Source organism: Amblyomma americanum, chromosome 6 (assembly GCF_052857255.1).
Source record: "Amblyomma americanum isolate KBUSLIRL-KWMA chromosome 6, ASM5285725v1, whole genome shotgun sequence".
Taxonomy (NCBI): Eukaryota; Metazoa; Arthropoda; class Arachnida; order Ixodida; family Ixodidae; genus Amblyomma; species Amblyomma americanum.
Genome location: NC_135502.1, coordinates 132,941,618 through 133,229,975, shown reverse-complemented (window position 1 = coordinate 133,229,975; position 288,358 = coordinate 132,941,618).

Below are 288,358 nucleotides of genomic sequence, written 5' to 3'. Positions count from 1 at the left end.
CTGTCAACTTGCGTATTTTTCGTTGCGCCATTGTCCTTCCCATCACCACTATATCTCGCCGCTCTTCTGATGCCAAACGGGATGTCATTTGGAATGCAAGGTATGCTCACCCGAGGCAGACATTATATTTCGCGCGGTTAATAGTTCCCATTAGCCGCCCTGTAAACTTGCAAATTTTTCATTGCGACATTGTGCTTCCCATCACCACTATATCTCGCCGCTCTTCTGATGCCAAACGGGATGTCATTTGGAATGCAAGGTATGCTCACCCGAGGCAGACTCTATATTTCGCGCGGTTAACAGTTCCCATTAGCCGCCCTGTCAACTTGCGTATTTTTCGTTGCGACATTGTACTTCCCATCACCACTATATCTCGGCGCTCTTCTGATGCCAAACGGGATGTCATTTGGAATGCAAGGTATGATCACCCGAGGCACACTTTATATTTCGCGCGGTTAATAGTTCCCATTAGCCGCCCTGTCAACTTGCGTATTTTTCGTTGCGACATTGTCCTTCCCATCACCACTATAGCTCGCTGCTTTTCTGATGCCAAACGGGATACCTTTCGGAATGCAAGGTATGCTCAACTGAGGCAGACTTTATACTTCGCGCGGTTATAGTTTCCATTGAGCACCCTGTCAACTTGAGTATTTTTTGTTGCGCCATTGTCCTTCCCATCACCACTATATCTCGCCGCTCTTCTGATGCCAAACGGGATGTCATATGGAATGCAAGGTATGCTCACCCGAGGCAGACTTTGTATTTCGCGCGGTTAACAGTTCCCATTAGCCGCCCTGTCAACTTGCGTATTTTTCTTTGCGACATTATACTTCCCATCACCACTATATCTCGCCGCTCTCCTGATGCCAAACGGGATGTCATTTGGAATGCAAGGTATGCTCACCCGAGGCAGACTTTATATTTCGCGCGGTTAACAGTTCCCATTAGTCGCCCTGTCGACTTGCGTATTTTTCGTTGCGACATTGTCCTTCCCATCACCACTATAGCTCGCTGCTTTTCTGATGCCAAACGGGATACCTTTCGGAATGCAAGGTGTGCTCAACTGAGGCAGACTTTATACTTCGCGCGGTTATAGTTTCCATTGAGCACCCTGTCAACTTGAGTATTTTTTGTTGCGCCATTGTCCTTCCCATCACCACTATATCTCCCCGCTCTTCTGATGCCAAACGGGATGTCATATGGAATGCAAGGTATGCTCACCCGAGGCAGACTTTGTATTTCGCGCGGTTAACAGTTCCCATTAGCCGCCCTGTCAACTTGCGTATTTTTCTTTGCGACATTATACTTCCCATCACCACTATATCTCGCCGCTCTCCTGATGCCAAACGGGATGTCATTTGGAATGCAAGGTATGCTCACCCGAGGCAGACTTTATATTTCGCGCGGTTAACAGTTCCCATTAGTCGCCCTGTCGACTTGCGTATTTTTCGTTGCGACATTGTACTTCCCATCACCACTATATCTCGCCGCTCGTCTGATGCCAAGCGGGATGTCACTTGGAATGCAAGGTATGCTCACCCGAGGCAGACTTTATATTTCGCGCGGTTAACAGTTCCCATTAGCCGCATTGTCAACTTGCGTATTTTTCGTTGCGACATATTACTTCCAATCACCACTATATCTCGCCGCTCTTCTGATGCCAAACGGGATGTCATTTGGAATGCAAGGTATGCTCACCCGAGGCAGACTTTATATTTCGCGCGGTTAACAGTTCCCATTACCCACCCTGTCAACTTGCGTATTTTTCGTTGCGCCATTGTCCTTCCCATCACCACTATATCTCGCCGCTCTTCTGATGCCAAACGGGATGTCATTTGGAATGCAAGGTATGCTCACCCGAGGCAGACATTATATTTCGCGCGGTTAATAGTTCCCATTAGCCGCCCTGTCAACTTGCGTATTTTTCGTTGCGACATTGTACTTCCCATTACCACTATATCTCGCCGCTCTCCTGATGCCAAACGGGATGTCATTTGGAATGCAAGGTATGCTCACCCGAGGCAGACTTTATATTTCGCGCGGTTAACAGTTCCCATTAGTCGCCCTGTCGACTTGCGTATTTTTCGTTGCGACATTGTACTTCCCATCACCACTATATCTCGCCGCTCGTCTGATGCCAAGCGGGATGTCATTTGGAATGCAAGGTATGCTCACCCGAGGCAGACTTTATATTTCGCGCGGTTAACAGTTCCCATTAGTCGCCCTGTCGACTTGCGTATTTTTCGTTGCGACATTGTACTTCCCATCACCACTATATCTCGCCGCTCGTCTGATGCCAAGCGGGATGTCATTTGGAATGCAAGGTATGCTCACCCGAGGCAGACTTTATATTTCGCGCGGTTAACAGTTCCCATTAGATGCCCTGTCAACTTGCGTATTTTTCGTTGCGACATTGTACTTCCCATCACCACTATATCTCGCCGCTCTTCTGATGCCAAACGGGATGTCATTTGGAATGCAAGGTATGCTCAGCCGAGGCAGACTATATTTCGCGCGGTTAACAGTTCCCATTAGCCGCATTGTCAACTTGCGTATTTTTCGTTGCGACATATTACTTCCAATCACCACTATATCTCGCCGCTCTTCTGATGCCAAACGGGATGTCATTTGGAATGCAAGGTATGCTCACCCGAGGCAGACTTTATATTTCGCGCGGTTAACAGTTCCCATTACCCACCCTGTCAACTTGCGTATTTTTCGTTGCGCCATTGTCCTTCCCATCACCACTATATCTCGCCGCTCTTCTGATGCCAAACGGGATGTCATTTGGAATGCAAGGTATGCTCACCCGAGGCAGACATTATATTTCGCGCGGTTAATAGTTCCCATTAGCCGCCCTGTAAACTTGCAAATTTTTCATTGCGACATTGTGCTTCCCATCACCACTATATCTCGCCGCTCTTCTGATGCCAAACGGGATGTCATTTGGAATGCAAGGTATGCTCACCCGAGGCAGACTCTATATTTCGCGCGGTTAACAGTTCCCATTAGCCGCCCTGTCAACTTGCGTATTTTTCGTTGCGACATTGTACTTCCCATCACCACTATATCTCGGCGCTCTTCTGATGCCAAACGGGATGTCATTTGGAATGCAAGGTATGATCACCCGAGGCAGACTTTATATTTCGCGCGGTTAATAGTTCCCATTAGCCGCCCTGTCAACTTGCGTATTTTTCGTTGCGACATTGTCCTTCCCATCACCACTATAGCTCGCTGCTTTTCTGATGCCAAACGGGATACCTTTCGGAATGCAAGGTATGCTCAACTGAGGCAGACTTTATACTTCGCGCGGTTATAGTTTCCATTGAGCACCCTGTCAACTTGAGTATTTTTTGTTGCGCCATTGTCCTTCCCATCACCACTATATCTCGCCGCTCTTCTGATGCCAAACGGGATGTCATATGGAATGCAAGGTATGCTCACCCGAGGCAGACTTTGTATTTCGCGCGGTTAACAGTTCCCATTAGCCGCCCTGTCAACTTGCGTATTTTTCTTTGCGACATTATACTTCCCATCACCACTATATCTCGCCGCTCTCCTGATGCCAAACGGGATGTCATTTGGAATGCAAGGTATGCTCACCCGAGGCAGACTTTATATTTCGCGCGGTTAACAGTTCCCATTAGTCGCCCTGTCGACTTGCGTATTTTTCGTTGCGACATTGTCCTTCCCATCACCACTATAGCTCGCTGCTTTTCTGATGCCAAACGGGATACCTTTCGGAATGCAAGGTGTGCTCAACTGAGGCAGACTTTATACTTCGCGCGGTTATAGTTTCCATTGAGCACCCTGTCAACTTGAGTATTTTTTGTTGCGCCATTGTCCTTCCCATCACCACTATATCTCCCCGCTCTTCTGATGCCAAACGGGATGTCATATGGAATGCAAGGTATGCTCACCCGAGGCAGACTTTGTATTTCGCGCGGTTAACAGTTCCCATTAGCCGCCCTGTCAACTTGCGTATTTTTCTTTGCGACATTATACTTCCCATCACCACTATATCTCGCCGCTCTCCTGATGCCAAACGGGATGTCATTTGGAATGCAAGGTATGCTCACCCGAGGCAGACTTTATATTTCGCGCGGTTAACAGTTCCCATTAGTCGCCCTGTCGACTTGCGTATTTTTCGTTGCGACATTGTACTTCCCATCACCACTATATCTCGCCGCTCGTCTGATGCCAAGCGGGATGTCATTTGGAATGCAAGGTATGCTCACCCGAGGCAGACTTTATATTTCGCGCGGTTAACAGTTCCCATTAGACGCCCTGTCAACTTGCGTATTTTTCGTTGCGACATTGTACTTCACATCACCACTATATCTCGGCGCTCGTCTGATGCCAAACGGGATGTCATTTGGAATGCAAGGTATGCTCACCCGGGGCAGTCTTTATATTTCGCGCGGTTAACAGTTCCCATTAGCCGCCCTGTCAACTTGCGTATTTTTCGTTGCGACATTATACTTCCCATCACCACTATATCTCGCCGCTCTCCTGATGCCAAACGGGATGTCATTTGGAATGCAAGGTATGCTCACCCGAGGCAGACTTTATATTTCGCGCGGTTAACAGTTCCCATTAGTCGCCCTGTCGACTTGCGTATTTTTCGTTGCGACATTGTACTTCCCATCACCACTATATCTCGCCGCTCGTCTGATGCCAAACGGGATGTCATTTGGAATGCAAGGTATGCTCACCCGAGGCAGACTTTATATTTCGCGCGGTTAACAGTTCCCATTAGACGCCCTGTCAACTTGCGTATTTTTCGTTGCGACATTGTACTTCCCATCACCACTATATCTCGCCGCTCTTCTGATGCCAAACGGGATGTCATTTGGAATGCAAGGTATGCTCAGCCGAGGCAGACTATATTTCGCGCGCGGTTAACAGTTCCCATTAGCCGCATTGTCAACTTGCGTATTTTTCGTTGCGACATATTACTTCCAATCACCACTATATCTCGCCGCTCTTCTGATGTCAAACGGGATGTCATTTGTAATGCAAGGTATGCTCACCCGAGGCAGACTTTATATTTCGCGCGGTTAACAGTTCCCATTACCCACCCTGTCAACTTGCGTATTTTTCGTTGCGACATTGTACTTCCCATCACCGCTATATCTCGCCGCTCTTCTGATGCCAAACGGGATGTCATTTGGAATGCAAGGTATGCTCACCCGAGGCAGACTTTATATTTCGCGCGGTTAACAGTTCCCATAAGCCGCCCTGTCAACTTGCGTATTTTTCGTTGCGACATTATACTTCCCATCACCACTATATCTCGCCGCTCTCCTGATGCCAAACGGGATGTCATTTGGAATGCAAGGTATGCTCACCCGAGGCAGACTTTATATTTCGCGCGGTTAACAGTTCCCATTAGTCGCCCTGTCGACTTGCGTATTTTTCGTTGCGACATTGTACTTCCCATCACCAGTATATCTCGCCGCTCTTCTGATGCCAAACGGGATGTCATTTGGAATGCAAGGTATGCTCACCCGAGGCAGACTTTATATTTCGCGCGGTTAACAGTTCCCATTAGCCGCCCTGTCAACTTGCGTATTTTTCGTTGCGACATTGTACTTCCCATCACCAATATATCTCGCCCCTCTTCTGATGCCAAACGGGATGTCATTTGGAATGCAAGGTATGCTCACCCGAGGCAGACTTTATATTTCGCGCGGTTAACAGTTCCCATTAGCCGCCCTGTCAACTTGCGTATTTTTCGTTGCGACATTGTACTTCCCATAACACTATATCTCGGCGCTCGTCTGATGCCAAACGGGATGTCATTTGGAATGCAAGGTATGCTCACCCGAGGCAGACTTTATATTTCGCGCGGTTAACAGTTCTCATTAACCGCCCTGTCAACCTGCGTATTTTTCGTTGCGACATTGTACTTCCCATCACCACTATATCTCGCCGCTCTTCTGATGCCAAACGGGATGTCATTTGGAATGCAAGGTATGCTCAGCCGAGGCAGACTATATTTCGCGCGGTTAACAGTTCCCATTAGCCGCACTGTCAACTTGCGTATTTTTCGTTGCGACATTGTACTTCCCATCACCACTATATCTCGCCGCTCTTCTGATGCCAAACGGGATGTCATTTGGAATGCAAGGTATGCTCAGCCGAGGCAGACTATATTTCGCGCGGTTAACAGTTCCCATTAGCCGCATTGTCAACTTGCGTATTTTTCGTTGCGACATATTACTTCCAATCACCACTATATCTCGCCGCTCTTCTGATGCCAAACGGGATGTCATTTGGAATGCAAGGTATGCTCACCCGGGGCAGACTTTATATTTCGCGCGGTTAACAGTTCCCATTACCCACCCTGTCAACTTGCGTATTTTTCGTTGCGCCATTGTCCTTCCCATCACCACTATATCTCGCCGCTCTTCTGATGCCAAACGGGATGTCATTTGGAATGCAAGGTATGCTCACCCGAGGCAGACATTATATTTCGCGCGGTTAATAGTTCCCATTAGCCGCCCTGTAAACTTGCAAATTTTTCATTGCGACATTGTGCTTCCCATCACCACTATATCTCACCGCTCTTCTGATGCCAAACGGGATGTCATTTGGAATGCAAGGTATGCTCACCCGAGGCAGACTCTATATTTCGCGCGGTTAACAGTTCCCATTAGCCGCCCTGTCAACTTGCGTATTTTTCGTTGCGACATTGTACTTCCCATCACCACTATATCTCGGCGCTCTTCTGATGCCAAACGGGATGTCATTTGGAATGCAAGGTATGATCACCCGAGGCAGACTTTATATTTCGCGCGGTTAATAGTTCCCATTAGCCGCCCTGTCAACTTGCGTATTTTTCGTTGCGACATTGTACTTCCCATCACCACTATATCTCGCCGCTCTTCTGATGCCAAACGGGATGTCATTTGGAATGCAAGGTATGCTGACCCTAGGCAGACTATATTTCGCGCGGTTAACAGTTCCCATTAGCCGCCCTGTCAACTTGCGTATTTTTCGTTGCGACATTGTACTTCCCATCACCACTATATCTCGGCGCTCTTCTGATGCCAAACGGGATGTCATTTGGAATGCAAGGTATGATCACCCGAGGCAGACTTTATATTTCGCGCGGTTAACAGTTCTCATTAGCCGCCCTGTCAACTTGCGTATTTTTCGTTGCGACATTGTACTTCCCATTACCACTATATCTCGCCGCTCTCCTGATGCCAAACGGGATGTCATTTGGAATGCAAGGTATGCTCACCCGAGGCAGACTTTATATTTCGCGCGGTTAACAGTTCCCATTAGTCGCCCTGTCGACTTGCGTATTTTTCGTTGCGACATTATACTTCCAATCACCACTATATCTCGCCGCTCTCCTGATGCCAAACGGGATGTCATTTGGAATGCAAGGTATGCTCACCCGAGGCAGACTTTATATTTCGCGCGGTTAACAGTTCCCATTAGTCGCCCTGTCGACTTGCGTATTTTTCGTTGCGACATTGTACTTCCCATCACCAATATATCTCGCCGCTCTTCTGATGCCAAACGGGATGTCATTTGGAATGCAAGGTATGCTCACCCGAGGCAGACTTTATATTTCGCGCGGTTAACAGTTCCCATTAGCCGCCCTGTCAACTTGCGTATTTTTCGTTGCGACATTGTACTTCCCATCACCAATATATCTCGCCCCTCTTCTGATGCCAAACGGGATGTCATTTGGAATGCAAGGTATGCTCACCCGAGGCAGACTTTATATTTCGCGCGGTTAACAGTTCCCATTAGCCGCCCTGTCAACTTGCGTATTTTTCGTTGCGACATTGTACTTCCCATAACACTATATCTCGGCGCTCGTCTGATGCCAAACGGGATGTCATTTGGAATGCAAGGTATGCTCACCCGAGGCAGACTTTATATTTCGCGCGGTTAACAGTTCTCATTAACCGCCCTGTCAACCTGCGTATTTTTCGTTGCGACATTGTACTTCCCATCACCACTATATCTCGCCGCTCTTCTGATGCCAAACGGGATGTCATTTGGAATGCAAGGTATGCTCAGCCGAGGCAGACTATATTTCGCGCGGTTAACAGTTCCCATTAGCCGCACTGTCAACTTGCGTATTTTTCGTTGCGACATTGTACTTCCCATCACCACTATATCTCGCCGCTCTTCTGATGCCAAACGGGATGTCATTTGGAATGCAAGGTATGCTCAGCCGAGGCAGACTATATTTCGCGCGGTTAACAGTTCCCATTAGCCGCATTGTCAACTTGCGTATTTTTCGTGGCGACATATTACTTCCAATCACCACTATATCTCGCCGCTCTTCTGATGCCAAACGGGATGTCATTTGGAATGCAAGGTATGCTCACCCGAGGCAGACTTTATATTTCGCGCGGTTAACAGTTCCCATTACCCACCCTGTCAACTTGCGTATTTTTCGTTGCGCCATTGTCCTTCCCATCACCACTATATCTCGCCGCTCTTCTGATGCCAAACGGGATGTCATTTGGAATGCAAGGTATGCTCACCCGAGGCAGACATTATATTTCGCGCGGTTAATAGTTCCCATTAGCCGCCCTGTAAACTTGCAAATTTTTCATTGCGACATTGTGCTTCCCATCACCACTATATCTCGCCGCTCTTCTGATGCCAAACGGGATGTCATTTGGAATGCAAGGTATGCTCACCCGAGGCAGACTCTATATTTCGCACGGTTAACAGTTCCCATTAGCCGCCCTGTCAACTTGCGTATTTTTCGTTGCGACATTGTACTTCCCATCACCACTATATCTCGGCGCTCTTCTGATGCCAAACGGGATGTCATTTGGAATGCAAGGTATGATCACCCGAGGCAGACTTTATATTTCGCGCGGTTAATAGTTCCCATTAGCCGCCCTGTCAACTTGCGTATTTTTCGTTGCGACATTGTACTTCCCATCACCACTATATCTCGCCGCTCTTCTGATGCCAAACGGGATGTCATTTGGAATGCAAGGTATGCTCACCCTAGGCAGACTATATTTCGCGCGGTTAACAGTTCCCATTAGCCGCACTGTCAACTTGCGTATTTTTCGTTGCGACATTGTACTTCCCATCACCACTATATCTCGCCGCTCTTCTGATGCCAAACGGGATGTCATTTGGAATGCAAGGTATGCTCAGCCGAGGCAGACTATATTTCGCGCGGTTAACAGTTCCCATTAGCCGCATTGTCAACTTGCGTATTTTTCGTTGCGACATATTACTTCCAATCACCACTATATCTCGCCGCTCTTCTGATGCCAAACGGGATGTCATTTGGAATGCAAGGTATGCTCACCCGAGGCAGACTTTATATTTCGCGCGGTTAACAGTTCCCATTACCCACCCTGTCAACTTGCGTATTTTTCGTTGCGCCATTGTCCTTCCCATCACCACTATATCTCGCCGCTCTTCTGATGCCAAACGGGATGTCATTTGGAATGCAAGGTATGCTCACCCGAGGCAGACATTATATTTCGCGCGGTTAATAGTTCCAATTAGCCGCCCTGTAAACTTGCAAATTTTTCATTGCGACATTGTGCTTCCCATCACCACTATATCTCGCCGCTCTTCTGATGCCAAACGGGATGTCATTTGGAATGCAAGGTATGCTCACCCGAGGCAGACTTTATATTTCGCGCGGTTAATAGTTCCCATTAGCCGCCCTGTCAACTTGCGTATTTTTCGTTGCGACATTGTACTTCCCATCACCACTATATCTCGCCGCTCTTCTGATGCCAAACGGGATGTCATTTGGAATGCAAGGTATGCTCACCCTAGGCAGACTATATTTCGCGCGGTTAACAGTTCCCATTAGCCGCCCTGTCAACTTGCGTATTTTTCGTTGCGACATTGTACTTCCCATCACCACTATATCTCGGCGCTCTTCTGATGCCAAACGGGATGTCATTTGGAATGCAAGGTATGATCACCCGAGGCAGACTTTATATTTCGCGCGGTTAACAGTTCTCATTAGCCGCCCAGTCAACTTGCGTATTTTTCGTTGCGACATTGTACTTCCCATTACCACTATATCTCGCCGCTCTCCTGATGCCAAACGGGATGTCATTTGGAATGCAAGGTATGCTCACCCGAGGCAGACTTTATATTTCGCGCGGTTAACAGTTCCCATTAGTCGCCCTGTCGACTTGCGTATTTTTCGTTGCGACATTGTACTTCCCATCACCACTATATCTCGCCGCTCGTCTGATGCCAAGCGGGATGTCATCTGGAATGCAAGGTATGCTCACCCGAGGCAGACTTTATATTTCGCGCGGTTAACAGTTCCCATTAGACGCCCTGTCAACTTGCGTATTTTTCGTTGCGAAATTGTACTTCCCATCACCACTATATCTCGCCGCTCTTCTGATGCCAAACGGGATGTCATTTGGAATGCAAGGTATGCTCAGCCGAGGCAGACTATATTTCGCGCGGTTAACAGTTCCCATTAGCCGCATTGTCAACTTGCGTATTTTTCGTTGCGACATATTACTTCCAATCACCACTATATCTCGCCGCTCTTCTGATGCCAAACGGGATGTCATTTGGAATGCAAGGTATGCTCACCCGAGGCAGACTTTATATTTCGCGCGGTTAACAGTTTCCATTACCCACCCTGTCAACTTGCGTATTTTTCGTTGCGCCATTGTCCTTCCCATCACCACTATATCTCGCCGCTCTTCTGATGCCAAACGGGATGTCATTTGGAATGCAAGGTATGCTCACCCGAGGCAGACATTATATTTCGCGCGGTTAATAGTTCCCATTAGCCGCCCTGTAAACTTGCAAATTTTTCATTGCGACATTGTGCTTCCCATCACCACTATATCTCGCCGCTCTTCTGATGCCAAACGGGATGTCATTTGGAATGCAAGGTATGCTCACCCGAGGCAGACTCTATATTTCGCGCGGTTAACAGTTCCCATTAGCCGCCCTGTCAACTTGCGTATTTTTCGTTGCGACATTGTACTTCCCATCACCACTATATCTCGGCGCTCTTCTGATGCCAAACGGGATGTCATTTGGAATGCAAGGTATGATCACCCGAGGCAGACTTTATATTTCGCGCGGTTAATAGTTCCCATTAGCCGCCCTGTCAACTTGCGTATTTTTCGTTGCGACATTGTCCTTCCCATCACCACTATAGCTCGCTGCTTTTCTGATGCCAAACGGGATACCTTTCGGAATGCAAGGTATGCTCAACTGAGGCAGACTTTATACTTCGCGCGGTTATAGTTTCCATTGAGCACCCTGTCAACTTGAGTATTTTTTGTTGCGCCATTGTCCTTCCCATCACCACTATATCTCGCCGCTCTTCTGATGCCAAACGGGATGTCATATGGAATGCAAGGTATGCTCACCCGAGGCAGACTTTGTATTTCGCGCGGTTAACAGTTCCCATTAGCCGCCCTGTCAACTTGCGTATTTTTCTTTGCGACATTATACTTCCCATCACCACTATATCTCGCCGCTCTCCTGATGCCAAACGGGATGTCATTTGGAATGCAAGGTATGCTCACCCGAGGCAGACTTTATATTTCGCGCGGTTAACAGTTCCCATTAGTCGCCCTGTCGACTTGCGTATTTTTCGTTGCGACATTGTACTTCCCATCACCACTATATATCGCCGCTCGTCTGATGCCAAGCGGGATGTCATTTGGAATGCAAGGTATGCTCACCCGAGGCAGACTTTATATTTCGCGCGGTTAACAGTTCCCATTAGACGCCCTGTCAACTTGCGTATTTTTCGTTGCGACATTGTACTTCACATCACCACTATATCTCGGCGCTCGTCTGATGCCAAACGGGATGTCATTTGGAATGCAAGGTATGCTCACCCGGGGCAGTCTTTATATTTCGCGCGGTTAACAGTTCCCATTAGCCGCCCTGTCAACTTGCGTATTTTTCGTTGCGACATTATACTTCCCATCACCACTATATCTCGCCGCTCTCCTGATGCCAAACGGGATGTCATTTGGAATGCAAGGTATGCTCACCCGAGGCAGACTTTATATTTCGCGCGGTTAACAGTTCCCATTAGTCGCCCTGTCGACTTGCGTATTTTTCGTTGCGACATTGTACTTCCCATCACCACTATATCTCGCCGCTCGTCTGATGCCAAACGGGATGTCATTTGGAATGCAAGGTATGCTCACCCGAGGCAGACTTTATATTTCGCGCGGTTAACAGTTCCCATTAGACGCCCTGTCAACTTGCGTATTTTTCGTTGCGACATTGTACTTCCCATCACCACTATATCTCGCCGCTCTTCTGATGCCAAACGGGATGTCATTTGGAATGCAAGGTATGCTCAGCCGAGGCAGAATATATTTCGCGCGCGGTTAACAGTTCCCATTAGCCGCATTGTCAACTTGCGTATTTTTCGTTGCGACATATTACTTCCAATCACCACTATATCTCGCCGCTCTTCTGATGCCAAACGGGATGTCATTTGTAATGCAAGGTATGCTCACCCGAGGCAGACTTTATATTTCTCGCGGTTAACAGTTCCCATTACCCACCCTGTCAACTTGCGTATTTTTCGTTGCGACATTGTACTTCCCATCACCGCTATATCTCGCCGCTGTTCTGATGCCAAACGGGATGTCATTTGGAATGCAAGGTATGCTCACCCGAGGCAGACTTTATATTTCGCGCGGTTAACAGTTCCCATTAGCCGCCCTGTCAACTTGCGTATTTTTCGTTGCGACATTGTACTTACCATCACCACTATATCTCGCCGCTCCTCTGATGCCAAACGGGATGTCATTTGGAATGCAAGGTATGCTCACCCGAGGCAGACTTTATATTTTGCGCGGTTAACAGTTCCCATTAGCCGCCCTGTCAAATTGCGTATTTTTCGTTGCGACATTGTACTTCCCATCACCACTATATCTCGACGCTCCTCTGATGCCAAACGGGGTGTCATTTTGAATGCAAGGTATGCTCACCGGAGGCAGACTTTATATTTCGCGCGGTTAACAGTTCCCATTAGCCGCCCTGTCAACTTGCATATTTTTCGTTGCGACATTGCCCTTCCCATCACCACTATAGCTCGCTGCTTTTCTGATGCCAAACAGGATGCCTTTCGGAATGCAAGGTATGCTCAACTGAGGCAGATTTTATACTTCACGCGGTTAACAGTTTCCATTGAGCGCCCTGTCAACTTGAGTATTTTTTGTTGCGCCATTGTCCTTCCCATCACCACTATATCTCGCCGCTCTTCTGATGCCAAACGGGATGTCATTTGTAATGCAAGGTATGCTCACCCGAGGCAGACATTATATTTCGCGCGGTTAATAGTTCCCATTAGCCGCCCTGTAAACTTGCAAATTTTTCATTGCGACATTGTGCTTCCCATCCCCACTATATCTCGCCGCTCTTCTGATGCCAAACGGGATGTCATTTGGAATGCAAGGTATGCTCACCCGAGGCAGACTCTATATTTCGCGCGGTTAACAGTTCCCATTAGCCGCCCTGTCAACTTGCGTATTTTTCGTTGCGACATTGTACTTCCCATCGCCACTATATCTCGGCGCTCTTCTGATGCCAAACGGGATGTCATTTGGAATGCAAGGTATGATCACCCGAGGCAGACTTTATATTTCGCGCGGTTAACATTTCTCATTAGCCGCCCTGTCAACTTGCGTATTTTTCGTTGCGACATTGTACTTCCCATTACCACTATATCTCGCCGCTCTACTGATGCCAAACGGGATGTCATTTGGAATGCAAGGTTTGCTCACCCGAGGCAGACTTTATATTTCGCGCGGTTAACAGTTCCCATTAGCCGCCCAGTCAACTTGCATATTTTTCGTTGCGACATTGTCCTTCCCATCACCACTATAGCTCGCTGCTTTTCTGATGCCAAACGGGATACCTTTCGGAATGCAAGGTATGCTCAACTGAGGCAGACTTTATACTTCGCGCGGTTAACAGTTTCCATTGAGCACCCTGTCAACTTGAGTATTTTTTGTTGCGCCATTGTCCTTCCCATCACCACTATATCTCGCCGCTCTTCTGATGCCAAACGGGATGTCATATGGAATGCAAGGTATGCTCACCCGAGGCAGACTTTGTATTTCGCGCGGTTAACAGTTCCCATTAGCCGCCCTGTCAACTTGCGTATTTTTCGTTGCGACATTATACTTCCCATCACCACTATATCTCGCCGCTCTCCTGATGCCAAACGGGATGTCATTTGGAATGCAAGGTATGCTCACCCGAGGCAGACTTTATATTTCGCGCGGTTAACAGTTCCCATTAGTCGCCCTGTCGACTTGCGTATTTTTCGTTGCGACATTGTACTTCCCATCACCACTATATCTCGCCGCTCGTCTGATGCCAAACGGGATGTCATTTGGAATGCAAGGTATGCTCACCCGAGGCAGACTTTATATTTCGCGCGGTTAACAGTTCCCATTAGACGCCCTGTCAACTTGCGTATTTTTCGTTGCGACATTGTACTTCACATCACCACTATATCTCGGCGCTCGTCTGATGCCAAACGGGATGTCATCTGGAATGCAAGGTATGCTCACCCGGGGCAGACTTTATATTTCGCGCGGTTAACAGTTCCCATTAGCCGCACTGTCAAGTTGCGTATTTTTCGTTTCGACATATTACTTCCCATCACCACTATATCTCGCCGCTCTTCTGATGCCTAACGGGATGTCATTTGGAATGCAAGGTATGCTCACCTGAGGCAGACTTTATATTTCGCGCGGTTAACAGTTCTCATTAACCGCCCTGTCAACCTGCGTATTTTTCGTTGCGACATTGTCCTTCCCATCACCACTATAGCTCGCTGCTTTTCTGATGCCAAACGGGATACCTTTCGGAATGCAAGGTATGCTCAACTGAGGCAGACTTTATACTTCGCGCGGTTAACAGTTTCCATTGAGCACCCTGTCAACTTGAGTATTTTTTGTTGCGCCATTGTCTTTCCCATCACCACTATATCTCGCCGCTCTTCTGATGCCAAACGGGATGTCATATGGAATGCAAGGTATGCTCACCCGAGGCAGACTTTGTATTTCGCGCGGTTAACAGTTCCCATTAGCCGCCCTGTCAACTTGCGTATTTTTCGTTGCGACATTATACTTCCCATCACCACTATATCTCGCCGCTCTCCTGATGCCAAACGGGATGTCATTTGGAATGCAAGGTATGCTCACCCGAGGCAGACTTTATATTTCGCGCGGTTAACAGTTCCCATTAGTCGCCCTGTCGACTTGCGTATTTTTCGTTGCGACATTGTACTTCCCATCACCAATATATCTCGCCGCTCTTCTGAAGCCAAACGGGATGTCATTTGGAATGCAAGGTATGCTCACCCGAGGCAGACTTTATATTTCGCGCGGTTAACATTTCCCATTAGCCGCCCTGTCAACTTGCGTATTTTTCGTTGCGACATTGTACTTCCCATCACCACTATATCTCGGCGCTCGTCTGATGCCAAACGGGATGTCATCTGGAATGCAAGGTATGCTCACCCGGGGCAGACTTTATATTTCGCGCGGTTAACATTTCTCATTAGCCGCCCTGTCAACTTGCGTATTTTTCGTTGCGACATTGTACTTCCCATTACCACTATATCTCGCCGCTCTTCTGATGCCAAACGGGATGTCATTTGGAATGCAAGGTTTGCTCACCCGAGGCAGACTTTATATTTCGCGCGGTTAACAGTTCCCATTAGCCGCCCAGTCAACTTGCATATTTTTCGTTGCGAAATTGTCCTTCCCATCACCACTATAGCTCGCTGCTTTTCTGATGCCAAACGGGATACCTTTCGGAATGCAAGGTATGCTCAACTGAGGCAGACTTTATACTTCGCGCGGTTAACAGTTTCCATTGAGCACCCTGTCAACTTGAGAATTTTTTGTTGCGCCATTGTCCTTCCCATCACCACTATATCTCGCCGCTCTTCTGATGCCAAACGGGATGTCATATGGAATGCAAGGTATGCTCACCCGAGGCAGACTTTGTATTTCGCGCGGTTAACAGTTCCCATTAGCCGCCCTGTCAACTTGCGTATTTTTCGTTGCGACATTATACTTCCCATCACCACTATATCTCGCCGCTCTCCTGATGCCAAACGGGATGTCATTTGGAATGCAAGGTATGCTCACCCGAGGCAGACTTTATATTTCGCGCGGTTAACAGTTCCCATTAGTCGCCCTGTCGACTTGCGTATTTTTCGTTGCGACATTGTACTTCCCATCACCACTATATCTCGCCGCTCGTCTGATGCCAAACGGGATGTCATTTGGAATGCAAGGTATGCTCACCCGAGGCAGACTTTATATTTCGCGCGGTTAACAGTTCCCATTAGACGCCCTGTCAACTTGCGTATTTTTCGTTGCGACATTGTACTTCACATCACCACTATATCTCGGCGCTCGTCTGATGCCAAACGGGATGTCATCTGGAATGCAAGGTATGCTCACCCGGGGCAGACTTTATATTTCGCGCGGTTAACAGTTCCCATTAGCCGCACTGTCAAGTTGCGTATTTTTCGTTGCGACATATTACTTCCCATCACCACTATATCTCGCCGCTCTTCTGATGCCTAACGGGATGTCATTTGGAATGCAAGGTATGCTCACCTGAGGCAGACTTTATATTTCGCGCGGTTAACAGTTCTCATTAACCGCCCTGTCAACCTGCGTATTTTTCGTTGCGACATTGTCCTTCCCATCACCACTATAGCTCGCTGCTTTTCTGATGCCAAACGGGATACCTTTCGGAATGCAAGGTATGCTCAACTGAGGCAGACTTTATACTTCGCGCGGTTAACAGTTTCCATTGAGCACCCTGTCAACTTGAGTATTTTTTGTTGCGCCATTGTCCTTCCCATCACCACTATATCTCGCCGCTCTTCTGATGCCAAACGGGATGTCATATGGAATGCAAGGTATGCTCACCTGAGGCAGACTTTGTATTTCGCGCGGTTAACAGTTCCCATTAGCCGCCCTGTCAACTTGCGTATTTTTCGTTGCGACATTATACTTCCCATCACCACTATATCTCGCCGCTCTCCTGATGCCAAACGGGATGTCATTTGGAATGCAAGGTATGCTCACCCGAGGCAGACTTTATATTTCGCGCGGTTAACAGTTCCCATTAGTCGCCCTGTCGACTTGCGTATTTTTCGTTGCGACATTGTACTTCCCATCACCAATATATCTCGCCGCTCTTCTGATGCCAAACGGGATGTCATTTGGAATGCAAGGTATGCTCACCCGAGGCAGACTTTATATTTCGCGCGGTTAACAGTTCCCATTAGCCGCCCTGTAAACTTGCGTATTTTTCGTTGCGACATTGTACTTCCCATCACCAATATATCTCGCCCCTCTTCTGATGCCAAACGGGATGTCATTTGGAATGCAAGGTATGCTCACCCGAGGCAGACTTTATATTTCGCGCGGTTAACAGTTCCCATTAGCCGCCCTGTCAACTTGCGTATTTTTCGTTGCGACATTGTACTTCCCATAACACTATATCTCGGCGCTCGTCTGATGCCAAACGGGATGTCATTTGGAATGCAAGGTATGCTCACCCGAGGCAGACTTTATATTTCGCGCGGTTAACAGTTCTCATTAACCGCCCTGTCAACCTGCGTATTTTTCGTTGCGACATTGTACTTCCCATCACCACTATATCTCGCCGCTCTTCTGATGCCAAACGGGATGTCATTTGGAATGCAAGGTATGCTCAGCCGAGGCAGACTATATTTCGCGCGGTTAACAGTTCCCATTAGCCGCACTGTCAACTTGCGTATTTTTCGTTGCGACATTGTACTTCCCATCACCACTATATCTCGCCGCTCTTCTGATGCCAAACGGGATGTCATTTGGAATGCAAGGTATGCTCAGCCGAGGCAGACTATATTTCGCGCGGTTAACAGTTCCCATTAGCCGCATTGTCAACTTGCGTATTTTTCGTTGCGACATATTACTTCCAATCACCACTATATCTCGCCGCTCTTCTGATGCCAAACGGGATGTCATTTGGAATGCAAGGTATGCTCACCCGAGGCAGACTTTATATTTCGCGCGGTTAACAGTTCCCATTACCCACCCTGTCAACTTGCGTATTTTTCGTTGCGCCATTGTCCTTCCCATCACCACTATATCTCGCCGCTCTTCTGATGCCAAACGGGATGTCATTTGGAATGCAAGGTATGCTCACCCGAGGCAGACATTATATTTCGCGCGGTTAATAGTTCCCATTAGCCGCCCTGTAAACTTGCAAATTTTTCATTGCGACATTGTGCTTCCCATCACCACTATATCTCGCCGCTCTTCTGATGCCAAACGGGATGTCATTTGGAATGCAAGGTATGCTCACCCGAGGCAGACTCTATATTTCGCGCGGTTAACAGTTCCCATTAGCCGCCCTGTCAACTTGCGTATTTTTCGTTGCGACATTGTACTTCCCATCACCACTATATCTCGGCGCTCTTCTGATGCCAAACGGGATGTCATTTGGAATGCAAGGTATGATCACCCGAGGCAGACTTTATATTTCGCGCGGTTAACATTTCTCATTAGCCGCCCTGTCAACTTGCGTATTTTTCGTTGCGACATTGTACTTCCCATTACCACTATATCTCGCCGCTCTTCTGATGCCAAACGGGATGTCATTTGGAATGCAAGGTTTGCTCACCCGAGGCAGACTTTATATTTCGCGCGGTTAACAGTTCCCATTAGCCGCCCAGTCAACTTGCATATTTTTCGTTGCGACATTGTCCTTCCCATCACCACTATAGCTCGCTGCTTTTCTGATGCCAAACGGGATACCTTTCGGAATGCAAGGTATGCTCAACTGAGGCAGACTTTATACTTCGCGCGGTTAACAGTTTCCATTGAGCACCCTGTCAACTTGAGTATTTTTTGTTGCGCCATTGTCCTTCCCATCACCACTATATCTCGCCGCTCTTCTGATGCCAAACGGGATGTCATATGGAATGCAAGGTATGCTCACCCGAGGCAGACTTTGTATTTCGCGCGGTTAACAGTTCCCATTAGCCGCCCTGTCAACTTGCGTATTTTTCGTTGCGACATTATACTTCGCATCACCACTATATCTCGCCGCTCTCCTGATGCCAAACGGGATGTCATTTGGAATGCAAGGTATGCTCACCCGAGGCAGACTTTATATTTCGCGCGGTTAACAGTTCCCATTAGTCGCCCTGTCGACTTGCGTATTTTTCGTTGCGACATTGTACTTCCCATCACCACTATATCTCGCCGCTCGTCTGATGCCAAACGGGATGTCATTTGGAATGCAAGGTATGCTCACCCGAGGCAGACTTTATATTTCGCGCGGTTAACAGTTCCCATTAGACGCCCTGTCAACTTGCGTATTTTTCGTTGCGACATTGTACTTCACATCACCACTATATCTCGGCGCTCGTCTGATGCCAAACGGGATGTCATCTGGAATGCAAGGTATGCTCACCCGGGGCAGACTTTATATTTCGCGCGGTTAACAGTTCCCATTAGCCGCACTGTCAAGTTGCGTATTTTTCGTTGCGACATATTACTTCCCATCACCACTATATCTCGCCGCTCTTCTGATGCCTAAAGGGATGTCATTTGGAATGCAAGGTATGCTCACCTGAGGCAGACTTTATATTTCGCGCGGTTAACAGTTCTCATTAACCGCCCTGTCAACCTGCGTATTTTTCGTTGCGACATTGTCCTTCCCATCACCACTATAGCTCGCTGCTTTTCTAATGCCAAACGGGATACCTTTCGGAATGCAAGGTATGCTCAACTGAGGCAGACTTTATACTTCGCGCGGTTAACAGTTTCCATTGAGCACCCTGTCAACTTGAGTATTTTTTGTTGCGCCATTGTCCTTCCCATCACCACTATATCTCGCCGCTCTTCTGATGCCAAACGGGATGTCATATGGAATGCAAGGTATGCTCACCCGAGGCAGACTTTGTATTTCGCGCGGTTAACAGTTCCCATTAGCCGCCCTGTCAACTTGCGTATTTTTCGTTGCGACATTATACTTCCCATCACCACTATATCTCGCCGCTCTCCTGATGCCAAACGGGATGTCATTTGGAATGCAAGGTATGCTCACCCGAGGCAGACTTTATATTTCGCGCGGTTAACAGTTCCCATTAGTCGCCCTGTCGACTTGCGTATTTTTCGTTGCGACATTGTACTTCCCATCACCAATATATCTCGCCGCTCTTCTGATGCCAAACGGGATGTCATTTGGAATGCAAGGTATGCTCACCCGAGGCAGACTTTATATTTCGCGCGGTTAACAGTTCCCATTAGCCGCCCTGTCAACTTGCGTATTTTTCGTTGCGACATTGTACTTCCCATCACCAATATATCTCGCCCCTCTTCTGATGCCAAACGGGATGTCATTTGGAATGCAAGGTATGCTCACCCGAGGCAGACTTTATATTTCGCGCGGTTAACAGTTCTCATTAACCGCCCTGTCAACCTGCGTATTTTTCGTTGCGACATTGTACTTCCCATCACCACTATATCTCGCCGCTCTTCTGATGCCAAACGGGATGTCATTTGGAATGCAAGGTATGCTCAGCCGAGGCAGACTATATTTCGCGCGGTTAACAGTTCCCATTAGCCGCACTGTCAACTTGCGTATTTTTCGTTGCGACATTGTACTTCCCATCACCACTATATCTCGCCGCTCTTCTGATGCCAAACGGGATGTCATTTGGAATGCAAGGTATGCTCAGCCGAGGCAGACTATATTTCGCGCGGTTAACAGTTCCCATTAGCCGCATTGTCAACTTGCGTATTTTTCGTTGCGACATATTACTTCCAATCACCACTATATCTCGCCGCTCTTCTGATGCCAAACGGGATGTCATTTGGAATGCAAGGTATGCTCAACCGAGGCAGACTTTATATTTCGCGCGGTTAACAGTTCCCATTACCCACCCTGTCAACTTGCGTATTTTTCGTTGCGCCATTGTCCTTCCCATCACCACTATATCTCGCCGCTCTTCTGATGCCAAACGGGATGTCATTTGGAATGCAAGGTATGCTCACCCGAGGCAGACATTATATTTCGCGCGGTTAATAGTTCCCATTAGCCGCCCTGTAAACTTGCAAATTTTTCATTGCGACATTGTGCTTCCCATCACCACTATATCTCGCCGCTCTTCTGATGCCAAACGGGATGTCATTTGGAATGCAAGGTATGCTCACCCGAGGCAGACTCTATATTTCGCGCGGTTAACAGTTCCCATTAGCCGCCCTGTCAACTTGCGTATTTTTCGTTGCGACATTGTACTTCCCATCACCACTATATCTCGGCGCTCTTCTGATGCCAAACGGGATGTCATTTGGAATGCAAGGTATGATCACCCGAGGCAGACTTTATATTTCGCGCGGTTAATAGTTCCCATTAGCCGCCCTGTCAACTTGCGTATTTTTCGTTGCGACATTGTACTTCCCATCACCACTATATCTCGCCGCTCTTCTGATGCCAAACGGGATGTCATTTGGAATGCAAGGTATGCTCACCCTAGGCAGACTATATTTCGCGCGGTTAACAGTTCCCATTAGCCGCCCTGTCAACTTGCGTATTTTTCGTTGCGACATTGTACTTCCCATCACCACTATATCTCGGCGCTCTTCTGATGCCAAACGGGATGTCATTTGGAATGCAAGGTATGATCACCCGAGGCAGACTTTATATTTCGCGCGGTTAACAGTTCTCATTAGCCGCCCTGTCAACTTGCGTATTTTTCGTTGCGACATTGTACTTCCCATTACCACTATATCTCGCCGCTCTTCTGATGCCAAACGGGATGTCATTTGGAATGCAAGGTTTGCTTACCCGAGGCAGACTTTATATTTCGCGCGGTTAACAGTTCCCATTAGCCGCCCTGTCAACTTGCATATTTTTCGTTGCGACATTGTCCTTCCCATCACCACTATAGCTCGCTGCTTTTCTGATGCCAAACGGGATACCTTTCGGAATGCAAGGCATGCTCAACTGAGGCAGACTTTATACTTCGCGCGGTTATAGTTTCAATTGAGCACCCTGTCAACTTGAGTATTTTTTGTTGCGCCATTGTCCTTCCCATCACCACTATATCTCGCCGCTCTTCTGATGCCAAACGGGATGTCATATGGAATGCAAGGTATGCTCACCCGAGGCAGACTTTGTATTTCGCGCGGTTAACAGTTCCCATTAGCCGCCCTGTCAACTTGCGTATTTTTCTTTGCGACATTATACTTCCCATCACCACTATATCTCGCCGCTCTCCTGATGCCAAACAGGATGTCATTTGGAATGCAAGGTATGCTCACCCGAGGCAGACTTTATATTTCGCGCGGTTAACAGTTCCCATTAGTCGCCCTGTCGACTTGCGTATTTTTCGTTGCGACATTGTACTTCCCATCACCACTATATCTCGCCGCTCGTCTGATGCCAAGCGGGATGTCATTTGGAATGCAAGGTATGCTCACCCGAGGCAGACTTTATATTTCGCGCGGTTAACAGTTCCCATTAGACGCCCTGTCAACTTGCGTATTTTTCGTTGCGACATTGTACTTCACATCACCACTATATCTCGGCGCTCGTCTCATGCCCAACGGGATGTCATTTGGAATGCAAGGTATGCTCACCCGGGGCAGTCTTTATATTTCGCGCGGTTAACAGTTCCCATTAGCCGCCCTGTCAACTTGCGTATTTTTCGTTGCGACATTATACTTCCCATCACCACTATATCTCGCCGCTCTCCTGATGCCAAACGGGATGTCATTTGGAATGCAAGGTATGCTCACCCGAGGCAGACTTTATATTTCGCGCGGTTAACAGTTCCCATTAGTCGCCCTGTCGACTTGCGTATTTTTCGTTGCGACATTGTACTTCCCATCACCACTATATCTCGCCGCTCGTCTGATGCCAAACGGGATGTCATTTGGAATGCAAGGTATGCTCACCCGAGGCAGACTTTATATTTCGCGCGGTTAACAGTTCCCATTAGACGCCCTGTCAACTTGCGTATTTTTCGTTGCGACATTGTACTTCCCATCACCACTATATCTCGCCGCTCTTCTGATGCCAAACGGGATGTCATTTGGAATGCAAGGTATGCTCAGCCGAGGCAGACTATATTTCGCGCGCGGTTAACAGTTCCCATTAGCCGCATTGTCAACTTGCGTATTTTTCGTTGCGACATATTACTTCCAATCACCACTATATCTCGCCGCTCTTCTGATGCCAAACGGGATGTCATTTGTAATGCAAGGTATGCTCATTCGAGGCAGACTTTATATTTCGCGCGGTTAACAGTTCCCATTACCCACCCTGTAAACTTGCGTATTTTTCGTTGCGACATTGTACTTCCCATCACCGCTATATCTCGCCGCTCTTCTGATGCCAAACGGGATGTCATTTGGAATGCAAGGTATGCTCACCCGAGGCAGACTTTATATTTCGCGCGGTTAACAGTTCCCATTAGCCGCCCTGTCAACTTGCGTATTTTTCGTTGCGACATTGTACTTACCATCACCACTATATCTCGCCGCTCCTCTGATGCCAAACGGGATGTCATTTGGAATGCAAGGTATGCTCACCCGAGGCAGACTTTATATTTCGCGCGGTTAACAGTTCTCATTAACCGCCCTGTCAACCTGCGTATTTTTCGTTGCGACATTGTACTTCCCATCACCACTATATCTCGCCGCTCTTCTGATGCCAAACGGGATGTCATTTGGAATGCAAGGTATGCTCAGCCGAGGCAGACTATATTTCGCGCGGTTAACAGTTCCCATTAGCCGCACTGTCAACTTGCGTATTTTTCGTTGCGACATTGTACTTCCCATCACCACTATATCTCGCCGCTCTTCTGATGCCAAACGGGATGTCATTTGGAATGCAAGGTATGCTCAGCCGAGGCAGACTATATTTCGCGCGGTTAACAGTTCCCATTAGCCGCATTGTCAACTTGCGTATTTTTCGTTGCGACATATTACTTCCAATCACCACTATATCTCGCCGCTCTTCTGATGCCAAACGGGATGTCATTTGGAATGCAAGGTATGCTCAACCGAGGCAGACTTTATATTTCGCGCGGTTAACAGTTCCCATTACCCACCCTGTCAACTTGCGTATTTTTCGTTGCGCCATTGTCCTTCCCATCACCACTATATCTCGCCGCTCTTCTGATGCCAAACGGGATGTCATTTGGAATGCAAGGTATGCTCACCCGAGGCAGACATTATATTTCGCGCGGTTAATAGTTCCCATTAGCCGCCCTGTAAACTTGCAAATTTTTCATTGCGACATTGTGCTTCCCATCACCACTATATCTCGCCGCTCTTCTGATGCCAAACGGGATGTCATTTGGAATGCAAGGTATGCTCACCCGAGGCAGACTCTATATTTCGCGCGGTTAACAGTTCCCATTAGCCGCCCTGTCAACTTGCGTATTTTTCGTTGCGACATTGTACTTCCCATCACCACTATATCTCGGCGCTCTTCTGATGCCAAACGGGATGTCATTTGGAATGCAAGGTATGATCACCCGAGGCAGACTTTATATTTCGCGCGGTTAATAGTTCCCATTAGCCGCCCTGTCAACTTGCGTATTTTTCGTTGCGACATTGTACTTCCCATCACCACTATATCTCGCCGCTCTTCTGATGCCAAACGGGATGTCATTTGGAATGCAAGGTATGCTCACCCTAGGCAGACTATATTTCGCGCGGTTAACAGTTCCCATTAGCCGCCCTGTCAACTTGCGTATTTTTCGTTGCGACATTGTACTTCCCATCACCACTATATCTCGGCGCTCTTCTGATGCCAAACGGGATGTCATTTGGAATGCAAGGTATGATCACCCGAGGCAGACTTTATATTTCGCGCGGTTAACAGTTCTCATTAGCCGCCCTGTCAACTTGCGTATTTTTCGTTGCGACATTGTACTTCCCATTACCACTATATCTCGCCGCTCTTCTGATGCCAAACGGGATGTCATTTGGAATGCAAGGTTTGCTTACCCGAGGCAGACTTTATATTTCGCGCGGTTAACAGTTCCCATTAGCCGCCCTGTCAACTTGCATATTTTTCGTTGCGACATTGTCCTTCCCATCACCACTATAGCTCGCTGCTTTTCTGATGCCAAACGGGATACCTTTCGGAATGCAAGGCATGCTCAACTGAGGCAGACTTTATACTTCGCGCGGTTATAGTTTCAATTGAGCACCCTGTCAACTTGAGTATTTTTTGTTGCGCCATTGTCCTTCCCATCACCACTATATCTCGCCGCTCTTCTGATGCCAAACGGGATGTCATATGGAATGCAAGGTATGCTCACCCGAGGCAGACTTTGTATTTCGCGCGGTTAACAGTTCCCATTAGCCGCCCTGTCAACTTGCGTATTTTTCTTTGCGACATTATACTTCCCATCACCACTATATCTCGCCGCTCTCCTGATGCCAAACAGGATGTCATTTGGAATGCAAGGTATGCTCACCCGAGGCAGACTTTATATTTCGCGCGGTTAACAGTTCCCATTAGTCGCCCTGTCGACTTGCGTATTTTTCGTTGCGACATTGTACTTCCCATCACCACTATATCTCGCCGCTCGTCTGATGCCAAGCGGGATGTCATTTGGAATGCAAGGTATGCTCACCCGAGGCAGACTTTATATTTCGCGCGGTTAACAGTTCCCATTAGACGCCCTGTCAACTTGCGTATTTTTCGTTGCGACATTGTACTTCACATCACCACTATATCTCGGCGCTCGTCTCATGCCAAACGGGATGTCATTTGGAATGCAAGGTATGCTCACCCGGGGCAGTCTTTATATTTCGCGCGGTTAACAGTTCCCATTAGCCGCCCTGTCAACTTGCGTATTTTTCGTTGCGACATTATACTTCCCATCACCACTATATCTCGCCGCTCTCCTGATGCCAAACGGGATGTCATTTGGAATGCAAGGTATGCTCACCCGAGGCAGACTTTATATTTCGCGCGGTTAACAGTTCCCATTAGTCGCCCTGTCGACTTGCGTATTTTTCGTTGCGACATTGTACTTCCCATCACCACTATATCTCGCCGCTCGTCTGATGCCAAACGGGATGTCATTTGGAATGCAAGGTATGCTCACCCGAGGCAGACTTTATATTTCGCGCGGTTAACAGTTCCCATTAGACGCCCTGTCAACTTGCGTATTTTTCGTTGCGACATTGTACTTCCCATCACCACTATATCTCGCCGCTCTTCTGATGCCAAACGGGATGTCATTTGGAATGCAAGGTATGCTCAGCCGAGGCAGACTATATTTCGCGCGCGGTTAACAGTTCCCATTAGCCGCATTGTCAACTTGCGTATTTTTCGTTGCGACATATTACTTCCAATCACCACTATATCTCGCCGCTCTTCTGATGCCAAACGGGATGTCATTTGTAATGCAAGGTATGCTCATTCGAGGCAGACTTTATATTTCGCGCGGTTAACAGTTCCCATTACCCACCCTGTAAACTTGCGTATTTTTCGTTGCGACATTGTACTTCCCATCACCGCTATATCTCGCCGCTCTTCTGATGCCAAACGGGATGTCATTTGGAATGCAAGGTATGCTCACCCGAGGCAGACTTTATATTTCGCGCGGTTAACAGTTCCCATTAGCCGCCCTGTCAACTTGCGTATTTTTCGTTGCGACATTGTACTTACCATCACCACTATATCTCGCCGCTCCTCTGATGCCAAACGGGATGTCATTTGGAATGCAAGGTATGCTCACCCGAGGCAGACTTTATATTTTGCGCGGTTAACAGTTCCCATTAGCCGCCCTGTCAAATTGCGTATTTTTCGTTGCGACATTGTACTTCCCATCACCACTATATCTCGCCGCTCCTCTGATGCCAAACGGGGTGTCATTTTGAATGCAAGGTATGCTCACCGGAGGCAGACTTTATATTTCGCGCGGTTAACAGTTCCCATTAGCCGCCCTGTCAACTTGCATATTTTTCGTTGCGACATTGCCCTTCCCATCACCACTATAGCTCGCTGCTTTTCTGATGCCAAACAGGATGCCTTTCGGAATGCAAGGTATGCTCAACTGAGGCAGATTTTATACTTCACGCGGTTAACAGTTTCCATTGAGCGCCCTGTCAACTTGAGTATTTTTGTTGCGCCATTGTCCTTCCCATCACCACTATATCTCGCCGCTCTTCTGATGCCAAACGGGATGTCATTTGGAATGCAAGGTATGCTCACCCGAGGCAGACATTATATTTCGCGCGGTTAATAGTTCCCATTAGCCGCCCTGTAAACTTGCAAATTTTTCATTGCGACATTGTGCTTCCCATCCCCACTATATCTCGCCGCTCTTCTGATGCCAAACGGGATGTCATTTGGAATGCAAGGTATGCTCACCCGAGGCAGACTCTATATTTCGCGCGGTTAACAGTTCCCATTAGCCGCCCTGTCAACTTGCGTATTTTTCGTTGCGACATTGTACTTCCCATCACCACTACATCTCGGCGCTCTTCTGATGCCAAACGGGATGTCATTTGGAATGCAAGGTATGATCACCCGAGGCAGACTTTATATTTCGCGCGGTTAACATTTCTCATTAGCCGCCCTGTCAACTTGCGTATTTTTCGTTGCGACATTGTACTTCCCATTACCACTATATCTCGCCGCTCTTCTGATGCCAAACGGGATGTCATTTGGAATGCAAGGTTTGCTCACCCGAGGCAGACTTTATATTTCGCGCGGTTAACAGTTACCATTAGCCGCCCAGTCAACTTGCATATTTTTCGTTGCGACATTGTCCTTCCCATCACCACTATAGCTCGCTGCTTTTCTGATGCCAAACGGGATACCTTTCGGAATGCAAGGTATGCTCAACTGAGGCAGACTTTATACTTCGCGCGGTTAACAGTTTCCATTGAGCACCCTGTCAACTTGAGTATTTTTTGTTGCGCCATTGTCCTTCCCATCACCACTATATCTCGCCGCTCTTCTGATGCCAAACGGGATGTCATATGGAATGCAAGGTATGCTCACCCGAGGCAGACTTTGTATTTCGCGCGGTTAACAGTTCCCATTAGCCGCCCTGTCAACTTGCGTATTTTTCGTTGCGACATTATACTTCCCATCACCACTATATCTCGCCGCTCTCCTGATGCCAAACGGGATGTCATTTGGAATGCAAGGTATGCTCACCCGAGGCAGACTTTATATTTCGCGCGGTTAACAGTTCCCATTAGTCGCCCTGTCGACTTGCGTATTTTTCGTTGCGACATTGTACTTCCCATCACCACTATATCTCGCCGCTCGTCTGATGCCAAACGGGATGTCATTTGGAATGCAAGGTATGCTCACCCGAGGCAGACTTTATATTTCGCGCGGTTAACAGTTCCCATTAGACGCCCTGTCAACTTGCGTATTTTTCGTTGCGACATTGTACTTCACATCACCACTATATCTCGGCGCTCGTCTGATGCCAAACGGGATGTCATCTGGAATGCAAGGTATGCTCACCCGGGGCAGACTTTATATTTCGCGCGGTTAACAGTTCCCATTAGCCGCACTGTCAAGTTGCGTATTTTTCGTTGCGACATATTACTTCCCATCACCACTATATCTCGCCGCTCTTCTGATGCCTAACGGGATGTCATTTGGAATGCAAGGTATGCTCACTTGAGGCAGACTTTATATTTCGCGCGGTTAACAGTTCTCATTAACCGCCCTGTCAACCTGCGTATTTTTCGTTGCGACATTGTCCTTCCCATCACCACTATAGCTCGCTGCTTTTCTGATGCCAAACGGGATACCTTTCGGAATGCAAGGTATGCTCAACTGAGGCAGACTTTATACTTCGCGCGGTTAACAGTTTCCATTGAGCACCCTGTCAACTTGAGTATTTTTTGTAGCGCCATTGTCCTTCCCATCCCCACTATATCTCGCCGCTCTTCTGATGCCAAACGGGATGTCATATGGAATGCAAGGTATGCTCACCCGAGGCAGACTTTGTATTTCGCGCGGTTAACAGTTCCCATTAGCCGCCCTGTCAACTTGCGTATTTTTCGTTGCGACATTATACTTCCCATCACCACTATATCTCGCCGCTCTCCTGATGCCAAACGGGATGTCATTTGGAATGCAAGGTATGCTCACCCGAGGCAGACTTTATATTTCGCGCGGTTAACAGTTCCCATTAGTCGCCCTGTCGACTTGCGTATTTTTCGTTGCGACATTGTACTTCCCATCACCAATATATCTCGCCGCTCTTCTGATGCCAAACGGGATGTCATTTGGAATGCAAGGTATGCTCACCCGAGGCAGACTTTATATTTCGCGCGGTTAACAGTTCCCATTAGCCGCCCTGTCAACTTGCGTATTTTTCGTTGCGACATTGTACTTCCCATTACCACTATATCTCGCCGCTCTTCTGATGCCAAACGGGATGTCATTTGGAATGCAAGGTTTGCTCACCCGAGGCAGACTTTATATTTCGCGCGGTTAACAGTTACCATTAGCCGCCCAGTCAACTTGCATATTTTTCGTTGCGACATTGTCCTTCCCATCACCACTATAGCTCGCTGCTTTTCTGATGCCAAACGGGATACCTTTCGGAATGCAAGGTATGCTCAACTGAGGCAGACTTTATACTTCGCGCGGTTAACAGTTTCCATTGAGCACCCTGTCAACTTGAGTATTTTTTGTTGCGCCATTGTCCTTCCCATCACCACTATATCTCGCCGCTCTTCTGATGCCAAACGGGATGTCATATGGAATGCAAGGTATGCTCACCCGAGGCAGACTTTGTATTTCGCGCGGTTAACAGTTCCCATTAGCCGCCCTGTCAACTTGCGTATTTTTCGTTGCGACATTATACTTCCCATCACCACTATATCTCGCCGCTCTCCTGATGCCAAACGGGATGTCATTTGGAATGCAAGGTATGCTCACCCGAGGCAGACTTTATATTTCGCGCGGTTAACAGTTCCCATTAGTCGCCCTGTCGACTTGCGTATTTTTCGTTGCGACATTGTACTTCCCATCACCACTATATCTCGCCGCTCGTCTGATGCCAAACGGGATGTCATTTGGAATGCAAGGTATGCTCACCCGAGGCAGACTTTATATTTCGCGCGGTTAACAGTTCCCATTAGACGCCCTGTCAACTTGCGTATTTTTCGTTGCGACATTGTACTTCACATCACCACTATATCTCGGCGCTCGTCTGATGCCAAACGGGATGTCATCTGGAATGCAAGGTATGCTCACCCGGGGCAGACTTTATATTTCGCGCGGTTAACAGTTCCCATTAGCCGCACTGTCAAGTTGCGTATTTTTCGTTGCGACATATTACTTCCCATCACCACTATATCTCGCCGCTCTTCTGATGCCTAACGGGATGTCATTTGGAATGCAAGGTATGCTCACTTGAGGCAGACTTTATATTTCGCGCGGTTAACAGTTCTCATTAACCGCCCTGTCAACCTGCGTATTTTTCGTTGCGACATTGTCCTTCCCATCACCACTATAGCTCGCTGCTTTTCTGATGCCAAACGGGATACCTTTCGGAATGCAAGGTATGCTCAACTGAGGCAGACTTTATACTTCGCGCGGTTAACAGTTTCCATTGAGCACCCTGTCAACTTGAGTATTTTTTGTAGCGCCATTGTCCTTCCCATCCCCACTATATCTCGCCGCTCTTCTGATGCCAAACGGGATGTCATATGGAATGCAAGGTATGCTCACCCGAGGCAGACTTTGTATTTCGCGCGGTTAACAGTTCCCATTAGCCGCCCTGTCAACTTGCGTATTTTTCGTTGCGACATTATACTTCCCATCACCACTATATCTCGCCGCTCTCCTGATGCCAAACGGGATGTCATTTGGAATGCAAGGTATGCTCACCCGAGGCAGACTTTATATTTCGCGCGGTTAACAGTTCCCATTAGTCGCCCTGTCGACTTGCGTATTTTTCGTTGCGACATTGTACTTCCCATCACCAATATATCTCGCCGCTCTTCTGATGCCAAACGGGATGTCATTTGGAATGCAAGGTATGCTCACCCGAGGCAGACTTTATATTTCGCGCGGTTAACAGTTCCCATTAGCCGCCCTGTCAACTTGCGTATTTTTCGTTGCGACATTGTACTTCCCATCACCAATATATCTCGCCCCTCTTCTGATGCCAAACGGGATGTCATTTGGAATGCAAGGTATGCTCACCCGAGGCAGACTTTATATTTCGCGCGGTTAACAGTTCCCATTAGCCGCCCTGTCAACTTGCGTATTTTTCGTTGCGACATTGTACTTCCCATAACACTATATCTCGGCGCTCGTCTGATGCCAAACGGGATGTCATTTGGAATGCAAGGTATGCTCACCCGAGGCAGACTTTATATTTCGCGCGGTTAACAGTTCTCATTAACCGCCCTGTCAACCTGCGTATTTTTCGTTGCGACATTGTACTTCCCATCACCACTATATCTCGCCGCTCTTCTGATGCCAAACGGGATGTCATTTGGAATGCAAGGTATGCTCAGCCGAGGCAGACTATATTTCGCGCGGTTAACAGTTCCCATTAGCCGCACTGTCAACTTGCGTATTTTTCGTTGCGACATTGTACTTTCCATCACCACTATATCTCGCCGCTCCTCTGATGCCAAACGGGATGTCATTTGGAATGCAAGGTATGCTCACCCGAGGCAGACTTTATATTTTGCGCGGTTAACAGTTCCCATTAGCCGCCCTGTCAACTTGCGTCTTTTTCGTTGCGACATTGTACTTCTCATCACCACTATATCTCGCCGCTCCTCTGATGCCAAACGGGATGTCATTTGGAATGCAAGGTATGCTCACTGGAGGCAGACTTTATATTTCGCGCGGTTAACAGTTCCCATTAGCCGCCCTGTCAACTTGCATATTTTTCGTTGCGACATTGTCCTTCCCATCACCACTATAGCTCGCTGCTTTTCTGATGCCAAACAGGATGCCTTTCGAAATGCAAGGTATGCTCAACTGAGGCAGATTTTATAGTTCACGCGGTTAACAGTTTCCATTGAGCGCCCTGTCAACTTGAGTATTTTTTGTTGCGCCATTGTCCTTCCCATCACCACTATATCTCGCCGCTCTTCTGATGCCAAACGGGATGTCATTTGGAATGCAAGGTTTGCTCACCCGAGGCAGACTTTATATTTCGCGCGGTTAACAGTTCCCATTAGCCGCCCTGTCAACTTGCATATTTTTCGTTGCGACATTGTCCTTCCCATCACCACTATAGCTCGCTGCTTTTCTGATGCCAAACGGGATACCTTTCGGAATGCAAGGTATGCTCAACTGAGGCAGACTTTATATTTCGCGCGGTTAACAGTTCCCATTAGTCGCCCTGTCGATTTGCGTATTTTTCGTTGCGACATTGTACTTCCCATCACCAATATATCTCGCCGCTCTTCTGATGCCAAACGGGATGTCATTTGGAATGCAAGGTATGCTCACCCGAGGCAGACTTTATATTTCGCGCGGTTAACAGTTCCCATTAGCCGCCCTGTCAACTTGCGTATTTTTCGTTGCGACATTGTACTTCCCATCACCAATATATCTCGCCCCTCTTCTGATGCCAAACGGGATGTCATTTGGAATGCAAGGTATGCTCACCCGAGGCAGACTTTATATTTCGCGCGGTTAACAGTTCCCATTAGCCGCCCTGTCAACTTGCGTATTTTTCGTTGCGACATTGTACTTCCCATAACACTATATCTCGGCGCTCGTCTGATGCCAAACGGGATGTCATTTGGAATGCAAGGTATGCTCACCCGAGGCAGACTATATTTCGCGCGGTTAACAGTTCTCATTAACCGCCCTGTCAACCTGCGTATTTTTCGTTCCGACATTGTACTTCCCATCACCACTATATCTCGCCGCTCTTCTGATGCCAAACGGGATGTCATTTGGAATGCAAGGTATGCTCAGCCGAGGCAGACTATATTTCGCGCGGTTAACAGTTCCCATTAGCCGCACTGTCAACTTGCGTATTTTTCGTTGCGACATATTACTTCCCATCACCACTATATCTCGCCGCTCTTCTGATGCCAAACGGGATGTCATTTGGAATGCGAGGTGTGCTCACCCGAGGCAGACTTTATATTTCGCGCGGTTAACAGTTCCCATTAGCCACCCTGTCAACTTGCGTATATTTCGTTGCGACATTGTACTTCCCATCACCGCTATATCTCGCCGCTCTTCTGATGCCAAACGGGATGTCATTTGGAATGCAAGGTGTGCTCACCCGAGGCAGACTTTATATTTCGCGCGGTTAACAGTTCCCATTAGCCGCCCTGTCAACTTGCGTATTTTTCGTTGCGACATTGTACTTTCCATCACCACTATATCTCGCCGCTCCTCTGATGCCAAACGGGATGTCATTTGGAATGCAAGGTATGCTCACCCGAGGCAGACTTTATATTTTGCGCGGTTAACAGTTCCCATTAGCCGCCCTGTCAACTTGCGTCTTTTTCGTTGCGACATTGTACTTCTCATCACCACTATATCTCGCCGCTCCTCTGATGCCAAACGGGATGTCATTTGGATTGCAAGGTATGCTCACTGGAGGCAGACTTTATATTTCGCGCGGTTAACAGTTCCCATTAGCCGCCCTGTCAACTTGCATATTTTTCGTTGCGACATTGTCCTTCCCATCACCACTATAGCTCGCTGCTTTTCTGATGCCAAACAGGATGCCTTTCGAAATGCAAGGTATGCTCAACTGAGGCAGATTTTATAGTTCACGCGGTTAACAGTTTCCATTGAGCGCCCTGTCAACTTGAGTATTTTTTGTTGCGCCATTGTCCTTCCCATCACCACTATATCTCGCCGCTCTTCTGATGCCAAACGGGATGTCATTTGGAATGCAAGGTTTGCTCACCCGAGGCAGACTTTATATTTCGCGCGGTTAACAGTTCCCATTAGCCGCCCTGTCAACTTGCATATTTTTCGTTGCGACATTGTCCTTCCCATCCCCACTATAGCTCGCTGCTTTTCTGATGCCAAACGGGATACCTTTCGGAATGCAAGGTATGCTCAACTGAGGCAGACTTTACACTTCGCGCGGTTAACAGTTTCCATTGAGCGCCCTGTCAACTTGAGTATTTTTTGTTGCGCCATTGTCCTTCCCATCACCACTATATCTCGCCGCTCTTCTGATGCCAAACGGGATGTCATATGGAATGCAAGGTATGCTCACCCTAGGCAGACAATATTTCGCGCGGTTAACAGTTCCAATTAGCCGCCCTGTCAACTTGCGTATTTTTCGTTGCGACATTGTACTTCCCATCACCACTATATCTCGGCGCTCTTCTGATGCCAAACGGGATGTCACTTGGAATGCAAGGTATGCTCACCCGAGGCAGACTTTATATTTCGCGCGGTTAACAGTTCTCATTAGCCGCCCTTTCAACTTGCGTATTTTTCTTTGCGACATTGTACTTCCCATCACCACTATATCTCGCCGCTCTTCTGATGCCAAACGGGATGTCATTTGGAATGCAAGGTTTGCTCACCCGAGGCAGACTTTATATTTCGCGCGGCTAACAGTTCCCATTAGCCGCCCTGTCAACTTGCAGATTTTTCGATGCGACATTGTACTTCCCATAACCACTATATCTCGCCAATCTTCTGATGCCAAACGGGGTGCCATTTGGAATGAAAGGTGAGCTCAACAGAGGCAGACTTTATACTTCGCGCGGTTAACAGTTCCTATTGGGCGCCCTGTTAACTTGCATATTTTTCGTTGCGACATTGTCCTTCCCATCTCCACTATCGCTCCCCGCTTTTCTGATGCCAAACGGGATGCCATTTGGAATGCAAGGTATGCTCAGCCGAGGCAGACTTTATATTTCGCGCGGTTAACAGTTCCCATTAACCGCCCTGTCAACTTGCGTATTTTTCGTTGCGACATTGTACTTCCCATCACCACTATATCTCGCTGCTCTTCTGATGCCAAACGGGATGTCATTTGGAATGCAAGGTATGCTCACCCGAGGCAGACTTTATATTTCGCGCGGTTAACAGTTCCCATTGGGCGCCCTGTCAACTTGCATATTTTTCGTTGCGACATTGTGCTTCCCATCACCACTATATCTCGCCGCTCTTCTGATGCCAAACGGGATGTCATTTTTAATGCAAGGTATGCTCACCCGAGGCAGACTTTATATTTCGCGCGGTTAACAGCTCCCATTAGTCGCCCTGTCGACTTGCGTATTTTTCGTTGCGACATTGTACTTCCCATCACCAATATATCTCACCGCTCTTCTGATGCCAAACGGGATGTCATTTGGAATGCAAGGTATGCTCACCCGAGGCAGACTTTATATTTCGCGCGGTTAACAGTTCCCATTAGCCGCCCTGTCAACTTGCGTATTCTTCGTTGCGACATTGTACTTCCCATCACCACTATATCTCGCCGCTCTTCTGATGCCAAACGGGATGTCATTTGGAATGCAAGGTATGCTCACCCGAGGCAGACTTTATATTTCGCGCGGTTAACAATTCCCATTAGTCGCCCTGTCAACTTGCGTATTTTTTGTTGCGACATTGTACTTCCCATCACCAATATATCTCGCCGCTCTTCTGATGCCAAACGGGATGTCATTTGGAATGCAAGGTATGCTCACCCGAGGCAGACTTTATATTTCGCGCGGTTAACAGTTTCCATTAGCCGCCCTGTCAACCTGCGTATTTTTCGTTGCGACGTTGTACTTCCCATCACCACTATATCTCGCCGCTCTTCTGATGCCAAACGGGATGTCATTTAGAATTCAAGGTATGCTCACCCGAGGCAGACTATATTTCGCGCGGTTAACAGTTCCCATTAGCCGCCCTGTCAACTTGCGTATTTTTCGTTGCGACATTGTACTTCCCATAACACTATATCTCGGCGCTCGTCTGATGCCAAACGGGATGTCATTTGGAATGCAAGGTATGCTCACCCGAGGCAGACTATATTTCGCGCGGTTAACAGTTCTCATTAACCGCCCTGTCAACCTGCGTATTTTTCGTTCCGACATTGTACTTCCCATCACCACTATATCTCGCCGCTCTTCTGATGCCAAACGGGATGTCATTTGGAATGCAAGGTATGCTCAGCCGAGGCAGACTATATTTCGCGCGGTTAACAGTTCCCATTAGCCGCACTGTCAACTTGCGTATTTTTCGTTGCGACATATTACTTCCCATCACCACTATATCTCGCCGCTCTTCTGATGCCAAACGGGATGTCATTTGGAATGCGAGGTGTGCTCACCCGAGGCAGACTTTATATTTCGCGCGGTTAACAGTTCCCATTAGCCACCCTGTCAACTTGCGTATATTTCGTTGCGACATTGTACTTCCCATCACCGCTATATCTCGCCGCTCTTCTGATGCCAAACGGGATGTCATTTGGAATGCAAGGTGTGCTCACCCGAGGCAGACTTTATATTTCGCGCGGTTAACAGTTCCCATTAGCCGCCCTGTCAACTTGCGTATTTTTCGTTGCGACATTGTACTTTCCATCACCACTATATCTCGCCGCTCCTCTGATGCCAAACGGGATGTCATTTGGAATGCAAGGTATGCTCACCCGAGGCAGACTTTATATTTTGCGCGGTTAACAGTTCCCATTAGCCGCCCTGTCAACTTGCGTCTTTTTCGTTGCGACATTGTACTTCTCATCACCACTATATCTCACCGCTCCTCTGATGCCAAACGGGATGTCATTTGGATTGCAAGGTATGCTCACTGGAGGCAGACTTTATATTTCGCGCGGTTAACAGTTCCCATTAGCCGCCCTGTCAACTTGCATATTTTTCGTTGCGACATTGTCCTTCCCATCACCACTATAGCTCGCTGCTTTTCTGATGCCAAACAGGATGCCTTTCGAAATGCAAGGTATGCTCAACTGAGGCAGATTTTATAGTTCACGCGGTTAACAGTTTCCATTGAGCGCCCTGTCAACTTGAGTATTTTTTGTTGCGCCATTGTCCTTCCCATCACCACTATATCTCGCCGCTCTTCTGATGCCAAACGGGATGTCATTTGGAATGCAAGGTTTGCTCACCCGAGGCAGACTTTATATTTCGCGCGGTTAACAGTTCCCATTAGCCGCCCTGTCAACTTGCATATTTTTCGTTGCGACATTGTCCTTCCCATCCCCACTATAGCTCGCTGCTTTTCTGATGCCAAACGGGATACCTTTCGGAATGCAAGGTATGCTCAACTGAGGCAGACTTTACACTTCGCGCGGTTAACAGTTTCCATTGAGCGCCCTGTCAACTTGAGTATTTTTTGTTGCGCCATTGTCCTTCCCATCACCACTATATCTCGCCGCTCTTCTGATGCCAAACGGGATGTCATATGGAATGCAAGGTATGCTCACCCTAGGCAGACAATATTTCGCGCGGTTAACAGTTCCAATTAGCCGCCCTGTCAACTTGCGTATTTTTCGTTGCGACATTGTACTTCCCATCACCACTATATCTCGGCGCTCTTCTGATGCCAAACGGGATGTCACTTGGAATGCAAGGTATGCTCACCCGAGGCAGACTTTATATTTCGCGCGGTTAACAGTTCTCATTAGCCGCCCTTTCAACTTGCGTATTTTTCTTTGCGACATTGTACTTCCCATCACCACTATATCTCGCCGCTCTTCTGATGCCAAACGGGATGTCATTTGGAATGCAAGGTTTGCTCACCCGAGGCAGACTTTATATTTCGCGCGGCTAACAGTTCCCATTAGCCGCCCTGTCAACTTGCAGATTTTTCGATGCGACATTGTACTTCCCATAACCACTATATCTCGCCAATCTTCTGATGCCAAACGGGGTGCCATTTGGAATGAAAGGTGAGCTCAACAGAGGCAGACTTTATACTTCGCGCGGTTAACAGTTCCTATTGGGCGCCCTGTTAACTTGCATATTTTTCGTTGCGACATTGTCCTTCCCATCTCCACTATCGCTCCCCGCTTTTCTGATGCCAAACGGGATGCCATTTGGAATGCAAGGTATGCTCAGCCGAGGCAGACTTTATATTTCGCGCGGTTAACAGTTCCCATTAACCGCCCTGTCAACTTGCGTATTTTTCGTTGCGACATTGTACTTCCCATCACCACTATATCTCGCTGCTCTTCTGATGCCAAACGGGATGTCATTTGGAATGCAAGGTATGCTCACCCGAGGCAGACTTTATATTTCGCGCGGTTAACAGTTCCCATTGGGCGCCCTGTCAACTTGCATATTTTTCGTTGCGACATTGTGCTTCCCATCACCACTATATCTCGCCGCTCTTCTGATGCCAAACGGGATGTCATTTTTAATGCAAGGTATGCTCACCCGAGGCAGACTTTATATTTCGCGCGGTTAACAGCTCCCATTAGTCGCCCTGTCGACTTGCGTATTTTTCGTTGCGACATTGTACTTCCCATCACCAATATATCTCACCGCTCTTCTGATGCCAAACGGGATGTCATTTGGAATGCAAGGTATGCTCACCCGAGGCAGACTTTATATTTCGCGCGGTTAACAGTTCCCATTAGCCGCCCTGTCAACTTGCGTATTCTTCGTTGCGACATTGTACTTCCCATCACCACTATATCTCGCCGCTCTTCTGATGCCAAACGGGATGTCATTTGGAATGCAAGGTATGCTCACCCGAGGCAGACTTTATATTTCGCGCGGTTAACAATTCCCATTAGTCGCCCTGTCAACTTGCGTATTTTTTGTTGCGACATTGTACTTCCCATCACCAATATATCTCGCCGCTCTTCTGATGCCAAACGGGATGTCATTTGGAATGCAAGGTATGCTCACCCGAGGCAGACTTTATATTTCGCGCGGTTAACAGTTTCCATTAGCCGCCCTGTCAACCTGCGTATTTTTCGTTGCGACGTTGTACTTCCCATCACCACTATATCTCGCCGCTCTTCTGATGCCAAACGGGATGTCATTTAGAATTCAAGGTATGCTCACCCGAGGCAGACTATATTTCGCGCGGTTAACAGTTCCCATTAGCCGCCCTGTCAACTTGCGTATTTTTCGTTGCGACAGTGTACTTCCCATCACGACTATATCTCGGCGCTCTTCTAATGCCAAACGGGATGTCATTTGGAATGCAAGGTTTGCTCACCCGAGGCAGACTTTATATTTCGCGCGGTTAACAGTTCCCATTAGCCACCCTGTCAACTTGCGTATTTTTCGTTGCGACATTGTACTTCCCATCACCGCTATATCTCGCCGCTCTTCTGATGCCAAACGGGATGTCATTTGGAATGCAAGGTGTGCTCACCCGAGGCAGACTTTATATTTCGCGCGGTTAACAGTTCCCATTAGCCGCCCTGTCAAATTGCGTATTTTTCGTTGCGACATTGTACTTTCCATCACCACTATATCTCGCCGCTCCTCTGATGCCAAACGGGATGTCATTTGGAATGCAAGGTATGCTCACCCGAGGCAGACTTTATATTTTGCGCGGTTAACAGTTCCCATTAGCCGCCCTGTCAACTTGCGTCTTTTTCCTTGCGACATTGTACTTCTCATCACCACTATATCTCGCCGCTCCTCTGATGCCAAACGGGATGTCATTTGGAATGCAAGGTATGCTCACTGGAGGCAGACTTTATATTTCGCGCGGTTAACAGTTCCCATTAGCCGCCCTGTCAACTTGCATATTTTTCGTTGCGACATTGTCCTTTCCATCACCACTATAGCTCGCTGCTTTTCTGATGCCAAACGGGATACCTTTCGGAATGCAAGGTATGCTCAACTGAGGCAGACTGTACACTTCGCGCGGTTAACAGTTTCCATTGAGCGCCCTGTCAACTTGAGTATTTTTTGTTGCGCCATTGTCCTTCCCATCACCACTATATCTCGCCGCTCTTCTGATGCCAAACGGGATGTCATTTGGAATGCAAGGTTTGCTCACCCTAGGCAGACTATATTTCGCGCGGTTAACAGTTCCAATTAGCCGCCCTGTCAACTTGCGTATTTTTCGTTGCGACATTGTACTTCCCATCACCACTATATCTCGGCGCTCTTCTGATGCCAAACGGGATGTCACTTGGAATGCAAGGTATGCTCACCCGAGGCAGACTTTATATTTCGCGCGGTTAACAGTTCTCATTAGCCGCCCTGTCAACTTGCGTATTTTTCTTTGCGACATTGTACTTCCCATCACCACTATATCTCGCCGCTCTTCTGATGCCAAACGGGATGTCATTTGGAATGCAAGGTTTGCTCACCCGAGACAGACTTTATATTTCGCGCGGCTAACAGTTCCCATTAGCCGCCCTGTCAACTTGCAGATTTTTCGATGCGACATTGTACTTCCCATAACCACTGTATCTCGCCGCTCTTCTGATGCCAAACGGGATGTCATTTGGAATGCAAGTTATGCTCACCCGAGGCAGACTATATTTCGAGCGGTTAACAGTTCCCATTAGCCGCCCTGTCGACTTGCGTATTTTGTGTTGCGACATTGTACTTCCCATCAACACTATATCTCGCCGCTCTTCTGATGCCAAACGGGATATCATTTGGAATGCAAGGTATGCTCACCCGAGGCAGACTTTATATTTCGAGCGGTTAACAGTTCCCATTAGCCGCTATGTCAACTTTCGTATTTTTCGTTGCGACATTGTACTTCCCATCACCACTATATCTCGCCGCTCTTCTGATGCCAAACGGGATGTCATTTGGAATGCAAGGTATGATCACCCGAGGCAGACTTTATATTTCGCGCGGTTAACAGTTCTCATTAGCCGCCCTGTCAACTTGCGTATTTTTCGTTGCGACATTGTACTTCCCATTACCACTATATCTCGCCGCTCTTCTGATGCCAAACGGGATGTCATTTGGAATGCAAGGTTTGCTTACCCGAGGCAGACTTTATATTTCGCGCGGTTAACAGTTCCCATTAGCCGCCCTGTCAACTTGCATATTTTTCGTTGCGACATTGTCCTTCCCATCACCACTATAGCTCGCTGCTTTTCTGATGCCAAACGGGATACCTTTCGGAATGCAAGGTATGCTCAACTGAGGCAGACTTTATACTTCGCGCGGTTATAGTTTCCATTGAGCACCCTGTCAACTTGAGTATTTTTTGTTGCGCCATTGTCCTTCCCATCACCACTATATCTCGCCGCTCTTCTGATGCCAAACGGGATGTCATATGGAATGCAAGGTATGCTCACCCGAGGCAGACTTTGTATTTCGCGCGGTTAACAGTTCCCATTAGCCGCCCTGTCAACTTGCGTATTTTTCTTTGCGACATTATACTTCCCATCACCACTATATCTCGCCGCTCTCCTGATGCCAAACAGGATGTCATTTGGAATGCAAGGTATGCTCACCCGAGGCAGACTTTATATTTCGCGCGGTTAACAGTTCCCATTAGTCGCCCTGTCGACTTGCGTATTTTTCGTTGCGACATTGTACTTCCCATCACCACTATATCTCGCCGCTCGTCTGATGCCAAGCGGGATGTCATTTGGAATGCAAGGTATGCTCACCCGAGGCAGACTTTATATTTCGCGCGGTTAACAGTTCCCATTAGACGCCCTGTCAACTTGCGTATTTTTCGTTGCGACATTGTACTTCACATCACCACTATATCTCGGCGCTCGTCTGATGCCAAACGGGATGTCATTTGGAATGCAAGGTATGCTCACCCGGGGCAGTCTTTATATTTCGCGCGGTTAACAGTTCCCATTAGCCGCCCTGTCAACTTGCGTATTTTTCGTTGCGACATTATACTTCCCATCACCACTATATCTCGCCGCTCTCCTGATGCCAAACGGGATGTCATTTGGAATGCAAGGTATGCTCACCCGAGGCAGACTTTATATTTCGCGCGGTTAACAGTTCCCATTAGTCGCCCTGTCGACTTGCGTATTTTTCGTTGCGACATTGTACTTCCCATCACCACTATATCTCGCCGCTCGTCTGATGCCAAACGGGATGTCATTTGGAATGCAAGGTATGCTCACCCGAGGCAGACTTTATATTTCGCGCGGTTAACAGTTCCCGTTAGACGGCCTGTCAACTTGCGTATTTTTCGTTGCGACATTGTACTTCCCATCACCACTATATCTCGCCGCTCTTCTGATGCCAAACGGGATGTCATTTGGAATGCAAGGTATGCTCAGCCGAGGCAGACTATATTTCGCGCGCGGTTAACAGTTCCCATTAGCCGCATTGTCAACTTGCGTATTTTTCGTTGCGACATATTACTTCCAATCACCACTATATCTCGCCGCTCTTCTGATGCCAAACGGGATGTCATTTGTAATGCAAGGTATGCTCACCCGAGGCAGACTTTATATTTCGCGCGGTTAACAGTTCCCATTACCCACCCTGTCAACTTGCGTATTTTTCGTTGCGACATTGTACTTCCCATCACCGCTATATCTCGCCGCTCTTCTGATGCCAAACGGGATGTCATTTGGAATGCAAGGTATGCTCACCCGAGGCAGACTTTATATTTCGCGCGGTTAACAGTTCCCATTAGCCGCCCTGTCAACTTGCGTATTTTTCGTTGCGACATTGTACTTACCATCACCACTATATCTCGCCGCTCCTCTGATGCCAAACGGGATGTCATTTGGAATGCAAGGTATGCTCACCCGAGGCAGACTTTATATTTTGCGCGGTTAACAGTTCCCATTAGCCGCCCTGTCAAATTGCGTATTTTTCGTTGCGACATTGTACTTCCCATCACCACTATATCTCGCCGCTCCTCTGATGCCAAACGGGGTGTCATTTTGAATGCAAGGTATGCTCACCGGAGGCAGACTTTATATTTCGCGCGGTTAACAGTTCCCATTAGCCGCCCTGTCAACTTGCATATTTTTCGTTGCGACATTGCCCTTCCCATCACCACTATAGCTCGCTGCTTTTCTGATGCCAAACAGGATGCCTTTCGGAATGCAAGGTATGCTCAACTGAGGCAGATTTTATACTTCACGCGGTTAACAGTTTCCATTGAGCGCCCTGTCAACTTGAGTATTTTTTGTTGCGACATTGTGCTTCCCATCCCCACTATATCTCGCCGCTCTTCTGATGCCAAACGGGATGTCATTTGGAATGCAAGGTATGCTCACCCGAGGCAGACTCTATATTTCGCGCGGTTAACAGTTCCCATTAGCCGCCCTGTCAACTTGCGTATTTTTCGTTGCGACATTGTACTTCCCATCACCACTATATCTCGGCGCTCTTCTGATGCCAAACGGGATGTCATTTGGAATGCAAGGTATGATCACCCGAGGCAGACTTTATATTTCGCGCGGTTAACATTTCTCATTAGCCGCCCTGTCAACTTGCGTCTTTTTCGTTGCGACATTGTACTTCTCATCACCACTATATCTCGCCGCTCCTCTGATGCCAAACGGGATGTCATTTGGATTGCAAGGTATGCTCACTGGAGGCAGACTTTATATTTCGCGCGGTTAACAGTTCCCATTAGCCGCCCTGTCAACTTGCATATTTTTCGTTGCGACATTGTCCTTCCCATCACCACTATAGCTCGCTGCTTTTCTGATGCCAAACAGGATGCCTTTCGAAATGCAAGGTATGCTCAACTGAGGCAGACTTTATACTTCGCGCGGTTAACAGTTTCCATTGAGCGCCCTGTCAACTTGAGTATTTTTTGTTGCGCCATTGTCCTTCCCATCACCACTATATCTCGCCGCTCTTCTGATGCCAAACGGGATGTCATTTGGAATGCAAGGGTTGCTCACCCGAGGCAGACTTTATATTTCGCGCGGTTAACAGTTCCCATTAGCCGCCCTGTCAACTTGCATATTTTTCGTTGCGACATTGTCCTTCCCATCACCACTATAGCTCGCTCCTTTTCTGATGCCAAACGGGATACCTTTCGGAATGCAAGGTATGCTCAACTGAGGCAGACTTTACACTTCGCGCGGTTAACAGTTTCCATTGAGCGCCCTGTCAACTTGAGTATTTTTTGTTGCGCCATTGTCCTTCCCATCACCACTATATCTCGCCGCTCTTCTGATGCCAAACGGGATGTCATATGGAATGCAAGGTATGCTCACCCTAGGCAGACAATATTTCGCGCGGTTAACAGTTCCAATTAGCCGCCCTGTCAACTTGCGTATTTTTCGTTGCGACATTGTACTTCCCATCACCACTATATCTCGGCGCTCTTCTGATGCCAAACGGGATGTCACTTGGAATGCAAGGTATGCTCACCCGAGGCAGACTTTATATTTCGCGCGGTTAACAGTTCTCATTAGCCGCCCTTTCAACTTGCGTATTTTTCTTTGCGACATTGTACTTCCCATCACCACTATATCTCGCCGCTCTTCTGATGCCAAACGGGATGTCATTTGGGATGCAAGGTTTGCTCACCCGAGGCAGACTTTATATTTCGCGCGGCTAACAGTTCCCATTAGCCGCCCTGTCAACTTGCAGATTTTTCGATGCGACATTGTACTTCCCATAACCACTATATCTCGCCAATCTTCTGATGCCAAACGGGGTGCCATTTGGAATGAAAGGTGAGCTCAACAGAGGCAGACTTTATACTTCGCGCGGTTAACAGTTCCTATTGGGCGCCCTGTTAACTTGCATATTTTTCGTTGCGACATTGTCCTTCCCATCTCCACTATCGCTCCCCGCTTTTCTGATGCCAAACGGGATGCCATTTGGAATGCAAGGTATGCTCAGCCGAGGCAGACTTTATATTTCGCGCGGTTAACAGTTCCCATTAGCCGCCCTGTCAACTTGCGTATTTTTCGTTGCGACATTGTACTTCCCATCACCACTATATCTCGCTGCTCTTCTGATGCCAAACGGGATGTCATTTGGAATGCAAGGTATGCTCACCCGAGGCAGACTTTATATTTCGCGCGGTTAACAGTTCCCATTGGGCGCCCTGTCAACTTGCATATTTTTCGTTGCGACATTGTGCTTCCCATCACCACTATATCTCGCCGCTCTTCTGATGCCAAACGGGATGTCATTTTTAATGCAAGGTATGCTCACCCGAGGCAGACTTTATATTTCGCGCGGTTAACAGTTCCCATTAGTCGCCCTGTCGACTTGCGTATTTTTCGTTGCGACATTGTACTTCCCATCACCAATATATCTCACCGCTCTTCTGATGCCAAACGGTATGTCATTTGGAATGCAAGGTATGCTCACCCGAGGCAGACTTTATATTTCGCGCGGTTAACAGTTCCCATTAGCCGCCCTGTCAACTTGCGTATTCTTCGTTGCGACATTGTACTTCCCATCACCACTATATCTCGCCGCTCTTCTGATGCCAAACGGGATGTCATTTGGAATGCAAGGTATGCTCACCCGAGGCAGACTTTATATTTCGCGCGGTTAACAATTCCCATTAGTCGCCCTGTCAACTTGCGTATTTTTTGTTGCGACATTGTACTTCCCATCACCAATATATCTCGCCGCTCTTCTGATGCCAAACGGGATGTCATTTGGAATGCAAGGTATGCTCACCCGAGGCAGACTTTATATTTCGCGCGGTTAACAGTTTCCATTAGCCGCCCTGTCAACCTGCGTATTTTTCGTTGCGACGTTGTACTTCCCATCACCACTATATCTCGCCGCTCTTCTGATGCCAAACGGGATGTCATTTAGAATTCAAGGTATGCTCACCCGAGGCAGACTATATTTCGCGCGGTTAACAGTTCCCATTAGCCGCCCTGTCAACTTGCGTATTTTTCGTTGCGACAGTGTACTTCCCATCACCACTATATCTCGGCGCTCTTCTGATGCCAAACGGGATGTCATTTGGAATGCAAGGTTTGCTCACCCGAGGCAGACTTTATATTTCGCGCGGTTAACAGTTCCCATTAGCCACCCTGTCAACTTGCGTATTTTTCGTTGCGACATTGTACTTCCCATCACCGCTATATCTCGCCGCTCTTCTGATGCCAAACGGGATGTCATTTGGAATGCAAGGTGTGCTCACCCGAGGCAGACTTTATATTTCGCGCGGTTAACAGTTCCCATTAGCCGCCCTGTCAAATTGCGTATTTTTCGTTGCGACATTGTACTTTCCATCACCACTATATCTCGCCGCTCCTCTGATGCCAAACGGGATGTCATTTGGAATGCAAGGTATGCTCACCAGAGGCAGACTTTATATTTTGCGCGGTTAACAGTTCCCATTAGCCGCCCTGTCAACTTGCGTCTTTTTCCTTGCGACATTGTACTTCTCATCACCACTATATCTCGCCGCTCCTCTGATGCCAAACGGGATGTCATTTGGAATGCAAGGTATGCTCACTGGAGGCAGACTTTATATTTCGCGCGGTTAACAGTTCCCATTAGCCGCCCTGTCAACTTGCATATTTTTCGTTGCGACATTGTCCTTTCCATCACCACTATAGCTCGCTGCTTTTCTGATGCCAAACGGGATACCTTTCGGAATGCAAGGTATGCTCAACTGAGGCAGACTGTACACTTCGCGCGGTTAACAGTTTCCATTGAGCGCCCTGTCAACTTGAGTATTTTTTGTTGCGCCATTGTCCTTCCCATCACCACTATATCTCGCCGCTCTTCTGATGCCAAACGGGATGTCATATGGAATGCAAGGTATGCTCACCCTAGGCAGACTATATTTCGCGCGGTTAACAGTTCCAATTAGCCGCCCTGTCAACTTGCGTATTTTTCGTTGCGACATTGTACTTCCCATCACCACTATATCTCGGCGCTCTTCTGATGCCAAACGGGATGTCACTTGGAATGCAAGGTATGCTCACCCGAGGCAGACTTTATATTTCGCGCGGTTAACAGTTCTCATTAGCCGCCCTGTCAACTTGCGTATTTTTCTTTGCGACATTGTACTTCCCATCACCACTATATCTCGCCGCTCTTCTGATGCCAAACGGGATGTCATTTGGAATGCAAGGTTTGCTCACCCGAGACAGACTTTATATTTCGCGCGGCTAACAGTTCCCATTAGCCGCCCTGTCAACTTGCAGATTTTTCGATGCGACATTGTACTTCCCATAACCACTGTATCTCGCCGCTCTTCTGATGCCAAACGGGATGTCATTTGGAATGCAAGGTATGCTCACCCGAGGCAGACTATATTTCGCGCGGTTAACAGTTCCCATTAGCCGCCCTGTCGACTTGCGTATTTTGTGTTGCGACATTGTACTTCCCATCAACACTATATCTCGCCGCTCTTCTGATGTCAAACGGGATATCATTTGGAATGCAAGGTATGCTCACCCGAGGCAGACTTTATATTTCGAGCGGTTAACAGTTCCCATTAGCCGCTATGTCAACTTTCGTATTTTTCGTTGCGACATTGTACTTCCCATCACCACTATATCTCGCCGCTCTTCTGATGCCAAACGGGATGTCATTTGGAATGCAAGGTATGATCACCCGAGGCAGACTTTATATTTCGCGCGGTTAACAGTTCTCATTAGCCGCCCTGTCAACTTGCGTATTTTTCGTTGCGACATTGTACTTCCCATTACCACTATATCTCGCCGCTCTTCTGATGCCAAACGGGATGTCATTTGGAATGCAAGGTTTGCTTACCCGAGGCAGACTTTATATTTCGCGCGGTTAACAGTTCCCATTAGCCGCCCTGTCAACTTGCATATTTTTCGTTGCGACATTGTCCTTCCCATCACCACTATAGCTCGCTGCTTTTCTGATGCCAAACGGGATACCTTTCGGAATGCAAGGTATGCTCAACTGAGGCAGACTTTATACTTCGCGCGGTTATAGTTTCCATTGAGCACCCTGTCAACTTGAGTATTTTTTGTTGCGCCATTGTCCTTCCCATCACCACTATATCTCGCCGCTCTTCTGATGCCAAACGGGATGTCATATGGAATGCAAGGTATGCTCACCCGAGGCAGACTTTGTATTTCGCGCGGTTAACAGTTCCCATTAGCCGCCCTGTCAACTTGCGTATTTTTCTTTGCGACATTATACTTCCCATCACCACTATATCTCGCCGCTCTCCTGATGCCAAACAGGATGTCATTTGGAATGCAAGGTATGCTCACCCGAGGCAGACTTTATATTTCGCGCGGTTAACAGTTCCCATTAGTCGCCCTGTCGACTTGCGTATTTTTCGTTGCGACATTGTACTTCCCATCACCACTATATCTCGCCGCTCGTCTGATGCCAAGCGGGATGTCATTTGGAATGCAAGGTATGCTCACCCGAGGCAGACTTTATATTTCGCGCGGTTAACAGTTCCCATTAGACGCCCTGTCAACTTGCGTATTTTTCGTTGCGACATTGTACTTCACATCACCACTATATCTCGGCGCTCGTCTGATGCCAAACGGGATGTCATTTGGAATGCAAGGTATGCTCACCCGGGGCAGTCTTTATATTTCGCGCGGTTAACAGTTCCCATTAGCCGCCCTGTCAACTTGCGTATTTTTCGTTGCGACATTATACTTCCCATCACCACTATATCTCGCCGCTCTCCTGATGCCAAACGGGATGTCATTTGGAATGCAAGGTATGCTCACCCGAGGCAGACTTTATATTTCGCGCGGTTAACAGTTCCCATTAGTCGCCCTGTCGACTTGCGTATTTTTCGTTGCGACATTGTACTTCCCATCACCACTATATCTCGCCGCTCGTCTGATGCCAAACGGGATGTCATTTGGAATGCAAGGTATGCTCACCCGAGGCAGACTTTATATTTCGCGCGGTTAACAGTTCCCATTAGACGGCCTGTCAACTTGCGTATTTTTCGTTGCGACATTGTACTTCCCATCACCACTATATCTCGCCGCTCTTCTGATGCCAAACGGGATGTCATTTGGAATGCAAGGTATGCTCAGCCGAGGCAGACTATATTTCGCGCGCGGTTAACAGTTCCCATTAGCCGCATTGTCAACTTGCGTATTTTTCGTTGCGACATATTACTTCCAATCACCACTATATCTCGCCGCTCTTCTGATGCCAAACGGGATGTCATTTGTAATGCAAGGTATGCTCACCCGAGGCAGACTTTATATTTTGCGCGGTTAACAGTTCCCATTAGCCGCCCTGTCAAATTGCGTATTTTTCGTTGCGACATTGTACTTCCCATCACCACTATATCTCGCCGCTCCTCTGATGCCAAACGGGGTGTCATTTTGAATGCAAGGTATGCTCACCGGAGGCAGACTTTATATTTCGCGCGGTTAACAGTTCCCATTAGCCGCCCTGTCAACTTGCATATTTTTCGTTGCGACATTGCCCTTCCCATCACCACTATAGCTCGCTGCTTTTCTGATGCCAAACAGGATGCCTTTCGGAATGCAAGGTATGCTCAACTGAGGCAGATTTTATACTTCACGCGGTTAACAGTTTCCATTGAGCGCCCTGTCAACTTGAGTATTTTTTGTTGCGCCATTGTCCTTCCCATCACCACTATATCTCGCCGCTCTTCTGATGCCAAACGGGATGTCATTTGGAATGCAAGGTATGCTCACCCGAGGCAGACTCTATATTTCGCGCGGTTAACAGTTCCCATTAGCCGCCCTGTCAACTTGCGTATTTTTCGTTGCGACATTGTACTTCCCATCACCACTATATCTCGGCGCTCTTCTGATGCCAAACGGGATGTCATTTGGAATGCAAGGTATGATCACCCGAGGCAGACTTTATATTTCGCGCGGTTAACATTTCTCATTAGCCGCCCTGTCAACTTGCGTATTTTTCGTTGCGACATTGTACTTCCCATTACCACTATATCTCGCCGCTCTTGTGATGCCAAACGGGATGTCATTTGGAATGCAAGGTTTGCTCACCCGAGGCAGACTTTATATTTCGCGCGGTTAACAGTTCCCATTAGCCGCCCAGTCAACTTGCATATTTTTCGTTGCGACATTGTCCTTCCCATCACCACTATAGCTCGCTGCTTTTCTGATGCCAAACGGGATACCTTTCGGAATGCAAGGTATGCTCAACTGAGGCAGACTTTATACTTCGCGCGGTTAACAGTTTCCATTGAGCACCCTGTCAACTTGAGTATTTTTTGTTGCGCCATTGTCCTTCCCATCACCACTATATCTCGCCGCTCTTCTGATGCCAAACGGGATGTCATATGGAATGCAAGGTATGCTCACCCGAGGCAGACTTTGTATTTCGCGCGGTTAACAGTTCCCATTAGCCGCCCTGTCAACTTGCGTATTTTTCGTTGCGACATTATACTTCCCATCACCACTATATCTCGCCGCTCTCCTGATGCCAAACGGGATGTCATTTGGAATGCAAGGTATGCTCACCCGAGGCAGACTTTATATTTCGCGCGGTTAACAGTTCCCATTAGTCGCCCTGTCGACTTGCGTATTTTTCGTTGCGACATTGTACTTCCCATCACCACTATATCTCGCCGCTCGTCTGATGCCAAACGGGATGTCATTTGGAATGCAAGGTATGCTCACCCGAGGCAGACTTTATATTTCGCGCGGTTAACAGTTCCCATTAGACGCCCTGTCAACTTGCGTATTTTTCGTTGCGACATTGTACTTCACATCACCACTATATCTCGGCGCTCGTCTGATGCCAAACGGGATGTCATCTGGAATGCAAGGTATGCTCACCCGGGGCAGACTTTATATTTCGCGCGGTTAACAGTTCCCATTAGCCGCACTGTCAAGTTGCGTATTTTTCGTTGCGACATATTACTTCCCATCACCACTATATCTCGCCGCTCTTCTGATGCCTAACGGGATGTCATTTGGAATGCAAGGTATGCTCACCTGAGGCAGACTTTATATTTCGCGCGGTTAACAGTTCTCATTAACCGCCCTGTCAACCTGCGTATTTTTCGTTGCGACATTGTCCTTCCCATCACCACTATAGCTCGCTGCTTTTCTGATGCCAAACGGGATACCTTTCGGAATGCAAGGTATGCTCAACTGAGGCAGACTTTATACTTCGCGCGGTTAACAGTTTCCATTGAGCACCCTGTCAACTTGAGTATTTTTTGTTGCGCCATTGTCCTTCCCATCACCACTATATCTCGCCGCTCTTCTGATGCCAAACGGGATGTCATATGGAATGCAAGGTATGCTCACCCGAGGCAGACTTTGTATTTCGCGCGGTTAACAGTTCCCATTAGCCGCCCTGTCAACTTGCGTATTTTTCGTTGCGACATTATACTTCCCATCACCACTATATCTCGCCGCTCTCCTGATGCCAAACGGGATGTCATTTGGAATGCAAGGTATGCTCACCCGAGGCAGACTTTATATTTCGCGCGGTTAACAGTTCCCATTAGTCGCCCTGTCGACTTGCGTATTTTTCGTTGCGACATTGTACTTCCCATCACCAATATATCTCGCCGCTCTTCTGATGCCAAACGGGATGTCATTTGGAATGCAAGGTATGCTCACCCGAGGCAGACTTTATATTTCGCGCGGTTAACAGTTCCCATTAGCCGCTCTGTCAACTTGCGTATTTTTCGTTGCGACATTGTACTTCCCATCACCAATATATCTCGCCCCTCTTCTGATGCCAAACGGGATGTCATTTGGAATGCAAGGTATGCTCACCCGAGGCAGACTTTATATTTCGCGCGGTTAACAGTTCCCATTAGCCGCCCTGTCAACTTGCGTATTTTTCGTTGCGACATTGTACTTCCCATAACACTATATCTCGGCGCTCGTCTGATGCCAAACGGGATGTCATTTGGAATGCAAGGTATGCTCACCCGAGGCAGACTTTATATTTCGCGCGGTTAACAGTTCTCATTAACCGCCCTGTCAACCTGCGTATTTTTCGTTGCGACATTGTACTTCCCATCACCACTATATCTCGCCGCTCTTCTGATGCCAAACGGGATGTCATTTGGTATGCAAGGTATGCTCAGCCGAGGCAGACTATATTTCGCGCGGTTAACAGTTCCCATTAGCCGCACTGTCAACTTGCGTATTTTTCGTTGCGACATATTACTTCCCATCACCACTATATCTCGCCGCTCTTCTGATGCCAAACGGGATGTCATTTGGAATGCGAGGTATGCTCACCCGAGGCAGACTTTATATTTCGCGCGGTTAACAGTTCCCATTAGCCACCCTGTCAACTTGCGTATATTTCGTTGCGACATTGTACTTCCCATCACCGCTATATCTCGCCGCTCTTCTGATGCCAAACGGGATGTCATTTGGAATGCAAGGTGTGCTCACCCGAGGCAGACTTTATATTTCGCGCGGTTAACAGTTCCCATTAGCCGCCCTGTCAACTTGCGTATTTTTCGTTGCGACATTGTACTTTCCATCACCACTATATCTCGCCGCTCCTCTGATGCCAAACGGGATGTCATTTGGAATGCAAGGTATGCTCACCCGAGGCAGACTTTATATTTTGCGCGGTTAACAGTTCCCATTAGCCGCCCTGTCAACTTGCGTCTTTTTCGTTGCGACATTGTACTTCTCATCACCACTATATCTCGCCGCTCCTCTGATGCCAAACGGGATGTCATTTGGAATGCAAGGTATGCTCACTGGAGGCAGACTTTATATTTCGCGCGGTTAACAGTTCCCATTAGCCGCCCTGTCAACTTGCATATTTTTCGTTGCGACATTGTCCTTCCCATCACCACTATAGCTCGCTGCTTTTCTGATGCCAAACAGGATGCCTTTCGAAATGCAAGGTATGCTCAACTGAGGCAGATTTTATAGTTCACGCGGTTAACAGTTTCCATTGAGCGCCCTGTCAACTTGAGTATTTTTTGTTGCGCCATTGTCCTTCCCATCACCACTATATCTCGCCGCTCTTCTGATGCCAAACGGGATGTCATTTGGAATGCAAGGTTTGCTCACCCGAGGCAGACTTTATATTTCGCGCGGTTAACAGTTCCCATTAGCCGCCCTGTCAACTTGCATATTTTTCGTTGCGACATTGTCCTTCCCATCACCACTATAGCTCGCTGCTTTTCTGATGCCAAACGGGATACCTTTCGGAATGCAAGGTATGCTCAACTGAGGCAGACTTTATATTTCGCGCGGTTAACAGTTCCCATTAGTCGCCCTGTCGATTTGCGTATTTTTCGTTGCGACATTGTACTTCCCATCACCAATATATCTCGCCGCTCTTCTGATGCCAAACGGGATGTCATTTGGAATGCGAGGTATGCTCACCCGAGGCAGACTTTATATTTCGCGCGGTTAACAGTTCCCATTAGCCACCCTGTCAACTTGCGTATATTTCGTTGCGACATTGTACTTCCCATCACCGCTATATCTCGCCGCTCTTCTGATGCCAAACGGGATGTCATTTGGAATGCAAGGTGTGCTCACCCGAGGCAGACTTTATATTTCGCGCGGTTAACAGTTCCCATTAGCCGCCCTGTCAACTTGCGTATTTTTCGTTGCGACATTGTACTTTCCATCACCACTATATCTCGCCGCTCCTCTGATGCCAAACGGGATGTCATTTGGAATGCAAGGTATGCTCACCCGAGGGAGACTTTATATTTTGCGCGGTTAACAGTTCCCATTAGCCGCCCTGTCAACTTGCGTCTTTTTCGTTGCGACATTGTACTTCTCATCACCACTATATCTCGCCGCTCCTCTGATGCCAAACGGGATGTCATTTGGAATGCAAGGTATGCTCACTGGAGGCAGACTTTATATTTCGCGCGGTTAACAGTTCCCATTAGCCGCCCTGTCAACTTGCATATTTTTCGTTGCGACATTGTCCTTCCCATCACCACTATAGCTCGCTGCTTTTCTGATGCCAAACAGGATGCCTTTCGAAATGCAAGGTATGCTCAACTGAGGCAGATTTTATAGTTCACGCGGTTAACAGTTTCCATTGAGCGCCCTGTCAACTTGAGTATTTTTTGTTGCGCCATTGTCCTTCCCATCACCACTATATCTCGCCGCTCTTCTGATGCCAAACGGGATGTCATTTGGAATGCAAGGTTTGCTCACCCGAGGCAGACTTTATATTTCGCGCGGTTAACAGTTCCCATTAGCCGCCCTGTCAACTTGCATATTTTTCGTTGCGACATTGTCCTTCCCATCACCACTATAGCTCGCTGCTTTTCTGATGCCAAACGGGATACCTTTCGGAATGCAAGGTATGCTCAACTGAGGCAGACTTTACACTTCGCGCGGTTAACAGTTTCCATTGAGCGCCCTGTCAACTTGAGTATTTTTTGTTGCGCCATTGTCCTTCCCATCACCACTATATCTCGCCGCTCTTCTGATGCCAAACGGGATGTCATATGGAATGCAAGGTATGCTCACCCTAGGCAGACTATATTTCGCGCGGTTAACAGTTCCAATTAGCCGCCCTGTCAACTTGCATATTTTTCGTTGCGACATTGTCCTTCCCATCACCACTATAGCTCGCTGCTTTTCTGATGCCAAACGGGATACCTTTCGGAATGCAAGGTATGCTCAACTGAGGCAGACTTTACACTTCGCGCGGTTAACAGTTTCCATTGAGCGCCCTGTCAACTTGAGTATTTTTCGATGCGACATTGTACTTCCCATAACCACTATATCTCGCCAATCTTCTGATGCCAAACGGGGTGCCATTTGGAATGAAAGGTGAGCTCAACAGAGGTAGACTTTATACTTCGCGCGGTTAACAGTTCCTATTGGGCGCCCTGTTAACTTGCATATTTTTCGTTGCGACATTGTCCTTCCCATCTCCACTATCGCTCCCCGCTTTTCTGATGCCAAACGGGATGCCATTTGGAATGCAAGGTATGCTCAGCCGAGGCAGACTTTATATTTCGCGCGGTTAACAGTTCCCATTAGCCGCCCTGTCAACTTGCGTATTTTTCGTTGCGACATTGTACTTCCCATCACCACTATATCTCGCTGCTCTTCTGATGCCAAACGGGATGTCATTTGGAATGCAAGGTATGCTCACCCGAGGCAGACTTTATATTTCGCGCGGTTAACAGTTCCCATTGGGCGCCCTGTCAACTTGCATATTTTTCGTTGCGACATTGTGCTTCCCATCACCACTATATCTCGCCGCTCTTCTGATGCCAAACGGGATGTCATTTTTAATGCAAGGTATGCTCACCCGAGGCAGACTTTATATTTCGCGCGGTTAACAGTTCCCATTAGTCGCCCTGTCGACTTGCGTATTTTTCGTTGCGACATTGTACTTCCCATCACCAATATATCTCACCGCTCTTCTGATGCCAAACGGGATGTCATTTGGAATGCAAGGTATGCTCACCCGAGGCAGACTTTATATTTCGCGCGGTTAACAATTCCCATTAGTCGCCCTGTCAACTTGCGTATTTTTTGTTGCGACATTGTACTTCCCATCACCAATATATCTCGCCGCTCTTCTGATGCCAAACGGGATGTCATTTGGAATGCAAGGTATGCTCACCCGAGGCAGACTTTATATTTCGCGCGGTTAACAGTTTCCATTAGCCGCCCTGTCAACCTGCGTATTTTTCGTTGCGACGTTGTACTTCCCATCACCACTATATCTCGCCGCTCTTCTGATGCCAAACGGGATGTCATTTAGAATTCAAGGTATGCTCACCCGAGGCAGACTATATTTCGCGCGGTTAACAGTTCCCATTAGCCGCCCTGTCAACTTGCGTATTTTTCGTTGCGACAGTGTACTTCAAATCACCACTATATCTCGGCGCTCTTCTGATGCCAAACGGGATGTCATTTGGAATGCAAGGTTTGCTCACCCGAGGCAGACTTTATATTTCGCGCGGTTAACAGTTCCCATTAGCCACCCTGTCAACTTGCGTATTTTTCGTTGCGACATTGTACTTCCCATCACCGCTATATCTCGCCGCTCTTCTGATGCCAAACGGGATGTCATTTGGAATGCAAGGTGTGCTCACCCGAGGCAGACTTTATATTTCGCGCGGTTAACAGTTCCCATTAGCCGCCCTGTCAAATTGCGTATTTTTCGTTGCGACATTGTACTTTCCATCACCACTATATCTCGCCGCTCCTCTGATGCCAAACGGGATGTCATTTGGAATGCAAGGTATGCTCACCCGAGGCAGACTTTATATTTTGCGCGGTTAACAGTTCCCATTAGCCGCCCTGTCAACTTGCGTCTTTTTCGTTGCGACATTGTACTTCTCATCACCACTATATCTCGCCGCTCCTCTGATGCCAAACGGGATGTCATTTGGAATGCAAGGTATGCTCACTGGAGGCAGACTTTATATTTCGCGCGGTTAACAGTTCCCATTAGCCGCCCTGTCAACTTGCATATTTTTCGTTGCGACATTGTCCTTTCCATCACCACTATAGCTCGCTGCTTTTCTGATGCCAAACGGGATACCTTTCGGAATGCAAGGTATGCTCAACTGAGGCAGACTTTACACTTCGCGCGGTTAACAGTTTCCATTGAGCGCCCTGTCAACTTGAGTATTTTTTGTTGCGCCATTGTCCTTCCCATCACCACTATATCTCGCCGCTCTTCTGATGCCAAACGGGATGTCATATGGAATGCAAGGTATGCTCACCCTAGGCAGACTATATTTCGCGCGGTTAACAGTTCCAATTAGCCGCCCTGTCAACTTGCGTATTTTTCGTTGCGACATTGTACTTCCCATCACCACTATATCTCGGCGCTCTTCTGATGCCAAACGGGATGTCACTTGGAATGCAAGGTATGCTCACCCGAGGCAGACTTTATATTTCGCGCGGTTAACAGTTCTCATTAGCCGCCCTGTCAACTTGCGTATTTTTCTTTGCGACATTGTACTTCCCATCACCACTATATCTCGCCGCTCTTCTGATGCCAAACGGGATGTCATTTGGAATGCAAGGTTTGCTCACCCGAGGCAGACTTTATATTTCGCGCGGCTAACAGTTCCCATTAGCCGCCCTGTCAACTTGCAGATTTTTCGATGCGACATTGTACTTCCCATAACCACTGTATCTCGCCGCTCTTCTGATGCCAAACGGGATGTCATTTGGAATGCAAGGTATGCTCACCCGAGGCAGACTATATTTCGCGCGGTTAACAGTTCCCATTAGCCGCCCTGTCGACTTGCGTATTTTGTGTTGCGACATTGTACTTCCCATCAACACTATATCTCGCCGCTCTTCTGATGCCAAACGGGATATCATTTGGAATGCAAGGTATGCTCACCCGAGGCAGACTTTATATTTCGAGCGGTTAACAGTTCCCATTAGCCGCTATGTCAACTTTCGTATTTTTCGTTGCGACATTGTACTTCCCATCACCACTATATCTCGCCGCTCTTCTGATGCCAAACGGGATGTCATTTGGAATGCAAGGTATGCTCACGAGGCAGACTTTATATTTCGCGCGGTTAACAGTTCCCATTAGCCGCCCTGTCAACTTGCGTATTTTTCGTTTCGACATTGTACTTCCCATCACCACTATATCTCGCCGCTCTTCTGATGCCAAACGGGGTGCCATTTGGAATGAAAGGTGAGCTCAACAGAGGCAGACTTTATACTTCGCGCGGTTAACAGTTCCTATTGGGCGCCCTGTTAACTTGCATATTTTTCGTTGCGACATTGTCCTTCCCATCTCCACTATCGCTCCCCGCTTTTCTGATGCCAAACGGGATGCCATTTGGAATGCAAGGTATGCTCAGCCGAGGCAGACTTTATATTTCGCGCGGTTTACAGTTCCCATTAGCCGCCCTGTCAACTTGCGTATTTTTCGTTGCGACATTGTACTTCCCATCACCACTATATCTCGCTGCTCTTCTGATGCCAAACGGGATGTCATTTGGAATGCAAGGTATGCTCACCCGAGGCAGACTTTATATTTCGCGCGGTTAACAGTTCCCTTTAGCCGCCCTGTCAACTTGCGTATTTTTCGTTGCGACATTGTCCTTCCCATCACCTCTATATCTCGCCGCTCTTCTGCTCCCAAATGGGATGTCATTTGGAATGCAAGGTATGCTCACCCGAGGCAGACTTTATATTTCGCGCGGTTAACAGTTCCCATTGGGCGCCCTGTCAACTTGCATAATTTTCGTTGCGTTATTGTGCTTCCCATCACCACTATATCTCGCCGCTCTTCTGATGCCAAAGGGGTTGTCATTTGGAATGCAAGGTATGCTCACCCGAGGCAGACTTTATATTTCGCGCGGTTAACAGTTCCCATTAGTCGCCCTGTCGACTTGCGTATTTTTCGTTGCGACATTGTACTTCCCATCACCAATATATCTCGCCGCTCTTCTGATGCCAAACGGGATGTCATTTGGAATGCAAGGTATGCTCACCCGAGGCAGACATTATATTTCGCGCGGTTAACAGTTCCCATTAGCCGCCCTGTCAACTTGCGTATTCTTCGTTGCGACATTGTACTTCCCATCACCACTATATCTCGCCGCTCTTCTGATGCCAAACGGGATGTCATTTGGAATGCAAGGTATGCTCACCCGAGGCAGACTTTATATTTCGCGCGGTTAACAGTTCCCATTAGTAGCCCTGTCAACTTGCGTATTTTTCGTTGCGACATTGTACTTCCCATCACCAATATATCTCGCCGCTCTTCTGATGCCAAACGGGATGTCATTTGGAATGCAAGGTATGCTCACCCGAGGCAGACTTTATATTTCGCGCGGTTAACAGTTTCCATTAGCCGCCCTGTCAACCTGCGTATTTTTCGTTGCGACATTGTACTTCCCATCACCACTATATCTCGCCGCTCTTCTGATGCCAAACGGGATGTCATTTAGAATTCAAGGTATGCTCACCCGAGGCAGACTATATTTCGCGCGGTTAACAGTTCCCATTAGCCGCCCTGTCAACTTGCGTATTTTTCGTTGCGACAGTGTACTTCCCATCACCACTATATCTCGGCGCTCTTCTGATGCCAAACGGGATGTCATTCGGAATGCAAGGTTTGCTCACCCGACTCAGACTTTATATTTCGCGCGGTTAACAGTTCCCATTACCGCCCTGTCAACTTGCATATTTTTCGTTGCGACATTGTACTTCCCATCACCACTATATCTCGCCGCTCTTCGGATGCCAAACGGGATGTCATTTGGAATGCAAGGTATGCTCACCCGAGGCAGACTTTATATTTCGCGCGGTTAACAGTTCCCATTAGCCGCTAAGTCATCTTGCGTATACTTCGTTGCGACATTGTAATTCCCATAACCACTATATCTCGCCGCTCTTCTGATGCCAAACGGGATGTCATTTGGAATGCAAGGTATGCTCACCCGAGGCAGACTTTATATTTCGCGCGGTTAACAGTTCCCATTAGTCGCCCTGTCAACTTGCGTATTTTTCGTTGCGACATTGTACTTCCCATCACCAATATATCTCGCCGCTCTTCTGATGCCAAACGGGATGTCATTTGCAATGCAAGGTATGCTCACCCGAGGCAGACTTTATATTTCGCGCGGTTAACAGTTTCCATTAGCCGCCCTGTCAACTTGCGTATTTTTCGTTGCGACATTGTACTTCCCATCACCACTATATCTCGCCGCTCTTCTGATGCCAAACGGGATGTCATTTAGAATTCAAGGTATGCTCACCGGAGGCAGACTATATTTCGCGCGGTTAACAGTTCTCATTAGCCGCCCTGTCAACTTGCTTATTTTTCGTTGCGACAGTGTACTTCCCATCACCACTATATCTCGGCGCTCTTCTGATGCCAAACGGGATGTCATTTGGAATGCAAGGTTTGCTCACCCGAGGCAGACTTTATATTTCGCGCGGTTAACAGTTCCCATTACCGCCCTGTGAACTTGCATATTTCTCGTTGCGACATTGTACTTCCCATAACCACTCTATCTCGCCGCTCTTCTGATGCCAAACGGGATGTCATTTGGCATGCAAGGTATGCTCACCCGAGGCATACTTTATATTTCGCAGCGGTTAACAGTTCCCATTAGCCGCCCTGTCAACTTGCGTATTTTTCGTTGCGACATTGTACTTCCCATCACCACTATATCTCGCCGCTCTTCTGATGCCAAACGGGATGTCATTTGGAATGCAAGGTATGCTCACCCGAGGCAGACTTTATATTTCGCGTGGTTAACAGTTCCCATTAGCCGCCCTGTCAACTTGCGTATTTTTCGTTGCGACATTGTCCTTCCCATCACCACTATATCTCGCCGCTCTTCTGATGCCAAACGGGATGTCATTTGGAATGCGAGGTACGCTCACCCGAGGCAGACTTTATATTTCGCGCGGTTAACAGTTCCCATTAGCCGCCCTGTCAACTTGAGTATTTTTCTTTGCGACATTGTACTTCCCATCACCACTATATCTCGCCGCTCTTCTGATGCCAAACGGGATGTCATTTGGAATGCAAGGTATGGTCACTCGAGGCAGACTTTATATTTCTCGCGGTTAACAGTTCCCATTAGCCGCCCTGTCAACTTGCGTATTTTTCGTTGCGACATTGTACTTCCCATCACCACTATATCTCGCCGCTCTTCTGATGCCAAACGGGATGTCATTTGGAATGCAAGGTATGCTCACCCGAGGCAGACTTTATATTTCGCGCGGTTAACAGTTCCCATTAGACGCCCTGTCAACTTGCGTATTTTTAGTTGCGACATTGTACTTCGCATCACCACTATATCTCGGCCCTCGTCTTATGCCAAACGGGATGTCATTTGGAATGCAAGGTATGCTCACCCGAGGCAGACTTTATATTTCGCGCGGTTAACAGTTCCCATTAGCCGCCCTGTCAACTTGAGTATTTTTCTTTGCGACATTGTACTTCCCATCACCACTATATCTCGCCGCTCTTCTGATGCCAAACGGGATGTCATTTGGAATGCAAGGTATGCTCACCCGAGGCAGACTTTATATTTCGCGCGGTTAACAGTTCCCATTAGCCGCCCTGTCAACTTGCGTATTTTTCGTTTCGACATTGTACTTCCCATCACCACTATATCTCGCCGCTCTTCTGATGCCAAACGGGATGCCATTTGGAATGAAAGGTGAGCTCAACAGAGGCAGACTTTATACTTCGCGCGGTTAACAGTTTCTATTGGGCGCCCTGTTAACTTGCATATTTTTCGTTGCGACATTGTCCTTCCCATCACCACTATCGCTCCCCGCTTTTCTGATGCCAAACGGGATGCCATTTGGAAGGCAAGGTATGCTCAGCCGAGGCAGACTTTATATTTCGCGCGGTTAACAGTTCCCATTAGCCGCCCTGTCAACTTGCGTATTTTCCGTTGCGACATTGTACTTCCCATCACCACTATATCTCGCTGCTCTTCTGATGCCAAACGGGATGTCATTTGGAATGCAAGGTATGCTCACCCGAGGCAGACTTTATATTTCGCGCGGTTAACAGTTCCCATTAGCCGCCCTGTCAACTTGCGTATTTTTCGTTGCGACATTGTACTTCCCATCACCACTATATCTCGCTGCTATTCTGATGCCAAACGGGATGTCATTTGGAATGCAAGGTATGCTCACCCGAGGCAGACTTTATATTTCGCGCGGTTAACAGTTCCCTTTAGCCGCCCTGTCAACTTGCGTATTTTTCGTTGCGACATTGTCCTTCCCATCACCACTATATCTCGCCGCTCTTCTGATCCCAAATGGGATGTCATTTGGAATGCAAGGTATGCTCACCCGAGGCAGACTTTATATTTCGCGCGGTTAACAGTTCCCATTGGGCGCCCTGTCAACTTGCATATTTTTCGTTGCGACATTGTGCTTCCCATCACCACTATATCTCGCCGCTCTTCTGATGCCAAACGGGATGTCATTTGGAATGCAAGGTATGCTCACCCGAGGCAGACTTTATATTTCGCGCGGTTAACAGTTTCCATTAGCCGCCCTGTCAACTTGCGTATTTTTCGTTGCGACATTGTACTTCCCATCACCACTATATCTCGCCGCTCTTCTGATGGCAAACGGTATGTCATTTAGAATTCAAGGTATGCTCACCCGAGGCAGACTATATTTCGCGCGGTTAACAGTTCCCATTAGCCGCCCTGTCAACTTGCGTATTTTTCGTTGCGACAGTGTACTTCCCATCACCACTATATCTCGGCGCTCTTCTGATGCCAAACGGGATGTCATTTGGAATGCAAGGTTTGCTCACCCGAGGCAGACTTTATATTTCGCGCGGTTAACAGTTCCCATTACCGCCCTGTCAACTTGCATATTTTTCGTTGCGACATTGTACTTCCCATCACCACTATATCTCGCCGCTCTTCGGATGCCAAACGGGATGTCATTTGGAATGCAAGGTATGCTCACCCGAGGCAGACTTTATATTTCGCGCGGTTAACAGTTCCCATTAGACGCCCTGTCAACTTGCGTATTTTTCGTTGCGACATTGTACTTCCCATCACCACTATATCTCGGCCCTCGTCTTATGCCAAACGGGATGTCATTTGGAATGCAAGGTATGCTCACCCGAGGCAGACTTTATATTTCGCGCGGTTAACAGTTCCCATTAGCCGCCCTGTCAACTTGAGTATTTTTCTTTGCGACATTGTACTTCCCATCACCACTATATCTCGCCGCTCTTCTGATGCCAAACGGGATGTCATTTGGAATGCAAGGTATGCTCACCCGAGGCAGACTTTATATTTCGCGCGGTTAACAGTTCCCATTAGCCGCCCTGTCAACTTGCGTATTTTTCGTTTCGACATTGTACTTCCCATCACTACTATATCTCGCTGCTCTTCTGATGCCAAACGGGATGCCATTTGGAATGAAAGGTGAGCTCAACAGAGGCAGACTTTATACTTCGCGCGGTTAACAGTTCCTATTCGGCGCCCTGTTAACTTGCATATTTTTCGTTGCGACATTGTCCTTCCCATCACCACTATCGCTCCCCGCTTTTCTGATGCCAAACGGGATGCCATTTGGAAGGCAAGGTATGCTCAGCCGAGGCAGACTTTATATTTCGCGCGGTTAACAGTTCCCATTAGCCGCCCTGTCAACTTGCGTATTTTCCGTTGCGACATTGTACTTCCCATCACCACTATATCTCGCTGCTCTTCTGATGCCAAACGGGATGTCATTTGGAATGCAAGGTATGCTCACCCGAGGCAGACTTTATATTTCGCGCGGTTAACAGTTCCCATTAGCCGCCCTGTCAACTTGCGTATTTTTCGTTGCGACATTGTACTTCCCATCACCACTATATCTCGCTGCTCTTCTGATGCCAAACGGGATGTCATTTGGAATGCAAGGTACGCTCACCCGAGGCAGACTTTATATTTCGCGCGGTTAACAGTTCCCTTTAGCCGCCCTGTCAACTTGCGTATTTTTCGTTGCGACATTGTGCTTCCCATCACCACTATATCTCGCCGCTCTTCTGATGCCAAACGGGATGTCATTTGGAATGCAAGGTATGCTCACCCGAGGCAGACTTTATATTTCGCGCGGTTAACAGTTTCCATTAGCCGCCCTGTCAACTTGCGTATTTTTCGTTGCGACATTGTACTTCCCATCAGCACTATATCTCGCCGCTCTTCTGATGGCAAACGGTATGTCATTTAGAATTCAAGGTATGCTCACCCGAGGCAGACTATATTTCGCGCGGTTAACAGTTCCCATTAGCCGCCCTGTCAACTTGCGTATTTTTCGTTGCGACAGTGTACTTCCCATCACCACTATATCTCGGCGCTCTTCTGATGCCAAACGGGATGTCATTTGGAATGCAAGGTTTGCTCACCCGAGGCAGACTTTATATTTCGCGCGGTTAACAGTTCCCATTACCGCCCTGTCAACTTGCATATTTTTCGTTGCGACATTGTAGTTCCCATCACCACTATATCTCGCCGCTCTTCGGATGCCAAACGGGATGTCATTTGGAATGCAAGGTATGCTCACCCGAGGCAGACTTTATATTTCGCGCGGTTAACAGTTCCCATTAGCCGCCCTGTCAACTTGCGTATTCTTCGTTGCGACATTGTCCTTCCCATCACCACTATATCTCGCCGCTCTTCTGATGCCAAACGGGATGTCATTTGGAATGCAAGGTATGGTCACTCGAGGCAGACTTTATATTTCGCGCGGTTAACAGTTCCCATTAGCCGCCCTGTCAACTTGCGTATTTTTCGTTGCGACATTGTACTTCCCATCATCACTATATCTCGCCGCTCTTCTGATGCCAAACGGGATGTCATTTGGAATGCAAGGTATGCTCACCCGAGGCAGACTTTATATTTCGCGCGGTTAACAGTTCGCATTAGACGCCCTGTCAACTTGCGTATTTTTCGTTGCGACATTGTACTTCCCATCACCACTATATCTCGGCCCTCGTCTGATGCCAAACGGGATGTCATTTGGAATGCAAGGTATGCTCACCCGAGGCAGACTTTATATTTCGCGCGGTTAACAGTTCCCATTAGCCGCCCTGTCAACTTGAGTATTTTTCTTTGCGACATTGTACTTCCCATCACCACTATATCTCGCCGCTCTTCTGATGCCAAACGGGATGTCATTTGGAATGCAAGGTATGCTCACCCGAGGCAGACTTTATATTTCGCGCGGTTAACAGTTCCCATTAGCCGCCCTGTCAACTTGCGTATTTTTCGTTTCGACATTGTACTTCCCATCACCACTATATCTCGCCGCTCTTCTGATGCCAAACGGGATGCCATTTGGAATGAAAGGTGAGCTCAACAGAGGCAGACTTTATACTTCGCGCGGTTAACAGTTCCTATTGGGCGCCCTGTTAACTTGCATATTTTTCGTTGCGACATTGTCCTTCCCATCACCACTATCGCTCCCCGCTTTTCTGATGCCAAACGGGATGCCATTTGGAAGGCAAGGTATGCTCAGCCGAGGCAGACTTTATATTTCGCGCGGTTAACAGTTCCCATTAGCCACCCTGTCAACTTGCGTATTTTCCGTTGCGACATTGTACTTCCCATCACCACTATATCTCGCTGCTCTTCTGATGCCAAACGGGATGTCATTTGGAATGCAAGGTATGCTCACCCGAGGCAGACTTTATATTTCGCGCGGTTAACAGTTCCCATTAGCCGCCCTGTCAACTTGCGTATTTTTCGTTGCGACATTGTACTTCCCATCACCACTATATCTCGCTGCTCTTCTGATGCCAAACGGGATGTCATTTGGAATGCAAGGTATGCTCACCCGAGGCAGACTTTATATTTCGCGCGGTTAACAGTTCCCTTTAGCCGCCATGTCAACTTGCGTATTTTTCGTTGCGACATTGTCCTTCCCATCACCACTATATCTCGCCGCTCTTCTGATCCTAAATGGGATGTCATTTGGAATGCAAGGTATGCTCACCCGAGGCAGACTTTATATTTCGCGCGGTTAACAGTTCCCATTGGGCGCCCTGTCAACTTGCATATTTTTCGTTGCGACATTGTGCTTCCCATCACCACTATATCTCGCCGCTCTTCTGATGCCAAACGGGATGTCATTTGGAATGCAAGGTATGCTCACCCGAGGCAGACTTTATATTTCGCGCGGTTAACAGTTTCCATTAGCCGCCCTGTCAACTTGCGTATTTTTCGTTGCGACATTGTACTTCCCATCACCACTATATCTCGCCGCTCTTCTGATGCCAAACGGGATGTCATTTAGAATTCAAGGTATGCTCACCCGAGGCAGACTATATTTCGCGCGGTTAACAGTTCCCATTAGCCGCCCTGTCAACTTGCGTATTTTTTGTTGCGACAGTGTACTTCCCATCACCACTATATCTCGGCGCTCTTCTGATGCCAAACGGGATGTCATTTGGAATGCAAGGTTTGCTCACCCGAGGCAGACTTTATATTTCGCGCGGTTAACAGTTCCCATTACCGCCCTGTCAACTTGCATATTTTTCGTTGCGACATTGTACTTCCCATCACCACTATATCTCGCCGCTCTTCGGATGCCAAACGGGATGTCATTTGGAATGCAAGGTATGCTCACCCGAGGCAGACTTTATATTTCGCGCGGTTAACAGTTCCCATTAGCCGCCCTGTCAACTTGCGTATTCTTCGTTGCGACATTGTACTTCCCATCACCACTATATCTCGCCGCTCTTCTGATGCCAAACGGGATGTCATTTGGAATGCAAGGTATGCTCACCCGAGGCAGACTTTATATTTCGCGCGGTTAACAGTTCCCATTAGTCGCCCTGTCAACTTGCGTATTTTTCGTTGCGACATTGTACTTCCCATCACCAATATATCTCGCCGCTCTTCTGATGCCAAACGGGATGTCATTTGGAATGCAAGGTATGCTCACCCGAGGCAGACTTTATATTTCGCGCGGTTAACAGTTTCCATTAGCCGCCCTGTCAACTTGCGTATTTTTCGTTGCGACATTGTACTTCCCATCACCACTATATCTCGCCGCTCTTCTGATGCCAAACGGGATGTCATTTAGAATTCAAGGTATGCTCACCCGAGGCAGACTATATTTCGCGCGGTTAACAGTTCCCATTAGCTGCCCTGTCAACTTGCGTATTTTTCGTTGCGACAGTGTACTTCCCATCACCACTATATCTCGGCGCTCTTCTGATGCCAAACGGGATGTCATTTGGAATGCAAGGTTTGCTCACCCGAGGCAGATTTTATATTTCGCGCGGTTAACTGTTCCCATTACCGCCCTGTCAACTTGCATATTTTTCGTTGCGACATTGTACTTCCCATTACCACTATATCTCGCCGCTCTTCGGATGCCAAACGGGATGTCATTTGGAATCCAAGGTATGCTCACCCGAGGCAGACTTTATATTTCGCGCGGTTAACAGTTCCCATTAGCCGCCCTGTCAACTTGCGTATTTTTCGTTGCGACATTGTACTTCCCATAACCACTCTATCTCGCCGCTCTTCTGATGCCAAACGGGATGTCATTTGGAATGCAAGGTATGCTCACCCGAGGCAGACTTTATATTTCGCGCGGTTAACAGTTCCCATTAGCCGCCCTGTCAACTTGCGTATTTTTCGTTGCGACATTGTACTTCCCATCACCACTATATCTCGCCGCTCTTCTGATGCCAAACGGGATGTCATTTGGAATGCAAGGTATGCTCACCCGAGGCAGACTTTATATTTCGCGCGGTTAACAGTTCTCATTAGCCGCCCTGTCAACTTGCGTATTTTTCGTTGCGACATTGTCCTTCCCATCACCACTATATCTCGCCGCTCTTCTGATGCCAAACGGGATGTCATTTGGAATGCAAGGTACGCGCACCCGAGGCAGACTTTATATTTCGCGCGGTTAACAGTTCCCATTAGCCGCCCTGTCAACTTGAGTATTTTTCTTTGCGACATTGTACTTCCCATCACCACTATATCTCGCCGCTCTTCTGATGCCAAACGGGATGTCATTTGGAATGCAAGGTATGCTCACCCGAGGCAGACTTTATATTTCGCGCGGTTAACAGTTCCCTTTAGCCGCCATGTCAACTTGCGTATTTTTCGTTGCGACATTGTCCTTCCCATCACCACTATATCTCGCCGCTCTTCTGATCCCAAATGGGATGTCATTTGGAATGCAAGGTATGCTCACCCGAGGCAGACTTTATATTTCGCGCGGTTAACAGTTCCCATTGGGCGCCCTGTCAACTTGCATATTTTTCGTTGCGACATTGTGCTTCCCATCACCACTATATCTCGCCGCTCTTCTGATGCCAAACGGGATGTCATTTGGAATGCAAGGTATGCTCACCCGAGGCAGACTTTATATTTCGCGCGGTTAACAGTTTCCATTAGCCGCCCTGTCAATTTGCGTATTTTTCGTTGCGACATTGTACTTCCCATCACCACTATATCTCGCCGCTCTTCTGATGCCAAACGGGATGTCATTTAGAATTCAAGGTATGCTCACCCGAGGCAGACTATATTTCGCGCGGTTAACAGTTCCCATTAGCCGCCCTGTCAACTTGCGTATTTTTTGTTGCGACAGTGTACTTCCCATCACCACTATATCTCGGCGCTCTTCTGATGCCAAACGGGATGTCATTTGGAATGCAAGGTTTGCTCACCCGAGGCAGACTTTATATTTCGCGCGGTTAACAGTTCCCATTACCGCCCTGTCAGCTTGCATATTTTTCGTTGCGACATTGTACTTCCCATCACCACTATATCTCGCCGCTCTTCGGATGCCAAACGGGATGTCATTTGGAATGCAAGGTATGCTCACCCGAGGCAGACTTTATATTTCGCGCGGTTAACAGTTCCCATTAGCCGCCCTGTCAACTTGCGTATTCTTCGTTGCGACATTGTACTTCCCATCACCACTATATCTCGCCGCTCTTCTGATGCCAAACGGGATGTCATTTGGAATGCAAGGTATGCTCACCCGAGGCAGACTTTATATTTCGCGCGGTTAACAGTTCCCATTAGTCGCCCTGTCAACTTGCGTATTTTTCGTTGCGACATTGTACTTCCCATCACCAATATATCTCGCCGCTCTTCTGATGCCAAACGGGATGTCATTTGGAATGCAAGGTATGCTCACCCGAGGCAGACTTTATATTTCGCGCGGTTAACAGTTTCCATTAGCCGCCCTGTCAACTTGCGTATTTTTCGTTGCGACATTGTACTTCCCATCACCACTATATCTCGCCGCTCTTCTGATGCCAAACGGGATGTCATTTAGAATTCAAGGTATGCTCACCCGAGGCAGACTATATTTCGCGCGGTTAACAGTTCCCATTAGCTGCCCTGTCAACTTGCGTATTTTTCGTTGCGACAGTGTACTTCCCATCACCACTATATCTCGGCGCTCTTCTGATGCCAAACGGGATGTCATTTGGAATGCAAGGTTTGCTCACCCGAGGCAGATTTTATATTTCGCGCGGTTAACTGTTCCCATTACCGCCCTGTCAACTTGCATATTTTTCGTTGCGACATTGTACTTCCCATTACCACTATATCTCGCCGCTCTTCGGATGCCAAACGGGATGTCATTTGGAATCCAAGGTATGCTCACCCGAGGCAGACTTTATATTTCGCGCGGTTAACAGTTCCCATTAGCCGCCCTGTCAACTTGCGTATTTTTCGTTGCGACATTGTACTTCCCATAACCACTCTATCTCGCCGCTCTTCTGATGCCAAACGGGATGTCATTTGGAATGCAAGGCATGCTCACCCGAGGCAGACTTTATATTTCGCGCGGTTAACAGTTCCCATTAGCCGCCCTGTCAACTTGCGTATTTTTCGTTGCGACATTGTACTTCCCATCACCACTATATCTCGCCGCTCTTCTGATGCCAAACGGGATGTCATTTGGAATGCAAGGTATGCTCACCCGAGGCAGACTTTATATTTCGCGCGGTTAACAGTTCTCATTAGCCGCCCTGTCAACTTGCGTATTTTTCGTTGCGACATTGTCCTTCCCATCACCACTATATCGCGCCGCTCTTCTGATGCCAAACGGGATGTCATTTGGAATGCAAGGTACGCGCACCCGAGGCAGACTTTATATTTCGCGCGGTTAACAGTTCCCATTAGCCGCCCTGTCAACTTGAGTATTTTTCTTTGCGACATTGTACTTCCCATCACCACTATATCTCGCCGCTCTTCTGATGCCAAACGGGATGTCATTTGGAATGCAAGGTATGCTCACCCGAGGCAGACTTTATATTTCGCGCGGTTAACAGTTTCCATTAGCCGCCCTGTCAACTTGCGTATTTTTCGTTGCGACATTGTACTTCCCATCACCACTATATCTCGCCGCTCTTCTGATGGCAAACGGTATGTCATTTAGAATTCAAGGTATGCTCACCCGAGGCAGACTATATTTCGCGCGGTTAACAGTTCCCATTAGCCGCCCTGTCAACTTGCGTATTTTTCGTTGCGACAGTGTACTTCCCATCACCACTATATCTCGGCGCTCTTCTGATGCCAAACGGGATGTCATTTGGAATGCAAGGTTTGCTCACCCGAGGCAGACTTTATATTTCGCGCGGTTAACAGTTCCCATTACCGCCCTGTCAACTTGCGTATTCTTCGTTGCGACATTGTCCTTCCCATCACCACTATATCTCGCCGCTCTTCTGATGCCAAACGGGATGTCATTTGGAATGCGAGGTACGCTCACCCGAGGCAGACTTTATATTTCGCGCGGTTAACAGTTCCCATTAGCCGCCCTGTCAACTTGAGTATTTTTCTTTGCGACATTGTACTTCCCATCTTCACTATATCTCGCCGCTCTTCTGATGCCAAACGGGATGTCATTTGGAATGCAAGGTATGGTCACTCGAGGCAGACTTTATATTTCGCGCGGTTAACAGTTCCCATTAGCCGCCCTGTCAACTTGCGTATTTTTCGTTGCGACATTGTACTTCCCATCATCACTATATCTCGCCGCTCTTCTGATGCCAAACGGGATGTCATTTGGAATGCAAGGTATGCTCATCCGAGGCAGACTTTATATTTCGCGCGGTTAACAGTTCCCATTAGACGCCCTGTCAATTTGCGTATTTTTCGTTGCGACATTGTACTTCCCATCACCACTATATCTCGGCCCTCGTCTGATGCCAAACGGGATGTCATTTGGAATGCAAGGTATGCTCACCCGAGGCAGACTTTATATTTCGCGCGGTTAACAGTTCCCATTAGCCGCCCTGTCAACTTGCGTATTTTTCGTTGCGACATTGTACTTCCCATCACCACTATATCTCGCTGCTCTTCTGATGCCAAACGGGATGTCATTTGGAATGCAAGGTATGCTCACCCGAGGCAGACTTTATATTTCGCGCGGTTAACAGTTCCCTTTGGGCGCCCTGTCAACTTGCATATTTTTCGTTGCGACATTGTGCTTCCCATCACCACTATATCTCGCCGCTCTTCTGATGCCAAACGGGATGTCATTTGGAATGCAAGGTATGCTCACCCGAGGCAGACTTTATATTTCGCGCGGTTAACAGTTTCCATTAGCCGCCCTGTCAACTTGCGTATTTTTCGTTGCGACATTGTACTTCCCATCACCACTATATCTCGCCGCTCTTCTGATGCCAAACGGGATGTCATTTAGAATTCAAGGTATGCTCACCCGAGGCAGACTATATTTAGCGCGGTTAACAGTTCCCATTAGCCGCCCTGTCAACTTGCGTATTTTTTGTTGCGACAGTGTACTTCCCATCACCACTATATCTCGGCGCTCTTCTGATGCCAAACGGGATGTCATTTGGAATGCAAGGTTTGCTCACCCGAGGCAGACTTTATATTTCGCGCGGTTAACAGTTCCCATTACCGCCCTGTCAACTTGCATATTTTTCGTTGCGACATTGTACTTCCCATCACCACTATATCTCGCCGCTCTTCGGATGCCAAACGGGATGTCATTTGGAATGCAAGGTATGCTCACCCGAGGCAGACTTTATATTTCGCGCGGTTAACAGTTCCCATTAGCCGCCCTGTCAACTTGCGTATTCTTCGTTGCGACATTGTACTTCCCATCACCACTATATCTCGCCGCTCTTCTGATGCCAAACGGGATGTCATTTAGAATTCAAGGTATGCTCACCCGAGGCAGACTATATTTCGCGCGGTTAACAGTTCCCATTAGCTGCCCTGTCAACTTGCGTATTTTTCGTTGCGACAGTGTACTTCCCATCACCACTATATCTCGGCGCTCTTCTGATGCCAAACGGGATGTCATTTGGAATGCAAGGTTTGCTCACCCGAGGCAGATTTTATATTTCGCGCGGTTAACTGTTCCCATTACCGCCCTGTCAACTTGCATATTTTTCGTTGCGACATTGTACTTCCCATTACCACTATATCTCGCCGCTCTTCGGATGCCAAACGGGATGTCATTTGGAATCCAAGGTATGCTCACCCGAGGCAGACTTTATATTTCGCGCGGTTAACAGTTCCCATTAGCCGCCCTGTCAACTTGCGTATTTTTCGTTGCGACATTGTACTTCCCATAACCACTCTATCTCGCCGCTCTTCTGATGCCAAACGGGATGTCATTTGGAATGCAAGGCATGCTCACCCGAGGCAGACTTTATATTTCGCGCGGTTAACAGTTCCCATTAGCCGCCCTGTCAACTTGCGTATTTTTCGTTGCGACATTGTACTTCCCATCACCACTATATCTCGCCGCTCTTCTGATGCCAAACGGGATGTCATTTGGAAGGCAAGGTATGCTCACCCGAGGCAGACTTTATATTTCGCGCGGTTAACAGTTCTCATTAGCCGCCCTGTCAACTTGCATATTTTTCGTTGCGACATTGTCCTTCCCATCACCACTATATCTCGCCGCTCTTCTGATGCCAAACGGGATGTCATTTGGAATGCAAGGTACGCGCACCCGAGGCAGACTTTATATTTCGCGCGGTTAACAGTTCCCATTAGCCGCCCTGTCAACTTGAGTATTTTTCTTTGCGACATTGTACTTCCCATCACCACTATATCTCGCCGCTCTTCTGATGCCAAACGGGATGTCATTTGGAATGCAAGGTATGCTCACCCGAGGCAGACTTTATATTTCGCGCGGTTAACAGTTTCCTTTAGCCGCCCTGTCAACTTGCGTATTTTTCGTTGCGACATTGTACTTCCCATCACCACTATATCTCGCCGCTCTTCTGATGGCAAACGGTATGTCATTTAGAATTCAAGGTATGCTCACCCGAGGCAGACTATATTTCGCGCGGTTAACAGTTCCCATTAGCCGCCCTGTCAACTTGCGTATTTTTCGTTGCGACAGTGTACTTCCCATCACCACTATATCTCGGCGCTCTTCTGATGCCAAACGGGATGTCATTTGGAATGCAAGGTTTGCTCACCCGAGGCAGACTTTATATTTCGCGCGGTTAACAGTTCCCATTACCGCCCTGTCAACTTGCATATTTTTCGTTGCGACATTGTACTTCCCATCACCACTATATCTCGCCGCTCTTCGGATGCCAAACGGGATGTCATTTGGAATGCAAGGTATGCTCACCCGAGGCAGACTTTATATTTCGCGCGGTTAACAGTTCCCATTAGCCGCCCTGTCAACTTGCGTATTCTTCGTTGCGACATTGTCCTTCCCATCACCACTATATCTCGCCGCTCTTCTGATGCCAAACGGGATGTCATTTGGAATGCGAGGTACGCTCACCCGAGGCAGACTTTATATTTCGCGCGGTTAACAGTTCCCATTAGCCGCCCTGTCAACTTGAGTATTTTTCTTTGCGACATTGTACTTCCCATCACCACTATATCTCGCCGCTCTTCTGATGCCAAACGGGATGTCATTTGGAATGCAAGGTATGGTCACTCGAGGCAGACTTTATATTTCGCGCGGTTAACAGTTCCCATTAGCCGCCCTGTCAACTTGCGTATTTTTCGTTGCGACATTGTACTTCCCATCATCACTATATCTCGCCGCTCTTCTGATGCCAAACGGGATGTCATTTGGAATGCAAGGTATGCTCATCCGAGGCAGACATTATATTTCGCGCGGTTAACAGTTCCCATTAGACGCCCTGTCAATTTGCGTATTTTTCGTTGCGACATTGTACTTCCCATCACCACTATATCTCGGCCCTCGTCTGATGCCAAACGGGATGTCATTTGGAATGCAAGGTATGCTCACCCGAGGCAGACTTTATATTTCGCGCGGTTAACAGTTCCCATTAGCCGCCCTGTCAACTTGCGTATTTTTCGTTGCGACATTGTACTTCCCATCACCACTATATCTCGCTGCTCTTCTGATGCCAAACGGGATGTCATTTGGAATGCAAGGTATGCTCACCCGAGGCAGACTTTATATTTCGCGCGGTTAACAGTTCCCATTGGGCGCCCTGTCAACTTGCATATTTTTCGTTGCGACATTGTGCTTCCCATCACCACTATATCTCGCCGCTCTTCTGATGCCAAACGGGATGTCATTTGGAATGCAAGGTATGCTCACCCGAGGCAGACTTTATATTTCGCGCGGTTAACAGTTTCCATTAGCCGCCCTGTCAACTTGCGTATTTTTCGTTGCGACATTGTACTTCCCATCACCACTATATCTCGCCGCTCTTCTGATGCCAAACGGGATGTCATTTAGAATTCAAGGTATGCTCACCCGAGGCAGACTATATTTAGCGCGGTTAACAGTTCCCATTAGCCGCCCTGTCAACTTGCGTATTTTTTGTTGCGACAGTGTACTTCCCATCACCACTATATCTCGGCGCTCTTCTGATGCCAAACGGGATGTCATTTGGAATGCAAGGTTTGCTCACCCGAGGCAGACTTTATATTTCGCGCGGTTAACAGTTCCCATTACCGCCCTGTCAACTTGCATATTTTTCGTTGCGACATTGTACTTCCCATCACCACTATATCTCGCCGCTCTTCGGATGCCAAACGGGATGTCATTTGGAATGCAAGGTATGCTCACCCGAGGCAGACTTTATATTTCGCGCGGTTAACAGTTCCCATTAGCCGCCCTGTCAACTTGCGTATTCTTCGTTGCGACATTGTACTTCCCATCACCACTATATCTCGCCGCTCTTCTGATGCCAAACGGGATGTCATTTGGAATGCAAGGTATGCTCACCCGAGGCAGACTTTATATTTCGCGCGGTTAACAGTTCCCATTAGTCGCCCTGTCAACTTGCGTATTTTTCGTTGCGACATTGTACTTCCCATCACCAATATATCTCGCCGCTCTTCTGATGCCAAACGGGATGCCATTTGGAATGCAAGGTATGCTCACCCGAGGCAGACTTTATATTTCGCGCGGTTAACAGTTTCCATTAGCCGCCCTGTCAACTTGCGTATTTTTCGTTGCGACATTGTACTTCCCATCACCACTATATCTCGCCGCTCTTCTGATGCCAAACGGGATGTCATTTAGAATTCAAGGTATGCTCACCCGAGGCAGACTATATTTCGCGCGGTTAACAGTTCCCATTAGCTGCCCTGTCAACTTGCGTATTTTTCGTTGCGACAGTGTACTTCCCATCACCACTATATCTCGGCGCTCTTCTGATGCCAAACGGGATGTCATTTGGAATGCAAGGTTTGCTCACCCGAGGCAGATTTTATATTTCGCGCGGTTAACTGTTCCCATTACCGCCCTGTCAACTTGCATATTTTTCGTTGCGACATTGTACTTCCCATTACCACTATATCTCGCCGCTCATCGGATGCCAAACGGGATGTCATTTGGAATCCAAGGTATGCTCACCCGAGGCAGACTTTATATTTCGCGCGGTTAACAGTTCCCATTAGCCGCCCTGTCAACTTGCGTATTTTTCGTTGCGACATTGTACTTCCCATAACCACTCTATCTCGCCGCTCTTCTGATGCCAAACGGGATGTCATTTGGAATGCAAGGTATGCTCACCCGAGGCAGACTTTATATTTCGCGCGGTTAACAGTTCCCATTAGCCGCCCTGTCAACTTGCGTATTTTTCGTTGCGACATTGTACTTCCCATCACCACTATATCTCGGCGCTCTTCTGATGCCAAACGGGATGTCATTTGGAATGCAAGGTATGCTCACCCGAGGCAGACTTTATATTTCGCGCGGTTAACAGTTCTCATTAGCCGCCCTGTCAACTTGCGTATTTTTCGTTGCGACATTGTCCTTCCCATCACCACTATATCTCGCCGCTCTTCTGATGCCAAACGGGATGTCATTTGGAATGCAAGGTACGCGCACCCGAGGCAGACTTTATATTTCGCGCGGTTAACAGTTCCCATTAGCCGCCCTGTGAACTTGAATATTTTTCTTTGCGACATTGTACTTCCCATCACCACTATATCTCGCCGCTCTTCTGATGCCAAACGGGATGTCATTTGGAATGCAAGGTATGCTCACCCGAGGCAGACTTTATATTTCGCGCGGTTAACAGTTTCCATTAGCCGCCCTGTCAACTTGCGTATTTTTCGTTGCGACATTGTACTTCCCATCACCACTATATCTCGCCGCTCTTCTGATGGCAAACGGTATGTCATTTGGAATGCAAGGTATGCTCACCTGAGGCAGACTTTATATTTCGCGCGGTTAACAGTTTCCATTAGCCGCCCTGTCAACTTGCGTATTTTTCGTTGCGACATTGTACTTCCCATCACCACTATATCTCGCCGCTCTTCTGATGCCAAACGGGATGTCATTTAGAATTCAAGGTATGCTCACCCGAGGCAGACTATATTTCGCGCGGTTAACAGTTCCCATTAGCTGCCCTGTCAACTTGCGTATTTTTCGTTGCGACAGTGTACTTCCCATCACCACTATATCTCGGCGCTCTTCTGATGCCAAACGGGATGTCATTTGGAATGCAAGGTTTGCTCACCCGAGGCAGATTTTATATTTCGCGCGGTTAACTGTTCCCATTACCGCCCTGTCAACTTGCATATTTTTCGTTGCGACATTGTACTTCCCATTACCACTATATCTCGCCGCTCATCGGATGCCAAACGGGATGTCATTTGGAATCCAAGGTATGCTCACCCGAGGCAGACTTTATATTTCGCGCGGTTAACAGTTCCCATTAGCCGCCCTGTCAACTTGCGTATTTTTCGTTGCGACATTGTACTTCCCATAACCACTCTATCTCGCCGCTCTTCTGATGCCAAACGGGATGTCATTTGGAATGCAAGGTATGCTCACCCGAGGCAGACTTTATATTTCGCGCGGTTAACAGTTCCCATTAGCCGCCCTGTCAACTTGCGTATTTTTCGTTGCGACATTGTACTTCCCATCACCACTATATCTCGCCGCTCTTCTGATGCCAAACGGGATGTCATTTGGAATGCAAGGTATGCTCACCCGAGGCAGACTTAATATTTCGCGCGGTTAACAGTTCTCATTAGCCGCCCTGTCAACTTGCGTATTTTTCGTTGCGACATTGTCCTTCCCATCACCACTATATCTCGCCGCTCTTCTGATGCCAAACGGGATGTCATTTGGAATGCAAGGTACGCGCACCCGAGGTAGACTTTATATTTCGCGCGGTTAACAGTTCCCATTAGCCGCCCTGTCAACTTGAGTATTTTTCTTTGCGACATTGTACTTCCCATCACCACTATATCTCGCCGCTCTTCTGATGCCAAACGGGATGTCATTTGGAATGCAAGGTATGCTCACCCGAGGCAGACTTTATATTTCGCGCGGTTAACAGTTTCCATTAGCCGCCCTGTCAACTTGCGTATTTTTCGTTGCGACATTGTACTTCCCATCACCACTATATCTCGCCGCTCTTCTGATGGCAAACGGTATGTCATTTAGAATTCAAGGTATGCTCACACGAGGCAGACTATATTTCGCGCGGTTAACAGTTCCCATTAGCCGCCCTGTCAACTTGCGTATTTTTCTTTGCGACAGTGTACTTCCCATCACCACTATATCTCGGCGCTCTTCTGATGCCAAACGGGATGTCATTTGGAATGCAAGGTTTGCTCACCCGAGGCAGACTTTATATTTCGCGCGGTTAACAGTTCCATTACCGCCCTGTCAACTTGCATATTTTTCGTTGCGACATTGTACTTCCCATCACCACTATATCTCGCCGCTCTTCGGATGCCAAACGGGATGTCATTTGGAATGCAAGGTATGCTCACCCGAGGCAGACTTTATATTTCGCGCGGTTAACAGTTCCCATTAGCCGCCCTGTCAACTTGCGTATTCTTCGTTGCGACATTGTCCTTCCATCACCACTATATCTCGCCGCTCTTCTGATGCCAAACGGGATGTCATTTGGAATGCGAGGTACGCTCACCCGAGGCAGACTTTATATTTCGCGCGGTTAACAGTTCCCATTAGCCGCCCTGTCAACTTGAGTATTTTTCTTTGCGACATTGTACTTCCCATCACCACTATATCTCGCCGCTCTTCTGATGCCAAACGGTATGTCATTTGGAATGCAAGGTATGCTCACCCGAGGCAGACTTTATATTTCGCGCGGTTAACAGTTCCCATTAGCTGCCCTGTCAACTTGCGTATTTTTCGTTGCGACAGTGTACTTCCCATCACCACTATATCTCGGCGCTCTTCTGATGCCAAACGGGATGTCATTTGGAATGCAAGGTTTGCTCACCGAGGCAGACTTTATATTTCGCGCGGTTAACAGTTCCCATTACCGCCCTGTCAACTTGCATATTTTTCGTTGCGACATTGTACTTCCCATCACCACTATATCTCGCCGCTCTTCGGATGCCAAATGGGATGTCATATGGAATCCAAGGTATGCTCACCCGAGGCAGACTTTATATTTCGCACGGTTAACAGTTCCCATTAGCCGCCCTGTCAACTTGCGTATTTTTCGTTGCGACATTGTACTTCCCATAACCACTCTATCTCGCCGCTCTTCTGATGTCAAACGGGATGTCATTTGGAATGCAAGGTTTGCTCACCCGAGGCAGACTTTATATTTCGCGCGGTTAACTGTTCCTATTACCGCCCTGTCAACTTGCATATTTTTCGTTGCGACATTGTACTTCCCATCACCACTATATCTCGCCGCTCTTCGGATGCCAAACGGGATGTCATTTGGAATCCAAGGTATGCTCACCCGAGGCAGACTTTATATTTCGCGCGGTTAACAGTTCCCATTAGCCGCCCTGTCAACTTGCGTATTTTTCGTTGCGACATTGTACTTCCCATAACCACTCTATCTCGCCGCTCTTCTGATGCCAAACGGGATGTCATTTGGAATGCAAGGTATGCTCACCCGAGGCAGACTTTATATTTCGCGCGGTTAACAGTTCCCATTAGCCGCCCTGTCAACTTGCGTATTTTTCGTTGCGACATTGTACTTCCCATCACCACTATATCTCGCCGCTCTTCTGATGCCAAACGGGATGTCATTTGGAATGCAAGGTATGCTCACCCGAGGCAGACTTTATATTTCGCGCGGTTAACAGTTCTCATTAGCCGCCCTGTCAACTTGCGTATTTTTCGTTGCGACATTGTCCTTCCCATCACCACTATATCTCGCCGCTCTTCTGATGCCAAACGGGATGTCATTTGGAATGCAAGGTACGCGCACCCGAGGCAGACTTTATATTTCGCGCGGTTAACAGTTCCCATTAGCCGCCCTGTGAACTTGAGTATTTTTCTTTGCGACATTGTACTTCCCATCACCACTATATCTCGCCGCTCTTCTGATGCCAAACGGGATGTCATTTGGAATGCAAGGTATGCTCACCCGAGGCAGACTTTATATTTCGCGCGGTTAACAGTTTCCATTAGCCGCCCTGTCAACTTGCGTATTTTTCGTTGCGACATTGTACTTCCCATCACCACTATATCTCGCCGCTCTTCTGATGGCAAACGGTATGTCATTTGGAATGCAAGGTATGCTCACCTGAGGCAGACTTTATATTTCGCGCGGTTAACAGTTTCCATTAGCCGCCCTGTCAACTTGCGTATTTTTCGTTGCGACATTGTACTTCCCATCACCACTATATCTCGCCGCTCTTCTGATGCCAAACGGGATGTCATTAGAATTCAAGGTATGCTCACCCGAGGCAGACTATATTTCGCGCGGTTAACAGTTCCCATTAGCTGCCCTGTCAACTTGCGTATTTTTCGTTGCGACAGTGTACTTCCATCACCACTATATCTCGGCGCTCTTCTGATGCCAAACGGGATGTCATTTGGAATGCAAGGTTTGCTCACCCGAGGCAGATTTTATATTTCGCGCGGTTAACTGTTCCCATTACCGCCCTGTCAACTTGCATATTTTTCGTTGCGACATTGTACTTCCCATTACCACTATATCTCGCCGCTCATCGGATGCCAAACGGGATGTCATTTGGAATCCAAGGTATGCTCACCCGAGGCAGACTTTATATATTTCGCGCGGTTAACAGTTCCCATTAGCCGCCCTGTCAAGTTGCGTATTTTTCGTTGCGACATTGTACTTCCCATAACCACTCTATCTCGCCGCTCTTCTGATGCCAAACGGGATGTCATTTGGAATGCAAGGTATGCTCACCCGAGGCAGACTTTATATTTCGCGCGGTTAACAGTTCCCATTAGCCGCCCTGTCAACTTGCGTATTTTTCGTTGCGACATTGTACTTCCCATCACCACTATATCTCGCCGCTCTTCTGATGCCAAACGGGATGTCATTTGGAATGCAAGGTATGCTCACCCGAGGCAGACTTAATATTTCGCGCGGTTAACAGTTCTCATTAGCCGCCCTGTCAACTTGCGTATTTTTCGTTGCGACATTGTCCTTCCCATCACCACTATATCTCGCCGCTCTTCTGATGCCAAACGGGATGTCATTTGGAATGCAAGGTACGCGCACCCGAGGTAGACTTTATATTTCGCGCGGTTAACAGTTCCCATTAGCCGCCCTGTCAACTTGAGTATTTTTCTTTGCGACATTGTACTTCCCATCACCACTATATCTCGCCGCTCTTCTGATGCCAAACGGGATGTCATTTGGAATGCAAGGTATGCTCACCCGAGGCAGACTTTATATTTCGCGCGGTTAACAGTTTCCATTAGCCGCCCTGTCAACTTGCGTATTTTTCGTTGCGACATTGTACTTCCCATCACCACTATATCTCGCCGCTCTTCTGATGGCAAACGGTATGTCATTTAGAATTCAAGGTATGCTCACACGAGGCAGACTATATTTCGCGCGGTTAACAGTTCCCATTAGCCGCCCTGTCAACTTGCGTATTTTTCTTTGCGACAGTGTACTTCCCATCACCACTATATCTCGGCGCTCTTCTGATGCCAAACGGGATGTCATTTGGAATGCAAGGTTTGCTCACCCGAGGCAGACTTTATATTTCGCGCGGTTAACAGTTCCCATTACCGCCCTGTCAACTTGCATATTTTTCGTTGCGACATTGTACTTCCCATCACCACTATATCTCGCCGCTCTTCGGATGCCAAACGGGATGTCATTTGGAATGCAAGGTATGCTCACCCGAGGCAGACTTTATATTTCGCGCGGTTAACAGTTCCCATTAGCCGCCCTGTCAACTTGCGTATTCTTCGTTGCGACATTGTCCTTCCCATCACCACTATATCTCGCCGCTCTTCTGATGCCAAACGGGATGTCATTTGGAATGCGAGGTACGCTCACCCGAGGCAGACTTTATATTTCGCGCGGTTAACAGTTCCCATTAGCCGCCCTGTCAACTTGAGTATTTTTCTTTGCGACATTGTACTTCCCATCACCACTATATCTCGCCGCTCTTCTGATGCCAAACGGTATGTCATTTGGAATGCAAGGTATGCTCACCCGAGGCAGACTTTATATTTCGCGCGGTTAACAGTTCCCATTAGCTGCCCTGTCAACTTGCGTATTTTTCGTTGCGACAGTGTACTTCCCATCACCACTATATCTCGGCGCTCTTCTGATGCCAAACGGGATGTCATTTGGAATGCAAGGTTTGCTCACCGAGGCAGACTTTATATTTCGCGCGGTTAACAGTTCCCATTACCGCCCTGTCAACTTGCATATTTTTCGTTGCGACATTGTACTTCCCATCACCACTATATCTCGCCGCTCTTCGGATGCCAAATGGGATGTCATATGGAATCCAAGGTATGCTCACCCGAGGCAGACTTTATATTTCGCACGGTTAACAGTTCCCATTAGCCGCCCTGTCAACTTGCGTATTTTTCGTTGCGACATTGTACTTCCCATAACCACTCTATCTCGCCGCTCTTCTGATGTCAAACGGGATGTCATTTGGAATGCAAGGTTTGCTCACCCGAGGCAGACTTTATATTTCGCGCGGTTAACTGTTCCTATTACCGCCCTGTCAACTTGCATATTTTTCGTTGCGACATTGTACTTCCCATCACCACTATATCTCGCCGCTCTTCGGATGCCAAACGGGATGTCATTTGGAATCCAAGGTATGCTCACCCGAGGCAGACTTTATATTTCGCGCGGTTAACAGTTCCCATTAGCCGCCCTGTCAACTTGCGTATTTTTCGTTGCGACATTGTACTTCCCATAACCACTCTATCTCGCCGCTCTTCTGATGCCAAACGGGATGTCATTTGGAATGCAAGGTATGCTCACCCGAGGCAGACTTTATATTTCGCGCGGTTAACAGTTCCCATTAGCCGCCCTGTCAACTTGCGTATTTTTCGTTGCGACATTGTACTTCCCATCACCACTATATCTCGCCGCTCTTCTGATGCCAAACGGGATGTCATTTGGAATGCAAGGTATGCTCACCCGAGGCAGACTTTATATTTCGCGCGGTTAACAGTTCCCATTAGCCGCCCTGTCAACTTGCGTATTTTTCGTTGCGACATTGTCCTTCCCATCACCACTATATCTCGCCGCTCTTCTGATGCCAAACGGGATGTCATTTGGAATGCAAGGTACGCTCACCCGAGGCAGACTTTATATATCGCGCGGTTAACAGTTCCCATTAGCCGCCCTGTCAACTTGGGTATTTTTCTTTGCGACATTGTACTTCCCATCACCACTATATCTCGGCCCTCGTCTGATGCCAAACGGGATGTCATTTGGAATGCATGGTATGCTCACCCGAGGCAGACTTTATATTTCGCGCGGTTAACAGTTCCCATTACCGCCCTGTCAACTTGCATATTTTTCGTTGCGACATTGTCCTTCCCATCACCACTATATCTCGCCGCTCTTCTGATGCCAAACGGGATGTCATTTGGAATGCAAGGTATGCTCACCCGAGGCAGACTTTATATTTCGCGCGGTTAACAGTTCCCATTAGCTGCACTGTCAACTTGCGTATTTTTCGTTGCGACATTGTACTTCCCATCACCACTATATCTCGGCCCTCGTCTGATGCCAAACGGGATGTCATTTGGAATGCAAGGTATGCTCACCCGAGGCAGACTTTATATTTCGCGCGGTTAACAGTTCCCATTACCGCCCTGTCAACTTGCATATTTTTCGTTGCGACATTGTACTTCCCATCACCACTATATCTCGCCGCTCTTCTGATGCCAAACGGGATGTCATTTGGAATGCAAGGTATGCTCACCCGAGGCAGACTTTATATTTCGCGCGGTTAACAGTTCCCATTAGCCGCCCTGTCAACTTGCGTATTTTTCGTTGCGACATTGTACTTCCCATCACCACTATATCTCGGCGCTCTTCTGATGCCAAACGGGATGTCATTTGGAATGCAAGGTTTGCTCACCCGAGGCAGAGTTTATATTTCGCGCGGTTAACAGTTCCCATTAGCCGCCCTGTCAACTTGCGTATTTTTCGTTGCGACATTGTCCTTCCCATCACCACTATATCTCGCCGCTCTTCTGATGCCAAACGGGATGTCATTTGGAATGCAAGGTACGCTCACCTGAGGCAGACTTTATATTTCGCGCGGTTAACAGTTCCCATTAGCCGCCCTGTCAACTTGAGTATTTTTCTTTGCGACATTGTACTTCCCATCACCACTATATCTCGCCGCTCTTCTGATGCCAAACGGGATGTCATTTGGAATGCAAGGTATGCTCACCCGAGGCAGACTTTATATTTCGCGCGGTTAACAGTTCCCATTAGCCGCCCTGTCAACTTGCGTATTTTTCGTTGCGACATTGTACTTCCCATCACCACTATATCTCGCCGCTCTTCGGATGCCAAACGGGATGTCATTTGGAATGCAAGGTATGCTCACCCAAGGCAGACTTTATATTTCGCGCGGTTAACAGTTCCCATTAGCAGCCCTGTCAACTTGCGTATTCTTCGTTGCGACATTGTACTTCCCATCACCACTATATCTCGCCGCTCTTCTGATGCCAAACGGGATGTCATTTGGAATGCAAGGTATGCTCACGCGAGGCAGTCTTTATATTTCGCGCGGTTAACAGTTCCCATTAGTCGCCCTGTCAACTTGCGTATTTTTCGTTGCGACATTGTACTTCCCATCACCAATATATCTCGCCGCTCTTCTGATGCCAAACGGGATGTCATTTGGAATGCAAGGTATGCTCACCCGAGGCAGACTTTATATTTCGCGCGGTTAACAGTTTCCATTAGCCGCCCTGTCAACTTGCGTATTTTTCGTTGCGACATTGTCCTTCCCATCACCACTATATCTCGCCGCTCTTCTGATGCCAAACGGGATGTCATTTGGAATGCAAGGTACGCTCACCCGAGGCAGACTTTATATTTCGCGCGGTTAACAGTTCCCTTTAGCCGCCCTGTCAACTTGAGTATTTTTCTTTGCGACATTGTACTTCCCATCACCACTATATCTCGCCGCTCTTCTGATGCCAAACGGGATGTCATTTGGAATGCAAGGTATGCTCACCCGAGGCAGACTTTATATTTCGCGCGGTTAACATTTCCCATTAGCCGCCCTGTCAACTTACGTATTTTTCGTTGCGACATTGTACTTCCCATCACCACTATATCTCGGCACTCTTCTGATGCCAAACGGGATGTCATTTGGAATGCAAGGTTTGCTCACCCGAGGCAGACTTTATATTTCGCGCGGTTAACAGTTCCCATTACCGCCCTGTCAACTTGCATATTTTTCGTTGCGACATTGTACTTCCCATCACCACTATATCTCGCCGCTCTTCGGATGCCAAATGGGATGTCATTTGGAATCCAAGGTATGCTCACCCGAGGCAGACTTTATATTTCGCACGGTTAACAGTTCCCATTAGCCGCCCTGTCAACTTGCGTATTTTTCGTTGCGACATTGTACTTCCCATAACCACTCTATCTCGCCGCTCTTCTGATGCCAAACGGGATGTCATTTGGAATGCAAGGTTTGCTCACCCGAGGCAGACTTTATATTTCGCGCGGTTAACTGTTCCTATTACCGCCCTGTCAACTTGCATATTTTTCGTTGCGACATTGTACTTCCCATCACCACTATATCTCGCCGCTCTTCGGATGCCAAACGGGATGCCATTTGGAATCCAAGGTATGCTCACCCGAGGCAGACTTTATATTTCGCGCGGTTAACAGTTCCCATTAGCCGCCCTGTCAACTTGCGTATTTTTCGTTGCGACATTGTACTTCCCATAACCATTCTATCTCGCCGCTCTTCTGATGCCAAACGGGATGTCATTTGGAATGCAAGGTATGCTCACCCGAGGCAGACTTTATATTTCGCGCGGTTAACAGTTCCCATTAGCCGCCCTGTCAACTTGCGTATTTTTCGTTGCGACATTGTACTTCCCATCACCACTATATCTCGCCGCTCTTCTGATGCCAAACGGGATGTCATTTGGAATGCAAGGTATGCTCACCCGAGGCAGACTTTGTATTTCGCGCGGTTAACAGTTCCCATTAGCCGCCCTGTCAACTTGCGTATTTTTCGTTGCGACATTGTCCTTCCCATCACCACTATATCTCGCCGCTCTTCTGATGCCAAACGGGATGTCATTTGGAATGCAAGGTACGCTCACCCGAGGCAGACTTTATATTTCGCGCGGTTAACAGTTTCCATTAGCCGCCCTGTCAACTTGAGTATTTTTCTTTGCGACATTGTACTTCCCATCACCACTATATCTCGCCGCTCTTCTGATGCCAAACGGGATGTCATTTGGAATGCAAGGTATGCTCACCCGAGGCAGACTTTATATTTCGCGCGGTTAACAGTTCCCATTAGCTGCACTGTCAACTTGCGTATTTTTCGTTGCGACATTGTACTTCCCATCACCACTATATCTCGGCCCTCGTCTGATGCCAAACGGGATGTCATTTGGAATGCAAGGTATGCTCACCCGAGGCAGACTTTATATTTCGCGCGGTTAACAGTTCCCATTACCGCCCTGTCAACTTGCATATTTTTCGTTGCGACATTGTACTTCCCATCACCACTATATCTCGCCGCTCTTCTGATGCCAAACGGGATGTCATTTGGAATGCAAGGTATGCTCACCCGAGGCAGACTTTATATTTCGCGCGGTTAACAGTTCCCATTAGCCGCCCTGTCAACTTGCGTATTTTTCGTTGCGACATTGTACTTCCCATCACCACTATATCTCGGCGCTCTTCTGATGCCAAACGGGATGTCATTTGGAATGCAAGGTTTGCTCACCCGAGGCAGACTTTATATTTCGCGCGGTTAACAGTTCCCATTAGCCGCCCTGTCAACTTGCGTATTTTTCGTTGCGACATTGTCCTTCCCATCACCACTATATCTCGCCGCTCTTCTGATGCCAAACGGGATGTCATTTGGAATGCAAGGTACGCTCACCTGAGGCAGACTTTATATTTCGCGCGGTTAACAGTTCCCATTAGCCGCCCTGTCAACTTGAGTATTTTTCTTTGCGACATTGTACTTCCCATCACCACTATATCTCGCCGCTCTTCTGATGCCAAACGGGATGTCATTTGGAATGCAAGGTATGCTCACCCGAGGCAGACTTTATATTTCGCGCGGTTAACAGTTCCCATTAGCCGCCCTGTCAACTTGCGTATTTTTCGTTGCGACATTGTACTTCCCATCACCACTATATCTCGGCCCTCGTCTGATGCCAAACAGGATGTCATTTGGAATGCAAGGCATGCTCACCCGAGGCAGACTTTATATTTCGCGCGGTTAACAGTTCCCATTACCGCCCTGTCAACTTGCATACTTTTCGTTGCGACATTGTACTTCCCATCACCACTATATCTCGCCGCTCTTCGGATGCAAACGGGATGTCATTTGGAATGCAAGGTATGCTCACCCGAGGCAGACTTTATATTTCGCGCGGTTAACAGTTCCCATTAGCCGCCCTGTCAACTTGCGTATTCTTCGTTGCGACATTGTACTTCCCATCACCACTATATCTCGCCGCTCTTCTGATGCCAAACGGGATGTCATTTGGAATGCAAGGTATGCTCACCCGAGGCAGTCTTTATATTTCGCGCGGTTAACAGTTCCCATTAGTCGCCCTGTCAACTTGCGTATTTTTCGTTGCGACATTGTACTTCCCATCACCAATATATCTCGCCGCTCTTCTGATGCCAAACGGGATGTCATTTGGAATGCAAGGTATGCTCACCCGAGGCAGACTTTATATTTCGCGCGGTTAACAGTTTCCATTAGCCGCCCTGTCAACTTGCGTATTTTTCGTTGCGACATTGTCCTTCCCATCACCACTATATCTCGCCGCTCTTCTGATGCCAAACGGGATGTCATTTGGAATGCAAGGTACGCTCACGCGAGGCAGACTTTATATTTCGCGCGGTTAACAGTTCCCATTAGCCGCCCTATCAACTTGCGTATTCTTCGTTGCGACATTGTACTTCCCATCACCACTATATCTCGCCGCTCTTCTGATGCCAAACGGGATGTCATTTGGAATGCAAGGTATGCTCACCCGAGGCAGACTTTATATTTCGCGCGGTTAACAGTTCCCATTAGTCGCCCTGTCAACTTGCGTATTTTTCGTTGCGACATTGTACTTCCCATCACCAATATATCTCGCCGCTCTTCTGATGCCAAACGGGATGTCATTTTTAATGCAAGGTATGCTCACCCGAGGCAGACTTTATATTTCGCGCGGTTAACAGTTCCCATTAGCCGCCCTGTCAACTTGCGTATTTTTCGTTGCGACATTGTACTTCCCATCACCACTATATCTCGCCGCTCTTCTGATGCCAAACGGGATGTCATTTGGAATGCAAGGTATGCTCACCCGAGGCAGACTTTATATTTCGCGTGGTTAACAGTTCCCATTAGCCGCCCTGTCAACTTGCAGATTTTTCGTTGCGACATTGTCCTTCCCATCACCACTATATCTCGCCGCTCTTCTGATGCCAAACGGGATGTCATTTGGAATGCAAGGTACGCTCACCCGAGGCAGACTTTATATTTCGCGCGGTTAACAGTTCCCATTAGCCGCCCTGTCAACTTGAATATTTTTCTTTGCGACATTGTACTTCCCATCACCACTATATCTCGCCGCTCTTCTGATGCCAAACGGGATGTCATTTGGAGTGCAAGGTATGCTCACCCGAGGCAGACTTTATATTTCGCGCGGTTAACAGTTCCCATTAGCCGCCCTGTCAACTTGCGTATTTTTCGTTGCGACATTGTACTTCCCATCACCACTATATCTCGGCCCTCGTCTGATGCCAAACGGGATGTCATTTGGAATGCAAGGTATGCTCACCCGAGGCAGACTTTATATTTCGCGCGGTTAACAGTTCCCATTAGCCGCCCTGTCAACTTGAGTATTTTTCTTTGCGACATTGTACTTCCCATCACCACTATATCTCGCCGCTCTTCTGATGCCAAACGGGATGTCATTTAGAATTCAAGGTATGCTCACCCGAGGCAGACTATATTTCGCGCGGTTAACAGTTCCCATTAGCTGCCCTGTCAACTTGCGTATTTTTCGTTGCGACAGTGTACTTCCCATCACCACAATATCTCGGCGCTCTTCTGATGCCAAACGGGATGTCATTTGGAATGCAAGGTTTGCTCACCCAAGGCAGACTTTATATTTCGCGCGGTTAACAGTTCCCATTACCGCCCTGTCAACTTGCATATTTTTCGTTGCGACATTGTACTTCCCATCACCACTATATCTCGCCGCTCTTCGGATGCCAAACGGGATGTCATTTGGAATCCAAGGTATGCTCACCCGAGGCAGACTTTATATTTCGCGCGGTTAACAGTTCCCATTAGCCGCCCTGTCAACTTGCGTATTTTTCGTTGCGACATTGTACTTCCCATAGCCACTCTATCTCGCCGCTCTTCTGATGCCAAACGGGATGTCATTTGGAATGCAAGGTATGCTCACCCGAGGCAGACTTTATATTTCGCGCGGTTAACAGTTCCCATTAGCCGCCCTGTCAACTTGCGTATTTTTCGTTGCGACATTGTACTTCCCATAACCACTCTATCTCGCCGCTCTTCTGATGCCAAACGGGATGTCATTTGGAATGCAAGGTATGCTCACCCGAGGCAGACTTTATATTTCGCGCGGTCAACAGTTCCCATTAGCCGCCCTGTCAACTTGCGTATTTTTCGTTGCGACATTGTACTTCCCATCACCACTATATCTCGCCGCTCTTCTGATGCCAAACGGGATGTCATTTTTAATGCAAGGTATGCTCACCCGAGGCAGACTTTATATTTCGCGCGGTTAACAGTTCCCATTAGCCGCCCTGTCAACTTGCGTATTTTTCGTTGCGACATTGTCCTTCCCATCACCACTATATCTCGCCGCTCTTCTGATGCCAAACGGGATGTCATTTGGAATCCAAGGTACGCTCACCCGAGGCAGACTTTATATTTCGCGCGGTTAACAGTTCCCATTAGCCGCCCTGTCAACTTGAGTATTTTTCTTTGCGACATTGTACTTCCCATCACCACTATATCTCGCCGCTCTTCTGATGCCAAACGGGATGTCATTTGGAATGCAAGGTATGCTCACCCGAGGCAGACTTTATATTTCGCGCGGTTAACAGTTCCCATTCCCCGCCCTGTCAACTTGCGTATTTTTCGTTGCGACATTGTACTTCCCATCACCACTATATCTCGGCGCTCTTCTGATGCCAAACGGGATGTCATTTGGAATGCAAGGTATGCTCACCCGAGGCAGACTTTATATTTCGCGCGGTTAACAGTTCCCATTAGACGCCCTGTCAACTTGCGTATTTTTCGTTGCGACATTGTACTTCCCATCACCACTATATCTCGGCCCTCGTCTGATGCCAAACGGGATGTTATTTGGAATGCAAGGTATGCTCACCCGAGGCAGACTTTATATTTCGCGCGGTTAACAGTTCCCATTAGCCGCCCTGTCAACTTGAGTATTTTTTTTTTGCGACATTGTACTTCCCATCACCACTATATCTCGCCGCTCTTCTGATGCCAAACGGGATGTCATTTGGAATGCAAGGTATGCTCACCCGAGGCAGACTTTATATTTCGCGCGGTTAACAGTTCCCATTAGCCGCCCTGTCAACTTGCGTATTTTTCGTTGCGACATTGTACTTCCTATCACCACTATATCTCGCCGCTCTTCTGATGCCAAACGGGATGTCATTTGGAATGCAAGGTATGCTCACCCGAGGCAGACTTTATATTTCGCGCGGTTAACAGTTCCCATTAGACGCCCTGTCAACTTGCGTATTTTTCGTTGCGACATTGTACTTCCCATCACCACTATATCTCGGCGCTCGTCTGATGCCAAACGGGATGTCATTTGGAATGCAAGGTATGCTCACCCGAGGCAGACTTTATATTTCGCGCGGTTAACAGTTCCCATTAGCCACCCTGTCAACTTGCGTATTTTTCGTTGCGACATTGTACTTCCCATAACCACTCTATCTCGCCGCTCTTCTGATGCCAAACGGGATGTCATTTGGAATACGAGGTATGCTCACCCGAGGCAGACTTTATATTTCGCGCGGTTAACAGTTCCCATTAGCCGCCCTGTCAATTTGCGTATTTTTCGTTACGACATTGTACTTCCCATCACCACTATATCTCGCCGCTCTTCTGATGCCAAACGGGATGTCATTAGGAATGCAAGGTACGCTCACCCGAGGCAGACTTTATATTTCGCGCGGTTAACAGTTCCCATTAGCCGCCCTGTCAACTTGAGTATTTTTCGTTGCGACATTGTACTTCCCATCACCACTATATCTCGCCGCTCTTCTGATGCCAAACGGGATGTCATTTGGAATGCAAGGTATGCTCACCCGAGGCAGACTTTATATTTCGCGCGGTTAACAGTTCCCATTAGTCGCCCTGTCGACTTGCGTATTTTTCGTTGCGACATTGTACTTCCCATCACCAATATATCTCGCCGCTCTTCTGATGCCAAACGGGATGTCATTTGGAATGCAAGGTATGCTCACCCGAGGCAGACTTTATATTTCGCGCGGTTAACAGTTCCCATTAGCCGCCCTGTCAACTTGCGTATTTTTCGTTGCGACATTGTACTTCCCATAACCACTCTATCTCGCCGCTCTTCTGATGCCAAACGGGATGTCATTTGGAATGCGAGGTATGCTCACCCGAGGCAGACTTTATATTTCGCGCGGTTAACAGTTCCCATTAGCCGCCCTGTTAACTTGCGTATTTTTCGTTGCGACATTGTCCTTCCCATCACCACTATATCTCGCCGCTCTTCTGAAGCCAAACGGGATGTCATTTTTAATGCAAGGTACGCTCACCCGAGGCAGACTTTGTATTTCGCGCGGTTAACAGTTCCCATTAGCCGCCCTGTCAACTTGAGTATTTTTCTTTGCGACATTGTACTTCCCATCACCACTATATCTCGCCGCTCTTCTGATGCCAAACGGGATGTCATTTGGAATGCAAGGTATGCTCACCCGAGGCAGACTTTATATTTCGCGCGGTTAACAGTTCCCATTAGCCGCCCTGTCAACTTGCGTATTTTTCGTTGCGACATTGTACTTCCCATCACCACTATATCTCGGCGCTCTTCTGATGCCAAACGGGATGTCATTTGGAATGCAAGGTATGCTCACCCGAGGCAGACTTTATATTTCGCGCGGTTAACAGTTCCCATTAGACGCCCTGTCAACTTGCGTATTTTTCGTTGCGACATTGTACTTCCCATCACCACTATATCTCGGCCCTCGTCTGATGCCAAACGGGATGTCATTTGGAATGCAAGGTATGCTCACCCGAGGCAGACTTTATATTTCGCGCGGTTAACATTTCCCTTAGCCGCCCTGTCAACTTGAGTATTTTTCTTTGCGACATTGTACTTCCCATCACCACTATATCTCGCCGCTCTTCTGATGCCAAACGGGATGTCATTTGGAATGCAAGGTATGCTCACCCGAGGCAGACTTTATATTTCGCGCGGTTAACAGTGCCCATTAGCCGCCCTGTCAACTTGCGTATTTTTCGTTGCGACATTGTACTTCCCATCACCACTATATCTCGCCGCTCTTCTGATGCCAAACGGGATGTCATTTGGAATGCAAGGTATGCTCACCCGAGGCAGACTTTATATTTCGCGCGGTTAACAGTTCCCATTAGACGCCCTGTCAACTTGCGTATTTTTCGTTGCGACATTGTACTTCCCATCACCACTATATCTCGGCGCTCGTCTGATGCCAAACGGGATGTCATTTGGAATGCAAAGTATGCTCGCCCGAGGCAGACTTTCTATTTCGCGCGGTTAACAGTTCCCATTAGCCGTCCTGTAGACTTGCGTATTTTTCGTTGCGACATTGTACTTCCCATCACCACTATATCTCGCCGCTCTTCTGATGCCAAACGGGATGTCATTTGGAATGCAAGGTATGCTCACCCGAGGCAGACTTTATATTTCGCGCGGTTAACAGTTCCCATTAGTCGCCCTGTCGACTTGCGTATTTTTCGTTGCGACTTTGTACTTCCCATCACCAATATATCTCGCCGCTCTTCTGATGCCAAACGGGATGTCATTTGGAATGCAAGGTATGCTCACCCGAGGCAGACTTTATATTTCGCGCGGTTAACAGTTCCCATTAGCCGCACTGTCAACTTGCGTATTTTTCGTTACGACATATTACTTCCCATCACCACTATATCTCGCCGCTCTTCTGATGCCAAACGGGATGTCATTTGGAATGCAAGGTATGCTCACCCGAGGCAGACATTATATTTCGCGCGGTTAACAGTTCCCATTAGCCGCCCTGTCAACTTGCGTATTTTTCGTTGCGACATTGTACTTCCCATAACCACTCTATCTCGCCGCTCTTCTGATGCCAAACGGGATGTCATTTGGAATGCGAGGTATGCTCACCCGAGGCAGACTTTATATTTCGCGCGGTTAACAGTTCCCATTAGCCGCCCTGTCAACTTGCGTATTTTTCGTTGCGACATTGTCCTTCCCATCACCACTATATCTCGCCGCTCATCTGATGCCAAACGGGATGTCATTTGGAATGCAAGGTACGCTCACCCGAGGCAGACTTTATATTTCGCGCGGTTAACAGTTCCCATTAGCCGCCCTGTCAACTTGAGTATTTTTCTTTGCGACATTGTACTTCCCATCACCACTATATCTCGCCGCTCTTCTGATGCCAAACGGGATGTCATTTGGAATGCAAGGTATGCTCACCCGAGGCAGACTTTATATTTCGCGCGGTTAACAATTCCCATTAGCCGCCCTGTCAACTTGCGTATTTTTCGTTGCGACATTGTACTTCCCATCACCACTATATCTCGGCGCTCTTCTGATGCCAAACGGGATGTCATTTGGAATGCAAGGTATGCTCACCCGAGGCAGACTTTATATTTCTCGCGGTTAACAGTTCCCATTAGACGCCCTGTCAACTTGCGTATTTTTCGTTGCGACATTGTACTTCCCATCACCACTATATCTCGGCCCTCGTCTGATGCCAAACGGGATGTCATTTGGAATGCAAGGTATGCTCACCCGAGGCAGACTTTATATTTCGCGCGGTTAACAGTTCCCATTAGCCGCCCTGTCAACTTGAGTATTTTTCTTTGCGACATTGTACTTCCCATCACCACTATATCTCGCCGCTCTTCTGATGCCAAACGGGATGTCATTTGGAATGCAAGGTATGCTCACCCGAGGCAGACTTTATATTTCGCGCGGTTAACAGTTCCCATTAGCCGCCCAGTCAACTTGCGTATTTTTCGTTGCGACATTGTACTTCCCATCACCACTATATCTCGCCGCTCTTCTGATGCCAAACGGGATGTCATTTGGAATGCAAGGTATGCTCACCCGAGGCAGACTTTATATTTCGCGCGGTTAACAGTTCCCATTAGACGCCCTGTCAACTTGCGTATTTTTCGTTGCGACATTGTACTTCCCATCACCACTATATCTCGGCGCTCGTCTGATGCCAAACGGGATGTCATTTGGAATGCAAGGTATGCTCACCCGAGGCAGACTTTATATTTCGCGCGGTTAACAGTTCCCATTAGCCGCCCTGTCAACTTGCGTATTTTTCGTTGCGACATTGTCCTTCCCATCACCACTATATCTCGCCGCTCTTCTGAAGCCAAACGGGATGTCATTTTTAATGCAAGGTACGCTCACCCGAGGCAGACTTTATATTTCGCGCGGTTAACAGTTCCTATTAGCCGCCCTGTCAACTTGAGTATTTTTCTTTGCGACATTGTACTTCCCATCACCACTATATCTCGCCGCTCTTCTGATGCCAAACGGGATGTCATTTGGAATGCAAGGTATGCTCACCCGAGGCAGACTTTATATTTCGCGCGGTTAACAGTTCCCATTAGCCGCCCTGTCAACTTGCGTATTTTTCGTTGCGACATTGTACTTCCCATCACCACTATATCTCGGCGCTCTTCTGATGCCAAACGGGATGTCATTTGGAATGCAAGGTATGCTCACCCGAGGCAGACTTTATATTTCGCGCGGTTAACAGTTCCCATTAGACGCCCTGTCAACTTGCGTATTTTTCGTTGCGACATTGTACTTCCCATCACCACTATATCTCGGCCCTCGTCTGATGCCAAACGGGATGTCATTTGGAATGCAAGGTATGCTCACCCGAGGCAGACTTTATATTTCGCGCGGTTAACAGTTCCCATTAGCCGCCCTGTCAACTTGAGTATTTTTCTTTGCGACATTGTACTTCCCATCACTACTATATCTCGCCGCTCTTCTGATGCCAAACGGGATGTCATTTGGAATGCAAGGTATGCTCACCCGAGGCAGACTTTATATTTCGCGCGGTTAACAGTGCCCATTAGCCGCCCTGTCAACTTGCGTATTTTTCATTGCGACATTGTACTTCCCATCACCACAATATCTCGCCGCTCTTCTGATGCCAAACGGGATGTCATTTGGAATGCAAGGTATGCTCACCCGAGGCAGACTTTATATTTCGCGCGGTTAACAGTTCCCATTAGACGCCCTGTCAACTTGCGTATTTTTCGTTGCGACATTGTACTTCCCATCACCACTATATCTCGGCGCTCGTCTGATGCCAAACGGGATGTCATTTGGAATGCAAGGTATGCTCACCCGAGGCAGACTTTATATTTCGCGCGGTTAACAGTTCCTATTAGCCGTCCTGTAGACTTGCGTATTTTTCGTTGCGACATTGTACTTCCCATCACCACTATATCTCGCCGCTCTTCTGATGCCAAACGGGATGTCATTTGGAATGCAAGGTATGCTCACCCGAGGCAGACTTTATATTTCGCGCGGTTAACAGTTCCCATTAGTCGCCCTGTCGACTTGCGTATTTTTCGTTGCGACATTGTACTTCCCATCACCAATATATCTCGCCGCTCTTCTGATGCCAAACGGGATGTCATTTGGAATGCAAGGTATGCTCACCCGAGGCAGACTTTATATTTCGCGCGGTTAACAGTTCCCATTAGCCGCACTGTCAACTTGCGTATTTTTCGTTACGACATATTACTTCCCATCACCACTATATCTCGCCGCTCTTCTGATGCCAAACGGGATGTCATTTGGAATGCAAGGTATGCTCACCCGAGGCAGACATTATATTTCGCGCGGTTAACAGTTCCCATTAGCCGCCCTGTCAACTTGCGTATTTTTCGTTGCGACATTGTACTTCCCATAACCACTCTATCTCGCCGCTCTTCTGATGCCAAACGGGATGTCATTTGGAATGCGAGGTATGCTCACCCGAGGCAGACTTTATATTTCGCGCGGTTAACAGTTCCCATTAGCCGCCCTGTCAACTTGCGTATTTTTCGTTGCGACATTGTCCTTCCCATCACCACTATATCTCGCCGCTCTTCTGATGCCAAACGGGATGTCATTTGGAATGCAAGGTACGCTCACCCGAGGCAGACTTTATATTTCGCGCGGTTAACAGTTCCCATTAGCCGCCCTGTCAACTTGAGTATTTTTCTTTGCGACATTGTACTTCCCATCACCACTATATCTCGCCGCTCTTCTGATGCCAAACGGGATGTCATTTGGAATGCAAGGTATGCTCACCCGAGGCAGACTTTATATTTCGCGCGGTTAACAGTTCCCATTAGCCGCCCTGTCAACTTGCGTATTTTTCGTTGCGACATTGTACTTCCCATCACCACTATATCTCGGCGCTCTTCTGATGCCAAACGGGATGTCATTTGGAATGCAAGGTATGCTCACCCGAGGCAGACTTTATATTTCGCGCGGTTAACAGTTCCCATTAGACGCCCTGTCAACTTGCGTATTTTTCGTTGCGACATTGTACTTCCCATCACCACTATATCTCGGCCCTCGTCTGATGCCAAACGGGATGTCATTTGGAATGCAAGGTATGCTCACCCGAGGCAGACTTTATATTTCGCGCGGTTAACAGTTCCCATTAGCCGCCCTGTCAACTTGAGTATTTTTCTTTGCGACGTTGTACTTCCCATCACCACTATATCTCGCCGCTCTTCTGATGCCAAACGGGATGTCATTTGGAATGCAAGGTATGCTCACCCGAGGCAGACTTTATATTTCGCGCGGTTAACAGTTCCCATTAGCCGCCCAGTCAACTTGCGTATTTTTCGTTGCGACATTGTACTTCCCATCACCACTATATCTCGCCGCTCTTCTGATGCCAAACGGGATGTCATTTGGAATGCAAGGTATGCTCACCCGAGGCAGACTTTATATTTCGCGCGGTTAACAGTTCCCATTAGCCGCCCTGTCAACTTGCGTATTTTTCGTTGCGACATTGTACTTCCCATAACCACTCTATCTCGCCGCTCTTCTGATGCCAAACGGGATGTCATTTGGAAGGCGAGGTATGCTCACCCGAGGCAGACTTTATATTTCGCGCGGTTAACAGTTCCCATTAGCCGCCCTGTCAACTTTGCGTATTTTTCGTTGCGACATTGTCCTTCCCCTCACCACTATAACTCGCCGCTCTTCTGATGCCAAACGGGATGTCATTAGGAATGCAAGGTACGCTCACCCGAGGCAGACTTTATATTTCGCGCGGTTAACAGTTCCCATTAGCCGCCCTGTCAACTTGAGTATTTTTCGTTGCGACATTGTACTTCCCATCACCACTATATCTCGCCGCTATTCTGATGCCAAACGGGATGTCATTTGGAATGCAAGGTATGCTCACCCGAGGCAGACTTTATATTTCGTGCGGTTAACAGTTCCCATTAGTTGCCCTGTCGACTTGCGTATTTTTCGTTGCGACATTGTACTTCCCATCACCAATATATCTCGCCGCTCTTCTGATGCCAAACGGGATGTCATTTGGAATGCAAGGTATGCTCACCCGAGGCAGACTTTATATTTCGCGCGGTTAACAGTTCCCATTAGCCGCCCCGTCAACTTGCGTGTTTTTCGTTGCGACATTGTACTTCCCATAACCACTCTATCTCGCCGCTCTTCTGATGCCAAACGGGATGTCATTTGGAATGCGAGGTATGCTCACCCGAGGCAGACTTTATATTTCGCGCGGTTAACAGTTCCCATTAGCCGCCCTGTAAACTTGCGTATTTTTCGTTGCGACATTGTACTTCCCATCACCACTCTATTTCTCGCCGCTCTTCTGATGCCAAACGGGATGTCATTTGGAATGCAAGGTATGCTCACCCGAGGCAGACTTTATATTTCGCGCGGTTAACAGTTCCCATTAGCCGCCCTGTCAACTTGCGTATTTTTCGTTGCAACATTGTCCTTCCCATCACCACTATATCTCGCCGCTCTTCTGATGCCAAACGGGATGTCATTTGGATTGCAAGGTACGCTCACCCGAGGCAGACTTTATATTTCGCGCGGTTAACAGTTCCCATTAGCCGCCCTGTCAACTTGAGTATTTTTCGTTGCGACATTGTACTTCCCATCACCACTATATCTCGCCGCTCTTCTGATGCCAAACGGGATGTCATATGGAATGCAAGGTATGCTCACCCGAGGCAGACTTTATATTTCGCGCGGTTAACAGTTCCCATTAGACGCCCTGTCAACTTGCGTATTTTTCGTTGCGACATTGTACTTCCCATCACCACTATATCTCGGCGCTCGTCTGATGCCAAACGGGATGTCATTTGGAATGCAAGGTATGCTCACCCGAGGCAGACTTTATATTTCGCGCGGTTAACAGTTCCCATTAGTCGCCCTGTCGACTTGCGTATTTTTCGTTGCGACATTGTACTTCCCATCACCAATATATCTCGGCGCTCGTCTGATGCCAAACGGGATGTCATTTGGAATGCAAGGTATGCTCACCCGAGGCAGACTTTATATTTCGCGCGGTTAACAGTTCTCATTAACCGCCCTGTCAACTTGCGTATTTTTCGTTGCGACATTGTACTTCCCATCACCACTATATCTCGCCGCTCTTCTGATGCCAAACGGGATGTCATTTGGAATGCAAGGTATGCTCAGCCGAGGCAGACTATATTTCGCGCGGTTAACAGTTCCCATTAGCCGCACTGTCAACTTGCGTATTTTTCGTTGCGACATATTACTTCCCATCACCACTATATCTCGGCGCTCTTCTGATGCCAAACGGGATGTCATTTGGAATGCAAGGTATGCTCACCCGAGGCAGACTATATTTCGCGCGGTTAACAGTTCCCATTAGCCCCCCTGTCAACTTGCGTATTTTTCGTTGCGACATTGTCCTTCCCATCACCACTATATCTCGCCGCTCTTCTGATGCCAAACGGGATGTCATTTGGAATGCAAGGTATGCTCACACGAGGCAGACTTTATAATTCGCGCGGTTAACAGTTGCCGTTAGCCGCCCTGTCAACTTGCGTATTTTTCGTTGCGACATTGTACTTTCCATCACCACTATATCTCGCCGCTCCTCTGATGCCAAACGGGATGTCATTTGGAATGCAAGGTATGCTCACCCGAGGCAGACTTTATATTTCGCGCGGTTAACAGTTCCCATTAGCCGCCCTGTCAACTTGCATATTTTTCGTTGCGACATTGTCCTTCCCATTACCACTATATCTCGCCGCTCTTCTGATGCCAACGGGATGTCATTTGGAATACAAAGTATGCTCACCCGAGGCAGACTTTATATTTTGCGCGGTTAACAGTTCCCATTAGCCGCCCTGTCAACTTGCGTATTTGTCTTTGCGACATTGTACTTCCCATCACCACTATATCTCGCCGCTCCTCTGATGCCAAACGGGATGTCATTTGGAATGCAAGGTATGCTCACCGGAGGCAGACTTTATATTTCGCGCGGTTAACAGTTCCCATTAGCCGCCCTGTCAACTTGCATATTTTTCGTTGCGACATTGTCCTTCCCATCACCACTATAGCTCGCTGCTTTTCTGATGCCAAACAGGATTCCTTTCGGAATGCAAGGTATGCTCAACTGAGGCAGACTTTATACTTCGCGCGGTTAACAGTTTCCATTAGACGCCCTGTCAACTTGCATATTTTTCGTTGCGACATTGTCCTTCCCATCACCACTATAGCTCGCTGCTTTTCTGATGCCAAACAGGATGCCTTTAGGAATGCAAGGTATGCTCAACTGAGGCAGACTTTATACTTCGCGCGGTTAACAGTTTTCATTGAGCGCCCTGTCAACTTGAGTATTTTTTGTTGCGCCATTGTCCTTCCCATCACCACTATATCTCGCCGCTCTTCTGATGCCAAACGGGATGTCATTTGGAATGCAAGGTACGCTCACCCGAGGCAGACTTTATATTTCGCGCGGTTAACAGTTCCCATTAGCCGCCCTGTCAACTTGCGTATTCTTCGTTGCGACATTATACCTCCCATCACCACTATATCTCGCCGCTCTCCTGATGCCAAACGGGATGTCATTTGGAATGCAAGGTATGCTCACCCGAGGCAGACTTTATATTTCGCGCGGTTAACAGTTCCCATTAGTCGCCCTGTCGACTTGCGTATGTTTCGTTGCGACATTGTCCTTCCCATTACCACTATATCTCGCCGCTCTTCTGATGCCAAACGGGATGTCATTTGGAATGCAAAGTATTCTCACCCGAGGCAGACTTTATATTTTGCGCGGTTAACAGTTCCATTACCCGCCCTGTCAACTTGCGTATTTTTCGTTGCGACATTGTACTTCCCATCACCACTATATCTCGCCGCTCCTCTGATGCCAAACGGGATGTCATTTGGAATGCAAGGTATGCTCACCGGAGGCAGACTTTATATTTCGCGCGGTTAACAGTTCCCATTAGCTGCCCTGTCAACTTGCATATTTTTCGTTGCGACATTGTCCTTCCCATCACCACTATAGCTCGCTGCTTCTCTGATGCCAAACAGGATGCCTTTCGGAGTGCAAGGTATGCTCAACTGAGGCAGACTTTATACTTCGCGCGGTTGACAGTTTCCATTGAGCTCCCTGTCAACTTGAGTATTTTTTGTTGGGCCATTGTCCTTCCCATCACCACTATATCTCGCCGCTCTTCTGATGCCAAACGGGATGTCATTTGGAATGCAAGGTACGCTCACCCGAGGCAGACTTTATATTTCGCGCGGTTAACAGTTCCCATTAGCCGCCCTGTCAACTTGAGTATTTTTCGTTGCGACATTGTACTTCCCATCACCACTATATCTCGCCGCTCTTCTGATGCCAAACGGGATGTCATTTGGAATGTAAGGTATGCTCACCCGAGGCAGACTTTGTATTTCGCTCGGTTAACAGTTCCCATTAGCCGCCCTGTCAACTTGCGTATTTTTCGTTGCGACATTATACTTCCCATCAACACTATATCTCGCCGCTCTCCTGATGCCAAACGGGATGTCATTTGGAATGCAAGGTATGCTCACCCGAGGCAGACTTTATATTTCGCGCGGTTAACAGTTCCCATTAGTCGCCCTGTCGACTTGCGTATTTTTCGTTGCGACATTGTACTTCCCATCACCACTATATCTCGCCGCTCTTCTGATGCCAAACGGGATGTCATTTGGAATGCAAGGTATGCTCACCCGAGGCAGACTTTATATTTCGCGCGGTTAACAGTTCCCATTAGACGCCCTGTCAACTTGCGTATTTTTCGTTGCGACATTGTACTTCCCATCACCACTATATCTCGGCGCTCGTCTGATGCCAAACGGAATGTCATTTGGAATGCAAGGTATGCTCACCCGAGGCAGACTTTATATTTCGCGCGGTTAACAGTTCCCATTAGCCGCCCTGTCAACTTGAGTATTTTTCGTTGCGACATTGTACTTCCCATCACCACCATATCTCGCCGCTATTCTGATGCCAAACGGGATGTCATTTGGAATGCAAGGTATGCTCACCCGAGGCAGACTTTATATTTCGCGCGGTTAACAGTTCCCATTAGTTGCCCTGTCGACTTGCGTATTTTTCGTTGCGACATTGTACTTCCCATCACCAATATATCTCGCCGCTCTTCTGATGCCAAACGGGATGTCATTTGGAATGCAAGGTATGCTCACCCGAGGCAGACTTTATATTTCGCGCGGTTAACAGTTCCCATTAGACGCCCTGTCAACTTGCGTATTTTTCGTTGCGACATTGTACTTCCCATCACCACTATATCTCGGCCCTCGTCTGATGCCAAACGGGATGTCATTTGGAATGCAAGGTATGCTCACCCGAGGCAGACTTTATATTTCGCGCGGTTAACAGTTCCCATTAGCCGCCCTGTCAACTTGAGTATTTTTCTTTGCGACATTGTACTTCCCATCACCACTATATCTCGCCGCTCTTCTGATGCCAAACGGGATGTCATTTGGAATGCAAGGTATGCTCACCCGAGGCAGACTTTATATTTCGCGCGGTTAACAGTGCCCATTAGCCGCCCTGTCAACTTGCGTATTTTTCATTGCGACATTGTACTTCCCATCACCACTATATCTCGCCGCTCTTCTGATGCCAAACGGGATGTCATTTGGAATGCAAGGTATGCTCACCAGAGGCAGACTTTATATTTCGCGCGGTTAACAGTTCCCATTAGACGCCCTGTCAACTTGCGTATTTTTCGTTGCGACATTGTACTTCCTATCACCACTATATCTCGGCGCTCGTCTGATGCCAAACGGGATGTCATTTGGAATGCAAGGTATGCTCACCCGAGGCAGACTTTATATTTCGCGCGGTTAACAGTTCCTATTAGCCGTCCTGTAGACTTGCGTATTTTTCGTTGCGACATTGTACTTCCCATCACCACTATATCTCGCCGCTCTTCTGATGCCAAACGGGATGTCATTTGGAATGCAAGGTATGCTCACCCGAGGCAGACTTTATATTTCGCGCGGTTAACAGTTCCCATTAGTCGCCCTGTCGACTTGCGTATTTTTCGTTGCGACATTGTACTTCCCATCACCAATATATCTCGCCGCTCTTCTGATGCCAAACGGGATGTCATTTGGAATGCAAGGTATGCTCACCCGAGGCAGACTTTATATTTCGCGCGGTTAACAGTTCCCATTAGCCGCACTGTCAACTTGCGTATTTTTCGTTACGACATATTACTTCCCATCACCACTATATCTCGCCGCTCTTCTGATGCCAAACGGGATGTCATTTGGAATGCAAGGTATGCTCACCCGAGGCAGACATTATATTTCGCGCGGTTAACAGTTCCCATTAGCCGCCCTGTCAACTTGCGTATTTTTCGTTGCGACATTGTACTTCCCATAACCACTCTATCTCGCCGCTCTTCTGATGCCAAACGGGATGTCATTTGGAATGCGAGGTATGCTCATCCGAGGCAGACTTTATATTTCGCGCGGTTAACAGTTCCCATTAGCCGCCCTGTCAACTTGCGTATTTTTCGTTGCGACATTGTCCTTCCCATCACCACTATATCTCGCCGCTCTTCTGATGCCAAACGGGATGTCATTTGGAATGCAAGGTACGCTCACCCGAGGCAGACTTTATATTTCGCGCGGTTAACAGTTCCCATTAGCCGCCCTGTCAACTTGAGTATTTTTCTTTGCGACATTGTACTTCCCATCACCACTATATCTCGCCGCTCTTCTGATGCCAAACGGGATGTCATTTGGAATGCAAGGTATGCTCACCCGAGGCAGACTTTATATTTCGCGCGGTTAACAGTTCCCATTAGCCGCCCTGTCAACTTGCGTATTTTTCGTTGCGACATTGTACTTCCCATCACCACTATATCTCGGCGCTCTTCTGATGCCAAACGGGATGTCATTTGGAATGCAAGGTATGCTCACCCGAGGCAGACTTTATATTTCGCGCGGTTAACAGTTCCCATTAGACGCCCTGTCAACTTGCGTATTTTTCGTTGCGACATTGTACTTCCCATCACCACTATATCTCGGCGCTCGTCTGATGCCAAACGGAATGTCATTTGGAATGCAAGGTATGCTCACCCGAGGCAGACTTTATATTTCGCGCGGTTAACAGTTCCCATTAGCCGCCCTGTCAACTTGAGTATTTTTCGTTGCGACATTGTACTTCCCATCACCACCATATCTCGCCGCTATTCTGATGCCAAACGGGATGTCATTTGGAATGCAAGGTATGCTCACCCGAGGCAGACTTTATATTTCGCGCGGTTAACAGTTCCCATTAGTTGCCCTGTCGACTTGCGTATTTTTCGTTGCGACATTGTACTTCCCATCACCAATATATCTCGCCGCTCTTCTGATGCCAAACGGGATGTCATTTGGAATGCAAGGTATGCTCACCCGAGGCAGACTTTATATTTCGCGCGGTTAACAGTTCCCATTAGACGCCCTGTCAACTTGCGTATTTTTCGTTGCGACATTGTACTTCCCATCACCACTATATCTCGGCCCTCGTCTGATGCCAAACGGGATGTCATTTGGAATGCAAGGTATGCTCACCCGAGGCAGACTTTATATTTCGCGCGGTTAACAGTTCCCATTAGCCGCCCTGTCAACTTGAGTATTTTTCTTTGCGACATTGTACTTCCCATCACCACTATATCTCGCCGCTCTTCTGATGCCAAACGGGATGTCATTTGGAATGCAAGGTATGCTCACCCGAGGCAGACTTTATATTTCGCGCGGTTAACAGTGCCCATTAGCCGCCCTGTCAACTTGCGTATTTTTCATTGCGACATTGTACTTCCCATCACCACTATATCTCGCCGCTCTTCTGATGCCAAACGGGATGTCATTTGGAATGCAAGGTATGCTCACCCGAGGCAGACTTTATATTTCGCGCGGTTAACAGTTCCCATTAGACGCCCTGTCAACTTGCGTATTTTTCGTTGCGACATTGTACTTCCTATCACCACTATATCTCGGCGCTCGTCTGATGCCAAACGGGATGTCATTTGGAATGCAAGGTATGCTCACCCGAGGCAGACTTTATATTTCGCGCGGTTAACAGTTCCTATTAGCCGTCCTGTAGACTTGCGTATTTTTCGTTGCGACATTGTACTTCCCATCACCACTATATCTCGCCGCTCTTCTGATGCCAAACGGGATGTCATTTGGAATGCAAGGTATGCTCACCCGAGGCAGACTTTATATTTCGCGCGGTTAACAGTTCCCATTAGTCGCCCTGTCGACTTGCGTATTTTTCGTTGCGACATTGTACTTCCCATCACCAATATATCTCGCCGCTCTTCTGATGCCAAACGGGATGTCATTTGGAATGCAAGGTATGCTCACCCGAGGCAGACTTTATATTTCGCGCGGTTAACAGTTCCCATTAGCCGCACTGTCAACTTGCGTATTTTTCGTTACGACATATTACTTCCCATCACCACTATATCTCGCCGCTCTTCTGATGCCAAACGGGATGTCATTTGGAATGCAAGGTATGCTCACCCGAGGCAGACATTATATTTCGCGCGGTTAACAGTTCCCATTAGCCGCCCTGTAAACTTGCGTATTTTTCGTTGCGACATTGTACTTCCCATAACCACTCTATCTCGCCGCTCTTCTGATGCCAAACGGGATGTCATTTGGAATGCGAGGTATGCTCACCCGAGGCAGACTTTATATTTCGCGCGGTTAACAGTTCCCATTAGCCGCCCTGTCAACTTGCGTATTTTTCGTTGCGACATTGTCCTTCCCATCACCACTATATCTCGCCGCTCTTCTGATGCCAAACGGGATGTCATTTGGAATGCAAGGTACGCTCACCCGAGGCAGACTTTATATTTCGCGCGGTTAACAGTTCCCATTAGCCGCCCTGTCAACTTGAGTATTTTTCTTTGCGACATTGTACTTCCCATCACCACTATATCTCGCCGCTCTTCTGATGCCAAACGGGATGTCATTTGGAATGCAAGGTATGCTCACCCGAGGCAGACTTTATATTTCGCGCGGTTAACAGTTCCCATTAGCCGCCCTGTCAACTTGCGTATTTTTCGTTGCGACATTGTACTTCCCATCACCACTATATCTCGGCGCTCTTCTGATGCCAAACGGGATGTCATTTGGAATGCAAGGTATGCTCACCCGAGGCAGACTTTATATTTCGCGCGGTTAACAGTTCCCATTAGACGCCCTGTCAACTTGCGTATTTTTCGTTGCGACATTGTACTTCCCATCACCACTATATCTCGGCCCTCGTCTGATGCCAAACGGGATGTCATTTGGAATGCAAGGTATGCTCACCCGAGGCAGACTTTATATTTCGCGCGGTTAACAGTTCCCATTAGCCGCCCTGTCAACTTGAGTATTTTTCTTTGCGACGTTGTACTTCCCATCACCACTATATCTCGCCGCTCTTCTGATGCCAAACGGGATGTCATTTGGAATGCAAGGTATGCTCACCCGAGGCAGACTTTATATTTCGCGCGGTTAACAGTTCCCATTAGCCGCCCAGTCAACTTGCGTATTTTTCGTTGCGACATTGTACTTCCCATCACCACTATATCTCGCCGCTCTTCTGATGCCAAACGGGATGTCATTTGGAATGCGAGGTATGCTCACCCGAGGCAGACTTTATATTTCGCGCGGTTAACAGTTCCCATTAGACGCCCTGTCAACTTTGCGTATTTTTCGTTGCGACATTGTCCTTCCCCTCACCACTATAACTCGCCGCTCTTCTGATGCCAAACGGGATGTCATTAGGAATGCAAGGTACGCTCACCCGAGGCAGACTTTATATTTCGCGCGGTTAACAGTTCCCATTAGCCGCCCTGTCAACTTGAGTATTTTTCGTTGCGACATTGTACTTCCCATCACCACTATATCTCGCCGCTATTCTGATGCCAAACGGGATGTCATTTGGAATGCAAGGTATGCTCACCCGAGGCAGACTTTATATTTCGCGCGGTTAACAGTTCCCATTAGTTGCCCTGTCGACTTGCGTATTTTTCGTTGCGACATTGTACTTCCCATCACCAATATATCTCGCCGCTCTTCTGATGCCAAACGGGATGTCATTTGGAATGCAAGGTATGCTCACCCGAGGCAGACTTTATATTTCGCGCGGTTAACAGTTCCCATTAGCCGCCCTGTCAACTTGCGTATTTTTCGTTGCGACATTGTACTTCCCATAACCACTCTATCTCGCCGCTCTTCTGATGCCAAACGGGATGTCATTTGGAATGCGAGGTATGCTCACCGGAGGCAGACTTTATATTTCGCGCGGTTAACAGTTCCCATTAGCCGCCCTGTAAACTTGCGTATTTTTCGTTGCGACATTGTACTTCCCATCACCACTATATTTCTCGCCGCTCTTCTGATGCCAAACGGGATGTCATTTGGAATGCAAGGTATGCTCACCCGAGGCAGACTTTATATTTCGCGCGGTTAACAGTTCCCATTAGCCGCCCTGTCAACTTGCGTATTTTTCGTTGCAACATTGTCCTTCCCATCACCACTATATCTCGCCGCTCTTCTGATGCCAAACGGGATGTCATTTGGATTGCAAGGTACGCTCACCCGAGGCAGACTTTATATTTCGCGCGGTTAACAGTTCCCATTAGCCGCCCTGTCAACTTGAGTATTTTTCGTTGCGACATTGTACTTCCCATCACCACTATATCTCGCCGCTCTTCTGATGCCAAACGGGATGTCATATGGAATGCAAGGTATGCTCACCCGAGGCAGACTTTATATTTCGCGCGGTTAACAGTTCCCATTAGACGCCCTGTCAACTTGCGTATTTTTCGTTGCGACATTGTACTTCCCATCACCACTATATCTCGGCGCTCGTCTGATGCCAAACGGGATGTCATTTGGAATGCAAGGTATGCTCACCCGAGGCAGACTTTATATTTCGCGCGGTTAACAGTTCCCATTAGTCGCCCTGTCGACTTGCGTATTTTTCGTTGCGACATTGTACTTCCCATCACCAATATATCTCGGCGCTCGTCTGATGCCAAACGGGATGTGATTTGGAATGCAAGGTATGCTCACCCGAGGCAGACTTTATATTTCGCGCGGTTAACAGTTCTCATTAACCGCCCTGTCAACTTGCGTATTTTTCGTTGCGACATTGTACTTCCCATCACCACTATATCTCGCCGCTCTTCTGATGCCAAACGGGATGTCATTTTGAATGCAAGGTATGCTCAGCCGAGGCAGACTATATTTCGCGCGGTTAACAGTTCCCATTAGCCGCACTGTCAACTTGCGTATTTTTCGTTGCGACATATTACTTCCCATCACCACTATATCTCGGCGCTCTTCTGATGCCAAACGGGATGTCATTTGGAATGCAAGGTATGCTCACCCGAGGCAGACTTTATATTTCGCGCGGTTAACAGTTCTCATTAGCCGTCCTGTAAACTTGCGTATTTTTCGTTGCGACATTGTACTTCCCATCACCACTATATCTCGCCGCTCTTCTGATGCCAAACGGGATGTCATTTGGAATGCAAGGTATGCTCACCCGAGGCAGATTTTATATTTCGCGCGGTTAACAGTTCCCATTAGCCGCCCTGTGAACTTGCGTATTTTTCGTTGCGACATTTTACTTCCCATCACCACTATATCTCGCCGCTCTTCTGATGCCAAACGGGATGTCATTTGGAATGCAAGGTATGCTCACACGAGGCAGACTTTATAATTCGCGCGGTTAACAGTTGCCGTTAGCCGCCCTGTCAACTTGCGTATTTTTCGTTGCGACATTGTACTTTCCATCACCACTATATCTCGCCGCTCCTCTGATGCCAAACGGGATGTCATTTGGAATGCAAGGTATGCTCACCCGAGGCAGACTTTATATTTCGCGCGGTTAACAGTTCCCATTAGCCGCCCTGTCAACTTGCATATTTTTCGTTGCGACATTGTCCTTCCCATTACCACTATATCTCGCCGCTCTTCTGATGCCAAACGGGATGTCATTTGGAATACAAAGTATGCTCACCCGAGGCAGACTTTATATTTTGCGCGGTTAACAGTTCCCATTAGCCGCCCTGTCAACTTGCGTATTTGTCTTTGCGACATTGTACTTCCCATCACCACTATATCTCGCCGCTCCTCTGATGCCAAACGGGATGTCATTTGGAATGCAAGGTATGCTCACCGGAGGCAGACTTTATATTTTGCGCGGTTAACAGTTCCCATTAGCCGCCCTGTCAACTTGCATATTTTTCGTTGCGACATTGTCCTTCCCATCACCACTATAGCTCGCTGCTTTTCTGATGCCAAACAGGATTCCTTTCGGAATGCAAGGTATGCTCAACTGAGGCAGACTTTATACTTCGCGCGGTTAACAGTTTCCATTAGACGCCCTGTCAACTTGCATATTTTTCGTTGCGACATTGTCCTTCCCATCACCACTATAGCTCGCTGCTTTTCTGATGCCAAACAGGATGCCTTTAGGAATGCAAGGTATGCTCAACTGAGGCAGACTTTATACTTCGCGCGGTTAACAGTTTTCATTGAGCGCCCTGTCAACTTGAGTATTTTTTGTTGCGCCATTGTCCTTCCCATCACCACTATATCTCGCCGCTCTTCTGATGCCAAACGGGATGTCATTTGGAATGCAAGGTACGCTCACCCGAGGCAGACTTTATATTTCGCGCGGTTAACAGTTCCCATTAGCCGCCCTGTCAACTTGCGTATTCTTCGTTGCGACATTATACCTCCCATCACCACTATATCTCGCCGCTCTCCTGATGCCAAACGGGATGTCATTTGGAATGCAAGGTATGCTCACCCGAGGCAGACTTTATATTTCGCGCGGTTAACAGTTCCCATTAGTCGCCCTGTCGACTTGCGTATGTTTCGTTGCGACATTGTCCTTCCCATTACCACTATATCTCGCCGCTCTTCTGATGCCAAACGGGATGTCATTTGGAATGCAAAGTATTCTCACCCGAGGCAGACTTTATATTTTGCGCTGTTAACAGTTCCATTACCCGCCCTGTCAACTTGCGTATTTTTCGTTGCGACATTGTACTTCCCATCACCACTATATCTCGCCGCTCCTCTGATGCCAAACGGGATGTCATTTGGAATGCAAGGTATGCTCACCGGAGGCAGACTTTATATTTCGCGCGGTTAACAGTTCCCATTAGCTGCCCTGTCAACTTGCATATTTTTCGTTGCGACATTGTCCTTCCCATCACCACTATAGCTCGCTGCTTCTCTGATGCCAAACAGGATGCCTTTCGGAGTGCAAGGTATGCTCAACTGAGGCAGACTTTATACTTCGCGCGGTTGACAGTTTCCATTGAGCTCCCTGTCAACTTGAGTATTTTTTGTTGGGCCATTGTCCTTCCCATCACCACTATATCTCGCCGCTCTTCTGATGCCAAACGGGATGTCATTTGGAATGCAAGGTACGCTCACCCGAGGCAGACTTTATATTTCGCGCGGTTAACAGTTCCCATTAGCCGCCCTGTCAACTTGAGTATTTTTCGTTGCGACATTGTACTTCCCATCACGACTATATCTCGCCGCTCTTCTGATGCCAAACGGGATGTCATTTGGAATGTAAGGTATGCTCACCCGAGGCAGACTTTGTATTTCGCGCGGTTAACAGTTCCCATTAGCCGCCCTGTCAACTTGCGTATTTTTCGTTGCGACATTATACTTCCCATCAACACTATATCTCGCCGCTCTCCTGATGCCAAACGGGATGTCATTTGGAATGCAAGGTATGCTCACCCGAGGCAGACTTTATATTTCGCGCGGTTAACAGTTCCCATTAGTCGCCCTGTCGACTTGCGTATTTTTCGTTGCGACATTGTACTTCCCATCACCACTATATCTCGCCGCTCTTCTGATGCCAAACGGGATGTCATTTGGAATGCAAGGTATGCTCACCCGAGGCAGACTTTATATTTCGCGCGGTTAACAGTTCCCATTAGACGCCCTGTCAACTTGCGTATTTTTCGTTGCGACATTGTACTTCCCATCACCACTATATCTCGGCGCTCGTCTGATGCCAAACGGAATGTCATTTGGAATGCAAGGTATGCTCACCCGAGGCAGACTTTATATTTCGCGCGGTTAACAGTTCCCATTAGCCGCACTGTCAACTTGCGTATTTTTCGTTGCGACATATTATTTCCCATCACCACTATATCTCGCCGCTCTTCTGATGCCTAACGGGATGTCATTTGGAATGCAAGGTATGCTCAGCCGAGGCAGACTATATTTCGCGCGGTTAACAGTTCCCATTACCCGCCCTGTCAACTTGCGTATTTTTTGTTGCGACATTGTACTTCCCATCACCACTATATCTCGCCGCTCCTCTGATGCCAAACGGGATGTCATTTTGAATGCAAGGTATGCTCACCGGAGGCAGACTTTATATTTCGCGCGGTTAACAGTTCCCATTAGCCGCCCTGTCAACTTGCATATTTTTCGTTGCGACATTGTCCTTCCCATCACCACTATAGCTCGCTGCTTCTCTGATGCCAAACAGGATGCCTTTCGGAGTGCAAGTTATGCTCAACTGAGGCAGACTTTATATTTCGCGCGATTAACAGTTCTCATTAACCGCCCTGTCAACTTGCGTATTTTTCGTTGCGACATTGTACTTCCCATGACCACTATATCTCGCCGCTCTTCTGATGCCAAACGGGATGTCATTTGGAATGCAAGGTATGCTCAGCCGAGGCAGACTATATTTCGCGCGGTTAACAGTTCCCATTACCCGCCCTGTCAACTTGCGTATTTTTTGTTGCGACATTGTACTTCCCATCACCACTATATCTCGCCGCTCCTCTGATGCCAAACGGGATGTCATTTTGAATGCAAGGTATGCTCACCGGAGGCAGACTTTATATTTCGCGCGGTTAACAGTTCCCATTAGCCGCCCTGTCAACTTGCATATTTTTCGTTGCGACATTGTCCTTCCCATCACCACTATAGCTCGCTGCTTCTCTGATGCCAAACAGGATGCCTTTCGGAGTGCAAGTTATGCTCAACTGAGGCAGACTTTATACTTCGCGCGGTTGACAGTTTCCATTGAGCTCCCTGTCAACTTGAGTATTTTTTGTTGGGCCATTGTCCTTCCCATCACCACTATATCTCGCCGCTCTTCTGATGCCAAACGGGATGTCATTTGGAATGCAAGGTATGCTCACCCGAGGCAGACATTATATTTCGCGCGGTTAACAGTTCCCATTAGCCGCCCTGTAAACTTGCAAATTTTTCATTGCGACATTGTCCTTCCCATCACCACTATATCTCGCCGCTCTTCTGATGCCAAACGGGATGTCATTTGGAATGCAAGGTATGCTCACCCGAGGCAGACTCTATATTTCGCGCGGTTAACAGTTCTCATTAGCCGTCTTGTAAACTTGCGTATTTTTCGTTGCGACATTGTACTTCCCATCACCACTATATCTCGCCGCTCTTCTGATGCCAAACGGGATGTCATTTGGAAAGCAAGGTATGCTCACCCGAGGCAGACTTTATATTTCGCGCGGTTAACAGTTCCAATTAGCCGCCGTATCAACTTGCATATTTTTCGTTGCGACATTGTCCTTCCCATCACCACTATAGCTCGCTGCTTTTCTGATGCCAAACAGGATGCCTTTCGGAATGCAAGGTATGCTCAACTGAGGCAGTCTTTATACTTCGCGCGGTTAACAGTTTTCATTGAGCGCCCTGTCAACTTGAGTTTTTTTTTGTTGCGCCATTGTCCTTCCCATCACCACTATATCTCGCCGCTCTTCTGATGCCAAACGGGATGTCATTTGGATTGCAAGGTACGCTCACCCGAGGCAGACTTTATATTTCGCGCGGTTAACAGTTCCCATTAGCCGCCCTGTCAACTTGAGTATTTTTCGTTGCGACATTGTACTTCCCATCACGACTATATCTCGCCGCTCTTCTGATGCCAAACGGGATGTCATTTGGAATGTAAGGTATGCTCACCCGAGGCAGACTTTGTATTTCGCGCGGTTAACAGTTCCCATTAGCCGCCCTGTCCACTTGCGTATTTTTCGTTGCGACATTATACTTCCCATCAACACTATATCTCGGCGCTCGTCTGATGCCAAACGGGATGTCATTTGGAATGCAAGGTATGCTCACCCGAGGCAGACTTTATATTTCGCGCGGTTAACAGTTCCCATTAGTCGCCCTGTCGACTTGCGTATTTTTCGTTGCGACATTGTACTTCCCATCACCAATATATCTCGGCGCTCGTCTGATGCCAAACGGGATGTCATTTGGAATGCAAGGTATGCTCACCCGAGGCAGACTTTATATTTCGCGCGGTTAACAGTTCTCATTAACCGCCCTGTCAACTTGCGTATTTTTCGTTGCGACATTGTACTTCCCATCACCACTATATCTCGCCGCTCTTCTGATGCCAAACGGGATGTCATTTGGAATGCAAGGTATGCTCAGCCGAGGCAGACTATATTTCGCGCGGTTAACAGTTCCCATTAGCCGCACTGTCAACTTGCGTATTTTTCGTTGCGACATATTACTTCCCATCACCACTATATCTCGGCGCTCTTCTGATGCCAAACGGGATGTCATTTGGAATGCAAGGTATGCTCACCCGAGGCAGACTTTATATTTCGCGCGGTTAACAGTTCTCAATAGCCGTCCTGTAAACTTGCGTATTTTTCGTTGCGACATTGTACTTCCCATCACCACTATATCTCGCCGCTCTTCTGATGCCAAACGGGATGTCATTTGGAATGCAAGGTATGCTCACCCGAGGCAGATTTTATATTTCGCGCGGTTAACAGTTCCCATTAGCCGCCCTGTGAACTTGCGTATTTTTCGTTGCGACATTTTACTTCCCATCACCACTATATCTCGCCGCTCTTCTGATGCCAAACGGGATGTCATTTGGAATGCAAGGTATGCTCACACGAGGCAGACTTTATAATTCGCGCGGTTAACAGTTGCCGTTAGCCGCCCTGTCAACTTGCGTATTTTTCGTTGCGACATTGTACTTTCCATCACCACTATATCTCGCCGCTCCTCTGATGCCAAACGGGATGTCATTTGGAATGCAAGGTATGCTCACCCGAGGCAGACTTTATATTTCGCGCGGTTAACAGTTCCCATTAGCCGCCCTGTCAACTTGCATATTTTTCGTTGCGACATTGTCCTTCCCATTACCACTATATCTCGCCGCTCTTCTGATGCCAAACGGGATGTCATTTGGAATACAAAGTATGCTCACCCGAGGCAGACTTTATATTTTGCGCGGTTAACAGTTCCCATTAGCCGCCCTGTCAACTTGCGTATTTGTCTTTGCGACATTGTACTTCCCATCACCACTATATCTCGCCGCTCCTCTGATGCCAAACGGGATGTCATTTGGAATGCAAGGTATGCTCACCGGAGGCAGACTTTATATTTCGCGCGGTTAACAGTTCCCATTAGCCGCCCTGTCAACTTGCATATTTTTCGTTGCGACATTGTCCTTCCCATCACCACTATAGCTCGCTGCTTTTCTGATGCCAAACAGGATTCCTTTCGGAATGCAAGGTATGCTCAACTGAGGCAGACTTTATACTTCGCGCGGTTAACAGTTTCCATTAGACGCCCTATCAACTTGCATATTTTTCGTTGCGACATTGTCCTTCCCATCACCACTATAGCTCGCTGCTTTTCTGATGCCAAACAGGATGCCTTTAGGAATGCAAGGTATGCTCAACTGAGGCAGACTTTATACTTCGCGCGGTTAACAGTTTTCATTGAGCGCCCTGTCAACTTGAGTATTTTTTGTTGCGCCATTGTCCTTCCCATCACCACTATATCTCGCCGCTCTTCTGATGCCAAACGGGATGTCATTTGGAATGCAAGGTACGCTCACCCGAGGCAGACTTTATATTTCGCGCGGTTAACAGTTCCCATTAGCCGCCCTGTCAACTTGCGTATTCTTCGTTGCGACATTATACCTCCCATCACCACTATATCTCGCCGCTCTCCTGATGCCAAACGGGATGTCATTTGGAATGCAAGGTATGCTCACCGGAGGCAGACTTTATATTTCGCGCGGTTAACAGTTCCCATTAGTCGCCCTGTCGACTTGCGTATGTTTCGTTGCGACATTGTCCTTCCCATTACCACTATATCTCGCCGCTCTTCTGATGCCAAACGGGATGTCATTTGGAATGCAAAGTATTCTCACCCGAGGCAGACTTTATGTTTTGCGCTGTTAACAGTTCCATTACCCGCCCTGTCAACTTGCGTATTTTTCGTTGCGACATTGTACTTCCCATCACCACTATATCTCGCCGCTCCTCTGATGCCAAACGGGATGTCATTTGGAATGCAAGGTATGCTCACCGGAGGCAGACTTTATATTTCGCGCGGTTAACAGTTCCCATTAGCTGCCCTGTCAACTTGCATATTTTTCGTTGCGACATTGTCCTTCCCATCACCACTATAGCTCGCTGCTTCTCTGATGCCAAACAGGATGCCTTTCGGAGTGCAAGGTATGCTCAACTGAGGCAGACTTTATACTTCGCGCGGTTGACAGTTTCCATTGAGCTCCCTGTCAACTTGAGTATTTTTTGTTGGGCCATTGTCCTTCCCATCACCACTATATCTCGCCGCTCTTCTGATGCCAAACGGGATGTCATTTGGAATGCAAGGTACGCTCACCCGAGGCAGACTTTATATTTCGCGCGGTTAACAGTTCCCATTAGCCGCCCTGTCAACTTGAGTATTTTTCGTTGCGACATTGTACTTCCCATCACGACTATATCTCGCCGCTCTTCTGATGCCAAACGGGATGTCATTTGGAATGTAAGGTATGCTCACCCGAGGCAGACTTTGTATTTCGCGCGGTTAACAGTTCCCATTAGCCGCCCTGTCAACTTGCGTATTTTTCGTTGCGACATTATACTTCCCATCAACACTATATCTCGCCGCTCTCCTGATGCCAAACGGGATGTCATTTGGAATGCAAGGTATGCTCACCCGAGGCAGACTTTATATTTCGCGCGGTTAACAGTTCCCATTAGTCGCCCTGTCGACTTGCGTATTTTTCGTTGCGACATTGTACTTCCCATCACCACTATATCTCGCCGCTCTTCTGATGCCAAACGGGATGTCATTTGGAATGCAAGGTATGCTCACCCGAGGCAGACTTTATATTTCGCGCGGTTAACAGTTCCCATTAGACGCCCTGTCAACTTGCGTATTTTTCGTTGCGACATTGTACTTCCCATCACCACTATATCTCGGCGCTCGTCTGATGCCAAACGGAATGTCATTTGGAATGCAAGGTATGCTCACCCGAGGCAGACTTTATATTTCGCGCGGTTAACAGTTCCCATTAGCCGCACTGTCAACTTGCGTATTTTTCGTTGCGACATATTATTTCCCATCACCACTATATCTCGCCGCTCTTCTGATGCCTAACGGGATGTCATTTGGAATGCAAGGTATGCTCACCCGAGGCAGACTTTATATTTCGCGCGATTAACAGTTCTCATTAACCGCCCTGTCAACTTGCGTATTTTTCGTTGCGACATTGTACTTCCCATGACCACTATATCTCGCCGCTCTTCTGATGCCAAACGGGATGTCATTTGGAATGCAAGGTATGCTCAGCCGAGGCAGACTATATTTCGCGCGGTTAACAGTTCCCATTACCCGCCCTGTCAACTTGCGTATTTTTTGTTGCGACATTGTACTTCCCATCACCACTATATCTCGCCGCTCCTCTGATGCCAAACGGGATGTCATTTTGAATGCAAGGTATGCTCACCGGAGGCAGACTTTATATTTCGCGCGGTTAACAGTTCCCATTAGCCGCCCTGTCAACTTGCATATTTTTCGTTGCGACATTGTCCTTCCCATCACCACTATAGCTCGCTGCTTCTCTGATGCCAAACAGGATGCCTTTCGGAGTGCAAGTTATGCTCAACTGAGGCAGACTTTATACTTCGCGCGGTTGACAGTTTCCATTGAGCTCCCTGTCAACTTGAGTATTTTTTGTTGGGCATTGTCCTTCCCATCACCACTATATCTCGCCGCTCTTCTGATGCCAAACGGGATGTCATTTGGAATGCAAGGTATGCTCACCCGAGGCAGACATTATATTTCGCGCGGTTAACAGTTCCCATTAGCCGCCCTGTAAACTTGCAAATTTTTCATTGCGACATTGTCCTTCCCATCACCACTATATCTCGCCGCTCTTCTGATGCCAAACGGGATGTCATTTGGAATGCAAGGTATGCTCACCCGAGGCAGACTCTATATTTCGCGCGGTTAACAGTTCTCATTAGCCGTCTTGTAAACTTGCGTATTTTTCGTTGCGACATTGTACTTCCCATCACCACTATATCTCGCCGCTCTTCTGATGCCAAACGGGATGTCATTTGGAAAGCAAGGTATGCTCACCCGAGGCAGACTTTATATTTCGCGCGGTTAACAGTTCCAATTAGCCGCCGTATCAACTTGCATATTTTTCGTTGCGACATTGTCCTTCCCATCACCACTATAGCTCGCTGCTTTTCTGATGCCAAACAGGATGCCTTTCGGAATGCAAGGTATGCTCAACTGAGGCAGTCTTTATACTTCGCGCGGTTAACAGTTTTCATTGAGCGCCCTGTCAACTTGAGTTTTTTTTTGTTGCGCCATTGTCCTTCCCATCACCACTATATCTCGCCGCTCTTCTGATGCCAAACGGGATGTCATTTGGAATGCAAGGTACGCTCACCCGAGGCAGACTTTATATTTCGCGCGGTTAACAGTTCCCATTAGCCGCCCTGTCAACTTGAGTATTTTTCGTTGCGACATTGTACTTCCCATCACGACTATATCTCGCCGCTCTTCTGATGCCAAACGGGATGTCATTTGGAATGTAAGGTATGCTCACCCGAGGCAGACTTTGTATTTCGCGCGGTTAACAGTTCCCATTAGCCGCCCTGTCCACTTGCGTATTTTTCGTTGCGACATTATACTTCCCATCAACACTATATCTCGCCGCTCTCCTGATGCCAAACGGGATGTCATTTGGAATGCAAGGTATGCTCACCCGAGGCAGACTTTATATTTCGCGCGGTTAACAGTTCCCATTAGTCGCCCTGTCGACTTGCGTATTTTTCGTTGCGACATTGTACTTCCCATCACCACTATATCTCGCCGCTCTTCTGATGCCAAACGGGATGTCATTTGGAATGCAAGGTATGCTCACCCGAGGCAGACTTTATATTTCGCGCGGTTAACAGTTCCCATTAGACGCCCTGTCAACTTGCGTATTTTTCGTTGCGACATTGTGCTTCCCATCACCACTATATCTCGGCGCTCGTCTGATGCCAAACGGAATGTCATTTGGAATGCAAGGTATGCTCATCCGAGGCAGACTTTATATTTCGCGCGGTTAACAGTTCCCATTAGCCGCACTGTCAACTTGCGTATTTTTCGTTGCGACATATTATTTCCCATCACCACTATATCTCGCCGCTCTTCTGATGCCTAACGGGATGTCATTTGGAATGCAAGGTATGCTCACCCGAGGCAGACTCTGTATTTCGCGCGGTTAACAGTTCCCATTAGCCGCCCTGTCAACTTGCGTATTTTTCGTTGCGACATTGTACTTCCCATCACCACTATATCTCGGCGCTCTTCTGATGCCAAACGGGATGTCATTTGGAATGCAAGGTATGCTCAGCCGAGGCAGACTATATTTCGCGCGGTTAACAGTTCCCATTAGCCGCACTGTCAACTTGCGTATTTTTCGTTGCGACATATTACTTCCCATCACCACTATATCTCGGCGCTCTTCTGGTGCCAAACGGGATGTCATTTGGAATGCAAGGTATGCTCACCCGAGGCAGACTTTATATTTCGCGCGGTTAACAGTTCCCATTAGCCGCCCTGTCAACTTGCATATTTTTCGTTGCGACATTGTCCTTCCCATCACCACTATAGCTCGCTGCTTTTCTGATGCCAAACAGGATTCCTTTCGGAATGCAAGGTATGCTCAACTGAGGCAGACTTTATACTTCGCGCGGTTAACAGTTTCCATTAGACGCCCTGTCAACTTGCATATTTTTCGTTGCGACATTGTCCTTCCCATCACCACTATAGCTCGCTGCTTCTCTGATGCCAAACAGGATGCCTTTCGGAGTGCAAGGTATGCTCAACTGAGGCAGACTTTATACTTCGCGCGGTTGACAGTTTCCATTGAGCTCCCTGTCAACTTGAGTATTTTTTGTTGGGCCATTGTCCTTCCCATCACCACTATATCTCGCCGCTCTTCTGATGCCAAACGGGATGTCATTTGGAATGCAAGGTATGCTCACCCGAGGCAGACATTATATTTCGCGCGGTTAACAGTTCCCATTAGCCGCCCTGTAAACTTGCAAATTTTTCATTGCGACATTGTCCTTCCCATCACCACTATATCTCGCCGCTCTTCTGATGCCAAACGGGATGTCATTTGGAATGCAAGGTATGCTCACCCGAGGCAGACTCTATATTTCGCGCGGTTAACAGTTCTCATTAGCCGTCTTGTAAACTTGCGTATTTTTCGTTGCGACATTGTACTTCCCATCACCACTATATCTCGCCGCTCTTCTGATGCCAAACGGGATGTCATTTGGAAAGCAAGGTATGCTCACCCGAGGCAGACTTTATATTTCGCGCGGTTAACAGTTCCAATTAGCCGCCGTATCAACTTGCATATTTTTCGTTGCGACATTGTCCTTCCCATCACCACTATAGCTCGCTGCTTTTCTGATGCCAAACAGGATGCCTTTCGGAATGCAAGGTATGCTCAACTGAGGCAGTCTTTATACTTCGCGCGGTTAACAGTTTTCATTGAGCGCCCTGTCAACTTGAGTTTTTTTTTGTTGCGCCATTGTCCTTCCCATCACCACTATATCTCGCCGCTCTTCTGATGCCAAACGGGATGTCATTTGGAATGCAAGGTACGCTCACCCGAGGCAGACTTTATATTTCGCGCGGTTAACAGTTCCCATTAGCCGCCCTGTCAACTTGAGTATTTTTCGTTGCGACATTGTACTTCCCATCACGACTATATCTCGCCGCTCTTCTGATGCCAAACGGGATGTCATTTGGAATGTAAGGTATGCTCACCCGAGGCAGACTTTGCATTTCGCGCGGTTAACAGTTCCCATTAGCCGCCCTGTCAACTTGCGTATTTTTCGTTGCGACATTATACTTCCCATCAACACTATATCTCGCCGCTCTCCTGATGCCAAACGGGATGTCATTTGGAATGCAAGGTATGCTCACCCGAGGCAGACTTTATATTTCGCGCGGTTAACAGTTCCCATTAGTCGCCCTGTCGACTTGCGTATTTTTCGTTGCGACATTGTACTTCCCATCACCACTATATCTCGCCGCTCTTCTGATGCCAAACGGGATGTCATTTGGAATGCAAGGTATGCTCACCCGAGGCAGACTTTATATTTCGCGCGGTTAACAGTTCCCATTAGACGCCCTGTCAACTTGCGTATTTTTCGTTGCGACATTGTACTTCCCATCACCACTATATCTCGGCGCTCGTCTGATGCCAAACGGAATGTCATTTGGAATGCAAGGTATGCTCATCCGAGGCAGACTTTATATTTCGCGCGGTTAACAGTTCCCATTAGCCGCACTGTCAACTTGCGTATTTTTCGTTGCGACATATTATTTCCCATCACCACTATATCTCGCCGCTCTTCTGATGCCTAACGGGATGTCATTTGGAATGCAAGGTATGCTCACCCGAGGCAGACTCTGTATTTCGCGCGGTTAACAGTTCCCATTAGCCGCCCTGTCAACTTGCGTATTTTTCGTTGCGACATTGTACTTCCCATCACCACTATATCTCGGCGCTCTTCTGATGCCAAACGGGATGTCATTTGGAATGCAAGGTATGCTCAGCCGAGGCAGACTATATTTCGCGCGGTTAACAGTTCCCATTAGCCGCACTGTCAACTTGCGTATTTTTCGTTGCGACATATTACTTCCCATCACCACTATATCTCGGCGCTCTTCTGGTGCCAAACGGGATGTCATTTGGAATGCAAGGTATGCTCACCCGAGGCAGACTTTATATTTCGCGCGGTTAACAGTTCCCATTAGCCGCCCTGTCAACTTGCATATTTTTCGTTGCGACATTGTCCTTCCCATCACCACTATAGCTCGCTGCTTTTCTGATGCCAAACAGGATTCCTTTCGGAATGCAAGGTATGCTCAACTGAGGCAGACTTCATACTTCGCGCGGTTAACAGTTTCCATTAGACGCCCTGTCAACTTGCATATTTTTCGTTGCGACATTGTCCTTCCCATCACCACTATAGCTCGCTGCTTCTCTGATGCCAAACAGGATGCCTTTCGGAGTGCAAGGTATGCTCAACTGAGGCAGACTTTATACTTCGCGCGGTTGACAGTTTCCATTGAGCTCCCTGTCAACTTGAGTATTTTTTGTTGGGCCATTGTCCTTCCCATCACCACTATATCTCGCCGCTCTTCTGATGCCAAACGGGATGTCATTTGGAATGCAAGGTATGCTCACCCGAGGCAGACATTATATTTCGCGCGGTTAACAGTTCCCATTAGCCGCCCTGTAAACTTGCAAATTTTTCATTGCGACATTGTCCTTCCCATCACCACTATATGTCGCCGCTCTTCTGATGCCAAACGGGATGTCATTTGGAATGCAAGGTATGCTCACCCGAGGCAGACTCTATATTTCGCGCGGTTAACAGTTCTCATTAGCCGTCTTGTAAACTTGCGTATTTTTCGTTGCGACATTGTACTTCCCATCACCACTATATCTCGCCGCTCTTCTGATGCCAAACGGGATGTCATTTGGAAAGCAAGGTATGCTCACCCGAGGCAGACTTTATATTTCGCGCGGTTAACAGTTCCAATTAGCCGCCGTATCAACTTGCATATTTTTCGTTGCGACATTGTCCTTCCCATCACCACTATAGCTCGCTGCTTTTCTGATGCCAAACAGGATGCCTTTCGGAATGCAAGGTATGCTCAACTGAGGCAGACTTTATACATCGCGCGGTTAACAGTTTTCATTGAGCGCCCTGTCAACTTGAGTTTTTTTTGTTGCGCCATTGTCCTTCCCATCACCACTATATCTCGCCGCTCCTCTGATGCCAAACGGGATGTCATTTGGAATGCAAGGTACGCTCACCCGAGGCAGACTTTATATTTCGCGCGGTTAACAGTTCCCATTAGCCGCCCTGTCAACTTGAGTATTTTTCGTTGCGACATTGTACTTCCCATCACGACTATATCTCGCCGCTCTTCTGATGCCAAACGGGATGTCATTTGGAATGTTAGGTATGCTCACCCGAGGCAGACTTTGTATTTCGCGCGGTTAACAGTTCCCATTAGCCGCCCTGTCAACTTGCGTATTTTTCGTTGCGACATTATACTTCCCATCAACACTATATCTCGCCGCTCTCCTGATGCCAAACGGGATGTCATTTGGAATGCAAGGTATGCTCACCCGAGGCAGACTTTATATTTCGCGCGGTTAACAGTTCCCATTAGTCGCCCTGTCGACTTGCGTATTTTTCGTTGCGACATTGTACTTCCCATCACCACTATATCTCGCCGCTCTTCTGATGCCAAACGGGATGTCATTTGGAATGCAAGGTATGCTCACCCGAGGCAGACTTTATATTTCGCGCGGTTAACAGTTCCCATTAGACGCCCTGTCAACTTGCGTATTTTTCGTTGCGACATTGTACTTCCCATCACCACTATATCTCGGCGCTCGTCTGATGCCAAACGGAATGTCATTTGGAATGCAAGGTATGCTCACCCGAGGCAGACTTTATATTTCGCGCGGTTAACAGTTCCCATTAGCCGCACTGTCAACTTGCGTATTTTTCGTTGCGACATATTATTTCCCATCACCACTATATCTCGCCGCTCTTCTGATGCCTAACGGGATGTCATTTGGAATGCAAGGTATGCTCACCCGAGGCAGACTTTATATTTCGCGCGATTAACAGTTCTCATTAACCGCCCTGTCAACTTGCGTATTTTTCGTTGCGACATTGTACTTCCCATGACCACTATATCTCGCCGCTCTTCTGATGCCAAACGGGATGTCATTTGGAATGCAAGGTATGCTCAGCCGAGGCAGACTATATTTCGCGCGGTTAACAGTTCCCATTACCCGCCCTGTCAACTTGCGTATTTTTCGTTGCGACATTGTACTTCCCATCACCACTATATCTCGCCGCTCCTCTGATGCCAAACGGGATGTCATTTGGAATGCAAGGTATGCTCACCGGAGGCAGACTTTATATTTCGCGCGGTTAACAGTTCCCATTAGCCGCCCTGTCTACTTGCATATTTTTCGTTGCGACATTGTCCTTCCCATCACCACTATAGCTCGCTGCTTCTCTGATGCCAAACAGGATGCCTTTCGGAGTGCAAGTTATGCTCAACTGAGGCAGACTTTATACTTCGCGCGGTTGCCAGTTTCCATTGAGCTCCCTGTCAACTTGAGTATTTTTTGTTGGGCCATTGTCCTTCCCATCACCACTATATCTCGCCGCTCTTCTGATGCCAAACGGGATGTCATTTGGAATGCAAGGTATGCTCACCCGAGGCAGACATTATATTTCGCGCGGTTAACAGTTCCCATTAGCCGCCCTGTAAACTTGCAAATTTTTCATTGCGACATTGTCCTTCCCATCACCACTATATCTCGCCGCTCTTCTGATGCCAAACGGGATGTCATTTGGAATGCAAGGTATGCTCACCCGAGGCAGACTCTATATTTCGCGCGGTTAACAGTTCTCATTAGCCGTCTTGTAAACTTGCGTATTTTTCGTTGCGACATTGTACTTCCCATCACCACTATATCTCGCCGCTCTTCTGATGCGAAACGGGATGTCATTTGGAAAGCAAGGTATGCTCACCCGAGGCAGACTTTATATTTCGCGCGGTTAACAGTTCCAATTAGCCGCCGTATCAACTTGCATATTTTTCGTTGCGACATTGTCCTTCCCATCACCACTATAGCTCGCTGCTTTTCTGATGCCAAACAGGATGCCTTTCGGAATGCAAGGTATGCTCAACTGAGGCAGTCTTTATACTTCGCGCGGTTAACAGTTTTCATTGAGCGCCCTGTCAACTTGAGTTTTTTTTTTGTTGCGCCATTGTCCTTCCCATCACCACTATATCTCGCCGCTCTTCTGATGCCAAACGGGATGTCATTTGGAATGCAAGGTACGCTCACCCGAGGCAGACTTTATATTTCGCGCGGTTAACAGTTCCCATTAGCCGCCCTGTCAACTTGAGTATTTTTCGTTGCGACATTGTACTTCCCATCACGACTATATCTCGCCGCTCTTCTGATGCCAAACGGGATGTCATTTGGAATGTAAGGTATGCTCACCCGAGGCAGACTTTGTATTTCGCGCGGTTAACAGTTCCCATTAGCCGCCCTGTCCACTTGCGTACTTTTCGTTGCGACATTATACTTCCCATCAACACTATATCTCGCCGCTCTCCTGATGCCAAACGGGATGTCATTTGGAATGCAAGGTATGCTCACCCGAGGCAGACTTTATATTTCGCGCGGTTAACAGTTCCCATTAGTCGCCCTGTCGACTTGCGTATTTTTCGTTGCGACATTGTACTTCCCATCACCACTATATCTCGCCGCTCTTCTGATGCCAAACGGGATGTCATTTGGAATGCAAGGTATGCTCACCCGAGGCAGACTTTATATTTCGCGCGGTTAACAGTTCCCATTAGACGCCCTGTCAACTTGCGTATTTTTCGTTGCGACATTGTGCTTCCCATCACCACTATATCTCGGCGCTCGTCTGATGCCAAACGGAATGTCATTTGGAATGCAAGGTATGCTCATCCGAGGCAGACTTTATATTTCGCGCGGTTAACAGTTCCCATTAGCCGCACTGTCAACTTGCGTATTTTTCGTTGCGACATATTATTTCCCATCACCACTATATCTCGCCGCTCTTCTGATGCCTAACGGGATGTCATTTGGAATGCAAGGTATGCTCACCCGAGGCAGACTCTGTATTTCGCGCGGTTAACAGTTCCCATTAGCCGCCCTGTCAACTTGCGTATTTTTCGTTGCGACATTGTACTTCCCATCACCACTATATCTCGGCGCTCTTCTGATGCCAAACGGGATGTCATTTGGAATGCAAGGTATGCTCAGCCGAGGCAGACTATATTTCGCGCGGTTAACAGTTCCCATTAGCCGCACTGTCAACTTGCGTATTTTTCGTTGCGACATATTACTTCCCATCACCACTATATCTCGGCGCTCTTCTGGTGCCAAACGGGATGTCATTTGGAATGCAAGGTATGCTCACCCGAGGCAGACTTTATATTTCGCGCGGTTAACAGTTCCCATTAGCCGCCCTGTCAACTTGCATATTTTTCGTTGCGACATTGTCCTTCCCATCACCACTATAGCTCGCTGCTTTTCTGATGCCAAACAGGATTCCTTTCGGAATGCAAGGTATGCTCAACTGAGGCAGACTTTATACTTCGCGCGGTTAACAGTTTCCATTAGACGCCCTGTCAACTTGCATATTTTTCGTTGCGACATTGTCCTTCCCATCACCACTATAGCTCGCTGCTTCTCTGATGCCAAACAGGATGCCTTTCGGAGTGCAAGGTATGCTCAACTGAGGCAGACTTTATACTTCGCGCGGTTGACAGTTTCCATTGAGCTCCCTGTCAACTTGAGTATTTTTTGTTGGGCCATTGTCCTTCCCATCACCACTATATCTCGCCGCTCTTCTGATGCCAAACGGGATGTCATTTGGAATGCAAGGTATGCTCACCCGAGGCAGACATTATATTTCGCGCGGTTAACAGTTCCCATTAGCCGCCCTGTAAACTTGCAAATTTTTCATTGCGACATTGTCCTTCCCATCACCACTATATCTCGCCGCTCTTCTGATGCCAAACGGGATGTCATTTGGAATGCAAGGTATGCTCACCCGAGGCAGACTCTATATTTCGCGCGGTTAACAGTTCTCATTAGCCGTCTTGTAAACTTGCGTATTTTTCGTTGCGACATTGTACTTCCCATCACCACTATATCTCGCCGCTCTTCTGATGCCAAACGGGATGTCATTTGGAAAGCAAGGTATGCTCACCCGAGGCAGACTTTATATTTCGCGCGGTTAACAGTTCCAATTAGCCGCCGTATCAACTTGCATATTTTTCGTTGCGACATTGTCCTTCCCATCACCACTATAGCTCGCTGCTTTTCTGATGCCAAACAGGATGCCTTTCGGAATGCAAGGTATGCTCAACTGAGGCAGTCTTTATACTTCGCGCGGTTAACAGTTTTCATTGAGCGCCCTGTCAACTTGAGTTTTTTTTTGTTGCGCCATTGTCCTTCCCATCACCACTATATCTCGCCGCTCTTCTGATGCCAAACGGGATGTCATTTGGAATGCAAGGTACGCTCACCCGAGGCAGACTTTATATTTCGCGCGGTTAACAGTTCCCATTAGCCGCCCTGTCAACTTGAGTATTTTTCGTTGCGACATTGTACTTCCCATCACGACTATATCTCGCCGCTCTTCTGATGCCAAACGGGATGTCATTTGGAATGTAAGGTATGCTCACCCGAGGCAGACTTTGCATTTCGCGCGGTTAACAGTTCCCATTAGCCGCCCTGTCAACTTGCGTATTTTTCGTTGCGACATTATACTTCCCATCAACACTATATCTCGCCGCTCTCCTGATGCCAAACGGGATGTCATTTGGAATGCAAGGTATGCTCACCCGAGGCAGACTTTATATTACGCGCGGTTAACAGTTCCCATTAGTCGCCCTGTCGACTTGCGTATTTTTCGTTGCGACATTGTACTTCCCATCACCACTATATCTCGCCGCTCTTCTGATGCCAAACGGGATGTCATTTGGAATGCAAGGTATGCTCACCCGAGGCAGACTTTATATTTCGCGCGGTTAACAGTTCCCATTAGACGCCCTGTCAACTTGCGTATTTTTCGTTGCGACATTGTACTTCCCATCACCACTATATCTCGGCGCTCGTCTGATGCCAAACGGAATGTCATTTGGAATGCAAGGTATGCTCATCCGAGGCAGACTTTATATTTCGCGCGGTTAACAGTTCCCATTAGCCGCACTGTCAACTTGCGTATTTTTCGTTGCGACATATTATTTCCCATCACCACTATATCTCGCCGCTCTTCTGATGCCTAACGGGATGTCATTTGGAATGCAAGGTATGCTCACCCGAGGCAGACTCTGTATTTCGCGCGGTTAACAGTTCCCATTAGCCGCCCTGTCAACTTGCGTATTTTTCGTTGCGACATTGTACTTCCCATCACCACTATATCTCGGCGCTCTTCTGATGCCAAACGGGATGTCATTTGGAATGCAAGGTATGCTCAGCCGAGGCAGACTATATTTCGCGCGGTTAACAGTTCCCATTAGCCGCACTGTCAACTTGCGTATTTTTCGTTGCGACATATTACTTCCCATCACCACTATATCTCGGCGCTCTTCTGGTGCCAAACGGGATGTCATTTGGAATGCAAGGTATGCTCACCCGAGGCAGACTTTATATTTCGCGCGGTTAACAGTTCCCATTAGCCGCCCTGTCAACTTGCATATTTTTCGTTGCGACATTTTCCTTCCCATCACCACTATAGCTCGCTGCTTTTCTGATGCCAAACAGGATTCCTTTCGGAATGCAAGGTATGCTCAACTGAGGCAGACTTCATACTTCGCGCGGTTAACAGTTTCCATTAGACGCCCTGTCAACTTGCATATTTTTCGTTGCGACATTGTCCTTCCCATCACCACTATAGCTCGCTGCTTCTCTGATGCCAAACAGGATGCCTTTCGGAGTGCAAGGTATGCTCAACTGAGGCAGACTTTATACTTCGCGCGGTTGACAGTTTCCATTGAGCTCCCTGTCAACTTGAGTATTTTTTGTTGGGCCATTGTCCTTCCCATCACCACTATATCTCGCCGCTCTTCTGATGCCAAACGGGATGTCATTTGGAATGCAAGGTATGCTCACCCGAGGCAGACATTATATTTCGCGCGGTTAACAGTTCCCATTAGCCGCCCTGTAAACTTGCAAATTTTTCATTGCGACATTGTCCTTCCCATCACCACTATATGTCGCCGCTCTTCTGATGCCAAACGGGATGTCATTTGGAATGCAAGGTATGCTCACCCGAGGCAGACTCTATATTTCGCGCGGTTAACAGTTCTCATTAGCCGTCTTGTAAACTTGCGTATTTTTCGTTGCGACATTGTACTTCCCATCACCACTATATCTCGCCGCTCTTCTGATGCCAAACGGGATGTCATTTGGAAAGCAAGGTATGCTCACCCGAGGCAGACTTTATATTTCGCGCGGTTAACAGTTCCAATTAGCCGCCGTATCAACTTGCATATTTTTCGTTGCGACATTGTCCTTCCCATCACCACTATAGCTCGCTGCTTTTCTGATGCCAAACAGGATGCCTTTCGGAATGCAAGGTATGCTCAACTGAGGCAGACTTTATACATCGCGCGGTTAACAGTTTTCATTGAGCGCCCTGTCAACTTGAGTTTTTTTTGTTGCGCCATTGTCCTTCCCATCACCACTATATCTCGCCGCTCCTCTGATGCCAAACGGGATGTCATTTGGAATGCAAGGTACGCTCACCCGAGGCAGACTTTATATTTCGCGCGGTTAACAGTTCCCATTAGCCGCCCTGTCAACTTGAGTATTTTTCGTTGCGACATTGTACTTCCCATCACGACTATATCTCGCCGCTCTTCTGATGCCAAACGGGATGTCATTTGGAATGTTAGGTATGCTCACCCGAGGCAGACTTTGTATTTCGCGCGGTTAACAGTTCCCATTAGCCGCCCTGTCAACTTGCGTATTTTTCGTTGCGACATTATACTTCCCATCAACACTATATCTCGCCGCTCTCCTGATGCCAAACGGGATGTCATTTGGAATGCAAGGTATGCTCACCCGAGGCAGACTTTATATTTCGCGCGGTTAACAGTTCCCATTAGTCGCCCTGTCGACTTGCGTATTTTTCGTTGCGACATTGTACTTCCCATCACCACTATATCTCGCCGCTCTTCTGATGCCAAACGGGATGTCATTTGGAATGCAAGGTATGCTCACCCGAGGCAGACTTTATATTTCGCGCGGTTAACAGTTCCCATTAGACGCCCTGTCAACTTGCGTATTTTTCGTTGCGACATTGTACTTCCCATCACCACTATATCTCGGCGCTCGTCTGATGCCAAACGGAATGTCATTTGGAATGCAAGGTATGCTCACCCGAGGCAGACTTTATATTTCGCGCGGTTAACAGTTCCCATTAGCCGCACTGTCAACTTGCGTATTTTTCGTTGCGACATATTATTTCCCATCACCACTATATCTCGCCGCTCTTCTGATGCCTAACGGGATGTCATTTGGAATGCAAGGTATGCTCACCCGAGGCAGACTTTATATTTCGCGCGATTAACAGTTCTCATTAACCGCCCTGTCAACTTGCGTATTTTTCGTTGCGACATTGTACTTCCCATGACCACTATATCTCGCCGCTCTTCTGATGCCAAACGGGATGTCATTTGGAATGCAAGGTATGCTCAGCCGAGGCAGACTATATTTCGCGCGGTTAACAGTTCCCATTACCCGCCCTGTCAACTTGCGTATTTTTCGTTGCGACATTGTACTTCCCATCACCACTATATCTCGCCGCTCCTCTGATGCCAAACGGGATGTCATTTGGAATGCAAGGTATGCTCACCGGAGGCAGACTTTATATTTCGCGCGGTTAACAGTTCCCATTAGCCGCCCTGTCAACTTGCATATTTTTCGTTGCGACATTGTCCTTCCCATCACCACTATAGCTCGCTGCTTCTCTGATGCCAAACAGGATGCCTTTCGGAGTGCAAGTTATGCTCAACTGAGGCAGACTTTATACTTCGCGCGGTTGCCAGTTTCCATTGAGCTCCCTGTCAACTTGAGTATTTTTTGTTGGGCCATTGTCCTTCCCATCACCACTATATCTCGCCGCTCTTCTGATGCCAAACGGGATGTCATTTGGAATGCAAGGTATGCTCACCCGAGGCAGACATTATATTTCGCGCGGTTAACAGTTCCCATTAGCCGCCCTGTAAACTTGCAAATTTTTCATTGCGACATTGTCCTTCCCATCACCACTATATCTCGCCGCTCTTCTGATGCCAAACGGGATGTCATTTGGAATGCAAGGTATGCTCACCCGAGGCAGACTCTATATTTCGCGCGGTTAACAGTTCTCATTAGCCGTCTTGTAAACTTGCGTATTTTTCGTTGCGACATTGTACTTCCCATCACCACTATATCTCGCCGCTCTTCTGATGCGAAACGGGATGTCATTTGGAAAGCAAGGTATGCTCACCCGAGGCAGACTTTATATTTCGCGCGGTTAACAGTTCCAATTAGCCGCCGTATCAACTTGCATATTTTTCGTTGCGACATTGTCCTTCCCATCACCACTATAGCTCGCTGCTTTTCTGATGCCAAACAGGATGCCTTTCGGAATGCAAGGTATGCTCAACTGAGGCAGTCTTTATACTTCGCGCGGTTAACAGTTTTCATTGAGCGCCCTGTCAACTTGAGTTTTTTTTGTTGCGCCATTGTCCTTCCCATCACCACTATATCTCGCCGCTCTTCTGATGCCAAACGGGATGTCATTTGGAATGCAAGGTACGCTCACCCGAGGCAGACTTTATATTTCGCGCGGTTAACAGTTCCCATTAGCCGCCCTGTCAACTTGAGTATTTTTCGTTGCGACATTGTACTTCCCATCACGACTATATCTCGCCGCTCTTCTGATGCCAAACGGGATGTCATTTGGAATGTAAGGTATGCTCACCCGAGGCAGACTTTGTATTTCGCGCGGTTAACAGTTCCCATTAGCCGCCCTGTCAACTTGCGTATTTTTCGCTGCGACATTATACTTCCCATCAACACTATATCTCGCCGCTCTCCTGATGCCAAACGGGATGTCATTTGGAATGCAAGGTATGCTCACCCGAGGCAGACTTTATATTTCGCGCGGTTAACAGTTCCCATTAGTCGCCCTGTCGACTTGCGTATTTTTCGTTGCGACATTGTACTTCCCATCACCACTATATCTCGCCGCTCTTCTGATGCCAAACGGGATGTCATTTGGAATGCAAGGTATGCTCACCCGAGGCAGACTTTATATTTCGCGCGGTTAACAGTTCCCATTAGACGCCCTGTCAACTTGCGTATTTTTCGTTGCGACATTGTACTTCCCATCACCACTATATCTCGGCGCTCGTCTGATGCCAAACGGAATGTCATTTGGAATGCAAGGTATGCTCATCCGAGGCAGACTTTATATTTCGCGCGGTTAACAGTTCCCATTAGCCGCACTGTCAACTTGCGTATTTTTCGTTGCGACATATTATTTCCCATCACCACTATATCTCGCCGCTCTTCTGATGCCTAACGGGATGTCATTTGGAATGCAAGGTATGCTCACCCGAGGCAGACTGTATTTCGCGCGGTTAACAGTTCCCATTAGCCGCCCTGTCAACTTGCGTATTTTTCGTTGCGACATTGTACTTCCCATCACCACTATATCTCGGCGCTCTTCTGATGCCAAACGGGATGTCATTTGGAATGCAAGGTATGCTCAGCCGAGGCAGACTATATTTCGCGCGGTTAACAGTTCCCATTAGCCGCACTGTCAACTTGCGTATTTTTCGTTGCGACATATTACTTCCCATCACCACTATATCTCGGCGCTCTTCTGGTGCCAAACGGGATGTCATTTGGAATGCAAGGTATGCTCACCCGAGGCAGACTTTATATTTCGCGCGGTTAACAGTTCCCATTAGCCGCCCTGTCAACTTGCGTATTTTTCGTTGCGACATTGTACTTCCCATCACCACTATATCTCGCCGCTCCTCTGATGCCAAACGGGATGTCATTTGGAATGCAAGGTATGCTCACCGGAGGCAGACTTTATATTTCGCGCGGTTAACAGTTCCCATTAGCCGCCCTGTCAACTTGCATATTTTTCGTTGCGACATTGTCCTTCCCATCACCACTATAGCTCGCTGCTTTTCTGATGCCAAACAGGATTCCTTTCGGAATGCAAGGTATGCTCAACTGAGGCAGACTTTATACTTCGCGCGGTTAACAGTTTCCATTAGACGCCCTGTCAACTTGCATATTTTTCGTTGCGACATTGTCCTTCCCATCACCACTATAGCTCGCTGCTTTTCTGATGCCAAACAGGATGCCTTTCGGAATGCAAGGTATGCTCAACTGAGGCAGACTTTATACTTCGCGCGGTTAACAGTTTTCATTGAGCGCCCTGTCCACTTGAGTATTTTTTGTTGCGCCATTGTCCTTCCCATCACCACTATATCTCGCCGCTCTTCTGATGCCAAACGGGATGTCATTTGGAATGCAAGGTACGCTCACCCGAGGCAGACTTTATATTTCGCGCGGTTAACAGTTCCCATTAGCCGCCCTGTCAACTTGCGTATTCTTCGTTGCGACATTATACTTCCCATCACCACTATATCTCGCCGCTCTCCTGATGCCAAACGGGATGTCATTTGGAATGCAAGGTATGCTCACCCGAGGCAGACTTTATATTTCGCGCGGTTAACAGTTCCCATTAGTCGCCCTGTCGACTTGCGTATGTTTCGTTGCGACATTGTCCTTCCCATTACCACTATATCTCGCCGCTCTTCTGATGCCAAACGGGATGTCATTTGGAATGCAAAGTATTCTCACCCGAGGCAGACATTGTATTTTGCGCGGTTAACAGTTCCCATTACCCGCCCTGTCAACTTGCGTATTTTTCGTTGCGACATTGTACTTCCCATCACCACTATATCTCGCCGCTCCTCTGATGCCAAACGGGATGTCATTTGGAATGCAAGGTATGCTCACCCGAGGCAGACATTATATTTCGCGCGGTTAACAGTTCCCATTAGCCGCCCTGTAAACTTGCAAATTTTTCATTGCGACATTGTCCTTCCCATCACCACTATATCTCGCCGCTCTTCTGATGCCAAACGGGATGTCATTTGGAATCCAAGGTATGCTCACCCGAGGCAGACTCTGTATTTCGCGCGGTTAACAGTTCTCATTAGCCGTCTTGTAAACTTGCGTATTTTTCGTTGCGACATTGTACTTCCCATCACCACTATATCTCGCCGCTCTTCTGATGCCAAACGGGATGTCATTTGGAAAGCAAGGTATGCTCACCCGAGGCAGACTTTATATTTCGCGCGGTTAACAGTTCCAATTAGCCGCCGTATCAACTTGCATATTTTTCGTTGCGACATTGTCCTTCCCATCACCACTATAGCTCGCTGCTTTTCTGATGCCAAACAGGATGCCTTTCGGAATGCAAGGTATGCTCAACTGAGGCAGACTTTATACTTCGCGCGGTTAACAGTTTTCATTGAGCGCCCTGTCAACTTGAGTTTTTTTTTGCGCCATTGTCCTTCCCATCACCACTATATCTCGCCGCTCTTCTGATGCCAAACGGGATGTCATTTGGAATGCAAGGTACGCTCACCAGAGGCAGACTTTATATTTCGCGCGGTTAACAGTTCCCATTAGCCGCCCTGTCAACTTGAGTATTTTTCGTTGCGACATTGTACTTCCCATCACGACTATATCTCGCCGCTCTTCTGATGCCAAACGGGATGTCATTTGGAATGTAAGGTATGCTCACCCGAGGCAGACTTTGTATTTCGCGCGGTTAACAGTTCCCATTAGCCGCCCTGTCAACTTGCGTATTTTTCGTTGCGACATTATACTTCCCATCACCACTATATCTCGCCGCTCTCCTGATGCCAAACGGGATGTCATTTGGAATGCAAGGTATGCTCACCCGAGGCAGACTTTATATTTCGCGCGGTTAACAGTTCCCATTAGTCGCCCTGTCGACTTGCGTATTTTTCGTTGCGACATTGTACTTCCCATCACCACTATATCTCGCCGCTCTTCTGATGCCAAACGGGACGTCATTTGGAATGCAAGGTATGCTCACCCGAGGCAGACTTCATATTTCGCGCGGTTAACAGTTCCCATTAGACGCCCTGTCCACTTGCGTATTTTTCGTTGCGACATTGTACTTCCCATCACCACTATATCTCGGCGCTCGTCTGATGCCAAACGGAATGTCATTTGGAATGCAAGGTATGCTCACCCGAGGCAGGCTTTATATTTCGCGCGGTTAACAGTTCCCATTAGCCGCACTGTCAACTTGCGTATTTTTCGTTGCGACATATTACTTCCTATCACCACTCTATCTCGCCGCTCTTCTGATGCCTAACGGGATGTCATTTGGAATGCAAGGTATGCTCACCCGAGGCAGACTTTATATTTCGCGCGATTAACAGTTCTCATTAACCGCCCTGTCAACTTGCGTATTTTTCGTTGCGACATTGTACTTCCCATGACCACTATATCTCGCCGCTCTTCTGATGCCAAACGGGATGTCATTTGGAATGCAAGGTATGCTCAGCCGAGGCAGACTATATTTCGCGCGGTTAACAGTTCCCATTAGCCGCACTGTCAACTTGCGTATTTTTCGTTGCGACATATTACTTCCCATCACCACTATATCTCGGCGCTCTTCTGGTGCCAAACGGGATGTCATTTGGAATGCAAGGTATGCTCACCCGAGGCAGACTTTATATTTCGCGCGGTTAACAGTTCCCATTAGCCGCCCTGTCAACTTGCGTATTTTTCGTTGCGACATTGTACTTCCCATCACCACTATATCTCGCCGCTCCTATGATGCCAAACGGGATGTCATTTGGAATGCAAGGTATCCTCACCGGAGGCAGACTTTATATTTCGCGCGGTTAACAGTTCCCATTAGCCGCCCTGTCAACTTGCATATTGTCCTTCCCATCACCACTATAGCTCGCTGCTTTTCTGATGCCAAACAGGATGCCTTTCGGAATGCAAGGTATGCTCAACTGAGGCAGACTTTATACTTCGCGCGGTTGACAGTTTCCATTGAGCGCCCTGTCAACTTGAGTATTTTTTGTTGGGCCATTGTCCTTCCCATCACCACTATATCTCGCCGCTCTTCTGATGCCAAACGGGATGTCATTTGGAATGCAAGGTATGCTCACCCGAGGCAGACATTATATTTCGCGCGGTTAACAGTTCCCATTAGCCGCCCTGTCAACTTGCGAATTTTTCGTTGCGACATTGTACTTCCCATCACCACTATATCTCGCCGCTCCTCTGATGCCAAACGGGATGTCATTTGGAATGCAAGGTATGCTCACCGGAGGCAGACTTTATATTTCGCGCGGTTAACAGTTCCCATTAGCCGCCCTGTCAACTTGCATATTTTTCGTTGCGACATTGTCCTTCCCATCACCACTATAGCTCGCTGCTTTTCTGATGCCAAACAGGATGCCTTTCGCAATGCAAGGTATGCTCAACTGAGGCAGACTTTATACTTCGCGCGGTTGACAGTTTCCATTGAGCGCCCTGTCAACTTGAGTATTTTTTGTTGGGCCATTGTCCTTCCCATCACCACTATATCTCGCCGCTCTTCTGATGCCAAACGGGATGTCATTTGGAATGCAAGGTATGCTCACCCGAGGCAGACTTTATATTTCGCGCGGTTAACAGTTCCCATTAGTCGCCCAGTCGACTTGCGTATGTTTCGTTGCGACATTGTCCTTCCCATTACCACTATATCTCGCCGCTCTTCTGATGCCAAACGGGATGTCATTTGGAATGCAAAGTATTCTCACCCGAGGCAGACTTTATATTTTGCGCGGTTAACAGTTCCCATTACCCGCCCTGTCAACTTGCGTATTTTTCGTTGCGACATTGTACTTCCCATCACCACTATATCTCGCCGCTCCTCTGATGCCAAACGGGACGTCATTTGGAATGCAAGGTATGCTCACCGGAGGCAGACTTCATATTTCGCGCGGTTAACAGTTCCCATTAACCGCCCTGTCAACTTGCATATTTTTCGTTGCGACATTGTCCTTCCCATCACCACTATAGCTCGCTGCTTTTCTGATGCCAAACAGGATGCCTTTCGGAATGCAAGGTATGCTCAACTGAGGCAGACTTTATACTTCGCGCGGTTGACAGTTTCCATTGAGCTCCCTGTCAACTTGAGTATTTTTTGTTGGGCCATTGTCCTTCCCATCACCACTATATCTCGCCGCTCTAATGATGCCAAACGGGATGTCATTTGGAATGCAAGGTATGCTCACCCGAGGCAGACATTATATTTCGCGCGGTTAACAGTTCCCATTAGCCGCCCTGTAAACTTGCAAATTTTTCATTGCGACATTGTCCTTCCCATCACCACTATATCTCGCCGCTCTTCTGATGCCAAACGGGATGTCATTTGGAATGCAAGGTATGCTCACCCGAGGCAGACTCTGTATTTCGCGCGGTTAACAGTTCTCATTAGCCGTCTTGTAAACTTGCGTATTTTTCGTTGCGACATTGTACTTCCCATCACCACTATATCTCGCCGCTCTTCTGATGCCAAACGGGATGTCATTTGGAAAGCAAGGTATGCTCACCCGAGGCAGACTTTATATTTCGCGCGGTTAACAGTTCCAATTAGCCGCCGTATCAACTTGCATATTTTTCGTTGCGACATTGTCCTTCCCATCACCACTATAGCTCGCTGCTTTTCTGATGCCAAACAGGATGCCTTTCGGAATGCAAGGTATGCTCAACTGAGGCAGACTTTATACTTCGCGCGGTTAACAGTTTTCATTGAGCGCCCTGTCAACTTGAGTTTTTTTTTGCGCCATTGTCCTTCCCATCACCACTATATCTCGCCGCTCTTCTGATGCCAAACGGGATGTCATTTGGAATGCAAGGTACGCTCACCCGAGGCAGACTTTATATTTCGCGCGGTTAACAGTTCCCATTAGCCGCCCTGTCAACTTGAGTATTTTTCGTTGCGACATTGTACTTCCCATCACGACTATATCTCGCCGCTCTTCTGATGCCAAACGGGATGTCATTTGGAATGTAAGGTATGCTCACCCGAGGCAGACTTTGTATTTCGCGCGGTTAACAGTTCCCATTAGCCGCCCTGTCAACTTGCGTATTTTTCGTTGCGACATTATACTTCCCATCACCACTATATCTCGCCGCCCTCCTGATGCCAAACGGGATGTCATTTGGAATGCAAGGTACGCTCACCCGAGGCAGACTTTATATTTCGCGCGGTTAACAGTTCCCATTAGTCGCCCTGTCGACTTGCGTATTTTTCGTTGCGACATTGTACTTCCCATCACCACTATATCTCGCCGCTCTTCTGATGCCAAACGGGACGTCATTTGGAATGCAAGGTATGCTCACCCGAGGCAGACTTCATATTTCGCGCGGTTAACAGTTCCCATTAGACGCCCTGTCCACTTGCGTATTTTTCGTTGCGACATTGTACTTCCCATCACCACTATATCTCGGCGCTCGTCTGATGCCAAACGGAATGTCATTTGGAATGCAAGGTATGCTCACCCGAGGCAGATTTTATATTTCGCGCGGTTAACAGTTCCCATTAGCCGCACTGTCAACTTGCGTATTTTTCGTTGCGACATATTACTTCCCATCACCACTCTATCTCGCCGCTCTTCTGATGCCTAACGGGATGTCATTTGGAATGCAAGGTATGCTCACCCGAGGCAGACTTTATATTTCGCGCGGTTAACAGTTCCAATTAGCCGCCGTATCAACTTGCATATTTTTCGTTGCGACATTGTCCTTCCCATCACCACTATAGCTCGCTGCTTTTCTGATGCCAAACAGGATGCCTTTCGGAATGCAAGGTATGCTCAACTGAGGCAGACTTTATACTTCGCGCGGATAACAGTTTTCATTGAGCGCCCTGTCAACTTGAGTTTTTTTTTTGCGCCATTGTCCTTCCCATCACCACTATATCTCGCCGCTCTTCTGATGCCAAACGGGATGTCATTTGGAATGCAAGGTACGCTCACCCGAGGCAGACTTTATATTTCGCGCGGTTAACAGTTCCCATTAGCCGCCCTGTCAACTTGAGTATTTTTCGTTGCGACATTGTACTTCCCATGAACACTATATCTCGCCGCTCTTCTGATGCCAAACGGGATGTCATTTGGAATGCAAGGTATGCTCAGCCGAGGCAGACTATATTTCGCGCGGTTAACAGTTCCCATTAGCCGCACTGTCAACTTGCGTATTTTTCGTTGCGACATATTACTTCCCATCACCACTATATCTCGGCGCTCTTCTGGTGCCAAACGGGATGTCATTTGGAATGCAAGGTATGCTCACCCGAGGCAGACTTTATATTTCGCGCGGTTAACAGTTCCCATTAGCCGCCCTGTCAACTTGCGTATTTTTCGTTGCGACATTGTACTTCCCATCACCACTATATCTCGCCGCTCCTCTGGTGCCAAACGGGATGTCATTTGGAATGCAAGGTATGCTCACCGGAGGCAGACTTTATATTTCGCGCGGTTAACAGTTCCCATTAGCCGCCCTGTCAACTTGCATATTGTCCTTCCCATCACCACTATAGCTCGCTGCTTTTCTGATGCCAAACAGGATGCCTTTCGGAATGCAAGGTATGCTCAACTGAGGCAGACTTTATACTTCGCGCGGTTGACAGTTTCCATTGAGCGCCCTGTCAACTTGAGTATTTTTTGTTGGGCCATTGTCCTTCCCATCACCACTATATCTCGCCGCTCTTCTGATGCCAAACGGGATGTCATTTGGAATGCAAGGTATGCTCACCCGAGGCAGACATTATATTTCGCGCGGTTAACAGTTCCCATTAGCCGCCCTGTCAACTTGCGAATTTTTCGTTGCGACATTGTACTTCCCATCACCACTATATCTCGCCGCTCCTCTGATGCCAAACGGGATGTCATTTGGAATGCAAGGTATGCTCACCGGAGGCAGACTTTATATTTCGCGCGGTTAACAGTTCCCATTAGCCGCCCTGTCAACTTGCATATTTTTCGTTGCGACATTGTCCTTCCCATCACCACTATAGCTCGCTGCTTTTCTGATGCCAAACAGGATGCCTTTCGCAATGCAAGGTATGCTCAACTGAGGCAGACTTTATACTTCGCGCGGTTGACAGTTTCCATTGAGCGCCCTGTCAACTTGAGTATTTTTTGTTGGGCCATTGTCCTTCCCATCACCACTATATCTCGCCGCTCTTCTGATGCCAAACGGGATGTCATTTGGAATGCAAGGTATGCTCACCCGAGGCAGACTCTATATTTCGCGCGGTTAACAGTTCCCATTAGCCGCCCTGTCAACTTGCGTATTTTTCGTTGCGACATTGTACTTCCCATCACCACTATATCTCGGCGCTCTTCTGATGCCAAACGGGATGTCATTTGGAATGCAAGGTATGCTCACCCGAGGCAGACTTTATATTTCGCGCGGTTAACAGTTCCCATTAGCCGCACTGTCAACTTGCGTAATTTTCGTTGCGACATATTACTTCCCATCACCACTATATCTCGGCGCTCTTCTGGTGCCAAACGGGATGTCATTTGGAATGCAAGGTATGCTCACCGGAGGCAGACTTTATATTTCGCGCGGTTAACAGTTCCCATTAGCCGCCCTGTCAACTTGCATATTGTCCTTCCCATCACCACTATAGCTCGCTGCTTTTCTGATGCCAAACAGGATGCCTTTCGGAATGCAAGGTATGCTCAACTGAGGCAGACTTTATACTTCGCGCGGTTGACAGTTTCCATTGAGCGCCCTGTCAACTTGAGTATTTTTTGTTGGGCCATTGTCCTTCCCATCACCACTATATCTCGCCGCTCTTCTGATGCCAAACGGGATGTCATTTGGAATGCAAGGTATGCTCACCCGAGGCAGACATTATATTTCGCGCGCTTAACAGTTCCCATTAGCCGCCCTGTAAACTTGCAAATTTTTCATTGCGACATTGTCCTTCCCATCACCACTATATCTCGCCGCTCTTCTGATGCCAAACGGGATGTCATTTGGAATGCAAGGTATGCTCACCCGAGGCAGACTCTATATTTCGCGCGGTTAACAGTTCCCATTAGCCGCCCTGTCAACTTGCGTATTTTTCGTTGCGACATTGTACTTCCCATCACCACTATATCTCGGCGCTCTTCTGATGCCAAACGGGATGTCATTTGGAATGCAAGGTATGCTCACCCGAGGCAGACTTTATATTTCGCGCGGTTAACAGTTCCCATTAGCCGCACTGTCAACTTGCGTATTTTTCGTTGCGACATATTACTTCCCATCACCACTATATCTCGGCGCTCTTCTGGTGCCAAACGGGATGTCATTTGGAATGCAAGGTATGCTCACCCGAGGCAGACTTTATATTTCGCGCGGTTAACAGTTCCCATTAGCCGCCCTGTCAACTTGCGTATTTTTCGTTGCGACATTGTACTTCCCGTCACCACTATATCTCGCCGCTCCTCTGATGCCAAACGGGATGTCATTTGGAATGCAAGGTATGCTCACCGGAGGCAGACTTTATATTTCGCGCGGTTAACAGTTCCCATTAGCCGCCCTGTCAACTTGCATATTTTTCGTTGCGACATTGTCCTTCCCATCACCACTATAGCTCGCTGCTTTTCTGATGCCAAACAGGATGCCTTTCGGAATGCAAGGTATGCTCAACTGAGGCAGACTTTATACTTCGCGCGGTTGACAGTTTCCATTGAGCGCCCTGTCAACTTGAGTATTTTTTGTTGGGCCATTGTCCTTCTCATCACCACTATATCTCGCCGCTCTTCTGATGCCAAACGGGATGTCGTTTGGAATGCAAGGTATGCTCACCCGAGGCAGACATTATATTTCGCGCGGTTAACAGTTCCCATTAGCCGCCCTGTAAACTTGCAAATTTTTCATTGCGACATTGTCCTTCCCATCACCACTATATCTCGCCGCTCTTCTGATGCCAAACGGGATGTCATTTGGAATGCAAGGTATGCTCACCCGAGGCAGACTCTATATTTCGCGCGGTTAACAGTTCCCATTAGCCGCCCTGTCAACTTGCGTATTTTTCGTTGCGACATTGTACTTCCCATCACCACTATATCTCGGCGCTCTTCTGATGCCAAACGGGATGTCATTTGGAATGCAAGGTATGCTCACCCGAGGCAGACTTGATATTTCGCGCGGTTAACAGTTCCCATTAGCCGCCCTGTCAACTTGCGTATTTTTCGTTGCGACATTGTACTTCCCATCACCACTATATCTCGCCGCTCTTCTGATGCCAAACGGGATATCATTTGGAATGCAAGGTTTGCTCACCCGAGGCAGACATTATATTTCGCGCGGTTAACAGTTCCCATTAGCCGCCCTGTCAACTTGCATATTTTTCGTTGCGACATTGTCCTTCCCATCACCACTATAGCTCGCTGCTTTTCTGATGCCAAACAGGATGCCTTTCGGAATGCAAGGTATGCTCAACTGAGGCAGACTTTATACTTCGCGCGGTTGACAGTTTCCATTGAGCGCCCTGTCAACTTGAGTATTTTTTGTTGGGCCATTGTCCTTCCCATCACCACTATATCTCGCCGCTCTTCTGATGCCAAACGGGATGTCATTTGGAATGCAAGGTATGCTCACCCGAGGCAGACATTATATTTCGCGCGGTTAACAGTTCCCATTAGCCGCCCTGTAAACTTGCAAATTTTTCATTGCGACATTGTCCTTCCCATCACCACTATATCTCGCCGCTCTTCTGATGCCAAACGGGATGTCATTTGGAATGCAAGGTATGCTCACCCGAGGCAGACTCTATATTTCGCGCGGTTAACAGTTCCCATTAGCCGCCCTGTCAACTTGCGTATTTTTCGTTGCGACATTGTACTTCCCATCACCACTATATCTCGGCGCTCTTCTGATGCCAAACGGGATGTCATTTGGAATGCAAGGTATGCTCACCCGAGGCAGACTTTATATTTCGCGCGGTTAACAGTTCCCATTAGCCGCACTGTCAACTTGCGTATTTTTCGTTGCGACATATTACTTCCCATCACCACTATATCTCGGCGCTCTTCTGGTGCCAAACGGGATGTCATTTGGAATGCAAGGTATGCTCACCCGAGGCAGACTTTATATTTCGCGCGGTTAACAGTTCCCATTAGCCGCCCTGTCAACTTGCGTATTTTTCGTTGCGACATTGTACTTCCCATCACCACTATATCTCGCCGCTCCTCTGATGCCAAACGGGATGTCATTTGGAATGCAAGGTATGCTCACCGGAGGCAGACTTTATATTTCGTGCGGTTAACAGTTCCCATTAGCCGCCCTGTCAACTTGCATATTTTTCGTTGCGACATTGTCCTTCCCATCACCACTATAGCTCGCTGCTTTTCTGATGCCAAACAGGATGCCTTTCGGAATGCAAGGTATGCTCAACTGAGGCAGACTTTATACTTCGCGCGGTTGACAGTTTCCATTGAGCGCCCTGTCAACTTGAGTATTTTTTGTTGGGCCATTGTCCTTCCCATCACCACTATATCTCGCCGCTCTTCTGATGCCAAACGGGATGTCGTTTGGAATGCAAGGTATGCTCACCCGAGGCAGACATTATATTTCGCGCGGTTAACAGTTCCCATTAGCCGCCCTGTAAACTTGCAAATTTTTCATTGCGACATTGTCCTTCCCATCACCACTATATCTCGCCGCTCTTCTGATGCCAAACGGGATGTCATTTGGAATGCAAGGTATGCTCACCCTAGGCAGACTATATTTCGCGCGGTTAACAGTTCCCATTAGCCGCCCTGTCAAATTGCGTATTTTTCGTTGCGACATTGTACTTCCCATCACCACTATATCTCGCCGCTCTTCTGATGCCAAACGGGATATCATTTGGAATGCAAGGTTTGCTCACCCGAGGCAGACTTTATATTTCGCGCGGTTAACAGTTCCCATTAGCCGCCCTGTCAACTTGCACATTTTTCGATGCGACATTGTACTTCCCATCACCACTGTATCTCGCCGCTCTTCTGATGCCAAACGGGATGTCATTTGGAATGCAAGGTATGCTCACCCGAGGCAGACTTTATATTTCGCGCGGTTAACAGTTCCCATTAGCCGCCCTGTCAACTTGCATATTTTTCGATGCGACATTGTACTTCCCATCACCACTGTATCTCGCCGCTCTTCTGATGCCAAACGGGATGTCATTTGGAATGCAAGGTATGCTCACCCAAGGCAGACTTTATATTTCGCGCGGTTAACAGTTTCCATTTAGCGCACTGTCAACTTGAGTATTTTTTGTTGCGCCATTGTCCTTCCCTTCATCATTACAGCTCGGCGTTCTTCTGATGCCAAACGAGATGCCATTTGGAATGGAAGGTCTGCTCAACCGAGGCAGACTCTATACTTCGCGCGGTTAACAGTTCCCATTGGGCGCCCTGTCAACTTGCATATTTTTCGTTGCGACATTGTCCTTCCCATCACCACTATCGCTCGCCGCTTTTCTGATGCCAAACGGGATGCCATTTGGAATGCAAGGTATGCTCAGCCGAGGCAGACTTTATATTTCGCGCGGTTAACAGTTCCCATTAGCCGCCCTGTCAACTTGCGTATTTTTCGTTGCGACATTGTACTTCCCATCACCACTATATCTCGCTGCTCTTCTGATGCCAAACGGGATGTCATTTGGAATGCAAGGTATGCTCACCCGGGGCAGACTTTATATTTCGCGCGGTTAACAGTTCCCATTAGCCGCCCTGTCAACTTGCATATTTTTCGTTGCGACATTCTCCTTCCCATCACCACTATATCTGGCCGCTCTTCTGATCCCAAATATGATGTCATTTGGAATGCAAGGTATGCTCACCCGAGGCAGACTTTATATTTCGCGCGGTTAACATTTCCCATTAGCCGCACTGTCAACTTGCGTATTTTTCGTTGCGACATATTACTTCCCATCACCACTATATCTCGCCGCTCTTCTGATGCCTAACGGGATGTCATTTGGAATGCAAGGTATGCTCACCTGAGGCAGACTTTATATTTCGCGCGGTTAACATTTCCCATTAGTCGCCCTGTCGACTTGCGTATTTTTCGTTGCGACATTGTACTTCCGATCACCAATATATCTTGCAGCTCTTCTGATGCCAAACAGGATGTCATTTGGAATGCAAGGTATGCTCACCCGAGGCAGACAATATATTTCGCGCGGTTAACATTTCCCATTAGCCCCACTGTCAACTTGCGTATTTTTCGTTGCGACATATTACTTCCCATCACCACTATATCTCGCCGCTCTTCTGATGCCTAACGGGATGTCATTTGGAATGCAAGGTATGCTCACCTGAGGCAGACTTTATATTTCGCGCGGTTAACAGTTCCCATTAGTCGCCCTGTCGACTTGCGTATTTTTCGTTGCGACATTGTACTTCCCATCACCAATATATCTTGCCGCTCTTCTGATGCCAAACGGGATGTCATTTGGAATGCAAGGTATGCTCACCCGAGGCAGACTTTATATTTCGCGCGGTTAACAGTTCCATTAGCCGCCCTGTCAACTTGCGTATTTTTCGTTGCGACATTGTACTTCCCATCACCACTATATCTCGCCGCTCTTCTGATGCCAAACGGGATGTCATTTGGAATGCAAGATATGCTCAACCGAGGCAGACTTTATATTTCGCGCAGTTAACAGTTCCCATTAGACGCCCTGTCAACTTGCGTATTTTTCGTTGCGACATTGTACTTCCCATCACCACTGTATCTCGGCGCTCGTCTGATACCAAACGGGATGACATTTGGAATGCAAGGTATGCTCACCCGAGGCAGACTTTATATTTCGCGCGGTTAACAGTTCTCATTAACCGCCCTGTCAACTTGCGTATTTTTCGTTGCGACATTGTACTTCCCATCACCACTATATCTCGCCGCTCTTCTGATGCCAAACGGGATGTCATTTGGAATGCAAGGTATGCTCAGCCGAGGCAGACTATATTTCGCGCGGTTAACACTTCCCATTAGCCGCACTGTCAACTTGCGTATTTTTCGTTGCGACATATTACTTCCCATCACCACTATATCTCGGCGCTCTTCTGATGCCAAACGGGATGTCATTTGGAATGCAAGGTATGCTCACCCGAGGCAGACTTTATATTTCGCGCGGTTAACAGTTCCCATTAGCCGCCCTGTCAACTTGCGTGTTTTTCGTTGCGACATTGTACTTTCCATCACCACTATATCTCGCCGCTCCTCTTATGCCAAACGGGATGTCATTTGGAATGCAAGGTATGCTCACCCGAGGCAGACTATATTTCGCGCGGTTAACAGTTCCCATTAGCCGCCCTGTCAACTTGCATATTTTTCGATGCGACATTGTACTTCGCATCACCACTGTATCTCGCCGCTCTTCTGAAGCCAAACGGGATGTCATTTGGAATGCAAGGTATGCTCACCCGAGGAAGACTTTATATTTCGCGCGGTTAACAGTTCCCATTAGCCGCCCTGTGAACTTACGTATTTTTGGTTGCGACATTGTACTTCCCATCACCACTATATCTCGCCGCTCTTCTGATGCCAAACGGGATGCCATTTGGAATGAAAGGTGAGCTCAACAGAGGCAGACTTTATACTTCGCGCGGTTAACAGTTCCCATTGGGCGCCCTGTCAACTTGCATATTTTTCGTTGCGACATTGTCCTTCCCATCACCACTATCGCTCGCCGCTTTTCTGATGCCAAACGGGATGCCATTTGGAATGCAAGGTATGCTCAGCCGAGGCAGACTTTATATTTCGCGCGGTTAACAGTTCCCATTAGCCGCCCTGTCAACTTGCGTATTTTTCGTTGCGACATTGTACTTCCCATCACCACTATATCTCGGTGCTCTTCTGATGCCAAACGGGATGTCATTTGGAATGCAAGGTATGCTCACCCGGGGCAGACTTTATATTTCGCGCGGTTAACAGTTCCCATTAGCCGCCCTGTCAACTTGCATATTTTTCGTTGCGACATTCTCCTTCCCATCACCACTATATCTGGCGGCTCTTCTGATCCCAAATATGATGTCATTTGGAATGCAAGGTATGCTCACCCGAGGCAGACTTTATATTTCGCGCGGTTAACATTTCCCATTAGCCGCACTGTCAACTTGCGTATTTTTCGTTGCGACATATTACTTCCCATCACCACTATATCTCGCCGCTCTTCTGATGCCTAACGGGATGTCATTTGGAATGCAAGGTATGCTCACCTGAGGCAGACTTTATATTTCGCGCGGTTAACATTTCCCATTAGTCGCCCTGTCGACTTGCGTATTTTTCGTTGCGACATTGTACTTCCCATCACCAATATATCTTGCAGCTCTTCTGATGCCAAACAGGATGTCATTTGGAATGCAAGGTATGCTCACCCGAGGCAGACATATTTCGCGCGGTTAACATTTCCCATTAGCCGCACTGTCAACTTGCGTATTTTTCGTTGCGACATATTACTTCCCATCACCACTATATCTCGGCGCTCTTCTGATGCCAAACGGGATGTCATTTGGAATGCAAGGTGTGCTCACCTGAGGCAGACTTTATATTTCGCGCGGTTAACAGTTCTCATTAACCGCCCTGTCAACTTGCGTATTTTTCGTTGCGACATTGTACTTCCCATCACCACTATATCTCGCCGCTCTTCTGATGCCAAACGGGATGTCATTTGGAATGCAAGGTATGCTCACCCGAGGCAGACTTTATATTTCGCGCGGTTAACAGTTCCCATTAGCCGCCCTGCCAACTTGCGTATTTTTCGTTGCGACATTGTACTTCCCATCACCACTATATCTCGCCGCTCTTCTGATGCCAAACGGGATGACATTTGGAATGCAAGGTATGCTCACCCGAGGCAGACTTTATATTTCGCGCGGTTAACAGTTCTCATTAACCGCCCTGTCAACTTGCGTATTTTTCGTTGCGACATTGTACTTCCCATCACCACTATATCTCGCCGCTCTTCTGATGCCAAACGGGATGTCATTTGGAATGCAAGGTATGCTCAGCCGAGGCAGACTATATTTCGCGCGGTTAACAGTTCCCATTAGCCGCACTGTCAACTTGCGTATTTTTCGTTGCGACATATTACTTCCCATCACCACTATATCTCGGCGCTCTTCTGATGCCAAACGGGATGTCATTTGGAATGCAAGGTATGCTCACCCGAGGCAGACTTTATATTTCGCGCGGTTAACAGTTCCCATTAGCCGCCCTGTCAACTTGCGTGTTTTTCGTTGCGACATTGTACTTTCCATCACCACTATATCTCGCCGCTCCTCTGATGCCAAACGGGATGTCATTTGGAATGCAAGGTATGCTCACCCGAGGCAGACTTTATATTTCGCGCGGTTAACAGTTCACATTAGCCGCCCTGTCAACTTGCATATTTTTCGTTGCGACATTGTCCTTCCCATTACCACTATATCTCGCCACTCTTCTGATGCCAAACGGGATGTCATTTGGAATGCAAAGTATGCTCACCCGAGGCAGACTTTATATTTTGCGTGGTTAACAGTTCCCATTAGCCGCCCTGTCAACTTGCGTATTTTTCGTTGCGACATTGTACTTCCCATCACCACTATATCTCGCCGCTCCTCTGATGCCAAACGGGATGTCATTTGGAATGCACGGTATGCTCACCGGAGGCAGACTTTATATTTCGCGCGGTTAACAGTTCCCATTAGCCGCCCTGTCAACTTGCATATTTTTCGTTGCGACATTGTCCTTCCCATCACCACTATAGCTCGCTGCTTTTCTGATGCCAAACAGGATGCCTTTCGGAATGCAAGGTATGCTCAACTGAGGCAGACTTTATACATCGCGCGGTTAACAGTTTTCATTGAGCGCCCTGTCAACTTGAGTATTTTTTGTTGCGCCATTGTCCTTCCCATCACCACTATATCTAGCCGCTCTTCTGATGCCAAACGGGATGTTATTTGGAATGCAAGGTATGCTCACCCGAGGCAGGCATTATATTTCGCGCGGTTAACAGTTCCCATTAGCCGCCCTGTAAACTTGCGTATTTTTCGTTGCGACATTGTACTTCCCATCACCACTATATCTCGCCGCTCTTCTGATGCCAAACGGGATGTCATTTGGAATGCAAGGTATGCTCACCCTAGGCAGACTATATTTCGCGCGGTTAACAGTTCCCATTAGCCGCCCTGTCAACTTGCGTATTTTTCGTTGCGACATTGTACTTCCCATCACCACTATATCTCGGCGCTCTTCTGATGCCAAACGGGATGTCAATTGGAATGCAAGGTTTGCTCACCCGAGGCAGACTTTATATTTCGCGCGGTTAACAGTTCCCATTAGCCGCCCTGTCAACTTGCATATTTTTCGTTGCGACATTGATCTTCCCATCACCACTATAGCTCGCTGCTTTTCTGATGCCAAACGGGATACCTTTCGGAATGCAAGGTATGCTCAACTGAGGCAGACTTTATACTTCGCGCGGTTAACAGTTTCCATTGAGCGCCCTGTCAACTTGAGTATTTTTTGTTGCGCCATTATCCTTCCCATTACCACTATATCTCGCCGCTCTTCTGATGCCAAACGGGATGTCATTTGGAATGCAAGGTATGCTCACCCAAGGCAGACATTATATTTCGCGCGGTTAACAGTTCCCATTAGCCGCCCTGTCAACTTGCAAATTTTTCATTGCGACATTGTCCTTCCCATCACCACTATATCTCGCCGCTCTTCTGATGCCAAACGGGATGTCATTTGGAATGCAAGGTATGCTCACCCGAGGCAGACTCTATATTTCGCGCGGTTAACAGTTCCCATTAGCCGCCCTGTCAACTTGCGTATTTTTCGTTGCGACATTGTACTTCCCATCACCACTATATCTCGGCGCTCTTCTGATGCCAAACGGGATGTCACTTGGAATGCAAGGTATGCTCACCCGAGGCAGACTTTATATTTCGCGCGGTTAACAGTTCTCATTAGCCGCCCTGTCAACTTGCGTATTTTTCGTTGCGACATTGTACTTCCCATCACCACTATATCTCGCTGCTCTTCTGATGCCAAACGGGATGTCATTTGGAATGTAAGGTATGCTCACCCGAGGCAGACTTTGTATTTCGCGCGGTTAACAGTTCCCATTAGCCGCCCTGTCAACTTGCGTATTTTTCGTTGCGACATTATACTTCCCATCACCACTATATCTCGCCGCTCTCCTGATGCCAAACGGGATGTCATTTGGAATGCAAGGTATGCTCACCCGAGGCAGACTTTATATTTCGCGCGGTTAACAGTTCCCATTAGTCGCCCTGTGGACTTGCGTATTTTTCGTTGCGACATTGTACTTCCCATCACCACTATATCTCGCCGCTCTTCTGATGCCAAACGGGACGTCATTTGGAATGCAAGGTATGCTCACCCGAGGCAGACTTCATATTTCGCGCGGTTAACAGTTCCCATTAGACGCCCTGTCCACTTGCGTATTTTTCGTTGCGACATTGTACTTCCCATCACCACTATATCTCGGCGCTCGTCTGATGCCAAACGGAATGTCATTTGGAATGCAAGGTATGCTCACCCGAGGCAGACTTTATATTTCGCGCGGTTAACAGTTCCCATTAGCCGCACTGTCAACTTGCGTATTTTTCGTTGCGACATATTACTTCCCATCACCACTCTATCTCGCCGCTCTTCTGATGCCTAACGGGATGTCATTTGGAATGCAAGGTATGCTCACCCGAGGCAGACTTTATATTTCGCGCGGTTAACAGTTCCAATTAGCCGCCGTATCAACTTGCATAATTTTCGTTGCGACATTGTCCTTCCCATCACCACTATAGCTCGCTGCTTTTCTGATGCCAAACAGGATGCCTTTCGGAATGCAAGGTATGCTCAACTGAGGCAGACTTTATACTTCGCGCGGATAACAGTTTTCATTGAGCGCCCTGTCAACTTGAGTTTTTTTTTTGCGCCATTGTCCTTCCCATCACCACTATATCTCGCCGCTCTTCTGATGCCAAACGGGATGTCATTTGGAATGCAAGGTACGCTCACCCGAGGCAGACTTTATATTTCGCGCGGTTAACAGTTCCCATTAGCCGCCCTGTCAACTTGAGTATTTTTCGTTGCGACATTGTACTTCCCATGACCACTATATCTCGCCGCTCTTCTGATGCCAAACGGGATGTCATTTGGAATGCAAGGTATGCTCAGCCGAGGCAGACTATATTTCGCGCGGTTAACAGTTCCCATTAGCCGCACTGTCAACTTGCGTATTTTTCGTTGCGACATATTACTTCCCATCACCACTATATCTCGGCGCTCTTCTGGTGCCAAACGGGATGTCATTTGGAATGCAAGGTATGCTCACCCGAGGCAGACTTTATATTTCGCGCGGTTAACAGTTCCCATTAGCCGCCCTGTCAACTTGCGTATTTTTCGTTGCGACATTGTACTTCCCATCACCACTATATCTCGCCGCTCCTCTGATGCCAAACGGGATGTCATTTGGAATGCAAGGTATGCTCACCGGAGGCAGACTTTATATTTCGCGCGGTTAACAGTTCCCATTAGCCGCCCTGTCAACTTGCATATTGTCCTTCCCATCACCACTATAGCTCGCTGCTTTTCTGATGCCAAACAGGATGCCTTTCGGAATGCAAGGTATGCTCAACTGAGGCAGACTTTATACTTCGCGCGGTTGACAGTTTCCATTGAGCGCCCTGTCAACTTGAGTATTTTTTGTTGGGCCATTGTCCTTCCCATCACCACTATATCTCGCCGCTCTTCTGATGCCAAACGGGATGTCATTTGGAATGCAAGGTATGCTCACCCGAGGCAGACATTATATTTCGCGCGGTTAACAGTTCCCATTAGCCGCCCTGTCAACTTGCGAATTTTTCGTTGCGACATTGTACTTCCCATCACCACTATATCTCGCCGCTCCTCTGATGCCAAACGGGATGTCATTTGGAATGCAAGGTATGCTCACCGGAGGCAGACTTTATATTTCGCGCGGTTAACAGTTCCCATTAGCCGCCCTGTCAACTTGCATATTTTTCGTTGCGACATTGTCCTTCCCATCACCACTATAGCTCGCTGCTTTTCTGATGCCAAACAGGATGCCTTTCGCAATGCAAGGTATGCTCAACTGAGGCAGACTTTATACTTCGCGCGGTTGACAGTTTCCATTGAGCGCCCTGTCAACTTGAGTATTTTTGGTTGGGCCATTGTCCTTCCCATCACCACTATATCTCGCCGCTCTTCTGATGCCAAACGGGATGTCATTTGGAATGCAAGGTATGCTCACCCGAGGCAGACATTATATTTCGCGCGGTTAACAGTTCCCATTAGCCGCCCTGTAAACTTGCAAATTTTTCATTGCGACATTGTCCTTCCCATCACCACTATATCTCGCCGCTCTTCTGATGCCAAACGGGATGGCATTTGGAATGCAAGGTATGCTCACCCGAGGCAGACTCTATATTTCGCGCGGTTAACAGTTCCCATTAGCCGCCCTGTCAACTTGCGTATTTTTCGTTGCGACATTGTACTTCCCATCACCACTATATCTCGGCGCTCTTCTGATGCCAAACGGGATGTCATTTGGAATGCAAGGTATGCTCACCCGAGGCAGACTTTATATTTCGCGCGGTTAACAGTTCCCATTAGCCGCACTGTCAACTTGCGTATTTTTCGTTGCGACATATTACTTCCCATCACCACTATATCTCGGCGCTCTTCTGGTGCCAAACGGGATGTCATTTGGAATGCAAGGTATGCTCACCGGAGGCAGACTTTATATTTCGCGCGGTTAACAGTTCCCATTAGCCGCCCTGTCAACTTGCATATTGTCCTTCCCATCACCACTATAGCTCGCTGCTTTTCTGATGCCAAACAGGATGCCTTTCGGAATGCAAGGTATGCTCAACTGAGGCAGACTTTATACTTCGCGCGGTTGACAGTTTCCATTGAGCGCCCTGTCAACTTGAGTATTTTTTGTTGGGCCATTGTCCTTCCCATCACCACTATATCTCGCCGCTCTTCTGATGCCAAACGGGATGTCATTTGGAATGCAAGGTATGCTCACCCGAGGCAGACATTATATTTCGCGCGCTTAACAGTTCCCATTAGCCGCCCTGTAAACTTGCAAATTTTTCATTGCGACATTGTCCTTCCCATCACCACTATATCTCGCCGCTCTTCTGATGCCAAACGGGATGTCATTTGGAATGCAAGGTATGCTCACCCGAGGCAGACTCTATATTTCGCGCGGTTAACAGTTCCCATTAGCCGCCCTGTCAACTTGCGTATTTTTCGTTGCGACATTGTACTTCCCATCACCAGTATATCTCGGCGCTCTTCTGATGCCAAACGGGATGTCATTTGGAATGCAAGGTATGCTCACCCGAGGCAGACTTTATATTTCGCGCGGTTAACAGTTCCCATTAGCCGCACTGTCAACTTGCGTATTTTTCGTTGCGACATATTACTTCCCATCACCACTATATCTCGGCGCTCTTCTGGTGCCAAACGGGATGTCATTTGGAATGCAAGGTATGCTCACCCGAGGCAGACTTTATATTTCGCGCGGTTAACAGTTCCCATTAGTCGCCCTGTGGACTTGCGTATTTTTCGTTGCGACATTGTACTTCCCATCACCACTATATCTCGCCGCTCTTCTGATGCCAAACGGGACGTCATTTGGAATGCAAGGTATGCTCACCCGAGGCAGACTTCATATTTCGCGCGGTTAACAGTTCCCATTAGACGCCCTGTCCACTTGCGTATTTTTCGTTGCGACATTGTACTTCCCATCACCACTATATCTCGGCGCTCGTCTGATGCCAAACGGAATGTCATTTGGAATGCAAGGTATGCTCACCCGAGGCAGACTTTATATTTCGCGCGGTTAACAGTTCCCATTAGCCGCACTGTCAACTTGCGTATTTTTCGTTGCGACATATTACTTCCCATCACCACTCTATCTCGCCGCTCTTCTGATGCCTAACGGGATGTCATTTGGAATGCAAGGTATGCTCACCCGAGGCAGACTTTATATTTCGCGCGGTTAACAGTTCCAATTAGCCGCCGTATCAACTTGCATAATTTTCGTTGCGACATTGTCCTTCCCATCACCACTATAGCTCGCTGCTTTTCTGATGCCAAACAGGATGCCTTTCGGAATGCAAGGTATGCTCAACTGAGGCAGACTTTATACTTCGCGCGGATAACAGTTTTCATTGAGCGCCCTGTCAACTTGAGTTTTTTTTTTGCGCCATTGTCCTTCCCATCACCACTATATCTCGCCGCTCTTCTGATGCCAAACGGGATGTCATTTGGAATGCAAGGTACGCTCACCCGAGGCAGACTTTATATTTCGCGCGGTTAACAGTTCCCATTAGCCGCCCTGTCAACTTGAGTATTTTTCGTTGCGACATTGTACTTCCCATGACCACTATATCTCGCCGCTCTTCTGATGCCAAACGGGATGTCATTTGGAATGCAAGGTATGCTCAGCCGAGGCAGACTATATTTCGCGCGGTTAACAGTTCCCATTAGCCGCACTGTCAACTTGCGTATTTTTCGTTGCGACATATTACTTCCCATCACCACTATATCTCGGCGCTCTTCTGGTGCCAAACGGGATGTCATTTGGAATGCAAGGTATGCTCACCCGAGGCAGACTTTATATTTCGCGCGGTTAACAGTTCCCATTAGCCGCCCTGTCAACTTGCGTATTTTTCGTTGCGACATTGTACTTCCCATCACCACTATATCTCGCCGCTCCTCTGATGCCAAACGGGATGTCATTTGGAATGCAAGGTATGCTCACCGGAGGCAGACTTTATATTTCGCGCGGTTAACAGTTCCCATTAGCCGCCCTGTCAACTTGCATATTGTCCTTCCCATCACCACTATAGCTCGCTGCTTTTCTGATGCCAAACAGGATGCCTTTCGGAATGCAAGGTATGCTCAACTGAGGCAGACTTTATACTTCGCGCGGTTGACAGTTTCCATTGAGCGCCCTGTCAACTTGAGTATTTTTTGTTGGGCCATTGTCCTTCCCATCACCACTATATCTCGCCGCTCTTCTGATGCCAAACGGGATGTCATTTGGAATGCAAGGTATGCTCACCCGAGGCAGACATTATATTTCGCGCGGTTAACAGTTCCCATTAGCCGCCCTGTCAACTTGCGAATTTTTCGTTGCGACATTGTACTTCCCATCACCACTATATCTCGCCGCTCCTCTGATGCCAAACGGGATGTCATTTGGAATGCAAGGTATGCTCACCGGAGGCAGACTTTATATTTCGCGCGGTTAACAGTTCCCATTAGCCGCCCTGTCAACTTGCATATTTTTCGTTGCGACATTGTCCTTCCCATCACCACTATAGCTCGCTGCTTTTCTGATGCCAAACAGGATGCCTTTCGCAATGCAAGGTATGCTCAACTGAGGCAGACTTTATACTTCGCGCGGTTGACAGTTTCCATTGAGCGCCCTGTCAACTTGAGTATTTTTGGTTGGGCCATTGTCCTTCCCATCACCACTATATCTCGCCGCTCTTCTGATGCCAAACGGGATGTCATTTGGAATGCAAGGTATGCTCACCCGAGGCAGACATTATATTTCGCGCGGTTAACAGTTCCCATTAGCCGCCCTGTAAACTTGCAAATTTTTCATTGCGACATTGTCCTTCCCATCACCACTATATCTCGCCGCTCTTCTGATGCCAAACGGGATGGCATTTGGAATGCAAGGTATGCTCACCCGAGGCAGACTCTATATTTCGCGCGGTTAACAGTTCCCATTAGCCGCCCTGTCAACTTGCGTATTTTTCGTTGCGACATTGTACTTCCCATCACCACTATATCTCGGCGCTCTTCTGATGCCAAACGGGATGTCATTTGGAATGCAAGGTATGCTCACCCGAGGCAGACTTTATATTTCGCGCGGTTAACAGTTCCCATTAGCCGCACTGTCAACTTGCGTATTTTTCGTTGCGACATATTACTTCCCATCACCACTATATCTCGGCGCTCTTCTGGTGCCAAACGGGATGTCATTTGGAATGCAAGGTATGCTCACCGGAGGCAGACTTTATATTTCGCGCGGTTAACAGTTCCCATTAGCCGCCCTGTCAACTTGCATATTGTCCTTCCCATCACCACTATAGCTCGCTGCTTTTCTGATGCCAAACAGGATGCCTTTCGGAATGCAAGGTATGCTCAACTGAGGCAGACTTTATACTTCGCGCGGTTGACAGTTTCCATTGAGCGCCCTGTCAACTTGAGTATTTTTTGTTGGGCCATTGTCCTTCCCATCACCACTATATCTCGCCGCTCTTCTGATGCCAAACGGGATGTCATTTGGAATGCAAGGTATGCTCACCCGAGGCAGACATTATATTTCGCGCGCTTAACAGTTCCCATTAGCCGCCCTGTAAACTTGCAAATTTTTCATTGCGACATTGTCCTTCCCATCACCACTATATCTCGCCGCTCTTCTGATGCCAAACGGGATGTCATTTGGAATGCAAGGTATGCTCACCCGAGGCAGACTCTATATTTCGCGCGGTTAACAGTTCCCATTAGCCGCCCTGTCAACTTGCGTATTTTTCGTTGCGACATTGTACTTCCCATCACCAGTATATCTCGGCGCTCTTCTGATGCCAAACGGGATGTCATTTGGAATGCAAGGTATGCTCACCCGAGGCAGACTTTATATTTCGCGCGGTTAACAGTTCCCATTAGCCGCACTGTCAACTTGCGTATTTTTCGTTGCGACATATTACTTCCCATCACCACTATATCTCGGCGCTCTTCTGGTGCCAAACGGGATGTCATTTGGAATGCAAGGTATGCTCACCCGAGGCAGACTTTATATTTCGCGCGGTTAACAGTTCCCATTAGCCGCCCTGTCAACTTGCGTATTTTTCGTTGCGACATTGTACTTCCCGTCACCACTATATCTCGCCGCTCCTCTGATGCCAAACGGGATGTCATTTGGAATGCAAGGTATGCTCACCGGAGGCAGACTTTATATTTCGCGCGGTTAACAGTTCCCATTAGCCGCCCTGTCAACTTGCATATTTTTCGTTGCGACATTGTCCTTCCCATCACCACTATAGCTCGCTGCTTTTCTGATGCCAAACAGGATGCCTTTCGGAATGCAAGGTATGCTCAACTGAGGCAGACTTTATACTTCGCGCGGTTGACAGTTTCCATTGAGCGCCCTGTCAACTTGAGTATTTTTTGTTGGGCCATTGTCCTTCTCATCACCACTATATCTCGCCGCTCTTCTGATGCCAAACGGGATGTCGTTTGGAATGCAAGGTATGCTCACCCGAGGCAGACATTATATTTCGCGCGGTTAACAGTTCCCATTAGCCGCCCTGTAAACTTGCAAATTTTTCATTGCGACATTGTCCTTCCCATCACCACTATATCTCGCCGCTCTTCTGATGCCAAACGGGATGTCATTTGGAATGCAAGGTATGCTCACCCGAGGCAGACTCTATATTTCGCGCGGTTAACAGTTCCCATTAGCCGCCCTGTCAACTTGCGTATTTTTCGTTGCGACATTGTACTTCCCATCACCACTATATCTCGGCGCTCTTCTGATGCCAAACGGGATGTCATTTGGAATGCAAGGTATGCTCACCCGAGGCAGACTTGATATTTCGCGCGGTTAACAGTTCCCATTAGCCGCCCTGTCAACTTGCGTATTTTTCGTTGCGACATTGTACTTCCCATCACCACTATATCTCGCCGCTCTTCTGATGCCAAACGGGATATCATTTGGAATGCAAGGTTTGCTCACCCGAGGCAGACATTATATTTCGCGCGGTTAACAGTTCCCATTAGCCGCCCTGTCAACTTGCATATTTTTCGTTGCGACATTGTCCTTCCCATCACCACTATAGCTCGCTGCTTTTCTGATGCCAAACAGGATGCCTTTCGGAATGCAAGGTATGCTCAACTGAGGCAGACTTTATACTTCGCGCGGTTGACAGTTTCCATTGAGCGCCCTGTCAACTTGAGTATTTTTTGTTGGGCCATTGTCCTTCCCATCACCACTATATCTCGCCGCTCTTCTGATGCCAAACGGGATGTCATTTGGAATGCAAGGTATGCTCACCCGAGGCAGACATTATATTTCGCGCGGTTAACAGTTCCCATTAGCCGCCCTGTAAACTTGCAAATTTTTCATTGCGACATTGTCCTTCCCATCACCACTATATCTCGCCGCTCTTCTGATGCCAAACGGGATGTCATTTGGAATGCAAGGTATGCTCACCCGAGGCAGACTCTATATTTCGCGCGGTTAACAGTTCCCATTAGCCGCCCTGTCAACTTGCGTATTTTTCGTTGCGACATTGTACTTCCCATCACCACTATATCTCGGCGCTCTTCTGATGCCAAACGGGATGTCATTTGGAATGCAAGGTATGCTCACCCGAGGCAGACTTTATATTTCGCGCGGTTAACAGTTCCCATTGGCCGCACTGTCAACTTGCGTATTTTTCGTTGCGACATATTACTTCCCATCACCACTATATCTCGGCGCTCTTCTGGTGCCAAACGGGATGTCATTTGGAATGCAAGGTATGCTCACCCGAGGCAGACTTTATATTTCGCGCGGTTAACAGTTCCCATTAGCCGCCCTGTCAACTTGCGTATTTTTCGTTGCGACATTGTACTTCCCATCACCACTATATCTCGCCGCTCCTCTGATGCCAAACGGGATGTCATTTGGAATGCAAGGTATGCTCACCGGAGGCAGACTTTATATTTCGTGCGGTTAACAGTTCCCATTAGCCGCCCTGTCAACTTGCATATTTTTCGTTGCGACATTGTCCTTCCCATCACCACTATAGCTCGCTGCTTTTCTGATGCCAAACAGGATGCCTTTCGGAATGCAAGGTATGCTCAACTGAGGCAGACTTTATACTTCGCGCGGTTGACAGTTTCCATTGAGCGCCCTGTCAAGTTGAGTATTTTTTGTTGGGCCATTGTCCTTCCCGTCACCACTATATCTCGCCGCTCTTCTGATGCCAAACGGGATGTCGTTTGGAATGCAAGGTATGCTCACCCGAGGCAGACATTATATTTCGCGCGGTTAACAGTTCCCATTAGCCGCCCTGTAAACTTGCAAATTTTTCATTGCGACATTGTCCTTCCCATCACCACTATATCTCGCCGCTCTTCTGATGCCAAACGGGATGTCATTTGGAATGCAAGGTATGCTCACCCTAGGCAGACTATATTTCGCGCGGTTAACAGTTCCCATTAGCCGCCCTGTCAAATTGCGTATTTTTCGTTGCGACATTGTACTTCCCATCACCACTATATCTCGCCGCTCTTCTGATGCCAAACGGGATATCATTTGGAATGCAAGGTTTGCTCACCCGAGGCAGACTTTATATTTCGCGCGGTTAACAGTTCCCATTAGCCGCCCTGTCAACTTGCACATTTTTCGATGCGACATTGTACTTCCCATCACCACTGTATCTCGCCGCTCTTCTGATGCCAAACGGGATGTCATTTGGAATGCAAGGTATGCTCACCCGAGGCAGACTTTATATTTCGCGCGGTTAACAGTTCCCATTAGCCGCCCTGTCAACTTGCATATTTTTCGATGCGACATTGTACTTCCCATCACCACTGTATCTCGCCGCTCTTCTGATGCCAAACGGGATGTCATTTGGAATGCAAGGTATGCTCACCCAAGGCAGACTTTATATTTCGCGCGGTTAACAGTTTCCATTTAGCGCACTGTCAACTTGAGTATTTTTTGTTGCGCCATTGTCCTTCCCTTCATCATTACAGCTCGGCGTTCTTCTGATGCCAAACGAGATGCCATTTGGAATGGAAGGTCTGCTCAACCGAGGCAGACTCTATACTTCGCGCGGTTAACAGTTCCCATTGGGCGCCCTGTCAACTTGCATATTTTTCGTTGCGACATTGTCCTTCCCATCACCACTATCGCTCGCCGCTTTTCTGATGCCAAACGGGATGCCATTTGGAATGCAAGGTATGCTCAGCCGAGGCAGACTTTATATTTCGCGCGGTTAACAGTTCCCATTAGCCGCCCTGTCAACTTGCGTATTTTTCGTTGCGACATTGTACTTCCCATCACCACTATATCTCGCTGCTCTTCTGATGCCAAACGGGATGTCATTTGGAATGCAAGGTATGCTCACCCGGGGCAGACTTTATATTTCGCGCGGTTAACAGTTCCCATTAGCCGCCCTGTCAACTTGCATATTTTTCGTTGCGACATTCTCCTTCCCATCACCACTATATCTGGCCGCTCTTCTGATCCCAAATATGATGTCATTTGGAATGCAAGGTATGCTCACCCGAGGCAGACTTTATATTTCGCGCGGTTAACATTTCCCATTAGCCGCACTGTCAACTTGCGTATTTTTCGTTGCGACATATTACTTCCCATCACCACTATATCTCGCCGCTCTTCTGATGCCTAACGGGATGTCATTTGGAATGCAAGGTATGCTCACCTGAGGCAGACTTTATATTTCGCGCGGTTAACATTTCCCATTAGTCGCCCTGTCGACTTGCGTATTTTTCGTTGCGACATTGTACTTCCCATCACCAATATATCTTGCAGCTCTTCTGATGCCAAACAGGATGTCATTTGGAATGCAAGGTATGCTCACCCGAGGCAGACAATATATTTCGCGCGGTTAACATTTCCCATTAGCCCCACTGTCAACTTGCGTATTTTTCGTTGCGACATATTACTTCCCATCACCCCTATATCTCGCCGCTCTTCTGATGCCTAACGGGATGTCATTTGGAATGCAAGGTATGCTCACCTGAGGCAGACTTTATATTTCGCGCGGTTAACAGTTCCCATTAGTCGCCCTGTCGACTTGCGTATTTTTCGTTGCGACATTGTACTTCCCATCACCAATATATCTTGCCGCTCTTCTGATGCCAAACGGGATGCCATTTGGAATGCAAGGTATGCTCAGCCGAGGCAGACTTTATATTTCGCGCGGTTAACAGTTCCCATTAGCCGCCCTGTCAACTTGCGTATTTTTCGTTGCGACATTGTACTTCCCATCACCACTATATCTCGGTGCTCTTCTGATGCCAAACGGGATGTCATTTGGAATGCAAGGTATGCTCACCCGGGGCAGACTTTATATTTCGCGCGGTTAACAGTTCCCATTAGCCGCCCTGTCAACTTGCATATTTTTCGTTGCGACATTCTCCTTCCCATCACCACTATATCTGGCCGCTCTTCTGATCCCAAATATGATGTCATTTGGAATGCAAGGTATGCTCACCCGAGGCAGACTTTATATTTCGCGCGGTTAACATTTCCCATTAGCCGCACTGTCAACTTGCGTATTTTTCGTTGCGACATATTACTTCCCATCACCACTATATCTCGCCGCTCTTCTGATGCCAAACAGGATGTCATTTGGAATGCAAGGTATGCTCACCCGAGGCAGACATTATATTTCGCGCGGTTAACATTTCCCATTAGCCGCACTGTCAACTTGCGTATTTTTCGTTGCGACATATTACTTCCCATCACCACTATATCTCGGCGCTCTTCTGATGCCAAACGGGATGTCATTTGGAATGCAAGGTATGCTCACCTGAGGCAGACTTTATATTTCGCGCGGTTAACAGTTCTCATTAACCGCCCTGTCAACTTGCGTATTTTTCGTTGCGACATTGTACTTCCCATCACCACTATATCTCGCCGCTCTTCTGATGCCAAACGGGATGTCATTTGGAATGCAAGGTATGCTCACCCGAGGCAGACTTTATATTTCGCGCGGTTAACAGTTCCCATTAGCCGCCCTGTCAACTTGCGTATTTTTCGTTGCGACATTGTACTTCCCATCACCACTATATCTCGCCGCTCTTCTGATGCCAAACGGGATGACATTTGGAATGCAAGGTATGCTCACCCGAGGCAGACTTTATATTTCGCGCGGTTAACAGTTCTCATTAACCGCCCTGTCAACTTGCGTATTTTTCGTTGCGACATTGTACTTCCCATCACCACTATATCTCGCCGCTCTTCTGATGCCAAACGGGATGTCATTTGGAATGCAAGGTATGCTCAGCCGAGGCAGACTATATTTCGCGCGGTTAACAGTTCCCATTAGCCGCACTGTCAACTTGCGTATTTTTCGTTGCGACATATTACTTCCCATCACCACTATATCTCGGCGCTCTTCTGATGCCAAACGGGATGTCATTTGGAATGCAAGGTATGCTCACCCGAGGCAGACTTTATATTTCGCGCGGTTAACAGTTCCCATTAGCCGCCCTGTCAACTTGCGTGTTTTTCGTTGCGACATTGTACTTTCCATCACCACTATATCTCGCCGCTCCTCTGATGCCAAACGGGATGTCATTTGGAATGCAAGGTATGCTCACCCGAGGCAGACTTTATATTTCGCGCGGTTAACAGTTCACATTAGCCGCCCTGTCAACTTGCATATTTTTCGTTGCGACATTGTCCTTCCCATTACCACTATATCTCGCCACTCTTCTGATGCCAAACGGGATGTCATTTGGAATGCAAAGTATGCTCACCCGAGGCAGACTTTATATTTTGCGTGGTTAACAGTTCCCATTAGCCGCCCTGTCAACTTGCGTATTTTTCGTTGCGACATTGTACTTCCCATCACCACTATATCTCGCCGCTCCTCTGATGCCAAACGGGATGTCATTTGGAATGCACGGTATGCTCACCGGAGGCAGACTTTATATTTCGCGCGGTTAACAGTTCCCATTAGCCGCCCTGTCAACTTGCATATTTTTCGGTGCGACATTGTCCTTCCCATCACCACTATAGCTCGCTGCTTTTCTGATGCCAAACAGGATGCCTTTCGGAATGCAAGGTATGCTCACCCGAGGCAGACTTTATATTTCGCGCGGTTAACAGTTCCCATTAGCCGCCCTGTCAACTTGCGTGTTTTTCGTTGCGACATTGTACTTTCCATCACCACTATATCTCGCCGCTCCTCTGATGCCAAACGGGATGTCATTTGGAATGCAAGGTATGCTCACCCGAGGCAGACTTTATATTTCGCGCGGTTAACAGTTCACATTAGCCGCCCTGTAAACTTGCGTATTTTTCGTTGCGACATTGTACTTCCCATCACCACTATATCTCGCCGCTCTTCTGATGCCAAACGGGATGTCATTTGGAATGCAAGGTATGCTCACCCTAGGCAGACTATATTTCGCGCGGTTAACAGTTCCCATTAGCCGCCCTGTCAACTTGCGTATTTTTCGTTGCGACATTGTACTTCCCATCACCACTATATCTCGGCGCTCTTCTGATGCCAAACGGGATGTCAATTGGAATGCAAGGTTTGCTCACCCGAGGTAGACTTTATATTTCGCGCGGTTAACAGTTCCCATTAGCCGCCCTGTCAACTTGCATATTTTTCGTTGCGACATTGATCTTCCCATCACCACTATAGCTCGCTGCTTTTCTGATGCCAAACGGGATACCTTTCGGAATGCAAGGTATGCTCAACCGAGGCAGACTTTATACTTCGCGCGGTTAACAGTTTCCATTGAGCGCCCTGTCAACTTGAGTATTTTTTGTTGCGCCATTATCCTTCCCATTACCACTATATCTCGCCGCTCTTCTGATGCCAAACGGGATGTCATTTGGAATGCAAGGTATGCTCACCCGAGGCAGACATTATATTTCGCGCGGTTAACAGTTCCCATTAGCCGCCCTGTCAACTTGCAAATTTTTCATTGCGACATTGTCCTTCCCATCACCACTATATCTCGCCGCTCTTCTGATGCCAAACGGGATGTCATTTGGAATGCAAGGTATGCTCACCCGAGGCAGACTCTATATTTCGCGCGGTTAACAGTTCCCATTAGCCGCCCTGTCAACTTGCGTATTTTTCGTTGCGACATTGTACTTCCCATCACCACTATATCTCGGCGCTCTTCTGATGCCAAACGGGATGTCACTTGGAATGCAAGGTATGCTCACCCGAGGCAGACTTTATATTTCGCGCGGTTAACAGTTCTCATTAGCCGCCCTGTCAACTTGCGTATTTTTCGTTGCGACATTGTACTTCCCATCACCACTATATCTCGCTGCTCTTCTGATGCCAAACGGGATGTCATTTGGAATGCAAGGTATGCTCACCCGAGGCAGACTTTATATTTCGCGCGGTTAACAGTTCCCATTAGCCGCCCTGTCAACTTGCGTATTTTTCGTTGCGACATTGTCCTTCCCATCACCATTATATCTCGCCGCTCTTCTGATGCCAAACGGGATGTCATTTGGAATGCAAGGTACGCTCACCCGAGGCAGACTTTATATTTCGCGCGGTTAACAGTTCCCATTAGCCGCCCTGCACACTTGAGTATTTTTCGTTGCGAAAATGTACTTCCCATCACCACTATATCTCGCCGCTCTTCTGATGCCAAACGGGATGTCATTTGGAATGCAAGGTATGCTCACACGAGGCAGACTTTATATTTCGCGCGGTTAACAGTTCCCATTAGCCGCCCTGTCAACTTGCGTATTTTTCGTTGCGACATTGTACTTCCCATCACCACTATATCTCGCCGCTCATCTGATGCCAAACGTGATGCCATTTGGAATGCAAGGTATGCTCACCCGAGGCAGACTTTATATTTCGCGCGGTTAACAGTTCCCATTAGCCGCCCTGTCATCTTGCGTATTTTTCGTTGCGACATTGTACTTCCCATCACCACTATATCTCGCCGCTAATCTGATGCCAAACGGGATGTCATTTGGAATGCAAAGTATGCTCACCCGAGGCAGACTTTATATTTTGCGCGGTTAACAGTTCCCATTAGCCGCCCTGTCAACTTGCGTATTTTTGGTTGCGACATTGTACTTCCCATCACCACTATATCTCGCCGCTCCTCTGATGCCAAACGGGATGTCATTTGGAATGAAAGGTATGCTCACCGGAGGCAGACTTTATATTTCGCGCGGTTAACAGTTCCCATTACCCGCCCTGTCAACTTGCATATTTTTCGTTGCGACAGTGTCCTTCCCATCACCACTATAGCTCGCTGCTTTTCTGATGCCAAACAGGATGCCTTTCGGAATGCAAGGTATGCTCAACTGAGGCAGACTTTGTACATCGCGCGGTTAACAGTTTCCATTGAGCGCCCTGTCAACTTGAGTATTTTTTGTTGCGCCATTGTCCTTCCCATCACCACTATATCTCGCCGCTCTTCTGATGCCAAATGGGATGTCATTTGGAATGCAAGGTATGCTCACCCGAGGCAGACATTATATTTCGCGCGGTTAACAGTTCCCATTAGCCGCCCTGTAAACTTGCGTATTTTTCGTTGCGACATTGTACTTCCCATCACCACTATATCTCGCCGCTCTTCTGATGCCAAACGGGATGTCATTTGGAATGCAAGGTATGCTCACCCTAGGCAGACTATATTTCGCGCGGTTAACAGTTCCCATTAGCCGCCCTGTCAACTTGCGTATTTTTCGTTGCGACATTGTCCTTCCCATCACCATTATATCTCGCCGCTCTTCTGATGCCAAACGGGATGTCATTTGGAATGCAAGGTACGCTCACCCGAGGCAGCCTTTATATTTCGCGCGGTTAACAGTTCCCATTAGCCGCCCTGCACACTTGAGTATTTTTCGTTGCGAAAATGTACTTCCCATCACCACTATATCTCGCCGCTCTTCTGATGCCAAACGGGATGTCATTTGGAATGCAAGGTATGCTCACACGAGGCAGACTTTATATTTCGCGCGGTTAACAGTTCCCATTAGCCGCCCTGTCAACTTGCGTATTTTTCGTTGCGACATTGTACTTCCCATCACCACTATATCTCGCCGCTCATCTGATGCCAAACGTGATGCCATTTGGAATGCAAGGTATGCTCACCCGAGGCAGACTTTATATTTCGCGCGGTTAACAGTTCCCATTAGCCGCCCTGTCAACTTGCGTATTTTTCGTTGCGACATTGTACTTCCCATCACCACTATATCTCGCCGCTAATCTGATGCCAAACGGGATGTCATTTGGAATGCAAAGTATGCTCACCCGAGGCAGACTTTATATTTTGCGCGGTTAACAGTTCCCATTAGCCGCCCTGTCAACTTGCGTATTTTTGGTTGCGACATTGTACTTCCCATCACCACTATATCTCGCCGCTCCTCTGATGCCAAACGGGATGTCATTTGGAATGAAAGGTATGCTCACCGGAGGCAGACTTTATATTTCGCGCGGTTAACAGTTCCCATTACCCGCCCTGTCAACTTGCATATTTTTCGTTGCGACATTGTCCTTCCCATCACCACTATAGCTCGCTGCTTTTCTGATGCCAAACAGGATGCCTTTCGGAATGCAAGGTATGCTCAACTGAGGCAGACTTTGTACATCGCGCGGTTAACAGTTTCCATTGAGCGCCCTGTCAACTTGAGTATTTTTTGTTGCGCCATTGTCCTTCCCATCACCACTATATCTCGCCGCTCTTCTGATGCCAAATGGGATGTCATTTGGAATGCAAGGTATGCTCACCCGAGGCAGACATTATATTTCGCGCGGTTAACAGTTCCCATTAGCCGCCCTGTAAACTTGCGTATTTTTCGTTGCGACATTGTACTTCCCATCACCACTATATCTCGGCGCTCTTCTGATGCCAAACGGGATGTCATTTGGAATGCAAGGTATGCTCACCTGAGGCAGACTTTATATTTCGCGCGGTTAACAGTTCTCATTAGCCGCCCTGTCAACTTGCGTATTTTTCGTTGCGACATTGTACTTCCCATCACCACTATATCTCGCCGCTCTTCTTACGCCAAACGGGATGTCATTTGAAATGCAAGGTTTGCTCACCCGAGGCAGACTTTATATTTCGCGCGGTTAACAGTTCCCATTAGCCGCCCTGTCAACTTGCATATCTTTCGTTGCGACATTGTCCTTCCCATCACCACTATAGCTCGCTGCTTTTCTGATGCCAAACGGGATACCTTTCGGAATGCAAGGTATGCTCAACTGAGGCAGACTTTATACTTCGCGCAGTTAACAGTTTCCATTGAGCGCCCTCTCAACTTGAGTATTTTTTGTTGCGCCATTGTCCTTCCCATCACCACTATATCTCGCCGCTCTTCTGATGCCAAACGGGATGTCATTTGGAATGCAAGGTATGCTCACCCGAGGTAGACATTATATTTCGCGCGGTTAACAGTTCCCATTAGCCGCCCTGTCAACTTGCAAATTTTTCATTGCGACATTGTCCTTCCCATCACCACTATATCTCGCCGCTCTTCTGATGCCAAACGGGATGTCATTTGGAATGCAAGGAGTGCTCTCCCGAGGCAGACTCTATATTTCGCGCGGTTAACAGTTCCCATTAGCCGCCCTGTCAACTTGCGTATTTTTCGTTGCGACATTGTACTTCCCATCACCACTATATCTCGCCGCTCTTCTGATGCCAAACGGGATGTCATTTGGAATGCAAGGTACGCTCACCCGAGGCAGACTTTATATTTCGCGCGGTTAACAGTTCCCATTAGCCGCCCTGTCAACTTGAGTATTTTTCGTTGCGACATTGTACTTCCCATCATCACTATATCTCGCCGCTTTTCTGATGCCAAACGGGATGTCATTTGGAATGCATGGTATGCTCACCCGAGGCAGACTTTATATTTCGCGCGGTTAACAGTTCCCATTAGACGCCCTGTCAACTTGCGTATTTTTCGTTGCGACATTGTACTTCCCATCACCACTATATCTCGGCGCTCGTCTGATGCCAAACGGGATGTCATTTGGAATGGAAGGTATGCTCACCCGAGGCAGACTTTATATTTCGCGCGGTTAACAGTTCCCATTAGCCGCCCTGTCAACTTGCGTATTTTTCGTTGCGACATTGTACTTCCCATCACCACTATATCTCGCCGCTCTTCTGATGCCAAACGGGATGTCATTTGGAATGCAAGGTATGCTCACCCGAGGCAGACTTTATATTTCGCGCGGTTAACAGTTCCCATTAGCCCCCCTGTCAACTTGCGTATTTTCCTTTGCGACATTGTACTTCCCATCACCACTATATCTCGCCGCTCTTCTGATGCCAAACGGGATGTCATTTGGAATGCAAGGTATGCTCACCCGAGGCAGACTTTATATTTCGCGCGGTTAACAGTTCCCATTAGCCGCCCTGTCAACTTGCGTATTTTTCGTTGCGACATTGTACTTCCCATTACCACTATATCTCGGCGCTCTTCTGATGCCAAACGGGATGTCATTTGGAATGCAAGGTATGCTCACCCGAGGCAGACTTTATATTTCGCGCGGTTAACAGTTCCCATTAGACGCCCTGTCAACTTGCGTATTTTTCGTTGCGACATTGTACTTCCCATCACCACTATATCTCGGCCCTCGTCTGATGCCAAACGGGATGTTATTTGGAATGCAAGGTATGCTCACCCGAGGCAGACTTTATATTTCGCGCGGTTAACAGTTCCCATTAGCCGCCCTGTCAACTTGAGTATTTTTCGTTGCGACATTGTACTTCCCATAACCACTATATCTCGCCGCTCTTCTGATGCCAAACGGGATGTCATTTGGAATGCAAGGTATGCTCACCCGAGGCAGACTTTATATTTCGCGCGGTTAACAGTTCCCATTAGACGCCCTGTCAACTTGCGTATTTTTCGTTGCGACATTGTACTTCCCATCACCAATATATCTCGGCGCTCGTCTGATGCCAAACGGGATGTCATTTGGAATGCAAGGTATGCTCACCCGAGGCAGACTTTATATTTCGCGCGGTTAACAGTTCCCATTAGCCGCCCTGTCAACTTGCGTATTTTTCGTTGCGACATTGTACTTCCCATAACCACTCTATCTCGCCGCTCTTCTGATGCCAAACGGGATGTCATTTGGAATGCGAGGTATGCTCACCCGAGGCAGACTTTATATTTCGCGCGGTTAACAGTTCCCATTAGCCGCCCTGTCAACTTGCGTATTTTTCGTTACGACATTGTACTTCCCATCACCACTATATCTCGCCGCTCTTCTGATGCCAAACGGGATGTCATTTGGAATGCAAGGTATGCTAACCCGAGGCAGACTTTATATTTCGCGCGGTTAACAGTTCCCATTAGCCGCCCTGTCAACTTGCGTATTTCTCGTTGCGACATTGTCCTTCCCATCACCACTATAACTCGCCGCTCTTCTGATGCCAAACGGGATGTCATTAGGAATGCAAGGTACGCTCACCCGAGGCAGACTTTATATTTCGCGCGGTTAACAGTTCCCATTAGCCGCCCTGTCAACTTGAGTATTTTTCGTTGCGACATTGTACTTCCCATCACCACTATATCTCGCCGCTCTTCTGATGCCAAACGGGATGTCATTTCGAATGCAACGTATGCTCACCCGAGGCAGACTTTATATTTCGCGCGGTTAACAGTTCCCATTAGTCGCCCTGTCGACTTGCGTATTTTTCGTTGCGACATTGTACTTCCCATCACCAATATATCTCGCCGCTCTTCTGATGCCAAACGGGATGTCATTTGGAATGCAAGGTATGCTCACCCGAGGCAGACTTTATATTTCGCGCGGTTAACAGTTCCCATTAGCCGCACTGTCAACTTGCGTATTTTTCGTTACGACATATTACTTCCCATCACCAATATATCTCGCCGCTCTTCTGATGCCAAACGGGATGTCATTTGGAATGCAAGGTATGCTCACCCGAGGCAGACTTTATATTTCGCGCGGTTAACAGTTCCCATTAGCCGCCCTGTCAACTTGAGTGTTTTTCTTTGCGACATTGTCCTTCCCATCACCACTATATCTCGCCGCTCTTCTGATGCCAAACGGGATGTCATTTGGAATGCAAGGTACGCTCACCCGTGGCAGACTTTATATTTCGCGCGGTTAACAGTTCCCATTAGCCCCCCTGTCAACTTGGGTATTTTTCTTTGCGACATTGTACTTCCCATCACCACTATATCTCGCCGCTCTTCTGATGCCAAACGGGATGTCATTTGGAATGCAAGGTATGCTCACCCGAGGCAGACTTTATATTTCGCGCGGTTAACAGTTCCCATTAGCCGCCCTGTCAACTTGCGTATTTTTCGTTGCGACATTGTACTCCCCATCACCACTATATCTCGGCGCTCTTCTGATGCCAAACGGGATGTCATTTGGAATGCAAGGTATGCTCACCCGAGGCAGACTTTATATTTCGCGCGGTTAACAGTTCCCATTAGACGCCCTGTCAACTTGCGTATTTTTCGTTGCGACATTGTACTTCCCATCACCACTATATCTCGGCCCTCGTCTGATGCCAAACGGGATGTTATTTGGAATGCAAGGTATGCTCACCCGAGGCAGACTTTATATTTCGCGCGGTTAACAGTTCCCATTAGCCGCCCTGTCAACTTGAGTATTTTTCTTTGCGACATTGTACTTCCCATCACCACTATATCTCGCCGCTCTTCTGATGCCAAACGGGATGTCATTTGGAATGCAAGGTATGCTCACCCGAGGCAGACTTTATATTTCGCGCGGTTAACAGTTCCCATTAGCCGCCCTGTCAACTTGCGTATTTTTCGTTGCGACATTGTACTTCCCATCCCCACTATATCTCGCCGCTCTTCTGATGCCAAACGGGATGTCATTTGGAATGCAAGGTATGCTCACCCGAGGCAGACTTTATATTTCGCGCGGTTAACAGTTCCCATTAGACGCCCTGTCAACTTGCGTATTTTTTGTTGCGACATTGTACTTCCCATCACCACTATATCTCGGCGCTCGTCTGATGCCAAACGGGATGTCATTTGGAATGCAAGGTATGCTCACCCGAGGCAGACTTTATATTTCGCGCGGTTAACAGTTCCCATTAGCCGCCCTGTCAACTTGCGTATTTTTCGTTGCGACATTGTACTTCCCATAACCACTCTATCTCGCCGCTCTTCTGATGCCAAACGGGATGTCATTTGGAATGCGAGGTATGCTCACCCGAGGCAGACTTTATATTTCGCGCGGTTAACAGTTCCCATTAGCCGCCCTGTCAACTTGCGTATTTTTCGTTACGACATTGTACTTCCCATCACCACTATATCTCGCCGCTCTTCTGATGCCAAACGGGATGTCATTTGGAATGCAAGGTATGCTAACCCGAGGCAGACTTTATATTTCGCGCGGTTAACAGTTCCCATTAGCCGCCCTGTCAACTTGCGTATTTTTCGTTGCGACATTGTCCTTCCCATCACCACTATAACTCGCCGCTCTTCTGATGCCAAACGGGATGTCATTAGGAATGCAAGGTACGCTCACCCGAGGCAGACTTTATATTTCGCGCGGTTAACAGTTCCCATTAGCCGCCCTGTCAACTTGAGTATTTTTCGTTGCGACATTGTACTTCCCATCACCACTATATCTCGCCGCTCTTCTGATGCCAAACGGGATGTCATTTGGAATGCAAGGTATGCTCACCCGAGGCAGACTTTATATTTCGCGCGGTTAACAGTTCCCATTAGTCGCCCTGTCGACTTGCGTATTTTTCGTTGCGACATTGTACTTCCCATCACCAATATATCTCGCCGCTCTTCTGATGCCAAACGGGATGTCATTTGGAATGCAAGGTATGCTCACCCGAGGCAGACTTTATATTTCGCGCGGTTAACAGTTCCCATTAGCCGCCCTGTCAACTTGAGTATTTTTCGTTGCGACATTGTACTTCCCATCATCACTATATCTCGCCGCTTTTCTGATGCCAAACGGGATGTCATTTGGAATGCATGGTATGCTCACCAGAGGCAGACTTTATATTTCGCGCGGTTAACAGTTCCCATTAGACGCCCTGTCAACTTGCGTATTTTTCGTTGCGACATTGTACTTCCCATCACCACTATATCTCGGCGCTCGTCTGATGCCAAACGGGATGTCATTTGGAATACAAGGTATGCTCACCCGAGGCAGACTTTATATTTCGCGCGGTTAACAGTTCCCATTAGCCGCCCTGTCAAATTGCGTATTTTTCGTTGCGACATTGTACTTCCCATCACCACTATATCTCGCCGCTCCTCTGATGCCAAACGGGATGTCATTTGGAATGCAAGGTATGCTCACCGGAGGCAGACTTTATATTTCGAGCGGTTAACAGTTCCCATTAGCCGCCCTGTCAACTTGCATATTTTTCGTTGCGACATTGTCCTTCCCATCACCACTATAGCTCGCTGCTTTTCTGATGCCAAACAGGATGCCTTTCGGAATGCAAGGTATGCTCAACTGAGGCAGACTTTATACTTCACGCGGTTAACAGTTTCCATTGAGCGCCCTGTCAACTTGAGTGTTTTTTGTTGCGCCATTGTCCTTCCCATCACCACTATATCTCGCCGCTCTTCTGATGCCAAACGGGATGTCATTTGGAATGCAAGGTATGCTCACCCGAGGGAGACTCTATATTTCGCGCGGTTAACAGTTCCCATTAGCCGCCCTGTCAACTTGCGTATTTTTCGTTGCGACATTTTACTTCCCATCACCACTATATCTCGCCGCTCTTCTGATGCCAAACGGGATGTCATTTGGAATGCAAGGTATGCTCACCCTAGGCAGACTATATTTCGCGCGGTTAACAGTTCCCATTAGCCGCCCTGTCAACTTGCGTATTTTTCGTTGCGACATTGTACTTCCCATCACCACTATATCTCGGCGCTCTTCTGATGCCAAACGGGATGTCATTTGGAATGCAAGGTATGCTCACCCGAGGTAGACTTTATATTTCGCGCGGTTAACAGTTCTCATTACCCGCCCTGTCAACTTGCGTATTTTTCGTTGCGACATTGTAATTCCCATCACCACTATATCTCGCCGCTCTTCTGATGCCAAACGGGATGTCATTTGGAATGCAAGGTATGCTCACCCTAGGCAGACTATATTTCGCGCGGTTAACAGTTCCCATTAGCCGCCCTGTCAACTTGCGTATTTTTCTTTGTGACATTGTACTTCCCATCACCACTATATCTCGGCGCTCGTCTGATGCCAAACGGGATGTCATTTGGAATGCAAGGTATGCTCACCCGAGGCAGACTTTATATTTCGCGCGGTTAACAGTTCCCATTAGCCGCCCTGTCAACTTGCGTATTTTTCGTTGCGACATTGTACTTCCCATAACCACTCTATCTCGCCGCTCTTCTGATGCCAAACGGGATGTCATTTGGAATGCAAGGTATGCTAACCCGAGGCAGACTTTATATTTCGCGCGGTTAACAGTTCCCATTAGCCGCCCTGTCAACTTGCGTATTTTTCGTTGCGACATTGTCCTTCCCATCACCACTATATCTCGCCGCTCTTCTGATGCCAAACGGGATGTCATTTGGAATGCAAGGTATGCTCACCCGAGGGAGACTCTATATTTCGCGCGGTTAACAGTTCCCATTAGCCGCCCTGTCAACTTGCGTATTTTTCGTTGCGACATTTTACTTCCCATCACCACTATATCTCGCCGCTCTTCTGATGCCAAACGGGATGTCATTTGGAATGCAAGGTATGCTCACCCTAGGCAGACTATATTTCGCGCGGTTAACAGTTCCCATTAGCCGCCCTGTCAACTTGCGTATTTTTCGTTGCGACATTGTACTTCCCATCACCACTATATCTCGGCGCTCTTCTGATGCCAAACGGGATGTCATTTGGAATGCAAGGTATGCTCACCCGAGGCAGACATTATATTTCGCGCGGTTAACAGTTCTCATTACCCGCCCTGTCAACTTGCGTATTTTTCGTTACGACATATTACTTCCCATCACCAATATATCTCGCCGCTCTTCTGATGCCAAACGGGATGTCATTTGGAATGCAAGGTATGCTCACCCGAGGCGGACTTTATATTTCGCGCGGTTAACAGTTCCCATTAGCCGCCCTGTCAACTTGCGTATTTTTCGTTGCGACATTGTACTTCCCATAACCACTCTATCTCGCCGCTCTTCTGATGCCAAACGGGATGTCATTTGGAATGCGAGGTATGCTCACCCGAGGCAGACTTTATATTTCGCGCGGTTAACAGTTCCCATTAGCCGCCCTGTCAACTTGCGTATTTTTCGTTGCGACATTGTCCTTCCCATCACCACTATATCTCGCCGCTCTTCTGATGCCAAACGGGATGTCATTTGGAATGCAAGGTATGCTCACCCGAGGCAGACTTTATATTTCGCGCGGTTAACAGTTCCCATTAGCCGCCCTGTCGACTTGCGTATTTTTCGTTGCGACATTGTACTTCCCATCACCAATATATCTCGCCGCTCTTCTGATGCCAAACGGGATGTCATTTGGAATGCAAGGTATGCTCACCCGAGGCAGACTTTATATTTCGCGCGGTTAACAGTTCCCATTAGCCGCACTGTCAACTTGCGTATTTTTCGTTACGACATATTACTTCCCATCACCAATATATCTCGCCGCTCTTCTGATGCCAAACGGGATGTCATTTGGAATGCAAGGTATGCTCACCCGAGGCAGACTTTATATTTCGCGCGGTTACCAGTTCCCATTAGCCGCCCTGTCAACTTGCGTATTTTTCGTTGCGACATTGTACTTCCCATAACCACTCTATCTCGCCGCTCTTCTGATGCCAAACGGGATGTCATTTGGAATGCGAGGTATGCTCACCCGAGGCAGACTTTATATTTCGCGCGGTTAACAGTTCCCATTAGCCGCCCTGTCAACTTGCGTATTTTTCGTTGCGACATTGTCCTTCCCATCACCACTATATCTCGCCGCTCTTCTGACGCCAAACGGGATGTCATTTGGAATGCAAGGTACGCTCACCCGAGGCAGACTTTATATTTCGCGCGGTTAACAGTTCCCATTAGCCGCCCTGTCAACTTGAGTATTTTTCTTTGCGACATTGTACTTCCCATCACCACTATATCTCGCCGCTCTTCTGATGCCAAACGGGATGTCATTTGGAATGCAAGGTATGCTCACCCGAGGCAGACTTTATATTTCGCGCGGTTAACAGTTCCCATTAGCCGCCCTGTCAACTTGCGTATTTTTCGTTGCGACATTGTACTTCCCATCACCACTATATCTCGGCGCTCTTCTGATGCCAAACGGGATGTCATTTGGAATGCAAGGAATGCTCACCCGAGGCAGACTTTATATTTCGCGCGGTTAACAGTTCCCATTAGACGCCCTGTCAACTTGCGTATTTTTCGTTGCGACATTGTACTTCCCATCACCACTATATCTCGGCGCTCGTCTGATGCCAAACGGGATGTCATTTGGAATGCAAGGTACGCTCACCCGAGGCAGACTTTATATTTCGCGCGGTTAACAGTTCCCATTAGCCGCCCTGTCAACTTGAGTATTTTTCTTTGCGACATTGTACTTCCCATCACCACTATATCTCGCCGCTCTTCTGATGCCAAACGGGATGTCATTTGGAATGCAAGGTATGCTCACCCGAGGCAGACTTTATATTTCGCGCGGTTAACAGTTCCCATTAGCCGCCCTGTCAACTTGAGTATTTTTCGTTGCGACATTGTACTTCCCATCATCACTATATCTCGCCGCTTTTCTGATGCCAAACGGGATGTCATTTGGAATGCATGGTATGCTCACCCGAGGCAGACTTTATATTTCGCGCGGTTAACAGTTCCCATTAGACGCCCTGTCAACTTGCGTATTTTTCGTTGCGACATTGTACTTCCCATCACCACTATATCTCGGCGCTCGTCTGATGCCAAACGGGATGTCATTTGGAATGGAAGGTATGCTCACCCGAGGCAGACTTTATATTTCGCGCGCTTAACAGTTCCCATTAGCCGCCCTGTCGACTTGCGTATTTTTCGTTGCGACATTGTACTTCCCATCGCCACTATATCTCGCCGCTCTTCTGATGCCAAACGGGATGTCATTTGGAATGCAAGGTATGCTCACCCGAGGCAGACTTTATATTTCGCGCGGTTAACAGTTCCCATTAGCCGCCCTGTCAACTTGCGTATTTTTCGTTGCGACATTGTACTTCCCATCACCACTATATCTCGGCGCTCTTCTGATGCCAAACGGGATGTCATTTGAATGCAAGGTATGCTCCCCCGAGGCAGACTTTATATTTCGCGCGGTTAACAGTTCCCATTAGACGCCCTGTCAACTTGCGTATTTTTCGTTGCGACATTGTACTTCCCATCACCACTATATCTCGGCGCTCGTCTGATGCCAAACGGGATGTCATTTGGAATGCAAGGTATGCTCACCCGAGGCAGACTTTATATTTCGCGCGGTTAACAGTTCCCATTAGCCGCCCTGTCAACTTGCGTATTTTTCGTTGCGACATTGTACTTCCCATAACCACTCTATCTCGCCGCTCTTCTGATGCCAAACGGGATGTCATTTGGAATGCGAGGTATGCTCACCCGAGGCAGACTTTATATTTCGCGCGGTTAACAGTTCCCATTAGCCGCCCTGTCAACTTGCGTATTTTTCGTTACGACATTGTACTTCCCATCACCACTATATCTCGCCGCTCTTCTGATGCCAAACGGGATGTCATTTGGAATGCAAGGTATGCTAACCCGAGGCAGACTTTATATTTCGCGCGGTTAACAGTTCCCATTAGCCGCCCTGTCAACTTGCGTATTTTTCGTTGCGACATTGTCCTTCCCATCACCACTATAACTCGCCGCTCTTCTGATGCCAAACGGGATGTCATTAGGAATGCAAGGTACGCTCACCCGAGGCAGACTTTATATTTCGCGCGGTTAACAGTTCCCATTAGCCGCCCTGTCAACTTGAGTATTTTTCGTTGCGACATTGTACTTCCCATCACCACTATATCTCGCCGCTCTTCTGATGCCAAACGGGATGTCATTTGTAATGCAAGGTATGCTCACCCGAGGCAGACTTTATATTTCGCGCGGTTAACAGTTCCCATTAGTCGCCCTGTCGACTTGCGTATTTTTCGTTGCGACATTGTACTTCCCATCACCAATATATCTCGCCGCTCTTCTGATGCCAAACGGGATGTCATTTGGAATGCAAGGTATGCTCACCCGAGGCAGACTTTATATTTCGCGCGGTTAACAGTTCCCATTAGCCGCACTGTCAACTTGCGGATTTTTCGTTACGACATATTACTTCCCATCACCAATATATCTCGCCGCTCTTCTGATGCCAAACGGGATGTCATTTGGAATGCAAGGTATGCTCACCCGAGGCAGACTTTATATTTCGCGCGGTTAACAGTTCCCATTAGCCGCCCTGTCAACTTGCGTATTTTTCGTTGCGACATTGTACTTCCCATAACCACTCTATCTCGCCGCTCTTCTGATGCCAAACGGGATGTCATTTGGAATGCGAGGTATGCTCACCCGAGGCAGACTTTATATTTCGCGCGGTTAACAGTTCCCATTAGCCGCCCTGTCAACTTGCGTATTTTTCGTTGCGACATTGTACTTCCCATCACCACTATATCTCGGCGCTCGTCTGATGCCAAACGGGATGTCATTTGGAATGCAAGGTATGCTCACCCGAGGCAGACTTTATATTTCGCGCGGTTAACAGTTCCCATTAGCCGTCCTGTAAACTTGCGTATTTTTCGTTGCGACATTGTACTTCCCATCACCCCTATATCTCGCCGCTCTTCTGATGCCAAACGGGATGTCATTTGGAATGCAAGGTATGCTCACCCGAAGCAGACTTTATATTTCGCGCGGTTAACAGTTCCCATTAGTCGCCCTGTCGACTTGCGTATTTTTCGTTGCGACATTGTACTTCCCATCACCAATATATCTCGCCGCTCTTCTGATGCCAAACGGGATGTCATTTGGAATGCAAGGTATGCTCACCCGAGGCAGACTTTATATTTCGCGCGGTTAACAGTTCCCATTAGACGCCCTGTCAACTTGCGTATTTTTCGTTGCGACATTGTACTTCCCATCACCACTATATCTCGGCCCTCGTCTGATGCCAAACGGGATGTCATTTGGAATGCAAGGTATGCTCACCCGAGGCAGACTTTATATTTCGCGCGGTTAACAGTTCCCATTAGCCGCCCTGTCAACTTGCGTATTTTTCGTTGCGACATTGTCCTTCCCATCACCACTATATCTCGCCGCTCTTCTGACGCCAAACGGGATGTCATTTGGAATGCAAGGTACGCTCACCCGAGGCAGACTTTATATTTCGCGCGGTTAACAGTTCCCATTAGCCGCCCTGTCAACTTGAGTATTTTTCTTTGCGACATTGTACTTCCCATCACCACTATATCTCGCCGCTCTTCTGATGCCAAACGGGATGTCATTTGGAATGCAAGGTATGCTCACCCGAGGCAGACTTTATATTTCGCGCGGTTAACAGTTCCCATTAGCCGCCCTGTCAACTTGCGTATTTTTCGTTGCGACATTGTACTTCCCATCACCACTATATCTCGGCGCTCTTCTGATGCCAAACGGGATGTCATTTGGAATGCAAGGAATGCTCACCCGAGGCAGACTTTATATTTCGCGCGGTTAACAGTTCCCATTAGACGCCCTGTCAACTTGCGTATTTTTCGTTGCGACATTGTACTTCCCATCACCACTATATCTCGGCGCTCGTCTGATGCCAAACGGGATGTCATTTGGAATGCAAGGTACGCTCACCCGAGGCAGACTTTATATTTCGCGCGGTTAACAGTTCCCATTAGCCGCCCTGTCAACTTGAGTATTTTTCTTTGCGACATTGTACTTCCCATCACCACTATATCTCGCCGCTCTTCTGATGCCAAACGGGATGTCATTTGGAATGCAAGGTATGCTCACCCGAGGCAGACTTTATATTTCGCGCGGTTAACAGTTCCCATTAGCCGCCCTGTCAACTTGAGTATTTTTCGTTGCGACATTGTACTTCCCATCATCACTATATCTCGCCGCTTTTCTGATGCCAAACGGGATGTCATTTGGAATGCATGGTATGCTCACCCGAGGCAGACTTTATATTTCGCGCGGTTAACAGTTCCCATTAGACGCCCTGTCAACTTGCGTATTTTTCGTTGCGACATTGTACTTCCCATCACCACTATATCTCGGCGCTCGTCTGATGCCAAACGGGATGTCATTTGGAATGGAAGGTATGCTCACCCGAGGCAGACTTTATATTTCGCGCGCTTAACAGTTCCCATTAGCCGCCCTGTCAACTTGCGTATTTTTCGTTGCGACATTGTACTTCCCATCGCCACTATATCTCGCCGCTCTTCTGATGCCAAACGGGATGTCATTTGGAATGCAAGGTATGCTCACCCGAGGCAGACTTTATATTTCGCGCGGTTAACAGTTCCCATTAGCCGCCCTGTCAACTTGCGTATTTTTCGTTGCGACATTGTACTTCCCATCACCACTATATCTCGGCGCTCTTCTGATGCCAAACGGGATGTCATTTGGAATGCAAGGTATGCTCCCCCGAGGCAGACTTTATATTTCGCGCGGTTAACAGTTCCCATTAGACGCCCTGTCAACTTGCGTATTTTTCGTTGCGACATTGTACTTCCCATCACCACTATATCTCGGCGCTCGTCTGATGCCAAACGGGATGTCATTTGGAATGCAAGGTATGCTCACCCGAGGCAGACTTTATATTTCGCGCGGTTAACAGTTCCCATTAGCCGCCCTGTCAACTTGCGTATTTTTCGTTGCGACATTGTACTTCCCATAACCGCTCTATCTCGCCGCTCTTCTGATGCCAAACGGGATGTCATTTGGAATGCGAGGTATGCTCACCCGAGGCAGACTTTATATTTCGCGCGGTTAACAGTTCCCATTAGCCGCCCTGTCAACTTGCGTATTTTTCGTTACGACATTGTACTTCCCATCACCACTATATCTCGCCGCTCTTCTGATGCCAAACGGGATGTCATTTGGAATGCAAGGTATGCTAACCCGAGGCAGACTTTATATTTCGCGCGGTTAACAGTTCCCATTAGCCGCCCTGTCAACTTGCGTATTTTTCGTTGCGACATTGTCCTTCCCATCACCACTATAACTCGCCGCTCTTCTGATGCCAAACGGGATGTCATTAGGAATGCAAGGTACGCTCACCCGAGGCAGACTTTATATTTCGCGCGGTTAACAGTTCCCATTAGCCGCCCTGTCAACTTGAGTATTTTTCGTTGCGACATTGTACTTCCCATCACCACTATATCTCGCCGCTCTTCTGATGCCAAACGGGATGTCATTTGTAATGCAAGGTATGCTCACCCGAGGCAGACTTTATATTTCGCGCGGTTAACAGTTCCCATTAGTCGCCCTGTCGACTTGCGTATTTTTCGTTGCGACATTGTACTTCCCATCACCAATATATCTCGCCGCTCTTCTGATGCCAAACGGGATGTCATTTGGAATGCAAGGTATGCTCACCCGAGGCAGACTTTATATTTCGCGCGGTTAACAGTTCCCATTAGCCGCACTGTCAACTTGCGGATTTTTCGTTACGACATATTACTTCCCATCACCAATATATCTCGCCGCTCTTCTGATGCCAAACGGGATGTCATTTGGAATGCAAGGTATGCTCACCCGAGGCAGACTTTATATTTCGCGCGGTTAACAGTTCCCATTAGCCGCCCTGTCAACTTGCGTATTTTTCGTTGCGACATTGTACTACCCATAACCACTCTATCTCGCCGCTCTTCTGATGCCAAACGGGATGTCATTTGGAATGCGAGGTATGCTCACCCGAGGCAGACTTTATATTTCGCGCGGTTAACAGTTCCCATTAGCCGCCCTGTCAACTTGCGTATTTTTCGTTGCGACATTGTACTTCCCATCACCACTATATCTCGGCGCTCGTCTGATGCCAAACGGGATGTCATTTGGAATGCAAGGTATGCTCACCCGAGGCAGACTTTATATTTCGCGCGGTTAACAGTTCCCATTAGCCGTCCTGTAAACTTGCGTATTTTTCGTTGCGACATTGTACTTCCCATCACCCCTATATCTCGCCGCTCTTCTGATGCCAAACGGGATGTCATTTGGAATGCAAGGTATGCTCACCCGAGGCAGACTTTATATTTCGCGCGGTTAACAGTTCCCATTAGTCGCCCTGTCGACTTGCGTATTTTTCGTTGCGACATTGTACTTCCCATCACCAATATATCTCGCCGCTCTTCTGATGCCAAACGGGATTTCATTTGGAATGCAAGGTATGCTCACCCGAGGCAGACTTTATATTTCGCGCGGTTAACAGTTCCCATTAGACGCCCTGTCAACTTGCGTATTTTTCGTTGCGACATTGTACTTCCCATCACCACTATATCTCGGCCCTCGTCTGATGCCAAACGGGATGTCATTTGGAATGCAAGGTATGCTCACCCGAGGCAGACTTTATATTTCGCGCGGTTAACAGTTCCCATTAGCCGCCCTGTCAACTTGCGTATTTTTCGTTGCGACATTGTACTTCCCATCACCACTATATCTCGCCGCTCTTCTGATGCCAAACGGGATGTCATTTGGAATGCAAGGTATGCTCACCCGAGGCAGACTTTATATTTCGCGCGGTTAACAGTTCCCATTAGACACCCTGTCAACTTGCGTATTTTTCGTTGCGACATTGTACTTCCCATCACCACTATATCTCGGCGCTCGTCTGATGCCAAACGGGATGTCATTTGGAATGCAAGGTATGCTCACCCGAGGCAGACTTTATATTTCGCGCGGTTAACAGTTCCCATTAGCCGTCCTGTAAACTTGCGTATTTTTCGTTGCGACATTGTACTTCCCATCACCCCTATATCTCGCCGCTCTTCTGATGCCAAACGGGATGTCATTTGGAATGCAAGGTATGCTCACCCGAGGCAGACTTTATATTTCGCGCGGTTAACAGTTCCCATTAGTCGCCCTGTCGACTTGCGTATTTTTCGTTGCGACATTGTACTTCCCATCACCAATATATCTCGCCGCTCTTCTGATGCCAAACGGGATGTCATTTGGAATGCAAGGTATGCTCACCCGAGGCAGACTTTATATTTCGCGCGGTTAACAGTTCCCATTAGCCGCACTGTCAACTTGCGTATTTTTCGTTACGACATATTACTTCCCATCACCACTATATCTCGCCGCTCTTCTGATGCCAAACGGGATGTCATTTGGAATGCAAGGTATGCTCACCCGAGGCAGACATTATATTTCGCGCGGTTAACAGTTCCCATTAGCCGCCCTGTCAACTTGCGTATTTTTCGTTGCGACATTGTACTTCCCATAACCACTCTATCTCGCCGCTCTTCTGATGCCAAACGGGATGTCATTTGGAATGCAAGGTATGCTCACCCGAGGCAGACTTTATATTTCGCGCGGTTAACAGTTCCCATTAGCCGCCCTGTCAACTTGCGTATTTTTCGTTGCGACATTGTCCTTCCCATCACCACTATATCTCGCCGCTCTTCTGACGCCAAACGGGATGTCATTTGGAATGCAAGGTACGCTCACCCGAGGCAGACTTTATATTTCGCGCGGTTAACAGTTCCCATTAGCCGCCCTGTCAACTTGAGTATTTTTCTTTGCGACATTGTACTTCCCATCACCACTATATCTCGCCGCTCTTCTGATGCCAAACGGGATGTCATTTGGAATGCAAGGTATGCTCACCCGAGGCAGACTTTATATTTCGCGCGGTTAACAGTTCCCATTAGCCGCCCTGTCAACTTGCGTATTTTTCGTTGCGACATTGTACTTCCCATCACCACTATATCTCGGCGCTCTTCTGATGCCAAACGGGATGTCATTTGGAATGCAAGGAATGCTCACCCGAGGCAGACTTTATATTTCGCGCGGTTAACAGTTCCCATTAGACGCCCTGTCAACTTGCGTATTTTTCGTTGCGACATTGTACTTCCCATCACCACTATATCTCGGCGCTCGTCTGATGCCAAACGGGATGTCATTTGGAATGCAAGGTACGCTCACCCGAGGCAGACTTTATATTTCGCGCGGTTAACAGTTCCCATTAGCCGCCCTGTCAACTTGAGTATTTTTCTTTGCGACATTGTACTTCCCATCACCACTATATCTCGCCGCTCTTCTGATGCCAAACGGGATGTCATTTGGAATGCAAGGTATGCTCACCCGAGGCAGACTTTATATTTCGCGCGGTTAACAGTTCCCATTAGCCGCCCTGTCAACTTGAGTATTTTTCGTTGCGACATTGTACTTCCCATCATCACTATATCTCGCCGCTTTTCTGATGCCAAACGGGATGTCATTTGGAATGCATGGTATGCTCACCCGAGGCAGACTTTATATTTCGCGCGGTTAACAGTTCCCATTAGACGCCCTGTCAACTTGCGTATTTTTCGTTGCGACATTGTACTTCCCATCACCACTATATCTCGGCGCTCGTCTGATGTCAAACGGGATGTCATTTGGAATGGAAGGTATGCTCACCCGAGGCAGACTTTATATTTCGCGCGCTTAACAGTTCCCATTAGCCGCCCTGTCAACTTGCGTATTTTTCGTTGCGACATTGTACTTCCCATCGCCACTATATCTCGCCGCTCTTCTGATGCCAAACGGGATGTCATTTGGAATGCAAGGTATGCTCACCCGAGGCAGACTTTATATTTCGCGCGGTTAACAGTTCCCATTAGCCGCCCTGTCAACTTGCGTATTTTTCGTTGCGACATTGTACTTCCCATCACCACTATATCTCGACGCTCTTCTGATGCCAAACGGGATGTCATTTGTAATGCAAGGTATGCTCACCCGAGGCAGACTTTATATTTCGCGCGGTTAACAGTTCCCATTAGTCGCCCTGTCGACTTGCGTATTTTTCGTTGCGACATTGTACTTCCCATCACCAATATATCTCGCCGCTCTTCTGATGCCAAACGGGATGTCATTTGGAATGCAAGGTATGCTCACCCGAGGCAGACTTTATATTTCGCGCGGTTAACAGTTCCCATTAGCCGCACTGTCAACTTGCGGATTTTTCGTTACGACATATTACTTCCCATCACCAATATATCTCGCCGCTCTTCTGATGCCAAACGGGATGTCATTTGGAATGCAAGGTATGCTCACCCGAGGCAGACTTTATATTTCGCGCGGTTAACAGTTCCCATTAGCCGCCCTGTCAACTTGCGTATTTTTCGTTGCGACATTGTACTTCCCATAACCACTCTATCTCGCCGCTCTTCTGATGCCAAACGGGATGTCATTTGGAATGCGAGGTATGCTCACCCGAGGCAGACTTTATATTTCGCGCGGTTAACAGTTCCCATTAGCCGCCCTGTCAACTTGCGTATTTTTCGTTGCGACATTGTACTTCCCATCACCACTATATCTCGGCGCTCGTCTGATGCCAAACGGGATGTCATTTGGAATGCAAGGTATGCTCACCCGAGGCAGACTTTATATTTCGCGCGGTTAACAGTTCCCATTAGCCGTCCTGTAAACTTGCGTATTTTTCGTTGCGACATTGTACTTCCCATCACCACTATATCTCGCCGCTCTTCTGATGCCAAACGGGATGTCATTTGGAATGCAAGGTATGCTCACCCGAGGCAGACATTATATTTCGCGCGGTTAACAGTTCCCATTAGCCGCCCTGTCAACTTGCGTATTTTTCGTTGCGACATTGTACTTCCCATAACCACTCTATCTCGCCGCTCTTCTGATGCCAAACGGGATGTCATTTGGAATGCAAGGTATGCTCACCCGAGGCAGACTTTATATTTCGCGCGGTTAACAGTTCCCATTAGCCGCCCTGTCAACTTGCGTATTTTTCGTTGCGACATTGTCCTTCCCATCACCACTATATCTCGCCGCTCTTCTGACGCCAAACGGGATGTCATTTGGAATGCAAGGTACGCTCACCCGAGGCAGACTTTATATTTCGCGCGGTTAACAGTTCCCATTAGCCGCCCTGTCAACTTGAGTATTTTTCTTTGCGACATTGTACTTCCCATCACCACTATATCTCGCCGCTCTTCTGATGCCAAACGGGATGTCATTTGGAATGCAAGGTATGCTCACCCGAGGCAGACTTTATATTTCGCGCGGTTAACAGTTCCCATTAGCCGCCCTGTCAACTTGCGTATTTTTCGTTGCGACATTGTACTTCCCATCACCACTATATCTCGGCGCTCTTCTGATGCCAAACGGGATGTCATTTGGAATGCAAGGAATGCTCACCCGAGGCAGACTTTATATTTCGCGCGGTTAACAGTTCCCATTAGACGCCCTGTCAACTTGCGTATTTTTCGTTGCGACATTGTACTTCCCATCACCACTATATCTCGGCGCTCGTCTGATGCCAAACGGGATGTCATTTGGAATGCAAGGTACGCTCACCCGAGGCAGACTTTATATTTCGCGCGGTTAACAGTTCCCATTAGCCGCCCTGTCAACTTGAGTATTTTTCTTTGCGACATTGTACTTCCCATCACCACTATATCTCGCCGCTCTTCTGATGCCAAACGGGATGTCATTTGGAATGCAAGGTATGCTCACCCGAGGCAGACTTTATATTTCGCGCGGTTAACAGTTCCCATTAGCCGCCCTGTAAACTTGAGTATTTTTCGTTGCGACATTGTACTTCCCATCATCACTATATCTCGCCGCTTTTCTGATGCCAAACGGGATGTCATTTGGAATGCATGGTATGCTCACCCGAGGCAGACTTTATATTTCGCGCGGTTAACAGTTCCCATTAGACGCCCTGTCAACTTGCGTATTTTTCGTTGCGACATTGTACTTCCCATCACCACTATATCTCGGCGCTCGTCTGATGCCAAACGGGATGTCATTTGGAATGGAAGGTATGCTCACCCGAGGCAGACTTTATATTTCGCGCGCTTAACAGTTCCCATTAGCCGCCCTGTCAACTTGCGTATTTTTCGTTGCGACATTGTACTTCCCATCGCCACTATATCTCGCCGCTCTTCTGATGCCAAACGGGATGTCATTTGGAATGCAAGGTATGCTCACCCGAGGCAGACTTTATATTTCGCGCGGTTAACAGTTCCCATTAGCCGCCCTGTCAACTTGCGTATTTTTCGTTGCGACATTGTACTTCCCATCACCACTATATCTCGGCGCTCTTCTGATGCCAAACGGGATGTCATTTGTAATGCAAGGTATGCTCACCCGAGGCAGACTTTATATTTCGCGCGGTTAACAGTTCCCATTAGTCGCCCTGTCGACTTGCGTATTTTTCGTTGCGACATTGTACTTCCCATCACCAATATATCTCGCCGCTCTTCTGATGCCAAACGGGATGTCATTTGGAATGCAAGGTATGCTCACCCGAGGCAGACTTTATATTTCGCGCGGTTAACAGTTCCCATTAGCCGCACTGTCAACTTGCGGATTTTTCGTTACGACATATTACTTCCCATCACCAATATATCTCGCCGCTCTTCTGATGCCAAACGGGATGTCATTTGGAATGCAAGGTATGCTCACCCGAGGCAGACTTTATATTTCGCGCGGTTAACAGTTCCCATTAGCCGCCCTGTCAACTTGCGTATTTTTCGTTGCGACATTGTACTTCCCATAACCACTCTATCTCGCCGCTCTTCTGATGCCAAACGGGATGTCATTTGGAATGCGAGGTATGCTCACCCGAGGCAGACTTTATATTTCGCGCGGTTAACAGTTCCCATTAGCCGCCCTGTCAACTTGCGTATTTTTCGTTGCGACATTGTACTTCCCATCACCACTATATCTCGGCGCTCGTCTGATGCCAAACGGGATGTCATTTGGAATGCAAGGTATGCTCACCCGAGGCAGACTTTATATTTCGCGCGGTTAACAGTTCCCATTAGCCGTCCTGTAAACTTGCATATTTTTCGTTGCGACATTGTACTTCCCATCACCCCTATATCTCGCCGCTCTTCTGATGCCAAACGGGATGTCATTTGGAATGCAAGGTATGCTCACCCGAGGCAGACTTTATATTTCGCGCGGTTAACAGTTCCCATTAGTCGCCCTGTCGACTTGCGTATTTTTCGTTGCGACATTGTACTTCCCATCACCAATATATCTCGCCGCTCTTCTGATGCCAAACGGGATGTCATTTGGAATGCAAGGTATGCTCACCCGAGGCAGACTTTATATTTCGCGCGGTTAACAGTTCCCATTAGACGCCCTGTCAACTTGCGTATTTTTCGTTGCGACATTGTACTTCCCATCACCACTATATCTCGGCCCTCGTCTGATGCCAAACGGGATGTCATTTGGAATGCAAGGTATGCTCACCCGAGGCAGACTTTATATTTCGCGCGGTTAACAGTTCCCATTAGCCGCCCTGTCAACTTGCGTATTTTTCGTTGCGACATTGTCCTTCCCATCACCACTATATCTCGCCGCTCTTCTGACGCCAAACGGGATGTCATTTGGAATGCAAGGTACGCTCACCCGAGGCAGACTTTATATTTCGCGCGGTTAACAGTTCCCATTAGCCGCCCTGTCAACTTGCGTATTTTTCGTTGCGACATTGTACTTCCCATAACCACTCTATCTCGCCGCTCTTCTGATGCCAAACGGGATGTCATTTGGAATGCAAGGTATGCTCACCCGAGGCAGACTTTATATTTCGCGCGGTTAACAGTTCCCATTAGCCGCCCTGTCAACTTGCGTATTTTTCGTTGCGACATTGTCCTTCCCATCACCACTATATCTCGCCGCTCTTCTGACGCCAAACGGGATGTCATTTGGAATGCAAGGTACGCTCACCCGAGGCAGACTTTATATTTCGCGCGGTTAACAGTTCCCATTAGCCGCCCTGTCAACTTGAGTATTTTTCTTTGCGACATTGTACTTCCCATCACCACTATATCTCGCCGCTCTTCTGATGCCAAACGGGATGTCATTTGGAATGCAAGGTATGCTCACCCGAGGCAGACTTTATATTTCGCGCGGTTAACAGTTCCCATTAGCCGCCCTGTCAACTTGCGTATTTTTCGTTGCGACATTGTACTTCCCATCACCACTATATCTCGGCGCTCTTCTGATGCCAAACGGGATGTCATTTGGAATGCAAGGAATGCTCACCCGAGGCAGACTTTATATTTCGCGCGGTTAACAGTTCCCATTAGACGCCCTGTCAACTTGCGTATTTTTCGTTGCGACATTGTACTTCCCATCACCACTATATCTCGGCGCTCGTCTGATGCCAAACGGGATGTCATTTGGAATGCAAGGTACGCTCACCCGAGGCAGACTTTATATTTCGCGCGGTTAACAGTTCCCATTAGCCGCCCTGTCAACTTGAGTATTTTTCTTTGCGACATTGTACTTCCCATCACCACTATATCTCGCCGCTCTTCTGATGCCAAACGGGATGTCATTTGGAATGCAAGGTATGCTCACCCGAGGCAGACTTTATATTTCGCGCGGTTAACAGTTCCCATTAGCCGCCCTGTCAACTTGAGTATTTTTCGTTGCGACATTGTACTTCCCATCATCACTATATCTCGCCGCTTTTCTGATGCCAAACGGGATGTCATTTGGAATGCATGGTATGCTCACCCGAGGCAGACTTTATATTTCGCGCGGTTAACAGTTCCCATTAGACGCCCTGTCAACTTGCGTATTTTTCGTTGCGACATTGTACTTCCCATCACCACTATATCTCGGCGCTCGTCTGATGCCAAACGGGATGTCATTTGGAATGGAAGGTATGCTCACCCGAGGCAGACTTTATATTTCGCGCGCTTAACAGTTCCCATTAGCCGCCCTGTCAACTTGCGTATTTTTCGTTGCGACATTGTACTTCCCATCGCCACTATATCTCGCCGCTCTTCTGATGCCAAACGGGATGTCATTTGGAATGCAAGGTATGCTCACCCGAGGCAGACTTTATATTTCGCGCGGTTAACAGTTCCCATTAGCCGCCCTGTCAACTTGCGTATTTTTCGTTGCGACATTGTACTTCCCATCACCACTATATCTCGGCGCTCTTCTGATGCCAAACGGGATGTCATTTGTAATGCAAGGTATGCTCACCCGAGGCAGACTTTATATTTCGCGCGGTTAACAGTTCCCATTAGTCGCCCTGTCGACTTGCGTATTTTTCGTTGCGACATTGTACTTCCCATCACCAATATATCTCGCCGCTCTTCTGATGCCAAACGGGATGTCATTTGGAATGCAAGGTATGCTCACCCGAGGCAGACTTTATATTTCGCGCGGTTAACAGTTCCCATTAGCCGCACTGTCAACTTGCGGATTTTTCGTTACGACATATTACTTCCCATCACCAATATATCTCGCCGCTCTTCTGATGCCAAACGGGATGTCATTTGGAATGCAAGGTATGCTCACCCGAGGCAGACTTTATATTTCGCGCGGTTAACAGTTCCCATTAGCCGCCCTGTCAACTTGCGTATTTTTCGTTGCGACATTGTACTTCCCATAACCACTCTATCTCGCCGCTCTTCTGATGCCAAACGGGATGTCATTTGGAATGCGAGGTATGCTCACCCGAGGCAGACTTTATATTTCGCGCGGTTAACAGTTCCCATTAGCCGCCCTGTCAACTTGCGTATTTTTCGTTGCGACATTGTACTTCCCATCACCACTATATCTCGGCGCTCGTCTGATGCCAAACGGGATGTCATTTGGAATGCAAGGTATGCTCACCCGAGGCAGACTTTATATTTCGCGCGGTTAACAGTTCCCATTAGCCGTCCTGTAAACTTGCATATTTTTCGTTGCGACATTGTACTTCCCATCACCCCTATATCTCGCCGCTCTTCTGATGCCAAACGGGATGTCATTTGGAATGCAAGGTATGCTCACCCGAGGCAGACTTTATATTTCGCGCGGTTAACAGTTCCCATTAGTCGCCCTGTCGACTTGCGTATTTTTCGTTGCGACATTGTACTTCCCATCACCAATATATCTCGCCGCTCTTCTGATGCCAAACGGGATGTCATTTGGAATGCAAGGTATGCTCACCCGAGGCAGACTTTATATTTCGCGCGGTTAACAGTTCCCATTAGACGCCCTGTCAACTTGCGTATTTTTCGTTGCGACATTGTACTTCCCATCACCACTATATCTCGGCCCTCGTCTGATGCCAAACGGGATGTCATTTGGAATGCAAGGTATGCTCACCCGAGGCAGACTTTATATTTCGCGCGGTTAACAGTTCCCATTAGCCGCCCTGTCAACTTGCGTATTTTTCGTTGCGACATTGTCCTTCCCATCACCACTATATCTCGCCGCTCTTCTGACGCCAAACGGGATGTCATTTGGAATGCAAGGTACGCTCACCCGAGGCAGACTTTATATTTCGCGCGGTTAACAGTTCCCATTAGCCGCCCTGTCAACTTGAGTATTTTTCTTTGCGACATTGTACTTCCCATCACCACTATATCTCGCCGCTCTTCTGATGCCAAACGGGATGTCATTTGGAATGCAAGGTATGCTCACCCGAGGCAGACTTTATATTTCGCGCGGTTAACAGTTCCCATTAGCCGCCCTGTCAACTTGCGTATTTTTCGTTGCGACATTGTACTTCCCATCACCACTATATCTCGGCGCTCTTCTGATGCCAAACGGGATGTCATTTGGAATGCAAGGAATGCTCACCCGAGGCAGACTTTATATTTCGCGCGGTTAACAGTTCCCATTAGACGCCCTGTCAACTTGCGTATTTTTCGTTGCGACATTGTACTTCCCATCACCACTATATCTCGGCGCTCGTCTGATGCCAAACGGGATGTCATTTGGAATGCAAGGTACGCTCACCCGAGGCAGACTTTATATTTCGCGCGGTTAACAGTTCCCATTAGCCGCCCTGTCAACTTGAGTATTTTTCTTTGCGACATTGTACTTCCCATCACCACTATATCTCGCCGCTCTTCTGATGCCAAACGGGATGTCATTTGGAATGCAAGGTATGCTCACCCGAGGCAGACTTTATATTTCGCGCGGTTAACAGTTCCCATTAGCCGCCCTGTCAACTTGAGTATTTTTCGTTGCGACATTGTACTTCCCATCATCACTATATCTCGCCGCTTTTCTGATGCCAAACGGGATGTCATTTGGAATGCATGGTATGCTCACCCGAGGCAGACTTTATATTTCGCGCGGTTAACAGTTCCCATTAGACGCCCTGTCAACTTGCGTATTTTTCGTTGCGACATTGTACTTCCCATCACCACTATATCTCGGCGCTCGTCTGATGCCAAACGGGATGTCATTTGGAATGCAAGGTATGCTCACCCGAGGCAGACTTTATATTTCGCGCGGTTAACAGTTCCCATTAGTCGCCCTGTCGACTTGCGTATTTTTCGTTGCGACATTGTACTTCCCATCACCAATATATCTCGCCGCTCTTCTGATGCCAAACGGGATGTCATTTGGAATGCAAGGTATGCTCACCCGAGGCAGACTTTATATTTCGCGCGGTTAACAGTTCCCATTAGACGCCCTGTCAACTTGCGTATTTTTCGTTGCGACATTGTACTTCCCATCACCACTATATCTCGGCCCTCGTCTGATGCCAAACGGGATGTCATTTGGAATGCAAGGTATGCTCACCCGAGGCAGACTTTATATTTCGCGCGGTTAACAGTTCCCATTAGCCGCCCTGTCAACTTGCGTATTTTTCGTTGCGACATTGTCCTTCCCATCACCACTATATCTCGCCGCTCTTCTGACGCCAAACGGGATGTCATTTGGAATGCAAGGTACGCTCACCCGAGGCAGACTTTATATTTCGCGCGGTTAACAGTTCCCATTAGCCGCCCTGTCAACTTGAGTATTTTTCTTTGCGACATTGTACTTCCCATCACCACTATATCTCGCCGCTCTTCTGATGCCAAACGGGATGTCATTTGGAATGCAAGGTATGCTCACCCGAGGCAGACTTTATATTTCGCGCGGTTAACAGTTCCCATTAGCCGCCCTGTCAACTTGCGTATTTTTCGTTGCGACATTGTACTTCCCATCACCACTATATCTCGGCGCTCTTCTGATGCCAAACGGGATGTCATTTGGAATGCAAGGAATGCTCACCCGAGGCAGACTTTATATTTCGCGCGGTTAACAGTTCCCATTAGACGCCCTGTCAACTTGCGTATTTTTCGTTGCGACATTGTACTTCCCATCACCACTATATCTCGGCGCTCGTCTGATGCCAAACGGGATGTCATTTGGAATGCAAGGTACGCTCACCCGAGGCAGACTTTATATTTCGCGCGGTTAACAGTTCCCATTAGCCGCCCTGTCAACTTGAGTATTTTTCTTTGCGACATTGTACTTCCCATCACCACTATATCTCGCCGCTCTTCTGATGCCAAACGGGATGTCATTTGGAATGCAAGGTATGCTCACCCGAGGCAGACTTTATATTTCGCGCGGTTAACAGTTCCCATTAGCCGCCCTGTCAACTTGAGTATTTTTCGTTGCGACATTGTACTTCCCATCATCACTATATCTCGCCGCTTTTCTGATGCCAAACGGGATGTCATTTGGAATGCATGGTATGCTCACCCGAGGCAGACTTTATATTTCGCGCGGTTAACAGTTCCCATTAGACGCCCTGTCAACTTGCGTATTTTTCGTTGCGACATTGTACTTCCCATCACCACTATATCTCGGCGCTCGTCTGATGCCAAACGGGATGTCATTTGGAATGGAAGGTATGCTCACCCGAGGCAGACTTTATATTTCGCGCGCTTAACAGTTCCCATTAGCCGCCCTGTCAACTTGCGTATTTTTCGTTGCGACATTGTACTTCCCATCGCCACTATATCTCGCCGCTCTTCTGATGCCAAACGGGATGTCATTTGGAATGCAAGGTATGCTCACCCGAGGCAGACTTTATATTTCGCGCGGTTAACAGTTCCCATTAGCCGCCCTGTCAACTTGCGTATTTTTCGTTGCGACATTGTACTTCCCATCACCACTATATCTCGGCGCTCTTCTGATGCCAAACGGGATGTCATTTGGAATGCAAGGTATGCTCCCCCGAGGCAGACTTTATATTTCGCGCGGTTAACAGTTCCCATTAGACGCCCTGTCAACTTGCGTATTTTTCGTTGCGACATTGTACTTCCCATCACCACTATATCTCGGCGCTCGTCTGATGCCAAACGGGATGTCATTTGGAATGCAAGGTATGCTCACCCGAGGCAGACTTTATATTTCGCGCGGTTAACAGTTCCCATTAGCCGCCCTGTCAACTTGCGTATTTTTCGTTGCGACATTGTACTTCCCATAACCACTCTATCTCGCCGCTCTTCTGATGCCAAACGGGATGTCATTTGGAATGCGAGGTATGCTCACCCGAGGCAGACTTTATATTTCGCGCGGTTAACAGTTCCCATTAGCCGCCCTGTCAACTTGCGTATTTTTCGTTACGACATTGTACTTCCCATCACCACTATATCTCGCCGCTCTTCTGATGCCAAACGGGATGTCATTTGGAATGCAAGGTATGCTAACCCGAGGCAGACTTTATATTTCGCGCGGTTAACAGTTCCCATTAGCCGCCCTGTCAACTTGCGTATTTTTCGTTGCGACATTGTCCTTCCCATCACCACTATAACTCGCCGCTCTTCTGATGCCAAACGGGATGTCATTAGGAATGCAAGGTACGCTCACCCGAGGCAGACTTTATATTTCGCGCGGTTAACAGTTCCCATTAGCCGCCCTGTCAACTTGAGTATTTTTCGTTGCGACATTGTACTTCCCATCACCACTATATCTCGCCGCTCTTCTGATGCCAAACGGGATGTCATTTGTAATGCAAGGTATGCTCACCCGAGGCAGACTTTATATTTCGCGCGGTTAACAGTTCCCATTAGTCGCCCTGTCGACTTGCGTATTTTTCGTTGCGACATTGTACTTCCCATCACCAATATATCTCGCCGCTCTTCTGATGCCAAACGGGATGTCATTTGGAATGCAAGGTATGCTCACCCGAGGCAGACTTTATATTTCGCGCGGTTAACAGTTCCCATTAGCCGCACTGTCAACTTGCGGATTTTTCGTTACGACATATTACTTCCCATCACCAATATATCTCGCCGCTCTTCTGATGCCAAACGGGATGTCATTTGGAATGCAAGGTATGCTCACCCGAGGCAGACTTTATATTTCGCGCGGTTAACAGTTCCCATTAGCCGCCCTGTCAACTTGCGTATTTTTCGTTGCGACATTGTACTTCCCATAACCACTCTATCTCGCCGCTCTTCTGATGCCAAACGGGATGTCATTTGGAATGCGAGGTATGCTCACCCGAGGCAGACTTTATATTTCGCGCGGTTAACAGTTCCCATTAGCCGCCCTGTCAACTTGCGTATTTTTCGTTGCGACATTGTACTTCCCATCACCACTATATCTCGGCGCTCGTCTGATGCCAAACGGGATGTCATTTGGAATGCAAGGTATGCTCACCCGAGGCAGACTTTATATTTCGCGCGGTTAACAGTTCCCATTAGCCGTCCTGTAAACTTGCGTATTTTTCGTTGCGACATTGTACTTCCCATCACCCCTATATCTCGCCGCTCTTCTGATGCCAAACGGGATGTCATTTGGAATGCAAGGTATGCTCACCCGAGGCAGACTTTATATTTCGCGCGGTTAACAGTTCCCATTAGTCGCCCTGTCGACTTGCGTATTTTTCGTTGCGACATTGTACTTCCCATCACCAATATATCTCGCCGCTCTTCTGATGCCAAACGGGATTTCATTTGGAATGCAAGGTATGCTCACCCGAGGCAGACTTTATATTTCGCGCGGTTAACAGTTCCCATTAGACGCCCTGTCAACTTGCGTATTTTTCGTTGCGACATTGTACTTCCCATCACCACTATATCTCGGCCCTCGTCTGATGCCAAACGGGATGTCATTTGGAATGCAAGGTATGCTCACCCGAGGCAGACTTTATATTTCGCGCGGTTAACAGTTCCCATTAGCCGCCCTGTCAACTTGCGTATTTTTCGTTGCGACATTGTACTTCCCATCACCACTATATCTCGCCGCTCTTCTGATGCCAAACGGGATGTCATTTGGAATGCAAGGTATGCTCACCCGAGGCAGACTTTATATTTCGCGCGGTTAACAGTTCCCATTAGACGCCCTGTCAACTTGCGTATTTTTCGTTGCGACATTGTACTTCCCATCACCACTATATCTCGGCGCTCGTCTGATGCCAAACGGGATGTCATTTGGAATGCAAGGTACGCTCACCCGAGGCAGACTTTATATTTCGCGCGGTTAACAGTTCCCATTAGCCGCCCTGTCAACTTGAGTATTTTTCTTTGCGACATTGTACTTCCCATCACCACTATATCTCGCCGCTCTTCTGATGCCAAACGGGATGTCATTTGGAATGCAAGGTATGCTCACCCGAGGCAGACTTTATATTTCGCGCGGTTAACAGTTCCCATTAGCCGCCCTGTCAACTTGAGTATTTTTCGTTGCGACATTGTACTTCCCATCATCACTATATCTCGCCGCTTTTCTGATGCCAAACGGGATGTCATTTGGAATGCATGGTATGCTCACCCGAGGCAGACTTTATATTTCGCGCGGTTAACAGTTCCCATTAGACGCCCTGTCAACTTGCGTATTTTTCGTTGCGACATTGTACTTCCCATCACCACTATATCTCGGCGCTCGTCTGATGCCAAACGGGATGTCATTTGGAATGCAAGGTATGCTCACCCGAGGCAGACTTTATATTTCGCGCGGTTAACAGTTCCCATTAGTCGCCCTGTCGACTTGCGTATTTTTCGTTGCGACATTGTACTTCCCATCACCAATATATCTCGCCGCTCTTCTGATGCCAAACGGGATGTCATTTGGAATGCAAGGTATGCTCACCCGAGGCAGACTTTATATTTCGCGCGGTTAACAGTTCCCATTAGCCGCCCTGTCAACTTGAGTATTTTTCGTTGCGACATTGTACTTCCCATCATCACTATATCTCGCCGCTTTTCTGATGCCAAACGGGATGTCATTTGGAATGCATGGTATGCTCACCCGAGGCAGACTTTATATTTCGCGCGGTTAACAGTTCCCATTAGACGCCCTGTCAACTTGCGTATTTTTCGTTGCGACATTGTACTTCCCATCACCACTATATCTCGGCGCTCGTCTGATGCCAAACGGGATGTCATTTGGAATGCAAGGTATGCTCACCCGAGGCAGACTTTATATTTCGCGCGGTTAACAGTTCCCATTAGTCGCCCTGTCGACTTGCGTATTTTTCGTTGCGACATTGTACTTCCCATCACCAATATATCTCGCCGCTCTTCTGATGCCAAACGGGATGTCATTTGGAATGCATGGTATGCTCACCCGAGGCAGACTTTATATTTCGCGCGGTTAACAGTTCCCATTAGACGCCCTGTCAACTTGCGTATTTTTCGTTGCGACATTGTACTTCCCATCACCACTATATCTCGGCGCTCGTCTGATGCCAAACGGGATGTCATTTGGAATGCAAGGTATGCTCACCCGAGGCAGACTTTATATTTCGCGCGGTTAACAGTTCCCATTAGTCGCCCTGTCGACTTGCGTATTTTTCGTTGCGACATTGTACTTCCCATCACCAATATATCTCGCCGCTCTTCTGATGCCAAACGGGATGTCATTTGGAATGCAAGGTATGCTCACCCGAGGCAGACTTTATATTTCGCGCGGTTAACAGTTCCCATTAGACGCCCTGTCAACTTGCGTATTTTTCGTTGCGACATTGTACTTCCCATCACCACTATATCTCGGCCCTCGTCTGATGCCAAACGGGATGTCATTTGGAATGCAAGGTATGCTCACCCGAGGCAGACTTTATATTTCGCGCGGTTAACAGTTCCCATTAGCCGCCCTGTCAACTTGCGTATTTTTCGTTGCGACATTGTCCTTCCCATCACCACTATATCTCGCCGCTCTTCTGACGCCAAACGGGATGTCATTTGGAATGCAAGGTACGCTCACCCGAGGCAGACTTTATATTTCGCGCGGTTAACAGTTCCCATTAGCCGCCCTGTCAACTTGAGTATTTTTCTTTGCGACATTGTACTTCCCATCACCACTATATCTCGCCGCTCTTCTGATGCCAAACGGGATGTCATTTGGAATGCAAGGTATGCTCACCCGAGGCAGACTTTATATTTCGCGCGGTTAACAGTTCCCATTAGCCGCCCTGTCAACTTGCGTATTTTTCGTTGCGACATTGTACTTCCCATCACCACTATATCTCGGCGCTCTTCTGATGCCAAACGGGATGTCATTTGGAATGCAAGGAATGCTCACCCGAGGCAGACTTTATATTTCGCGCGGTTAACAGTTCCCATTAGACGCCCTGTCAACTTGCGTATTTTTCGTTGCGACATTGTACTTCCCATCACCACTATATCTCGGCGCTCGTCTGATGCCAAACGGGATGTCATTTGGAATGCAAGGTACGCTCACCCGAGGCAGACTTTATATTTCGCGCGGTTAACAGTTCCCATTAGCCGCCCTGTCAACTTGAGTATTTTTCTTTGCGACATTGTACTTCCCATCACCACTATATCTCGCCGCTCTTCTGATGCCAAACGGGATGTCATTTGGAATGCAAGGTATGCTCACCCGAGGCAGACTTTATATTTCGCGCGGTTAACAGTTCCCATTAGCCGCCCTGTCAACTTGAGTATTTTTCGTTGCGACATTGTACTTCCCATCATCACTATATCTCGCCGCTTTTCTGATGCCAAACGGGATGTCATTTGGAATGCATGGTATGCTCACCCGAGGCAGACTTTATATTTCGCGCGGTTAACAGTTCCCATTAGACGCCCTGTCAACTTGCGTATTTTTCGTTGCGACATTGTACTTCCCATCACCACTATATCTCGGCGCTCGTCTGATGCCAAACGGGATGTCATTTGGAATGGAAGGTATGCTCACCCGAGGCAGACTTTATATTTCGCGCGCTTAACAGTTCCCATTAGCCGCCCTGTCAACTTGCGTATTTTTCGTTGCGACATTGTACTTCCCATCGCCACTATATCTCGCCGCTCTTCTGATGCCAAACGGGATGTCATTTGGAATGCAAGGTATGCTCACCCGAGGCAGACTTTATATTTCGCGCGGTTAACAGTTCCCATTAGCCGCCCTGTCAACTTGCGTATTTTTCGTTGCGACATTGTACTTCCCATCACCACTATATCTCGGCGCTCTTCTGATGCCAAACGGGATGTCATTTGGAATGCAAGGTATGCTCCCCCGAGGCAGACTTTATATTTCGCGCGGTTAACAGTTCCCATTAGACGCCCTGTCAACTTGCGTATTTTTCGTTGCGACATTGTACTTCCCATCACCACTATATCTCGGCGCTCGTCTGATGCCAAACGGGATGTCATTTGGAATGCAAGGTATGCTCACCCGAGGCAGACTTTATATTTCGCGCGGTTAACAGTTCCCATTAGCCGCCCTGTCAACTTGCGTATTTTTCGTTGCGACATTGTACTTCCCATAACCACTCTATCTCGCCGCTCTTCTGATGCCAAACGGGATGTCATTTGGAATGCGAGGTATGCTCACCCGAGGCAGACTTTATATTTCGCGCGGTTAACAGTTCCCATTAGCCGCCCTGTCAACTTGCGTATTTTTCGTTACGACATTGTACTTCCCATCACCACTATATCTCGCCGCTCTTCTGATGCCAAACGGGATGTCATTTGGAATGCAAGGTATGCTAACCCGAGGCAGACTTTATATTTCGCGCGGTTAACAGTTCCCATTAGCCGCCCTGTCAACTTGCGTATTTTTCGTTGCGACATTGTCCTTCCCATCACCACTATAACTCGCCGCTCTTCTGATGCCAAACGGGATGTCATTAGGAATGCAAGGTACGCTCACCCGAGGCAGACTTTATATTTCGCGCGGTTAACAGTTCCCATTAGCCGCCCTGTCAACTTGAGTATTTTTCGTTGCGACATTGTACTTCCCATCACCACTATATCTCGCCGCTCTTCTGATGCCAAACGGGATGTCATTTGTAATGCAAGGTATGCTCACCCGAGGCAGACTTTATATTTCGCGCGGTTAACAGTTCCCATTAGTCGCCCTGTCGACTTGCGTATTTTTCGTTGCGACATTGTACTTCCCATCACCAATATATCTCGCCGCTCTTCTGATGCCAAACGGGATGTCATTTGGAATGCAAGGTATGCTCACCCGAGGCAGACTTTATATTTCGCGCGGTTAACAGTTCCCATTAGCCGCACTGTCAACTTGCGGATTTTTCGTTACGACATATTACTTCCCATCACCAATATATCTCGCCGCTCTTCTGATGCCAAACGGGATGTCATTTGGAATGCAAGGTATGCTCACCCGAGGCAGACTTTATATTTCGCGCGGTTAACAGTTCCCATTAGCCGCCCTGTCAACTTGCGTATTTTTCGTTGCGACATTGTACTTCCCATAACCACTCTATCTCGCCGCTCTTCTGATGCCAAACGGGATGTCATTTGGAATGCGAGGTATGCTCACCCGAGGCAGACTTTATATTTCGCGCGGTTAACAGTTCCCATTAGCCGCCCTGTCAACTTGCGTATTTTTCGTTGCGACATTGTACTTCCCATCACCACTATATCTCGGCGCTCGTCTGATGCCAAACGGGATGTCATTTGGAATGCAAGGTATGCTCACCCGAGGCAGACTTTATATTTCGCGCGGTTAACAGTTCCCATTAGCCGTCCTGTAAACTTGCGTATTTTTCGTTGCGACATTGTACTTCCCATCACCCCTATATCTCGCCGCTCTTCTGATGCCAAACGGGATGTCATTTGGAATGCAAGGTATGCTCACCCGAGGCAGACTTTATATTTCGCGCGGTTAACAGTTCCCATTAGTCGCCCTGTCGACTTGCGTATTTTTCGTTGCGACATTGTACTTCCCATCACCAATATATCTCGCCGCTCTTCTGATGCCAAACGGGATTTCATTTGGAATGCAAGGTATGCTCACCCGAGGCAGACTTTATATTTCGCGCGGTTAACAGTTCCCATTAGACGCCCTGTCAACTTGCGTATTTTTCGTTGCGACATTGTACTTCCCATCACCACTATATCTCGGCCCTCGTCTGATGCCAAACGGGATGTCATTTGGAATGCAAGGTATGCTCACCCGAGGCAGACTTTATATTTCGCGCGGTTAACAGTTCCCATTAGCCGCCCTGTCAACTTGCGTATTTTTCGTTGCGACATTGTACTTCCCATCACCACTATATCTCGCCGCTCTTCTGATGCCAAACGGGATGTCATTTGGAATGCAAGGTATGCTCACCCGAGGCAGACTTTATATTTCGCGCGGTTAACAGTTCCCATTAGACACCCTGTCAACTTGCGTATTTTTCGTTGCGACATTGTACTTCCCATCACCACTATATCTCGGCGCTCGTCTGATGCCAAACGGGATGTCATTTGGAATGCAAGGTATGCTCACCCGAGGCAGACTTTATATTTCGCGCGGTTAACAGTTCCCATTAGCCGTCCTGTAAACTTGCGTATTTTTCGTTGCGACATTGTACTTCCCATCACCCCTATATCTCGCCGCTCTTCTGATGCCAAACGGGATGTCATTTGGAATGCAAGGTATGCTCACCCGAGGCAGACTTTATATTTCGCGCGGTTAACAGTTCCCATTAGTCGCCCTGTCGACTTGCGTATTTTTCGTTGCGACATTGTACTTCCCATCACCAATATATCTCGCCGCTCTTCTGATGCCAAACGGGATGTCATTTGGAATGCAAGGTATGCTCACCCGAGGCAGACTTTATATTTCGCGCGGTTAACAGTTCCCATTAGCCGCACTGTCAACTTGCGTATTTTTCGTTACGACATATTACTTCCCATCACCACTATATCTCGCCGCTCTTCTGATGCCAAACGGGATGTCATTTGGAATGCAAGGTATGCTCACCCGAGGCAGACATTATATTTCGCGCGGTTAACAGTTCCCATTAGCCGCCCTGTCAACTTGCGTATTTTTCGTTGCGACATTGTACTTCCCATAACCACTCTATCTCGCCGCTCTTCTGATGCCAAACGGGATGTCATTTGGAATGCAAGGTATGCTCACCCGAGGCAGACTTTATATTTCGCGCGGTTAACAGTTCCCATTAGCCGCCCTGTCAACTTGCGTATTTTTCGTTGCGACATTGTCCTTCCCATCACCACTATATCTCGCCGCTCTTCTGACGCCAAACGGGATGTCATTTGGAATGCAAGGTACGCTCACCCGAGGCAGACTTTATATTTCGCGCGGTTAACAGTTCCCATTAGCCGCCCTGTCAACTTGAGTATTTTTCTTTGCGACATTGTACTTCCCATCACCACTATATCTCGCCGCTCTTCTGATGCCAAACGGGATGTCATTTGGAATGCAAGGTATGCTCACCCGAGGCAGACTTTATATTTCGCGCGGTTAACAGTTCCCATTAGCCGCCCTGTCAACTTGCGTATTTTTCGTTGCGACATTGTACTTCCCATCACCACTATATCTCGGCGCTCTTCTGATGCCAAACGGGATGTCATTTGGAATGCAAGGAATGCTCACCCGAGGCAGACTATATTTCGCGCGGTTAACAGTTCCCATTAGACGCCCTGTCAACTTGCGTATTTTTCGTTGCGACATTGTACTTCCCATCACCACTATATCTCGGCGCTCGTCTGATGCCAAACGGGATGTCATTTGGAATGCAAGGTGCGCTCACCCGAGGCAGACTTTATATTTCGCGCGGTTAACAGTTCCCATTAGCCGCCCTGTCAACTTGAGTATTTTTCTTTGCGACATTGTACTTCCCATCACCACTATATCTCGCCGCTCTTCTGATGCCAAACGGGATGTCATTTGGAATGCAAGGTATGCTCACCCGAGGCAGACTTTATATTTCGCGCGGTTAACAGTTCCCATTAGCCGCCCTGTCAACTTGAGTATTTTTCGTTGCGACATTGTACTTCCCATCATCACTATATCTCGCCGCTTTTCTGATGCCAAACGGGATGTCATTTGGAATGCATGGTATGCTCACCCGAGGCAGACTTTATATTTCGCGCGGTTAACAGTTCCCATTAGACGCCCTGTCAACTTGCGTATTTTTCGTTGCGACATTGTACTTCCCATCACCACTATATCTCGGCGCTCGTCTGATGCCAAACGGGATGTCATTTGGAATGGAAGGTATGCTCACCCGAGGCAGACTTTATATTTCGCGCGCTTAACAGTTCCCATTAGCCGCCCTGTCAACTTGCGTATTTTTCGTTGCGACATTGTACTTCCCATCGCCACTATATCTCGCCGCTCTTCTGATGCCAAACGGGATGTCATTTGGAATGCAAGGTATGCTCACCCGAGGCAGACTTTATATTTCGCGCGGTTAACAGTTCCCATTAGCCGCCCTGTCAACTTGCGTATTTTTCGTTGCGACATTGTACTTCCCATCACCACTATATCTCGGCGCTCTTCTGATGCCAAACGGGATGTCATTTGTAATGCAAGGTATGCTCACCCGAGGCAGACTTTATATTTCGCGCGGTTAACAGTTCCCATTAGTCGCCCTGTCGACTTGCGTATTTTTCGTTGCGACATTGTACTTCCCATCACCAATATATCTCGCCGCTCTTCTGATGCCAAACGGGATGTCATTTGGAATGCAAGGTATGCTCACCCGAGGCAGACTTTATATTTCGCGCGGTTAACAGTTCCCATTAGCCGCACTGTCAACTTGCGGATTTTTCGTTACGACATATTACTTCCCATCACCAACATATCTCGCCGCTCTTCTGATGCCAAACGGGATGTCATTTGGAATGCAAGGTATGCTCACCCGAGGCAGACTTTATATTTCGCGCGGTTAACAGTTCCCATTAGCCGCCCTGTCAACTTGCGTATTTTTCGTTGCGACATTGTACTTCCCATAACCACTCTATCTCGCCGCTCTTCTGATGCCAAACGGGATGTCATTTGGAATGCGAGGTATGCTCACCCGAGGCAGACTTTATATTTCGCGCGGTTAACAGTTCCCATTAGCCGCCCTGTCAACTTGCGTATTTTTCGTTGCGACATTGTACTTCCCATCACCACTATATCTCGGCGCTCGTCTGATGCCAAACGGGATGTCATTTGGAATGCAAGGTATGCTCACCCGAGGCAGACTTTATATTTCGCGCGGTTAACAGTTCCCATTAGCCGTCCTGTAAACTTGCGTATTTTTCGTTGCGACATTGTACTTCCCATCACCCCTATATCTCGCCGCTCTTCTGATGCCAAACGGGATGTCATTTGGAATGCAAGGTATGCTCACCCGAGGCAGACTTTATATTTCGCGCGGTTAACAGTTCCCATTAGTCGCCCTGTCGACTTGCGTATTTTTCGTTGCGACATTGTACTTCCCATCACCAATATATCTCGCCGCTCTTCTGATGCCAAACGGGATGTCATTTGGAATGCAAGGTATGCTCACCCGAGGCAGACTTTATATTTCGCGCGGTTAACAGTTCCCATTAGACGCCCTGTCAACTTGCGTATTTTTCGTTGCGACATTGTACTTCCCATCACCACTATATCTCGGCCCTCGTCTGATGCCAAACGGGATGTCATTTGGAATGCAAGGTATGCTCACCCGAGGCAGACTTTATATTTCGCGCGGTTAACAGTTCCCATTAGCCGCCCTGTCAACTTGCGTATTTTTCGTTGCGACATTGTCCTTCCCATCACCACTATATCTCGCCGCTCTTCTGACGCCAAACGGGATGTCATTTGGAATGCAAGGTACGCTCACCCGAGGCAGACTTTATATTTCGCGCGGTTAACAGTTCCCATTAGCCGCCCTGTCAACTTGAGTATTTTTCTTTGCGACATTGTACTTCCCATCACCACTATATCTCGCCGCTCTTCTGATGCCAAACGGGATGTCATTTGGAATGCAAGGTATGCTCACCCGAGGCAGACTTTATATTTCGCGCGGTTAACAGTTCCCATTAGCCGCCCTGTCAACTTGCGTATTTTTCGTTGCGACATTGTACTTCCCATCACCACTATATCTCGGCGCTCTTCTGATGCCAAACGGGATGTCATTTGGAATGCAAGGAATGCTCACCCGAGGCAGACTTTATATTTCGCGCGGTTAACAGTTCCCATTAGACGCCCTGTCAACTTGCGTATTTTTCGTTGCGACATTGTACTTCCCATCACCACTATATCTCGGCGCTCGTCTGATGCCAAACGGGATGTCATTTGGAATGCAAGGTACGCTCACCCGAGGCAGACTTTATATTTCGCGCGGTTAACAGTTCCCATTAGCCGCCCTGTCAACTTGAGTATTTTTCTTTGCGACATTGTACTTCCCATCACCACTATATCTCGCCGCTCTTCTGATGCCAAACGGGATGTCATTTGGAATGCAAGGTATGCTCACCCGAGGCAGACTTTATATTTCGCGCGGTTATCAGTTCCCATTAGCCGCCCTGTCAACTTGAGTATTTTTCGTTGCGACATTGTACTTCCCATCATCACTATATCTCGCCGCTTTTCTGATGCCAAACGGGATGTCATTTGGAATGCATGGTATGCTCACCCGAGGCAGACTTTATATTTCGCGCGGTTAACAGTTCCCATTAGACGCCCTGTCAACTTGCGTATTTTTCGTTGCGACATTGTACTTCCCATCACCACTATATCTCGGCGCTCGTCTGATGCCAAACGGGATGTCATTTGGAATGGAAGGTATGCTCACCCGAGGCAGACTTTATATTTCGCGCGCTTAACAGTTCCCATTAGCCGCCCTGTCAACTTGCGTATTTTTCGTTGCGACATTGTACTTCCCATCGCCACTATATCTCGCCGCTCTTCTGATGCCAAACGGGATGTCATTTGGAATGCAAGGTATGCTCACCCGAGGCAGACTTTATATTTCGCGCGGTTAACAGTTCCCATTAGCCGCCCTGTCAACTTGCGTATTTTTCGTTGCGACATTGTACTTCCCATCACCACTATATCTCGGCGCTCTTCTGATGCCAAACGGGATGTCATTTGGAATGCAAGGTATGCTCCCCCGAGGCAGACTTTATATTTCGCGCGGTTAACAGTTCCCATTAGACGCCCTGTCAACTTGCGTATTTTTCGTTGCGACATTGTACTTCCCATCACCACTATATCTCGGCGCTCGTCTGATGCCAAACGGGATGTCATTTGGAATGCAAGGTATGCTCACCCGAGGCAGACTTTATATTTCGCGCGGTTAACAGTTCCCATTAGCCGCCCTGTCAACTTGCGTATTTTTCGTTGCGACATTGTACTTCCCATAACCACTCTATCTCGCCGCTCTTCTGATGCCAAACGGGATGTCATTTGGAATGCGAGGTATGCTCACCCGAGGCAGACTTTATATTTCGCGCGGTTAACAGTTCCCATTAGCCGCCCTGTCAACTTGCGTATTTTTCGTTACGACATTGTACTTCCCATCACCACTATATCTCGCCGCTCTTCTAATGCCAAACGGGATGTCATTTGGAATGCAAGGTATGCTAACCCGAGGCAGACTTTATATTTCGCGCGGTTAACAGTTCCCATTAGCCGCCCTGTCAACTTGCGTATTTTTCGTTGCGACATTGTCCTTCCCATCACCACTATAACTCGCCGCTCTTCTGATGCCAAACGGGATGTCATTTGGAATGCAAGGTATGCTCACCCGAGGCAGACTTTATATTTCGCGCGGTTAACAGTTCCCATTAGCCGCCCTGTCAACTTGCGTATTTTTCGTTGCGACATTGTACTTCCCATAACCACTCTATCTCGCCGCTCTTCTGATGCCAAACGGGATGTCATTTGGAATGCGAGGTATGCTCACCCGAGGCAGACTTTATATTTCGCGCGGTTAACAGTTCCCATTAGCCGCCCTGTCAACTTGCGTATTTTTCGTTGCGACATTGTACTTCCCATCACCACTATATCTCGGCGCTCGTCTGATGCCAAACGGGATGTCATTTGGAATGCAAGGTATGCTCACCCGAGGCAGACTTTATATTTCGCGCGGTTAACAGTTCCCATTAGCCGTCCTGTAAACTTGCGTATTTTTCGTTGCGACATTGTACTTCCCATCACCCCTATATCTCGCCGCTCTTCTGATGCCAAACGGGATGTCATTTGGAATGCAAGGTATGCTCACCCGAGGCAGACTTTATATTTCGCGCGGTTAACAGTTCCCATTAGTCGCCCTGTCGACTTGCGTATTTTTCGTTGCGACATTGTACTTCCCATCACCAATATATCTCGCCGCTCTTCTGATGCCAAACGGGATGTCATTTGGAATGCAAGGTATGCTCACCCGAGGCAGACTTTATATTTCGCGCGGTTAACAGTTCCCATTAGACGCCCTGTCAACTTGCGTATTTTTCGTTGCGACATTGTACTTCCCATCACCACTATATCTCGGCCCTCGTCTGATGCCAAACGGGATGTCATTTGGAATGCAAGGTATGCTCACCCGAGGCAGACTTTATATTTCGCGCGGTTAACAGTTCCCATTAGCCGCCCTGTCAACTTGCGTATTTTTCGTTGCGACATTGTACTTCCCATCACCACTATATCTCGCCGCTCTTCTGATGCCAAACGGGATGTCATTTGGAATGCAAGGTATGCTCACCCGAGGCAGACTTTATATTTCGCGCGGTTAACAGTTCCCATTAGACACCCTGTCAACTTGCGTATTTTTCGTTGCGACATTGTACTTCCCATCACCACTATATCTCGGCGCTCGTCTGATGCCAAACGGGATGTCATTTGGAATGCAAGGTATGCTCACCCGAGGCAGACTTTATATTTCGCGCGGTTAACAGTTCCCATTAGCCGTCCTGTAAACTTGCGTATTTTTCGTTGCGACATTGTACTTCCCATCACCCCTATATCTCGCCGCTCTTCTGATGCCAAACGGGATGTCATTTGGAATGCAAGGTATGCTCACCCGAGGCAGACTTTATATTTCGCGCGGTTAACAGTTCCCATTAGTCGCCCTGTCGACTTGCGTATTTTTCGTTGCGACATTGTACTTCCCATCACCAATATATCTCGCCGCTCTTCTGATGCCAAACGGGATGTCATTTGGAATGCAAGGTATGCTCACCCGAGGCAGACTTTATATTTCGCGCGGTTAACAGTTCCCATTAGCCGCACTGTCAACTTGCGTATTTTTCGTTACGACATATTACTTCCCATCACCACTATATCTCGCCGCTCTTCTGATGCCAAACGGGATGTCATTTGGAATGCAAGGTATGCTCACCCGAGGCAGACATTATATTTCGCGCGGTTAACAGTTCCCATTAGCCGCCCTGTCAACTTGCGTATTTTTCGTTGCGACATTGTACTTCCCATAACCACTCTATCTCGCCGCTCTTCTGATGCCAAACGGGATGTCATTTGGAATGCAAGGTATGCTCACCCGAGGCAGACTTTATATTTCGCGCGGTTAACAGTTCCCATTAGCCGCCCTGTCAACTTGCGTATTTTTCGTTGCGACATTGTCCTTCCCATCACCACTATATCTCGCCGCTCTTCTGACGCCAAACGGGATGTCATTTGGAATGCAAGGTACGCTCACCCGAGGCAGACTTTATATTTCGCGCGGTTAACAGTTCCCATTAGCCGCCCTGTCAACTTGAGTATTTTTCTTTGCGACATTGTACTTCCCATCACCACTATATCTCGCCGCTCTTCTGATGCCAAACGGGATGTCATTTGGAATGCAAGGTATGCTCACCCGAGGCAGACTTTATATTTCGCGCGGTTAACAGTTCCCATTAGCCGCCCTGTCAACTTGCGTATTTTTCGTTGCGACATTGTACTTCCCATCACCACTATATCTCGGCGCTCTTCTGATGCCAAACGGGATGTCATTTGGAATGCAAGGAATGCTCACCCGAGGCAGACTTTATATTTCGCGCGGTTAACAGTTCCCATTAGACGCCCTGTCAACTTGCGTATTTTTCGTTGCGACATTGTACTTCCCATCACCACTATATCTCGGCGCTCGTCTGATGCCAAACGGGATGTCATTTGGAATGCAAGGTACGCTCACCCGAGGCAGACTTTATATTTCGCGCGGTTAACAGTTCCCATTAGCCGCCCTGTCAACTTGAGTATTTTTCTTTGCGACATTGTACTTCCCATCACCACTATATCTCGCCGCTCTTCTGATGCCAAACGGGATGTCATTTGGAATGCAAGGTATGCTCACCCGAGGCAGACTTTATATTTCGCGCGGTTAACAGTTCCCATTAGCCGCCCTGTCAACTTGAGTATTTTTCGTTGCGACATTGTACTTCCCATCATCACTATATCTCGCCGCTTTTCTGATGCCAAACGGGATGTCATTTGGAATGCATGGTATGCTCACCCGAGGCAGACTTTATATTTCGCGCGGTTAACAGTTCCCATTAGACGCCCTGTCAACTTGCGTATTTTTCGTTGCGACATTGTACTTCCCATCACCACTATATCTCGGCGCTCGTCTGATGCCAAACGGGATGTCATTTGGAATGGAAGGTATGCTCACCCGAGGCAGACTTTATATTTCGCGCGCTTAACAGTTCCCATTAGCCGCCCTGTCAACTTGCGTATTTTTCGTTGCGACATTGTACTTCCCATCGCCACTATATCTCGCCGCTCTTCTGATGCCAAACGGGATGTCATTTGGAATGCAAGGTATGCTCACCCGAGGCAGACTTTATATTTCGCGCGGTTAACAGTTCCCATTAGCCGCCCTGTCAACTTGCGTATTTTTCGTTGCGACATTGTACTTCCCATCACCACTATATCTCGGCGCTCTTCTGATGCCAAACGGGATGTCATTTGGAATGCAAGGTATGCTCCCCCGAGGCAGACTTTATATTTCGCGCGGTTAACAGTTCCCATTAGACGCCCTGTCAACTTGCGTATTTTTCGTTGCGACATTGTACTTCCCATCACCACTATATCTCGGCGCTCGTCTGATGCCAAACGGGATGTCATTTGGAATGCAAGGTATGCTCACCCGAGGCAGACTTTATATTTCGCGCGGTTAACAGTTCCCATTAGCCGCCCTGTCAACTTGCGTATTTTTCGTTGCGACATTGTACTTCCCATAACCACTCTATCTCGCCGCTCTTCTGATGCCAAACGGGATGTCATTTGGAATGCGAGGTATGCTCACCCGAGGCAGACTTTATATTTCGCGCGGTTAACAGTTCCCATTAGCCGCCCTGTCAACTTGCGTATTTTTCGTTACGACATTGTACTTCCCATCACCACTATATCTCGCCGCTCTTCTGATGCCAAACGGGATGTCATTTGGAATGCAAGGTATGCTAACCCGAGGCAGACTTTATATTTCGCGCGGTTAACAGTTCCCATTAGCCGCCCTGTCAACTTGCGTATTTTTCGTTGCGACATTGTCCTTCCCATCACCACTATAACTCGCCGCTCTTCTGATGCCAAACGGGATGTCATTAGGAATGCAAGGTACGCTCACCCGAGGCAGACTTTATATTTCGCGCGGTTAACAGTTCCCATTAGCCGCCCTGTCAACTTGAGTATTTTTCGTTGCGACATTGTACTTCCCATCACCACTATATCTCGCCGCTCTTCTGATGCCAAACGGGATGTCATTTGTAATGCAAGGTATGCTCACCCGAGGCAGACTTTATATTTCGCGCGGTTAACAGTTCCCATTAGTCGCCCTGTCGACTTGCGTATTTTTCGTTGCGACATTGTACTTCCCATCACCAATATATCTCGCCGCTCTTCTGATGCCAAACGGGATGTCATTTGGAATGCAAGGTATGCTCACCCGAGGCAGACTTTATATTTCGCGCGGTTAACAGTTCCCATTAGCCGCACTGTCAACTTGCGGATTTTTCGTTACGACATATTACTTCCCATCACCAATATATCTCGCCGCTCTTCTGATGTCAAACGGGATGTCATTTGGAATGCAAGGTATGCTCACCCGAGGCAGACTTTATATTTCGCGCGGTTAACAGTTCCCATTAGCCGCCCTGTCAACTTGCGTATTTTTCGTTGCGACATTGTACTTCCCATAACCACTCTATCTCGCCGCTCTTCTGATGCCAAACGGGATGTCATTTGGAATGCGAGGTATGCTCACCCGAGGCAGACTTTATATTTCGCGCGGTTAACAGTTCCCATTAGCCGCCCTGTCAACTTGCGTATTTTTCGTTGCGACATTGTACTTCCCATCACCACTATATCTCGGCGCTCGTCTGATGCCAAACGGGATGTCATTTGGAATGCAAGGTATGCTCACCCGAGGCAGACTTTATATTTCGCGCGGTTAACAGTTCCCATTAGCCGTCCTGTAAACTTGCGTATTTTTCGTTGCGACATTGTACTTCCCATCACCCCTATATCTCGCCGCTCTTCTGATGCCAAACGGGATGTCATTTGGAATGCAAGGTATGCTCACCCGAGGCAGACTTTATATTTCGCGCGGTTAACAGTTCCCATTAGTCGCCCTGTCGACTTGCGTATTTTTCGTTGCGACATTGTACTTCCCATCACCAATATATCTCGCCGCTCTTCTGATGCCAAACGGGATGTCATTTGGAATGCAAGGTATGCTCACCCGAGGCAGACTTTATATTTCGCGCGGTTAACAGTTCCCATTAGACGCCCTGTCAACTTGCGTATTTTTCGTTGCGACATTGTACTTCCCATCACCACTATATCTCGGCCCTCGTCTGATGCCAAACGGGATGTCATTTGGAATGCAAGGTATGCTCACCCGAGGCAGACTTTATATTTCGCGCGGTTAACAGTTCCCATTAGCCGCCCTGTCAACTTGCGTATTTTTCGTTGCGACATTGTACTTCCCATCACCACTATATCTCGCCGCTCTTCTGATGCCAAACGGGATGTCATTTGGAATGCAAGGTATGCTCACCCGAGGCAGACTTTATATTTCGCGCGGTTAACAGTTCCCATTAGACGCCCTGTCAACTTGCGTATTTTTCGTTGCGACATTGTACTTCCCATCACCACTATATCTCGGCGCTCGTCTGATGCCAAACGGGATGTCATTTGGAATGCAAGGTATGCTCACCCGAGGCAGACTTTATATTTCGCGCGGTTAACAGTTCCCATTAGCCGTCCTGTAAACTTGCGTATTTTTCGTTGCGACATTGTACTTCCCATCACCCCTATATCTCGCCGCTCTTCTGATGCCAAACGGGATGTCATTTGGAATGCAAGGTATGCTCACCCGAGGCAGACTTTATATTTCGCGCGGTTAACAGTTCCCATTAGTCGCCCTGTCGACTTGCGTATTTTTCGTTGCGACATTGTACTTCCCATCACCAATATATCTCGCCGCTCTTCTGATGCCAAACGGGATGTCATTTGGAATGCAAGGTATGCTCACCCGAGGCAGACTTTATATTTCGCGCGGTTAACAGTTCCCATTAGCCGCACTGTCAACTTGCGTATTTTTCGTTACGACATATTACTTCCCATCACCACTATATCTCGCCGCTCTTCTGATGCCAAACGGGATGTCATTTGGAATGCAAGGTATGCTCACCCGAGGCAGACATTATATTTCGCGCGGTTAACAGTTCCCATTAGCCGCCCTGTCAACTTGCGTATTTTTCGTTGCGACATTGTACTTCCCATAACCACTCTATCTCGCCGCTCTTCTGATGCCAAACGGGATGTCATTTGGAATGCAAGGTATGCTCACCCGAGGCAGACTTTATATTTCGCGCGGTTAACAGTTCCCATTAGCCGCCCTGTCAACTTGCGTATTTTTCGTTGCGACATTGTACTTCCCATCACCACTATATCTCGGCGCTCTTCTGATGCCAAACGGGATGTCATTTGGAATGCAAGGTATGCTCACCCGAGGCAGACTTTATATTTCGCGCGGTTAACAGTTCCCATTAGCCGCCCTGTCAACTTGCGTATTTTTCATTGCGACATTGTCCTTCCCATCACCACTATATCTCGCCGCTCTTCTGATGCCAAACGGGATATCATTTGGAATGCAAGGTACGCTCACCCGAGGCAGACTTTATATTTCGCGCGGTTAACAGTTCCCATTAGCCGCCATGTCAACTTGAGTATTTTTCTTTGCGACATTGTACTTCCCATCACCACTATATCTCGCCGCTCTTCTGATGCCAAACGGGATGTCATTTGGAATGCAAGGTATGCTCACCCGAGGCAGACTTTATATTTCGCGCGGTTAACAGTTCCCATTAGCCGCCCTGTCAACTTGCGTATTTTTCGTTGCGACATTGTACTTCCCATCACCACTATATCTCGGCGCTCTTCTGATGCCAAACGGGATGTCATTTGGAATGCAAGGTATGCTCACCCGAGGCAGACTTTATATTTCGCGCGGTTAACAGTTCCCATTAGACGCCCTGTCAACTTGCGTATTTTTCGTTGCGACATTGTACTTCCCATCACCACTATATCTCGGCCCTCGTCTGATGCCAAACGGGATCTCATTTGGAATGCAAGGTATGCTCACCCGAGGCAGACTTTATATTTCGCGCGGTTAACAGTTCCCATTAGCCGCCCTGTCAACTTGAGTATTTTTCTTTGCGACATTGTACTTCCCATCACCACTATATCTCGCCGCTCTTCTGATGCCAAACGGGATGTCATTTGGAATGCAACGTATGCTCACCCGAGGCAGACTTTATATTTCGCGCGGTTAACAGTTCCCATTAGCCGCCCTGTCAACTTGCGTATTTTTCGTTGCGACATTGTACTTCCCATCACCACTATATCTCGCCGCTCTTCTGATGCCAAACGGGATGTCATTTGGAATGCAAGGTATGCTCACCCGAGGCAGACTTTATATTTCGCGCGGTTAACAGTTCCCATTAGACGCCCTGTCAACTTGCGTATTTTTCGTTGCGACATTGTACTTCCCATCGCCACTATATCTCGGCGCTCGTCTGATGCCAAACGGGATGTCATTTGGAATGCAAGGTATGCTCACCCGAGGCAGACTTTATATTTCGCGCGGTTAACAGTTCCCATTAGCCGCCCTGTCAACTTGCGTATTTTTCGTTGCGACATTGTACTTCCCATAACCACTCTATCTCGCCGCTCTTCTGATGCCAAACGGGATGTCATTTGGAATGCGAGGTATGCTCACCCGAGGCAGACTTTATATTTCGCGTGGTTAACAGTTCCCATTAGCCGCCCTGTCAACTTGCGTATTTTTCGTTGCGACATTGTACTTCCCATCACCACTATATCTCGCCGCTCTTTTGATGCCAAACGGGATGTCATTTGGAATGCAAGGTATGCTCACCCGAGGCAGACTTTATATTTCGCGCGGTTAACAGTTCCCATTAGCCGCCCTGTCAACTTGCGTATTTTTCGTTGCGACATTGTCCTTCCCATCACCACTATATCTCGCCGCTCTTCTGATGCCAAACGGGATGTCATTTGGATTGCAAGGTACGCTCACCCGAGGCAGACTTTATATTTCGCGCGGTTAACAGTTCCCATTAGCCGCCCTGTCAACTTGAGTATTTATCGTTGCGACATTGTACTTCCCATCACCACTATATCTCGCCGCTCTTCTGATGCCAAACGGGATGTCATTTGGAATGCAAGGTATGCTCACCCGAGGCAGACTTTATATTTCGCGCGGTTAACAGTTCCCATTAGACGCCCTGTCAACTTGCGTATTTTTCGTTGCGACATTGTACTTCTCATCACCACTATATCTCGGCGCTCGTCTGATGCCAAACGGGATGTCATTTGGAATGCAAGGTATGCTCACCCGAGGCAGACTTTATATTGCGCGCGGTTAACAGTTCCCATTAGTCGCCCTGTCGACTTGCGTATTTTTCGTTGCGACATTGTACTTCCCATCACCAATATATCTCGGCGCTCGTCTGATGCCAAACGGGATGTCATTTGGAATGCAAGGTATGCTCACCCGAGGCAGACTTTATATTTCGCGCGGTTAACAGTTCTCATTAACCGCCCTGTCAACTTGCGTATTTTTCGTTGCGACATTGTACTTCCCATCACCACTATATCTCGCCGCTCTTCTGATGCCAAACGGGATGTCATTTGGAATGCAAAGTATGCTCAGCCGAGGCAGACTATATTTCGCGCGGTTAACAGTTCCCATTAGCCGCACTGTCAACTTGCGTATTTTTCGTTACGACATATTACTTCCCATCACCACTATATCTCGCCGCTCTTCTGATGCCAAACGGGATGTCATTTGGAATGCAAGGTATGCTCACCCGAGGCAGACTTTATATTTCGCGCGGTTAACAGTTCCCATTAGCCGCCCTGTCAACTTGCGTATTTTTCGTTGCGACATTGTACTTCCCATAACCACTCTATCTCGCCGCTCTTCTGATGCCAAACGGGATGTCATTTGGAATGCAAGGTATGCTCACCCGAGGCAGACTTTATATTTCGCGCAGTTAACAGTTCCCATTAGACGCCCTGTCAACTTGCGTATTTTTCGTTGCGACATTGTACTTCCCATCACCACTATATCTCGGCGCTCGTCTGATGCCAAACGGGATGTCATTTGGAATGCAAGGTATGCTCACCCGAGGCAGACTTTATATTTCGCGCGGTTAACAGTTCCCATTAGTCGCCCTGTCGACTTGCGTATTTTTCGTTGCGACATTGTACTTCCCATCACCAATATATCTCGGCGCTCGTCTGATGCCAAACGGGATGTCATTTGGAATGCAAGGTATGCTCACCCGAGGCAGACTTTATATTTCGCGCGGTTAACAGTTCTCATTACCCGCCCTGTCAACTTGCGTATTTTTCGTTGCGACATTGTACTTCCCATCACCACTATATCTCGCCGCTCTTCTGATGCCAAACGGGATGTCATTTGGAATGCAAGGTATGCTCAGCCGAGGCAGACTATATTTCGCGCGGTTAACAGTTCCCAATAAACGCACTGTCAACTTGCGTATTTTTCGTTGCGACATATTATTTCCCATCACCACTATATCTCGCCGCTCTTCTGATGCCAAACGGGATGTCATTTGGAATGCAAGGTATGCTCACCCGAGGCAGACTTTATATTTCGCGCGGTTAACAGTTCCCATTAGCCGCCCTGTCAACTTGCGTATTTTTCGTTGCGACATTGTACTTCCCATCACCACTATATCTCGCCGCTCTTCTGATGCCAAACGGGATGTCATTTGGAATGCAAGGTATGCTCACACGAGGCAGACTTTATAATTCGCGCGGTTAACAGTTGCCGTTAGCCGCCCTGTCAACTTGCGTATTTTTCGTTGCGACATTGTACTTTCCATCACCACTATATCTCGCCGCTCCTCTGATGCCAAACGGGATGTCATTTGGAATGTAAGGTATGCTCACCCGAGGCAGACTTTATATTTCGCGCGGTTAACAGTTCCCATTAGCCGCCCTGTCAACTTGCATATTTTTCGTTGTGACATTGTCCTTCCCATCACCACTATAGCTCGCTGCTTTTCTGATGCCAAACAGGATTCCTTTCGGAATGCAAGGTATGCTCAACTGAGGCAGACTTTATACTTCGCGCGGTTAACAGTTTCCATTAGACGCCCTGTCAACTTGCATATTTTTCATTGCGACATTGTCCTTCCCATCACCACTATAGCTCGCTGCTTTTCTGATGCCAAACAGGATGCCTTTCGGAATGCAAGGTATGCTCAACTGAGTCAGACTTTATACTTCGCGCGGTTAACAGTTTTCATTGAGCGCCCTGTCAACTTGAGTATTTTTTGTTGCGCCATTGTCCTTCCCATCACCACTATATCTCGCCGCTCTTCTGATGCCAAACGGGATGTCATTTGGAATGCAAGGTACGCTCACCCGAGGCAGACTTTATATTTCGCGCGGTTAACAGTTCCCATTAGCCGCCCTGTAAACTTACGTATTCTTCGTTGCGACATTATACTTCCCATCACCACTATATCTCGCCGCTCTCCTGATGCCAAACGGGATGTCATTTGGAATGCAAGGTATGCTCACCCGAGGCAGACTTTATATTTCGCGCGGTTAACAGTTCCCATTAGTCGCCCTGTCGACTTGCGTATGTTTCGTTGCGACATTGTCCTTCCCATTACCACTATATCTCGCCGCTCTTCTGATGCCAAACGGGATGTCATTTGGAATGCAAAGTATTCTCACCCGAGGCAGACTTTATATTTTGCGCGGTTAACAGTTCCCATTACCCGCCCTGTCAACTTGCGTATTTTTCGTTGCGACATTGTACTTCCCATCACCACTATATCGCGCCGCTCCTCTGATGCCAAACGGGATGTCATTTGGAATGCAAGGTATGCTCACCGGAGGCAGACTTTATATTTCGCGCGGTTAACAGTTCCCATTAGCCGCTCTGTCAACTTGCATATTTTTCGTTGCGACATTGTCCTTCCCATCTCGCTGCTTCTCTGATGCCAAACAGGATGCCTTTCGGAATGCAAGGTATGCTCAACTGAGGCAGACTTTATACTTCGCGCGGTTGACAGTTTCCATTGAGCTCCCTGTCAACTTGAGTATTTTTTGTTGAGCCATTGTCCTTCCCATCACCACTATATCTCGCCGCTCTTCTGATGCCAAACGCGATGTCATTTGGAATGCAAGGTATGCTCACCCGAGGCAGACATTATATTTCGCGCGGTTAACAGTTCCCATTAGCCGCCCTGTAAACTTGCAAATTTTTCATTGCGACATTGTCCTTCCCATCACCACTATATCTCGCCGCTCTTCTGATGCCAAACGGGATGTCATTTGGAATGCAAGGTATGCTCACCCGAGGCAGACTCTATATTTCGCGCGGTTAACAGTTCTCATTAGCCGTCTTGTAAACTTGCGTATTTTTCGTTGCGACATTGTACTTCCCATCACCACTATATCTCGCCGCTCTTCTGATGCCAAACGGGATGTCATTTGGAAACCAAGGTATGCTCACCCGTGGCAGACTTTATATTTCGCGCGGTTAACAGTTCCAATTAGCCGCCGTATCAACTTGCATATTTTTCGTTGCGACATTGTCCTTCCCATCACCACTATAGCTCGCTGCTTTTCTGATGCCAAACAGGATGCCTTTCGGAATGCAAGGTATGCTCAACTGAGGCAGACTTTATACTTCGCGCGGTTAACAGTTTTCATTGAGCGCCCTGTCAACTTGAGTTTTTTTTTGTTGCGCCATTGTCCTTCCCATCACCACTATATCTCGCCGCTCTTCTGATGCCAAACGGGATGTCATTTGGAATGCAAGGTACGCTCACCCGAGGCAGACTTTATATTTCGCGCGGTTAACAGTTCCCATTAGCCGCCCTGTCAACTTGAGTATTTTTCGTTGCGACATTGTACTTCCCATCACGACTATATCTCGCCGCTCTTCTGATGCCAAACGGGATGTCATTTGGAATGTAAGGTATGCTTACCCGAGGCAGACTTTGTATTTCGCGCGGTTAACAGTTCCCATTAGCCGCCCTGTCAACTTGCGTATTTTTCGTTGCGACATTATACTTCCCATCAACACTATATCTCGCCGCTCTCCTGATGCCAAACGGGATGTCATTTGGAATGCAAGGTATGCTCACCCGAGGCAGACTTTATATTTCGCGCAGTTAACAGTTCCCATTAGTCGCCCTGTCGACTTGCGTATTTTTCGTTGCGACATTGTACTTCCCATCACCACTATATCTCGCCGCTCTTCTGATCCCAAACGGGATGTCATTTGGAATGCAAGGTATGCTCACCCGAGGCAGACTTTATATTTCGCGCGGTTAACAGTTCCCATTAGACGTCCTGTCAACTTGCGTATTTTTCGTTGCGACATTGTACTTCCCATCACCACTATATCTCGGCGCTCGTCTGATGCCAAACGGAATGTCATTTGGAATGCAAGGTATGCTCACCCGAGGCAGACTTTATATTTCGCGCGGTTAACAGTTCCCATTAGCCGCACTGTCAACTTGCGTATTTTTCGTTGCGACATATTACTTCCCATCACCACTATATCTCGCCGCTCTTCTGATGCCTAACGGGATGTCATTTGGAATGCAAGGTATGCTCACCCGAGGCAGACTTTATATTTCGCGCGGTTAACAGTTCCCATTAGACGCCCTGTCAACTTGCGTATTTTTCGTTGCGACATTGTACTTCTCATCACCACTATATCTCGGCGCTCGTCTGATGCCAAACGGGATGTCATTTGGAATGCAAGGTATGCTCACCCGAGGCAGACTTTATATTGCGCGCGGTTAACAGTTCCCATTAGTCGCCCTGTCGACTTGCGTATTTTTCGTTGCGACATTGTACTTCCCATCACCAATATATCTCGGCGCTCGTCTGATGCCAAACGGGATGTCATTTGGAATGCAAGGTATGCTCACCCGAGGCAGACTTTATATTTCGCGCGGTTAACAGTTCTCATTAACCGCCCTGTCAACTTGCGTATTTTTCGTTGCGACATTGTACTTCCCATCACCACTATATCTCGCCGCTCTTCTGATGCCAAACGGGATGTCATTTGGAATGCAAGGTATGCTCAGCCGAGGCAGACTATATTTCGCGCGGTTAACAGTTCCCATTAGCCGCACTGTCAACTTGCGTATTTTTCGTTACGACATATTACTTCCCATCACCACTATATCTCGCCGCTCTTCTGATGCCAAACGGGATGTCATTTGGAATGCAAGGTATGCTCACCCGAGGCAGACTTTATATTTCGCGCGGTTAACAGTTCCCATTAGCCGCCCTGTCAACTTGCGTATTTTTCGTTGCGACATTGTACTTCCCATAACCACTCTATCTCGCCGCTCTTCTGATGCCAAACGGGATGTCATTTGGAATGCAAGGTATGCTCACCCGAGGCAGACTTTATATTTCGCGCAGTTAACAGTTCCCATTAGACGCCCTGTCAACTTGCGTATTTTTCGTTGCGACATTGTACTTCCCATCACCACTATATCTCGGCGCTCGTCTGATGCCAAACGGGATGTCATTTGGAATGCAAGGTATGCTCACCCGAGGCAGACTTTATATTTCGCGCGGTTAACAGTTCCCATTAGTCGCCCTGTCGACTTGCGTATTTTTCGTTGCGACATTGTACTTCCCATCACCAATATATCTCGGCGCTCGTCTGATGCCAAACGGGATGTCATTTGGAATGCAAGGTATGCTCACCCGAGGCAGACTTTATATTTCGCGCGGTTAACAGTTCTCATTACCCGCCCTGTCAACTTGCGTATTTTTCGTTGCGACATTGTACTTCCCATCACCACTATATCTCGCCGCTCTTCTGATGCCAAACGGGATGTCATTTGGAATGCAAGGTATGCTCAGCCGAGGCAGACTATATTTCGCGCGGTTAACAGTTCCCAATAAACGCACTGTCAACTTGCGTATTTTTCGTTGCGACATATTATTTCCCATCACCACTATATCTCGCCGCTCTTCTGATGCCAAACGGGATGTCATTTGGAATGCAAGGTATGCTCACCCGAGGCAGACTTTATATTTCGCGCGGTTAACAGTTCCCATTAGCCGCCCTGTCAACTTGCGTATTTTTCGTTGCGACATTGTACTTCCCATCACCACTATATCTCGCCGCTCTTCTGATGCCAAACGGGATGTCATTTGGAATGCAAGGTATGCTCACACGAGGCAGACTTTATAATTCGCGCGGTTAACAGTTGCCGTTAGCCGCCCTGTCAACTTGCGTATTTTTCGTTGCGACATTGTACTTTCCATCACCACTATATCTCGCCGCTCCTCTGATGCCAAACGGGATGTCATTTGGAATGTAAGGTATGCTCACCCGAGGCAGACTTTATATTTCGCGCGGTTAACAGTTCCCATTAGCCGCCCTGTCAACTTGCATATTTTTCGTTGTGACATTGTCCTTCCCATCACCACTATAGCTCGCTGCTTTTCTGATGCCAAACAGGATTCCTTTCGGAATGCAAGGTATGCTCAACTGAGGCAGACTTTATACTTCGCGCGGTTAACAGTTTCCATTAGACGCCCTGTCAACTTGCATATTTTTCATTGCGACATTGTCCTTCCCATCACCACTATAGCTCGCTGCTTTTCTGATGCCAAACAGGATGCCTTTCGGAATGCAAGGTATGCTCAACTGAGTCAGACTTTATACTTCGCGCGGTTAACAGTTTTCATTGAGCGCCCTGTCAACTTGAGTATTTTTTGTTGCGCCATTGTCCTTCCCATCACCACTATATCTCGCCGCTCTTCTGATGCCAAACGGGATGTCATTTGGAATGCAAGGTACGCTCACCCGAGGCAGACTTTATATTTCGCGCGGTTAACAGTTCCCATTAGCCGCCCTGTAAACTTACGTATTCTTCGTTGCGACATTATACTTCCCATCACCACTATATCTCGCCGCTCTCCTGATGCCAAACGGGATGTCATTTGGAATGCAAGGTATGCTCACCCGAGGCAGACTTTATATTTCGCGCGGTTAACAGTTCCCATTAGTCGCCCTGTCGACTTGCGTATGTTTCGTTGCGACATTGTCCTTCCCATTACCACTATATCTCGCCGCTCTTCTGATGCCAAACGGGATGTCATTTGGAATGCAAAGTATTCTCACCCGAGGCAGACTTTATATTTTGCGCGGTTAACAGTTCCCATTACCCGCCCTGTCAACTTGCGTATTTTTCGTTGCGACATTGTACTTCCCATCACCACTATATCGCGCCGCTCCTCTGATGCCAAACGGGATGTCATTTGGAATGCAAGGTATGCTCACCGGAGGCAGACTTTATATTTCGCGCGGTTAACAGTTCCCATTAGCCGCTCTGTCAACTTGCATATTTTTCGTTGCGACATTGTCCTTCCCATCTCGCTGCTTCTCTGATGCCAAACAGGATGCCTTTCGGAATGCAAGGTATGCTCAACTGAGGCAGACTTTATACTTCGCGCGGTTGACAGTTTCCATTGAGCTCCCTGTCAACTTGAGTATTTTTTGTTGAGCCATTGTCCTTCCCATCACCACTATATCTCGCCGCTCTTCTGATGCCAAACGCGATGTCATTTGGAATGCAAGGTATGCTCACCCGAGGCAGACATTATATTTCGCGCGGTTAACAGTTCCCATTAGCCGCCCTGTAAACTTGCAAATTTTTCATTGCGACATTGTCCTTCCCATCACCACTATATCTCGCCGCTCTTCTGATGCCAAACGGGATGTCATTTGGAATGCAAGGTATGCTCACCCGAGGCAGACTCTATATTTCGCGCGGTTAACAGTTCTCATTAGCCGTCTTGTAAACTTGCGTATTTTTCGTTGCGACATTGTACTTCCCATCACCACTATATCTCGCCGCTCTTCTGATGCCAAACGGGATGTCATTTGGAAACCAAGGTATGCTCACCCGTGGCAGACTTTATATTTCGCGCGGTTAACAGTTCCAATTAGCCGCCGTATCAACTTGCATATTTTTCGTTGCGACATTGTCCTTCCCATCACCACTATAGCTCGCTGCTTTTCTGATGCCAAACAGGATGCCTTTCGGAATGCAAGGTATGCTCAACTGAGGCAGACTTTATACTTCGCGCGGTTAACAGTTTTCATTGAGCGCCCTGTCAACTTGAGTTTTTTTTTGTTGCGCCATTGTCCTTCCCATCACCACTATATCTCGCCGCTCTTCTGATGCCAAACGGGATGTCATTTGGAATGCAAGGTACGCTCACCCGAGGCAGACTTTATATTTCGCGCGGTTAACAGTTCCCATTAGCCGCCCTGTCAACTTGAGTATTTTTCGTTGCGACATTGTACTTCCCATCACGACTATATCTCGCCGCTCTTCTGATGCCAAACGGGATGTCATTTGGAATGTAAGGTATGCTTACCCGAGGCAGACTTTGTATTTCGCGCGGTTAACAGTTCCCATTAGCCGCCCTGTCAACTTGCGTATTTTTCGTTGCGACATTATACTTCCCATCAACACTATATCTCGCCGCTCTCCTGATGCCAAACGGGATGTCATTTGGAATGCAAGGTATGCTCACCCGAGGCAGACTTTATATTTCGCGCAGTTAACAGTTCCCATTAGTCGCCCTGTCGACTTGCGTATTTTTCGTTGCGACATTGTACTTCCCATCACCACTATATCTCGCCGCTCTTCTGATCCCAAACGGGATGTCATTTGGAATGCAAGGTATGCTCACCCGAGGCAGACTTTATATTTCGCGCGGTTAACAGTTCCCATTAGACGTCCTGTCAACTTGCGTATTTTTCGTTGCGACATTGTACTTCCCATCACCACTATATCTCGGCGCTCGTCTGATGCCAAACGGAATGTCATTTGGAATGCAAGGTATGCTCACCCGAGGCAGACTTTATATTTCGCGCGGTTAACAGTTCCCATTAGCCGCACTGTCAACTTGCGTATTTTTCGTTGCGACATATTACTTCCCATCACCACTATATCTCGCCGCTCTTCTGATGCCTAACGGGATGTCATTTGGAATGCAAGGTATGCTCACCCGAGGCAGACTTTATATTTCGCGCGATTAACAGTTCTCATTAACCGCCCTGTCAACTTGCGTATTTTTCGTTGCGACATTGTACTTCCCATGACCACTATATCTCGCCGCTCTTCTGATGCCAAACGGGATGTCATTTGGAATGCAAGGTATGCTCAGCCGAGGCAGACTATATTTCGCGCGGTTAACAGTTCCCATTAGCCGCACTGTCAACTTGCGTATTTTTCGTTGCGACATATTACTTCCCATCACCACTATATCTCGGCGCTCTTCTGGTGCCAAACGGGATGTCATTTGGAATGCAAGGTATGCTCACCCGAGGCAGACTTTATATTTCGCGCGGTTAACAGTTCCCATTAGCCGCCCTGTCAACTTGCGTATTTTTCGTTGCGACATTGTACTTCCCATCACCACTATATCTCGCCGCTCCTCTGATGCCAAACGGGATGTCATTTGGAATGCAAGGTATGCTCACCGGAGGCAGACTTTATATTTCGCGCGGTTAACAGTTCCCATTAGCCGCCCTGTCAACTTGCATATTTTTCGTTCCGACATTGTCCTTCCCATCACCACTATAGCTCGCTGCTTTTCTGATGCCAAACAGGATTCCTTTCGGAATGCAAGGTATGCTCAACTGAGGCAGACTTTATACTTCGCGCGGTTGACAGTTTCCATTGAGCGCCCTGTCAACTTGAGTATTTTTTGTTGGGCCATTGTCCTTCCCATCACCACTATATCTCGCCGCTCTTCTGATGCCAAACGGGATGTCATTTGGAATGCAAGGTATGCTCACCCGAGGCAGACATTATATTTCGCGCGGTTAACAGTTCCCATTAGCCGCCCTGTCAACATGCGAATTTTTCGTTGCGACATTGTACTTCCCATCACCACTATATCTCGCCGCTCCTCTGATGCCAAACGGGATCTCATTTGGAATGCAAGGTATGCTCACCGGAGGCAGACTTTATATTTCGCGCGGTTAACAGTTCCCATTAGCCGCCCTGTCAACTTGCATATTTTTCGTTGCGACATTGTCCTTCCCATCACCACTATAGCTCGCTGCTTTTCTGATGCCAAACAGGATGCCTTTCGGAATGCAAGGTATGCTCAACTGAGGCAGACTTTATACTTCGCGCGGTTGACAGTTTCCATTGAGCGCCCTGTCAACTTGAGTATTTTTTGTTGGGCCATTGTCCTTCCCATCACCACTATATCTCGCCGCTCTTCTGATGCCAAACGGGATGTCATTTGGAATGCAAGGTATGCTCACCCGAGGCAGACTTTATATTTCGCGCGGTTAACAGTTCCCATTAGACGTCCTGTCAACTTGCGTATTTTTCGTTGCGACATTGTACTTCCCATCACCACTATATCTCGGCGCTCTTCTGATGCCAAACGGGATGTCATTTGGAATGCAAGGTATGCTCACCCGAGGCAGACTTTATATTTCGCGCGGTTAACAGTTTCCATTGAGCGCACTGTCAACTTGAGTATTTTTTGTTGCGCCATTGTCCTTCCCTTCATCATTACAGCTCGCCGTTCTTCTGATGCCAAACGGGATGCCATTTGGAATGGAAGGTCTGCTCAACCGAGGCAGACTCTATACTTCGCGCGGTTAACAGTTCCCATTGGGCGCCCTGTCAACTTGCATATTTTTCGTTGCGACATTGTACTTCCCATCACCACTATATCTCTCCGCTCTTCTGATGCCAAACGGGATGCCATTTGGAATGAAAGGTGTGCTCAACCGAGGCAGACTTTATACTTCGCGCGGTTACAGTTTCCATTCAGCACCCTGTCAACTTGAGTATTTTTTGTTGTGCCATTGTCCTTCCCTTAACCATTACAGCTCGCCGTTCTTCTGATGCCAAACGGGATGCCATTTGGAATGCAAGGTATGCTCACCCGAGGCAGACTATATTTCGCGCGGTTAACAGTTCCCATTAGCCGCCCTGTCAACTTGCGTATTCTTCGTTGCGACATTGTACTTCCCATCACCACTATATCTCGCCGCTCTTCTGATGCCAAACGGGATGTCATTTGGAATGCAGGGTATGCTCACCCGAGGCAGACTTTATATTTCGCGCGGTTAACAGTTCCCATTAGTCGCCCTGTCAACTTGCGTATTTTTCGTTGCGACATTGTACTTCCCATCACGAATATATCTCGCCCCTCTTCTGATGCCAAACGGGATGTCATTTCGAATGCAAGGTATGCTCACCCGAGGCAGACTTTATATTTCGCGCGGTTAACAGTTCCAATTAGCCGCCCTGTCAACTTGTGCATTTTTGGTTGCGACATTGTACTTCCCATCACCACTATATCTCGCCGCTCTTCTGATGCCAAACGGGATGTCATTTGGAATGCAAGGTATGCTCACCCTAGGCAGACTATATTTCGCGCGGTTAACAGTTCCCATTAGCCGCCCTGTCAACTTGCGTATTTTTCGTTGCGACCATGTACTTCCCATCACCACTATATCTCCGCGCTCTTCTGATGCCAAACGGGATGTCATTTGGAATGCAAGGTATGCTCACCCGAGGCAGACTTTATATTTCGCGCGGTTAACAGTTCTCATTAGCCGCCTTGTCAACTTGCGTATTTTTCGTTGCGACATTGTACTTCCCATCACCACTATATCTCGCCGCTCTTCTGATGCCAAACGGGATGTCATTTGGAATGCCAGGTTTGTTCACCCGAGGCAGACTTTATATTTCGCGCGGTTAACAGTTCCCATTAGCCGCCCTGTCAACTTGCATATTTTTCGATGCGACATTGTACTTCCCATCACCACTGTATCTCCGCGCTCGTCTGATGCCAAACGGGATGTCATTTGGAATGCAAGGTATGCTCACCCGAGGCAGACTTTATATTTCGCGCTGTTAACAGTTCCCATTAGCCGCCCTGTCGACTTGCATATTTTTCGTTGCGACATTGTCCTTCCCATCACCACTAAATCTCGCCGCTGTTCTGATGCCAAACGGGATGTCATTTGGAATGCAAGGTATGCTCACCCGAGGCAGACATTATATTTCGCGCGGTTAACAGTTCCCATTAGCCGCCCTGTCAACTTGTAAATTTTTCATTCCGACATTGTCCTTCCCACCACCACTATATCTCGCCGCTCTTCTGATGCCAAACGGGATGTCATTTGGAATGCAAGGTATGCTCACCCGAGGCAGACTCTATATTTCGCGCGGTTAACAGTTCCCATTAGCCGCCCTGTCAACTTGCGCATTTTTCGTTGCGACATTGTACTTCCCATCACCACTATATCTCGCCGCTCTTCTGATGCCAAACGGGATGTCATTTGGAATGCAAGGAATGCTCACCCTGGGCAGACTATATTTCGCGCGCTTAACAGTTCCCATTAGCCGCCCTGTCAACTTGCATATTTTTCGATGCGACATTGTACTTCGCATCACCACTGTATCTCGCCGCTCTTCTGAAGCCAAACGGGATGTCATTTGGAATGCAAGGTATGCTCACCCGAGGAAGACTTTATATTTCGCGCGGTTAACAGTTCCCATTAGCCGCCCTGTGAACTTACGTATTTTTCGTTGCGACATTGTACTTCCCATCACCACTATATCTCGCCGCTCTTCTGATGCCAAACGGGATGCCATTTGGAATGAAAGGTGAGCTCAACAGAGGCAGACTTTATACTTCGCGCGGTTAACAGTTCCCATTGGGCGCCCTGTCAACTTGCATATTTTTCGTTGCGACATTGTCCTTCCCATCACCACTATCGCTCGCCGCTTTTCTGATGCCAAACGGGATGCCATTTGGAATGCAAGGTATGCTCAGCCGAGGCAGACTTTATATTTCGCGCGGTTAACAGTTCCCATTAGCCGCCCTGTCAACTTGCGTATTTTTCGTTGCGACATTGTACTTCCCATCACCACTATATCTCGCTGCTCTTCTGATGCCAAACGGGATGTCATTTGGAATGCAAGGTATGCTCACCCGGGGCAGACTTTATATTTCGCGCGGTTAACAGTTCCCATTAGCCGCCCTGTCAACTTGCGTATTTTTCGTTGCGACATTGTACTTCCCATCACCACTATATCTCGCCGCTCTTTTGATGCCAAACGGGATGTCATTTGGAATGCAAGGTATGCTCACCCGAGGCAGACTTTATATTTCGCGCGGTTAACAGTTCCCATTAGCCGCCCTGTCAACTTGCGTATTTTTCGTTGCGACATTGTCCTTCCCATCACCACTATATCTCGCCGCTCTTCTGATGCCAAACGGGATGTCATTTGGATTGCAAGGTACGCTCACCCGAGGCAGACTTTATATTTCGCGCGGTTAACAGTTCCCATTAGCCGCCCTGTCAACTTGAGTATTTTTCGTTGCGACATTGTACTTCCCATCACCACTATATCTCGCCGCTCTTCTGATGCCAAACGGGATGTCATTTGGAATGCAAGGTATGCTCACCCGAGGCAGACTTTATATTTCGCGCGGTTAACAGTTCCCATTAGACGCCCTGTCAACTTGCGTATTTTTCGTTGCGACATTGTACTTCTCATCACCACTATATCTCGGCGCTCGTCTGATGCCAAACGGGATGTCATTTGGAATGCAAGGTATGCTCACCCGAGGCAGACTTTATATTGCGCGCGGTTAACAGTTCCCATTAGTCGCCCTGTCGACTTGCGTATTTTTCGTTGCGACATTGTACTTCCCATCACCAATATATCTCGGCGCTCGTCTGATGCCAAACGGGATGTCATTTGGAATGCAAGGTATGCTCACCCGAGGCAGACTTTATATTTCGCGCGGTTAACAGTTCTCATTAACCGCCCTGTCAACTTGCGTATTTTTCGTTGCGACATTGTACTTCCCATCACCACTATATCTCGCCGCTCTTCTGATGCCAAACGGGATGTCATTTGGAATGCAAGGTATGCTCAGCCGAGGCAGACTATATTTCGCGCGGTTAACAGTTCCCATTAGCCGCACTGTCAACTTGCGTATTTTTCGTTACGACATATTACTTCCCATCACCACTATATCTCGCCGCTCTTCTGATGCCAAACGGGATGTCATTTGGAATGCAAGGTATGCTCACCCGAGGCAGACTTTATATTTCGCGCGGTTAACAGTTCCCATTAGCCGCCCTGTCAACTTGCGTATTTTTCGTTGCGACATTGTACTTCCCATAACCACTCTATCTCGCCGCTCTTCTGATGCCAAACGGGATGTCATTTGGAATGCAAGGTATGCTCACCCGAGGCAGACTTTATATTTCGCGCAGTTAACAGTTCCCATTAGACGCCCTGTCAACTTGCGTATTTTTCGTTGCGACATTGTACTTCCCATCACCACTATATCTCGGCGCTCGTCTGATGCCAAACGGGATGTCATTTGGAATGCAAGGTATGCTCACCCGAGGCAGACTTTATATTTCGCGCGGTTAACAGTTCCCATTAGTCGCCCTGTCGACTTGCGTATTTTTCGTTGCGACATTGTACTTCCCATCACCAATATATCTCGGCGCTCGTCTGATGCCAAACGGGATGTCATTTGGAATGCAAGGTATGCTCACCCGAGGCAGACTTTATATTTCGCGCGGTTAACAGTTCTCATTAACCGCCCTGTCAACTTGCGTATTTTTCGTTGCGACATTGTACTTCCCATCACCACTATATCTCGCCGCTCTTCTGATGCCAAACGGGATGTCATTTGGAATGCAAGGTATGCTCAGCCGAGGCAGACTATATTTCGCGCGGTTAACAGTTCCCATTAGCCGCACTGTCAACTTGCGTATTTTTCGTTGCGACATATTATTTCCCATCACCACTATATCTCGGCGCTCTTCTGATGCCAAACGGGATGTCATTTGGAATGCAAGGTATGCTCACCCGAGGCAGACTTTATATTTCGCGCGGTTAACAGTTCTCATTAGCCGTCCTGTAAACTTGCGTATTTTTCGTTGCGACAATGTACTTCCCATCACCACTATATCTCGCCGCTCTTCTGATGCCAAACGGGATGTCATTTGGAATGCAAGGTATGCTCACCCGAGGCAGACTTTATATTTCGCGCGGTTAACAGTTCCCATTAGCCGCCCTGTCAACTTGCGTATTTTTCGTTGCGACATTGTACTTCCCATCACCACTATATCTCGCCGCTCTTCTGATGCCAAACGGGATGTCATTTGGAATGCAAGGTATGCTCACACGAGGCAGACTTTATAATTCGCGCGGTTAACAGTTGCCGTTAGCCGCCCTGTCAACTTGCGTATTTTTCGTTGCGACATTGTACTTTCCATCACCACTATATCTCGCCGCTCCTCTGATGCCAAACGGGATGTCATTTGGAATGCAAGGTATGCTCACCCGAGGCAGACTTTATATTTCGCGCGGTTAACAGTTCCCATTAGCCGCCCTGTCAACTTGCATATTTTTCGTTGCGACATTGTCCTTCCCATCACCACTATAGCTCGCTGCTTTTCTGATGCCAAACAGGATTCCTTTCGGAATGCAAGGTATGCTCAACTGAGGCAGACTTTATACTTCGCGCGGTTAACAGTTTCCATTAGACGCCCTGTCAACTTGCATATTTTTCATTGCGACATTGTCCTTCCCATCACCACTATAGCTCGCTGCTTTTCTGATGCCAAACAGGATGCCTTTCGGAATGCAAGGTATGCTCAACTGAGTCAGACTTTATACTTCGCGCGGTTAACAGTTTTCATTGAGCGCCCTGTCAACTTGAGTATTTTTTGTTGCGCCATTGTCCTTCCCATCACCACTATATCTCGCCGCTCTTCTGATGCCAAACGGGATGTCATTTGGAATGCAAGGTACGCTCACCCGAGGCAGACTTTATATTTCGCGCGGTTAACAGTTCCCATTAGCCGCCCTGTAAACTTACGTATTCTTCGTTGCGACATTATACTTCCCATCACCACTATATCTCGCCGCTCTCCTGATGCCAAACGGGATGTCATTTGGAATGCAAGGTATGCTCACCCGAGGCAGACTTTATATTTCGCGCGGTTAACAGTTCCCATTAGTCGCCCTGTCGACTTGCGTATGTTTCGTTGCGACATTGTCCTTCCCATTACCACTATATCTCGCCGCTCTTCTGATGCCAAACGGGATGTCATTTGGAATGCAAAGTATTCTCACCCGAGGCAGACTTTATATTTTGCGCGGTTAACAGTTCCCATTACCCGCCCTGTCAACTTGCGTATTTTTCGTTGCGACATTGTACTTCCCATCACCACTATATCGCGCCGCTCCTCTGATGCCAAACGGGATGTCATTTGGAATGCAAGGTATGCTCACCGGAGGCAGACTTTATATTTCGCGCGGTTAACAGTTCCCATTAGCCGCTCTGTCAACTTGCATATTTTTCGTTGCGACATTGTCCTTCCCATCACCACTATAGCTCGCTGCTTCTCTGATGCCAAACAGGATGCCTTTCGGAATGCAAGGTATGCTCAACTGAGGCAGACTTTATACTTCGCGCGGTTGACAGTTTCCATTGAGCTCCCTGTCAACTTGAGTATTTTTTGTTGGGCCATTGTCCTTCCCATCACCACTATATCTCGCCGCTCTTCTGATGCCAAACGCGATGTCATTTGGAATGCAAGGTATGCTCACCCGAGGCAGACATTATATTTCGCGCGGTTAACAGTTCCCATTAGCCGCCCTGTAAACTTGCAAATTTTTCATTGCGACATTGTCCTTCCCATCACCACTATATCTCGCCGCTCTTCTGATGCCAAACGGGATGTCATTTGGAATGCAAGGTATGCTCACCCGAGGCAGACTCTATATTTCGCGCGGTTAACAGTTCTCATTAGCCGTCTTGTAAACTTGCGTATTTTTCGTTGCGACATTGTACTTCCCATCACCACTATATCTCGCCGCTCTTCTGATGCCAAACGGGATGTCATTTGGAAACCAAGGTATGCTCACCCGTGGCAGACTTTATATTTCGCGCGGTTAACAGTTCCAATTAGCCGCCGTATCAACTTGCATATTTTTCGTTGCGACATTGTCCTTCCCATCACCACTATAGCTCGCTGCTTTTCTGATGCCAAACAGGATGCCTTTCGGAATGCAAGGTATGCTCAACTGAGGCAGAATTTATACTTCGCGCGGTTAACAGTTTTCATTGAGCGCCCTGTCAACTTGAGTTTTTTTTTATTGCGCCATTGTCCTTCCCATCACCACTATATCTCGCCGCTCTTCTGATGCCAAACGGGATGTCATTTGGAATGCAAGGTACGCTCACCCGAGGCAGACTTTATATTTCGCGCGGTTAACAGTTCCCATTAGCCGCCCTGTCAACTTGAGTATTTTTCGTTGCGACATTGTACTTCCCATCACGACTATATCTCGCCGCTCTTCTGATGCCAAACGGGATGTCATTTGGAATGTAAGGTATGCTTACCCGAGGCAGACTTTGTATTTCGCGCGGTTAACAGTTCCCATTAGCCGCCCTGTCAACTTGCGTATTTTTCGTTGCGACATTATACTTCCCATCAACACTATATCTCGCCGCTCTCCTGATGCCAAACGGGATGTCATTTGGAATGCAAGGTATGCTCACCCGAGGCAGACTTTATATTTCGCGCGGTTAACAGTTCCCATTAGTCGCCCTGTCGACTTGCGTATTTTTCGTTGCGACATTGTACTTCCCATCACCACTATATCTCGCCGCTCTTCTGATCCCAAACGGGATGTCATTTGGAATGCAAGGTATGCTCACCCGAGGCAGACTTTATATTTCGCGCGGTTAACAGTTCCCATTAGACGTCCTGTCAACTTGCGTATTTTTCGTTGCGACATTGTACTTCCCATCACCACTATATCTCGGCGCTCGTCTGATGCCAAACGGAATGTCATTTGGAATGCAAGGTATGCTCACCCGAGGCAGACTTTATATTTCGCGCGGTTAACAGTTCCCATTAGCCGCACTGTCAACTTGCGTATTTTTCGTTGCGACATATTACTTCCCATCACCACTATATCTCGCCGCTCTTCTGATGCCTAACGGGACGTCATTTGGAATGCAAGGTATGCTCACCCGAGGCAGACTTTATATTTCGCGCGATTAACAGTTCTCATTAACCGCCCTGTCAACTTGCGTATTTTTCGTTGCGACATTGTACTTCCCATGACCACTATATCTCGCCGCTCTTCTGATGCCAAACGGGATGTCATTTGGAATGCAAGGTATGCTCAGCCGAGGCAGACTATATTTCGCGCGGTTAACAGTTCCCATTAGCCGCACTGTCAACTTGCGTATTTTTCGTTGCGACATATTACTTCCCATCACCACTATATCTCGGCGCTCTTCTGGTGCCAAACGGGATGTCATTTGGAATGCAAGGTATGCTCACCCGAGGCAGACTTTATATTTCGCGCGGTTAACAGTTCCCATTAGCCGCCCTGTCAACTTGCGTATTTTTCGTTGCGACATTGTACTTCCCATCACAACTATATCTCGCCGCTCCTCTGATGCCAAACGGGATGTCATTTGGAATGCAAGGTATGCTCACCGGAGGCAGACTTTATATTTCGCGCGGTTAACAGTTCCCATTAGCCGCCCTGTCAACTTGCATATTTTTCGTTCCGACATTGTCCTTCCCATCACCACTATAGCTCGCTGCTTTTCTGATGCCAAACAGGATTCCTTTCGGAATGCAAGGTATGCTCAACTGAGGCAGACTTTATACTTCGCGCGGTTGACAGTTTCCATTGAGCGCCCTGTCAACTTGAGTATTTTTTGTTGGGCCATTGTCCTTCCCATCACCACTATATCTCGCCGCTCTTCTGATGCCAAACGGGATGTCATTTGGAATGCAAGGTATGCTCACCCGAGGCAGACATTATATTTCGCGCGGTTAACAGTTCCCATTAGCCGCCCTGTCAACAAGCGAATTTTTCGTTGCGACATTGTACTTCCCATCACCACTATATCTCGCCGCTCCTCTGATGCCAAACGGGATCTCATTTGGAATGCAAGGTATGCTCACCGGAGGCAGACTTTATATTTCGCGCGGTTAACAGTTCCCATTAGCCGCCCTGTCAACTTGCATATTTTTCGTTGCGACATTGTCCTTCCCATCACCACTATAGCTCGCTGCTTTTCTGATGCCAAACAGGATGCCTTTCGGAATGCAAGGTATGCTCAACTGAGGCAGACTTTATACTTCGCGCGGTTGACAGTTTCCATTGAGCGCCCTGTCAACTTGAGTATTTTTTGTTGGGCCATTGTCCTTCCCATCACCACTATATCTCGCCGCTCTTCTGATGCCAAACGGGATGTCATTTGGAATGCAAGGTATGCTCACCCGAGGCAGACATTATATTTCGCGCGGTTAACAGTTCCCATTAGCCGCCCTGTAAACTTGCAAATTTTTCATTGCGACATCGTCCTTCCCATCACCACTATATCTCGCCGCTCTTCTGATGCCAAACGGGATGTCATTTGGAATGCAAGGTATGCTCACCCGAGGCAGACTCTATATTTCGCGCGGTTAACAGTTCCCATTAGCCGCCCTGTCAACTTGCGTATTTTTCGTTGCGACATTGTACTTCCCATCACCACTATATCTCGGCGCTCTTCTGATGCCAAACGGGATGTCATTTGGAATGCAAGGTATGCTCACCCGAGGCAGACTTTATATTTCGCGCGGTTAACAGTTCCCATTAGCCGCCCTGTCAACTTGCATATTTTTCGTTGCGACATTGTCCTTCTCATCACCACTATAGCTCGCTGCTTTTCTGATGCCAAACAGGATGCCTTTCGGAATGCAAGGTATGCTCAACTGAGGCAGACTTTATACTTCGCGCGGCTGACAGTTTCCATTGAGCGCCCTGTCAACTTGAGTATTTTTTGTTGGGCCATTGTCCTTCCCATCACCACTATATCTCGCCGCTCTTCTGATGCCAAACGGGATGTCATTTGGAATGCAAGGTATGCTCACCCGAGGCAGACATTATATTTCGCGCGGTTAACAGTTCCCATTAGCCGCCCTGTAAACTTGCAAATTTTTCATTGCGACATTGTCCTTCCCATCACCACTATATCTCGCCGCTCTTCTGATGCCAAAAGGGATGTCATTTGGAATGCAAGGTATGCTCACCCGAGGCAGACTCTATATTTCGCGCGGTTAACAGTTCCCATTAGCCGCCCTGTCAACTTGCGTATTTTTCGTTGCGACATTGTACTTCCCATCACCACTATATCTCGGCGCTCTTCTGATGCCAAACGGGATGTCATTTGGAATGCAAGGTATGCTCACCCGAGGCAGACTTTATATTTCGCGCGGTTAACAGTTTCCATTGAGCGCACTGTCAACTTGAGTATTTTTTGTTGCGCCATTGTCCTTCCCTTCATCATTACAGCTCGCCGTTCTTCTGATGCCAAACGGGATGCCATTTGGAATGGAAGGTCTGCTCAACCGAGGCAGACTCTATACTTCGCGCGGTTAACAGTTCCCATTGGGCGCCCTGTCAACTTGCATATTTTTCGTTGCGACATTGTACTTCCCATCACCACTATATCTCTCCGCTCTTCTGATGCCAAACGGGATGCCATTTGGAATGAAAGGTGTGCTCAACCGAGGCAGACTTTATACTTCGCGCGGTTACAGTTTCCATTCAGCACCCTGTCAACTTGAGTATTTTTTGTTGTGCCATTGTCCTTCCCTTAACCATTACAGCTCGCCGTTCTTCTGATGCCAAACGGGATGCCATTTGGAATGCAAGGTATGCTCACCCGAGGCAGACTATATTTCGCGCGGTTAACAGTTCCCATTAGCCGCCCTGTCAACTTGCGTATTCTTCGTTGCGACATTGTACTTCCCATCACCACTATATCTCGCCGCTCTTCTGATGCCAAACGGGATGTCATTTGGAATGCAGGGTATGCTCACCCGAGGCAGACTTTATATTTCGCGCGGTTAACAGTTCCCATTAGTCGCCCTGTCAACTTGCGTATTTTTCGTTGCGACATTGTACTTCCCATCACGAATATATCTCGCCCCTCTTCTGATGCCAAACGGGTTGTCATTTCGAATGCAAGGTATGCTCACCCGAGGCAGACTTTATATTTCGCGCGGTTAACAGTTCCAATTAGCCGCCCTGTCAACTTGTGCATTTTTGGTTGCGACATTGTACTTCCCATCACCACTATATCTCGCCGCTCTTCTGATGCCAAACGGGATGTCATTTGGAATGCAAGGTATGCTCACCCTAGGCAGACTATATTTCGCGCGGTTAACAGTTCCCATTAGCCGCCCTGTCAACTTGCGTATTTTTCGTTGCGACCATGTACTTCCCATCACCACTATATCTCCGCGCTCTTCTGATGCCAAACGGGATGTCATTTGGAATGCAAGGTATGCTCACCCGAGGCAGACTTTATATTTCGCGCGGTTAACAGTTCTCATTAGCCGCCTTGTCAACTTGCGTATTTTTCGTTGCGACATTGTACTTCCCATCACCACTATATCTCGCCGCTCTTCTGATGCCAAACGGGATGTCATTTGGAATGCAAGGTTTGCTCACCCGAGGCAGACTTTATATTTCGCGCGGTTAACAGTTCCCATTAGCCGCCCTGTCAACTTGCATATTTTTCGATGCGACATTGTACTTCCCATCACCACTGTATCTCCGCGCTCGTCTGATGCCAAACGGGATGTCATTTGGAATGCAAGGTATGCTCACCCGAGGCAGACTTTATATTTCGCGCTGTTAACAGTTCCCATTAGCCGCCCTGTCGACTTGCATATTTTTCGTTGCGACATTGTCCTTCCCATCACCACTAAATCTCGCCGCTGTTCTGATGCCAAACGGGATGTCATTTGGAATGCAAGGTATGCTCACCCGAGGCAGACATTATATTTCGCGCGGTTAACAGTTCCCATTAGCCGCCCTGTCAACTTGTAAATTTTTCATTCCGACATTGTCCTTCCCACCACCACTATATCTCGCCGCTCTTCTGATGCCAAACGGGATGTCATTTGGAATGCAAGGTATGCTCACCCGAGGCAGACTCTATATTTCGCGCGGTTAACAGTTCCCATTAGCCGCCCTGTCAACTTGCGCATTTTTCGTTGCGACATTGTACTTCCCATCACCACTATATCTCGCCGCTCTTCTGATGCCAAACGGGATGTCATTTGGAATGCAAGGAATGCTCACCCTGGGCAGACTATATTTCGCGCGCTTAACAGTTCCCATTAGCCGCCCTGTCAACTTGCATATTTTTCGATGCGACATTGTACTTCGCATCACCACTGTATCTCGCCGCTCTTCTGAAGCCAAACGGGATGTCATTTGGAATGCAAGGTATGCTCACCCGAGGAAGACTTTATATTTCGCGCGGTTAACAGTTCCCATTAGCCGCCCTGTGAACTTACGTATTTTTCGTTGCGACATTGTACTTCCCATCACCACTATATCTCGCCGCTCTTCTGATGCCAAACGGGATGCCATTTGGAATGAAAGGTGAGCTCAACAGAGGCAGACTTTATACTTCGCGCGGTTAACAGTTCCCATTGGGCGCCCTGTCAACTTGCATATTTTTCGTTGCGACATTGTCCTTCCCATCACCACTATCGCTCGCCGCTTTTCTGATGCCAAACGGGATGCCATTTGGAATGCAAGGTATGCTCAGCCGAGGCAGACTTTATATTTCGCGCGGTTAACAGTTCCCATTAGCCGCCCTGTCAACTTGCGTATTTTTCGTTGCGACATTGTACTTCCCATCACCACTATATCTCGCTGCTCTTCTGATGCCAAACGGGATGTCATTTGGAATGCAAGGTATGCTCACCCGGGGCAGACTTTATATTTCGCGCGGTTAACAGTTCCCATTAGCCGCCCTGTCAACTTGCATATTTTTCGTTGCGACATTCTCCTTCCCATCACCACTATATCTGTCCGCTCTTCTGATCCCAAATGGGATGTCATTTGGAATGCAAGGTATGCTCACCCGAGGCTGACTTTATATTTAGCGCGGTTAACATTTCCCATTAGCCGCACTGTCAACTTGCGTATTTTTCGTTGCGACATATTACTTCCCATCACCACTATATCTCGCCGCTCTTCTGATGCCTAACGGGATGTCATTTGGAATGCAAGGTATGCTCACCTGAGGCAGACTTTGTATTTCGCGCGGTTAACATTTCCCATTAGTCGCCCTGTCGACTTGCGTATTTTTCGTTGCGACATTGTACTTCCCATCACCAATATATCTTGCCGCTCTTCTGATGCCAAACGGGATGTCATTTGGAATGCAAGGTATGCTCACCCGAGGCAGACATTATATTTCGCGCGGTTAACATTTCCCATTAGCCGCACTGTCAACTTGCGTATTTTTCGTTGCGACATATTACTTCCCATCACCACTATATCTCGCCGCTCTTCTGATGCCTAACGGGATGTCATTTGGAATGCAAGGTATGCTCACCTGAGGCAGACTTTATATTTCGCGCGGTTAACAGTTCCCATTAGTCGCCCTGTCGACTTGCGTATTTTTCGTTGCGACATTGTACTTCCCATCACCAATATATCTTGCCGCTCTTCTGATGCCAAACGGGATGTCATTTGGAATGCAAGGTATGCTCACCCGAGGCAGACTTTATATTTCGCGCGGTTAACAGTTCCCATTAGCCGCCCTGTCAACTTGCGTATTTTTCGTTGCGACATTGTACTTCCCATCACCACTATATCTCGCCGCTCTTCTGATGCCAAACGGGATGTCATTTGGAATGCAAGATATGCTCACCCGAGGCAGACTTTATATTTCGCGCAGTTAACAGTTCCCATTAGACGCCCTGTCAACTTGCGTATTTTTCGTTGCGACATTGTACTTCCCATCACCACTATATCTCGGCGCTCGTTTGATGCCAAACGGGATGACATTTGGAATGCAAGGTATGCTCACCCGAGGCAGACTTTATATTTCGCGCGGTTAACAGTTCTCATTAACCGCCCTGTCAACTTGCGTATTTTTCGTTGCGACATTGTACTTCCCATCACCACTATATCTCGCCGCTCTTCTGATGCCAAACGGGATGTCATTTGGAATGCAATGTATGCTCAGCCGAGGCAGACTATATTTCGCGCGGTTAACAGTTCCCATTAGCCGCACTGTCAACTTGCGTATTTTAGGTTGCGACATATTACTTCCCATCACCACTATATCTCGGCGCTCTTCTGATGCCAAACGGGATGTCATTTGGAATGCAAGGTATGCTCACCCGAGGCAGACTTTATATTTCGCGCGGTTAACAGTTCCCATTAGCCGCCCTGTCAATTTGCATATTTTTCGTTGCGACATTGTACTTCCCATCACCACTATATCTCGCCGCTCTTCTGATGCCAAACGGGATGTCATTTGGAAGGCAAGGTATGCTCACCCGAGGCAGACTTTATATTTCGCGCGGTTAACAGTTCCCATTAGCCGCCCTGTCAACTTGCGTGTTTTTCGTTGCGACATTGTCCTTCCCATCACCACTATAGCTCGCTGCTCTTCTGATGCCAAACAGGATGCCTTTCGGAATGCAAGGTATGCTCAACTGAGGCAGACTTTATACATCGCGTGGTTAACAGTTTTCATTGAGCGCCCTGTCAACTTGAGTATTTTTTGTTGCGCCATTGTCCTTCCCATCACCACTATATCTAGCCGCTCTTCTGATGCCAAACGGGATGTCATTTGGAATGCAAGGTATGCTCACCCGAGGCAGGCATTATATTTCGCGCGGTTAACAGTTCCCATTAGCCGCCCTGTAAACTTGCGTATTTTTCGTTGCGACATTGTACTTCCCATCACCACTATATCTCGCCGCTCTTCTGATGCCAAACGGGATGTCATTTGGAATGCAAGGTATGCTCACCCTAGGCAGACTATATTTCGCGCGGTTAACAGTTCCCATTAGCCGCCCTGTCAACTTGCGTATTTTTCGTTGCGACATTGTACTTCCCATCACCACTATATCTCGCCGCTCTTCTGATGCCAAACGGGATGTCATTTGGAATGCAAGGTTTGCTCACCCGAGGCAGACTTTATATTTCGCGCGGTTAACAGTTCCCATTAGCCGCCCTGTCAACTTGCATATTTTTCGTTGCGACATTGTCCTTCCCATCACCACTATAGCTCGCTGCTTTTCTGATGCCAAACGGGATACCTTTCGGAATGCAAGGTATGCTCAACTGAGGCAGACTTTATACTTCGCGCGGTTAACAGTTTCCATTGAGCGCCCTGTCAACTTGAGTATTTTTTGTTGCGCCATTATCCTTCCCATTACCACTATATCTCGCCGCTCTTCTGATGCCAAACGGGATGTCATTTGGAATGCAAGGTATGCTCACCCGAGGCAGACATTATATTTCGCGCGGTTAACAGTTCCCATTAGCCGCCCTGTCAACTTGCAAATTTTTCATTGAGACATTGTCCTTCCCATCACCACTATATCTCGCCGCTCTTCTGATGCCAAACGGGATGTCATTTGGAATGCAAGGTATGCTCACCCGAGGCAGACTCTATATTTCGCGCTGTTAACAGTTCCCATTAGCCGCCCTGTCAACTTGCGTATTTTTCGTTGCGACATTGTACTTCCCATCACCACTATATCTCGGCGCTCTTCTGATGCCAAACGGGATGTCACTTGGAATGCAAGGTATGCTCACCCGAGGCAGACTTTATATTTCGCGCGGTTAACAGTTCTCATTAGCCGCCCTGTCAACTTGCGTATTTTTCGTTGCGACATTGTACTTCCCATCACCACTATATCTCGCCGCTCTTCTGATGCCAAACGGGATGTCATTTGGAATGCAAGGTATGCTCACCCGAGGCAGACTTTATATTTCGCGCGGTTAACAGTTCCCATTAGCCGCCCTGTCAACTTGCGTATTTTTCGTTGCGACATTGTCCTTCCCATCACCATTATATCTCGCCGCTCTTCTGATGCCAAACGGGATGTCATTTGGAATGCAAGGTACGCTCACCCGAGGCAGACTTTATATTTCGCGCGGTTAACAGTTCCCATTAGCCGCCCTGCACACTTGAGTATTTTTCGTTGCGAAAATGTACTTCCCATCACCACTATATCTCGCCGCTCTTCTGATGCCAAACGGGATGTCATTTGGAATGCAACGTATGCTCACACGAGGCAGACTTTATATTTCGCGCGGTTAACAGTTCCCATTAGCCGCCCTGTCAACTTGCGTATTTTTCGTTGCGACATTGTACTTCCCATCACCACTATATCTCGCCGCTCATCTGATGCCAAACGTGATGCCATTTGGAATGCAAGGTATGCTCACCCGAGGCAGACTTTATATTTCGCGCGGTTAACAGTTCCCATTAGCCGCCCTGTCAACTTGCGTATTTTTCGTTGCGACATTGTACTTCCCATCACCACTATATATCGCCGCTAATCTGATGCCAAACGGGATGTCATTTGGAATGAAAAGTATGCTCACCCGAGGCAGACTTTATATTTTGCGCGGTTAACAGTTCCCATTAGCCGCCCTGTCAACTTGCGTATTTTTGGTTGCGACATTGTACTTCCCATCACCACTATATCTCGCCGCTCCTCTGATGCCAAACGGGATGTCATTTGGAATGAAAGGTATGCTCACCGGAGGCAGACTTTATATTTCGCGCGGTTAACAGTTCCCATTACCCGCCCTGTCAACTTGCATATTTTTCGTTGCGACATTGTCCTTCCCATCACCACTATAGCTCGCTGCTTTTCTGATGCCAAACAGGATGCCTTTCGGAATGCAAGGTATGCTCAACTGAGGCAGACTTTATACATCGCGCGGTTAACAGTTTCCATTGAGCGCCCTGTCAACTTGAGTATTTTTTGTTGCGCCATTGTCCTTCCCATCACTACTATATCTCGCCGCTCTTCTGATGCCAAATGGGATGTCATTTGGAATGCAAGGTATGCTCACCCTAGGCAGACTATATTTCGCGCGGTTAACAGTTCCCATTAGCCGCCCTGTCAACTTGCGTATTTTTCTTTGGGACATTGTACTTCCCATCACCACTATATCTCGGCGCTCTTCTGATGCCAAACGGGATGTCATTTGGAATGCAAGGTATGCTCACCTGAGGCAGACTTTATATTTCGCGCGGTTAACAGTTCTCATTAGCCGCCCTGTCAACTTGCGTATTTTTCGTTGCGACATTGTACTTCCCATCACCACTATATCTCGCCGCTCTTCTTACGCCAAACGGGATGTCATTTGGAATGCAAGGTTTGCTCACCCGAGGCAGACTTTATATTTCGCGCGGTTAACAGTTCCCATTAGCCGCCCTGTACACTTGCATATTTTTCGTTGCGACATTGTCCTTCCCATCACCACTATAGCTCGCTGCTTTTCTGATGCCAAACGGGATACCTTTCGGAATGCAAGGTATGCTCAACTGAGGCAGACTTTATACTTCGCGCAGTTAACAGTTTCCATTGAGCGCCCTCTCAACTTGAGTATTTTTTGTTGCGCCATTGTCCTTCCCATCACCACTATATCTCGCCGCTCTTCTGATGCCAAACGGGATGTCATTTGGAATGCAAGGTATGCTCACCCGAGGTAGACATTATATTTCGCGCGGTTAACTGTTCCCATTAGCCGCTCTATCAACTTGCAAATTTTTCATTGCGACATTGTCCTTCCCATCACCACTATATCTCGCCGCTCTTCTGATGCCAAACGGGATGTCATTTGGAATTCAAGGTACGCTCACCCGAGGCAGACTTTATATTTCGCGCGGTTAACAGTTCCCATTAGCCGCCCTGTCAACTTGAGTATTTTTCGTTGCGACATTGTACTTCCCATCATCACTATATCTCGCCGCTTTTCTGATGCCAAACGGGATGTCATTTGGAATGCATGGTATGCTCACCCGAGGCAGACTTTATATTTCGCGCGGTTAACAGTTCCCATTAGACGCCCTGTCAACTTGCGTATTTTTCGTTGCGACATTGTACTTCCCATCACCACTATATCTCGGCGCTCGTCTGATGCCAAACGGGATGTCATTTGGAATGGAAGGTATGCTCACCCGAGGCAGACTATATTTCGCGCGGTTAACAGTTCCCATTAGCCGCCCTGTCAACTTGCGTATTTTTCGTTGCGACATTGTACTTCCCATCACCACTATATCTCGCCGCTCTTCTGATGCCAAACGGGATGTCATTTGGAATGCAAGGTATGCTCACCCGAGGCAGACTTTATATTTCGCGCGGTTAACAGTTCCCATTAGCCCCCCTGTCAACTTGCGTATTTTTCGTTGCGACATTGTCCTTCCCATCACCACTATATCTCGCCGCTCTTCTGATGCCAAACGGGATGTCATTTGGAATGCAAGGTACGCTCACCCGAGGCAGACTTTATATTTCGCGCGGTTAACAGTTCCCATTAGCCGCCCTGTCAACTTGAGTATTTTTCGTTGCGACATTGTACTTCCCATCACCACTATATCTCGCCGCTCTTCTGATGCCAAACGGGATGTCATTTGGAATGCAAGGTATGCTCACCCGAGGCAGACTATATTTCGCGCGGTTAACAGTTCCCATTAGCCGCACTGTCAACTTGCGTATTTTTCGTTGCGACATATTACTTCCCATCACCACTATATCTCGGCGCTCTTCTGATGCCAAACGGGATGTCATTAGGAATGCAAGGTATGCTCACCCGAGGCAGATTTTATATTTCGCGCGGTTAACAGTTCTCATTAACCGCCCTGTCAACTTTCGTATTTTTCGTTGCGACATTGTACTTCCCATCACCGCTATATCTCGCCGCTCTTCTGATGCCAAACGGGATGTCATTTGGAAGGCAAGGTATGCTCCCCCGAGGCAGACTTTATATTTTGCGCGGTTAACAGTTCCCATTAGCCGCCCTGTCAACTTGCGTATTTTTCGTTGCGACATTGTACTTTCCATCACCACTATATCTCGCCGCTCCTCTGATGCCAAACGGGATGTCATTTGGAATGCAAGGTATGCTCACCCGAGGCAGACTTTATATTTCGCGCGGTTTACAGTTCCCATTAGCCGCCCTGTCAACTTGCATATTTTTCGTTGCGACATTGTCCTTCCCATTACCACTATATCTCGCCACTCATCTGATGCCAAAGGGGATGTCATTTTGAATGCAAAGTATGCTCACCCGAGGCAGACATTATATTTTGCGCGGTTCACAGTTCCCATTAGCCGCCCTGTCAACTTGCGTATTTTTCGTTGCGATATTGTACTTCCCATCACCACTATATCTCGCCGCTCCTCTGATGCCAAACGGGATGTCATTTGGAATGCAAGGTATGCTCACCGGAGGCAGACTTTATATTTCGCGCGGTTAACAGTTCCCATTAGCCGCCCTGTCAACTTGCATATTTTTCGTTGCGACATTGTCCTTCCCATCACCACTATAGCTCGCTGCTTTTCTGATGCCAAACAGGATGCCTTTCGGAATGCAAGGTATGCTCAACTGAGGCAGACTTTATACATCGCGCGGTTAACAGTTCCCATTAGCCGCCCTGTAAACTTGCGTATTTTTTGTTGCGACATTGTACTTCCCATCACCACTATATCTCGCCACTCTTCTGATGCCAAACGGGATGTCATTTGCAATGCAAAGTATGCTCACCCGAGGCAGACTTTATATCTCGCGCGGTTAACAGTTCCCATTAGCCACCCTGTCAACTTGCGTATTTTTCGTTACGACATTGTCCTTCCCATCACCATTATATCTCGCCGCTCTTCTGATGCCAAACGGGATGTCATTTGGAATGCAAGGTACGCTCACCCGAGGCAGACTTTATATTTCGCGCGGTTAACAGTTCCCATTAGCCGCCCTGTCAACTTGAGTATTTTTCGTTGCGACATTGTACTTCCCATCATCACTATATCTCGCCGCTTTTCTGATGCCAAACGGGATGTCATTTGGAATGCAAGGTATGCTCACCCGAGGCAGACTTTATATTTCGCGCGGTTAACAGTTCCCATTAGCCGCCCTGTCAACTTGCGTATTTTTCGTTGCGACATTGTACTTCCCATCACCACTATATCTCGCCGCTCTTCTGATGCCAAACGGGATGTCATTTGGAATGCAAGGTATGCTCACCCGAGGCAGACTTTATATTTCGCGCGGTTAACAGTTCCCATTAGCCCCCCTGTCAACTTGCGTATTTTTCGTTGCGACATTGTCCTTCCCATCACCACTATATCTCGCCGCTCTTCTGATGCCAAACGGGATGTCATTTGGAATGCAAGGTGTGCTCTCCCGAGGCAGACTCTATATTTCGCGCGGTTAACAGTTCCCATTAGCCGCCCTGTCAACTTGCGTATTTTTCGTTGCGACATTGTACTTCCCATCACCACTATATCTCGCCGCTCTTCTGATTCCAAACGGGATGTCATTTGGAATGCAAGGTACGCTCACCCGAGGCAGACTTTATATTTCGCGCGGTTAACAGTTCCCATTAGCCGCCCTGTCAACTTGAGTATTTTTCGTTGCGACATTGTACTTCCCATCATCACTATATCTCGCCGCTTTTCTGATGCCAAACGGGATGTCATTTGGAATGCATGGTATGCTCACCCGAGGCAGACTTTATATTTCGCGCGGTTAACAGTTCCCATTAGACGCCCTGTCAACTTGCGTATTTTTCGTTGCGACATTGTACTTCCCATCACCACTATATCTCGGCGCTCGTCTGATGCCAAACGGGATGTCATTTGGAATGGAAGGTATGCTCACCCGAGGCAGACTATATTTCGCGCGGTTAACAGTTCCCATTAGCCGCCCTGTCAACTTGCGTATTTTTCGTTGCTACATTGTACTTCCCATCACCACTATATCTCGCCGCTCTTCTGATGCCAAACGGGATGTCATTTGGAATGCAAGGTATGCTCACCCGAGGCAGACTTTATATTTCGCGCGGTTAACAGTTCCCATTAGCCCCCCTGTCAACTTGCGTATTTTTCGTTGCGACATTGTCCTTCCCATCACCACTATATCTCGCCACTCTTCTGATGCCAAACGTGATGTCATTTGGAATGCAAGGTACGCTCACCCGAGGCACACTTTATATTTCGCGCGGTTAACAGTTCCCATTAGCCGCCCTGTCAACTTGAGTATTTTTCGTTGCGACATTGTACTTCCCATCACCACTTTATCTCGCCGCTCTTCTGATGCCAAACGGGATGTCATTTGGAATGCATGGTATGCTCACCCGAGGCAGACTTTATATTTCGCGCGGTTAACAGTTCCCATTAGACGCCCTGTCAACTTGCGTATTTTTCGTTGCGACATTGTACTTCCCATCACCACTATATCTCGGCGCTCGTCTGATGCCAAACGGGATGTCATTTGGAATGCAAGGTATGCTCACCCGAGGCAGACTTTATATTTCGCGCGGTTAACAGTTCCCATTAGCCGCCCTGTCAACTTGCGTATTTTTCGTTGCGACATTGTACTTCCCATCACCACTATATCTCGCCGCTCTTCTGATGCCAAACGGGATGTCATTTGGAATGCAAGGTATGCTCACCCGAGGCAGACTATATTTCGCGCGGTTAACAGTTCCCATTAGCCCCCCCGTCAACTTGCGTATTTTTCGTTGCGACATTGTCCTTCCCATCACCACTATATCTCGCCGCTCTTCTGATGCCAAACGGGATGTCATTTGGAATGCAAGGTACGCTCACCCGAGGCAGACTTTATATTTCGCGCGGTTAACAGTTCCCATTAGCCGCCCTGTCAACTTGAGTATTTTTCGTTGCGACATTGTACTTCCCATCACCACTATATCTCGCCGCTCTTCTGATGCCAAACGGGATGTCATTTGGAATGCATGGTATGCTCACCCGAGGCAGACTTTATATTTCGCGCGGTTAACAGTTCCCATTAGACGCCCTGTCAACTTGCGTATTTTTCGTTGCGACATTGTACTTCCCATCACCACTATATCTCGGCGCTCGTCTGATGCCAAACGGGATGTCATTTGGAATGCAAGGTATGCTCACCCGAGGCAGACTTTATATTTCGCGCGGTTAACAGTTCCCATTAGCCGCCCTGTCAACTTGCGTATTTTCCGTTGCGACATTGTACTTCCCATCACCACTATATCTCGCCGCTCTTCTGATGCCAAACGGGATGTCATTTGGAATTCAAGGTATGCTCACCCGAGGCAGACTTTATATTTCGCGCGGTTAACAGTTCCCATTAGCCGCCCTGTCAACTTGCGTATTTTTCGTTGCGACATTGTCCTTCCCATCACCACTATATCTCGCCGCTCTTCTGTTGCCAAACGGGATGTCATTTGGAATGCAAGGTACGCTCACCCGAGGCAGACTTTATATTTCGCGCGGTTAACAGTTCCCATTAGCCGCCCTGTCAACTTGAGTATTTTTCGTTGCGACATTGTACTTCCCATCACCACTATATCTCGCCGCTCTTCTGATGCCAAACGGGATGTCATTTGGAATGCAAGGTATGCTCACCCGAGGCAGACTATATTTCGCGCGGTTAACAGTTCCCATTAGCCGCACTGTCAACTTGCGTATTTTTCGTTGCGACATATTACTTCCCATCACCACTATATCTCGGCGCTCTTCTGATGCCAAACGGGATGTTCTTAGGAATGCAAGGTATGCTCACCCGAGGCAGATTTTATATTTCGCGCGGTTAACAGTTCTCATTAACCGCCCTGTCAACTTTCGTATTTTTCGTTGCGACATTGTACTTCCCATCACCGCTATATCTCGCCGCTCTTCTGATGCCAAACGGGATGTCATTTGGAAGGCAAGGTATGCTCCCCCGAGGCAGACTTTATATTTCGCGCGGTTAACAGTTCCCATTAGCCGCCCTGTCAACTTGCGTATTTTTCGTTGCGACATTGTACTTTCCATCACCACTATATCTCGCCGCTCCTCTGATGCCAAACGGGATGTCATTTGGAATGCAAGGTATGCTCACCCGAGGCAGACTATATTTCGCGCGGTTAACAGTTCCCATTAGCCGCCCTGTCAACTTGCGTATTTTTCGTTGCGACATTGTACTTCCCATCACCACTATATCTCGCCGCTCTTCTGATGCCAAACGGGATGTCATTTGGAATGCAAGGTATGCTCACCCGAGGCAGACTTTATATTTCGCGCGGTTAACAGTTCCCATTAGCCCCCCTGGCAACTTGCGTATTTTTCGTTGCGACATTGTCCTTCCCATCACCACTATATCTCGCCGCTCTTCTGATGCCAAACGGGATGTCATTTGGAATGCAAGGTACGCTCACCCGAGGCACACTTTATATTTCGCGCGGTTAACAGTTCCCATTAGCCGCCCTGTCAACTTGAGTATTTTTCGTTGCGACATTGTACTTCCCATCACCACTATATCTCGCCGCTCTTCTGATGCCAAACGGGATGTCATTTGGAATGCATGGTATGCTCACCCGAGGCAGACTTTATATTTCGCGCGGTTAACAGTTCCCATTAGACGCCCTGTCAACTTGCGTATTTTTCGTTGCGACATTGTACTTCCCATCACCACTATATCTCGGCGCTCGTGTGATGCCAAACGGGATGTCATTTGGAATGCAAGGTATGCTCACCCGAGGCAGACTTTATATTTCGCGCGGTTAACAGTTCCCATTAGCCGCCCTGTCAACTTGCGTATTTTTCGTTGCGACATTGTACTTCCCATCACCACTATATCTCGCCGCTCTTCTGATGCCAAACGGGATGTCATTTGGAATGCAAGGTATGCTCACCCGAGGCAGACTTTATATTTCGCGCGGTTAACAGTTCCCATTAGCCCCCCTGTCAACTTGCGTATTTTTCGTTGCGACATTGTCCTTCCCATCACCACTATATCTCGCCGCTCTTCTGATGCCAAACGGGATGTCATTTGGAATGCAAGGTACGCTCACCCGAGGCAGACTTTATATTTCGCGCGGTTAACAGTTCCCATTAGCCGCCCTGTCAACTTGAGTATTTTTCGTTGCGACATTGTACTTCCCATCACCACTATATCTCGCCGCTCTTCTGATGCCAAACGGGATGTCATTTGGAATGCATGGTATGCTCACCCAAGGCAGACTTTATATTTCGCGCGGTTAACAGTTCCCATTAGACGCCCTGTCAACTTGCGTATTTTTCGTTGCGACATTGTACTTCCCATCACCACTATATCTCGGCGCTCGTCTGATGCCAAACGGGATGTCATTTGGAATGCAAGGTATGCTCACCCGAGGCAGACTTTATATTTCGCGCGGTTAACAGTTCCCATTAGCCGCCCTGTCAACTTGCGTATTTTTCGTTGCGACATTGTACTTCCCATCACCACTATATCTCGCCGCTCTTCTGATGCCAAACGGGATGTCATTTGGAATTCAAGGTATGCTCACCCGAGGCAGACTTTATATTTCGCGCGGTTAACAGTTACCATTAGCCGCCCTGTCAACTTGCGTATTTTTCGTTGCGACATTGTCCTTCCCATCACTACTATATCTCGCCGCTCTTCTGATGCCAAACGGGATGTCATTTGGAATGCAAGGTACGCTCACCCGAGGCAGACTTTATATTTCGCGCGGTTAACAGTTCCCATTAGCCGCCCTGTCAACTTGAGTATTTTTCGTTGCGACATTGTACTTCCCATCACCACTATATCTCGCCGCTCTTCTGATGCCAAACGGGATGTCATTTGGAATGCAAGGTATGCTCACCCGAGGCAGACTATATTTCGCGCGGTTAACAGTTCCCATTAGCCGCACTGTCAACTTGCGTATTTTTCTTTGCGACATATTACTTCCCATCACCACTATATCTCGGCGCTCTTCTGATGCCAAACGGGATGTCATTAGGAATGCAAAGTATGCTCACCCGAGGCAGATTTTATATTTCGCGCGGTTAACAGTTCTCATTAACCGCCCTGTCAACTTTCGTATTTTTCGTTGCGACATTGTACTTCCCATCACCGCTATATCTCGCCGCTCTTCTGATGCCAAACGGGATGTCATTTGGAAGGCAAGGTATGCTCCCCCGAGGCAGACTTTATATTTCGCGCGGTTAACAGTTCCCATTAGCCGCCCTGTCAACTTGCGTATTTTTCGTTGCGACATTGTACTTTCCATCACCACTATATCTCGCCGCTCCTCTGATGCCAAACGGGATGTCATTTGGATTGCAAGGTATGCTCACCCGAGGCAGACTTTATATTTCGCGCGGTTAACAGTTCCCATTAGCCACCCTGTCAACTTGCGTATTTTTCGTTACGACATTGTCCTTCCCATCACCATTATATCTCGCCGCTCTTCTGATGCCAAACGGGATGTCATTTGGAATGCAAGGTACGCTCACCCGAGGCAGACTTTATATTTCGCGCGGTTAACAGTTCCCATTAGCCGCCCTGTCAACTTGAGTATTTTTCGTTGCGACATTGTACTTCCCATCATCACTATATCTCGCCGCTTTTCTGATGCCAAACGGGATGTCATTTGGAATGCAAGGTATGCTCACCCGAGGCAGACTTTATATTTCGCGCGGTTAACAGTTCCCATTAGCCGCCCTGTCAACTTGCGTATTTTTCGTTGCGACATTGTACTTCCCATCACCACTATATCTCGCCGCTCTTCTGATGCCAAACGGGATGTCATTTGGAATGCAAGGTATGCTCACCCGAGGCAGACTTTATATTTCGCGCGGTTAACAGTTCCCATTAGCCCCCCTGTCAACTTGCGTATTTTTCGTTGCGACATTGTCCTTCCCATCACCACTATATCTCGCCGCTCTTCTGATGCCAAACGGGATGTCATTTGGAATGCAAGGTGTGCTCTCCCGAGGCAGACTCTATATTTCGCGCGGTTAACAGTTCCCATTAGCCGCCCTGTCAACTTGCGTATTTTTCGTTGCGACATTGTACTTCCCATCACCACTATATCTCGCCGCTCTTCTGATTCCAAACGGGATGTCATTTGGAATGCAAGGTACGCTCACCCGAGGCAGACTTTATATTTCGCGCGGTTAACGGTTCCCATTAGCCGCCCTGTCAACTTGAGTATTTTTCGTTGCGACATTGTACTTCCCATCATCACTATATCTCGCCGCTTTTCTGATGCCAAACGGGATGTCATTTGGAATGCATGGTATGCTCACCCGAGGCAGACTTTATATTTCGCGCGGTTAACAGTTCCCATTAGACGCCCTGTCAACTTGCGTATTTTTCGTTGCGACATTGTACTTCCCATCACCACTATATCTCGGCGCTCGTCTGATGCCAAACGGGATGTCATTTGGAATGGAAGGTATGCTCACCCGAGGCAGACTATATTTCGCGCGGTTAACAGTTCCCATTAGCCGCCCTGTCAACTTGCGTATTTTTCGTTGCGACATTGTACTTCCCATCACCACTATATCTCGCCGCTCTTCTGATGCCAAACGGGATGTCATTTGGAATGCAAGGTATGCTCACCCGAGGCAGACTTTATATTTCGCGCGGTTAACAGTTCCCATTAGCCCCCCTGTCAACTTGCGTATTTTTCGTTGCGACATTGTCCTTCCCATCACCACTATATCTCGCCGCTCTTCTGATGCCAAACGGGATGTCATTTGGAATGCAAGGTACGCTCACCCGAGGCAGGCATTATATTTCGCGCGGTTAACAGTTCCCATTAGCCGCCCTGTAAACTTGCGTATTTTTCGTTGCGACATTGTACTTCCCATCACCACTATATCTCGCCGCTCTTCTGATGCCAAACGGGATGTCATTTGGAATGCAAGGTATGCTCACCCTAGGCAGACTATATTTCGCGCGGTTAACAGTTCCCATTAGCCGCCCTGTCAACTTGCGTATTTTTCGTTGCGACATTGTACTTCCCATCACCACTATATCTCGCCGCTCTTCTGATGCCAAACGGGATGTCATTTGGAATGCAAGGTTTGCTCACCCGAGGCAGACTTTATATTTCGCGCGGTTAACAGTTCCCATTAGCCGCCCTGTCAACTTGCATATTTTTCGTTGCGACATTGTCCTTCCCATCACCACTATAGCTCGCTGCTTTTCTGATGCCAAACGGGATACCTTTCGGAATGCAAGGTATGCTCAACTGAGGCAGACTTTATACTTCGCGCGGTTAACAGTTTCCATTGAGCGCCCTGTCAACTTGAGTATTTTTTGTTGCGCCATTATCCTTCCCATTACCACTATATCTCGCCGCTCTTCTGATGCCAAACGGGATGTCATTTGGAATGCAAGGTATGCTCACCCGAGGCAGACATTATATTTCGCGCGGTTAACAGTTCCCATTAGCCGCCCTGTCAACTTGCAAATTTTTCATTGCGACATTGTCCTTCCCATCACCACTATATCTCGCCGCTCTTCTGATGCCAAACGGGATGTCATTTGGAATGCAAGGTATGCTCACCCGGGGCAGACTCTATATTTCGCGCGGTTAACAGTTCCCATTAGCCGCCCTGTCAACTTGCGTATTTTTCGTTGCGACATTGTACTTCCCATTACCACTATATCTCGGCGCTCTTCTGATGCCAAACGGGATGTCACTTGGAATGCAAGGTATGCTCACCCGAGGCAGACTTTATATTTCGCGCGGTTAACAGTTCTCATTAGCCGCCCTGTCAACTTGCGTATTTTTTGTTGCGACATTGTACTTCCCATCACCACTATATCTCGCCGCTCTTCTGATGCCAAACGGGATGTCATTTGGAATGCAAGGTATGCTCACCCGAGGCAGACTTTATATTTCGCGCGGTTAACAGTTCCCATTAGCCGCCCTGTCAACTTGCGTATTTTTCGTTGCGACATTGTCCTTCCCATCACCATTATATCTCGCCGCTCTCCTGATGCCAAACGGGATGTCATTTGGAATGCAAGGTACGCTCACCCGAGGCAGACTTTATATTTCGCGCGGTTAACAGTTCCCATTAGCCGCCCTGCACACTTGAGTATTTTTCGTTGCGAAAATGTACTTCCCATCACCACTATATCTCGCCGCTCTTCTGATGCCAAACGGGATGTCATTTGGAATGCAAGGTATGCTCACACGAGGCAGACTTTATATTTCGCGCGGTTAACAGTTCCCATTAGCCGCCCTGTCAACTTGCGTATTTTTCGTTGCGACATTGTACTTCCCATCACCACTATATCTCGCCGCTCATCTGATGCCAAACGTGATGCCATTTGGAATGCAAGGTATGCTCACCCGAGGCAGACTTTATATTTCGCGCGGTTAACAGTTCCCATTAGCCGCCCTGTCAACTTGCGTATTTTTCGTTGCGACATTGTACTTCCCATCACCACTATATCTCGCCGCTAATCTGATGCCAAACGGGATGTCATTTGGAATGAAAAGTATGCTCACCCGAGGCAGACTTTATATTTTGCGCGGTTAACAGTTCCCATTAGCCGCCCTGTCAACTTGCGTATTTTTGGTTGCGACATTGTACTTCCCATCACCACTATATCTCGCCGCTCCTCTGATGCCAAACGGGATGTCATTTGGAATGAAAGGTATGCTCACCGGAGGCAGACTTTATATTTCGCGCGGTTAACAGTTCCCATTACCCGCCCTGTCAACTTGCATATTTTTCGTTGCGACATTGTCCTTCCCATCACCACTATAGCTCGCTGCTTTTCTGATGCCAAACAGGATGCCTTTCGGAATGCAAGGTATGCTCAACTGAGGCAGACTTTATACATCGCGCGGTTAACAGTTTCCATTGAGCGCCCTGTCAACTTGAGTATTTTTTGTTGCGCCATTGTCCTTCCCATCACTACTATATCTCGCCGCTCTTCTGATGCCAAATGGGATGTCATTTGGAATGCAAGGTATGCTCACCCGAGGCAGACATTATATTTCGCGCGGTTAACAGTTCCCATTAGCCGCCCTGTAAACTTGCGTATTTTTCGTTGCGACATTGTACTTCCCATCACCACTATATCTCGCCGCTCTTCTGATGCCAAACGGGATGTCATTTGGAATGCAAGGTATGCTCACCCTAGGCAGACTGTATTTCGCGCGGTTAACAGTTCCCATTAGCCGCCCTGTCAACTTGCGTATTTTTCTTTGGGACATTGTACTTCCCATCACCACTATATCTCGGCGCTCTTCTGATGCCAAACGGGATGTCATTTGGAATGCAAGGTATGCTCACCTGAGGCAGACTTTATATTTCGCGCGGTTAACAGTTCCCATTAGCCGCCCTGTCAACTTGAGTATTTTTCGTTGCGACATTGTACTTCCCATCACCACTATATCTCGCCGCTCTTCTGATGCCAAACGGGATGTCATTTGGAATGCAAGGTATGCTCACCCGAGGCAGACTATATTTCGCGCGGTTAACAGTTCCCATTAGCCGCACTGTCAACTTGCGTATTTTTCGTTGCGACATATTACTTCCCATCACCACTATATCTCGGCGCTCTTCTGATGCCAAACGGGATGTCATTAGGAATGCAAGGTATGCTCACCCGAGGCAGATTTTATATTTCGCGCGGTTAACAGTTCTCATTAACCGCCCTGTCAACTTTCGTATTTTTCGTTGCGACATTGTACTTCCCATCACCGCTATATCTCGCCGCTCTTCTGATGCCAAACGGGATGTCATTTGGAAGGCAAGGTATGCTCCCCCGAGGCAGACTTTATATTTCGCGCGGTTAACAGTTCCCATTAGCCGCCCTGTCAACTTGCGTATTTTTCGTTGCGACATTGTACTTTCCATCACCACTATATCTCGCCGCTCCTCTGATGCCAAACGGGATGTCATTTGGAATGCAAGGTATGCTCACCCGAGGCAGACTATATTTCGCGCGGTTAACAGTTCCCATTAGCCGCCCTGTCAACTTGCGTATTTTTCGTTGCGACATTGTACTTCCCATCACCACTATATCTCGCCGCTCTTCTGATGCCAAACGGGATGTCATTTGGAATGCAAGGTATGCTCACCCGAGGCAGACTTTATATTTCGCGCGGTTAACAGTTCCCATTAGCCCCCCTGGCAACTTGCGTATTTTTCGTTGCGACATTGTCCTTCCCATCACCACTATATCTCGCCGCTCTTCTGATGCCAAACGGGATGTCATTTGGAATGCAAGGTACGCTCACCCGAGGCACACTTTATATTTCGCGCGGTTAACAGTTCCCATTAGCCGCCCTGTCAACTTGAGTATTTTTCGTTGCGACATTGTACTTCCCATCACCACTATATCTCGCCGCTCTTCTGATGCCAAACGGGATGTCATTTGGAATGCATGGTATGCTCACCCGAGGCAGACTTTATATTTCGCGCGGTTAACAGTTCCCATTAGACGCCCTGTCAACTTGCGTATTTTTCGTTGCGACATTGTACTTCCCATCACCACTATATCTCGGCGCTCGTGTGATGCCAAACGGGATGTCATTTGGAATGCAAGGTATGCTCACCCGAGGCAGACTTTATATTTCGCGCGGTTAACAGTTCCCATTAGCCGCCCTGTCAACTTGCGTATTTTTCGTTGCGACATTGTACTTCCCATCACCACTATATCTCGCCGCTCTTCTGATGCCAAACGGGATGTCATTTGGAATGCAAGGTATGCTCACCCGAGGCAGACTTTATATTTCGCGCGGTTAACAGTTCCCATTAGCCCCCCTGTCAACTTGCGTATTTTTCGTTGCGACATTGTCCTTCCCATCACCACTATATCTCGCCGCTCTTCTGATGCCAAACGGGATGTCATTTGGAATGCAAGGTACGCTCACCCGAGGCAGACTTTATATTTCGCGCGGTTAACAGTTCCCATTAGCCGCCCTGTCAACTTGCGTATTTTTCGTTGCGACATTGTACTTCCCATCACCACTATATCTCGCCGCTCTTCTGATGCCAAACGGGATGTCATTTGGAATTCAAGGTATGCTCACCCGAGGCAGACTTTATATTTCGCGCGGTTAACAGTTCCCATTAGCCGCCCTGTCAACTTGCGTATTTTTCGTTGCGACATTGTCCTTCCCATCACTACTATATCTCGCCGCTCTTCTGATGCCAAACGGGATGTCATTTGGAATGCAAGGTACGCTCACCCGAGGCAGACTTTATATTTCGCGCGGTTAACAGTTCCCATTAGCCGCCCTGTCAACTTGAGTATTTTTCGTTGCGACATTGTACTTCCCATCACCACTATATCTCGCCGCTCTTCTGATGCCAAACGGGATGTCATTTGGAATGCAAGGTATGCTCACCCGAGGCAGACTATATTTCGCGCGGTTAACAGTTCCCATTAGCCGCACTGTCAACTTGCGTATTTTTCTTTGCGACATATTACTTCCCATCACCACTATATCTCGGCGCTCTTCTGATGCCAAACGGGATGTCATTAGGAATGCAAGGTATGCTCACCCGAGGCAGATTTTATATTTCGCGCGGTTAACAGTTCTCATTAACCGCCCTGTCAACTTTCGTATTTTTCGTTGCGACATTGTACTTCCCATCACCGCTATATCTCGCCGCTCTTCTGATGCCAAACGGGATGTCATTTGGAAGGCAAGGTATGCTCCCCCGAGGCAGACTTTATATTTCGCGCGGTTAACAGTTCCCATTAGCCGCCCTGTCAACTTGCGTATTTTTCGTTGCGACATTGTACTTTCCATCACCACTATATCTCGCCGCTCCTCTGATGCCAAACGGGATGTCATTTGGATTGCAAGGTATGCTCACCCGAGGCAGACTTTATATTTCGCGCGGTTAACAGTTCCCATTAGCCACCCTGTCAACTTGCGTATTTTTCGTTACGACATTGTCCTTCCCATCACCATTATATCTCGCCGCTCTTCTGATGCCAAACGGGATGTCATTTGGAATGCAAGGTACGCTCACCCGAGGCAGACTTTATATTTCGCGCGGTTAACAGTTCCCATTAGCCGCCCTGTCAACTTGAGTATTTTTCGTTGCGACATTGTACTTCCCATCATCACTATATCTCGCCGCTTTTCTGATGCCAAACGGGATGTCATTTGGAATGCAAGGTATGCTCACCCGAGGCAGACTTTATATTTCGCGCGGTTAACAGTTCCCATTAGCCGCCCTGTCAACTTGCGTATTTTTCGTTGCGACATTGTACTTCCCATCACCACTATATCTCGCCGCTCTTCTGATGCCAAACGGGATGTCATTTGGAATGCAAGGTATGCTCACCCGAGGCAGACTTTATATTTCGCGCGGTTAACAGTTCCCATTAGCCCCCCTGTCAACTTGCGTATTTTTCGTTGCGACATTGTCCTTCCCATCACCACTATATCTCGCCGCTCTTCTGATGCCAAACGGGATGTCATTTGGAATGCAAGGTGTGCTCTCCCGAGGCAGACTCTATATTTCGCGCGGTTAACAGTTCCCATTAGCCGCCCTGTCAACTTGCGTATTTTTCGTTGCGACATTGTACTTCCCATCACCACTATATCTCGCCGCTCTTCTGATTCCAAACGGGATGTCATTTGGAATGCAAGGTACGCTCACCCGAGGCAGACTTTATATTTCGCGCGGTTAACGGTTCCCATTAGCCGCCCTGTCAACTTGAGTATTTTTCGTTGCGACATTGTACTTCCCATCATCACTATATCTCGCCGCTTTTCTGATGCCAAACGGGATGTCATTTGGAATGCATGGTATGCTCACCCGAGGCAGACTTTATATTTCGCGCGGTTAACAGTTCCCATTAGACGCCCTGTCAACTTGCGTATTTTTCGTTGCGACATTGTACTTCCCATCACCACTATATCTCGGCGCTCGTCTGATGCCAATCGGGATGTCATTTGGAATGGAAGGTATGCTCACCCGAGGCAGACTATATTTCGCGCGGTTAACAGTTCCCATTAGCCGCCCTGTCAACTTGCGTATTTTTCGTTGCGACATTGTACTTCCCATCACCACTATATCTCGCCGCTCTTCTGATGCCAAACGGGATGTCATTTGGAATGCAAGGTATGCTCACCCGAGGCAGACTTTATATTTCGCGCGGTTAACAGTTCCCATTAGCCCCCCTGTCAACTTGCGTATTTTTCGTTGCGACATTGTCCTTCCCATCACCACTATATCTCGCCGCTCTTCTGATGCCAAACGGGATGTCATTTGGAATGCAAGGTACGCTCACCCGAGGCAGGCATTATATTTCGCGCGGTTAACAGTTCCCATTAGCCGCCCTGTAAACTTGCGTATTTTTCGTTGCGACATTGTACTTCCCATCACCACTATATCTCGCCGCTCTTCTGATGCCAAACGGGATGTCATTTGGAATGCAAGGTATGCTCACCCTAGGCAGACTATATTTCGCGCGGTTAACAGTTCCCATTAGCCGCCCTGTCAACTTGCGTATTTTTCGTTGCGACATTGTACTTCCCATCACCACTATATCTCGCCGCTCTTCTGATGCCAAACGGGATGTCATTTGGAATGCAAGGTTTGCTCACCCGAGGCAGACTTTATATTTCGCGCGGTTAACAGTTCCCATTAGCCGCCCTGTCAACTTGCATATTTTTCGTTGCGACATTGTCCTTCCCATCACCACTATAGCTCGCTGCTTTTCTGATGCCAAACGGGATACCTTTCGGAATGCAAGGTATGCTCAACTGAGGCAGACTTTATACTTCGCGCGGTTAACAGTTTCCATTGAGCGCCCTGTCAACTTGAGTATTTTTTGTTGCGCCATTATCCTTCCCATTACCACTATATCTCGCCGCTCTTCTGATGCCAAACGGGATGTCATTTGGAATGCAAGGTATGCTCACCCGAGGCAGACATTATATTTCGCGCGGTTAACAGTTCCCATTAGCCGCCCTGTCAACTTGCAAATTTTTCATTGCGACATTGTCCTTCCCATCACCACTATATCTCGCCGCTCTTCTGATGCCAAACGGGATGTCATTTGGAATGCAAGGTATGCTCACCCGGGGCAGACTCTATATTTCGCGCGGTTAACAGTTCCCATTAGCCGCCCTGTCAACTTGCGTATTTTTCGTTGCGACATTGTACTTCCCATTACCACTATATCTCGGCGCTCTTCTGATGCCAAACGGGATGTCACTTGGAATGCAAGGTATGCTCACCCGAGGCAGACTTTATATTTCGCGCGGTTAACAGTTCTCATTAGCCGCCCTGTCAACTTGCGTATTTTTCGTTGCGACATTGTACTTCCCATCACCACTATATCTCGCCGCTCTTCTGATGCCAAACGGGATGTCATTTGGAATGCAAGGTATGCTCACCCGAGGCAGACTTTATATTTCGCGCGGTTAACAGTTCCCATTAGCCGCCCTGTCAACTTGCGTATTTTTCGTTGCGACATTGTCCTTCCCATCACCATTATATCTCGCCGCTCTCCTGATGCCAAACGGGATGTCATTTGGAATGCAAGGTACGCTCACCCGAGGCAGACTTTATATTTCGCGCGGTTAACAGTTCCCATTAGCCGCCCTGCACACTTGAGTATTTTTCGTTGCGAAAATGTACTTCCCATCACCACTATATCTCGCCGCTCTTCTGATGCCAAACGGGATGTCATTTGGAATGCAAGGTATGCTCACACGAGGCAGACTTTATATTTCGCGCGGTTAACAGTTCCCATTAGCCGCCCTGTCAACTTGCGTATTTTTCGTTGCGACATTGTACTTCCCATCACCACTATATCTCGCCGCTCATCTGATGCCAAACGTGATGCCATTTGGAATGCAAGGTATGCTCACCCGAGGCAGACTTTATATTTCGCGCGGTTAACAGTTCCCATTAGCCGCCCTGTCAACTTGCGTATTTTTCGTTGCGACATTGTACTTCCCATCACCACTATATCTCGCCGCTAATCTGATGCCAAACGGGATGTCATTTGGAATGAAAAGTATGCTCACCCGAGGCAGTCTTTATATTTTGCGCGGTTAACAGTTCCCATTAGCCGCCCTGTCAACTTGCGTATTTTTGGTTGCGACATTGTACTTCCCATCACCACTATATCTCGCCGCTCCTCTGATGCCAAACGGGATGTCATTTGGAATGAAAGGTATGCTCACCGGAGGCAGACTTTATATTTCGCGCGGTTAACAGTTCCCATTACCCGCCCTGTCAACTTGCATATTTTTCGTTGCGACATTGTCCTTCCCATCACCACTATAGCTCGCTGCTTTTCTGATGCCAAACAGGATGCCTTTCGGAATGCAAGGTATGCTCAACTGAGGCAGACTTTATACATCGCGCGGTTAACAGTTTCCATTGAGCGCCCTGTCAACTTGAGTATTTTTTGTTGCGCCATTGTCCTTCCCATCACTACTATATCTCGCCGCTCTTCTGATGCCAAATGGGATGTCATTTGGAATGCAAGGTATGCTCACCCGAGGCAGACATTATATTTCGCGCGGTTAACAGTTCCCATTAGCCGCCCTGTAAACTTGCGTATTTTTCGTTGCGACATTGTACTTCCCATCACCACTATATCTCGCCGCTCTTCTGATGCCAAACGGGATGTCATTTGGAATGCAAGGTATGCTCACCCTAGGCAGACTATATTTCGCGCGGTTAACAGTTCCCATTAGCCGCCCTGTCAACTTGCGTATTTTTCTTTGGGACATTGTACTTCCCATCACCACTATATCTCGGCGCTCTTCTGATGCCAAACGGGATGTCATTTGGAATGCAAGGTATGCTCACCTGAGGCAGACTTTATATTTCGCGCGGTTAACAGTTCCCATTAGCCGCCCTGTCAACTTGAGTATTTTTCGTTGCGACATTGTACTTCCCATCACCACTATATCTCGCCGCTCTTCTGATGCCAAACGGGATGTCATTTGGAATGCAAGGTATGCTCACCCGAGGCAGACTATATTTCGCGCGGTTAACAGTTCCCATTAGCCGCACTGTCAACTTGCGTATTTTTCGTTGCGACATATTACTTCCCATCACCACTATATCTCGGCGCTCTTCTGATGCCAAACGGGATGTCATTAGGAATGCAAGGTATGCTCACCCGAGGCAGATTTTATATTTCGCGCGGTTAACAGTTCTCATTACCCGCCCTGTCAACTTTCGTATTTTTCGTTGCGACATTGTACTTCCCATCACCGCTATATCTCGCCGCTCTTCTGATGCCAAACGGGATGTCATTTGGAAGGCAAGGTATGCTCCCCCGAGGCAGACTTTATATTTCGCGCGGTTAACAGTTCCCATTAGCCGCCCTGTCAACTTGCGTATTTTTCGTTGCGACATTGTTCTTTCCATCACCACTATATCTCGCCGCTCCTCTGATGCCAAACGGGATGTCATTTGGAATGCAAGGTATGCTCACCCGAGGCAGACTATATTTCGCGCGGTTAACAGTTCCCATTAGCCGCCCTGTCAACTTGCGTATTTTTCGTTGCGACATTGTACTTCCCATCACCACTATATCTCGCCGCTCTTCTGATGCCAAACGGGATGTCATTTGGAATGCAAGGTATGCTCACCCGAGGCAGACTTTATATTTCGCGCGGTTAACAGTTCCCATTAGCCCCCCTGGCAACTTGCGTATTTTTCGTTGCGACATTGTCCTTCCCATCACCACTATATCTCGCCGCTCTTCTGATGCCAAACGGGATGTCATTTGGAATGCAAGGTACGCTCACCCGAGGCACACTTTATATTTCGCGCGGTTAACAGTTCCCATTAGCCGCCCTGTCAACTTGAGTATTTTTCGTTGCGACATTGTACTTCCCATCACCACTATATCTCGCCGCTCTTCTGATGCCAAACGGGATGTCATTTGGAATGCATGGTATGCTCACCCGAGGCAGACTTTATATTTCGCGCGGTTAACAGTTCCCATTAGACGCCCTGTCAACTTGCGTATTTTTCGTTGCGACATTGTACTTCCCATCACCACTATATCTCGGCGCTCGTGTGATGCCAAACGGGATGTCATTTGGAATGCAAGGTATGCTCACCCGAGGCAGACTTTATATTTCGCGCGGTTAACAGTTCCCATTAGCCGCCCTGTCAACTTGCGTATTTTTCGTTGCGACATTGTACTTCCCATCACCACTATATCTCGCCGCTCTTCTGATGCCAAACGGGATGTCATTTGGAATGCAAGGTATGCTCACCCGAGGCAGACTTTATATTTCGCGCGGTTAACAGTTCCCATTAGCCCCCCTGTCAACTTGCGTATTTTTCGTTGCGACATTGTCCTTCCCATCACCACTATATCTCGCCGCTCTTCTGATGCCAAACGGGATGTCATTTGGAATGCAAGGTACGCTCACCCGAGGCAGACTTTATATTTCGCGCGGTTAACAGTTCCCATTAGCCGCCCTGTCAACTTGAGTATTTTTCGTTGCGACATTGTACTTCCCATCACCACTATATCTCGCCGCTCTTCTGATGCCAAACGGGATGTCATTTGGAATGCATGGTATGCTCACCCAAGGCAGACTTTATATTTCGCGCGGTTAACAGTTCCCATTAGACGCCCTGTCAACTTGCGTATTTTTCGTTGCGACATTGTACTTCCCATCACCACTATATCTCGGCGCTCGTCTGATGCCAAACGGGATGTCATTTGGAATGCAAGGTATGCTCACCCGAGGCAGACTTTATATTTCGCGCGGTTAACAGTTCCCATTAGCCGCCCTGTCAACTTGCGTATTTTTCGTTGCGACATTGTACTTCCCATCACCACTATATCTCGCCGCTCTTCTGATGCCAAACGGGATGTCATTTGGAATTCAAGGTATGCTCACCCGAGGCAGACTTTATATTTCGCGCGGTTAACAGTTCCCATTAGCCGCCCTGTCAACTTGCGTATTTTTCGTTGCGACATTGTCCTTCCCATCACTACTATATCTCGCCGCTCTTCTGATGCCAAACGGGATGTCATTTGGAATGCAAGGTACGCTCACCCGAGGCAGACTTTATATTTCGCGCGGTTAACAGTTCCCATTAGCCGCCCTGTCAACTTGAGTATTTTTCGTTGCGACATTGTACTTCCCATCACCACTATATCTCGCCGCTCTTCTGATGCCAAACGGGATGTCATTTGGAATGCAAGGTATGCTCACCCGAGGCAGACTATATTTCGCGCGGTTAACAGTTCCCATTAGCCGCACTGTCAACTTGCGTATTTTTCTTTGCGACATATTACTTCCCATCACCACTATATCTCGGCGCTCTTCTGATGCCAAACGGGATGTCATTAGGAATGCAAGGTATGCTCACCCGAGGCAGATTTTATATTTCGCGCGGTTAACAGTTCTCATTAACCGCCCTGTCAACTTTCGTATTTTTCGTTGCGACATTGTACTTCCCATCACCGCTATATCTCGCCGCTCTTCTGATGCCAAACGGGATGTCATTTGGAAGGCAAGGTATGCTCCCCCGAGGCAGACTTTATATTTCGCGCGGTTAACAGTTCCCATTAGCCGCCCTGTCAACTTGCGTATTTTTCGTTGCGACATTGTACTTTCCATCACCACTATATCTCGCCGCTCCTCTGATGCCAAACGGGATGTCATTTGGATTGCAAGGTATGCTCACCCGAGGCAGACTTTATATTTCGCGCGGTTAACAGTTCCCATTAGCCACCCTGTCAACTTGCGTATTTTTCGTTACGACATTGTCCTTCCCATCACCATTATATCTCGCCGCTCTTCTGATGCCAAACGGGATGTCATTTGGAATGCAAGGTACGCTCACCCGAGGCAGACTTTATATTTCGCGCGGTTAACAGTTCCCATTAGCCGCCCTGTCAACTTGAGTATTTTTCGTTGCGACATTGTACTTCCCATCATCACTATATCTCGCCGCTTTTCTGATGCCAAACGGGATGTCATTTGGAATGCAAGGTATGCTCACCCGAGGCAGACTTTATATTTCGCGCGGTTAACAGTTCCCATTAGCCGCCCTGTCAACTTGCGTATTTTTCGTTGCGACATTGTACTTCCCATCACCACTATATCTCGCCGCTCTTCTGATGCCAAACGGGATGTCATTTGGAATGCAAGGTATGCTCACCCGAGGCAGACTTTATATTTCGCGCGGTTAACAGTTCCCATTAGCCCCCCTGTCAACTTGCGTATTTTTCGTTGCGACATTGTCCTTCCCATCACCACTATATCTCGCCGCTCTTCTGATGCCAAACGGGATGTCATTTGGAATGCAAGGTGTGCTCTCCCGAGGCAGACTCTATATTTCGCGCGGTTAACAGTTCCCATTAGCCGCCCTGTCAACTTGCGTATTTTTCGTTGCGACATTGTACTTCCCATCACCACTATATCTCGCCGCTCTTCTGATTCCAAACGGGATGTCATTTGGAATGCAAGGTACGCTCACCCGAGGCAGACTTTATATTTCGCGCGGTTAACGGTTCCCATTAGCCGCCCTGTCAACTTGAGTATTTTTCGTTGCGACATTGTACTTCCCATCATCACTATATCTCGCCGCTTTTCTGATGCCAAACGGGATGTCATTTGGAATGCATGGTATGCTCACCCGAGGCAGACTTTATATTTCGCGCGGTTAACAGTTCCCATTAGACGCCCTGTCAACTTGCGTATTTTTCGTTGCGACATTGTACTTCCCATCACCACTATATCTCGGCGCTCGTCTGATGCCAAACGGGATGTCATTTGGAATGGAAGGTATGCTCACCCGAGGCAGACTATATTTCGCGCGGTTAACAGTTCCCATTAGCCGCCCTGTCAACTTGCGTATTTTTCGTTGCGACATTGTACTTCCCATCACCACTATATCTCGCCGCTCTTCTGATGCCAAACGGGATGTCATTTGGAATGCAAGGTATGCTCACCCGAGGCAGACTTTATATTTCGCGCGGTTAACAGTTCCCATTAGCCCCCCTGTCAACTTGCGTATTTTTCGTTGCGACATTGTCCTTCCCATCACCACTATATCTCGCCGCTCTTCTGATGCCAAACGGGATGTCATTTGGAATGCAAGGTACGCTCACCCGAGGCAGGCATTATATTTCGCGCGGTTAACAGTTCCCATTAGCCGCCCTGTAAACTTGCGTATTTTTCGTTGCGACATTGTACTTCCCATCACCACTATATCTCGCCGCTCTTCTGATGCCAAACGGGATGTCATTTGGAATGCAAGGTATGCTCACCCTAGGCAGACTATATTTCGCGCGGTTAACAGTTCCCATTAGCCGCCCTGTCAACTTGCGTATTTTTCGTTGCGACATTGTACTTCCCATCACCACTATATCTCGCCGCTCTTCTGATGCCAAACGGGATGTCATTTGGAATGCAAGGTTTGCTCACCCGAGGCAGACTTTATATTTCGCGCGGTTAACAGTTCCCATTAGCCGCCCTGTCAACTTGCATATTTTTCGTTGCGACATTGTCCTTCCCATCACCACTATAGCTCGCTGCTTTTCTGATGCCAAACGGGATACCTTTCGGAATGCAAGGTATGCTCAACTGAGGCAGACTTTATACTTCGCGCGGTTAACAGTTTCCATTGAGCGCCCTGTCAACTTGAGTATTTTTTGTTGCGCCATTATCCTTCCCATTACCACTATATCTCGCCGCTCTTCTGATGCCAAACGGGATGTCATTTGGAATGCAAGGTATGCTCACCCGAGGCAGACATTATATTTCGCGCGGTTAACAGTTCCCATTAGCCGCCCTGTCAACTTGCAAATTTTTCATTGCGACATTGTCCTTCCCATCACCACTATATCTCGCCGCTCTTCTGATGCCAAACGGGATGTCATTTGGAATGCAAGGTATGCTCACCCGGGGCAGACTCTATATTTCGCGCGGTTAACAGTTCCCATTAGCCGCCCTGTCAACTTGCGTATTTTTCGTTGCGACATTGTACTTCCCATTACCACTATATCTCGGCGCTCTTCTGATGCCAAACGGGATGTCACTTGGAATGCAAGGTATGCTCACCCGAGGCAGACTTTATATTTCGCGCGGTTAACAGTTCTCATTAGCCGCCCTGTCAACTTGCGTATTTTTCGTTGCGACATTGTACTTCCCATCACCACTATATCTCGCCGCTCTTCTGATGCCAAACGGGATGTCATTTGGAATGCAAGGTATGCTCACCCGAGGCAGACTTTATATTTCGCGCGGTTAACAGTTCCCATTAGCCGCCCTGTCAACTTGCGTATTTTTCGTTGCGACATTGTCCTTCCCATCACCATTATATCTCGCCGCTCTCCTGATGCCAAACGGGATGTCATTTGGAATGCAAGGTACGCTCACCCGAGGCAGACTTTATATTTCGCGCGGTTAACAGTTCCCATTAGCCGCCCTGCACACTTGAGTATTTTTCGTTGCGAAAATGTACTTCCCATCACCACTATATCTCGCCGCTCTTCTGATGCCAAACGGGATGTCATTTGGAATGCAAGGTATGCTCACACGAGGCAGACTTTATATTTCGCGCGGTTAACAGTTCCCATTAGCCGCCCTGTCAACTTGCGTATTTTTCGTTGCGACATTGTACTTCCCATCACCACTATATCTCGCCGCTCATCTGATGCCAAACGTGATGCCATTTGGAATGCAAGGTATGCTCACCCGAGGCAGACTTTATATTTCGCGCGGTTAACAGTTCCCATTAGCCGCCCTGTCAACTTGCGTATTTTTCGTTGCGACATTGTACTTCCCATCACCACTATATCTCGCCGCTAATCTGATGCCAAACGGGATGTCATTTGGAATGAAAAGTATGCTCACCCGAGGCAGACTTTATATTTTGCGCGGTTAACAGTTCCCATTAGCCGCCCTGTCAACTTGCGTATTTTTGGTTGCGACATTGTACTTCCCATCACCACTATATCTCGCCGCTCCTCTGATGCCAAACGGGATGTCATTTGGAATGAAAGGTATGCTCACCGGAGGCAGACTTTATATTTCGCGCGGTTAACAGTTCCCATTACCCGCCCTGTCAACTTGCATATTTTTCGTTGCGACATTGTCCTTCCCATCACCACTATAGCTCGCTGCTTTTCTGATGCCAAACAGGATGCCTTTCGGAATGCAAGGTATGCTCAACTGAGGCAGACTTTATACATCGCGCGGTTAACAGTTTCCATTGAGCGCCCTGTCAACTTGAGTATTTTTTGTTGCGCCATTGTCCTTCCCATCACTACTATATCTCGCCGCTCTTCTGATGCCAAATGGGATGTCATTTGGAATGCAAGGTATGCTCACCCGAGGCAGACATTATATTTCGCGCGGTTAACAGTTCCCATTAGCCGCCCTGTAAACTTGCGTATTTTTCGTTGCGACATTGTACTTCCCATCACCACTATATCTCGCCGCTCTTCTGATGCCAAACGGGATGTCATTTGGAATGCAAGGTATGCTCACCCTAGGCAGACTATATTTCGCGCGGTTAACAGTTCCCATTAGCCGCCCTGTCAACTTGCGTATTTTTCTTTGGGACATTGTACTTCCCATCACCACTATATCTCGGCGCTCTTCTGATGCCAAACGGGATGTCATTTGGAATGCAAGGTATGCTCACCTGAGGCAGACTTTATATTTCGCGCGGTTAACAGTTCTCATTAGCCGCCCTGTCAACTTGCGTATTTTTCGTTGCGACATTGTACTTCCCATCACCACTATATCTCGCCGCTCTTCTTACGCCAAACGGGATGTCATTTGGAATGCAAGGTTTGCTCACCCGAGGCAGACTTTATATTTCGCGCGGTTAACAGTTCCCATTAGCCGCCCTGTACACTTGCATATTTTTCGTTGCGACATTGTCCTTCCCATCACCACTATAGCTCGCTGCTTTTCTGATGCCAAACGGGATACCTTTCGGAATGCAAGGTATGCTCAACTGAGGCAGACTTTATACTTCGCGCAGTTAACAGTTTCCATTGAGCGCCCTCTCAACTTGAGTATTTTTTGTTGCGCCATTGTCCTTCCCATCACCACTATATCTCGCCGCTCTTCTGATGCCAAACGGGATGTCATTTGGAATGCAAGGTATGCTCACCCGAGGTAGACATTATATTTCGCGCGGTTAACTGTTCCCATTAGCCGCTCTATCAACTTGCAAATTTTTCATTGCGACATTGTCCTTCCCATCACCACTATATCTCGCCGCTCTTCTGATGCCAAACGGGATGTCATTTGGAATGCAAGGTACGCTCACCCGAGGCAGACTATATTTCGCGCGGTTAACAGTTCCCATTAGCCGCCCTGTCAACTTGAGTATTTTTCGTTGCGACATTGTACTTCCCATCATCACTATATCTCGCCGCTTTTCTGATGCCAAACGGGATGTCATTTGGAATGCATGGTATGCTCACCCGAGGCAGACTTTATATTTCGCGCGGTTAACAGTTCCCATTAGACGCCCTGTCAACTTGCGTATTTTTCGTTGCGACATTGTACTTCCCATCACCACTATATCTCGGCGCTCGTCTGATGCCAAACGGGATGTCATTTGGAATGGAAGGTATGCTCACCCGAGGCAGACTATATTTCGCGCGGTTAACAGTTCCCATTAGCCGCCCTGTCAACTTGCGTATTTTTCGTTGCGACATTGTACTTCCCATCACCACTATATCTCGCCGCTCTTCTGATGCCAAACGGGATGTCATTTGGAATGCAAGGTATGCTCACCCGAGGCAGACTTTATATTTCGCGCGGTTAACAGTTCCCATTAGCCCCCCTGTCAACTTGCGTATTTTTCGTTGCGACATTGTCCTTCCCATCACCACTATATCTCGCCGCTCTTCTGATGCCAAACGGGATGTCATTTGGAATGCAAGGTACGCTCACCCGAGGCAGACTTTATATTTCGCGCGGTTAACAGTTCCCATTAGCCGCCCTGTCAACTTGAGTATTTTTCGTTGCGACATTGTACTTCCCATCACCACTATATCTCGCCGCTCATCTGATGCCAAACGGGATGTCATTTGGAATGCAAGGTATGCTCACCCGAGGCAGACTTTATATTTCGCGCGGTTAACAGTTCCCATTAGCCGCCCTGTCAACTTGCGTATTTTTCGTTGCGACATTGTACTTCCCATCACCACTATATCTCGCCGCTCTTCTGATGCCAAACGGGATGTCATTTGGAATTCAAGGTATGCTCACCCGAGGCAGACTTTATATTTCGCGCGGTTAACAGTTCCCATTAGCCGCCCTGTCAACTTGCGTATTTTTCGTTGCGACATTGTCCTTCCCATCACCACTATATCTCGCCGCTCTTCTGATGCCAAACGGGATGTCATTTGGAATGCAAGGTACGCTCACCCGAGGCAGACTTTATATTTCGCGCGGTTAACAGTTCCCATTAGCCGCCCTGTCAACTTGAGTATTTTTCGTTGCGACATTGTACTTCCCATCACCACTATATCTCGCCGCTCTTCTGATGCCAAACGGGATGTCATTTGGAATGCAAGGTATGCTCACCCGAGGCAGACTATATTTCGCGCGGTTAACAGTTCCCATTAGCCGCACTGTCAACTTGCGTATTTTTCGTTGCGACATATTACTTCCCATCACCACTATATCTCGGCGCTCTTCTGATGCCAAACGGGATGTCATTAGGAATGCAAGGTATGCTCACCCGAGGCAGATTTTATATTTCGCGCGGTTAACAGTTCTCATTAACCGCCCTGTCAACTTTCGTATTTTTCGTTGCGACATTGTACTTCCCATCACCGCTATATCTCGCCGCTCTTCTGATGCCAAACGGGATGTCATTTGGAAGGCAAGGTATGCTCCCCCGAGGCAGACTTTATATTTCGCGCGGTTAACAGTTCCCATTAGCCGCCCTGTCAACTTGCGTATTTTTCGTTGCGACATTGTACTTTCCATCACCACTATATCTCGCCGCTCCTCTGATGCCAAACGGGATGTCATTTGGAATGCAAGGTATGCTCACCCGAGGCAGACTTTATATTTCGCGCGGTTAACAGTTCCCATTAGCCGCCCTGTCAACTTGCATATTTTTCGTTGCGACATTGTCCTTCCCATTACCACTATATCTCGCCACTCTTCTGATGCCAAACGGGATGTCATTTTGAATGCAAAGTATGCTCACCCGAGGCAGACATTATATTTTGCGCGGTTCACAGTTCCCATTAGCCGCCCTGTCAACTTGCGTATTTTTCGTTGCGATATTGTACTTCCCATCACCACTATATCTCGCCGCTCCTCTGATGCCAAACGGGATGTCATTTGGAATGCAAGGTATGCTCACCCGAGGCAGACTTTATATTTCACGCGGTTAACAGTTCCCATTAGCCGCCCTGTCAACTTGCATATTTTTCGTTGCGACATTGTCCTTCCCATTACCACTATATCTCGCCACTCTTCTGATGCCAAACGGGATGTCATTTGCAATGCAAAGTATGCTCACCCGAGGCAGACTTTATATTTCGCGCGGTTAACAGTTCCCATTAGCCACCCTGTCAACTTGCGTATTTTTCGTTACGACATTGTCCTTCCCATCACCATTATATCTCGCCGCTCTTCTGATGCCAAACGGGATGTCATTTGGAATGCAAGGTACGCTCACCCGAGGCAGACTTTATATTTCGCGCGGTTAACAGTTCCCATTAGCCGCCCTGTCAACTTGAGTATTTTTCGTTGCGACATTGTACTTCCCATCATCACTATATCTCGCCGCTTTTCTGATGCCAAACGGGATGTCATTTGGAATGCAAGGTATGCTCACCCGAGGCAGACTTTATATTTCGCGCGGTTAACAGTTCCCATTAGCCGCCCTGTCAACTTGCGTATTTTTCGTTGCGACATTGTACTTCCCATCACCACTATATCTCGCCGCTCTTCTGATGCCAAACGGGATGTCATTTGGAATGCAAGGTATGCTCACCCGAGGCAGACTTTATATTTCGCGCGGTTAACAGTTCCCATTAGCCCCCCTGTCAACTTGCGTATTTTTTGTTGCGACATTGTCCTTCCCATCACCACTATATCTCGCCGCTCTTCTGATGCCAAACGGGATGTCATTTGGAATGCAAGGTGTGCTCTCCCGAGGCAGACTCTATATTTCGCGCGGTTAACAGTTCCCATTAGCCGCCCTGTCAACTTGCGTATTTTTCGTTGCGACATTGTACTTCCCATCACCACTATATCTCGCCGCTCTTCTGATTCCAAACGGGATGTCATTTGGAATGCAAGGTACGCTCACCCGAGGCAGACTTTATATTTCGCGCGGTTAACAGTTCCCATTAGCCGCCCTGTCAACTTGAGTATTTTTCGTTGCGACATTGTACTTCCCATCATCACTATATCTCGCCGCTTTTCTGATGCCAAACGGGATGTCATTTGGAATGCATGGTATGCTCACCCGAGGCAGACTTTATATTTCGCGCGGTTAACAGTTCCCATTAGACGCCCTGTCAACTTGCGTATTTTTCGTTGCGACATTGTACTTCCCATCACCACTATATCTCGGCTCTCGTCTGATGCCAAACGGGATGTCATTTGGAATGGAAGGTATGCTCACCCGAGGCAGACTATATTTCGCGCGGTTAACAGTTCCCATTAGCCGCCCTGTCAACTTGCGTATTTTTCGTTGCGACATTGTACTTCCCATCACCACTATATCTCGCCGCTCTTCTGATGCCAAACGGGATGTCATTTGGAATGCAAGGTATGCTCACCCGAGGCAGACTTTATATTTCGCGCGGTTAACAGTTCCCATTAGCCCCCCTGTCAACTTGCGTATTTTTCGTTGCGACATTGTCCTTCCCATCACCACTATATCTCGCCGCTCTTCTGATGCCAAACGGGATGTCATTTGGAATGCAAGGTACGCTCACCCGAGGCACACTTTATATTTCGCGCGGTTAACAGTTCCCATTAGCCGCCCTGTCAACTTGAGTATTTTTCGTTGCGACATTGTACTTCCCATCACCACTATATCTCGCCGCTCTTCTGATGCCAAACGGGATGTCATTTGGAATGCATGGTATGCTCACCCGAGGCAGACTTTATATTTCGCGCGGTTAACAGTTCCCATTAGACGCCCTGTCAACTTGCGTATTTTTCGTTGCGATATTGTACTTCCCATCACCACTATATCTCGGCGCTCGTCTGATGCCAAACGGGATGTCATTTGGAATGCAAGGTATGCTCACCCGAGGCAGACTTTATATTTCGCGCGGTTAACAGTTCCCATTAGCCGCCCTGTCAACTTGCGTATTTTTCGTTGCGACATTGTACTTCCCATCACCACTATATCTCGCCGCTCTTCTGATGCCAAACGGGATGTCATTTGGAATGCAAGGTATGCTCACCCGAGGCAGACTTTATATTTCGCGCGGTTAACAGTTCCCATTAGCCCCCCTGTCAACTTGCGTATTTTTCGTTGCGACATTGTCCTTCCCATCACCACTATATCTCGCCGCTCTTCTGATGCCAAACGGGATGTCATTTGGAATGCAAGGTACGCTCACCCGAGGCAGACTTTATATTTCGCGCGGTTAACAGTTCCCATTAGCCGCCCTGTCAACTTGAGTATTTTTCGTTGCGACATTGTACTTCCCATCACCACTATATCTCGCCGCTCTTCTGATGCCAAACGGGATGTCATTTGGAATGCATGGTATGCTCACCCGAGGCAGACTTTATATTTCGCGCGGTTAACAGTTCCCATTAGACGCCCTGTCAACTTGCGTATTTTTCGTTGCGACATTGTACTTCCCATCACCACTATATCTCGGCGCTCGTCTGATGCCAAACGGGATGTCATTTGGAATGCAAGGTATGCTCACCCGAGGCAGACTTTATATTTCGCGCGGTTAACAGTTCCCATTAGCCGCCCTGTCAACTTGCGTATTTTTCGTTGCGACATTGTACTTCCCATCACCACTATATCTCGCCGCTCTTCTGATGCCAAACGGGATGTCATTTGGAATTCAAGGTATGCTCACCCGAGGCAGACTTTATATTTCGCGCGGTTAACAGTTCCCATTAGCCGCCCTGTCAACTTGCGTATTTTTCGTTGCGACATTGTCCTTCCCATCACCACTATATCTCGCCGCTCTTCTGATGCCAAACGGGATGTCATTTGGAATGCAAGGTACGCTCACCCGAGGCAGACTTTATATTTCGCGCGGTTAACAGTTCCCATTAGCCGCCCTGTCAACTTGAGTATTTTTCGTTGCGACATTGTACTTCCCATCACCACTATATCTCGCCGCTCTTCTGATGCCAAACGGGATGTCATTTGGAATGCAAGGTATGCTCACCCGAGGCAGACTATATTTCGCGCGGTTAACAGTTCCCATTAGCCGCACTGTCAACTTGCGTATTTTTCGTTGCGACATATTACTTCCCATCACCACTATATCTCGGCGCTCTTCTGATGCCAAACGGGATGTCATTAGGAATGCAAGGTATGCTCACCCGAGGCAGATTTTATATTTCGCGCGGTTAACAGTTCTCATTAACCGCCCTGTCAACTTTCGTATTTTTCGTTGCGACATTGTACTTCCCATCACCGCTATATCTCGCCGCTCTTCTGATGCCAAACGGGATGTCATTTGGAAGGCAAGGTATGCTCCCCCGAGGCAGACTTTATATTTCGCGCGGTTAACAGTTCCCATTAGCCGCCCTGTCAACTTGCGTATTTTTCGTTGCGACATTGTACTTTCCATCACCACTATATCTCGCCGCTCCTCTGATGCCAAACGGGATGTCATTTGGAATGCAAGGTATGCTCACCCGAGGCAGACTATATTTCGCGCGGTTAACAGTTCCCATTAGCCGCCCTGTCAACTTGCGTATTTTTCGTTGCGACATTGTACTTCCCATCACCACTATATCTCGCCGCTCTTCTGATGCCAAACGGGATGTCATTTGGAATGCAAGGTATGCTCACCCGAGGCAGACTTTATATTTCGCGCGGTTAACAGTTCCCATTAGCCCCCCTGTCAACTTGCGTATTTTTCGTTGCGACATTGTCCTTCCCATCACCACTATATCTCGCCGCTCTTCTGATGCCAAACGGGATGTCATTTGGAATGCAAGGTACGCTCACCCGAGGCACACTTTATATTTCGCGCGGTTAACAGTTCCCATTAGCCGCCCTGTCAACTTGAGTATTTTTCGTTGCGACATTGTACTTCCCATCACCACTATATCTCGCCGCTCTTCTGATGCCAAACGGGATGTCATTTGGAACGCATGGTATGCTCACCCGAGGCAGACTTTATATTTCGCGCGGTTAACAGTTCCCATTAGACGCCCTGTCAACTTGCGTATTTTTCGTTGCGACATTGTACTTCCCATCACCACTATATCTCGGCGCTCGTGTGATGCCAAACGGGATGTCATTTGGAATGCAAGGTATGCTCACCCGAGGCAGACTTTATATTTCGCGCGGTTAACAGTTCCCATTAGCCGCCCTGTCAACTTGCGTATTTTTCGTTGCGACATTGTACTTCCCATCACCACTATATCTCGCCGCTCTTCTGATGCCAAACGGGATGTCATTTGGAATGCAAGGTATGCTCACCCGAGGCAGACTTTATATTTCGCGCGGTTAACAGTTCCCATTAGCCCCCCTGTCAACTTGCGTATTTTTCGTTGCGACATTGTCCTTCCCATCACCACTATATCTCGCCGCTCTTCTGATGCCAAACGGGATGTCATTTGGAATGCAAGGTACGCTCACCCGAGGCAGACTTTATATTTCGCGCGGTTAACAGTTCCCATTAGCCGCCCTGTCAACTTGAGTATTTTTCGTTGCGACATTGTACTTCCCATCACCACTATATCTCGCCGCTCTTCTGATGCCAAACGGGATGTCATTTGGAATGCATGGTATGCTCACCCGAGGCAGACTTTATATTTCGCGCGGTTAACAGTTCCCATTAGACGCCCTGTCAACTTGCGTATTTTTCGTTGCGGCATTGTACTTCCCATCACCACTATATCTCGGCGCTCGTCTGATGCCAAACGGGATGTCATTTGGAATGCAAGGTAAGCTCACCCGAGGCAGACTTTATATTTCGCGCGGTTAACAGTTCCCATTAGCCGCCCTGTCAACTTGCGTATTTTTCGTTGCGACATTGTACTTCCCATCACCACTATATCTCGCCGCTCTTCTGATGCCAAACGGGATGTCATTTGGAATTCAAGGTATGCTCACCCGAGGCAGACTTTATATTTCGCGCGGTTAACAGTTCCCATTAGCCGCCCTGTCAACTTGCGTATTTTTCGTTGCGACATTGTCCTTCCCATCATCACTATATCTCGCCGCTCTTCTGATGCCAAACGGGATGTCATTTGGAATGCAAGGTACGCTCACCCGAGGCAGACTTTATATTTCGCGCGGTTAACAGTTCCCATTAGCCGCCCTGTCAACTTGAGTATTTTTCGTTGCGACATTGTACTTCCCATCACCACTATATCTCGCCGCTCTTCTGATGCCAAACGGGATGTCATTTGGAATGCAAGGTATGCTCACCCGAGGCAGACTATATTTCGCGCGGTTAACAGTTCCCATTAGCCGCACTGTCAACTTGCGTATTTTTCGTTGCGACATATTACTTCCCATCACCACTATATCTCGGCGCTCTTCTGATGCCAAACGGGATGTCATTAGGAATGCAAGGTATGCTCACCCGAGGCAGATTTTATATTTCGCGCGGTTAACAGTTCTCATTAACCGCCCTGTCAACTTTCGTATTTTTCGTTGCGACATTGTACTTCCCATCACCGCTATATCTCGCCGCTCTTCTGATGCCAAACGGGATGTCATTTGGAAGGCAAGGTATGCTCCCCCGAGGCAGACTTTATATTTCGCGCGGTTAACAGTTCCCATTAGCCGCCCTGTCAACTTGCGTATTTTTCGTTGCGACATTGTACTTTCCATCACCACTATATCTCGCCGCTCCTCTGATGCCAAACGGGATGTCATTTGGAATGCAAGGTATGCTCACCCGAGGCAGACTTTATATTTCGCGCGGTTAACAGTTCCCATTAGCCACCCTGTCAACTTGCGTATTTTTCGTTACGACATTGTCCTTCCCATCACCATTATATCTCGCCGCTCTTCTGATGCCAAACGGGATGTCATTTGGAATGCAAGGTACGCTCACCCGAGGCAGACTTTATATTTCGCGCGGTTAACAGTTCCCATTAGCCGCCCTGTCAACTTGAGTATTTTTCGTTGCGACATTGTACTTCCCATCATCACTATATCTCGCCGCTTTTCTGATGCCAAACGGGATGTCATTTGGAATGCAAGGTATGCTCACCCGAGGCAGACTTTATATTTCGCGCGGTTAACAGTTCCCATTAGCCGCCCTGTCAACTTGCGTATTTTTCGTTGCGACATTGTACTTCCCATCACCACTATATCTCGCCGCTCTTCTGATGCCAAACGGGATGTCATTTGGAATGCAAGGTATGCTCACCCGAGGCAGACTTTATATTTCGCGCGGTTAACAGTTCCCATTAGCCCCCCTGTCAACTTGCGTATTTTTCGTTGCGACATTGTCCTTCCCATCACCACTGTATCTCGCCGCTCTTCTGATGCCAAACGGGATGTCATTTGGAATGCAAGGTGTGCTCTCCCGAGGCAGACTCTATATTTCGCGCGGTTAACAGTTCCCATTAGCCGCCCTGTCAACTTGCGTATTTTTCGTTGCGACATTGTACTTCCCATCACCACTATATCTCGCCGCTCTTCTGATTCCAAACGGGATGTCATTTGGAATGCAAGGTACGCTCACCCGAGGCAGACTTTATATTTCGCGCGGTTAACAGTTCCCATTAGCCGCCCTGTCAACTTGCGTATTTTTCGTTGCGACATTGTACTTCCCATCACCACTATATCTCGCCGCTCTTCTGATGCCAAACGGGATGTCATTTGGAATGCAAGGTATGCTCACCCGAGGCAGACTTTATATTTCGCGCGGTTAACAGTTCCCATTAGCCCCCCTGTCAACTTGCGTATTTTTCGTTGCGACATTGTCCTTCCAATCACCACTATATCTCGCCGCTCTTCTGATGCCAAACGGGATGTCATTTGGAATGCAAGGTGTGCTCTCCCGAGGCAGACTCTATATTTCGCGCGGTTAACAGTTCCCATTAGCCGCCCTGTCAACTTGCGTATTTTTCGTTGCGACATTGTACTTCCCATCACCACTATATCTCGCCGCTCTTCTGATTCCAAACGGGATGTCATTTGGAATGCAAGGTACGCTCAAGCGAGGCAGACTTTATATTTCGCGCGGTTAACAGTTCCCATTAGCCGCCCTGTCAACTTGAGTATTTTTCGTTGCGACATTGTACTTCCCATCATCACTATATCTCGCCGCTTTTCTGATGCCAAACGGGATGTCATTTGGAATGCATGGTATGCTCACCCGAGGCAGACTTTATATTTCGCGCGGTTAACAGTTCCCATTAGACGCCCTGTCAACTTGCGTATTTTTCGTTGCGACATTGTACTTCCCATCACCACTATATCTCGGCGCTCGTCTGATGCCAAACGGGATGTCATTTGGAATGGAAGGTATGCTCACCCGAGGCAGACTATATTTCGCGCGGTTAACAGTTCCCATTAGCCGCCCTGTCAACTTGCGTATTTTTCGTTGCGACATTGTACTTCCCATCACCACTATATCTCGCCGCTCTTCTGATGCCAAACGGGATGTCATTTGGAATGCAAGGTATGCTCACCCGAGGCAGACTTTATATTTCGCGCGGTTAACAGTTCCCATTAGCCCCCCTGTCAGCTTGCGTATTTTTCGTTGCGACATTGTCCTTCCCATCACCACTATATCTCGCCGCTCTTCTGATGCCAAACGGGATGTCATTTGGAATGCAAGGTACGCTCACCCGAGGCACACTTTATATTTCGCGCGGTTAACAGTTCCCATTAGCCGCCCTGTCAACTTGAGTATTTTTCGTTGCGACATTGTACTTCCCATCACCACTATATCTCGCCGCTCTTCTGATGCCAAACGGGATGTCATTTGGAATGCATGGTATGCTCACCCGAGGCAGACTTTATATTTCGCGCGGTTAACAGTTCCCATTAGACGCCCTGTCAACTTGCGTATTTTTCGTTGCGACATTGTACTTCCCATCACCACTATATCTCGGCGCTCGTCTGATGCCAAACGGGATGTCATTTGGAATGCAAGGTATGCTCACCCGAGGCAGACTTTATATTTCGCGCGGTTAACAGTTCCCATTAGACGCCCTGTCAACTTGCGTATTTTTCGTTGCGACATTGTACTTCCCATCACCACTATATCTCGGCGCTCGTCTGATGCCAAACGGGATGTCATTTGGAATGCAAGGTATGCTCACCCGAGGCAGACTTTATATTTCGCGCGGTTAACAGTTCCCATTAGTCGCCCTGTCGACTTGCGTATTTTTCGTTGCGACATTGTACTTCCCATCACCAATATATCTCGGCGCTCGTCTGATGCCAAACGGGATGTCATTTGGAATGCAAGGTATGCTCACCCGAGGCAGACTTTATATTTCGCGCGGTTAACAGTTCTCATTAACCGCCCTGTCAACTTGCGTATTTTTCGTTGCGACATTGTACTTCCCATCACCACTATATCTCGCCGCTCTTCTGATGCCAAACGGGATGTCATTTGGAATGCAAGGTATGCTCAGCCGAGGCAGACTATATTTCGCGCGGTTAACAGTTCCCATTAGCCGCACTGTCAACTTGCGTATTTTTCGTTGCGACATATTATTTCCCATCACCACTATATCTCGGCGCTCTTCTGATGCCAAACGGGATGTCATTTGGAATGCAAGGTATGCTCACCCGAGGCAGACTTTATATTTCGCGCGGTTAACAGTTCTCATTAGCCGTCCTGTAAACTTGCGTATTTTTCGTTGCGACATTGTACTTCCCATCACCACTATATCTCGCCGCTCTTCTGATGCCAAACGGGATGTCATTTGGAATGCAAGGTACGCTCACCCGAGGCAGACTTTATATTTCGCGCGGTTAACAGTTCCCATTAGCCGCCCTGTCAACTTGAGTATTTTTCGTTGCGACATTGTACTTCCCATCACCACTATATCTCGCCGCTCTTCTGATGCCAAACGGGATGTCATTTGGAATGCAAGGTATGCTCACCCGAGGCAGACTATATTTCGCGCGGTTAACAGTTCCCATTAGCCGCACTGTCAACTTGCGTATTTTTCGTTGCGACATATTACTTCCCATCACCACTATATCTCGGCGCTCTTCTGATGCCAAACGGGATGTCATTAGGAATGCAAGGTATGCTCACCCGAGGCAGATTTTATATTTCGCGCGGTTAACAGTTCTCATTAACCGCCCTGTCAACTTTCGTATTTTTCGTTGCGACATTGTACTTCCCATCACCGCTATATCTCGCCGCTCTTCTGATGCCAAACGGGATGTCATTTGGAAGGCAAGGTATGCTCCCCCGAGGCAGACTTTATATTTCGCGCGGTTAACAGTTCCCATTAGCCGCCCTGTCAACTTGCGTATTTTTCGTTGCGACATTGTACTTTCCATCACCACTATATCTCGCCGCTCCTCTGATGCCAAACGGGATGTCATTTGGAATGCAAGGTATGCTCACCCGAGGCAGACTTTATATTTCGCGCGGTTAACAGTTCCCATTAGCCACCCTGTCAACTTGCGTATTTTTCGTTACGACATTGTCCTTCCCATCACCATTATATCTCGCCGCTCTTCTGATGCCAAACGGGATGTCATTTGGAATGCAAGGTACGCTCACCCGAGGCAGACTTTATATTTCGCGCGGTTAACAGTTCCCATTAGCCGCCCTGTCAACTTGAGTATTTTTCGTTGCGACATTGTACTTCCCATCATCACTATATCTCGCCGCTTTTCTGATGCCAAACGGGATGTCATTTGGAATGCAAGGTATGCTCACCCGAGGCAGACTTTATATTTCGCGCGGTTAACAGTTCCCATTAGCCGCCCTGTCAACTTGCGTATTTTTCGTTGCGACATTGTACTTCCCATCACCACTATATCTCGCCGCTCTTCTGATGCCAAACGGGATGTCATTTGGAATGCAAGGTATGCTCACCCGAGGCAGACTTTATATTTCGCGCGGTTAACAGTTCCCATTAGCCCCCCTGTCAACTTGCGTATTTTTCGTTGCGACATTGTCCTTCCCATCACCACTGTATCTCGCCGCTCTTCTGATGCCAAACGGGATGTCATTTGGAATGCAAGGTGTGCTCTCCCGAGGCAGACTCTATATTTCGCGCGGTTAACAGTTCCCATTAGCCGCCCTGTCAACTTGCGTATTTTTCGTTGCGACATTGTACTTCCCATCACCACTATATCTCGCCGCTCTTCTGATTCCAAACGGGATGTCATTTGGAATGCAAGGTACGCTCACCCGAGGCAGACTTTATATTTCGCGCGGTTAACAGTTCCCATTAGCCGCCCTGTCAACTTGCGTATTTTTCGTTGCGACATTGTACTTCCCATCACCACTATATCTCGCCGCTCTTCTGATGCCAAACGGGATGTCATTTGGAATGCAAGGTATGCTCACCCGAGGCAGACTTTATATTTCGCGCGGTTAACAGTTCCCATTAGCCCCCCTGTCAACTTGCGTATTTTTCGTTGCGACATTGTCCTTCCAATCACCACTATATCTCGCCGCTCTTCTGATGCCAAACGGGATGTCATTTGGAATGCAAGGTGTGCTCTCCCGAGGCAGACTCTATATTTCGCGCGGTTAACAGTTCCCATTAGCCGCCCTGTCAACTTGCGTATTTTTCGTTGCGACATTGTACTTCCCATCACCACTATATCTCGCCGCTCTTCTGATTCCAAACGGGATGTCATTTGGAATGCAAGGTACGCTCAAGCGAGGCAGACTTTATATTTCGCGCGGTTAACAGTTCCCATTAGCCGCCCTGTCAACTTGAGTATTTTTCGTTGCGACATTGTACTTCCCATCATCACTATATCTCGCCGCTTTTCTGATGCCAAACGGGATGTCATTTGGAATGCATGGTATGCTCACCCGAGGCAGACTTTATATTTCGCGCGGTTAACAGTTCCCATTAGACGCCCTGTCAACTTGCGTATTTTTCGTTGCGACATTGTACTTCCCATCACCACTATATCTCGGCGCTCGTCTGATGCCAAACGGGATGTCATTTGGAATGGAAGGTATGCTCACCCGAGGCAGACTATATTTCGCGCGGTTAACAGTTCCCATTAGCCGCCCTGTCAACTTGCGTATTTTTCGTTGCGACATTGTACTTCCCATCACCACTATATCTCGCCGCTCTTCTGATGCCAAACGGGATGTCATTTGGAATGCAAGGTATGCTCACCCGAGGCAGACTTTATATTTCGCGCGGTTAACAGTTCCCATTAGCCCCCCTGTCAGCTTGCGTATTTTTCGTTGCGACATTGTCCTTCCCATCACCACTATATCTCGCCGCTCTTCTGATGCCAAACGGGATGTCATTTGGAATGCAAGGTACGCTCACCCGAGGCACACTTTATATTTCGCGCGGTTAACAGTTCCCATTAGCCGCCCTGTCAACTTGAGTATTTTTCGTTGCGACATTGTACTTCCCATCACCACTATATCTCGCCGCTCTTCTGATGCCAAACGGGATGTCATTTGGAATGCATGGTATGCTCACCCGAGGCAGACTTTATATTTCGCGCGGTTAACAGTTCCCATTAGACGCCCTGTCAACTTGCGTATTTTTCGTTGCGACATTGTACTTCCCATCACCACTATATCTCGGCGCTCGTCTGATGCCAAACGGGATGTCATTTGGAATGCAAGGTATGCTCACCCGAGGCAGACTTTATATTTCGCGCGGTTAACAGTTCCCATTAGACGCCCTGTCAACTTGCGTATTTTTCGTTGCGACATTGTACTTCCCATCACCACTATATCTCGGCGCTCGTCTGATGCCAAACGGGATGTCATTTGGAATGCAAGGTATGCTCACCCGAGGCAGACTTTATATTTCGCGCGGTTAACAGTTCCCATTAGTCGCCCTGTCGACTTGCGTATTTTTCGTTGCGACATTGTACTTCCCATCACCAATATATCTCGGCGCTCGTCTGATGCCAAACGGGATGTCATTTGGAATGCAAGGTATGCTCACCCGAGGCAGACTTTATATTTCGCGCGGTTAACAGTTCTCATTAACCGCCCTGTCAACTTGCGTATTTTTCGTTGCGACATTGTACTTCCCATCACCACTATATCTCGCCGCTCTTCTGATGCCAAACGGGATGTCATTTGGAATGCAAGGTATGCTCAGCCGAGGCAGACTATATTTCGCGCGGTTAACAGTTCCCATTAGCCGCACTGTCAACTTGCGTATTTTTCGTTGCGACATATTATTTCCCATCACCACTATATCTCGGCGCTCTTCTGATGCCAAACGGGATGTCATTTGGAATGCAAGGTATGCTCACCCGAGGCAGACTTTATATTTCGCGCGGTTAACAGTTCTCATTAGCCGTCCTGTAAACTTGCGTATTTTTCGTTGCGACATTGTACTTCCCATCACCACTATATCTCGCCGCTCTTCTGATGCCAAACGGGATGTCATTTGGAATGCAAGGTATGCTCGCCCGAGGCAGACTTTATATTTCGCGCGGTTAACAGTTCCCATTAGCCGCCCTGTCAACTTGCGTATTTTTCGTTGCGACATTGTACTTCCCATCACCACTATATCTCGCCGCTCTTCTGATGCCAAACGGGATGTCATTTGGAATGCAAGGTATGCTCACACGAGGCAGACTTTATAATTCGCGCGGTTAACAGTTGCCGTTAGCCGCCCTGTCAACTTGCGTATTTTTCGTTGCGACATTGTACTTTCCATCACCACTATATCTCGCCGCTCCTCTGATGCCAAACGGGATGTCATTTGGAATGCAAGGTATGCTCACCCGAGGCAGACTTTATATTTCGCGCGGTTAACAGTTCCCATTAGCCGCCCTGTCAACTTGCATATTTTTCGTTGCGACATTGTCCTTCCCATCACCACTATAGCTCGCTGCTTCTCTGATGCCAAACAGGATTCCTTTCGGAATGCAAGGTATGCTCAACTGAGGCAGACTTTATACTTCGCGCGGTTAACAGTTTCCATTAGACGCCCTGTCAACTTGCATATTTTTCGTTGCGACATTGTCCTTCCCATCACCACTATAGCTCGCTGCTTTTCTGATGCCAAACAGGATGCCTTTCGGAATGCAAGGTATGCTCAACTGAGTCAGACTTTATACTTCGCGCGGTTAACAGTTTTCATTGAGCGCCCTGTCAACTTGAGTATTTTTTGTTGCGCCATTGTCCTTCCCATCACCACTATATCTCGCCGCTCTTCTGATGCCAAACGGGATGTCATTTGGAATGCAAGGTACGCTCACCCGAGGCAGACTTTATATTTCGCGCGGTTAACAGTTCCCATTAGCCGCCCTGTAAACTTGCGTATTCTTCGTTGCGACATTATACTTCCCATCACCACTATATCTCGCCGCTCTCCTGATGCCAAACGGGATGTCATTTGGAATGCAAGGTATGCTCACCCGAGGCAGACTTTATATTTCGCGCGGTTAACAGTTCCCATTAGTCGCCCTGTCGACTTGCGTATGTTTCGTTGCGACATTGTCCTTCCCATTACCACTATATCTCGCCGCTCTTCTGATGCCAAACGGGATGTCATTTGGAATGCAAAGTATTCTCACCCGAGGCAGACTTTATATTTTGCGCGGTTAACAGTTCCCATTACCCGCCCTGTCAACTTGCGTATTTTTCGTTGCGACATTGTACTTCCCATCACCACTATATCTCGGCGCTCTTCTGATGCCAAACGGGATGTCATTTGGAATGCAAGGTATGTTCACCCGAGGCAGACTTTATATTTCGCGCGGTTAACAGTTCCCATTAGCCGCCCTGTCAACTTGCATATTTTTCGTTGCGACATTGTCCTTCTCATCACCACTATAGCTCGCTGCTTTTCTGATGCCAAACAGGATGCCTTTCGGAATGCAAGGTATGCTCAACTGAGGCAGACTTTATACTTCGCGCGGCTGACAGTTTCCATTGAGCGCCCTGTCAACTTGAGTATTTTTTGTTGGGCCATTGTCCTTCCCATCACCACTATATCTCGCCGCTCTTCTGATGCCAAACGGGATGTCATTTGGAATGCAAGGTATGCTCACCCGAGGCAGACATTATATTTCGCGCGGTTAACAGTTCCCATTAGCCGCCCTGTAAACTTGCAAATTTTTCATTGCGACATTGTCCTTCCCATCACCACTATATCTCGCCGCTCTTCTGATGCCAAAAGGGATGTCATTTGGAATGCAAGGTATGCTCACCCGAGGCAGACTCTATATTTCGCGCGGTTAACAGTTCCCATTAGCCGCCCTGTCAACTTGCGTATTTTTCGTTGCGACATTGTACTTCCCATCACCACTATATCTCGGCGCTCTTCTGATGCCAAACGGGATGTCATTTGGAATGCAAGGTATGCTCATCCGAGGCAGACTTTATATTTCGCGCGGTTAACAGTTTCCATTGAGCGCACTGTCAACTTGAGTATTTTTTGTTGCGCCATTGTCCTTCCCTTCATCATTACAGCTCGCCGTTCTTCTGATGCCAAACGGGATGCCATTTGGAATGGAAGGTCTGCTCAACCGAGGCAGACTCTATACTTCGCGCGGTTAACAGTTCCCATTGGGCGCCCTGTCAACTTGCATATTTTTCGTTGCGACATTGTACTTCCCATCACCACTATATCTCTCCGCTCTTCTGATGCCAAACGGGATGCCAGTTGGAATGAAAGGTGTGCTCAACCGAGGCAGACTTTATACTTCGCGCGGTTACAGTTTCCATTCAGCACCCTGTCAACTTGAGTATTTTTTGTTGTGCCATTGTCCTTCCCTTAACCATTACAGCTCGCCGTTCTTCTGATGCCAAACGGGATGCCATTTGGAATGCAAGGTTTTGCTCACCCGAGGCTGACTATATTTCGCGCGGTTAACAGTTCCCATTAGCCGCCCTGTCAACTTGCGTATTCTTCGTTGCGACATTGTACTTCCCATCACCACTATATCTCGCCGCTCTTCTGATGCCAAACGGGATGTCATTTGGAATGCAGGGTATGCTCACCCGAGGCAGACTTTATATTTCGCGCGGTTAACAGTTCCCATTAGTCGCCCTGTCAACTTGCGTATTTTTCGTTGCGACATTGTACTTCCCATCACGAATATATCTCGCCCCTCTTCTGATGCCAAACGGGATGTCATTTCGAATGCAAGGTATGCTCACCCGAGGCAGACTTTATATTTCGCGCGGTTAACAGTTCCAATTAGCCGCCCTGTCAACTTGTGCATTTTTGGTTGCGACTTTGTACTTCCCATCACCACTATATCTCGCCGCTCTTCTGATGCCAAACGGGATGTCATTTGGAATGCAAGGTATGCTCACCCTAGGCAGACTATATTTCGCGCGGTTAACAGTTCCCATTAGCCGCCCTGTCAACTTGCGTATTTTTCGTTGCGACCATGTACTTCCCATCACCACTATATCTCCGCGCTCTTCTGATGCCAAACGGGATGTCATTTGGAATGCAAGGTATGCTCACCCGAGGCAGACTTTATATTTCGCGCGGTTAACAGTTCTCATTAGCCGCCTTGTCAACTTGCGTATTTTTCGTTGCGACATTGTACTTCCCATCACCACTATATCTCGCCGCTCTTCTGATGCCAAACGGGATGTCATTTGGAATGCAAGGTTTGCTCGCCCGAGGCAGACTTTATATTTCGCGCGGTTAACAGTTCCCATTAGCCGCCCTGTCAACTTGCATATTTTTCGATGCGACATTGTACTTCCCATCACCACTGTATCTCCGCGCTCGTCTGATGCCAAACGGGATGTCATTTGGAATGCAAGGTATGCTCACCCGAGGCAGACTTTATATTTCGCGCTGTTAACAGTTCCCATTAGCCGCCCTGTCGACTTGCATATTTTTCGTTGCGACATTGTCCTTCCCATCACCACTAAATCTCGCCGCTGTTCTGATGCCAAACGGGATGTCATTTGGAATGCAAGGTATGCTCACCCGAGGCAGACATTATATTTCGCGCGGTTAACAGTTCCCATTAGCCGCCCTGTCAACTTGTAAATTTTTCATTCCGACATTGTCCTTCCCACCACCACTATATCTCGCCGCTCTTCTGATGCCAAACGGGATGTCATTTGGAATGCAAGGTATGCTCACCCGAGGCAGACTCTATATTTCGCGCGGTTAACAGTTCCCATTAGCCGCCCTGTCAACTTGCGCATTTTTCGTTGCGACATTGTACTTCCCATCACCACTATATCTCGCCGCTCTTCTGATGCCAAACGGGATGTCATTTGGAATGCAAGGAATGCTCACCCTGGGCAGACTATATTTCGCGCGCTTAACAGTTCCCATTAGCCGCCCTGTCAACTTGCATATTTTTCGATGCGACATTGTACTTCGCATCACCACTGTATCTCGCCGCTCTTCTGAAGCCAAACGGGATGTCATTTGGAATGCAAGGTATGCTCACCCGAGGAAGACTTTATATTTCGCGCGGTTAACAGTTCCCATTAGCCGCCCTGTGAACTTACGTATTTTTCGTTGCGACATTGTACTTCCCATCACCACTATATCTCGCCGCTCTTCTGATGCCAAACGGGATGCCATTTGGAATGAAAGGTGAGCTCAACAGAGGCAGACTTTATACTTCGCGCGGTTAACAGTTCCCATTGGGCGCCCTGTCAACTTGCATATTTTTCGTTGCGACATTGTCCTTCCCATCACCACTATATCTCGCCGCTCTTCTGATGCCAAACGGGATGTCATTTGGAATGCAAGGTACGCTCACCCGAGGCAGACTTTATATTTCGCGCGGTTAACAGTTCCCATTAGCCGCCCTGTAAACTTGCGTATTCTTCGTTGCGACATTATACTTCCCATCACCACTATATCTCGCCGCTCTCCTGATGCCAAACGGGATGTCATTTGGAATGCAAGGTATGCTCACCCGCGGCAGACTTTATATTTCGCGCGGTTAACAGTTCCCATTAGTCGCCCTGTCGACTTGCGTATGTTTCGTTGCGACATTGTCCTTCCCATTACCACTATATCTCGCCGCTCTTCTGATGCCAAACGGGATGTCATTTGGAATGCAAAGTATTCTCACCCGAGGCAGACTTTATATTTTGCGCGGTTAACAGTTCCCATTACCCGCCCTGTCAACTTGCGTATTTTTCGTTGCGACATTGTACTTCCCATCACCACTATATCTCGGCGCTCTTCTGATGCCAAACGGGATGTCATTTGGAATGCAAGGTATGCTCACCCGAGGCAGACTTTATATTTCGCGCGGTTAACAGTTCCCATTAGCCGCCCTGTCAACTTGCATATTTTTCGTTGCGACATTGTCCTTCTCATCACCACTATAGCTCGCTGCTTTTCTGATGCCAAACAGGATGCCTTTCGGAATGCAAGGTATGCTCAACTGAGGCAGACTTTATACTTCGCGCGGCTGACAGTTTCCATTGAGCGCCCTGTCAACTTGAGTATTTTTTGTTGGGCCATTGTCCTTCCCATCACCACTATATCTCGCCGCTCTTCTGATGCCAAACGGGATGTCATTTGGAATGCAAGGTATGCTCACCCGAGGCAGACATTATATTTCGCGCGGTTAACAGTTCCCATTAGCCGCCCTGTAAACTTGCAAATTTTTCATTGCGACATTGTCCTTCCCATCACCACTATATCTCGCCGCTCTTCTGATGCCAAAAGGGATGTCATTTGGAATGCAAGGTATGCTCACCCGAGGCAGACTCTATATTTCGCGCGGTTAACAGTTCCCATTAGCCGCCCTGTCAACTTGCGTATTTTTCGTTGCGACATTGTACTTCCCATCACCACTATATCTCGGCGCTCTTCTGATGCCAAACGGGATGTCATTTGGAATGCAAGGTATGCTCACCCGAGGCAGACTTTATATTTCGCGCGGTTAACAGTTTCCATTGAGCGCACTGTCAACTTGAGTATTTTTTGTTGCGCCATTGTCCTTCCCTTCATCATTACAGCTCGCCGTTCTTCTGATGCCAAACGGGATGCCATTTGGAATGGAAGGTCTGCTCAACCGAGGCAGACTCTATACTTCGCGCGGTTAACAGTTCCCATTGGGCGCCCTGTCAACTTGCATATTTTTCGTTGCGACATTGTACTTCCCATCACCACTATATCTCTCCGCTCTTCTGATGCCAAACGGGATGCCATTTGGAATGAAAGGTGTGCTCAACCGAGGCAGACTTTATACTTCGCGCGGTTACAGTTTCCATTCAGCACCCTGTCAACTTGAGTATTTTTTGTTGTGCCATTGTCCTTCCCTTAACCATTACAGCTCGCCGTTCTTCTGATGCCAAACGGGATGCCATTTGGAATGCAAGGTATGCTCACCCGAGGCAGACTATATTTCGCGCGGTTAACAGTTCCCATTAGCCGCCCTGTCAACTTGCGTATTCTTCGTTGCGACATTGTACTTCCCATCACCACTATATCTCGCCGCTCTTCTGATGCCAAACGGGATGTCATTTGGAATGCAGGGTATGCTCACCCGAGGCAGACTTTATATTTCGCGCGGTTAACAGTTCCCATTAGTCGCCCTGTCAACTTGCGTATTTTTCGTTGCGACATTGTACTTCCCATCACGAATATATCTCGCCCCTCTTCTGATGCCAAACGGGATGTCATTTCGAATGCAAGGTATGCTCACCCGAGGCAGACTTTATATTTCGCGCGGTTAACAGTTCCAATTAGCCGCCCTGTCAACATGTGCATTTTTGGTTGCGACATTGTACTTCCCATCACCACTATATCTCGCCGCTCTTCTGATGCCAAACGGGATGTCATTTGGAATGCAAGGTATGCTCACCCTAGGCAGACTATATTTCGCGCGGTTAACAGTTCCCATTAGCCGCCCTGTCAACTTGCGTATTTTTCGTTGCGACCATGTACTTCCCATCACCACTATATCTCCGCGCTCTTCTGATGCCAAACGGCATGTCATTTGGAATGCAAGGTATGCTCACCCGAGGCAGACTTTATATTTCGCGCGGTTAACAGTTCTCATTAGCCGCCTTGTCAACTTGCGTATTTTTCGTTGCGACATTGTACTTCCCATCACCACTATATCTCGCCGCTCTTCTGATGCCAAACGGGATGTCATTTGGAATGCAAGGTTTGCTCACCCGAGGCAGACTTTATATTTCGCGCGGTTAACAGTTCCCATTAGCCGCCCTGTCAACTTGCATATTTTTCGATGCGACATTGTACTTCCCATCACCACTGTATCTCCGCGCTCGTCTGATGCCAAACGGGATGTCATTTGGAATGCAAGGTATGCTCACCCGAGGCAGACTTTATATTTCGCGCTGTTAACAGTTCCCATTAGCCGCCCTGTCGACTTGCATATTTTTCGTTGCGACATTGTCCTTCCCATCACCACTAAATCTCGCCGCTGTTCTGATGCCAAACGGGATGTCATTTGGAATGCAAGGTATGCTCACCCGAGGCAGACATTATATTTCGCGCGGTTAACAGTTCCCATTAGCCGCCCTGTCAACTTGTAAATTTTTCATTCCGACATTGTCCTTCCCACCACCACTATATCTCGCCGCTCTTCTGATGCCAAACGGGATGTCATTTGGAATGCAAGGTATGCTCACCCGAGGCAGACTCTATATTTCGCGCGGTTAACAGTTCCCATTAGCCGCCCTGTCAACTTGCGCATTTTTCGTTGCGACATTGTACTTCCCATCACCACTATATCTCGCCGCTCTTCTGATGCCAAACGGGATGTCATTTGGAATGCAAGGAATGCTCACCCTGGGCAGACTATATTTCGCGCGCTTAACAGTTCCCATTAGCCGCCCTGTCAACTTGCATATTTTTCGATGCGACATTGTACTTCGCATCACCACTGTATCTCGCCGCTCTTCTGAAGCCAAACGGGATGTCATTTGGAATGCAAGGTATGCTCACCCGAGGAAGACTTTATATTTCGCGCGGTTAACAGTTCCCATTAGCCGCCCTGTGAACTTACGTATTTTTCGTTGCGACATTGTACTTCCCATCACCACTATATCTCGCCGCTCTTCTGATGCCAAACGGGATGCCATTTGGAATGAAAGGTGAGCTCAACAGAGGCAGACTTTATACTTCGCGCGGTTAACAGTTCCCATTGGGCGCCCTGTCAACTTGCATATTTTTCGTTGCGACATTGTCCTTCCCATCACCACTATCGCTCGCCGCTTTTCTGATGCCAAACGGGATGCCACTTGGAATGCAAGGTATGCTCAGCCGAGGCAGACTTTATATTTCGCGCGGTTAACAGTTCCCATTAGCCGCCCTGTCAACTTGCGTATTTTTCGTTGCGACATTGTACTTCCCATCACCACTATATCTCGCTGCTCTTCTGATGCCAAACGGGATGTCATTTGGAATGCAAGGTATGCTCACCCGGGGCAGACTTTATATTTCGCGCGGTTAACAGTTCCCATTAGCCGCCCTGTCAACTTGCATATTTTTCGTTGCGACATTCTCCTTCCCATCACCACTATATCTGTCCGCTCTTCTGATCCCAAATGGGATGTCATTTGGAATGCAAGGTATGCTCACCCGAGGCTGACTTTATATTTAGCGCGGTTAACATTTCCCATTAGCCGCACTGTCAACTTGCGTATTTTTTGTTGCGACATATTACTTCCCATCACCACTATATCTCGCCGCTCTTCTGATGCCTAACGGGATGTCATTTGGAATGCAAGGTATGCTCACCTGAGGCAGACTTTGTATTTCGCGCGGTTAACATTTCCCATTAGTCGCCCTGTCGACTTGCGTATTTTTCGTTGCGACATTGTACTTCCCATCACCAATATATCTTGCCGCTCTTCTGATGCCAAACGGGATGTCATTTGGAATGCAAGGTATGCTCACCCGAGGCAGACATTATATTTCGCGCGGTTAACATTTCCCATTAGCCGCACTGTCAACTTGCGTATTTTTCGTTGCGACATATTACTTCCCATCACCACTATATCTCGCCGCTCTTCTGATGCCTAACGGGATGTCATTTGGAATGCAAGGTATGCTCACCTGAGGCAGACTTTATATTTCGCGCGGTTAACAGTTCCCATTAGTCGCCCTGTCGACTTGCGTATTTTTCGTTGCGACATTGTACTTCCCATCACCAATATATCTTGCCGCTCTTCTGATGCCAAACGGGATGTCATTTGGAATGCAAGGTATGCTCACCCGAGGCAGACTTTATATTTCGCGCGGTTAACAGTTCCCATTAGCCGCCCTGTCAACTTGCGTATTTTTCGTTGCGACATTGTACTTCCCATCACCACTATATCTCGCCGCTCTTCTGATGCCAAACGGGATGTCATTTGGAATGCAAGATATGCTCACCCGAGGCAGACTTTATATTTCGCGCAGTTAACAGTTCCCATTAGACGCCCTGTCAACTTGCGTATTTTTCGTTGCGACATTGTACTTCCCATCACCACTATATCTCGGCGCTCGTTTGATGCCAAACGGGATGACATTTGGAATGCAAGGTATGCTCACCCGAGGCAGACTTTATATTTCGCGCGGTTAACAGTTCTCATTAACCGCCCTGTCAACTTGCGTATTTTTCGTTGCGACATTGTACTTCCCATCACCACTATATCTCGCCGCTCTTCTGATGCCAAACGGGATGTCATTTGGAATGCAATGTATGCTCAGCCGAGGCAGACTATATTTCGCGCGGTTAACAGTTCCCATTAGCCGCACTGTCAACTTGCGTATTTTAAGTTGCGACATATTACTTCCCATCACCACTATATCTCGGCGCTCTTCTGATGCCAAACGGGATGTCATTTGG